Source organism: Aphelocoma coerulescens, chromosome 13 (assembly GCF_041296385.1).
Source record: "Aphelocoma coerulescens isolate FSJ_1873_10779 chromosome 13, UR_Acoe_1.0, whole genome shotgun sequence".
NCBI classification, from domain to species: Eukaryota; Metazoa; Chordata; class Aves; order Passeriformes; family Corvidae; genus Aphelocoma; species Aphelocoma coerulescens.
The window spans coordinates 321,818-603,261 of record NC_091027.1 but is presented as its reverse complement, the minus strand read 5'-3'; the positions used below and the strand labels follow the sequence as shown (position 1 = coordinate 603,261).

The following is a 281,444-nucleotide window of genomic DNA, read 5'->3' as shown; positions in this document are numbered from 1 at the left end:
CTCTGGCCAAAGAACCCGACCTCGCGTGTGAACGAGCCAGAGGAGAGCTACAGGACACCTACAGCTGCTGCTCCAAATGCATTCAAGGGCCCAAGAAATCTTATTCAAACCCCTCTCAATCCAAGCATTCAAAAAGCAACAGAAAGCCATTTTTGAGGGTCTGGGCCTGCAGCAGCAGCCCTGAGCAGGCACAGGGTTCTGCTGCCCAGTGCCCAGCACTCCCCAGGCTGGGTTCTCCCAGCTCCCCACCAGTTCTCCCAGTCTCACAGACTCCTCACTTGCAGAGGACACATCCTGTGTCCATGTCAGACAGTGAGTTTTCAGAGCTGTATTGCTTTCCTGCATACTAAGTCAAGGTTCTTTTTCCAAGTAGATGTCGGGTTAGGGTGGGGTTAACAACCTGATCTGGGGAATGGAAGAATTACAGCAGAAAAGGAAAAAGTAGAATCAGTTCTCAGTATGTGGACAGTATTACTGACCTCAGAGGCAGGACTGAGGGTTCTGGAGGGCACATCAGCCAGATCATCCCAAATGAGAGCACTCAGCTTCCTCAGCCACTACCAAGGGCCACACAAACGCTCCAAGGTTTAGGGGAGCTGCTCAGTCCCCAGCCAGACTTCCCAGACCCCTGCAGGTCACCTCACCTGCAGCACTTCATGCTTCCCATCCTGCCACTGACAGCCAATTTAGGCCAAGGAAGGCTAAGAGGAGCCAATTCCAAGCAGTTACATGCAAGGCAGCACAACCCGTCACTGGACCAGGCAGCAGGGGAAAGGTTGGGACTTCTCTTTAACAGCAGCTTCTCTAATTCTTAAAAAAAGCCATTTGAGGAAATGTGATCCTTTTAAACAAGACAAACCACAGCAAAGCATTAAGGTTTTACAACTTGACTAAGTTACCTCTCTTAAAATTTCAGAAATTACATTCTGGCACATTGCAAGTCTCCAGCAACTAATCCCCAAACGCGAACCTGATGACAGAAGAGAATCAGAAGGAAAGAGTCACAGCAGCATATATTACCATTTTTTAAATAAAAACAAAGAATTGGAAGACTTCTCAGCACAGCAAATGTGCAAGCAGAAATGCTGGCAAATCACAGAGCACTTGGGGGAGGTTTCATTTTTTTTGTAAAGCATAACCCAGTGCTGCTGCCACTGTGCCAGAGGGCTGTAACAGGGCTGCCACAGGCCCTGTGCCTCAGGAGGGCACCTGCACCCAGCACTGCCCTCCAGGCCCCTCACACAGCACAGGGGACAAACACTCCACTGACAGTTACCACGGTGCTCCTGGGCCCCCAAGCGCTGCAGCAGTGCCAGTGCCAGGCTGTGTGGGGACAGGACCCCTCCCACAGCCCGGGTAGGACCCCCAGAGATCCCTTCTCCTGGCAGCACTGGGTGGGCAATGACTGGAGTGAGAGAAGAGCTCAGGGAACCGAGTGACCAGCCCAACATACAGGCTGAGCTTTAGTTTAATCCTGTCCCCACCCCAGCTGCTATTCCCAGGCGAACACACTGTGCACGAGATTTACAGAGCAGTCCTGTCTCATCACACACATTTTTTCTATTGAGTTGGACTCAGTGACAAGGACAAAACTATCTATTAGGAAACAAATTACAGTTATTTAGTACTTCTAAAAAACGGCTGGCTTTTAGAATCACTTTGCCTTTTAATATTTAATGACCCAGATCAAGAACAGAACGCTCCCAGAGGAGCAGCCAGCTGGCAGGCAGCCCAGGGGAAAGACTTCTCTGGGATCATGGAGCACCTTCTCGAACAGCTGCGTTTGGTGGGATCCGGGAAATGAAACTTCATTGGGTTTGGTTTCTGAACTGAAACAAACACATCATGTGGATAACATGAAGTATCTCCATGAGCACAGAGCAGGAGCGTGCTCAGGAAGAGCCGTTTCCTGCACCTGCAGAGAACAGCAGCACTGACGTGCAGCATTCTGCTCTGGGCACCCTCGCTCGCTCACAAACAGCGCAAGTCTGGCATTAAAAACCACCATTAAACCCGAGCTGAAAGCCGGGAGACATCTCTAAATGCATGACAAAGAATTTCGGGGCTAAAACTCTGGGGATTAAAGCACTGAGGACTAAAAATATAAGGTCTGTGTGTTGCTATTTCATCCCAAATGGGTATTTGATTGCAGTTCCCGTAGTAGGAAGAAAGTGGGTTGTTTCCCCCCAAAGTCCTACAGCACGTGGTGCCACAACTGTTAATACATCCTAGGCATTGCATAGGCTGCTGTAGGGCACCATCCTGTGTAAGAAATGCATGCACAAAATAGGGCTTCTGAGGATGAACAGTCTGGTTGGTAGATTACAAAATTCTGGCTAGGAAAGAGGCACAGAAGGCTACAGGGACCTTACTCCCTACTGCAAAAGGCAATTAACATTCACCTGGATAACAAACTCCGTATTGTAAAGCACAAGACAATTTACTGATCTCAAATAATACTAAAACATTACTGTGACTTCCATACTAATACAAGTGCCAGGCTAAAGAAATACTGCCATCAGCCTGGTATGAAAGAAAACATTAAGTTTTAGGATAGGCAGAGAAATTGCATTTTAAGGCTAACACAGTTACACAGTGCAATTATGACGTGCAAATCACAGGTGATCCAAAACTCTGATATAACAAAATCCTGATGTAAAAGGAATCTTGGGTTCTAAGCTAAAAAGGTTGACAACTCCAGAAAAAACTGTTCAGTAACCTAGCTCTACTATTTTTTCTTGCTGCAGACTACAAGTTGATTTAAAAAGCAGAAGGTTTTCAAGGCCTGTTCTACACCAAAATTGGAGGCTTCTCCACTGTGTGCTGCTTTGAAATGGCAGTAGTGACATAATTACATTATCGATGTAACTTGCACTCTCCGAGGCCCAATCATGTGAAACAAAGAACCATTTACATAAATCTTCCACTAAATAGCAGGCTCTATTACCCCAGTATTTAAACAGAAGTAGACTCAATTTCCTACACAGAACTGCGAAAGAAATAACGTTACAAGTCTACAAGCAGATGTGATGTCTCGGAGAGTGTCCAGCCAGGCACGGCCACCCGCAAGGTCCCGTTCCCCGGGGAAGCCAGAGCTTAGAGCAGCAATCCCCTCGGTCCGTGCCGCTCGCACCGGGCGGGCGCGGGGCTGGCCGGGCACGGGCTGCGAGCCGGACAGGCGGCAGCGACCGCGGGCAGCGGGACGGGAGCTCGGGCAGCCTGAGCCTCACAGTCGCCGAGGCAGGGCCGGCCCCGCCCCAGTCCCCGCTGCCCCGGCCCCGCCGGTGCCTGTCCCGGCCTAGCCCAGCCCAGCCCTCCGCTGCCCCGGCCCCGCCGGTGCCTGTCCCGGCCCAGCCCAGCCCAGCCCAGCCCAGCCCAGCCCTCCGCTGCCCCGGCCCCGCCGGTGCCTGTCCCGGCCCAGCCCAGCCCTCCGCTGCCCAGCCCCGCCGGTCCCTGTCCCGGCCCAGCCCAGCCCAGCCCTCCGCTGCCCCAGCCCCGCCGGTCCCTGTCCCGGCCTAGCCCAGCCCAGCCCTCCGCTGCCCAGCCCCGCCGGTCCCTGTCCCGGCCTAGCCCAGCCCAGCCCTCCGCTGCCCAGCCCCGCCGGTGCCTGTCCCGGCCCGGCCCAGCCCAGCCCAGCCCAGCCCTCCGCTGCCCCGGCCCCGCCGGTGCCCCCTCCCCTCGCTCCCCGGCACCGCCCGGGCAGTGGCGCCACCGTGCGGCCGTCCCGCAGCGCCGCGCGGGCGGGCCCGGCCTGTCCTGGCCCAGGGAGCCCGGGAGAGGGACCCCGGGCACAGGGAGCCCGGGCACAGGGAGCCCGGGAGAGGGACCCCGGGAGAGGGACCCCGGGCACAGGGACCCCGGGCACAGGGACCCCGGGCAGGCCCTGCTCCCTCGGCCGCCTCAAATCCCCCGCCCGCCCGCCCCCAGCCGCAGCCCCGGCCCTCAGCGCCGCGCAGCCCCGCACACCATCCCTCAGAATGCCAAAGCCTGGGAACCAGGGACAGGTATCCCAACAGAATGGGCACGCTTCTCCTAAAATCGTTAAGGACCTCCTGTAGTAAGTTTCTTCCCAGAGTGATTTGTTTATTTCAAGGATTTTTCTCCTCCATCACAATGAGCGGACCTAAAGCAAGCACAAAGCTAACTTTGTCTGTAACCTACCCAGAGCTCCGAATTATTTTTCCCACCCCACTGTCAGCCTCGAGTGTTTCCTGAAAGTGTCTGAGCCCGTTTCACAGACGCAGAGCCCCAGCACAGGTCAGTTCAGGAGCACCAGCCCTCCACACCCAGAAACCCTTGGCACCCCAGCACGGGGTCCCGGTGGTTCCAGGGCCATCCCTTGCATTGGCTCCAGTTGGAGCATTCTCCACTTGCAAAAACCCAGCAAATAAAATTACACCAAGAATTTCTGTGCTCTCCCTCATCTTCCAGCAAATGCATCGATCGTTTTCCACGAACAACAGCAAGCAGAATTGATCGCGTTGGTCATTATTCTGAATCCAGGCAATTCAGACCCCGCATACCTTTGCTGGCTGGAATGTGTGCAACCATTCCTAGAAGCAGCAGTTCCCAGCAGTGTTTCTCAGAAGTTGTTGGAGGGGAATCACAAGCCACTCGGGCTGCAGAGTTCTGCAGCGGAGAGACATCACTGCAGCTCACACAGAATGGTTTGCATAAAATCAAATATATCAAAGCAATGAAGGGCTGGGTTTACATGCAAATGGAGCCCACATAAATCAAAACGACAGCCTCAAAGACTTGCAAAAATAATAATGTTTAAATTCATAAATATTCTGATTTTTTCCTTTTTAACTGCAGGGAAATAAGGCAGTGATATTGCAAATTCAGCTAAAGCTTTCCAGATTCCTCCACTTGTTTTCTGCTTTGGAAGGGTGGTAGTTGTGAATAAATGTAAATTAAAAACCCACTGCACAGATTAGTCACTGTGATAAAGATCAATAAATACAAAACCCTTTCACATACAGACATGCGTGTTTCAAATACAGATCAATTCATCACACTTGAACTAAATGTTTTGTTCCCAGGTCATGGACTCACTTTAAAATGACCCCTGGAATCAATTAAAGGCCACCCAAAAAAACCCAAACCCCACAAGGGTACTTTCCACTGTCCAAGGGACCTCCTGTGCTCCATCCTTATGGATCATAAGTTGCAGCTGATACACAAAATGCTGCAGCTGAGGCCGCATGTGGGATTTCTGTGGGTCAGGAGATGTCTTGGCACAAACATGCCCTTGAAGAACCCCAACAGCTTTGGCTCTGGTCTCCTCTGAGAGCTCGTCTGGTCACACCTTCCCACCCTGTTTTGCAGTATAACAACATTCCAAGGTTCCACCTGCAGAGTCACAACAGAGAGAACCAGGGCAGGAGCCCTCCAGTCAGCTTTAAGCAAGGCATTTATTAGTAACTATGGGAATCACCTCTTCAATCCTACTGCATTCTGGGTTAAAGCCAGGCAACACACTTCACCACCACGTACAAATGAGTATTATTTTAATCTTCCAGTTCAGCACTCCTGGCTGTCACTGTCACCCCAACTACCCTTCCCAAACAGAGGCATGCATCACAGGAAACAATTCCATTTGCACTTCTGCTTTGGTTCAAACCCTTCACAACGAAGAGCACTAACTCTGCTTTGTCTTTCACTTTGAACTGCCAAACACCCGAGAAAATCAGCACGAGGTGGCCCTGACTTCTCTTTTCCAACTTTGCTCCAAGTTTCCCCGTGCACGTCTCAGAGCACATCCATCAGTTCACCATGGTGTGGCAGCCAACCACAGTCAGTGAATGAGGCTGCCCGAGCCTGCTAGAAACAGAGCTCTGGAGCTCTGCAGCAGGACAAGAGAAGAAATTGTTGCTTTTTTGCTTTTGGTTTTGTTTTTTCTTTAGAGAAACCCTTAAATGCCTTTTTGCGTGCTCCTCTTCTAAGGCAAAACAAGAACAGCTGTAGAAAGTTAACAAAAACAAGAGAAATAGACTCCAGAGTAAGCATCTTTGCCTGTATTTACTGTTCAAAGTCCAGGCAGTTGTGAGAATATTTGGGGTTTTCCTTTATAAAAGAACATCACATACAGGACAGTTTGGGTTTTGGTACAGGGCACACAACCACTCCAGGGTCTGCTTACATTATTGAGCCATTAAACACCAGAAAAAAACAGGTGATCAATTAAACCAAAACCATGCCATCACATTTTTTAGAGATTCCTGTATTTCATCCATCATTCTCTGATGAGATGGACACTTCAGCTGACCCCACTGAGATCACATGCAGAAGCCTGGTGAGTTCAGCAAGTCCAATGACATCTTTCCGGGCTTTCAGCAAACAGAAAAAGCCTGTTATTTTTTGGCAGAAGTGCAACACATCTTCCACTCCTACCCTGACCCATAAAGTAATCCAGTTTTTAAAGACCTGACAATTTTTGATAAAAGGTTACCCAGCAGAACTTCCTCTCCAGCTCCCGGGATGGCAGCAGCAGGAGCCAGGCTGCAGAGTGCAGGTTGTTGTGGCACTGCCCATCAGTCGGAGTCCTGGGCACTGCCCGGGCTGCCAGCGAGTGCCTCAGCTCTGCCCGCAAGAGCTGGGCCGTGGCCACAGCCAGGTTTGTGCTTCTGAGCTGCTGACAGAACCAGGCTGGAGCAGTGCAGCGCTGGGGCTCAGCTCGTGCCCTCCACCCTGCGCCACCAGCCCAGCGGGGATGGAGGATGCCTCTGAATGCAGCAGAAATAAAACCAGCAACACGTGACAAGTAACCCACTGCCTCGACAGTCAGCTCACCACGATGCTGCAGGAAAGTTCAAACTTTTGCCACGTGGAATAAGAGCGTTTATTGGGTAAATCAAGTCAGCATATTACCAAAAGTAAAAGGAGTACATTGGAAGCTAGGGAAGCAAATCCCCTTTCTCTGCTTGGTCCACAGTCTCCAGGACACTGGAACCTGTGGGGCGAGGACTGAGCAAGGGCAGAGCTCAGCTCCTGGCTGCAGGTATCGCCCCAGTGACATCTCTACATGATGGGAACAGCTGACACAGCCAGGAGGAGTGACAGTGGTTGAGAAACATTATAATTACCAAAGAACAATAAATATTGATTTTATAAGTGCATATTTGCATCCAGTTTTATTGTAAACACTATCAGGCAATTTTGCCTGGTTACTTTTTTCTTATCTTAAGCCAGCAAACTCTCCAACAAGCCCAACAAACTGAGATCAAACAGGTCATATTTGAGGGAAGAGATCTGCCTGACAGCAATTTCTGATTTGGGAAGTCTCACCTGCCCTCAGTGATACCCCAAGGACAACATTTTTCCACATTGCAGATCCTGATATGATGAATGAAACCAATCAAGTATCTCCTGTAGATAGATGCTCTTTTTAAAAAAATAAACCCTCAGTACCCACAGCACAATTTCAGCAGAAGAAATGTGGAAGTGTAGGAGCTAAAACAGCATTATTTTGAATAATTTCAGTACTGTGGAGAAACCTTGTAACCTATCACAGCAAAAGAGAAACTTGGCCATAAATTACCCTGCCTGGGCTTGCAGCCTCCGTGTGAAGCACATGTGAGCAGCCTCTAAGTCATCGGAGTCTCAGAGGTAATATGGGAGTTAAGGCTGCACTGACATTACTCCTGAATATAAAAAGTAATAAGTTAATGTTTTAGAGAGAAAATACCATTTCCCCTGCTTGCCTCAGGCTCTCACAGCCCCTGTGCTCTGCGCACCAGTGGCAGCCTGCAAAGGATCCCCATCATTGCTTCATCTCACTAATTAGAGTTTACCTGCTGCAGATTACAACATGGGATTAGTATTAAGCAAGAGCTGTCCTGCTCACCCTCAGCCTGGTCCTGAGAAGTCCTGAGCAGCATCCAAGGGAGTTTTAGTTCAGCCCTTCCTTGTAGGGAGACTAAAAACTTAATAACTTCTATTTATAATAATAAAATCACATATGTTCTTCATACCTCCAGATTTGGGAAGGGTTTTCAATTTCCTCCATAAATCAGACCCCAAAGGAATCACTGTGTCACTGAAGCAGGTGTAAGATCAGCAAAACCTCAGGAAATGCTTGTGACCCCGCAGGGCACAGAGAGAGAACTGCAAGGGCAGTGCCATTTTCAGTGTTCGGCAAGTCAAATCCCAGAGAGGCACTGCTGGCACAAACGGAGCACAGACCTGGACTGGAACTGACTGGCCCCAGTACCCACTGGGCAGCTGGACTGGTACCAACACCTGACACGGTGCTGACACTGCCCCGACTCCTGCTGACGGAGCACCCAGTGGGTCACACCTGGCTGTGCCGGGCACCAAGCACTCAAGGGAGGGACAGTGCCAGCACAGGGACTGTTTCAGCCAAGTTCCAGGTGCAGAGACATTTACACAGGTGCTTTACCTCCAAATGTTCCCTCTCGGTCAGGGATGCCTCTGCCCTGCACCTGGTGTCAGGGCCACGTTCACCCTGCAGACACTGGGTCAGCCCGGTTCCAAGGCTGGACAGGCGCACAGGGCAGGCTGGAGGAATGGCTGGGAGCAGAGGGGCAGTTTCACATTCACAGTGAGATAGGTAGAGAGTGCCTTTCCCATCTTTTAAAAACTTGTCGTAGTGAGACTTCTGGAAGGTGAAATAATCGCAGGTGTTCCCAAAGCCCGGCGGCGGCGCTGGCAGCCGGCTCAGGCAGCGCAGATGCGGCAGGGCTGCAGCCCGCTCTCGTTGCACGCCGGACACCGCAGGGCCCGGTAGGACTCCCTGAATCTGTTTGCCAGCATTGAGAACTTGCTTCCGTGGCACAGTGAGCAGGGAGCACAGCCTGAGCCTTTGCACTGCGAACAACCGTGTTCAGCATGGCCCTCCTGAAGCAGAGAAAGGAAAAAACCTGTTCGTGGGTGTGAGGTACCAAAGTCAGGAACATTCTTGAAAGAGGGAAATCCTGTCTTCTGCTCTTTGCCATCATGGTTGCTCCTGACACACCACTCTGCCTATGACAATCAGTTCTCCACAGCAAGGACTTTGACAAAAAGGCTCCCACATGCTTGGGGACAATGGGAGGTTAATGTGACTGGGCTTATAACACACTCCAAATTCATCTTTCTGCTCCGCACAGCTCCACCCATCCTCCTGTCATTTCTTATCACACCATTTCCACTCTGTAGCCTCAGGTTTGAGCCATGCTTCATTTCTTCAGGAATTGCTCATCACCCTCTCTCCCCAAATCCCTCATCACCAACATGCACACCTTCTTTCAAGCTGTCCTTTGTGCCTGCCTCTCTCCCAATGTGCCAGGTAGCCTCTTTCAATTCCCACCTTGAAATTCCTGGGAGCAGAAGGACCGCGGTGACCCACACTCAGTACGGGCCAGACGCAGTTCCGTGAAACTGTATCAGCTCCACATGACAACATTAGGTTTTGTGGGATCAAATCATGGTCAGACTAATTGGGATTCTGACCAACAAAGGCTCCCCCGTGAGAAAGCAAATGTAAGGCACAACCTTATTTCAGCTGATACTAAAATTTTAGCCTGAAGCAGTCTCAGCCACAGAGCAGCTGTGTTTAGCCTTGTCAGGCTGGAGAAACTCCGGCCTGCCCTTATCCCACGGGGAGGGGTGACAAGGGCTGGAGCCCAGCCAAGCTACGTAAATACCAGCCATCCCCAGGGATAGAAATCAGTGGGAGACATGAGCATCTGGAACCAGCACCTCTGTCCCCAGAGCACAGTCTCAGCACAGTGTTGGACATTATCTCCTGAGGGAAATGAGGAACAAAGTGGTGCTTTTTATCCAAACTTAGTTAGGAGCCAGATACAGAGATGGATGGGGCTTGGGTGGTTTGACCAGGGCTAAGGGGAAAAAGCACTTTCCATTTTCTCTTACCTGCACATGCTGGATGCAAGTGACCTTATTCTCCACATCTTTTTTATGTCCACCACTAAATCTTTCTTTCCTCTCCCGGTACATGAATGTCCAGTCATTTATTCCCTCAGTCTGGATGATTCTTCTCATGAGCTCTTTCTGGTCCATCGGTGCACGGATGATTTTCAGGTTATTGGTGTAGATGATGATCTTGCCGAAATCTACAACTGGGGAAGTCTGAAGAAGGAACTTACCAGTGTCTCACCAGTATAAACTCACTCTGCAAACACTGATGGTCCCTGGGCTTCCAGAAGAGCATCCCCTTCACCAGGCCAGCTCCCATGACCACCCCCAGAGCATCCAGCAAATTGGTGGAGGTACAGCTCTAATGGGTGAATGTGTATTTTTTTCTAGTCATTTTAAAGCTAAACTTGGCATGGTCAAACATTTCCCTGAGAGCAGCATTTTGCTGATCTGGTCCCTCCTCCCCCCTCTCTGGGTGTCATATGGAGTTACTGGGGCCTATTGTTTTACACAGTCTTCATATTTCACTCTGAGTAAGCGTCTGTGTCAAGAGGCCATGCAAAAGGAGATGGTCTCCTAAAAAATGCCCTGAGTCACACCAGCTGGGATGAGGTGGCTGGTGCTCTCCTGGCAGTGGGGGCACCTGCTTCCCTGTGGGGAGAAACATGAGGGGGAGGCAGGTGAGCACAAGTCCTCCCCACCTGCAGAAGGTGAGAGCCTGGTGCGTGTTACACAGACACGGTGTCTCCAAACACCAAGTGCATGGTGATGCAACATGAGCTGGTACTGGACAATGTGGGTACTAGAGGTATCTGTGGCTGGGGAGACTGGGGAGGGAGAGGAGCGTTACCCAAGAATGCAAAACAAATTAATGGGGTAGATAAGATCACAGAACTGCACTGTCTTTGGGCAGGAGAGATTCATTGTGGTCTGATGTTTTCAGGCAAACTACATGTCCAGTCTATCACCAGGTCAAATATCAGCCATCTGGGTTTCCCACACACAGCTTTGATGAGTGCCAGGAATTAACAGACTTTCAGTGTGTTCAAATCAAGGCCTTAAAAAGTATTTACACATATCATGCATGTACTGCCTCTTTATTAGGACTAAAGAAACACTTCTCTATCAGTGGCACTAATTATATGTTAAGAAAATAGCCAGTGAAACTAAGCTGGGATTGTCAAAGTAGCCAAAGAGGAATTCTGGCTGCCAGAGGATGCAGATATCTGGTACCCTGATGGCAGCACTGGCTTCCTGGCAGCTGAAGTCACACAACTTTAATATTTTAAATACACCTAATTAGCTTAACATTCTCCTTACATTTGACTGATCTAGATGCAGTAGGATTCCTATGCACAGATATCAATATATATGGAAATGTTCTGTTTTACTCTACCCAATGGACAGATGCAGATCAGCACTGGGAGAAGCCAGAGCACGGCTGGAGCACAGCTGGCAGATGCTCTTCCCTCCTGCCTGCAATGCTACAGACCCTGAGGATCCTGCCACCTGTGGCATATTCAGCATACAGAATTCCTGGAATAATGGCTGGAGATTTACAACCACCCTTCTCAAATCCTGGCCTGACAACACAGTTTTATCTGGATGAGGTTGCAGTGTGAGGCTCCTGTCACCATACTGCTCCGAGAATGACTTAGCCTGAGGCTGGTCCCCAGAGAGGGGACAGCCCTGGCAGCACTTACCCTGCAGTGGCTGGCGCCGGGCTGGCAGTCGCTGAGCAGGGGCGAGGTCCCCGCGAGCCCATGTTTCTGATCCTCTCGGAGTATGCTGATCCTCTGGGCCGTCAAGGCCGTGGGCCAGTAGAACCTGTTCTCTGGCACCTCCCCGGCCCCGCAGAAATGGTCCCCTGGCTCGAAGCTCTGGCGCAGGAAGCGCCGCGAGTGCTCTTTGGCTGGGGGTTCAAGCTCCTGCCCATCTTCATAGACTTGTTTTAACACTCGACCACTGTAGGCTGAGGAGATTTTGAACCTCACCTTGCGGGGCCGTCCCTCGTGCCGCTGGCTGAGTTTCTTCTGGGGCTCATCCATCTCGGGGATTTCGAGCTGCTGGTCCTGGAGATCAGCTCCAAGAACTTTAGGTCCAAAAGAAAACACTTGCAGCTTCCCCCCGCCACATGATGTATAATTCAAGGTTTCTAGTAGTTCCTCTCATCTTACAGCAAAACTGACACCACTGTATTAAATATTGATAGAAATTCACAAAGAGAAAATATCACTGGTAGTGAAGCCAAAGGCAGGTTGGTGAGTGGGGGCCACGCCAGACACCACAGGAAGAAAGGAGTTAACCTGGAAGGAGAGGATTAAATAGGAAACTCTACCCATGTTTCCAAAACCATGCAAATGTTTCTGCAACATGATGTGATAAGAACTACCCCAAATACATCATCCCAGTAGCTTTTCATAATTTTCTGACAAGGTAAAAAGTTAAAAAGACAAATTCAGAGAAAAAGCAATCCAACCCCACAAATTGCAAAGGTGAATAGTTCCTCTCCATTCTCACACTGAAACCCTGAGAGCACAAAGCTCAGTTTCCTTTTAATCCAATGTGTTCCTCTACAGGTTGTGAGATCTAATTAAGATATTCTCTTGTTAGTGATAAATCCCTGTTTGTAATTCTTTATGCCTTTTAAGACCTTTTGGACCATTCTGGGTTTGGTTTTCATTTTTAGGAGACAGTCATCACCTCATCCAGTCCCAACCAAGGGACTTCAGCTCCCCAACACTCCCAAACCTCCATTGCCGGGCAGCAATCCGACCCAGGCACCTCCCATGACAGCCTATCCTCAGAGATCCCACCCCCACCCCAAAGCTGGTGCCTCACTGGCCTTGTCTCTGTCTCAGTGGGGTTTGGTTCCTGTGCCCATCCCTGGCTGGGCGTCTCCAGCTCCTCTGTCCTTTCAAGGGGTAAAATAAAGAGTATGTGTGGTACAAAACACATCCACAGGTAACTGCTGTCTGGGCATTAAACATCTCCCAACACCTACTCAAATCAAGTAGGTACCCAACAGGAGTTAAAATCTCCTTTTTTTTTTTTTTAAGTTCCAAGATGTTAGTACATATCCACCATTACTCATCAAGTGAGACTCTGCCTTGGCAGGATGCAGGCAGAGAGCTTCGTTTAACTTCTTTCAGTTCAAACCCAGCACTTTTAAAGCTTAATGCTCTCAGCAGGTTAATTCATTATGTCTTTTAAAAGTTTGTTAATGAAATTCTAGGATGGCAGTTTAGAATGCCGGCTAGTAACTCCACTGCACAGACCTTCCACCAACCAAACAGATGCCACAAGCGGTTTCTGTCACGACAGACACCGCTCCTGAGGGTCCCTTGGGCTGCTGGAAGCCTCATCATAAGGACGTGTGAAAAATGTTTCTTGTACCAAGAGAACAGGCCTGAACACGCCTGGGTAAACACACAGCCCTGGAGCCGCCCTTGGCATCTCCACACCTCCATTGTAGTGCGGATGCCAGGCTCCCATCCTATCGCACACAGGAGAATCTCACTTTATATGAAAACTCTGATTTGCATGAATCACACTCAGCTCTTGCTGCGTTCACTTGGGAGGCCTGATCCACCCCTTCCCCTGTGAACCCTACTGAATCAGGCCTCAGAATTGCTGCTTTTCAAAGGGTCCCCAGCGGCCGTGATCTGACACAAATCACACTGTGTGAGATACCTCAATTGGAGCTCGTTTTCTTTTGATTAGGGGAACAATCAGGCAGGAAAGGAAGTTCAAAGCAGCAATGAGAGAACAGAGCATGAGCGCCACTGCGAGCCAAGCAAAGCAACTTGTGGCTGTACAGTTACTTACAGGTGCTGCCACAGCTCAGACCCACCTGGCCCCGTGGCTGTGCCGCTGGAACAGCCCATCCTCTGCAGGGCTATCAGCCAGGCACCACCAGCCCGTGGGGCTGAGCAGGGCTGCAGCCAGGGGAGCCCAGCCTGTGTCCTGCAGCCACACGCTCCCCGAGTCACCCCAGGGCCAGGACACAGAGGCTGCTGCTTGTTCCTCCCTCCCAGAGCTACACACGCTTCTTTTATATCCATGTACTGATGACTCTTGCAAAGAAAAGATCCCCAAACAGCCATTCTGCATTTCTTAGCTGTTCTGAACAACTCCAGTCAATGTTTCCACATTAAATATCCCAAATGGGGACGTTCCGGGGGGTGTTTGATGAGGCCATCCCTAGCACCACCCGTGACCCCTGGAGCCTGCACGGTGCAGGGTGCTGGGGCAGGCACTTAGCGTGGTGGGGCTGGCACGGGTGGATGTGGGATGGAGGAGCCCCCGCCGCCCACACGGCCCTGCCAGCACAGCAGCAGCCCCGCAGCTCCGGGGGCCAGCGGGGGTTTCTTTCCCACAGCTCACACGAGCCCTACTAAAAATACAACAAAAATAATTTTGCATTCAACAGTGAAATCATTAAGTTTCACGACCTAGATCATCACAGCACTATATTTGACTTTAGACTCTGTTCCACTGCATTTTAATGACATCTGTCTTTCAAGCGTGGGGCTTCTCCTCCCCACAGCAGGCACGGGAAGGATCGGGGAAGCCAGAGGCTCTGCAGAACAAAGAGCCAGCCCTTGCCCTGAGGAGCACAACACGCTGCAGTAGATCTGCTGCAGCAAAACTGGGTCTGTACAAAGCAGGGCCTCAAGAAGAGCCACAGCAAGCTGGACTTTGAAGGCATGTGTCCAGCTGCAGGTTTTGCTGGAAAGTATTTTGTCGTGCTGTGCTTCCTTACAGCAAGCACTGCCATCCTTCTTCCCCTGCACAGGGGGGGGCAGGGAGCAGGATGGGGACGAGCATCGGGCTCTCAGCTGCAGCAGTGCCCTGCTCACATCACCCCGAGCACACAGCATCCTCAAGCAAAGTGCCAGGACACCAAGGATGTTTCCCAACACGCCCTGTGACAGAAAGAGCAAGGCCTGGGAGGGCATGCACAGGCAGCCAGCACAGCCACCTCTCCCTTGGCCTGGCAGCCTGCACCTGGATTTCATCATTCCTTGTGCCAGGAGATACTGGCATCTGCAGCTAGAAGTGAACCTTAAAAATTACAAGAATTCTGCTAACTACTGCTCTGGAGCTTCCTATTCAGCAGCACTGAGACAGTCTCAGCTGAGACTGTTTTACACTAGGGCCTTACAAACCTGTCCACATGAGCCAAGACAGGCAGAGGTCTGCTTCCAGCTGTCTCCAATCTATTTCTGCCAGCAGCTCAGAACACCTGTAACCTTTTATCTGACATTAAACATCACATATTTTAAACTAAGAATTTTAAAAGTCTGAAGAATTTTTTAAATATGAGCTACCCCAGCCAGACCTGACAGGTCACACAGTGCTCAGGCTGGCTATGTCATATTCAGGGTTTGGTTTGGGGTCACCAGAGTGGGAGCAACCCTAACCCAGCCCCCCCCTCAAAGCAGCCTGGTCAGTGTTCCGGTCATCTCTACGGAGATGCACAGCACTGAATTTGTTGAATGTCATTAGCAGAAAACAGGCACAAAAGAGCAACACACACGAACTGCAGTGGGTAGCCCCTGCACAAGCAGCCCTGGCACTCATTGCCCTAACACCACTATTTCCAAATCATGGAAAACATTGCAGGATTGGTGGCTTGTTCCTGCTGTGAAATACAGGGGCTAGCATAGATCCTGTGAAAAATCCAAGGAGCTGAAGCAGGAGTTTTCTTCCCTCCCAGTCAGAGCACATCCCTGGCTCCCACAGCCAAGGGACCTGCATGACTTCTGCAGAGGGTGGGAGGGTTCAGCCCAGCACCCCCAATCTCTGCGCTGGGGGAGCTCAGTGCTGTCCTGCTGCCCCAGATCTGTCCTTTCACTCACTCTGAGCTTATGAATCCACTGGGAATCAGAAACTGATTGTTCACTGTCAGCCTAGGGTCAGCAGCCCCCACCACCGGCGTCCCCAAGCATCCCTCCATATCCAAATTCCTTGTTCCAAAGAGGGCTGAAGCCTGCCATCAGTACACCCTACCCAGGCCAAGGGACTGGGACACAGCAGGAATGAAAACAGTGGTGCTGCGAGAGCACCAGCAGCCTCATGCATACAGCACCTAAAGCCAGCACAACTGGGTATGGATTTAGCTCAGGGTTGGATTCTCTGGTGCAAACATCTTCTCTTTTGGAGCAGACATCTAACATCTCCTCAGGAGTCCTGAGCACCTAATTAGATCTGAAGTAAGGTGTGATGTCATGCTGCATCATCTCCCTTCATGAAGGGGCTGACAGGGCTTCGTTTTGTGCTCAGCCTCCCATTTTCACAAAAAATGCCAAAGTCACAGGGTATTTAAAGTTCTGGATGCTTTAACACTCCACTGAGCTGGATTCACAAGTCATGAGGGTACGCAGACACAGAGCTACATGCACACACCTTCACACACACTGTGAGTCCACAGGACTCCATTTTTCTAGGAATCCAAGCTAAGGTTTCCTTCTGCCAGCACAAGGCAGGGCCCGCCACACATTCCTGGAGGCTGAAGTCAGTGGGAGTGGAGGACGCCCAGCACCTCCGGGAGACCAGGCAGGCTCTGTGATGAAAGCCAGATTACTGCACCAACCTAAGTAAGCACAAAAATCCTGAAGTCACAAAGAAACAAAGGAAAAAAAACAGGAAAAAGGGCTTCAAAGAGGGAAATTCCCAGGGGTTGGGTTCTATCTTTGGAGACAACTCTCCCTGGGCTTCTCCTGAGAGCAGCAGCACAGCCTGGGACCAGAGCCTAGTCATGAGTGCAGTGGGCAAGGAACAGCCCAGGCACTGGCCACAGCACACAGGCAATGCCCACAGGAGCACACGGAGCCAGGGCAGGGAAATGGCCTTTGCTGGATGAACCCACCCGGCGCTGGAGTGAGCACCTGAGGATCACTGCTCTGCCCTCCAGCTCAGGTGCAGCGCCCAGGGCCTGCAGACATGGAAATGGCTCTGCCAGCACTGGGTAACTCCACCACGAGGGCTCAAGCCCCTCTGTGTGTTCCCAGGGGGATCACAAGGAGCCTGGTTCTGCTCCCCAACCTCCTCCCACAGGGAGCACTGCTCTGCAGGCAAGAGCTGTGGGAGAAGCTGACTCAAAATGAGCCCCTGGGTCACAACGTGACCAGAGCAAGCAGCAGCAAAGAGCTGAACCAGCCTGCCCGTCGCTCAGTAAAGCAGCAGCACACCTGCAGTGCTTTGAACAACACTCACCCCTCCATGCTGCCCTTCTTACACTGCACCATCCCCTCCTAGGGCTGGGGGCTTCAGGATTTATATCTGCTCCTGGCTGCAGCACTCACTGGTGGCCAGAAGCACCTGGGAGCACTAAAGGTGATGCAGCCTTGCAAGCAGGGGGTCATTTCCATCTGTGTTTAATTAGGTAACTGTAGCTTGATGTTTTCTGCGGTCAAACCTATATAAGAGACCACCTTCCAAAGGCCTGTGAGGTGGTGGTCGGGTCCATACTAATTGGAAAATTAAAACTGCATCCCTGCAGGTTCAGCGCTTATCGGGCAGATCCCAGAGAAGCAGAATGCTGTGCTTGGTGTTCTGTGGCTCTGCACTGCAGGGAAAAAAGGATGAGGGTACCAGAAAGCCCAGAGCTAGTGGGGGACAGTGGGCACTGTTTGCTGGGGGGCCAGGGGCTCACAGGCAGCTTCAGCTCCCAGCAGAGGAGTAGGGGCTGCCCACTGCCCTCCCCTCCCTGTCAGCAAGCTCCAGCCAGGGGCTGTGCAGCTCAGAAGTATCAGAGCCGGTCTTGTGTCTGCCCCACAGTCTCACAGGCCTGCTCTCAGCTTTAATCACTCCCATTCCATTCCTCCCAGGTGCAGGGACCAGGCCACAGGAGGAGGAAGAGGAGGAGGAGCAGCAGGAGGTGGCCCCGGTGACCTTCCCAGTCACAGGAAGGACACGTCCATCCTCTTTCACTGTTGCTCAGCCTGGTTCCACCGCCAACTACTCTTAATGACACTTCAACAAACACACAACAATCTGTCTTCATGAAAATCAGTGAATACATTTAATTTAAAAATACTTCTCTATTTCTGGACGGGCACCACTCTGCTCCAGCTACTTCAGAATCAGCTGAAGCCTTCACAGTACCCAACAGCCAGACTGCACAAGGCTGTAAAGGCAAAACACAGCATTCAACCCTCTGTGAGCTTAATAAACAGCTCCCCTAATCCCTCCTCTTATGAGGTGTAGATGGGGGTCTCAGTGTTTGGCTTCCATCCTCCAGCTGATGTGTATGTACCTCATGAAGGGGAAAAAAGGAAAAGAAAGGCTGAAACACGTAGCTCTCAGAGGGTCTGTCCCTCTGCATGCCCCTCGGGGGCTGCCCAGAGGGCTTTGGGAGCAGGGAGGTGGTGCCCAGCAGAGGAGACCAGGCATTGGTTTGAGAGGTAGAAAATTTTAGAGAGGCTCTTTCTCCGCTGGCTGCAGGTCCCCACATTCTGCACATCCCTGCCGAGTCACGCTGGCCTAATTATGTCTTCAAGCAAACACAACTTATTTACTAAATGTGCTGGGTTCTGCCATTGGCACCGCCGTGTGCTCAGAGCCCACAGCCGCAGCCGCTCCCCACGGCCGACGGACACTGCCCGCAGGACCAGCGATCCCGTGCCATGGGAGCACTCCCATCCTGGCCCTTGGGGTCTGGAGGCACAGGCAGGTCCTGCCATTCGCCCCTTTCAGCAGCAGCACTGGGCGCCGCGTTTGTGGGTGGGTAGGAGGATGAGCTGCCAGCTCAGATATAATCTGTAGCAGCTTGTAAGAGGCACCCCCTCTTCCTGCCCTCCAGGAGCTAAAAACAGTCTGAAAGGTCCCTCTTCCCCCGGGAAGGAGGCATGTGGCATCCACTTGCATGGTGCAGAGTGGCTGAGGCTTTTTATACCCCCTGGAAGCGCTGCCGTGCTGTGCCCTCTCATGGCACACACAGCCCTGGCTGCTGCAGTGGTCACTGAACCACAGCCCAGTGCCCCTGCAGCTCCTGTGGGATGATGAGGACAAAGCATGTTTGCACTTTGCTTTGGGATCCATTGGAGCTCTTTTCTGAGTCAGTGTTGGAGTTGGGGGAAGCCAAAAGTGGCAACTCCTGGGGGAGACGTGTGCAACCACGTGGTGTGGGAGCAAAGGGGGGCACATTGCTCTCAATTTCCAGCTCCATGTTAAACCTCTTTGAGTAACCCAGTCTTGCAATACATATTTCAGTGGTTCCATCCCCTCAGTACCAGGCATCCATCCCCTGGGAAGCTGCAGAGGGCTCCTGTGGATCAGTGGGGCCATGCCCAGGCAGAGCCCTCTGTGGCGGCACCGCCTGCGGCCCCAGAGCAGCGTCCTCCAGACCAGGCATCCTGCTGCATCCAGCCCTGAGTTAATTACAGCATCGGCACCAGAGACTGCTGAAATGAAAGGGAAGGGTGAGCAGCTTTCCAGCTCTGCCTTTATTTTTTAACCCCAATTACGAGTCATGTTAGAAGAGAGAGGCGGTGACAGATAATAAAGTTCAATGGAATGGTCTGAGTGTGAAGTGGAAAACCAGGAAAGCATCACATCCTGATCCCAAACTGGACATTGATATGCTGTGTGGCCTCATTTCTGGTCTCCTCCATGTAAGCTGGGGAGTGGGGGATGCTTAGTCTGAGGGGCATTCCACAGATGACTTAGCTTTTGGGAAGTGCTTTGAAGATTTAACATGTTATATAAATGCAAGTGTTAGCACAGACAGCTTTTGTATCGCCGCAGAACCAGAGACTGCAGCCCAGATGGGAGCCTCGCTTGGCTGTTCCGGCAGTTCAGAAGCTGCCGGTTGGAAAAGCCCATGTCTCTGCCTGGGCAATCCCTGAGTGGCCAGACTCAGGGGAGCTTGCCCAGAGCATATCCCTGGTGGCATTCCCAGGAGTTGGAAAGCTCAGGGGGCTTCCTGCAACCACCCATGTCACTGAAGACCCTCAGGGAGCCCCAGCCCCCCGATCCCCTGGGCCCCCCGAGTGTGCTCAGCACCGCTGGATTCCCCAGCCTGGCCCTTCCTGAGGTGCCTGCGAGGTGACCAGGCACTCCAGCTGTGGCCAGTGGTTTCCCTTGGGAATTCAGCGGGAACTGTGCATTGCACTGTGCATGTGCGTCCCCCCAGCAGAGCCTTAGTCCCACCCATTGCTCTGAGAGTGCAGCTAATGCAGCCTGGCCCTTAAAGACCAGGAAAACCAAAGGAGCAGTCACCAAACAGATTCAGTTGGAGATGAGCAGAAGTTGACATGCAGAGAACTGTCTGGGCTTCGTTTTCAGCACCCCGCCACTGCAGGGTGCTCCATAATTCTGTTTCCTTTCTAATCTAATCAGATGAAAATACAAACTGAGTGCTAATCACAGAGCACAAATAGGGAAGAATATGTAAAAAAGAAAAACAACCTTCACCACCTTTATTTTCAGTAAAGTTTATGTCATGCATCACGTTTAGAACCACTGGCAGATGAGCTGATGCTGTTTGCAGCATCACTCATTAGCCAGCGTGCGCCCCACCAGCCCAGCACACATCACCATAGGACAGACTACAAAGAAGCACCAAAGAAAAGGAAACTTGAGATGAAGCAGTGAGGTCATTGGTTCCTGGCATTACCCTGAAGATCTTTGTCAACATTTTAATTTAGCCAAATGGCCATTATATTAAAGAAATAAAGAAATATTTTGTTTTAACATAATCATGATCTGGGGGGGAGAACTTTTGAAAAAAAACATTAACCTTTTCCACACTGTACTTCTGAAGAATCCTGAGAGGAGGGCAGGGATGACTACAGCTTGATGGCATTATCTGAGACATCTTCAAATTTACAGTCTTGTCCTCTAATATTTGTAGTACTTGTACGTTGAAAAGACAGGACTGAAACTCAGCAGGGTTTGTAAGGAAAAGATTTTCGGACCTTAACTGCCTCACCTGCTCTCCTTAGGCAATCCATCAGTATGTGCGAGCAGGCAGCCCTGAGATAGGAATTCAGCTGATAAAGGGAATGCAAATTACAGGTACTGTGAGATGGTCCCTGGCCTCCCTTACCAAAACCAGTGCCTCGCTGGGTGGGAAGGGGCCCCTCAGAGCCCTCGTGGCTGTTGCTCGGCTCAGGTCGCACTGCTCTCACTGCAGCACACGGACCCTTCCCGCAGGGAGCAGTGGCAGGTGCTGGCCATGCTCAGCACCCAGTTGTGGCCCCTTGCCCCAGCACCAGCCCATTGCCGACCAGCCTGGAACTGGGAACACTGGGAGCTGCTGGAGCCCAGGTGATGGCACCAGAAGGCATAAAGAGGGTCAGCCCGGCCCTGCTAACGCTGTCCAGGTCCCCGTGTCCCACAGGGCGGGCGCTGTCGAGGTGAGCATCCCTAGGAACGGGAGGCTGGAGCGGTCGCTGCCTGCCCGGAGCACCGGGGGCAGGATCGGGTCTGGCACACGCTGCTCCCCCGGCAGGCCCGTGCCAGCCCCCGCTGCCAGGGCTGCCCTGGGCCCTCGGCGGGCCGGGACATCGCGGCTGTGCCGCGGGGCCACGCGGCCTCTGCAGGCCCGGGCTTGAGCCGCCGTGCGAGCGCCCGGCCTCCGCCAGCGCTCCGGGAGCCGAACAGGTTGGGCGACTCCGGGCTGTGGGAGGAATAATCGTTGGCGTTGATTCAGCGAGCTGAGGCAGCCAAACCGGGCGAGGATGGCACCGCGGAGCCACCCGCGGCCCTGCCAGGTACCCCCGGCGAGTGGTGGCGTTTGAAGGAGTTTTTATAGAAGTGCTGTGGAAGCGGGCAGGGAGCGAGCCAAGCCGGCACTGTCTGCGAGCGGAGGCGGCGTGTGGGTGTGCGAGGGATGTGCGCAGCGAGCGGCAGTGCAGCCCGAGCCCAGCACAAACAGGTCGGGGCTGATGTTTATCAGGGACTCTCATCTCCTGAGCTGGTGAATTTTTCCGTGCCGTGTCAGTTCTGCTGCGCGGAGCAGGAGCGCTCAGCCTTGCCCTGCGCTCCGCGTCCGGGGAGCGCCCGGCCCAGCTCCGGGCCCCTCTGCCCGGCGAGCAGGACCTGGGGCTCCTGTCCCCGGCACCAGCCCGGACCCGTCCCCTCGCACCAACTGAGTCAAAAGTGACTCATTTCCAACGGGGCTGCAAGCGCAGCGGGTGCGTTTGCAGATTGGCTGGCGAGGCACAGCTCTGGATGTAGGTGGCTGCGTTACACACTCCAGCAGCGCAGCTCTGCTCCGTGCTCCCTCCTCCCTCGCCCTCCGTGCAGGATAGCTGTCTGAGCCCAGGATCTGGTTCTCGCAGGCGCAGGGAGGCATCTCAGCCGGCTGCGGTGGATGTGGGGTGTGGATGGCCCCGGCTCCGCTACTGAAGGGGCTCTGCACTGAAGATGGATGACTTGGCTCTCCTTGACCTGTTGGAGTGTCCCGTGTGCTTTGAAAAGCTCGACGCCACAGCAAAGGTGCTGCCGTGCCAGCACACGTTCTGCAAGCCCTGTCTGCAGAGGATCCTGAAATCCCAGAAGGAGCTCCGGTGCCCCGAGTGCAGGACCCTCGTCCTGTGCAGCATTGAGCAGCTGCCCTCCAACCTGCTCCTCATTCGCCTCCTGGATGGAGTCAGGTGTGGACAAAACGTCACCAGGTTTGGCTCGATCCAGAGGTCAGGGGTCCTGTCTTCCCCCGCCTCCATCAGGAGAGTCCCCAGGGGACTACAGCTGCATCAGCACCGGCTGGCAACGAACCCCAGGATCCACATGGAAGGGGTAAGGAGGTTCTTAGTTCTTTCTTCTGCCCATGAGCATAGAAAGGTTCCTGCTGTGTGCCCAGAGCCAGGAACCTTCTCTGTTAGCAGCACTGCAGAGTGTTTGAAGTGAGACTGAGTGTTTTGTTTGCAAATTTGGCTGCTGTTTCGATGTGATACTTGACAATTTCAAGTTCATCACAGCAGAAATTGAATTGACTCCCAGGCTGAGACAAAGCCAGCCTGCTCTTCTCCTTACAAAAACTTCCCAGCAGCTCTTTTCTCCCAGAGTTTTCAGATGCTTCCTGGCTTTTGAGGGTATTTTAGGTGCTTTGACTTTCAGGAAATACACTGCTTTTGACTGATAGCAATTAAGTCAGTAATTGCAGAGCTGTAACTGTTAATGGTGGAGAAGGTATTTCCATAGCTGCACCTCAGTTTCCCTGCACTGGGAAAGAAGGGGGTGCCCAATGATGCTGCTGTTCCTTCCAAAGTTCTTGGAGGTTCACTAGTTAAAAATGTTGAATTTGACTCACTTACCGACTGTACCTAGGGATGATTTACTAGGCTAATTTTAAAATTCTAAGTTCTTTCCATAATTTTCTTTAACAATACAAAAGCTTTTCTTGAATAATGAGGACATGATATTTAGACCTGTTAAAAGAGCTTGGCTCAGATGGAATTTAGGGTAGAGACTTGTGGCTTCACCTTTCCCACATTATATTCCTGTATTTCCATTTCTCTTGCCTGAACTATTCTGTACAATGTCTCTACAAACCTTTTAATAACACCCAAAAGCTTGGCTGGAAGGGCTGTTGAGTCCCAGAGCACTGGCCAGAGCACGGAGCTGTAAAGGTCCGGGCAGGCACGGGACAGGTGTCCTGTGGGTATGAGCTGGCACGTGAACCCCAGGGAATCTCTGTGGTGTTGATGAGGGATCTGGATGGATCACACATCAAAACCAGGCATCCCTCGGGAGCTCCTCTCTCTGGTGTTCTACTGGAGCGTGTGGCAGTGCAGGCCTGAGCCAGCGGCGCCGTGTCCCTTTCCCACAGCACAGCCGGGGACAGGCGGTGGGGGCGGGTGGGTGACACTGCCCAGCCCAGAGCACTGTCCTGGCTGCAGCACCGGGAGCTGCACGGGGGCCAGGGGGAGAGTGGAGCAGGTCCTTGGGCTGCCGATGGCTCCCTCCACAGGGCCCTGCTGTGACGGGGGCTGCCGTGGCAGCGAGAGCCTTGCTGGGAGCCATCAGCTCTCCAGCGGAGCTGCAGGAGCTGCTGGTGCCATTCGTGCAAGGTACAAACCATCCAACAGTGACAGGCTTCGGTCACTGCCATCCTGGGTGGCATTCCAGCTGACAAGGAGAATGTTGTAGTTTTTCCAACTGGACTCCCCTGGCCCTGGATAAAAGAGCACAAATACACTTGTCTGGTTTCCTTGTCTCTCACTCGTTTCACATTTCCTGAACTGGTTCTCAGGACAGATAGGAACTTGCTGCTGGTATATAATGGCAACATCCATCCATCTGTAGCTCCCAAAAGCTTTTAAGACCAATTTTAAGACCAAACTCCTGGGAATCAGCAGAGCCAGTGTGCACTGGGGGAGCAGTGGCTGTGGCTGGCTCCCTGGAACTGGGACAGCCCTCTGAGCTCTTGTGCCTGTCTGGGAAGGGATATAAAATGCATTACACTGAAATACTCTTAGACTTAATTAGTTACTTAATTATAAAACACTTTGGAATCCTCTGCTGCAAGGTGAAGAATGCAACGTATTAGTCACATTTTGGTTTTAGTGGTTTTAAATACCTGCATTCAGGACAGCCGTTACTTTGGGTACGCCAGTGGGATGTTAATGGACTTGGAGCCTCCCCTGAGCTGGCACTTGGTGACAGCAGCACATCACCCAGCACAGCAGGGACACATTTGAAAGTGCCTGTGCAGTGCAAAGATGAGAGTGATGAGGGTGACTTGTCATCACCCTGCCCCATGGATGCTTGCGTTCCAGGGTATTCACCTGAAGGAATCTGGGTAAGCAGATGTCTGCGAACCTCAGAGCAGATTCTTTATGTCAGGAATCACAGTGAGAGCAGCTGCCCTGCAGTGCTGCTCACCCAACCACAGCCCTCCCCTGGGTACTCAGAATTGCAGTGTCCATGTGCTGCTGCAGCAGAAGGTCATGTGCTCCCCGAAAACTGACTGCTCCCATCTGCAAGAGCTGCTAATTACCCCTAGCACCATCCACCACCTTGTGCTACAAAGCAAATACCACTGACGTGCCCCACACAGCTCTGCAGCCAGAGCCACCACTCAATGCAGGATAGGGGCCAACATTTGGTTTTACCAAAGCTGTTCTATAAATAAACTTCCTTTACTCTCTGGAGCTGAGAACATCACAAGTTTGATCAAAGTTTCTCGCTCAGCAGAAATGTATCCTTGCCAGCTCTTTGCTCTTCATGCTCATGAGCATCCATGAAGGCAAAACATAAAATCAGTCCCTCATCACCCAGGAAGCCAAGAGCTCGTCTCATTCTGAGCAGGAAGATCAAGCAGGCCCCCACGGAGCTGCAGGATTAGCACAAATATAGCACTCAGTTTGCAGTCAGGAATTTCCCAGAGCCAGTTGTTAAAAAACAGGGAATTTTCTAATTACAGCCCATCCCAAGCCATTTATTTGCTGGCATTTAAATCCCTTTTGAATCCACTTCCTGTGAGCTAACGTGGTGTGGGCACGTGCTGGCTTTGTGCACGTGGACCTGTCCGTGTGTAACCACAGCCGGGCCTTGGTGGGTCCTGCTCAGCCCCTGGAGCCCCCGGCCCTGAGCCCCTGCACTGCCCCACAGCTGCTCCTGGCACCTCAGGCCAGGCCTTCAGATCTTGAACATCAATGCAGAGAGGACAAGACTTTGGATTTTCAGAATCTCCACATAATAAACTGTCTGGAATTTAAGAATAAAAGGACTTGCTGGGAGGTGTATGCGTAAATAAAGCCACACTGAAGCCTTTGAACTCTTAGGAACCGCCCCTGGCATGTGCCAGGTGTGGTTACAGCTTGTGCTGAAGCTCCTCCTCACCTGGCTGCAGCCCCAGCGTGAGCTGGTGAGCAAGCAGACCATGTGTGCTGAGGTGTGCACGAACCTCCCACACCTCTTCAGGGGGATTGGATGACCCAGCTGCACATGGCAAAACTCCATCCAGGCCACCAAACAGCTGCTGGGGTGCTGAACTTTGTCATGCAACAAACATGGGACAGTGAGCCAGAGGAAAAAGTTCCGAGTATGACAGCTTGCCTTAGGAAAACACAGACCACGCAGATTTAACTGTGACTTGGGCTATTTTCTCTTTGCATGAACTGAGTGCTCAACACCCCCTTCCAGCATTTCATGGGAGATAGACAGATAACACCTCTATTGGGATAAAAATACTCTGCACTCCAACGTCCCACCTTCACACGGACGTCTATAGATAGTGCCTGCGTCTTGGTATTTTCTTCTCCTCCAGAATCATCTCCAACTCCTTTCTGCGTTTGACAGACAGGACTTGGATTGCTGGAGCTTCTTGAAGTCTTGTTCAAAGTGAACTCCATGTTTGAACCTGGCAGAGGCAAGCGAGTTTCCTGGCCCCCCTCACTGGGCCAACCCCCTTCCCCACCCTCCCAAAACCTCCAGCAGTTCCTGTGTATTCCCAGCAATGACCTCAAAATGTGTGTCACATCCCCTTGGGCTGGACAAGCGCTGTGGGGATGTCACACACCTGCAGATGCTGCCCAGGCCTGGGCTCTGCCTGAGGTGGTGGTGCCAGCTCCTTTCCCACCTGAGCATCCTCGCACCCCACAGCTGCTGTTGGTGGGGGTGTGCCACAGAGCCCCTCAGCTGGACACAGAGATGCTTCATTTGGCTGCAGAATTCTGTGTGCTCTTAATGGCCTTTCTGACAAGGATTTGTCCCAAGTCTCCTCCACTGCCGTGTCCCATCAGGGTTTGTTGCATTCTAACAGAACGAGGAGCTGCTCCCACAGTGCTGGCGGCACCTTGTGCTGGACATTGGTGTGCTTTCTCCCTTTGCATGTAGTTTTAATACTTCTATGTACTGCAAAGAGAGTGAGGTCACCTCAACATAGGCTGATGGACAGCACACACCTCAAAAGCTGTGTGAGCAACAGACCGGGCACAAGGCACTCCTGGGTGGTACCTCGGGTGGTGAAAAGCCCGAAGACCTCCACGGCCAACAGCAGGAGCCAGTTTCCCTGGTTTTACAAAATTAGGTACCAAGCTGCAAACACATTAAAGTGTTTTAATTTGTTTCCAAGGCAATGAGTCAGGCTCAGATGGCGAGTCAGGAATAGCACAGCAGGGCTCCTCCGCGAGCTCACCTGCGCAGTGCCGTGGTCAGCCAGGAGCCTCAAAGTCTGAGTCCTCCTCTTCTCACATTTTCCCTGCTGGTTGCTGACCACTGTCCCGGGGTCCATGGAGTTGGTCGCTGGCCTGAGTTTGTGTTTTCCCTCTAGAGGGAAGGGTGGGGAGGAGGCACACTCCTGTGCAGCTCTGCAGTGTGCCAGGGCTGGAGGTAGCGGTCTCCTGAGAGACGTGAGGGCTCTCCCTGCTGCCAGCACCATCTCGGCTTGCAGAGTGCCCAGGCCTGGTGCCCACTGGCAGAGGTGGCCGTGTTGCCCAGGGCTGGCAGCGCTGGCTGAGGAGCCACATCAGCACTCCCTTTCCCAGCACAGGGAGGGCACTGAACCAGCAGGGAGAGGGCTCAGGAGCAGCAGGAGGAGGGAGCAGGATGCAGGTTTCCTCCCCACACAATAAACAGCCTCTTCTGAGAATGGTGGTGCTGAGGCAGAGCATCATGACTGGGCATGCCGAGGGCTGACAGAGTTTGTTTTCTGTGCAGCTTAAACCCATGACACACAACTTAACCACTGCCCGGGACTGCTGACGGCAGCACAGACACATCTGATACAGCAGCAGCGAGCCAAGAGGCATCAAAGGGTTTCATGCAGACACTGCAGCTTGAGCTCACCGGGACCCGGGCCCCAGCATCCCCCTGCCAGCTCCTCTCTTTCCTCTTGCAGGCCTGTCCCTGCTCTCCCTGTGCCTCTGTGGCTCTGCCAGCACCCAGGAGCAAAGCCACACTCAGGCCCAGCTCCAGCCTTGGGCATTCCTCCTGCTCCCCTGAACGTCCCCAGTGTTTCACAGAGGCAAAGTGAAGCCTGATCCAGCTGTGTCCTCCCGGGGAGCCGTGGGGACATCACCAACACATGGCCAGGCATTCCTCTCGGGGTTGGGTGCCAGCAGTGGTGCCTCAGCATCTCTCATCTTCTCCATCAGAGAAGTTGCTCTGTGTTTTCTTTAATCATTTTCCCCATTTTCCATGTCACCTTTGCATTCCAAAGCTAGAACTACAACAGGCCACGTTCAGAAGTGACATGAGCCTTGATGCAGTGGCAGCCCAGGGCTGTGAGTGAGCAGAGGGGGTAAGTGCTCCCAGTCCCTCTGCCATCACCCCAGCAGCTGCAGCCATGCAGATGGAGCAGCACAAAACCAGCTAAATCCATACAATTCACATTTCCAGCATCTCCCCATGATGGCCAATTGGCTCAGGAGCAGGTGGCCACCAGCATTAGCCATGGCCAGTGCTAGCCTCCCATTTGGGCAGGCCCAGGAAGGAATGGGGCAACTCCAGGGCTGACGTGAGCAGGAGGGACTGGCTTTGTTCTCCCTGGTGCACACAGTCTACGTGTGCTTGGAAGACAGGAACAATCCTCCTCAGGGAAGAAATAATGCAGAAACCACCCAACTGTCTGAATCCTCAGAATATAATTATATGAAGAGATTGAAATGACAAGTTCACTTTTGAAGGTTTTGTTCTCTGTGACAAGGCTGAAGTTATCTCCTCTGCCAAAATGCAGAAAAACAGAATTGTAATGGCAATTAATTTACATTCAAATAGCTCTTTTCATCCACCTGCATCCTGCAGAGCCCTGAACTGTGCTAGCTGAGCACACAAGCAGGAGATGGGGCTCATTCATCCCATGGAGAAATGGGCAGTTGTGGCAGGATTTTGGAGGCAGCTCTCAGTAGTCGGAACGGATGCAGATGTTATTGATCATCTCTACAAAAAGCCAGCATGTCCACGTCCTTCAGTGTCAGTGTGTGGATAATACCCAGCTCCACCTGCTCAGTGTAAGTCACAGCTCATCAGGAGCATGGCCTGGGCTGTGCCCTCAGATCTGTCCTGGAGTCACTGGCTGCCTTAGGGTGAGCACTCACGCTGCCCAGTGCTGTCCTGTCTCCTGCACAAGGTCCTTGGGAAGATAAAGGATGGCCTCCCTGTGGGGCCATGAAATCCAGACTGGGATCAGTCCCTTGGGATTTACTGCAGAGACGTTCAGCAGAACAGGGCACAGGGGGAAGCTGCTCCAGGGCATTCCCTGCATGGGGTTAGGAAAATCAAAGCTGGGAAAGCACCAGTCCAAGCCCATCTGAGGCCATTCCTGATCCATGCCAGCAGCATCCCCACCACTGGAGTCAGCAGGACGCCCGCCGAGGTTTGGGGACCAGCTCCAATGCTGCATCAGGCAGTGGCAGTAAATGAGAAGGAAGCAGCCCTGGACATCCAGAGCAAGGAGCTGTCCCAAGGATCCACATGTCGCTCGTCCCACACGTCCACCCACGCTGTCAGCGATGGTGGTGAGGTTAGAGCATCGGGGACACAGAAGGATCCCATCCAGCATCGCCAGCTGTGTCTCACTGAGCCATGCTTGGGAGTGGGTGCAGGAGCCAGTGGATCCCAGCACAGACGCATTCATGGCCTCGGCCTCCTGCTCCCCTGGGTGATCCAGGCTGCAGCTCCGTCTCCTCGAGCAGAGCTGCTGTTGCCAGAGGACCGCACTGCTCCTTGGGGTGGTTTTAAAGGGAGTTGCCTGGGACAAGGTTTAGGGGCATTCCCAGCTTCCATCAGCAGCCTCTCCTCTTCCCTGTGCTCCTGCCTTTGTTCCCAGTGATCGACTCCCCAGCCAGCCTCACACGCTGCTTCTCCTTCTCTTTTTTGTAAGTTCCCATGCTCTGAGTACGGGTCTTACATGAGTCCCCTGCTGCCAATCGTGAGGAGTTATAACCAGCTCATTTCAGATAATTATGGAGTGCGTTTCTCTGCTAGGAAGAGATGCCCCAAATTGCTTCCTCACACACATGTACATATTTTTAATCTTTGTTTTGTGCGGAGGGAGACTCAGAGGCATTGGATGGCTGCCCGGCACAACCGATGCCAAATGCCAAAAATAGTGAAAAAAATAAAATCTTTTCTCCGTTATTTGCCTCAAATCCACTGAGAATGGGGACAAGGAGTTGAAGTGCATCTGCCATGACCATCCCTGCTGGCAGAGCGGCCAAGGAGAGAAAAGCATCTCCCCCAGAGACGGTGCTGATGCAAGGGAGTTCTGCTGCACACCTGGCATTACCCACTGCCTTGTCTCCCTGGGGCACTCCCACACTCTCTGCAGGCAGCCCCATGGCAGGGGGCACCTGGGGCTCGGCCGCTCTGACAGCCTGAAGTAGTTCCTGGGTCTCATTCACATGTGATGGAGGAGAAAACAGAGGGGAAAATCAGAAAAATGAGGCAGCATTGAAAAAAGTTACAGGCACCCAGAAAATGGGTCTCTTCTCTGTAGTTTCTCTCTCTCTGCTACTGGGCAGCAATACTCTACACAAATTTCCAGCAACCTTTAGGTGAGTTTTTCACAAAGCTGCTCCCAGTGTTTTCTCTTTGGGATGTTCAGACAGATGCCCAGCTTGCACTAGGGACTGGCCAGCATGTGCAATACTTGGCTGAACATTTTGCTGCCACTACCACCCTGCAAAAAGGAAATGCTGCTTTGGATTAACTAAAAGCAACTGGACATGCTAACAGGAGAAGACTCCATCAAAACAAAGCAGGTCCTTCCTCCCCCCTGCCAGGACCATGTTCTGGCCCGAGAAAGCCTCTTCCTCTGCCCTCAGCCCGGAGCGAGCCACCTCCAGGCACTCCTTGTCGTTATCGCCAGGCTAATTAGCACCCCAGTTTCTGCCTTTGCAATTAACCTACTTTAAATAAAGCAAAACAGATCCCTTGCAGAGGATCTGGGACACCCAGGAGTGGACAGAAACCAGCCCAAACTGACACAGGGATCAGATCAGGTCAGACCTGCAGCCACAGGAGAGCGATGATGGGCTGTGAGACCGGCCGCCCACAGGGGCTCTGCTGCCCGACCCCAGCTCCAGCACCGTGGCTGCCACAGGGTGGTTCAGTTGTTCTTTCCTACACCCTACAAACACGTTAAAAAGCAGGGACTCTGCATGTCTTTCTGAAATCTTAAGCTTGCAGCTTTATTTTGTGATGGGCCTGTACAGTAAAAACCACATTAGTTGCTCCCTGTGGGTAGGTAAAGGCTTAGTTTATGTCCTAAATAAAACTGGGAAATCGATGGGATATTTTTGGCTCAGTATCTGAGCAGCCAAACAAAATTTTTTTTGAAAAATTTAAAATAGCAAAACCAACAGACTTTGGAAAAAGCTGACTTGGGTTGGGAGATTTGAAAGGGCGGAAAAGTGTGAGGGAAGGGTTAAGGAGGAGGGGAAGAGCTGAAGGTTGTGAGTGTGGTTAGAGGAAGAAAGAGCCCATTCATCCAACCATCCATACATCCAAGTGGGGGGATGTGTTCAGCCAGCCCTAACACCACAAACACACCTGGTTTTCGGGTATTTATCCCAGTCTGCCCTGCTGTCTCATCCCTTTGCCTGCTGAAGAAAGAATATTCCAGACTCTCAGCACCCTGTTGCTTGCTCCCTGTTCCCAGTTAGTACCAGGTATGCATTTAATTTCAGGGTTTCTCTTATTTTCAATATATTTCCATAACTCATTCATGCTGCCTTTAATGTTTTGCTGTATCCTGCTGTTCCCTCACATCCCAGACATTGTTGCTCCTCCTTCCCAAGCCCTGTTCTCGCACTTTGTACGAGTCCTGTTTGTTTTCTGGTTGCTCCTGAGGCAATCCAAGGTCTGTGCTCCTCATCCTTGTGTAACACCAGCAAGTGTGTCCCTGAGTGGTTCTTAAGGAGAGCTACTGTCCATGTTCTCTATCCCCACGGTCTGTCTCTCATGGGAAAGCACAAATATCCAGGTGTGTGTTTGCAGGGAGTCTCCATGGCCCTGGCACGGACATGATCCCTGTTTTTCTGATGGAGAGCAACACTGGCCCAAGCCTTACTTTCCCCATTTCTCTTCTCCCATGTGCTGTCAGTGTCACTGAGCCAAGCACATGTGTTTACTATGAGCACAAATTAAGAGAGAGAATGACTTAATTAGAACTAAACATTAAACTAATTGCTTCCCATTTCAAAGGCTTTGAAGTAAAAGCAGTACATGAAATTTTTTTCTTGGTTCCTTTTCCCTACCAGGCATCAGGGTTTGGGGATGCTGGAAGATGCCGTCTTTCCAAAAACTTAACAATTTCCATTCCAAATTCAATCTTTTCCACACTTCTGGAAACTAACATTGAGTTTCTCACCTCTACCTTCCTGACCTCTCAAAAGTGGCTGAGAGAGAGGGAGCCCTGCAGGAGTCCTTCCTGAGCCCAGGTCACAGACATGGGTGGATTTGGGGAAATGCACAGTAAAAGGCAGGAAAAGCTGGAATGTGTCACTGGTACAGAAGTACTGTCTCCTGTGAGATCAGCGGGAGGGGGTGACTGTGGCTTGGAGAAACTGCAGAGCATGGTCCTCACCAGGCCACAGCACTTAGCAGCCTGCAAAGAGAGGAGAGGGACAACCCAGATGTGCAGAGAGGACCCAGAGACCAGTGAGGAAGCAGCTGAACAGCCTCTTGTCCCTGGGCACTGGTTCTTCTGCTTAAAGCTGATCAGGGCTCTAGAGCTAGGGACAATCTCAGCTTCCCAACTTCCCAGCACAGAGCTCACACAGCTGTGCCACCAAGCTAAGAGGCCAGGAATGGAGCTCAGCATTTGGGTTATCCCCTTAAAATGTAGGGCTGCACTGTGCCTGGGAGCCCTCGCTGCAGGGGGGACAGGAGCTCCATACAGAGCTCTGGTACAGGCAGGGCTCTGCACAGCAGTTGTTTCAGGGGAACTTTGTGATTTCATTTTGGTGAGAGTCAAGATTGTAAAGTCCCTGCATCTCTTCTGGGTGTGGCACGTCCCTTCTATGTCATATTACACTGCAACAATGATAACATTAAGCCACGTCTTCCCATAACCCAGGAAAAGGCCGAAATAAACCCACAGTCACATGTGTTAAAGCAGGGATAGAACCATGGGAGCACAGAACCTGCACTCAGCTTGCTCTGCTGTGTTCTCCTGGCAGGTGACAGCCACCAGGACAGCTGGATGATGGCTGTGACCCCAGTCGTTCTGAAATAGAAATACCTGGGTCATTAAAATAGACATTGTGTTGGAGGAGCCCTTATAGCAGGCAGTAAGATCCCATGGGAAGACTAGTTTAAGGCCTTAACCGTTTCTTAATAATCTTAAACAAGTCCAGCCTGCTTTTCGTCTTGATACAAACTTAGCATAAGTATTTGGGAGCTTGTCTTCATTAGTAAAACCCATCAAGAAAGGATGTGGGTAGTTAATCCTAATAAATGCATGCTTAAGCCTTAGACCTCTGCATTTTTTTCCCCATTAATGCTTTTGGGGAATTCTGTCTGTCAGACAAACCGCAGGGGCTGTTTCTTGTCCCCCCAGGTGCCCCGAGCCAGGGCTCTGTACACCTACCGCGGGCACAGCCCCGGGGAGCTGCGCTTCAACAAGGGGGACACCATCGTGCTGCTGCGGCAGCTGGATGAGAACTGGTACCTGGGCGAGGCCAACGGCACCAGCGGCGTTTTCCCAGCCAGCTCCGTGCAGGTCATCAAGCACCTGCCCCTGCCTCGCCCACTCTACGGCCTCGACCTGCGGAGCCGGGACAAGGCGGAAAACAAGGACAGCCTGACCTTCCACAAGGTACCACCCGCAGCACCGGGACGCGGACGGGCGCGGGGCGCTGCCCTGGACCGCGCGGGGCTCTGCCACTCCCCAGCTCCTCAGCAGCTCCTCTCAGGTGTCAGGAGGGTTCCCAAGCCCCTTCAGACACTGCTGCCAGCAGTTAACCCTCCCCTCCGATTGCCCCGTGGGCACAGAGGGTGACGAAGAGCATCCAGAGAGGGATGCAGGTGGCCCCCAGCCTCGGCCGGCGCCAGCTCAGCACTTTCCAGGCGGCGTTCCCGGGGCTGCGGTTCCAGAGACCTTCCAGCCACCCGCTCCCTGGCAGAATTTTGCCAGCGCTGGTCTAGACATTAATTGTGTTGTGCAGTTTAGCTTGAGATGCAGGGTGTAAATGACACCGGCACCAGTTCCTAGAAATAAAATTAATACTTGTAATGCCCATAATTACAGCAAGCTCTGCTTTGTGGCTGTTTTACAGGAGGACACAAGCAAAACATCTTATTTGAAGCTCTAATATATTTTTTAAATGTCTTTTCATTTAATGAAATCATTTTAGCTTCAGTAATGACTTATTCAAGTCTGGCATTAACAGACACAAGTTAGTTAAGGGACACATAGGGCCACCAAGGAATTAGAAATTAATTCTAGAGAAGGCAAAGGTAGGGCTACTGTGGGAGACACGAGGCTCTCCTGGCTCTGACGTGCAGTTTGTGCCCCATTTTATCGTGTCTCCTGGTATTTAGATAGGCAGAAAAATGTTTCCAGTTTAGGCTAAAGTTTGCTCACATAGAGAAATGACAGGACAGCCATGGCACATGTGTACCTACACACACACTGTGGGCTTTAATCTTGTTTTGGAGAGGGAAAATGAGAAAACCACACCTGTTGTAAAATAACAAAGTCTGGGAGCCACCTGTACCTCTCCTGCCACGGTCTCCCTGTCCATGCCAGGCATCGAGCACATTGCCTCCCACGAGTGGGTGAGAATCTCCAAGTTTTGCAACTCATTAATGTCAGCAGTAAATCATGATTAATTCCTCTGGCACCCATCGTGGTGAAAAACACTGTCACCACATGCCCTTTGCTACTGATCAGCAGTTTCTAAGAAATACTGTGTGAACACTGCCCGTATGCAAACGTGGGGCCTGCCTTTCCCTCATTAACTCCAATCCTTAACAAGCCAGGATTTTTTCAGTGGAAGCAGCATCAAGCCATGAATGTTCAAGCTGACAGGGATGGAACTGGGTGGATCTAATCCTTCTGGGAATGCCACCATCAGTGAGGGCCTCTCTGAGCCCATGCCGTACCGTCAGCTGCAGGGCTTGGATGTCCTGCTGCAAGATGCACCAACATGTGCCAGCACAGACAGGGAAAGGACGATGAGTCTAAACATCCCTTCTAATTCAGAGTTAGAGTTATTAAGTACAGCTCTCCCTGCACCTCTGCCAGCGAAAGCTTTGGACAAGGAACATGAGGAGAGCACTCATCCTCAGTAACCCCTTGTCTTAGCACAGGTTTTTCAAACCAATTTTAATTTTGCTTTCAGCTTTGAATCAGGAATTTTACTCCCAGAATTTGTTACTGACAACAGATGAGAGAAATGACAGAGCCCCAAGATTTTAAAGATAACCTGTAATGACACCTGAACCCTGCCTGCAGTTCTGCTGCCAGATGGGAAAGGGGAAACAGAGCAGTTGGGGGTTGTGCCAGGTGTAACTTCTGAAACCCCATCACGTCTCTCGTTGTCTCTTCCAGCCAAGCGCCCCCACTCAGCAGCTCCTGCAGGCCACCAAAAGCCACTGGTCCCCCCAGTTTAAGGGCGCGTCCCTGCGAACGGCGTCTCCCAAGGCCAAGGCCGCGGATTCGGTGGCTTTCCCCAAGGTGCCTGACTCCAGACGGAAAAGTCTGCGGCAGTTCTCCATCACCACAGCCCTCAACACCCTGAACCGCATGGTCCATGCGCCCGCCGACCGCCCCGTGCTGGAGATCAGCTCCCCTGTGCTCATCAGCTCCAGCAACCCCACCGTGGCCACCCAGAGCAGCGAGAAAGCCGAGTTCCCCTACGGGACCCCTCTCCAGGTAAGGCAGCGGCAGTGCCGGTCTGCAGCCGAAACCTGGGGTGATCCTGAGGCACGCTGAATCTGGGGCTGATAGCAACGTACGCTGACCTTTGGGACGTCATCTGCTCGAGGCAGAAGAGTCTCATTCCTTCTTCCCACACTGACTAAAGATCTGAGTATAGAGCCTTCACAAATAGCTGAAATGGGAGAAAAAGGGTTTTTTTACATTTATGTGACATTTTTCATGTTGAAGGTTGCTCCAACATTTTATAGAACAATCACCCAGCCCCTGGCAGTCCATGCCCAGGCAGGCACTTTGTACTCAGCACCAGGCTGCAGAGAGCTGGGTTGTGATATCCTGGGTTTTGGAAGGGAAATGAAACCCTACAGTAGTTCCATAATTCAACTGAAACTGTATCTTGTCTCACACCCCTGAAGGGACTTTACCCAAAAGTCTCAGTGTGAACTACTGCCAACAGCAGAAACAAGAGAGGGAACATGTTATGGTTTGGCCTTAGGAGGGTTGGAAATTCCTCGCTTTCAAACAGCAGTGTTGCTCCCAGAGGTTTGCAGGGGAATCTGTGCCATTTCTGGGGCTGCAACAGGATGCAGCTTTCCCTTTCCATCTCGGGGTTTGGGCTGCGATGACTGAGCTGCAGAGCCAAGATTCCTTTGCAAGCCCAGGTAGGCACTTCCAGGGTACCTGCGAGGCCAAGGAAGCAGGGGGCTGCACCCCAGGCACAGGCAGCAGCAGCACACTGCTGGACAAGCCAAGCCAGAGGGGCTGTGCCGGGGGTTGTAGGGCTCCCCACAACAGGACCTGCCTGCCTGGCATTCCCGCCACCAGGAAACAGGTCGGACTCATTTCGGGCCATAAAAGGGAATAACCAGCACTGCCCCAGCCCTCCTCCTTCAACTCTTGCTTCCCCTTGGCGGTGCCAAGCCGGGCTCAGGTGGAGCCAGAACCAGTTTGCAGGGCTGTGGTGGCCGTGTCTGTGCATGTGCCTCTTGTGCAAGCAGCTGTGGGGTGAAGGCAGCGGGGCACCCACGCCCTCCCTCTCCGCCACTGGAATCTCTGCCCGGTCACAACTGAGCTGATTCCCTGGGCTGGCGGTCCTTGGGTCAGGGAACATCTGTCCGGGAGCTGCTGCTCTCCCTTGCCGCCGGTGAAGGGAGCTGATAAACCCCACAGCTGCCCCCCAGTACATCTGGCTTTCCTGTGTACTGAATGATTGGAACTCGCAGGGCCCGATGTCCAGGAGCGCTGAGAGCTCCCACCGCCCTTGATGGGATCGGGAAGGCTTCCCTCCCCACAAGGCACCACGTGGACACTCGCAGTAGGGACTTGCCTGTGTCAGCAGTGCTGGGGCTCACACTGGTAACACACGAGAAAGGGAGATGCAGTGAGAGAGGGACTTCAGGACAGGCAGGGAATTAAACCCTTTGTACTTACAAGGACTTGCAAGGTACTCACAGGAGATCAGCAAAAGTGAATGCTGCAATCAGTTATATGTGGCTGGAAAATACTTATTTGAATCTTTTTTTCCTCTCTGCATGTTGCAAATGCAAAGGCAGCTTTAAATGATGGGTGCTCCCAGGCAGAGGGGAACACAGAGATTAAAAACATGGAGCTTTCCACCCAGAAGGGGACATTTCAACACAGTTCCATCAGGAAAACCAGCAAAAGGCTGTCATTTTGCTCCAATGCAGAAAAAAGAAACTCCAAATACCCAAATTTCAAGCATTTTGATTATGGTAATTAATAAAACAGAATTATAATTTCCAGTCAACTTTATGAGCACCTGGTCCGATCCTGCCTGGACTAGAAAACGAGGAATGCAGGAAAGGTTTGAAGCTGACCTGCCACTCCAGGTCCGAGACAGAAGCTGGAATTGCTGGGGTGTTTTAATTAATTTAATTTACTGGAGAGCACCAGAGCGGGTGAGTCACTTTTCTTTTTTCCTAGGTCCTTGCCAAGCCAGTGCTCCAGCACCGCATTACAGACATGACCACTAGAAATTAGATTTGAAATGAACATGAGATTAAAGCCCCAGCTTGCATCATTAAAGATCCTGTGGTCATTGCTGAGGAGCACAGCTGCCAGCCACATCCAAGCGCAGCGACGTTCCACTGCCCTGAGCTTCCCGGGACACTGCTGCCACCGCCCTGCCTCGCTGGGAGCTCTGCTCCCCTCGACAGAGGCCACGCTCCTGCCACCACAGCTCAGCACACAGCATGGCACAGCCAAAGCACCGCCAGGGCTGTCGCCGTCCGGCGTGCAGCGCCGGGTTCCTGGCGGCAATGAGCTCTTGCTGGCAGCTCTTCGCCCCGGGCACGTTCTGTGCTGCAGAAGGGCCAGCTCAGCAGAAGAGCATCCCGAGGATGCTGGACTGCCTGCTGCCATCCTCCCTCCACACCTCCAGCACAGCACTGAGTGCTCCCTCAGGTTATCCTGTTCCATCACTGCTCCCCCAGCTTCCCCACACCCCAATTTTGCTGTCTCAACAAGCTCCGTTCTTAAAGGACAGGGTGAGCACCATCAGTCCAACCAAGCTGTGCCCTGGGACGTGTGGAAGGACCATGAGTCAAGCAGCTGAGAGAGCTGGGGGAAAAGGAGGCTCAGGGGAGACCTTATTGCTCTCTGTAACTCCCTGATAGGAGGGGGAGCCTGGTGGGGGTCGGGCTCTTTTCCCAGGCAAAGGCAGAATAATAAGTGACAGAAGAGGAAACAGCCTTAAGCTGTGCCAGGGGAGGTTCAGGCTGGACATCAGGAATAATTTCCTCATAGAAAGGGTGGTCAGGCATTGGAAGGAGCTGCCTGGGGAGGTGCTGGAGTCCCCATCCCTGGAGGTGTCCAAGGAACAACTGGATGGCACTCAGTGCTCTGGCCTGGGTGACAAGGTGAGGATTGGTCACAGGTCTCGATGATCCTGGAGGTCTTTTCCAACCTAATTGATTCTGTGATTCTGAGTCTTCCTCTTGCTGCCTGGTCTTCTTTTAAGTCAAATGGTCCAGACTCTTCTATTTCCTGAAATGTCTTTGGTGGTTTTCTGAAGGGGGGATGAACCCAGTCAAATATTTTAGCTGCTCCTCCAGTGGCTGAAAGAAGCTGATAACCAGATTAATACCTTGTTTTCTTTGCTTCCTTTCTCCTGTAGGTCAGCACCTCTTACTATCCCACACCAGCACCACTGGGGCCCCCGGCAGCCATCGTCACCCTTCCCCATCTGCAGCACCACGGGCCAGCTTACCTGTACGTAAGGAAACTGAAATACTTTGGGGAGCGGGGTGTGTTTTCCTGTAGCCTCATCATGAGCTTGCTCCTGCCAGCCAGGAGCTGCAGACAGACCAGAGCACAGCTTGGATCCAAATGCAGATCCGTGTAGGAATGATCTGAGCAGGGAGTGGCAGAGACCTGATACCACAGCTGAGTGCATCCTTCTGCCTCACTGCAGTATCTATGGAGAAACAGTTCTGCCTGTTTGTCAACAATACATTTGAATTTTTTTTAAGTGTAAAGCAACTAATTACTCCTTAAGTGCCTCTAGTTATTTATGCTGAAACCTTCATGGCCACTGGTGTTTTGAACAATCCAATTTCTGAAAACTTTCACAGAGTTAAACTTTGCAGATAACACTCTACGATGATTACACCAAGGTAAGATTCACCATCCTGGCACTTTAGTAATGCATCTAAAATAACAACAGCATCCCAACATGCTGTTTACACAGCACTCAGCACCCCTGTGGGAATGCTGGTGTCCAGGAGCAGCACCCACAGCTCGGCACTGTGTTGGGACCCACACACACCATCATCAGTGAGCCAAGACTCCAGCACACACTTAATCCAAAGGACACAAGAACTCCCAAGACCCTAAAATTGCAGAAGAAGGATGGTGCTAGAGCATCCCACCAGCTGCCTGGTTTGCACAGATGCAATGTCAGACCAGCATCTGCACACCCTGCCCTTGAGGTGACTCCTGAACCGCCCTGAGCCCACCTGGGCTGTGCCAGACCCCGAGGGAGCAGCCCCTCACACAGACTGGCCCAGCAGGTCAAACCTTCAGATGCTCATGCTGAACAACAGGGAGAGAGAATCCTTTCTAAGAGAGCTCTGGGGTAGCCCCTGACTATCCAGACACCCAGTCTGTTGTTTCTGTTTTGTAAATAACCCCTGATAATTGTGGTGTTGGGCTGTAACTCATTGATTCTTGGAGCAGATCACATTCTCCTTGAATAAAACAACAGTGCCATTAAATGTGTTACACTGGAGACAAATTCAAGTTCAAACTAGAGAAAAACAGGGGAAAGTTTTGAAAAATATACCATTTTCTTTTGCCGTTGTTTTGCTGTGTGCTCACATGTGGGTCAGTGAGGAGAACAAAGCTTCAGCCCTTGGTCAAGATCCCAGAATCACACAAGAGAGGTCCAGAGTAGATTTCAGACTAATTTCTAGTCTGATTTCCTCACTGCCCTGGAGTGGAGCCACATACCTCCTCCTACCCCTTCATTCTCCATGGCCTCCAGTGGCAGCAACTCTAGTCCTTTTGTTCCAGTCAAGGAGAATGCAGGAGGGAGAGAGGGAGGAAGGAAGGAAGATGGGGCAAGAGTGGTGCTCTTCCCTGGGCCTCCAACACCTGCGGGTGATGCTCCAGGCAAGCAGATCCAAGGCCTCTGGTTTCAAAGCCAGAATGTATTCCTGATGCTATCTTGAATGGGGCACCATACCTGTGTTCTTTCAAGAGCTTTGCCTTAGGACAGGTACTTGTCAGGCCCTGATCGGTGTTTCTCATGGAGCACTCGCTGTGTGAGGTGCAGCAGCTTCCTCCTCCCCAACATATGTCACCCTGGGCTGGCACTTCTGGGACAGACACCATCCTCCTGACCGGCTTTGTTCTCCATTCCTGCTGGCTCTTCTTTTATTCATATCAGCCTGAGGTAACAGGCTGTTCCCTCCCTGCAAGTTCTCTCCACAAATGGCAGCACCAAACACTCGATGTGGCACTGGCCGAAGAGGCTCCGGGCAAGCGGCAGCTGCTCACCCACAGCCAGCAGCACCGTCCCTCAGCACCATTCAACCCCGGAGCTCCAGTATGCTCCAGCCGCCCTGCACGGGGCACTTCTGCCTCCCCTCACACCCTCTCCCCCCAGGTGCGTGGCTCTCCACTCCTATGCGGCTCATGGACCAGACGAGCTGGAGTTGCAGAAGGGAGAAGGGGTCCGTGTCTTCGGGAAGGACCAGGATGGGTGGCTGCGGGGCATGTCCCTCGCCACGGGCAGAGTCGGCCTCTTCCCCAGCAACTACGTCGCTCCTCTCTTCAGGTCTGTAATTCCTTATGTGAAACAAAAACATGTGAAGAGGGAAGGGGGTAACACGTAGAACTTGGGGTCTTCTTGTTTCCACAGAGAAACCATGGCAAGGCATCCCCCCAGTAGTGACAAGGGCCAGGGGTCCCTCGCCAGGTGGGATGGCATCCGGCAGCTCTCACCCTTCTTTTCCAACAGGAAATCTAGTCTCTCTGACTCGAAGATGCCTTCCCTGTACACCTCATGGACACTGTCGACCTCCTCGCTGTCCTCCCAAGGGAGCATGTCCGAAAACGGCCCAAGGCAGAGCAGAGCCCTGAGGCCGGTGCTGCTGCCCGTGCCCATCCCGTCCCCCGGGAGGAGCGCGGCGGGACCGGCCCCGCTGCGGCGCGGCCGCGGCAGCACCAGAAAGAGTGAGTGCTCGGGGGGCTCTGGGAGGGAGACAATGGACACATTCCCCCAAACAGCAACAGCTGCTGCGGCTAATGGTCCCACACCCCTGCTCGGCCCCAGCTCTGGCTGCTTTGGGAATTCCAGGGGGTTTGACTCAGCGTGGAAAAATTCCTTGCAAAGCTTTATGCAGAGCTCCTGGTTATGTTCTTTCCAAGGAGGCTGTAATGTTTATCTTCATCCCATATACACTGTTTTGTAATACACGTCCAAGAGTATTTGTGGAACCACGTGGTGTGTTCCCAGCCCTGGCAGAGGCCACTGTCAGTGGTTTTACACTCGGAATCGGTCCCAGTGCACAGGGGTGGGCACGTGGTGGTCCCTGGGAGCTACAGCCCCACAGCATCCTGTGAGCAGGGCGGTAACCACTGCCCACTCTGCACCACTTTGGATTCTTGACTAAATTCCTTTCCATGGTCCTTGCTCCCCAGATGGATCCCTGCAGAGGCCAGGGCAGGCAGGGACCCCCGTGCAGATCACCGGCTCTCTCAGACGTCCTTCGGCTGCGGGGCGACCTCAGCAATTCCAGCTTTACCCGCACGTCAGCTCCCCACCCCACAGCATCTCTCCCGGGGCTGGCATGGATGAGGCAACGAGGCCAAACTTCTCCCATGAGGCTTCCCCGGTGCTGCTGGTCAGGGGAGGGGAGAGCCGAACCCCCTCCGTGTGCAGCTCGGTGATCCTGGACGTCAAAGACCCCCCGGTGAAGAGCGAGGCAGCTCCAAAGCCGCCTGCGTCAGCCCCGCCGTCCATCCTGGTGAAACCAGAAACCTCCCGCAACAGCGCCGAAAAGGTACAGCCAGCACTGCCCAGCGCCCCAGAGCGTCCCCTCGGAACCAGCAGTGTCAGCCAATACCCCAAAATCCCTCGAGGGCTTTGCACCATCCTCACCAGGTTTTCTTCCAATAGAAATCACTGATTGGCACATGCGTTAAGAAATCGGGGATCTGTGTTGCTGACGCAGCTGTTCAGATTAAGCCCTGAAGAAAGGCAGGACGCTGCCGGGGCTCTGTCCCTGTCACCAAGTTCAGTCACAAGCAGATCTCGAGACTTTTCTGAGGTCATAAATTGGGCAAGAATCTGTGAGTTTGGGAGCAAATGCCAGACTTGGTGTCAGGCAGAGCTTTGCAGAACTCCCCCATCTCCTTCGTGTTGCTTGGGCTGAGCCATTTGGAATGGGAATTTCTTTCCCCTCTGGCAGCCACAGAGAAATTTCATAAAGGTAAAATCATTCTGAAAATTGCTCTAGTGACAGTTTCCCCTTCCCATGGTACCCAAAGACGTGCCTCCACAAGCCCCCAAAGCCCAGCCAACCTCAGAACTCCCAGGCAGCTCAGCGTCAGCTGAGAGAGCCCACGGGCCCTGCGAGGGCAGGACGTGCTGGTGCTGTGCTGCCTCCCACTCCTCCCCTCCACTGCCTGCCCCTAACTCAGTCGATGGCTCTCAGATCAGCCTTCCTTGGTCTCCAGTAGCAGCCAGCATTGCTGTGCTGGTCCCTGGGGCTCTCTTCCACCTGCCATCAGCTGCACATCACCCTGGGCTTCTCTGCAGGCATCCCATACCCCCGGAAGGATCCAGCACTTAGCACATGCTCCCTTAGCACTTCTCCCCAGTTCTGCAGGGGTCAGCGGGGAGGGTGGGCAGGGTCTGCTGTTCCCACCTGACTCTCACCCCCTTCTCGCTGCAGCAAGTGAAGACGGTGAGGTTCCAGAACCACAGCCCGCCGCCGCCCAAGCGGCACAGCCTGCAGCCCTCGCCGAGCCTGCTCCGCAGCAGGACCGAGCCCGGGCCCGAGGGGCTCCTGCCCGAGGCCGGCCTGGGCCCCGAGCTGCTGGTGCTGTACTCGCCCCGACTGGGCTCCAGCCCCCTGCACCCGCGCCGGGCGCTGCACCCCAAGGCGCTGTCGCTGGACCTCTCGGGGCAGCTGACCTTCCCCATCAAGAAGAGCTACAGCAGCATCTCTGCAAACTGACCGGGTACCCCGCGCCTGCCTTCCTCGCCGCACCTGCTCCTCTCCCTGCATCATCCCCCACCGCTCCCAGGGCCCGGTGTTCCGTGCCCCCACGCTGCTGGCACCCTCAGGACCTGCGAGTCTGGGGCTTGCAGAGAACTGTGGAACCTCTGAGGGACCCCCCTGCCCCAGTGCTGCTCAAGCACAGGGAGATGTGTCAGGGGTCTGTGGCCTCCACAGAACTGACATTCCCCGGGGTTGCTGCCCGTAACAGCACCACAGGAGCAGGGGAGGGGAGGAAAGCATGCAGGTATCAGAAAGAGTTACACTTGTTTTGATCTCCTCAGGGCTGCAGGAAAGCCCACAGAGATCAAACACTGTCTCAGTATCTGCCTCTCTCAGGATAAAGAAACCATAAATCAGAATCAGTCAGCTCCTGGCTGATGGTTCACGCTGCCTTTGAGGGGAGGGGGTCACTCAGATTTTTTGTTAGGGTGGTTGCTCACTTGCTTTTCTCATTGGTTTTAGCCCAGGAATTTTAACACAGAAGTCTAAAAGGTGATTTGGGGGGGAAAGAACCAATGCAAAAGGGCTTTGCCATCACTGCAGTCACCCAGGCTCTGCAGTGAGGGCACTGAATCTCCCTTCTCCTCGTGGCTTGTTTTCCTCTGATCACCTGTCAGCTACCTCCTGCCCATGAGCTCCTTCCAGCCCCTTCCCAGCACCCACTCAGATGTGGCTGTTGTAAATATCTTAAGTGGAATTCATGGGTTTCAGCCTACATTCAGATGCATGAAACGTCTACGTAACAGAAAGCAGAATTCAGAGTTCACCATGCCCCAGACCCCTCTCTGCCCTGGCAGCACCAGCTCTGGCTTCCAGCTTACCAATCCAAGCATTCTCCTGTGAATCCTGGGAAAGCCAGCAGAGCCATGCTGGCTCACAGCTGTGCCTGCTCTCCCTCAAACCTCTGCACAAAAGGTTTTGGTTTCCATACTTAGTTTTCATTGCTGGTTTATCCATCAGCAGGTCCCACCCCAGCTGCAGGCACTGGCCCCCCACTCTCCTGACAGTGGGAACTGCGCTCCCTCCAAAACTGCTGTGAAATCCCGTCCGTGGTTACCTGCACACAAACCCAGGGAAGGAACTCCAGTGCCAGTGGAAGCTCTCTGAGGCCCTGGTACAGCCTCAGAGAAAGACATTTTTTCCTGAAACTACACAAAGGGAATGGATTAAACAATTCACTATGCCACAACCCCTGGACCTTCCCTCTTCCAGATTCCCTCTGTTTGTGGAGCAGGAAAGCTGGGTCTGCCTGCGGGGATTTTCAGCAACCTTCAAGGCACAGATCTGTTCTCACTCTGTGCTCTCTGTCAGTATTCCAGCTCCTGCAGAAACACCCTGACAAGCTGAAAACGTGCTGTGTGCCCAGGTATAAAAGGTGGCAGCAGCTGCAAAAACAAGGGTGAGTCCAACTCAGCGATGCCACCTCAGAGACAGCTGAATACCTCGGGGGAGACATGCTGGTCCTTTGCTGAGGACTCCTGTCATCCTTTTAAAGCTGAACCAGAAAGCAGCTGGCTCCATCGCTGAGACACATCCACGTATCCCAGCACTCAGAAGTGGACAGACTTGCACTCAGTGTGTCCAGGACCAGCCCGAGCAGTGCCTCACAGTGCTGGATAGAAGGGGAAGGAGCCTAATGCACCTCATCAGCTCTTCCCTGCACTTTGACACTGGAGCGAGAGGCAGCCACGAGCCCCCGGCCCCAGAGCTCCATGTCCCTGAGAGCGCTGGCCCCAGAGATTTGTCCTCCACCTGCCACAGGAAAGGTGGAATGATGAAGTTCAGTCTCAGGAGGGAATTCTGCAAGGAATTCCGCAGGGCTGTTCCGATGGTGGCTGGCTCCAGCACTGCTGCACACTGTTCTCCTGGGAGCCTGCTCAGTGATCACGAGGATCTAATGGCCCCATGGTCAGAAAAGAGTCAGCATCAGACCTGCTCAGGTGCCACCAGCCCAGGGGATGGCCAAGCTGCACATGGGCAGGGACAGCTCCCCAGAGGACGGGCCGGGGGCACTCAGTGTTCCCCAGAATGACCCTGCTGCGATCTGGTTCCTACTCCTCTTCCAGTTGCTGAGCCTCCGACAGCCATTCCCAAGGGTCTTCCCTACACTCATGTGGGCTTTTGCATGGAAGTCAAGAGGATTTTATTATAATTTTCTTAACGTGCCCACATGATTCCAAGAACATGCAGCTTTAGAAATTGAGTATCCCTATCCTGGTAAGCTGAGAGTGACCCCAGTGTGCAGGATGCCAGGAATTCACTCCTCTCACTCTCCTGACAGTCCTGCTCTGCTCTCAGTAAAGGTCCATTTTCTAAAACAAACATCAGAAATCCCCTGTCAGGGCATGTGACCTCCCACTTTTCACCCACGCTGTGTCTTTAGTCCCAGGTGTTTCAATGAACACTTGTGTCCAACAGTTTTATTTCCTAATTTCCTGTTTAATTTTTCACAAGCCACCAAAGCAGAACAACTCCAAGCCTCTCCTCTAAATTCAGAAACCCCAGGAAATTACGTGGAGAAAAGGGATCTGGAATGAGCAGGCTTTGCTGTCCAGCCCCTGGTTCCTCCAGCTGCAGCCAGCCTGGGATAGTGGGGGGCCCATCAGCCCCTCCCTCCCTCTGGGAACTAGGAATGCAAACTTTGGCTCCAAAACCTTTTAGTTGGAAACACCAGAGCAGCCTGGGAGTGTGTAAAATCACGCATCTACCATTCTTAGGAGGTTTATTCATTGCCCAACAGTCACTGCAGTTCGTTCGTGCAACGGCATGTTTGAAGTGCAATCACAGCTTAAGACTTTTCAGGTTTTTTTGTCATAAACTTTGGTATCTGTCTCATTTAAAAAGTAATATTTCCATATATTCATGAAACCAGTGTTTAGAACCCCAAACTGTCCACGAAGCAATGGGGGCTTACCAGCAATGTCCATGGGAGCTCCTCAGGCTGATCCCTTTGCACATGTTCCCAAGGGGAAGTGGTGATGGATGAGACACTGCCTGGGGACCAGCACACAAGGGACCCCTCAGTGTCAGGGTGAGGAGGACTATAAGGGTAATGAAGGGGGGGGGGGGGAAGATCTATTTACACCAAAGTTACAGCCAAATAGATCTTAAAGGCAGAAGGGGTCAACAAAAGATCCCTGATCCTTTGCATGACAAAGCAGGGAGTTCCAATGAAATGTTACAGCCAGGTCACCATCAGTGAGAAACCATAAATTACTATTTTTACATATATATCTTAGAAACAGTAGGATGTATAACCTTTGCTTAGTTGGTGATGGGTAGGAGGAATAAATCAAGTATGTTTAGTTTATTGTTCAGAGGCACTTGTACAATTCAGGGATGCTGAATATTTTTCCATGAAGTGAAGTTCATTTTTTTAAAAGGTGTTTTCAATTTAAGGTACTATTTGGGAGAAAAGTCAATAAACAAGAAGAGATTAGTTTCCTGTTTTGTATTAATCCTCAAGCTATTTATTTTGTATTTCTGTAAAAAAAAAAAAAAAGGTTTAAAGACATTTTAAGTTTTCAGAAGTTTATTCATCTAAGTTTATAGCACTAATATTTAGATCTGTAGCCTGTAGATAATTAATTAATTGGGCTGAATGATTACAGCCCCTCATGCACTGGAAGCACTGGGAGGGGCGCTGGGGAAAGACAGGGACCAGGAAAGCTTAGCCACCCACTGTGTGAGACACCAGGCCATGGGAGCTGCTGTGGCACCATTAAAACTTTTTGCATGAAAAAGACCAAGAATGTTTCTTTTCACTTTCTTATTTCAGATTTTGCCTGTTGGGAACAGATGGCAAGGGAGGGAGGTTACCTGGGTGAGGGGGCTACCTGATTCCAGGGCTGGGAACACAGACTCTGCTCTTTTGCTCATGGCCAGGTTCCAGCTCAAGCTCCTGGTGCTATTTTTGAGGCTCTTTGCACCCAGCAGGAGCCTACAATCAAACTACAGCAAATAAATCTGCATGAAAATTTCAGCTCACAAGTCCCAGCTGAAGATGGCAATTTAGGGTCACACTCTCAAAGCCACCACTGGGACAGGAAACTGCTGTGATGCAAGATCTGGGCATCATATCCAGGTTTAACTTCTCAAAGAGCCTGAGCAGCAGCAGAGACAGAGACTGCTGTAAAATACTCCTGTACTTTATTTTTAAAAACCAGGAATTTTGGGTGGTGGGTGGTGAAGGAGAAGGATGGGATGGATGAAAGGAACCATGACTCAGGCTCCCTTGCAGGCAGGTTCTTAACAAGACACCCCCAGTGTGGGGCAGCGTTCCTGCAGGCTGGGACAGCCCACGGCTCCTGGGCCACCTGCCCAGCCCCCAGGAGCTCTGTCTGGTGTCACTGAGGGTCCCTGGGCACAGCGAGGAGGGTTCACACACAGCCCACCCAAGGATCAGCTCTGTACATCCCAAACAGAGGGAGCTCCTGGGCCTGACCCAGTGACCCTGTGCTGCAGTAGCTCAGTGCAGCCCCTGCCCCAGCCACCCCCTGCCCAGGACATGGCCCCTATGCTCAGCCATGCAGCACCACAGACCACCCACCATCCCCCCAGCACCCCAGGGCTCAGCCCTGGCAGAACAAAACCCACAGAACTGTTTTCAGAGAGCACCAACACAAATCAGCTGATGATTTTCTCCTCTTCACACATTTTGAAAGACACAAAAGAAACCTGGAGGGAAGTGACACGACCCCTGCCCAAAAATACCATTTTGCTTTACTTTGTACCTGTTCTCTTTCAATGATGCTTGCTCCCACTTCAAAGGTCAGGACAGATTTTTCCAGGGTGGGAGGTTTTGGTTGGGTGCTGGGGGGGATGTCCCTCTCTGGGACAGGATGGGGGGACTGGGGGGGGCACACAGGAACTGGGGAAAGGGGGAGGCTGAGGAGGCCCCCAGCTCAATCACACGAATCAGATGGAGCCAAAGTCCAGCTCTGCCCCTGATAGTGCAGGAGCTGATCTGTACACAGATCCACAACCACAGAAATAGACCCTTCCAAAGCCCCCTCCCCACAGATCTCCCCAGCCCAGCAGCCCCTGCTCATGGTGATGATGCTGCTGCTCCCCCCTGCAGTGGGAAATAATTGCCCCAGGTCACACCCTCCCTCTGACTCAATAAGGTTCTCTGAGGAGGAACTGCTGCTGCTTTAAACAAAACACAGGTTGTGGATGCTCCACTGGTGTCACACAATAATTCTCTCTTCTGCCTGCAAAGGCTAGAGGGATTAATAAACTGCTCTGGACTGAATTCCTCCCCAAGGCTCTTTGCAGAGAGACATTTCACAGGGTGATATGCAACAGCGAGCACTCCTCTCTCCCAGCTGTATGGCTTTTATATAGAACAATTATTTTACCTATCAGATTACTTGCAGTGTCAGCCAAGGATGGGGCTTCTCACTCTGCCCCATACTTGAGGCCAGGAGTGAAAAGAAGTCCCATCTTGAGGCAGTACCCCGGAAAGAATAAACAGTAGAAAGTTTCCAGGGTACCTGTTTCTTTTCAAGAGAAGCCAAAGCATCAGAGGAAAATAATTTTATTAAACCCCTGTTTAAAAGAGCAGGGGCAACTCCCATGAGGTTGGGGTGGCTTTTTTTTTTTAATAGAACAAATTCTCCCCTTTGTTTAATACAGATGCTTCAAAGTCCCTCCATGAACCTTCTCACTGCCAGGTACACACCCGTTCAATGAACCAGGTAAACAATTGTGTCCCCAATGTCCCTTGTCAGGCCATTCTCAGTGACACAGACGTGCCTCTGGGCCAGGTCGATGTGGAAGATGGCTTGCTCCAGGATAGGAGTTTTCCCTGCTTCCTCTTTGCCAAGGACTGGAACACGGCGGGGCCCAAGCACGGGATCATCAAACCTCATCAGCTTCACTTTAGAGAGATCTGCACAGAGACAGCAGCTGGTGAGGCCACAGCAGCTGTACACAGGCCACAGCATCAACAGAGTTAACCACAGCAATGCTGAACCCTTGGAACTGCCACATCTGCTCCAAGGAAACACATTCTCATGGGAGTAACTGTCATGTTAAGGTTTGCACCAATACAACACTGTCCTTCAGTGGTTACACAGTGAGTTACCAACAGAAACGGGGATAAAGCACACAGAAACACCAGCTCCTAATACCACATTCTAAGCACTGAATTTGCTTTATCTGGCTCAGGACAGGTCTGAGTAACTGAACAGTTATTCTTCATTTTCTGAGGAATGAACTGCAGAGACTGGAAGGAAGAGGAAGGCGAGAGTTGATTTCAATACATTCCTTATTAAAAAGCAGACTAGTAAGATTGCTAAGCAGACCAAGGAGCCTGGGACCTTCAGCTACGCCTTCCTGCAAGTACAGCCTTCCAGCCCTGTGCCCAAGAGCACACTGACACCTTCTGGGAAGACAGGGAAGAGTCCCTGTTCCATCTCACTTGTTTTCAGCCATTCCCAAACCTCCACCTCCCAGGAGCTGGCAGTAACTCACATCACTGCATACACAGGGCATGTCCCACGTCCTCTGTCACACCCCTGTGTGCCCCCCTCAGCAGGTGGCACAGCTGGACACTGGACTAGTGGTTACCTTTAATCCCTCTGTCCATCTTCATCAGGCGCCTGATCACAGTCTCCCTGTTGTCCCCTTGCCTGATGTCCATCTTTGTGGAGAAGTGGCCATTGGAGGGCTGAGGGTTGACCAGAAACACGGACACGCCAGGCTGTGAGAAACAATACAGACCTTAAAGGAGAACCTGTGCTTGGCATCCGTCAGGGGAAACAGGAAACTAAATCAAATAAACGTCTGCTGTCAATAAATCTTCTGGAGGGATAAAATCCCATTAGAACCTGCCTGGCCATAATGCTGGATGCCAGCACTGCCCCAAGCCTAAAATGCAGCCCAGAGTGTAACAAGGGTTTAGGACATATTTAGGGAGATCAGTTACATTTTTACTTTTAAAAGAATTAGAAATATTCATACATGATGAACATTCATGTCTGATCAAAGTTTTTAAATTTACTTTTGTCTGGGTTTTTTTTAAAGTTTCAAATTAAGTTTTATGACTTCCAATATCTGAATTTCTGATTTTACCTCAGTTCTGAATATAGAAAATGGTTTTCCAGGACAGCAGTCTTCTTTGATTTTATCTTCTGCTTCAGAAGCAAACTTCACTTCAATGTGATCCAGCTGTCAAAGAGAAAAAATGGGGGAGGAGGGAATAAGCAGGAGTGTAATGGCTTTAGAGGGAACAGCAGAGGTTACAGCCCCATCAAACAGCTGTTCATGTAGGAAAGGGGAAAGCAAACCTGCACTGACATAAGGCAACAAAAGCACACCTGAACCCACAAAATTTTGTTTGGAAGGGACCTCTAAGGGTCATCTATTCCCTGTGTGAAGTGCACAAGACCCCACTAGGCAGCCTCCGAGGACAGGGATCCCCAGAGCCCCCCAGCCTCTCTGGCTGTTCCAAGCAGTGTATCCCTGTTCCAAGGATACACTGGAACGTGTCAATGGGCTTTGAAGATTTACAGACAGTTTAAAATAAAAGCTGCTGCTCACTCTTGGCTTTGCTCTGATATGGGACAAGCCCAATGAAGTCACTCTTGTTTCATACTGTACAGGTTACATCCAGCTCTGCAATATATATAGTTTCTAATTCTTAAAAAACAACTGCTTTTCTTTTTTTGACTTTTGGTGTTGGGGTTTTTTGTTTGTTTTAGATTTTTTAATACCATGTGCCTAAGCTGTCCCCTGATTACCATGCTGCCTATTAAACTAAATTCTGCTCATCATATGAAGCAGCATAACTGCTACCAGACTGGATGCCTTTTACACAGCACAGCATGAAAAGCCCTGCCCAGAGTCTGCTCCTTGCAGAGGGAAGACAGCCTGCTGCAGTCAACACGCCAGTGTAGGTGCCCAGAGACTGACTGTTCTTGCTAGTAATGCCTTGAAGCAGCTCCTTCTCATTTCTTCAGCTGGAAACGTAAGATACAGACCAGTTCAGAGAAAAATGTCTCTTCAGAAGTGTCAGTGGACATCACTGTCACAGATACATCCAGTACTGCAGTGAAAACCAGCCCTGTTTTCTGGGACCATGTTTGTAGTGCATACCCACCCCTGTATCTCATGCCAACACTGAACAGATTTATATGCATCTATTTGACAAATGGAAACAAAGTTGATAAAAAACTGTTACTTGAGCAATGCACACCTAGAAGTTAATGAGCCTTAGGGAAGGCTGCTGCTCCAGCTATCCCAATAAATGCCAAGTAACAGGTGCCAAGTCTGTACCAACCTCCAGGGAATTTGTCAAGTAGACAATGTTCTCCATGAGCACTGCACGCTCATCAAACTCCAGTTCAAGATCAAGAACACGAGAACCACTTTTCTCCAAGTTTTCCTGTGCGGGGGGGGGGGGGGGGGGGGGAGGGGGAGAAAGTATTAAAATCCTCTAAAGGCTGCAAGTAAAATGATGCTTAAAAATGGCAAACTATCCACATTAGTCATGAAAAGAATAGGCTTGTAAATCCGAGAGCTCTCTGCTGGCACAACATTAACATCAGAGCAATAATTTTCTTGTAACAGGGCTTCTTCTACAGGGAGTTGGTGACACTGATGGGAGGAGTAAGAGCAATTAGAACACAGTTTTAATATAGAATAGAAAAGGTGTTTGACATTCACAGTTATTTAAATCCCTACTTAATGTGCAGGTTGAGAATTCACAAAATCAGTCAGCATTTCAGTGGTATTTCACAGCAGGAAACTCAGGCTGATGACCCAGTTTAAAATAAAGGACAAGCCCACAACACCTGGACATGCTCACAGCGAGTTCTCTGCAGGGAAATAACCACTTTGTATGTTAACATAAAAGTAACTTAATTAGTCCAGAAAGCCAGCAGCAACAGTCACAAGAGACAGTATTAAAGGCAGTATAAAAACCACACGATTTTTTTTTTTTTTTTAAACTAAAACAGAATTTCCTCTTTGGAATTTAATCTGTCCCTGCCTGGCTCACACACTGAGCCAGCTGTCTCCTTTGAAGTTCTGCTTTGTCAGCCTCAGCATGGTTGTGGTTTCCTGGTTTCCTCGTCAGTTTAATGTGAAAGATTCCCTTTTAACATGGAACTGCTTCCCTTTGTAAATCACAGAGTTTCTCCTACATTTCAGCCCTCTGATGAGTGGGAAGCACAAGCAGAAATGCTCCTTGTACCCTGGAACTGATGAATAATTGGTTTAAAGAAAGACACTGATCAGGGGAGTCTGAGCTCAGGTGTTTCCATGTCTCTACGGGAAATTGGTTACTGCTCTTTGGAAGCGAAAGGATGGATTTGAGGTGAGCCTCAGCTCCCTCCACACATGCCCCAGGATCACTCACTGCTGCCAGACCAAAGACACCAAAACACAGCAGTGTTTCAGCCCCAACTCTAAGGACTGAGAGCTTGTCTGACCTTTCCCAGCTGGGATCAGTGGATCTAACACATCCCTCCTGTTCTTACAAACTTAGACAGGAAGCTCCAGAACTGCTCTGTGCTCTCTGCTCCTCTGAAGGCTTCCAAGCTTCCATGAAAAGGAACAATCAGAACAACCCCACAGAGACAGCAAAGAGCCCCTCCACTTAGAAAACACGACAAAGCTTACAAATAGAAGACACTAATACATGTATTTCAAAAATCAAGCTAAAGCTTAAGGAGAAAAAGTAATTTTTTTTTACACTCACTAAGATTTTTTCCATTACTAATCCCTCTCAACTTCTACAGATCATGAAAAGTCATCAAAAAGGTTTTAAATTGCACACTGTGACACCTCCACTCCCAAATTAAAAAAGAATGTATTAATTCTTTGCTTCTTAGCTCTCCCTAGTTGCTGTATTGAATTTTCATCTGCAACAGTAAGCACAAAAAAGTTTCTTTAAAGAAATGGAAACCAAGATTTGAATAGGCTTGCACGACTCAGGGAAAACAATGGACTATCAGAATATTCATAAACATAAGAATTACAGACAAAATTTGTAATTCCATTCAAGGCTCAGAACAGTCTGTTTTTTCCTCCCTTAAACATACTGCAATCAATTAACTCTGGCCTTACTTTTAACTTCCAATTTATTGGTCTCCAAAGCAACACTTCACTCATTTCAGCATGAAAAACTGGAGAAGTCAAATAGGATACATTTCAAATATAGAGGAATCCAGGTGTGTTTGAAGTACAGATTATATCACCCACAAAACACAGAAAGCACCAAGCCTCAACCAGATCCAGAACGCAGCTGGGCTAATTCACACAGAGACATTTTTATTATGTATTTCTTCTAGAGATGTTGAAGCTGTTTATAAACAAACCCATAAAGATGCCAAATGAGCAAAGGGCAAGGGGGACACACTGCATTCACAAAAGCCTTTCCTGTACCAGAACTGTCCCTCTGACACCTACCTTAACCATGGCAACAAAAGGCATCACCTTCTTCATATACTTCTTCAGCTCTGGCAAGGTGTTCAGCTCACTGGCAATTACTTTATTATCTGGCAGTTGACCTCCACTGGCCTAAACAGGGATGAACAATCATTAAAGGGAACAGCTATCACGAAAAATCTTGCCTTTCAATATCATATACCTTTCTTGCTTTCCCATAAATACCAGAAAGGTTTGTCAGCATCATTGATTCCACAGACAGTTTTCTCATTCTTTTGAAGCCCAAACAGCATTTAACACTGATACAGAAAAAAGCCTATACAATGCCCAAAGGTGAATACCCCCAAGAACAAATTCCACATGAGGACTATTGGTTTATCTCATTGCCACAAGCTGGAATAGTCAGGACTCCCTGATCTATCAGCTACAGCGCTGGTGTGTTCAAGCTGAGGACGGTTCATCAGGATCCCAAAAGCCACTCTCAGCAGTTCCCCGTGCCAGAAGCACAGATCCTTCTGCTTTCTTAACATATTTCTTCTCATGACTGATTTATTCCATTTCAAGCTATTTCTTGTAACTGAGTGGTATACACTTACTCAAGGACTAGAACAAAGCTTCTCAGCCCACTTGCAGAGTAAGGCAGCAGTACTCTGTCAGTCAACCTTGTTTCCTCAAAAATATACTTGGAAAGAAGAATATTTAAAAGCTAACCACTCACAAATGAAAGAAACAACAGAGCACAGGCATGCTTTTACTCAGATTGTCAAAATCAATGAAATGCAACTGTCAAATCAATGACAGTCCTTGGGACATTTTCATTAGGCATAAAAACTTACTGGATAGTTGTAAAAGCATAAAGAAAATTAATATATTGAAATAATTTGGTAACAAGTTACAGCTTATAAACTTTCTACAGATGGAAAATGAGCCACAAAAAGCAGGCAAGCAGCTGCAGGGCAGAGGAAGGGACGAGCACCTGGAAGTGCTTGCGCAGGATGGACAGGGTGGTGTGCTGCCAGGGTGGGTAGTTCTTCGCCACATAGATGGTACAGTGAGAAGGCTTCTGGGAAGACTCTTTAGCACTTTTCTGAGGAAATAAAAACAATTAGGAAGGAGTCCCTGGGCAATACAGAATTATCACACATGCACACAAACAGACGACCTTCACCTTTCCTTTCACAGGCGCCATGTAGCTCTTGAGGCGGAGCCGGAGGTCATGAGCTGCTTCCATCAGGTACTGGGAGGAGCGAATCAACACCTCATCCATGGGCCCTGCTGCCGGCCACGAGGCCCTCATGATGGAGTCCGGCTTTGGGCAGAGGAAGACACGAATGCACTGAGGTGAACACACATTAGCTGGTGGGTTTTCCAACCCTTATAGCTTGATTGGAAAATGGAGTTCAGCCAGTTTGGACCTCAGTGAGCACGCACCCATAACTAGGGTGTAAAGGAGTGGGCACACAGCCAACAAGCACTTCTTTGCAAGTGTGTTCAGGACTGTACAGTCACAGCTAACATATGGCTATGGAATGCCATCTACAAGCACAGGGCTTAAAAAAATCAAAACTAAGCTTTACACAGAAGGGTAAGACTATTGCATTGTTTCACTTAATTTTAGATCACCTCTTTGCAAGCAGACAACGATAGTGACTGGTAGTAATGTTGCACATATCATCACAGCAACAGGCCAGCTCCCTGCAGTCACTATCCCAGGGACAATGAGCCAGTATGACTCCTTGGATTCTGACACATTTCTTCTACTTGTACATGAATAATATTTGTAAGCCTGACTTGGGTGTTACTGAAATCCATAAAAGCTCAGCTCTGAATCAATGACAGAACTGAAACATCAGTACCTTCCCCAGCAGGGACCAGATGTGCTCACACAGGTGGGGGCAGATGGGTGCCAGCAGCAGAGTCTGCACCTCAATGAACTGGAACACCAGCTCCCTGTGCATGCCCTCGATCGCCAGCTCCCGGTACTTGTCTTTTGCTGCCTGGAACAACAACACAGCCATCAGCACTCAGCTGCCAGGGAGCAACACCCAGAGTCAAACACACACACCTGTGGGCTCTAACACGCCTGCAGAACGTGAGCAGCTTGTAATAATCCATTACTGAGCTCTGAGAACTGCAGTTTCCTGAAGCACCCACATGTGACTCTGCCAGCTGGCCGTTGGATTTTTGCATTTATGTGGTACTTAAAAAAACTGTTTGTTGGCACAAACATAAAACACAAAAACATCCACGGCTGTGTATCAGGTGCTGTCATCCCAAGTAACTTACATACAGATATTAATAAGGACTAAGAAAAAGGCAATGAATATGATCTATCATTACACATAATTCAGCCTATTTAACCCTACTCCTCAGTATCTCAAAGCAGCCACATGAAGAAGCATCTGTAATTCATTAAATAGATCAGCATGGCTCTGCAGACACTCTGGAGACATGGTTTATGGAGGATATCAAAAAGCACTAGGCTTCCAAACAATTTCGTTGATGTATTAGCTTGTTTTCTTATGAAGAGTCCTTTATCACAAAAGATGTAAAGAAAGGCAACGCTCTTTTTAATAGTGTCTTTGTCTTTTTTTAAGCAGCTTCTTGCTCATATTAGATATCAGAACTATTTGCAGAATTTCATTTGTTTTCCTCGGGACCTTTGTAAACTGACACAGACAGACCTCTACAATTCCACATTTATTCCCTTGAAGTACTCTTGTTTCTTGACACAATTCTGATTCCAATTCAGCTGTATAATTAAGGATCAGAGACAGAAAGATCAAAAGAAATCCACAAAGTAACAAATACCAGCTGTCACTTTCTTACAGCTCCTACCTGAAACTCAAAGAAACCAGTTTTCAGAGCTTCCTTAAACATCATCTTCTCATAATTTTGGTCTGTCTTCATTATCCCTGCATTCATCTCACTGGGGAGGGAAGGGAAGTGACAGCATCAATACTGCATAGTGTGCCCCATGTAACGGCAACACTGTGTAAAACTCACCAGTGCAGCCAAACCGCATAACCTATGCTGGAATGTGCACTGTTTTATGGAATTCATTACTTGTAGAAAAAAATAACTACAGGATTCCTTCTTGCAAGGAAAAACATGGCCCAAACCGTATTATTAACCTTTGTACCATACCTGGCAAAGACTCTGTCATTGAAGGTGCTGGCTGGGCCGCTCCTCAGGCTGTCTCTGTTTGCAATCATCTCCTTCACCCACTCCACCCACGTGTAGAGACGAAGAATACCAGCATCTGCCATGGCTTCCACAAAGTTGGCATCTTCAACAGTGTCTCCAGCATCAGCCAAGGCCAAACGCATGCCTGAAGGAAATGGGATCAGCTGCCAAGGCTGGATGCCATGAGCTGGCTGATACCCATAGAGTGCTGTGCCTCCTGCACCCTGACAGCTCACTTCAGTTGGAGTTAGCAAATGCAAAGCCAGGTAACAAACTGCCTGGCCAGCCAGAGATGCCTCAAAGGAAGCACTTCCCCCAGGAGAGGAACACTGCCCTCCTTGGGAAGGGACCAGACAGACAGCAGAACCAGGAGACGAGCACAGTCATTGCCCAAAACACAGGAGCATGGAAGAAGGAGCACGGCATGCATGGATACGCGGGGCACAAACACGTACACACCCCATGCACACCAGCAGCGTGTCCTGTGTTCTGATCTCTTCAGTGAGCACAGAAAAAATCAAACAGGCTCCTGGAGGGCTCAGCCCCAGAAGCAGCTCCTGGCTGAACAAGGTGTGCTAACACACATCCCAATCTTCCAAGCGGAGTTCAGCTTTTCAACAAGAACAGGTGGTAAGTGGCAGATTTATTGCCATTCAATACTCCAATAAACTCCTTTGAGAGCAAAACACTCATTTTAGTCATTTTGGCATAATTGACAATCAGATGCAGGTCAGAACGCACTCACCATCTGCAGAAAACTTGTCAACAGCTTGAGTGAGGGTAAGGAAGTTGCCTGTCGATTTAGACATCTGAAAGAAAGATAAGAGTGTTTGTTTTCTCACACATCCCTTGTGTTGGTGGATAAGCAAGACAGACCCAGCAAGGGTTTGGGCAAACCATTTTCTCATGAATCACAGCAAAAAGCACTTTGGTAAATCTGAATGAGGTCTTACAGCAAAAGCAGACTCAACTCTGCATGCACTCAGCACCAAAATACAAACCCAGAAATTCCCTTAATTAAACTTAAATACTACTTCAAAACTGGCAGTTTCAGCTCACCCCGTATTGATTTTTCAAGAAGAACTCCAGTAGGGTTTGTTTCGGGGTTTTTTTGATTCATATCAGACAGTCTCCAAGGCCTAATTCCTGGGTTCAGGCACTTTTAATTCAATTCAGTGTCAGAACTTGCACATATTAGCAAGTAATTGGCACAAACGTTTTCCTCTCGCTGCATCTACTCCAATGCTCTAAAAAGCTAAACTTTGGTTAAATAAATAAACATTCTATATTACCCTAAAACCTAACAGAAATGCACTGAACTCTTCACTAAATTGGTGAGACCACACAAAAGCTGACTTAACAGAAAGTGCTACACAGAATCACAGGCAAGGCAGGTCTTTATCTCTAACAAATGAAAACTGGAGGGCACTAATGAAGAAATGTCACTATTTCCACTACTTAAATCCCAAGAAGTTTCTAGTCTGGCTAGGAAATGCCTATTTTGACAACACAAAAGCCATGTCACACAAAACCTCACCGTACCTTTTCGGAATTGAGAAGCAGATGTCCATTGGCTCTCACAGCTACTGGCCATTTTTCTCTGTTTGAAGACAAGATACAAAGCTTTTGGCCAAGTAAATACATTTTCTCTTTTTAAAAAAAGGAACAAACACTTTATGTTCCAGTTTGAGATGAACACCTTAAGTGGAATCTTCAAAAAAAATACTTAAAGGTTGTCTTACATATATTAAGGAGTGTCTCTGAAGATGGAAAGAGCTACAGTGTAAAGGCTAAGGATTATCACTGCTGAAATGCAAGGCAGGGAGCAGTGCACCTGCAATTACAGTTCATTTACTTCACCTTCCTCTATTCAGATGTTTTTAATGTAAAGGCCAGTGATTGGCACTGCCCAAGAGCACACAATAATGCTGGGTCCACATCTCTACCCACGAAGGAAGGGGGTATTAAATTGCCCACGATCATCTTTACTATACAGCAGAAACCCACTTTTCCTATATACAGTTTTATACAACCCCTAAACCAAAGTTCAAGGGAATGCAAACTGTATCTTCACCCTAAAAGCATCATGCGATGGGCAAAGAGCCTCAACCAGTCCTGCACAGTCCATAGGAGCATATATGGCTCTTAACCATCCTTGAGAAGGAATTAAGAAGACTCTGTAATAAAGTCACATAAATGCCAGGAATACAACTCAACATTGGGAAATCCATAGGAGGAGATATTGCAGAAAAACCAGGGGAAATAACGGTAAAAACCACTTCCATTTCAATAACTTCTATTATGGACAACTGTATCAAAGCTGCAATATGAAAGAATACATTTTCAACACAACTCTAAATGTGGTACAGTCCAAAGGCCATTAGCAAACGTGACAGAACTGCAAATTCTCCAGCTTTACCTCCTGCACATCTGCATCCCATCCCAACTTACCTTTGTTCTGACCACATGGCCACATGATTGTAGAGGTAGTATGACAGGTGATTTGGAACAAGGTCTTTGCCAGAAACTCTGAGATCCACAGGATACCAAAATTCAAACTCCTCCTTCAGTTTATCCAACTTTTCTTTTGGAATCTCAGTTTTGGGGAATGGAGCTGTCTTGAAGAAGATGTAATCCCAAACCTCTTTGCTCATTTGATATGCCCTGCACAGAATCAGTCCCACATTGCCAAGTCAGTAAAAGCTCCTCACACTCCACAGCATTCTCTACAAGGCAGCTTAAACCTGCTGATCCATTCTTACAGCACAGTCCACGTGATCAGCAAACATGGACAGAGTGCCCAGGGCCTTTGCCTGAGCTCAGATGAGTGAATCCAACATCAGAAACAAATTCAGAACTGCTCAAGCCATGCCCTGCTTAAACTGCCCTTTGAGCTTTCCCAATAAAGCATGAAGACTCCCATAAAGAAAAAGCAATTAATAATTAAAGCGTAATCTTGAATGTCCTGGAAACCCAATCATTTCTTTTCCAAGTGTCACCACCCAACCCTCAGCACCACCTGTGACCTTAAGTGAACGCTGAGAGCCCCTCACTGCTACGTCGCATGGAGCCATTCGTTCTGGGTTCCCAGAAATCAAAGAGCAGGAGGACAGGAGAGAACTGCTGTACAGTCCAAGGTTGCCTTCTACACGGAAAATATTTGTAGTCTTTTCCCACTTCAAATGGAATGAACATTTAAAATTAACATTCACTGCAAGACACATCTTACCAACTACCAGAGGTAGGATCCACAATTTTGAAGGAAAATACTGATGAGATGCAACTGAGACCCACACCTCTGCGGCCACTGGGCTGCATTAACACACATCCTTCTTGTTTCTACAGAGATTTTTACTCCTGGCTCTCAGAACTTCAGCAGACTGCACCGGATACTGCCTGCGTGCACTCCAAATGAAATACTTTCAAGCTAAAGTTTGCTCTGTGTTAGCGCCTGCTAAGGGGCTTCGGCCTGTGCCGTGCAGAGAGGAAAAACATTCTGGACCCCAAGTACTTCCAGTACACATTAGAAAACCACCTCAGATAATGAGGGTCAGGTTTGCTGGTTTGGTTCTGGCAGTTCTTGTTCTATGCTTTAAATTCCTGTGCTGTGACTGAGCTTGTGTTTGGTGCCAAATTCACTGTAACTGAAGGTGACTGACAGGATGGGCCATAAACCCCCTTTTTCTTCACACCACAGAGCAAGTATCAGTAAAAAGCATTTTCCAAGGCTGCCAGATGTTACCTACTCACATAGCACTCTAATTGTACATGCTTAATTACACTGAATCTGTAATTCAGGGCCCAGGATGCTCACTTCAAAGCTTGTTTCCAGACATGACTAGCTCATGTGTAGCTTCTCTGTAATTAGAGAGGTTTGAGCCCAAATGACTGCCTTGCCCAGTCTCTCAGAGCTATTTCTGTCTGTAAGAATCTGAATCTTTACTTTGGAAATGGTTTTCAGATTAGTTAAAAGCATCAGGTAAGAAAAGTTTCCATTACAATATGTGAACTACTCCAGAAATTAGTTCATAAACCACACAGAGCAGATGATTCAAGGCACAATCTGAAGTGTTTTTTCAACTCCAGACTGAGCTGTACTTATCTCTCTGATCCCTATCACCACAGTTCAAAAGCCACTCCAACCCAGAGGTCACATGCCTCCTCCCTCTTGCTCTGAAGACTTCCACAGACAAGTTGCGGGTAAAAGATGGTTCTGAGCTTCCAGGAGAGTGACAGTGACAAAAACCAAGAGCTAAATCCTGTTTCCTCTGTACACTGGAGCCTACATTTCGTTATGGTGCACAGCAGTCTCAGCAAGCAGACACCTCAGCAGCCACTGAAACCAATCACCCAACAACCTTGCCATTTCAAGGCAAGCCAAACAAGTACTGAAAAAGGTGATTTACTCTCCACACAGTTCTTTCAGAAATGCTTTCAGAGGCATTTCTCCACTCTCTCTCTCACTGCCTATCACATTGTTCTCCCTTCCCTTATTTCCCCACTGCAGGCGTGTTCTAACTCAGCTCATGGCAGGTCAAGTTTAATAATAATGCTTTTTACACACAAAAGAAAGACTCAGCCTCCTTGGCAAGTCTTTCTGCAGAGCAATTCAGGAGATAAGCACACCCAATTAATCAAGAGAACTTAATGGCTTACTCTCCTTACCTGATGCCCAGAGGAGATTCTCCTTGGCCCCTCAGGTTCCCTCCCTGCAGCAGGTGAGCCACGGTGTAATAGGCCATGTAGATAGTGGAGTCAGAGAGAGACTCTATCAGCCACTGCTCATCCCAAGGTAAGCGGCTCCCTGGCCAGGGGGAAGGCGGCTGTCAGGTACCATAGCACCACCCCTACCCACACGCACGATTCCCAGGCACACATCAGAAGTTTATGATTTTCAGTGGAGCATATAAACATACATATATACATCAGTAGTCATGCTTAGGCTTTTAAAAATATTTGTTTTAAAAATTAAATTATGCACTTGAAAATTTTACTCAAGCACAAACAGTTGCTGATTTTGAATCCGTATCCTGACACAGCTCAGCTCAAGAACATCTGCTATGGGTTACAGTGCACTTCTAGCAGCTGTCCCATGTCAGGCTACACAAGATGAAGGCTAGTCAGAATTCGAGGAGAAAACCCAAGAAGTGATATTAGTTCCCTCTTCTGAGGTCCCTTCCAAATCAATGGCCCAGGTAAAAAGCTACCGAGATACTGCACAGACTACCCGTAGTAATGCAAGTATTACCAGCCCCATGCATTTCCAACAAAGCACGCCTTCTCTGGGATGGTGGGCCACGATACAAGTTGGACAATGTCATTCCCACACTTCCCTGTACCACTGGGGATGTTACATAGCACTTAAGCCTTCCAAATGAAACAAGGAGTACCATCCTTACAAAGCACCAACTGAGAAAGGAGTGTTTTACCTAAGCCATACGTCCTGGAGCATGCGTGCTCTTGCAGCCAACCTAAGGTAGCTTCAAAATTTCTCCTAGTCTCTTCACAGAACCTATAAGAAAGAAGCTCTTACTGCTTTCAGTCCTCTCAGACCCCACCACCAGCAGCAAAGTTACTCTCCTTTACAGCCACATTCATAACTCACGTCTCCAGATGTTTCAAGCACTCTGACGCCTGTTTCTTCCAGCTCACTTCACCATAATCTAAGTACCTACAGTCAGGAAAGGTTTATTGCAATAAAGCAGTCGAGAAGTAGGGTACAATTGGAGCAACTTTGTAACTACAGTTTTATTTCACTTACCACTGGTCACAAAGGGCCACAACACACTCATCAGCAGATCTCGATATAACTTGTTTCTCAGGCTCCATATAAATCATGGCTTCGCCCTAAGAGTTGAAAGGGCAACGAAAGCTGAGATTTAAGTACTTAGCAAAGTTTAGAAAACCCTGACAACTTACTAAAAAGCATCCCCTCCATTCTAATCTGGTTTACAGCATTTACTGCATGGCTCTCAGCACTGCCCAGGCTCTCTGCCTCAGTATTCCTCCACATAAAATGACATAAGGCTTGACTGTGTGCTTCTCTGAGGTACCAGCTCACAGCACTTTGTACAGAATGCATGAGGAAAAGGAGCACGTAAGCACAAAATATTTCCCACTGGTTATGCCCCACTGATTGAAACAGCTCCAAAACCCTAGGGGACAGAGGGAGGGGGAAAGGCAAAGGAAAATGGGATGTTGAGCTTCAAATCTACTTGCACACACCATGCGTGCTGATGCAGGGTAACGGGTTACATTATGATCTGGACATAACTATGCCACAACAACAAGGGAATAATGACTAAATGCCTGAAGCCTCTCCTACTCCCAATCCTCATTAGGGAGTTTCATCAGAGGGATGCCACAATCACTGTTCATTTACTGCTCTCCCTTCTCTGAAGGATGAGCCCAGCAATGGGGCGTTTGCACATCACACATCCCCTTCACTGGCTTGAAAGAGACTTGACAGTCCAGGTCCTACACTTCCAGTATCCTCCCAGCTACATTAAAGAATAAATTGGCCCACCAGAACATGTCCTAGGGCAGGTGATAGAATAAGGCAGGGAATAAGAGAACTCTAATTAAGCTACTCAGCCCACTCAGCCCAAGAACACCAGGTCCCTCTCTCTGCAGTGTTCTGTGCTCTGCAGCAACCCAAGGCAATCTGAGGGCTGCAGAGCCACACCAGGGGTTTCTCTGGTGACTCAGTCCTGTGAAAAGGACAAAATGGACAATGCAGAAGCAGCGGTGTGCACACTGTCACATACCTTATCCAACATCAGCTTCTGAATACGTTTCTTGACATCTTGAACTTTTTGTCCTTTGAATTCATCCACCAACATCACCTGTAAAAGATGGGTCACAGGAATTTTTTTTTTTCCAAAATTTAGCAAGAAATAGGTGCCATAGGTGTTCAAATCAATATAAGGAAGTAGCAGGTGCTGCCATCTTTGACATGCAAAAAGTAAGAGTACAGGTGTTGGTTTTTTTCATTAATTGTAATAATCTTTACCCAAAAAGAGTTTGTACATATGTCAGCATCCACATAGATGACAGAGTGCAAAGAGTCAGAAATAAAAACTGTCGCTTGCTTACAAAATATCAGCTGAGAAATACACATAGTGAGCTACTGAGGTAAAGACAGGAGAAAAAAACAAAACAATAACAAAAAAACCAACCCACGCACCAAACAAACAAAACAAAACCCAACCCAAAAAAAACAAAACAAAAAAGCCTCCAAACACCACCACCTTGCTCATTTCAAATCAGTTTCCCTATCTATACTTGCAACAAAATGGATCAGCTCCCCAGAAGGTGATCACTTGTTCAGAAATCAGGTTATAATGTTCAGAGAACACAGGAATGTATGAGAGGAAACTTTCTCCAATTCTACGTCATTCCCCCAACTGCAGAAGCTTACTGCAGGAAGAGTCTAAATGAAAAGTGCTTTGGGAAAAAAGGACACTGTCCCTCTTTCTTGAGGTTGGTTTTTTTTTTTTATTCTTCATCTGCCTTTTTTTTCCTCCTAATTAAACTCACCAAGAAACCACTTACCAAAATCTTTTACTACTTACTCCCTCATAGAATCCTTTCAGGTACACTCTCTCCTTGGCCTCTGCAAGCTTCTCTCTGTCATTCTGGCTCTGGATTTTGAGCTCGTCACAGACAAATGGAGCACAAAGGCTGCCATAGCCTGGGATTTCAATGATGGGCACCTGAGAATCAACAAAGGGCTGTCAACCCCCTCCTGCACCGCACTGCTCGCTCTGTACACCCACAGCATCTAGCACAAGTTACACAGGGCTTACAACATATGGGTGCAATTCCACTCATCAGCCAGAAGTTCCCAGCAGTCCCCAGGGTGACTCTGAGCTGCCCAGGTGTATCCCGTGCCATGACACCACACCGAGCTGTCCCAACACGGGAGCTGGCGTGTGGAACCAATGGTACTGCAGGATACTGGGATGGCTTTACCTGTAACCTGCATTTTCTAATGGAAACTGCCTCAGCCACGAGGCTGCGCTAGCAGGGAGGGACTTCAGCTTTTTGCACAGAACAGATACACTCCTAATCTCGCCATTAGGGCACTAAGTTTTAATCAACCAACAGGTTATCAGTATAATGATGCATTCCATTTTCCAAAACAATAATTCCCATAAAAATTGATACTTTCCTTTCTCTCTGAAGTACAGCATAGAATAACAAATCCTGGTTGCAACCATTAACAGACCAAATGTTGTAACTACAGGAAAACGTGAAAATTTTACTCAAGTTTTTCAGCTCTTTCAGCTGAAGAGGACTTTAAATAGAAAGTCTGGAAGAGGTAGGCACAGCTCCTGGTTTGTTTCTCATCAGTGAACACAACATCCTATGTGCTATAGATGGACACATCTGGGTGCACTCACCGGCTCGAATGGCAGGACCATTTCATCTCTGATGCCATACTTCACCCTCAAAGCCTTGAAAGTTGGAAGGAAAAAAAGCAATAGATAGAAATCTCTTAGATTTAAAGGTTCCTGTTCATTCATAGTGTCTTTTTTGTACATAATGTTTTATTATAAATCAGACAAAGCCACTTCCCTGCCTTCTCACCATTTCTGACACCTCAATCCCCATCTCAGTTCCAGATGATTCTTTCCCATAATGGTCTACATTTTTTAAAAGGGGAAAAACTGATATTGCTCTACCCTGAAATGAATGGACAAAAATTCAGTAGCCAGGGACAGCTGTTCAGAAGCTGATGTACTCTTGCAATTAGTAACAACCACCTTCAGTCTCATTTGAAATTTATAGAGAATCTTAATCTCATTTCTGGAAGTCATTTCCACATCAGGAACTCACTTCTGCTTCACTGGTGCTCTTCTCTACCTTAACATGCAGCACAAGTTACATGATTCTCATCTAAAACTCAGACCCGAAGTCTGAAAAAAGCCAAACACCTGTCCTAGCCCAGTTGGTTTAAATTTAATTTATTTTTAACTACTTTGATTTCAAGTTAGAGATGGCAAAACGCCAATTAAAGTGAGTTTCATTTTACCCACTGGATATTTACTTTTGACCATCTTCACTATGGAAAGGAAACAGAAACAATTCAGTTAACAGACTGACCTGCTTCTTTTTCAAGTCTCTCAGGGCTGCAAAGTCATCTGGAGAGTCAGAGGGAACACTTGTCACCACTCCAGTTCCTTGGCAAAGGAAAAGATAGAGATGAAAGGATTAGTCCCCACATACTGAATGCCAGTGCCCATCCAACAGGCTCTGCTGCAGTTACCTTTATCTTCCTTGATGGTGAGCATGGGCAGGGCATATGTGACCTTGTAGGTGGTGAGCGGTGCCGAAAGTGCAGCACCAAGAATCTCCTGAGCAGGACAAAGGAACAGCATTACAGAAAATCAGGGGGGTTCAGCCTAGTAGAGCAAGCTGATACTCTTCAAATTTTCTGTAAATTTTCCTTACACATTATAAACAAATTAAATACATTTTATATACAGATGGACAAGGAGAAAGTACATATGAAACCATGTGGTACTATTTGACACTGTATACAGATTATTGATTGGTAGAGAAGCCAAAAACCAAATTCAAAGAAACTTAAACTAGTAGTATGTAGGATTGGGGAAACATGGGAAGCAGAAGGACAGTTTGCTTTCAAGTATCTGAAGCACAACAGCATTGAGGCAGGAATGACTTAGGAAGCCAGTGTCAAAAGCAACATTAAACAAAGAAAGGAAAGCATATTGTCAAGATATTCGCACACTGACAGGAGGCAGTCTAGATGTGGCAGCTGTCTTCTACCTCACTAATTTGCTTGAATTCACATCGTGTCTACCAACAAAGGAAAAAAACCCTGTATTTTCTACTTCAAAGCAAGATCAAGAAAGATGGTGACAAGTTGTAGTGAATGGAAATCAAGGGATGCAAAGAGCTAAAGATGCCTTGGTATCAGGATGAATAAACACCACTGAGGACACTGGCACAAAGCACACAAGTTAAGGACAGCAAATCCCAAAACCACTAACATTCAACTACTCAGTTAAGACAGCTTAATTCACATTGATGTACTGGAAATGTCAGTACCAACAAAAGCCTGTTCCACATAAAGCTTTCTGGCTATTACTTTTTCTTCTCCCTTTCCATTCACTCTTCCCAGCAAGTTGAAAAGCATTACTTAGCACTATCCCTTCACCAAATCACACTGAGACAATAGGAATGCATCTGTCCCCAGGTAAGTGCACCAGGTTATTCCCCCAGCAGCAGCTGTGTCTTGGCTGCCAAGGAAGCTGCCTGCTGCTCGCGTTTTTAGTCACCAAAATTTTAGTCACTCCAAAATTTCTGTAATAGCTCCTGTATTTTCTTTACAATTTGAATTCCACCATCACCTTTCTAAGCATAAGCTCCAGAGGACCAGCTAAGCCTGACCAGCACACTGCAGGATGCTCACCTCTCCCATCAGCTCCTTGACCACAGGCACAACCCCGTTGTCCTTGGTGAAGCCCTGGTAGGACATGTTTCGGGCAGCACGCTGGGTGCAGATGAAAATGTCCCCATTGCCAGTCTCAAAGCCGATGTACTTCATGTCCGGGCGCAGCCAGCAGTTGGTCTGGCCAAACATGGTCTCTGGCCTGAGTGTGGCAGCCACCAGGAAGATGTTTTTTCCTCTCAAGCCACTGAGGGGGAAAAATACTGGATAAGTTACCAAAATAAAATCATTCCAGATCACACAGATCAGGCTTTTAAACTAACACTGACTTTCAAGTAACGTTTCCTGAGACAAAAATGGGTCATTAATTCTTTCTGGGTTTTCCATTTTCTTTCCATTTTTGGGGGTTTTTTGTTTGTTTGTTTGTTTTAATTCCAACTTGAGTTCCATGCAGACACAGTGAATAGAGCAGCTCAAGATTCTGACCAGGTCTTTGAAGTGATGGAAATAACCAGGTGAAATTAAATTCTGCATCAGGCAAAACAGACTGTTTAATTCAATGGTCGGCCAGGAAACAGAGCCTACCTGCCACTAAAAAGTCAAGACCTACCTCAATTTTGCAGGGTAAGGATCCAACACCTTCATTTTTATCAGTGTGTATTCTTGAGGCCCAACACCCTACAATTCCCACAAACAATGCAACAATCAATAAATGAAATTTACTTGAGCAGGAAAGAAAATAAATCCTATTCTGCAGGAACCTAATCCAAACACTATTTAAGGTAATCATGCTTTCCTCAGAGCAAATCCTATTTCCATTCATATGAAAGGCTGTTCACTGAAATGCAGACTGCAGAGAGGTTATACTGTATTCCTACAGCAAAAAACTTAGTTGTCACAGACACTGTCTCAGCAACATCTAAGTTAACAACAACTTATCTATTTCGTTTCAACAGGTAACAACACAATGGAGTGATGCTGCTGGTACAGACTGCCAAACAATCACAGAAACCAGCTATGATGGAAAATACTATCCATAGTTCCAGACAAATCTGCTCAAGAGAGGAGTTCATTCAATTTTCACATGCACTGACAACTGAGAGCCAGTGACTCTGCACATACAAACTATGTTTTGCTTCAAGATAAATAACTGAATGTAAAGTAAATTGTAAGATCATAAGCAACGCATGAAAGTGTCAAGTAAAAATGTTACCTCTCCTGTTTGCCTGTCATGATCCATGCAAGGCTGTCCATCTTTAGGAGAATAAATTGTGTATCTAGAAAAAGGTGTATTTTCATTTAGCAGTGAATAAAATAATGCATAGAGCAAGAAGAAAAAAAATATAGCTCTCTGGGAAGAAAAGACCCCTTCATGGTATTTTTAAATTTCGTGTGGATCTGTTTCCATCAGTGCCAATGCTCAGAGCTTTCAGAATTGGCCCTTTGTTCCTTTGAGTTGGTACCCATGGAAAAACTAAACCCGGAAGACAAATCTCACACACTTTGTTGGCACAACTACACTTCACTGCGTCAGGCAGAGCGCCAGCAATGAAAGATTCTGGTTTCATCTGAGTTAAAAGCACACTCTAGAGAAGTATCACAGGGCTCTGTCTTTGGTACAGCTGAGCTTACCACACCCCCAAAAACTCAGAGCTGAGTGGCAGCTTACCGTTTGCCAAACTTAATCTTATTTCTTTCCTTTAGTGTAAGGAATTGCCATCGTACAAAGGAATCATAATAGGGATTGACATTTGTTGTAATGAAGGAACGCCTCCAGTCCACCTGAAAATGGGCAAGAGGCCCCAGTAAGTAAGCACAATCAAGAAATTAAAAGAATCTCATAATACCATAATTATTATTTTAAAAATAAGAAGAGCTTTCTCTCCAAAAGGACAATGCAAGTACGTATCCCACAAAGGGTGTAAGCTTAAACACACATCTGTGCCTGCTCTCTCAGAGCAGAGATGTCAAAGACTCGAGTCCCCCCACTGAGTGAGAACTTTAGAGGTTTTGTAGTAGTTTTAACCAACCATTCAAGCCGAATTTCAGCACTGCCTTGTTTCATCATCTTTATCGCTCTTCATTTTCAAAAATCTGTTGTCAGCAGGACAAGTACTTATAGGAAGAATAATGATGCAATGTTAAATAGAACTACTGTCAATACTGACTACAGACAAGTTATCTCACATGGGAAGCATAGGTCATAATGCCTTTATTGGACTCATTTCCAGTTGTGACCACTGCACATATAAGCTCATATAAGAAAGCACTTAATTATCACCCAAGACCATTAAAAGGTTAAATTACTAATTCCACAAATATCAGAAACATTTCTGGAACTATGCGGGTATTACACAGAAAATCTCAAGGAGAAGCAGCACATTCACCAACACAGTAACAATACAGGTATGGCTGCCTGTGGAACTGAGGTTAGAATCTCCCAGAGTCACCTTCAATCCCATGCTCTTCAGATCCTGGACAGCAAGGGGAGGGAAATAATCCAGCCAATGCTCAGCTTCAGAAAAACTGACTACTTCTTCATCAGACAGACCCAAAGACTTCATGATCCCCCACTGGTATTTGGAAGAGCCAGTCTTGGCAGCAGCCTTGCTCTGAAAGAACAATTTGGATTAGGAAGAAGCCCACAGTCTTGTGCTCACAAGAGCATTTGCCTCTGTTAATGTCATGGTTTCTGATTCCGGATACACAAGTTAACACAAATATTCTCACATCCTCTCTCTAACAGTGAGGATAAATGATTCGTTTCCATTCTACCCCTTGTATTCACAGAGTTTCCATTCTACCATACCTTGTATTCACTGTACATTCCCTAACCCTCCTCTTCCCAGCTGTTCCATGCCAATGTCCAACACACCTGCAGAGGCTCTGCCACAACAACCCAGCAAGGAACGGCCTGTTCTCGGGGCCCTGCTCAAACCCACAGGTGTTTGCACCACAGAAAGGTGGATAGGCCTGCACTACACTTGTACCAAAAACCTTTGCACACAGGAAGGCTTGGCTTAAACTTTACCTTTTTGCCTTTTGCTTTGTCTTTGATGATAATTTCTTCCTCTTTTTTACCAGAATTTTCTTCCTCTTCCTCCTCCTCATCAGGAAATTCCGGTGGGCAACCATACAATTCCATTTCTCTTTTCAGCTTATCTGCACAAGCCTGAACAGAGTTATTGGGAGTATGTCAGCCAAGGTACTGGCTGCAATCACAGCCAAGGAGTGGGTTTTACCGGTAACATTTTGCATTCCACGCTTTAAGTGCTTTAAACTTTTTCTGGACCTTGCATTAACATCTAGGAGACCCTGCCACTTCCAGAACACCTTCCAGGGCAGGAAGAGGATTACTGTGAGGATTTTCTTACAAAGGAAAACATACAACACAACAAACAAAGTTTTCCAGCACTTTATCTTCTAGAAAGCAGTGGTATAATTCAAGCACAACATATGTTTATTACAAATTCAGGTTCCAAATCACACTGTCTTGGTGAATTTTTAAATTAACTAAGGTGGAGTTGGGGACAGACAGTAAGCAAGGCTCCAAGCAGCCTTTGGGATAAAAACCCCACCAGAAACAACCCCCAGCAACTGCAAAACTCTCACCTTGATGGGCATCCCCGTGCAGTGCAGCCCAAAGGGAAACAAGCAGCTCCTCCCCTTCAGCCTCTGGTACCCCACTGCGAACTACAGACAGGGAAAATGGAACAGCTGAAACAGGAATGGCACCAGGCTGAGCCAGCAGCTGCTCAAACACTGGTGTGATTCCTTCTCTAACGCGCAGCTACCGACAGACAGGTGAGCACAGGCACACAGCTGGGGAGGAACTCACGGCAGGAAGGTGAAACCAGAGCTGGTTGCCAGGCCTGCCCCTGTGGCTGCACAGGCACGGGCATGCCCAGCTTCCAGGCTGGCTCTGACCAGAGACCAACGGGTGCAAAAAGAGCCAGGCTGTGGAATCCTACCCACTAGTACCCAACACCTGCTCCCACACAGGTCACAAAGCACAGCTAGCACAAACAAAAGGGACTCTTGTGAAGTTTGAGCCATTTAGCAGCATCTCCTAAAAATCTAATTTCAAAGAATGAACATGGGAAACACCTGCAGCCCCATCTCATCAAATTAAAAAAGACATGAATGGCATTTCCCTTCAGCCAGCAATATTCCTATGGGATACGGGAAAATATGGGAAAAAAGAAAAGTTTAATAAGTCATTACTAAAGCTATAAAGGAATTGACATAGCATCCTGTTAGCTCAAAACTGAACTACAAAATCAGCATTTGTTCTAGAGTGTTATTTAAAGATATCAGCAAAGAAGAATTTTTACCTCACATTTAGATAAGGAAAATGTGTGTCCCAGGTGCAGGCGGCCATTCATGTAGGGGTAAGGAAAGGTAACAAAGTACTTTCCTTTGCTGAGAAGAAAGTCAAAGAATTAAAGCACATAATTAGCTTTTTAAGAGACCATCAGACAATACACGAGCAAAGCAGGTAACTGGTATGTTCAGCTATTATCAGCCCACAGTGACATTAAAATATTTTCCTTACCAGTAACGTGAGTCTTTGATTTTAAAGAGCTGATACATTAACAGGCTTTACCATCTTAGAAAAATAAACATGAAAGAAAAAACCCACAGAGGACTGACATCACACAGAAATGTTGAAATAGATATAGCATGTTCCCAAAGGTAACAAATTCTAATCCTGCTTCTGTAATTAATTACAGCATAGGCTTAAAGTCATTTATTTAATCTCCCACTGTGTGAGTTCAGATTTTAAGGGCACACTGCAAGCAACTGCTCCATTCACAGGGATATATTGTTGCAGGGTGTTTCAAAGATGTATTATGTTGTTGGAACCTGAGCTCTCAAAGCAGCTAAGAAAATATTTACATTTAGGACACCGTGAATTTCTACCTCTACCTTTGCACTCTACTTCATGCCTTGTCTCTTCCCTTCACACACTCCCTCAATCCATTAACATGCAGGAATAAAAGCCAAGTCATTTCTTTGCTTGCAAAATCTACAATTTAAGAACCTGCCACCTGCTACACCACTTCAGTTATTATCTTGGTTTAGTCTGACTTTCCCACACACCAGACATTAACCTCATACTGCCGAGGTCACTGCTTTTCCAGTCAGAGACCTTCCCACAGGATTAATGCTGTTCCCTCAGGCAGCCTCTCCACACCTGCAATGAGCATGGATCCCACTGATCCCAAAGGAACTTGCTTCCAAGCATGCTATACATTCCCAGAGGATGAACAAGTTTCTCAGGATTACTCTGGGGCAGAAATAAAACCAAGAGTCATATGGCCTTCCCCAATAGCACAGAGCACCCTGCACCTGTGACAGGCTCTTCTCCCTGCAGCTCTGCTCCCTCCCCTCTCGGGCTGGAGCCAGTGCTGGCCAAGGTGGCTCATCCCCTGCCCCCACAGCCAGAACTCCCTGGGACCTCCCCCAGGAAAGCCCCCCGGGCCAGGGCTGGCAGAGCCCTCAGCCAGGACAGCTGCCCAGCCCTGCAGCAGTGCTCCTGTGTCACCTGGGAGCACAGAGCCCAAAGCCCAGCCACACCTGCCCGCTCCTTTAGAGCCAACTTCAGACAGCTGAGAGCAATCATGCAACCAACCAGACGGGAGGAAATGTAACCCAGGAGATAAACACCTTCTACAACCGACAGATAGCAACTCAGGAACATTGTACCACCAGAGCAGAAAGCCATTATCAAAGCAAAACGTTAACCAAACCCAGCCAGACAGAATGCAGAGTGCTCTAGGAAACACCACAACCAACCAGGTGGTGGGACAAACCTGTGCAATACGGCTCACATGAGAAAAGAAACCACAGCCCCTCATCTGAGGAACAGTAATGGTCACACACACCTGGCCTTCCTCCATTCCTACAAAAGTACAAGAGGCTGGTCTACGGCAGGAGCCGGGATTTTGTGTAACACTGTTTTGCTCTGTGAAGCAGAGCAGGACACGCCCTCCCTCAAAGTAAAATCCCCGGCGTGGTGAGGGCTCAGGCATCACACTGAGGAACTTCCTCCATGTCAAAGAGTACAAGTCACCAAAGAGAGCCTGGTTTTAAAGCCACAGAGAGTACTGACACTGCAAAAGAGTTTAAAATCTTCTCTCCATCCCGCTGGAACTCAGCTACACACGTACTCAGCGGCTTTATGCCATCAGCTACAGAAACGTGAGCAGGTGCCTCCAGCTGAGCCATGAACACTGCTCATTACAAAGGGGCCATTTTTCCCCCCAGCAGATTTTGAATGAAAAGACATTTCAAGCAGTAAAAAAACAAATATAACAATACCTCCTCTGGTCCCTCCTGTCTGCAGCATTGATCTCAAACACTCGATCATGGTCCCACTTCTGCTGGATCTCTCTTTCAATCTTCTTCAAGAAATCCACTTTCGCTGTTCCTTTACGCTCCTGGTCAACAGAGAAAGGAAGAGAAGCCTGGCTGAACAGGTTAAGAAATAACAGAACTGTGACCTATCACAGACCACTCCTGAACTCCTTTGGGTATGAGCAAGCACTGCTGCAGAACACGGCAGCAACACCTCACAGCAGAGCAGCAGTGATGACTGTAAACCTGTATCCTGAGATCCAGCCTTCTGAAACTGGATCTAAGATCTGTAAGGAAAGGGTTAACAACGTTTTCCAAGGCAAAGGACTCTACAGTAGCTAAGACAGACACACACTGACCATCTTGCCAATAAAGAACAAACTCAGAGAGATCTGAATTGGGGAGGTAGAAGAGGATATGAATCATAAGTGAAAACACCCAGAGAATTCTGGTTTAATTCCAGACTCCCCATAAACCCATGCAATGCCTCTTCCTCGTGACACACATAAAGTGGGAACAGCACTCCCTATGCCAGGAAGAGGGTCTGCTAATAACTCTAATTGTAGTTCACGGAGTTCTTCAGGTAAAGCATTCCAAGCGATTTTAATTAAATCGGTGCTCAGTAGCTCTTCCCCTCATTCTTTTATCACATAACATATGGCGAGTATTAAAGGATCTTATTCTTTCACCATATAACACACAAGAATTGCTAAAGGACATGCGCATTACAGATTCTGCACTCATAAAAGTTGAGGATTTAGCTTCTTTCCATCAAAACACTAATTTTCCACTTTTCCATCAAGACACTCCTAAAACGTTTACACCTGGGGCCGCAGCCGCCGGACAGAAACCCCGCGCACGCCCCTATGGTATCCTTTTCCCGAAGGCCGCGGCGCCGAAGAGTGACCCTGAGTAGACGGTGAGGAAGCCCAGGGAACGCCAAGAGCTCCCGACGGACGCTAAAGCCAAAGCTCCCGGCGCTGCTCTCTCACTCACCGCCATATTGCCGCGCCTGCCGGGGTCCGCGCGGGCCGTACCAACAGCGGGAGGGGCCGGGGAGCCGAGGCCGCACCAAGGCGGCGGGCGGGGGGAGACCGGGCCGTTTTTAGCGTGAAGGGAGGGGAGAGAAGGAGGACGAGAGGGAGAGCGAATGGAGAGATCACTGCGACCGCTTGTTCCGGCTGGGGAGGGGGAAATGAGCGCGGGGTGCCTGTCCCAGGTGTGAGCCCGCCGGGCCGCTCTCCCTTTAAGAGCACCCCCCAAGATGTCGCCGCGGGTTCATGTGCTCGCTCTACCGAACCTGCTGGTTCCCCCTGACCCTCGGCTCGGGCTGTGGGCCACTGCCATTGGCTGGCAGCGCGGAGCGGCACTGCCTGATTGGTGCTGGCGGCGGGGCCCCGCCCCGGCGATGCCCAGCAGGCTGCGCTGCGGGCGGTGCCGGGCAGGCCGCGGCGATGGCGGCGGTGTAGCTGTGAGCGGGCGGTGCGGGGCCACCATGATCATCGAGAGCGTAGACGCGCTCAAGTCCTGGCTGGCCAAGCTGCTGGAGCCCATGTGAGTGCGGGCGTGCGGGCTGGGTGGGCCGGGCGGACAGCGCTTCCCGCGGGCCCGGCCGAGGCGTTACGGCCCTGCCCCGCCTGCCCCCGGCCCGGGCCCAGCGCGCCCGGAGTGCGGGACAGCCCGAGCCCAGGGAGGTGCCGGGGGCCTTTTGTACTACAACGTGCAACGGAGCTGGAGAAGGGTTTAGAGTGTAATTCTTATCGGGAGCAGCTGGGGGGGGGGGGGGGTTCAGCCTGGAGAAGAGGAGGCTCAGGGGGGACCTTGTGGCTCTGCACAGCTCCCTGACAGGAGGGGGCAGCCGGGGGGGTCGGGCTCTGCTCCCAGGGAACAGGGACAGGAGGAGAGAAATGGCTTCAAGCTGTGCCAGGGGAGGCTCAAGGTGGACAGCAGCAGGAATTTTCCCATGGAAAGGGTGCTCAGGCCTTGGCAGGGGCTCCCCAGGGAGGTTTGGAGTGCCCATCCCTGGAGGTGGCACTCAGAGCTCTGGGCGGGGGACAAGGTGGGGATGAGGCAGAGCTTGGATTCGATGGTCTGGGAGCTCTTTTCCAATCTCTGTGATTCTATATGCTCCCAACTGCTGCTCCAGCTGTGCTCTCGACTTCAGTCCCAGCTCTGTCATCTCGGAGAAGAGCCAAGGGCTGCTGCAGGTGCTGACAAAACCAGGAATAATGTTAAAACTGTGGAAACTCTGCATTTACATCCTGCTGCTGCCCGCAGTGGGAGTGGGACTGGGATGGAGTCAGCATGGATCCAGGTCATGCCATGCATTTTATGGGTTCCAATAATTTGTCCTGGCTGCAAAGTGGTGCTGGATTTGTGCTCGTCCCAAGCTCTGTGGTGCCTTAACACATCTGGTGCTGGTGGTGCAGGCACAGCAACGGGTCGGTGGGTCTCACCAGGAGAAGCTGCTCATCAGTGCCTGGCCAGGCTTAGGTCTCCCACAAAGTACAGCCGAGGCCTGTGGGAAGTGTTTTAAATAGGCCTTAGGTCTGCTCAGTTGTCTTCATTAAGTATTAGGCTTTTGAAAGTTCTTCACAACTTTCTTTTTCTCTTGTTACAGTAATGGGTTTGTCTGGTTTTTGGTCAAACCCTGCTGAAGGGTCTCTAGACTGGAGCATGACTCCTGCTCTTGCACTTTCCCTGCCAGCTCCCATTGGCATCCATCGTTCCTTGGGCATTTGAGCTGCACTGTGGAATGTGAGGCAGAGAATCAAGGAGTTCTGGGCCCCAACAGTCAGGGACTCTGTAGTGACTAGAGTGACAATACAGACTGGCTTACCTCGACGAGTGCACTCACCTTGTGTGCTCCTGCACTGCATGGTGGGATGGGGTGGGGTGCTTGGGAGGGTCTAACATATGGAGGAAGGAAAGGTAATGGTTGTGAAGTGAGGGATTGTCTCCTCTATTTGAAATTTAAGACTTATAGTCAGTAGGTGAGGGCCCCAGTACATCACACCCAGTGAATGCATCACATACAGGTTATTTCTCTCTGTGTGTAAGAATTGTAAAATCTGTCAATTTGTGGTTTCTTTGTTCTTAATTGCTCCATTTAGCCTGGCTTTCAGTGGAGGTTAGATGTTGCAGGCTATGTGGGAGTAGATTGCTACTTGATTGCTTGATTGCTACTCATTGAGGATTTTTATTTCTGTTACCAGTTGCCCTCTGCTTGGCTTTTTGCCTTTTGCTTGCTTTCTGCATCTTTTTCTTACTTGAGATTATTTTGAGGTATATGTACTTAGTAATTTTTCTTTCTATTTCTAGAGTTACTGTTCTCAGAAAATACACAATCCCATCTCTAAATGTTAATTTAAAAAAAAGCCTTCCAAGTATTTTAGGTTTCTGCCCCCAGCTGATATCTGGCATCTGCACCCTCTGAGACACCAAACCAGGAGCCGTTGCTTAATCACACTGTAGCTCTATTTCATACCTGGAGTGTTTCTAGTAGCTGAATAATGGAATCTAAAGCAATATCCAATTTAAAGATTAGTGATTAAGTATCACTGCACAGAGTTGGTATCTTTGGTCTTTGTGGAGCCAGACAAGGGAAAGGGAGTGTGGAGAGAGAACCTGGGTCAGTAACTGCTCCCCTTTGGGTGTTTTACCAGCGTTAAAAGGTTACTGTAGAATATGGCATGGAAGTATTCTTGATGAGGAAGCCCCAGCACATCAGGACAGTCACTGAAGCTGTGCAGAACGCGTCTGTGTGTGTATTGAAAATGGACCTCTGTGGCATTTTCTGAACTACTTTATAACAAGTTTTAATTTTTAAATGCAGTTTAATCCTTCACAGTCCTTGTGCAGTGCCTTCCCTGGTCCATGCTCTGCTGTGCCTGTAGAGCCATTTGAGGTGTGGTTGCTGGGCTGGGAGGAGGTTCAGCAGTAGTGGTGGCTGCTGAGCTGCCCACGAGTGGGTCTGTCTGGGCAAAAGAAAGGTGGTTTTCCCTCAGCGGAGCTCAGGAAGAGCAGAGAAGTGGCACTTTCGTCAGGTGGGATTGCGGGGATCACAAGGCAACTAAAATACTGGGCTGTGGTTGCAAAATGCCCTTCACTGGCTCCATGGCCTCAGTGCAGCTGTGCTGGTGCTGGGTGTGAGCCCAGCAGCCCAGGGGTGTTGCAGGAGCTCCTGTGGGCTCTGCAGTGACTGCCTCCCGCGGTCGGCATCCTGCAGCAGCCAAGCAACGTTCTCTCTCTCACTAGATGTGACGCAGACCCCTCAGCCTTGGCCAACTATGTTGTGGCGTTAGTGAAGAAAGACAAGCCCGAGAAGGAGCTGAAGGCTTTCTGTGCTGACCAGCTGGATGTGTTTCTGCAGAAAGGTGTGGTGCTCTGCACAGTCACGGCTGTCTGGGGGCTTTGGCTCTTTGTGGGAGGAGGGAGGGTGATGCACCATTACTGCCTTCTAAATGTTTCTTGGTATCCATTAATATTTCCTACAGAGTTTGAAGGAATAAAGATCTTGTGATTAAAAAAATAATAATTGTAAGATGAAGTTGTGTTACTTTTCACAGTGGGTGGGAGGAAATGTTCTTAAATAAAAGCAACTTAATTTGAAGTGTCAGTGGTGTAGCCAGAAGCTTCTCTGACAGGTGTTTGGTAACTTCTGAAAACCTGGTCCATGTTAATCCTTCAGGTTGCTGGGAAGCTTCACACGTGGCAATTTGCTTCATAGTCAAGGATTTAAACATCTGAAAGTCTGACACTCACTGGGATGGTTATTGTGCATTTCTTGTGATATTGAACTGCTGATGGGGGTGTTGAGAATTATTTATGCTCATAAAAATTGCCCTAAAGAGGCTGCTGAGTGTAGCTGATGGAACTTGTGGATAGCTGTGGACTTGGTCACAGGCTCCGGTTATGCTTGCTCCTTAAAACAGAACTCTCTGTTGCTGTCTTTGATATAGCTGAGGAATTTCTTTCTCTAAATGAACAGCCTCAAGTGCCACAAATTCCAGCTCCTTCGGTGGAGCTAATGCTCATTAGTCTGAGTTGCTGCTGCTGCAAGCAGCCCACCTGGCCGACTGTTTTCAGGGTCTTCTTTGGTAAAGGTAACTGTGCATTTAAATGCGTATGTAACAGTATTTTCTTGTGTTCTGTATCCTCAGAAACTTCAGGGTTTGTAGATAAACTTTTTGAAAGTTTGTACACCAAGAGTTACCTTCCTTCCGCTGAGCCCACAAAGGCAGAGGCAAAGGCTGCAGGGCAAGAGAAAGAGGAAGTCAAGGAGGAGGTAATGTTATTTATTCTGCCTGCCTTTTATTTTCAAATTAGCTCTCCTGCATTTATGAAGCAAAATGTGAAAGAAAAATGTATTCTATTGTGATTAATGATCTCCATGATCTCTGTGTGTCCGAAGAACCATGGAAGGTGATGATTCAGACAAGAACATTTTACATCCCTTTTCAGAGTCTACCTTTGATCAAGCACTCAGAAATCCTATTTACAGCTCTGGCAATAGCAGTGGATAATAACTTAGAAGGGTTTGAGAGGGAGAAGCAGCAAAAACATTCCAAAACATTTCCAACTTTGTATATTCTGTGAGGAATGAAAATTCCTTAAAATGTTTTCTGTGATGCTTAAAATCAGTGAAATATGTCGGCCTCTGTATTGGAATAATTACTTTGGAAAGTCAGGTAAAGTTTGTTTGCCAGCAGTTTTCTCTTTTACCTTGATTATAAGTTCTGTTGGCAAAATTAAAAGCAATCAAGTTTTTGAGAGAAGGCGACAAATAATGACAGAAATTGTCAGTCACCCAAACCCAGGTCAACCCAAACAAATGCAGGTCCTTATTTACCAGAATGTGATTTGTCAATTGATTTAAATTAAAGTTGCTTTTTACTTTTTTTCCTCTTTTCTGATGTCCTTTTTTATCTGAGGATGTGACACAGAGTTATGACAGTTTCTGGAAGTAGCTTTGCTTATGGGAGTTCATAATTTGCCACTATGCAAGACTTTCACTGTAAGAGCTTTCCCCTCCATTTTCAAAGTACTGTCATAGTTTATAGAAAGTCCTTTAGAACTACCGTCAGTTGACTTAACCAGTGCTCTAGTGGGGGCAAAGGAGGAGGTTTGGGGGGCTGGAGGGGAGTGGCAATAAGCAAAAGAAGATATCTAGGACAGCTTTATGGGACAACGTTACAGAATCAGGACATTAATTAGTTATTTTGATAAAGCTCAGTGTATGGTGTGATTCCTGCACACGGAGGCCACGAAATAAACCACATGTAGAATCACAGTGAGGTCAGGGCTGGAGGGACCCCAGGTACCATGTGCTACACCTTGTGCTAAGAGCAGGGCTGCAGGTGGAGCTGTCCAGAGCCCTGTCAAGCCAAGTCTTGAGTATTTCTACCAGTTCTCCCCAGATAATGCTGTTACAAGGATGTAGGAAGCCTTGCTTTTTGTTTCAATTGGAAAAAAAAGTCTTTTAAAGATTAGTGCGTGTAAACTTTTTCCACCAAAATTTAACAGTAACTTGTAAGCAGTGTGCAATGGCAGCAGAAGTGCAGAATGGGTCAGTGGTTTGCAGTAGTGGTACAGCTGACAGACTTCTGAACCTGCTGTGGTGGAGGCCAGCAAGAAGTGTGACCAGTTCCACCATGGGAGCAGGTTTTTGCCTTAAAGCAGTTATTTAAAATATCAGCTAGTGACTTCCCTACCGGGAGAGGTGACTCCAGACCTTCTGTTTGAAGGTTCGATAAATACCTCACTTGTAGAATTGCTTGTACTAAACAAGGCAGTAGAGTGGAGAGAAATCTTGTCTTTCATGAATCATGTTTAGAAACAAAACATCGAAGTAGTTTTATTTGGGGGCATCTCTTCTGCAGAATAAAAAAGAAAGTTTGAGACCAAAACCCTTCAACAGACTCTTGTGCTTGATTACTTGTAGTGCTTCAGTACTCTGGGCAAGTAATACTTGAGTATTGTTTTATATGGGGTCCTGTCTGTAACGTGAACTACGTTTTGGTGTCATTTTCTTCATTAAAAAAAAGTGATACTCGTCCTTGTTTGGTAGTTGTGTGTTAAACAGAGTTTTCAAGAGTCTGTTGAAGAAGAGCGGGAGAGCAGGAAGAAGAAGTATTCCAGTCCCCAGAGGAGCCGTGCAGATTCCAGTGAGCAAAGGTTAGCTTTGAGCCACAATATTAAAATATTCTTCTGTGTTTGCTGTCAATCTTTGGCTGTGCTTTTTTACCTTGTAGGTAGTGGTTTTTAATGAAAAATAGGGATTTTCTACTTCCTTTGTCTGTGATACGTTGAGTGTCTGCTGATCATGTGCATGAGAAGTCTCCACAAGAAGTTGATCTCTTACAAAAAAATGATAGTATTCTTCAAATTACAATTCCTAGGAATATCATCCGTTCCACTGTTTCCCTTGTTACATAAATGAAGAACATTGTTGGGGGGCTGGAGGGTCTGGGGGCAGTTGTTCACATCATGTCAGCATCACTTTTAAAGCCTGTTCTGGTTTGAGCATCATAACTGTCTCACCTTGCCAATTCCTTCTCCTGCTTTCTACAGACCAGTGATTCAGCTTTAAGAGTCTGTACTTGTTTATGTAATTTGTGAAATTCTGACTGGAGTGTTTAACTGCCCAAATGGATGGGAAGGATGAACGGTATCTTTCTGTGTTGCAAACTTGTTTTTTAATTCTGTTGCTCTTTTCACTAACATGGTCTACATCTGCCTTTTCTAGAACCAGAGAGAAAAAGCGGGATGATGGGAAATGGAGGGACTATGACAGGTACTATGATAGGAGTGACTTGTACAGGGAGAAGTCTGGCTGGCGCCGGGGCAGGAGTAAAAGCCGGAGCAAAAGCAGAGGGTTAAGTCGGAGTCGCAGCCGGAGCAGGGGCCGGAGCAAAGACCGGGATGGCAGCAGGAGCGGTGAGTACCCAGGGTGCTGATTCAGGAGAACATGCTATTGCAGTGACAGGTGTGACTTCTACATTCTGTATGGTCTAGCAGGCAGGAGATGCCCTTGAGAAGTTGGAGCAAATTTTGATAGCTTTGTGCTCTTGAAATTATTAATTAAGATGCTGTTCTTCAGAGTAGCACAATTAAGGGGTTTGTTTTCTTCTTTTTTTCTCTTAATTTATCCACAGGTGTATATCTGTGGGTATCAGTAGGTTGTATTATTGTACTGTGTATTCTGACAAAGCCGTTGATTTTTTTCTTTTTTCCTCCTAAGGACTGAGCTTTTTGCGAGGCAGTGTTTCCCTCTTTCATTTTGTTACTGTGTATTTTTTAGAGAAGGCTTCTTTGCAGTTGCAGGTGGTTACCATATGATTGTTCTTTTAGGGCTAGTTCAGGTCTGTCGGGAAAGTAAGTGGCACAGATTACAGCATTCCACGCACCTTGAGACCACGTTAGTTAAGGGCAGAGGTAGGTTTGTTGTTTCAGGCTTTTGCCCTTTTCTCCCTTAAAAGAGAGCTGTAAACCAGAATGAAATGAGTAGTAGGGGAATGAATGTGCATTTTGCAAAGAAAACTTTGATATTTCTGAAGTTAAACCCCTGTTTGCATTATGTTTAGTTATTACTCCATTGGTAAGACTGAGCTCCTTCAAGAACAGTTTAATGTGCAGAATGCTGAGTATTTCAGGAAATGCGTTGTTATCTCTTGCTCATGGCTCTGATGTACAGAGCAAAGCATGAAGACTTTACTCAACTTTACTTTTTTTAAACAGAGCACCGAGAGAGAGAGAGATCAAAATACAAGAGTGAAAAAAATGATGTTGAAGGCTCATATAATCCGGTGTCCGCATCTCCCAGTAAATCCTCTGAACAGTATTCCTCTGCACAAGCTATTCCCAATGCTGTAACTGTAGTTGCACCTGCGCACCACCTTGAAAGCACCACAGAGAGCTGGTCAAACTTCTTCAACAATCACAGCAATCCCAGTTCATTTGGCAGAAACCCTCCTCCTAAAAGAAGATGTCAAGATTATGATGGTAACTGTTCCTTAGTTTTCAGTTTTATGCCTTATTTCAATGTTTCTGTGACTTGTTTTTCAGGTATTCACTCAATGTGAGCAGCAAGTCACACTGCAGTGGCATGTGATGTGTCCCTTGTATGTAATAGATGCAGAGATGACCTTTGTTGTACTGAAGAAATAACTAGTCTTACTGAAGCAGTTTGCTTATGCTGTGACAATTGCTGGATAAGAACATAAGGAGTTTTTTCACAGTTCTCTATGTGCGAGACAGATACCTCAACCACTGGCAGTCCTGGTGCAGATTGCAGTGTGTGTGTGTGTGTTTGCATTTAAAATAAACCACAGTGCTTCTGACTATGTTTTCCTCAGCTTTTATGATGAATGCATGCAAGTTTGTATGCTTTTATGAAAGATGGTTCTGATTTGTTTTGTGAAACCTTACCTTAGTGTAATAACATATCAGTGGATTCATGTTTTCTTTAGTAAGAAATTCTATGAAAACCTGAAATATTACAAATCACTGAGAACTCTACTGGGTTTGTTTTCTAACACAACATGAAATGTCGTGTTTTGCAGAGCGAGGCTATTGTGTCCTTGGTGATCTCTGCCAGTTTGATCACGGAAATGATCCTTTAGTAGTAGATGAAGTTTCCTTGCCGAGTATGATCCCGTTCCCGCCGCCGCCGCCGGGGCTGCCGCCGCCGCCGGGGCTGCTGCTGCCGCCGCTGCCGGGGCCCGTGCGCGGCCTGAGGCTGCCGGTGCCGCAGCCGCACCCGCAGCCCCCGCCGCCCGTCGTGCTGCCTGTCCCGCGTGAGTCACAGCACCACGGTGGGGCTGGGTTGCAGTTTCTTTGCTGGCCGTGCCCTATTCAAAATAGTGCCAAAAGAATTCTGAAAATTCAGCTGGTATACTGTGGTGTTCCTAGCACTCCAGACTGAATTGAATGGGGCAGGGGGTGGAGTTGGGGATCTTTCAGCTCATGTCAGTGGTAGTTGGTAGTGATTGGATTGGTTACTGACACTTACTAGCCTTTTTTTTTTTCCCTATAATGCAAAAAATGCTGAGATTCAGTCTCCTAGAGATTCTAATAAAGCTCCAGTGTTGGTGCTACATTATCTGCTACTAGAAAGCAATACATTATTGACACATTTAAGACCTTTTTTAGCTCGGCAGTGATCTGAGATGTTGAGCCTTTTGTGTTATCTTACTGCATCTTATAAACTCTGTGGAATAGCATATTAGGGACATGCTTACTCTGTTTCAGTGCTGTCTATTCCTGGGACAAAATACATGCTGTCATAATTGTGTCCAATATCAGCAATTTTGGCAGGAGGGATAATTTGATGGAGGATTAACCCTAAACTTTGCGTGAGCCCTTCAGCAGGTGGAACTGACTTGCTGTGAGAGAACAGACAGTGCTCAGGATGGGCTGTGTAGTGTCACTCAGGGTCCTTTTTGGTCATACAGTCAGTAGGAATGTCTGTATGGTACATGGGGGAAACCAAAGCACAGCCAACTAGAGAAATTCCTTGTCTGGGAATGCCTCTTTCCCTGCAGTTCGTGTTTCAGAGCTGCAATCTAAATGCTGCTGATATGATCTCTTGCTCTGAGCAAGCCTTGGCTCTCCGTGGCAGAGCTGAGGGAGGAGCTGCTGTAGTTAAGCCATCTCTACCACTAACAAACCTCTGGGGAAGAAAAGACACTCTTTTTTCCTTAAAGCTTTGTTTCTCCTGAGAAAGAGAAAAGGTGTTGGAATCAGAGTAATTTACTTGAATAGGCTTCTCCGTTTACTGTTACTGTCGTGGGATTGAACATATTTACAGCCCTGACCTTGCTGAAAGCAAGGCATAAATGCAGCATTGAATTGTTTGCACGTTTTGCCTTTGAGCTGTCAGTGTGTGATCTGTTCTGTGGTGTTGTTGTAGGACCACCATTAACACAGTCCAGCTTGATAAACAGTCGTGACCAGCCTGGGACAAGCGCAGTGCCCAGTCTTGCACCCATAGGAGCAAGGCTGCCTCCTCCTCTGCCCCAGAACCTGCTCTATACAGTGTCAGAACGTAAGCAAATGCCTTTTGGTTTAAATCTGTTTGATGTAAAAATTTAAAATTTTCTCTGTTGATGTGTGATTAGAAATTATGGTCTGTCTTCCTCCAATATTTACAAATCTAAAAAGAAGTCTGATGGTTCTCCCTGGGTCAGCCCATCATCCATTCTGGTATGGAATGGCAGCAGGGCTCTGTCCTGGTCTGAGGGAGGGCACTGTGGGGAGCTTTGGGTTTCATGTGCTCACAGCAATCAGATTGTTGCATAAGAAATGTTCCTTTCATCTTCAAGCCGTTCACTAGGACATTAGGAGGTGAAAGATGGACCTGCAAACCTATAATTGCTGTTTAGCTTAGGCCATAGTCTGTACAGTCTTCATAGACATCAGTACTTTTTCTGTTCTTTTTCCGGAATCACCCTGGTTCTAGCTGTCTAAAAGTTGATAGCTTTCACTGGACATGTCCCTCTTCCTTAACAGAGCTCAAAATTTTTACATGTTTTTACAAGGGAAAATAGCAAAATACCTGGAAAGTCCTGATTGCTCAATTTAAATACAACAAAGCTTATTTCTGTGATAATTAAAGGATTAATGGCATTTCCATGTTCTATATGACCAAAATAAGATAATTAAATGTCATTGTTTTATAGTATTCTCATCTTTGTTAACAAAAATATTCTGAATTTTATTCAAAAAGGGGGTTTAGTTCAGTTCATGATCCATGCCATTTTATTTGTGACTTCCATGTTTTTCAAAACTTCAGTCACTCAAATTTCTTATTAGATAATCCTTCAGTTATCCCCAAGTCCTGTTGGGTGTTCAGGTGTCACCATCTGATCCTTTCAGCTCCAGAACTTGATGGGTGATTCTGCCTGTCCTAGCTTACAGGGCTTCACAGTAATTCTCCAGAACCTCTGTGGAGATTCTCATGTCCTGTTCTTGGACTGTTGTGGTAACAGCTGCTGGTTGCCCTCTTGCAGTCAATCATGTTCTAAATCAGGGAAGAGGAGCTTGTAGTTCAGCTCCTTCGAGGTTAGAGAATGTTCTTGTTTTACAGTTTCAGGCTCTGCTATCTGATTTTAACTGTAGAGTTGTCCTTGTTGCTGCAGAATAAGGAGCTGGGATTTTAGAGGGGTTCATGTCTTTCAGGTTCCCTTGTAGAGGCATTCGTTGTGTTCCCAGATATACTGTTCCTATGGAGGCTCTTCACAGACTTCATTCATTCTAGTTCTTGTACAGCTTTTCCTTTCTAACGATAAAAAAATGCATTATTCTCAATTTGGACCTTGGGCTGGATGATCAATAGGAGTTAATTCTGTCATCTTGTATTCTTGTGGTAACCCCTTCTAATGAAAATGATCATTAGTACCTTAGCTAAGCTAGGCAGCTGATCTCACTCTTACATAAAGAGAATTCAGTAGGTAAGTATTGGTTCCATTACCTCATTTCTCAACTTTCTTTGATTGAAATCATTTAAGTATGTTCTTCACCTAAACTTCTTTTCCAAAGAGAACAGGACTGTTGGGCAGCAAAGGCTGGAAATCTCTTTGCATCTTAGACTCTACAGTATAAATGTCAAAACCAAATCTTGTGTTGTTGCCCTTAAAGCACTGCTAGATGTTGTGCACACTGTCACACAGACACCTCAGGCCTTTCCAGGCAGTGGATCAGCAATACTCTGTATTGTGACCTGTGTGCTTTGGACAAATAGTAGCAGAATAAAAGCCAAAAGAGAATGTGTCCTGATAGGCTAGGCATGAAGATCAGGTGAGGGTTTGCAATGGCTGCACAGGTTGGCTGTACCACCTCTCTTCTCTTCATCCAAAACAACTTCTGACTCTTGGACATCCATGCATTTCCTTAAAGGAAAATTAACCCCGAGTCTTAAACTCACTTGAAAAATTCTGTCATTTCTCTCCTTTTTTTGTAGATACATATGAGCCAGATGGCTATAACCCTGAAGCTCCTAGTATTACCAGTGCTGGTAGATCTCAGTATCGGCAGTTCTTTACGAGAGCACAAATGCAGCGTCCAAATCTAATTGGCCTAACATCTGGGGAGATGGATACAAACCCTCGAGGTAGGAAGGGTTCTGGTCATTGCTGTTGCTATTTTTGTCCAAGACCGTCAACACTTTTCCCCCTTTTCAGGCTGAAAGCACTAGTTTTTCTCACTGATCTAGTGTTTCAGAGCATTTTTTTGGACATTCTACCTTTTTTAAGTGCTAACATGCCTGTATTAAAGTCAAAGCAGCCTTTTTGATTAAAAATAAGCACTTGCTTGGGAGTGCTACAAGGGGTTGGTTGTTTGGTTGGGGTTTTATTCCTCTTAAGCCTGTGAAGGCACTTTCCAGGTACTGAGAGCTCCTAGAAAGAAAAATGGTACCTAAAGATGGCTTTAGCAGCACAGTCTACAGAATGCTTTTGATTAGCCATGGGCACAGAAATGATGATCCAAGTTCCTTGCCCTGGCTGCTGTCATGGTAATGAAGAAGGGAGCTATCATGGCATGTTTTGGTGCTTGATGTCAGCCAGGTGTTCTCTCTGAAATGAACATCACAGGTATCATTCCGATTTCCCAGCCCATGGGAATCCCAGTCTGCACTTAAATCCTAGCCCCTACCTGAATGGATGTGGGTGCTGTCTCTTAGTGGTGATGTGTACAAAGTATCTTTTAGGGAAGAGAACAAGTCAAGGCTCTTTAAAGAAAGTTTAATTGTAGCAGCAAAACTTTCTTTTTCCCTCATGTTTTTCCTGCCCTGATTCTTAAAACCAAAGATGTTAAATTTTGGGGTTTACTGTTATACTTCAGTGTTTCTTACTCAGTAGATAAGAAAGAGATTTTTTTTTTCTTTTTTTAATTTTCAGTATTTCCTTCCAGTGACTCATCCTGTAAGGAATACGGTTAAATGTTATTGCAGAAATTGCTGTTTGCATCTTAATGACTGTCACAGAGGCAGGGTTGGGGCTTAATTGCTGCCCCACAGGTTCTCTCTGAGAGCCCATCCCAGGGGTAACCAGGGGTGAGTGCTCAGTGGTGGGGCTTCACAGCACTTTTTACTGTCTTTGTCACAGGTGTGAAAGGTTTGCTCTCAGATCATCCTCCAAAGTGGGGATGCCATACCCAGAAATGCCCAGTCTCTGTTCTCACCAGTGTAACCAGCAGAGCCCTGGCTTACATAAAAGCCATAGAAATTGCTGTGTAACTCAGACTTCTTTTTAGGGGTTGAATATTTGGCATTCACAGGAGACTAACACCAAGGGCATTATCTTGAAAAGGTTGCAAATAAATTTCTGGCAAACTGTGTTGGTAGAATTTGCTTCAAACTTTAAATCTAATGTCTTAAAGAGTGTAATAGTTGTGCTTAATTAACAGTTTGTTGCTGAAACCTGGCTGGAGGGCTGGCAGTGGGATAGCAGTGGAAACAACAGGTTCTTGGCTGCTTTTGTCCTGTCAAGGGTTTACGTAGCGAAAGCTGGTTGTTAATTCAGCCCCTGCACATTGCAGAGCTCTAACCTAAAGCCTGGGGACCCACCCGTGGTTCTTTTCCTCCTTTTCTTTTTTGTTGGGATTTTAGTACCTGAAAGATGGAGTTTTAGCTTTGTTTCTTCAAGCTAATTCTAACCTTAAAGGTCAAAACCTATCCCTCCCAGCTGGACCATGTGTGTTTCCCTCAGGATGTTTAGTTAGGCTAGGGAATGATCTGAATGATTTTGTTCAGAAACAAAACTGGCCAATATGGTAAAGTCTTCCTAATGTTTATGTTTTTAACCTCAGTTCTGTTTTGCTGTGTGAAAGCTTTTCCATGTGTGGTGGAATAACACAGGTCTTTTTCCTTCCCTCCAGCTGCCAACATTATCATCCAAACTGAACCTCCCATTCCCATTACAAACAACAGCAGCAATGTCACTAGAGTTGTCCTGGAACCAGATAGCAGGAAAAGATCTCCAAGCAGCATGGAATGTCCACCATTGAAGAAGCCCTGGTTGGGAAAGTAAGAATTAGCTGCAGGTCGTTAATTCAAATGTACTCGATTGCTGTTAGTGCTGTGAACATTGCTATTCACCAGTCTCTGTAATTTGGGATGGTTAAGTCAGAAAATCTGTGTCCACATAATATGGAGACTAAATGTGGGGTTGGGAGGGAGCTCTTTTGTTAGTGTCTAGAGGGTGTACTTTTTAGGGGGAAAATGCCATTTAGATGTGTTAACATTTGCTGCCTTGCTTAGGCACACATGTACTTATCTGAACTCTTCCTGTTCTCCTTTTCTCTAGGCAAGTAAATAACAACCAGAATAAGCCAGGGTTTTTGAAAAAGAATCAGTATACTAATACAAAATTAGAAGTTCGAAAAATCCCACCAGAATTGAACAATATTACAAAGCTCAACGAACACTTCAGCAAATTTGGAACTATTGTAAATATTCAGGTAAAAACCAAAGTCCAGTTTTGTCTGTGTGTGGGTCCTTTATTTTCCCTGAAGCATGCTTGAATACTATATGTTTTCTTCAAGAAATCTTAGTGGAGACAAATTGGGAGAGGAGGTAATCAAGTTCAGAAAAACCTTTTCTTGATCTACTGTGTATTATTATCTTAATTCTGTAAAACCATATTGGCTTCTGCCTTTATGATGCCTAATTATATTTGGAAGGCTTGCAGGTTTAACAGTGTCTGAATCAACTCAGGTTTTTGAGCAACTTGAGTATAACTTTTGAAAGATGATTTGACAATTTGTCTTGTATGATAGTCTTATGGTATTTGATGGTCAGGATTTTGACAAAGGTGCTACAGGAGAGTCTTTATCTGCTTCAGTTTGTTACCACTTGGCATCCTAGAACTGGCTCAAAATCAGTGGTGCCCTTGCCCTGTTAAAAAAACAGGAAAAGCACATTAAAAACATAGTTAAAATAGCATTTAATTTCCATTTATTTTTCTAGATAAAACAGTTGCCTCTCAAATCCTCAGAGGTCTAAATAAAAGACAGATACCTGAGAAGCCTCTGTATTTCGTGATAACTTTGTCTTAGCCCAAAAGATATTGTGGTGCTTTCTCACCTGTCTAATGAATAATGCATTTCACACATGCTATCTCAATCACTACACTAGAAAGTCCAAGATACATTTTTATTGCTGTGATATTAATTTTTAGAGGAAAAAGATGCTTATTCAAGACTTGGAGATGCTGCTGCATTGAGGGTGTGGTGAGGCCTTGCACTGTGCACCCTCAGGCAGCACTTTTCCTTCAGGAGACTGGGATAAAGAGCCTTTGGGGTACCAGAGTGATACCAGACATACCCCAGGGGCACTGCACAGTGCTCTGAATACATGATGTTGTTGGTAGAGGAGTCTTATTTATTTATTTATTTATTTAAATGTATATAGACTTTGCTGCGAGTACATGTAATGTTTGCCAAAAGGTACTTCGCTTTAATTGCATAGAATGTCTTACCAGTGTTTTGAGCTGTTAATACACTGGATACCCAACTCATCACTGCAGATTATTTGTAGATGGGTTTGCTAATGATTGAAATGTTTTCTTCCTTGAGAAATAATGCATTTATGAACTTTTGCTTTAGGTTGCTTTCCAGAACGATCCTGAAGCTGCTCTCATTCAGTACTTGAGTAACGATGAGGCGAGGAAGGCGATTTCCAGCACGGAGGCAGTCCTGAGCAATCGGTTTATCCGGGTGCTGTGGCACAGGGAAAGCGAGCAGCAGCCCTCAGTGCTGCAGCAGCAGCCACCACCCACCCCCCAGGCCTTGCAGCACCTCCAGCAGCAGGCCCTGGCCACACCGCCCGCCGTGACCATGCACAGCAGCCTGTCCAAGGTACGTGCTGTTGGGGAGGTCAGCAGCATTCCCAAGTGACTGCTGCTGCAGAAAAGCAAAGTGTCTAATCTTGGTGTTCTCAAATCTATGGATATGCAGGTGATGAACAAACCCCTGGCATCTGGTGCCTATGTCCTTAACAAAGTCCCAGTGAAAAGGCGCCTTGGAGCAGCGGGTGGGAGCCAGCCTGAGCTGAGCCAGCCCGGGGCTGGGGTGGAGGAGTCTCAGGTATGTTGAGAGTGGACCATGGTTGTGCTCTCAGGTACAGCTTTGGCTTGTCAGCCAGAAAGGAACAAGCAGAGAGAACTTGTGGATTGTTCCCACTTGGTTCTGTTGCTTTTCAGTAATGTTCCATGCAGCCATAGTCAGTCACTACTTCTTCATTTCATCAACTGTTTATATGAAATAGGGACAATGACTTCAGGAACAAAGTATCAGTGTTTTGAATTGCATAAAATACTTTTGGCAGTGCTTGATAGTAAACAAATCTGACAACCGGTATGTGAGACCAGCCTTTTGTTGGCAAATGTAATGGTTTTCCCAGCAATTTTTGAGCTTATGCTGTGCTTTAACAGCAGTGCTAGACACTTATAGAGTATTTGTACCCAGAGTTCAAGCTGAGACTGCTCAATTCACACTGATATCGTAGTGCAGCATGTGTTCTGGGCCATGGGGAAGTCCTTTTAAGAAAGGAAGGATGGAGTGGCTTTTGCTGCCTTACTTGATCAGAAAGTGGGATGTTGGGCTGTGACTGAAGAGCTAGTTTCAGATGCAGATCATCGCCTTCAGCGGTGTCCTAGTGGGAATCGGGATGCAAAGGAGTCTGACATGGAGAAGGAAAGACAGTATCTTTGGCCGAAATCCTTTTCACTGAACTGATGTCTTTATCCGTGTGTTTTAATTGCCTTGGTCTTTCTGCCTCATTGCACAAATCTGTACATTCATGTTGGTGTTTCAGGGATCCTCTGAAGTTCCCTGCTGGTATATCACAGTCAATTTAAACTATACCATATTTCACACATATACTGTGTGTTTTTACTATTTCAGATATTTCCTACTTCTACAAGCCACTCAAAAATGCTTTACAGTTCTCCAAACTTGAAGACAACTCTGAAGTCTGGTGCAGGGTCTAAACCTCACGATGTGCAAGAAGCCCTTAAAAAAAAACAGGTACTTAATGACTGATGGCTGACTGACAGTGTAGCAAGCAAAGTGCTTTAAATGCAAGGTTTGATGAGCACCTGAAACCTCAGCTACTACTGTACAGCTTTATATGTGGGTGTGGAGTTGGTCATTGTTATGGGACGGTCTTGGAAACACACACTGGGGCTAATCATGTGTGCAGTGTCCTTTTGGGGTGTCCTACTCAACACACTTGGCCATGTTGGGTTTTCTGAGTTTAATCTCTGTAGGTCTGAGACATTTGAATAACAGTGCACAGTATGTTTCTTAAGAGGCGTCTGAAGGGGACAAAATGTTAGTAAAGTACCTTACAGCAGGAAATTAGCAGCTTTTTATTGAATCAGCTGCACTTCAGACTTGTGCTTTTTGCAGACAGTACTTTTTGTTGTGGACTTCACTTCCATAGCTTGAAGAGGATAATATGATCTGTATGAGTACATATAATGCTAGACTGCTTTTTACTGATTTGAAAGAATTTTCTCCTCATCTAGGAGGCAATGAAACTCCAGCAAGATATGAGGAAAAAGAAGCAGGAGATGTTAGAAAAACAAATAGAATGCCAGAAGGTAAGTCTGGGATGTGGCTAGTAAATACATTCTGATTTTGTAGATACCTGTCTGTTCAGGGCTTTTTTTCCTGGAATTTTGTTCCTGTTCTTTTATTATTGTATAGATGTTGATATCCAAGCTGGAGAAAAACAAGGCCATGAAACCAGAAGAGAGAGCAGAAATTATGAAGACTTTAAAAGAACTAACAGGAAAAATATCTCAGCTAAAGGATGAATTAAAAACCTCATCTACAACCTCCACACCATCCAAACTGAAGTCCAAGACAGAGGTACTTATTGTGCAACAAACTTGCCTACTTGGTTTTTGCAGCTGTTTTTAATAACGTCTTAAAAATGCAGCAGCATTAGATCAAAACACTCGCGAGCAACATTGTAATGTGAGCGATAACCATGGACAAACAAGCCATGGTTGAAGGAACTCCATGACCTAGTTTTGCTTGTAGCTCATCCATGCTTGTTCCAGTTCTAAAGCAGAGAATTCTGGGCCCTTCAAAAAATGGGGGGACCACACACACAGAGGCAATTAAAACAAACTGAATTTAGAGGAAAGCATGGCTATCATGTCCTGATCTGTCTGTATCATTTACACGAAGGTATTGCTGAAGTGGAATAAAACATTACAAGTAGGTGTTACAGTTCTGCCCTTTCCTTCTGTTTTCTTTTCCCACCTCCTTCTCTCCCAGGCACAGAAGGAACTGTTGGACGCAGAGCTGGACTTCCATAAGAGACTGTCCTCTGGAGAGGACACGACTGAACTGCGGAAAAAGCTCAATCAGTTACAGGTGGAGGTGAGCTGGTCTGCACTGCTGCTGTTAATGAATTTATGAATTCTGGGTGTTTCAGATCCTCTCACTGTGGGGATGGCTGTGTTCTTTCCCCAGGCTGCTCGGTTAGGAATCTTGCCTGTTGGTCGAGGAAAGACAGCGCCAGCCCAAGGAAGAGGCCGGGGCCGGGGCCGTGGGGGCAGAGGACGGGGAATGTTGAACCACATGGTGGTGGATCATCGGCCCAAAGCACTCACTGTGGGAGGCTTCGTTGAAGAGGAAAAAGATGAATTGTTACAGCACTTCTCTGTAAGTGTGACCTGTAAATCACTATACATTTCCTTTCCTCCTGTAAAATCAGGCTTCTCTTAGAATAGCAATAAATCTGAGCTTTTGCCTAAAAATAGAAGTGCTGCAATATTGCTGGCTGATGCAGCTGGGAGTCCTCTGGCTCTCACTTTTCTGTCCAAAAAATCAGATTTCAGTGTCACTTCAGTACACTACAATTGTACCACATGATTATGGAGGTGGAGGAGAACATTACTGCCAGTCCTAATGAACTTTACCCTCACAGAAATTTGGAGATATCGAAGACCTTCAAGAAGAGGATTCCCCATTAAGTGTTGTTGTAACTTTTAAGTCCCGCTCAGAAGCTGAGAATGTAAGTAGAATCGTGGATTTTTTTTTTTTTTCCACAGATCTAAGATAAGAGTTTTTAATTACTTGTGTCTACCTTTGTATTTTAAAATTTCAGAGGCTTTGATCCCCCAGTTTGAGCTTGATAGTGTTTGGTGCTGCTTCAGGGAGTGCCACTGAAGGGGAAGTACCTCCTGGTTATCTGAGTAGTGACACAGGGCTTTCCCTGATAAAGCTGCATGTCCCTGGCAGTTCAGAGCCCTGCTCATCCTCTCACAGTGCCGGGGCAGGAGCAGGATTTGGCAGATTTGGGTGTAGGTGAAGTTGCTTTTGGAGCAGTGAAGTGGGTCATTGTGGTTTATATACTTGAGATCTTCAAACCACAGATTTGAGATCTGTACCACGTGCACTGGGTCTGGCTTGTTGCTGGTGTTAAAAGTTCTGCACTTGATCCTCTCTCTGAAAATCTGTTGGTTTAAACACAACTCAGGCTGCTAACCAGGGGTCCCGGTTCAAGGACCGACGGCTCCAGATCTCGTGGCACAAACCCAAGGTACCTTCTGTGTCCACAGAAGTAGAGGAAGAGGAGTCCAAGGAAGAGGTATGAAATAACCTTATCATTCTTACTGGACTCTAATGGTTGAGAACTCATAGGATACAGTTTCCTGTGTGCTGAAGAAATTTCATAAAATATGTTTTTACAAACCAGGAACTGAACTGGTTTTGAATAGTCAGGTACATTGTAAAACAGAGAAAATGGGAAGAAAAGAAAAAAAAAAAAACCACTTGGGCTGTTAATTTGTCAATGATGTAAACAAGCGTCAGGTTCTGTATGTGCAGGCTGCAAAGCCTTTTACTCCTCACTCTTAGTGCTTTACTGTAGAAGTTATGTGTTCTCCCCTGTAATTCACCTTAACACTTTAAGCTTTTAAAGATTATTTTGTTGTGGCACTTAACAGAAACCTTGTCTGGGAGAGGGTGAGTGGCAGTTTATTCCTGCTTCCTCTGAAGCTTTGCTCTCTTTCTCTTTCCGGATATGAGGCTGCTGTTCTTCCCCTAAAACTGATGGGATGTGATTGTTTGTGTTTCTGGGACACACGGTAGTACCCAAACCTGATACCAGTACAGCTGGTGCTGTGTGCTGTGATGTGTCCCTGGGCATAGCTTGGAACTTGTGTCTAAAAGTTCATTTTTTCTCCCTCCAGGAGACTGAAACCTCAGATTTATTTTTGCACGAAGATGATGATGATGATGATGAAGATGAGGATGAATCCCGTTCTTGGAGAAGATGAAACTTGATGTTCGAAATGTATAATTTTAGGAATATAGTTCAAACTACATCTTTTAAACGTTTATTTAAGGAAGTTGATGAGCCAAAAAAAGCTTTACTTTCTTTTTCAAACCACAAGATTTACCATGAGCAGTTTGGTATGAAAACATTTGGGACACAGAGCTGTGAGACTGAGCTAGCCAAAGGCCCAGGAACTTCTTACAGGATGTATCAAGCTCACCAGGGTGGTGATTTTTTTCTATTTAAGAAGGATAATAAGGGGGGGGGGTAAGAGGGGGAGTTGGAAATCAGTATTTTCTTGTCCTCTTTTTGTGTCACCTGTATTACCTTGTTTTGGGTTTTTTATAATGTGATTGATTTGTTAGTTTATAATTGCAAAGATATTACAGGTTTTATTTAGCAATATTACGGGGTTAGGGGAAAGACAAACTTTCATTAAATATTATGAAAGAAAAACTGGCCTCATTTGCTCGTTGAAAAAAGGTAGCATTTTGTTTCCTGTGGAGTCTCATGTTGTAGGAATTATTTGTGGCTAGATTCTTAAATCATTTACTTCAGTATGTTTGACAGCCACACAGTCTCTATGTTGTGCTGCTTTTTGTGAGAGGAGGTGGAAGAAACAATTTAACAGGGTATTGTTATAACATTATCCAGTTCACTCTGTTTCTCCAAATTCTGCTTCACAGAAAACATCAGCAGGGACACACACACTGGAGTGGATTTGCACTCCTTCTTGATTTCCTTCTGTCATTTCAGTGTAAGGCTCAGTGTAAGTCAGGCTGTTCATTGCATTTCAGTATTTGTGAGCAGGAATGGAAGGAGTTCCAGTCTTCCTTGAAAACAGCTAAGCTGGCCCCTGTCTACCAGCCAGGAGCAACTCTCCTCCTCTCCCTGTTCCCAGCCATATTCCAGGCAGAGCCCTGAGGTGTTCAGAGCAGGGTGGGTTTCAGCCCACAGGACTCTGGGGTGTCCTGCTTAGCCTGGCCCCAAACCAGGGTCCAGTGCCCCAAGGGTGTTGTGAGCTGGGTCTCCAGGGGGTGTCCCTCATGGCCCAGGGCAGTTCTTTCAGACGTGCTGAGCTGAACCCCGTCACGCCCCCATTGCCTCATTGCTGTCCACGCAACCCCGGCAGGGCCGTGTGCTGACGGCACACGGGGAGCCAGCCTGGGTGCCCGAGCCAGCGGCTGGGCCAGCTCTGGGCTCTGTGGCTCTCAGCCAGGGCACCCAGCAGCACCTTCCCTGACTGCCCACTTGCCCTGGGCACTCCTCAGTACATTCCATGTGCATTTCTACACAAAATCAACACCATGTCCATGCACAGCACTCTTCTCTCTCGAATGATTGCCAGAGTAGTCCCCAGTAATTCCTGACCGAAGGACAATATCTACAAAAGCCTTTAACTGCCCGTGGCTCTGAGTGTGGCATGGGGAAGGTGCTGAGCACTCTTTGGGGTCACAGCCCTGCTGCCTCTATCCTTGTGCTGTGGTGGGGTATCCAACTCGTGTAAAGTCCTGTTTCTTGTCAACTGAAGGGAATGCCTCCAGTATTCTGTCTCTTTCCAGACCTCCCCTCTTGCTAGAATTAGGACTGTCCTGCTAATGCTGAGGCTAAATTCCAGGCGTGAAGAAATGGAGGGGAAACCCACCCTACATACTTACAAGAATGTCTTGCTCTTCTCCCATGATCTCTAAGGGTTTTAATGTCTGTGGCACAGTGTGTATCTTGATAAGTCCATTGCAGCAAACATGTCCAAGTCCTGACAACTTAAAAAATGAGAGAGGGATCAAAAGGATTTATATATTTTTTTGTACAGAGGTTTTTCTTAAACTGTATAATTTTGTAAATATTTTGCTTTTTTTGTGTACTAAAATTACCGGCGTATAGATTTCAATAAGAATTGTTGTATTTTTGTATTTGGAAAATGAAAATTACAGTGGATTAATCTGTAAGAAAAATTGCAGTAGCCTTTGACACACACAGAATGGATTCCTTTTCATATGGTTTTAGCTCTAAAGTGACACTGGAGTGGCACCTCTGTCCAGGGGCATGGGCGAGGGAGCAAGGGCCATCTTTGAGAGCTTCCTACAATTACTTTTTGCCCTCACAGTACCCCTGGCAGGTTGGCCTGAGTCCCGGGTGCCATCCCAAGGGTGGCTGCTGCCCAGGGGGCTGGAAGTGCCCCCCAGCCTGGCTGTACCCAGGGGGGCAGAGGGACCACATCTGGTGCTGGGGGCTGGAGGAGGAGGAGGGGAGCTGTGTGAAACTGGTCTGCCTTTTGACAAAGCTTATGACCCCCTTATATTTTAGGGAATGCTGGGTATCTCTTGGAGTGGTTTGGCTTGGATTCTGTGTTTCCATAGTCAGCAGGGCAGTACAGCTGAGTTTATTTCATGGTGCTGCTTTACTGGGAAATTCACCTGTTCCTTGGGCAAAACACAACCCGCAGGGTCCCTGTGTGCCCCAGCCAAGTGTACCAGCTTGAGCTGGGGGACAGACACTGAAAGAGGATGGGATGGGGAAAGGAAGTCACTGTGGAAAGAATTCCCTCCCTTTACTTGCTGAATTAACTTCAGCAAAATAAACAAAACCACTTCAAATCTGAAACCAGGCGCCTGCTTAGGAAAGCACCACTTTTAACAAAATCATGTGAAAAGGAACAAAAGCTCCTCTTGGTGTATAGTAACCTTGTACTATAGTTTTTACAGATTGTGAACTTGTGTAATAGGATAATAGCAGATATTGTTGAATTTCTAATTGTTTATACATTAAAATTCATATATGTAATGTTTGTTTTATTGATTACAAGCCAAATTTCTAAGATGCATGTTGACTTTTTTGCAATAAAGTTCTACTATGGAATGGTTCAAGATTTAGAAAAGACAAAATTCTAACCGAAATAAATTGGAAGGAGAACCATTCAAAAAAATTACAACTCTCAGAAAAAGAGCATTATCACTTCTCTGGGGCGAAGTGGGTGTGTGAAGGGGGATTTATGTGTGTGTAATATGTGTGCAGGTTTGGTTTATGCCAGAGCTGAGAGATAAATCTTTCAAGTGTCTCAGTGCTCTGGAACAGAACGAGTTAAGACAGGTAAATGGATGGGGGAGGAGACAGGGTGGAGGGAGTCCAGTAGAGGCTGTTTGACATTTGTGGGGGGCTCAAAGTTTAACAGAAACTGGAGGAAGTTGTACAGTCTGGGGTGGGTTCCCAATCTCTTACAGGTTTGGACTATTGTGGAGGACACACCTGCCAGTTCTGACTCCTTTGTAGATTGGGGTGAGAACTAATTTATTCTATTATTACCTTTATTCTTGGTCTTTGCCCCCTTCCACAGTTCCTGTTATTCCCTCCTGCAGCCCCTCCCTGTACCTGCTGTGTCCAGGTGCTGGAGGATGGTACAAAACCTGTGTTTCTCTTCTGTGCTGCTGAAGAGCCTCTCCATGACCAGCCTGTGGCTTTGAGACATCTTAGTGCCAGGAGTTAAACTTTGGAATCTTCCCCAGACCCTTTCCCTGTCCACAGCCACCAACCAGCCTCGTTCTGTGGGAAACAGCAATGTCCTTTAGGAGACACAGATCCTGACATGGAGCAGGAAAGGTTCAGTGTCCAAAGCACTTGCTGCTTCCTATACAATTAAAATTCATTTTAATGGAAAAAGGGAATATAAAAAATCAGAAGGGGTGTAGCATTTGTTTATGTGTCGCTTTGGATGTATTTTTTTCCCCCAGCCATTCCAAATACCATCTGAGAGTTCCCTGAGCACAGCAGCAGTGTTCAGCAGGGTGGGACAGCTCTTCCCACAGCCATGGGCTGCAATCCTGCTTGGGAGCCTGTTGGAAGGAAGCAAATGTCTACAGGAACTGTCTGAAGGGAACAGTCACATGAAGGTAAATTGTTGGTGTGATTGTCAGGCCGAGGATCTCTCTGTTGTCTCCAGTCGAGGCTGTATGGAATGCAGCACTGACTTCTGGAGAGGGTTCCCAAAGGTGGCAGTCTAATTTTAACTCATCTCTGGAAACATGGGACCCAATTCTGTCCTGTGGAGCAGGTTGTGTAATGTGTCTGGGCCTTTACTGACGAGATCACTGACACAAAGGGCGTTTAAAAGAGAAAAATAAGTTTGTCTGATGTTTCTCCGCAGATTTTTATGTGCTTCCACCGGTTTATTCCACAATAGACTTACAACTGTGATGATCAAAACCTAAATACATAAACTAGAGCAGTTTCTTTCTCTCTCTCCCCAGGATAATTCCACAGACAATTTCCAATGGCTGCTTGGTAATCTCAGGTAGGCTGATCCATGTGGGATGCTGGGTGCACAGAGCCAGACAGGGAAGCCACAGCAGGGCTGACAGTGGGGCTGGGGTAAGGCCTCATCTGCCACGCTGCCACATGCCTCCTTCACCTGGAGCTTCCCCCCTTTTCCTACAAAAAACCCCAAGTTTTTTCACCACTTTTTCATGGCATTGGGCAAATACATTTTTTGTCAGAAACATCTCTTGAATTTGAAGTTCAAAAATGTGTTCTACCTGGTCATAGACTTCAGCCCAAACACAGCCCCTAACAGGGGCTGTCACCACTCGGTGCCTCCAGCTGGGGTAGGGACGATTGACCAAGGCCAGAGGGGAACCCCCGGCAGGAGCAGGAGCGGTGACCCCTGTCAGTACAGCACGGTCCCCCAGCAGCACCTCAGTGACCCTGTGCCGGCTGTGGGTGGTCGGGGACAAGAGCCTCCATCGGGGTCGCTGCCCCCGCAGAGCCGGGCTCGGCCGGGGCTGTCGCGGCTCTCGCTGCCGGGAGCCCGCAGGGGCTGCGGCAGGGGGAAAACGCCTGTGCTGGACCCCGGGGGAAAGCCCAGGACCGCCGGGGGCGGGGAGGAGCCCAGGGCCGGGGGGGCACCAGCATCGCCCCCAGCTCAGGCTTTGACTGCTCTGGTGTCATTCATCTTGTTTTTAGGAGCCGAATTCCCTTTGTACCTCGTCTTGCTGAGCCTCGATGGTGTCGCGTGGCGCTGCTGGAGCAGCCCTGCGCCCCGTGACGTGCGAGTTAATTATAGCCCGTCCTGCGTCGGCAACCTTAAAGCACTCCTGCCAGTGATTTATTTAAACACTGATAAATTATACATTTCTTTAGTAATTCATGTGAAAATTATTTGGAGTCAACTCAGCATCACATACCTCTGTGTGCTCTCTCGTGGCAAAAGCTCTGTCAGACAACACTTCCATCCACTCTTCCTTTTTGCTGTTTCACGTGATTTGGGGTTACCTGCGGGGCGCAGAGCAGTGAAGGGGACTCCTGGAACAAGCTCGCTCCCAGCTGCTGGCGTCGGTACCCAAAGAGAGTTAACTCTGACTTTAAATACTCTGAGCTCTCACTGGCTTTGGGAGGAGACTGCACCTGCACCTTCCCTCTGTCTGCACTGCCTGGGACATGCCTGGCCAAACCCACCTGTCAGTGTCCCTGGATGTAGGAGCAGGGTGCGAGGATGCAGAGGTGCTGCTCCTGGGCCGTGCAGCACCAGGACTCCTCATGCTCCCACACTTCTGACACCTTTGCTGGGCTGGAGACAAATACCCTTCACTGAGTTAGACAGAGGGTGAGACTTTGGGGACAGTCCAACGTGTCAGTGCTGTTCTTCTGTCCCCTCAAGATTGCCCTGATGAAGATACAGCTGTTTGACTTGTTGATTAGCAAAAAACATTAGGAGACCTACTGTTTCAGGGCATGAATAATTAATGTTTGTTCCTCATTAACTTCTTGTGGCAGAGTCCTGTTAGATGCATTTAGATGTATTTCCAGAATTAGGAGCAAACATAACGAGAGGCCAGGCAGCTGAGTGTTCTGTTCCACCCCTGGAAAGCATTGCCCCATTGCTCCCATCCTCTCCAGCAGGAAGGAGAGCGTTTGTTCTGAGCAAGGACTGATGTGTCCTTTATTACAATTTTAATTGCAGTGAATGATACAAGAAACAAATTCTATAATTCCTGTACATTACAAGTGAGTAAAGGATGCCCCTCCCAAGAGTGAACATGGCCTCCTGTTTTCCTGGGACCTCAAATCAAAACCTTGTTTCCTGAAAAATTCAAAAATAAGTTGATGAGCTTTCCACCTGCTGCTGCTGGACAAGGCTGTTTGTCCTGACCCCGTTACCCAGCACAGCAAAGCTACAGCACAGCTTGGGCACTTCTTGTGTTCTAATGTGGCCACAATGCTCTGCTAATGCCAAAGGCTTTGGGGTTTGGTCTGGGATTAACACCCACAAACACCCGCTCAGTCCCTGGAGCCACGTGTGCCACCGCCTGAGGCCAAGGACATGCCCAAGGCTTTGATCTCTGAGAGCCCCTCTGCAGCAGGCAAAGCTCTGCTTGGATTTTAATTATAGAAGAGGAGAGAAAGCACTTCTAATTTAATCTGAAGCAATGCACAGACCCCAAATGCTTCCCCTTCCCTCCTTGGAAGGAAGTTCAGCAATTGGCCCAATACTCAGTCCCTCTGGAGCTCTCTCTGGTGGGTTTGCATGGGGTGGCTCTCACAGTGTGGACCTGCAAGTGCTCCCTGTCTGCAGAGGAAGCCCATCCTTGCTGAGATGCCACTGGCAGCTGTGCTCTTTGGAACGGTTCCCATCTCACCCCCACCTGTATTAAAAAGTTCCCAGAGCGATGGGGGTCCTGCCCTGGCCCCTCCCTTTAACCCTCCAAGTTCTTCTTCAAAACTCCCTTTCAGGCCCCACTGACCAAGGCACAGTCAGATCTCGAGCTGCTCTCCCCCAGCCCATTGTTTCCACACCTGCAGTGGAACAGGCTCCACAAAAACAAGTGCTCTAGAGGACACTCCGTAGCCTCAAAGACTTCCTCAGTGCCAGACCCCTTCCTTTGGAAGCCCGACACTGCCTCAGCGACAGACAGCTCCTGTAACTTAGCAACTTTCTTTTTGCTCTGTTAAGGTGGGTTCTTCAATCTCCTTAATGAATAAGAGAATCAGGCCAGGTAATTGATGCTTGGCCATTTAGCTGATGAATAATTGACTGTCTGGGTAACTCGAGAAATTTCCTCGATCAGATTGTGCAGTGGAACAACCATATCATCCGGGGTGCAGCATGGCTCACAACTTTGGGGTACTGGAAATGTGCTAATGCAAGCTCAGGGTCTAGAGGAACCTTCCACAGTCAGCTCTCATCCTCTTCCTTCACATGGACCAGGCACATGAGCTCAAGCAGTAGGCCCATGGAACCTCCTGAGGTTCAGCAAAGCCTAGTGATGATCCCTTTGAACCCAAACCATCCCCTGATTCTATGATTTTGATAACTGGCTGCATTTTAGCAACAGAAGTTTTTTATCACATGAATCTTGACTCAGGTCTGGAAACATGATTTCTTTTCCAGATCTGCAGTGAAGACAAACATGAGGGCACAACAGTGAGACCTGGCCAGGCCTCAAGGTGAGCTGGGGAGGGGAGCAAAGCCTCCAAAGCAGGAGCAGAAGGGGGTGGGAGGTGCTGTGTGCCCCAGCAGGGAGGTGTCCCTGTGTGAGCTGTGTGTGCTTAAGTTGCCTCACAGGTAAATACTGCAGGAGCCTCCTCCGGAGGAGCTGGGTGTGCAGGACATTGTGTGGTTATTCTAAACAGCAATTGAAGAACATTTAGAAAGGCAAGTTCTGTCAGCTCTGTGACAGTAACACATAGTGCTGCTCCCCATCCGTGGCAGAGAGGGTATCAGCATGAATTGTGGATTAAATAACTCGTGGTTTTATTTCAAACTTCCCATCAGTCCTGTGTCAGCATGTACTGCATATTTTTTAAACTAAATTGAGCTAATACAATTGGCACCACTCTGTGATGAGCTTTGAATTAAAATCTAAATAAGAACAGAATACTTTGATGTATTGGGAAAATGGATAACAATCCATGAACTGTGAGAAAGGATAAAATAGCACATGCTTTTAATCTGACTTTTGCCTTCAGATTTCCAATGACTCACCAGCAATGTTTCATCAGGGTATGGGTTTGGGTTTTTTCTTCCAGAAATGCCATTAATTATTTACCAGTAGGTGAATGATCTCTGAAATCTATTGCAGTGACACCTTTGAGTCTGCAGACAGTTTCTGATGGCAAACCATCTGGGCTCCTTTAACTTGTTATTGTTTATCCTTTGGACTCCTCTCCCCTGGCTGTAAGGTGTAACGGCAGCAGACAGGGCCAGGAGCATCAATATTTTACAGCATTAATTAAAGGGAGCTCAGCAGCTGTATTGCCCAGCCCGGCTGCCTGTGGGAGGGAAGGACCGTGCTTAAAGCGGGTGGCCAGGAGAGGTGTCCTGGGAGAGGACCCGCTAAGCAGTGCCACCAGTCCCGAGCCCAGCGTTGCGGTCGCACAGGTGGTGCTCGGCTGTGGCAGCGAACGGTCCGTGCAGTGACAACGGGACCGGGAGGAGGCTGCGGGGTCCCCGGCAGCTTCTCCTCACTTGAGAGAGAATGAAGCAACAGCAGAGAGGCGGAAAAAGCTGCCAATCTTGTGCGGACACCCTCGGAGCCGGGGCCAGGGAGTCGGACTCTGACGAGCAGGCGCTAATCGGGCTCTGCATCCACCCTTCGCATCTTCTTGCTTACTGGCGTTAACAGACAACACTAAATAAAGGGAGGGTTAAAATCAAACCAAAACAAAGGCCTGAAATTTATCCCTCTATTAATTACTTCCAGCAAGCAGGGCCGCCTTTAAAGCTGTGCCACTTCAGATAAAACTTTCATGCGGCTATTTAGGGCCTCTGAAATATAAATGATTTCCTTTAAATGTTTTATCATAAATCAGGGCACGCAGCTTCGCCACAACGCGCCGGTTCCCCCCGGTGGGAGGGAGCTGCTAGCCTGGCCCGGCCCGGCCCGGCCCCTCGCCCCCGGCCCGGCGGCGGACCGGACGGGAGCGGGGAGGGATCGGAGCGAGTGGGAACGGGAGCGGAGCGGGGCGGGAGCAGAACGGCCGCACTGCCCCGCCCGGCGAGCCCCGGTGCCGGCGCTGTCCGCGGTGCTGGCCCACGGCCGCCGGCAGCGCCCCTCGCTCCCGTCCCGCCGCAGCCGCGCCCCGCTCGGGCCGGGCCGACCCGCGGTGAGAGTCCCTTGTAACCCAGCCCGGTCCTTGATTCTGTGAGCCTTGCTCGGTGAGTGTTTCCCAAAGGAAGCCGTTTCACAGCGGCGGTGCCGCCTCTTTTCTCTGCCCGAGATCAGTCAGTACGTTTGTCAGAAAGCAGCTCCTTCGGCTTTTGGTCCATGCTTACCGAGGCTTTTAAGTCTTGGAAACTTTAAATCTTGGAGTAGGTTTTATTTTTGCTTAAGAACTTCGAATTTTGCGAAATATTTACATCTCTGGTCCCTCAAAGTCCAGTAATGTCTGAAGATGTGTGAAGATTGGGAGAGCAAAAATGAAAAGGCCGCTCAATAGCAGAACAATGCCAACTTCAGGACCGCTTTCCCGGGGGATGGGTGTGTGGACGCAGGTCCCTCTGCTACAAACGTCAGCCCGCGGGTTTTGCCCACGGGGAAACGCCCGCTCCTCCCCTCTTCCCCCGGGACCTGCGGCCGAAGGAAGAGCGGGATTCGAGCGGGAGCGGCCCGGGGGCTCCGAGTCGCTCCCGGCCGCACGTGGTAGCCGGATACCCGCGACGGCGCGTCCGGCCCCGAGCCCCGAGAGGGGGCTGTGGGCGGCGGGGCCCGGGCCGGGGGGCCGGAGCGTCCCTCCGCCCGTGCCCTGCCCGTCCTGCCCGGGCGCATCACGCGTGCGCGGCCCGTGCGGGCGGACGGCGTGTAAGATGAGTGAGGGAGCGGTGGGGGGGCGGGCGCCGGGGGAGCTCTGCCATCGAACACCGCTCACTCGGGCAGTGCCGAGGGCAGACACAGTCCCGCGCCCATGCCCGGGGCCTCCCGCCCGCGGGCCGCGCGGAGATGATGGCCATGGACGCCAAGCAGCCCTTCGCCGTGCCCGCCGCCCTCCAGGACCCCAAGTTTCCCAGCCTGCACGCCGGCGCCGAGGTGATGCGCAGAGTTTGCCTCCCGGCCCCGCAGGTACGTGGATGCAGCGCAATTACCGCTCTAAGCCACATTTTCTGACAGGCACCGGGTTAATGTTTTTTTCATGTCGGCAGCACCCCCCGTGCCCGCCCTTGATCCGCGCGATGCGGAGCGGGGCTGCTGCCTTCCTATTAATTTTTATGACCTGAGCTCCGGGGAGGACCCGCGGTGCCGGGGCCGGTTTTTCAGGCGGAGATGACAGAATTCCCCATTGACCTCGCCATGCGTGCTCTTGCTCGCAGCTGCAGGGCAATATATTTGGGAGCTTCGATGAGAGCCTGCTGGCCCGCGCCGAGGCGCTGGCGGCCGCGGACATCGCCCCCCACGCCAAGGCCCACCACCTCCACCCCCACTTCAAGCCGGACACCGCCTTCCACGCCATGAGCGGCGTCCCCTGCGCCGCCGCCGCCCTCCCGCACCCCGCCGCCCTCACCGCCCACCCGCACCCGCTCCCGCATCCGGCGCTGGACGGCGGCGACCTGCTGGAGCACCTCTCGCCGTCACTGGCCGTGGCGGGGCTGGCCGAGCCCCCCGCGCTGCCCGCCCCGCTGCCGCCGCCGCCGCTGCCCGGAGCCGCCGCGGGACCCCTGCCCGTGCCCGTGGGTGCTCCGGGGGGTCCCGCGCCCGCCGCGGACCCGCGGGAGCTGGAGGCGTTCGCCGAGCGCTTCAAGCAGCGGCGGGTGCGGCTGGGGGTGACCCAGGCCGACGTGGGGGCGGCGCTGGCGGCGCTGAAGCTGCCGGGCGTGGGCTCGCTCAGCCAGAGCACGATCTGCCGCTTCGAGTCGCTGACGCTGTCGCACAACAACATGACGGCGCTGCGGCCAGTGCTTCAGGCCTGGCTGGAGGGCGCCGAGGCCGCCCGGCGCGCCCGCCCCGCCGGCCCCGACCCGCCGCCCGGCGCCGAGCGCAAGCGCCGGCGGACCTCGATCGCCGCGCCCGAGCGGCGCTCGCTGGAGGCGTACTTCGCGCTGCAGCCTCGGCCCTCGGCCGAGAAGATCGCGGCCATCGCCGAGAAGCTGGACCTCAAGAAGAACGTGGTGCGTGTCTGGTTCTGCAACCAGCGCCAGAAGCAGAAGCGCATGAAGTACTCGGCGGTGCACTGACGGCGCGGCCCCGTGGACCCCGGGACGGAACGGACGGCCCTAAGCGCCCCCTGCCCCGCCGAGCCAGCCCGGACCCGCCGCCCGGCCTGGGACAGAAGCCTGGCGGGGCGCGGAGCCGGGGCGAGCTGGGAAGCGAAGCGGCGCGGCGGGAATTCCGCGGGTCCCCGAGCTCCATTCACGGCGGGCAAGGCCTCCGGGGCGCGCCCCGGGCAGCGCCGCTCCCACCGCGCCCCGCCCTCCCGCCCCGTCCCGCCGCGGCGAGGGAGCCCCGCGCCCCGCGCCTCAATAAAGTTTTATTTTTCAACCCGCCGGGACGTGTCGTTCCTCGCCGCGCCGCAGCGCCGAGGGGAATACCCGAAATAACCTGTGAGAGCAATCGCACTCTCAACAAAAGCCCCTCGGCGGGGCGACGCCCCGGGACACGGGACCGGGCTTCGCCCCGCCGAGCCCCGCGCTGCCACCGGCCCCGGGGAAACGGAAACATTCCCCCACCAAAACCGATGCCGGGTTCGTTTCTGAAGCTGTTCAGGAGGGGGAAAGGGCTCTTATTTGCGATTCCCAGAAGCACCTTAACGATTAAAGATTAATGTTCGAAGCGTGAGCCTCCTCTGAATATTCCACTTTAGGGTTTCAATGAGTGACAAACATCGAACTTGAGAACCGGGTCCCACCCTCCTCCCCCATTAGGAAACGATTTCATTAATCCACCTTTACCTCGCGGGCCCCCGGTAACGCTTCCTCGCACCGCGTTTTTCCAACCATCCTCAATGATTTTTCCCCAATCAAATGTCCTTTAATAATAAATGCCCTTAGGTCATTACATTATATTGTGAGCTTTGAAAATTTAGAGTAAGGGCGATGCAATATTAATCGCCTTCTGCCCTATAAATAAGGCAACTCCGACGGCATCTTCCCCTGCAGCTGCTGTCCGCCGCTCGGCCCCGGAGCCCCCGACCGCGGACTCCGGGCCCGTGTTTTTACAGGTAAGATGTGTTTTTATCTCTTCCCTCGTCCCCGTGTGTGTCTGGGAGCTGCCCCCGCCGCGCCCCCGGGCTGAGGACTGGCCCCGCGGCCGTCGGAGCGCCGGGCGAGCAGGCACGGCCGCGCTGGGCCGGGGGTCGGCGGCGGGAGCGGGCGCGGGGCCGGAAGCATTTCCCGGCACGGGAATAGAGATCCAGCCCAGATCCCAGGCGGTGCCACTGCCGCGGGGCACCGCAGGCTCACGTCTTCTGTGTTCCAGCGTCCAGCAGAAATAACCGCTACCGCTGCTCTCGGGCGGGATTAGTGTCCTCCCCGGTTTGGGTTAAATCCAGTCTGCGCCTCGCCGAGCCCCCGCTCCTACCAGGCGGTGCAGAACACCCTCACAGCTCCATGGCCGCCACATCTGTCCCTGTTCACCTCTAGAAGGAAGATCGGACCGGGCTTGTTCCTGCAATGGCAAAGGAATCACCGCGGTTTTACTTGTGGCTGTTCTGGTGTTCCCTAGCTTTGTGGATTTGTGACGTTTCCGCATCTGTCCCTTTTGCACAGCTACGGAGAGTGCCTTAAAGATGTAAAACAATTCCTAAACGAAGTTTCCCAAACCCGCAGCTACTGTCCCAGAAAGTAGCTCCTGTGAGTTCCTCCTCACCTCCAACACGTTCACCAGGGAAATCTGAAGCCCCTTGACCTTTTAGCTCACCCTCCCGGCTCCTTTTCTCCCGGCAGTGCTCTGGAGAGGGGGCTCTGCCCAGACTTCAGTCTGCAAATCCAGGATCTATTTTCACTCTGAGTGTGCAGGTTCACACCTTGCTGTGCCCAGACATCTCCTACAGGCAGGATCGCTTCATTTGAGATTTACTTTGGAGGTCAGGTACGTGTCAGTTGGTCATCACTGGTGCCTTAGTCTGTCCCTGCGTTTGGCTCCTAAAGCTCTGGTGCTCTGGGGTAAAACCACTGTGATGCAGGGAACTCATCTAGTCTTCCTGGAACTGGGGATGAACTTCTTTCGGCCTCAGTGGGAATAGTTCAGAACAGGTATTTAACGCTGAAGAGGCACAAAGAAGCTGCCCACGTTTTCCCCCTAGAATGGCGAGCAGTGCCCCGGAGCCAGTAAGCATCGTCAACGGGTGATGGGAGGCAGGAGGGAGCCAGTGCTTGGAATTCCGGGTTTGTGAGAAGCTGACACCACATCGCAGCCCACCCCCCTCCTGCCTCATCGGTCTCTCCAGGTGCCTGGGGATCAGAACTCCCAATTTTCTTGGAGGGTTGGGCCTCCTTGTCCTGGGCGGTAGGACTGTGTCCCACCCTGGGACACTTGATTCTTCAAAACGCACCCCATGGACAAACCCATCTCCCACAGGTAAAATGAAAAATATAGGTGAAATTTGCTGAGAAAGGGAATTCCCTTTTAGTGACAGCCCAGATAAAGGGGAAAGGGAAACCTGCTGAAATAGGAAATGCCCAGTACGTGTGTGAGAGGCTCAACAGGCAAACCCCCGTCTATGGTTTCTGAACCAATAACAATTGATTTTTTTTTTCCCATTCTATGCTTGTTCCTTAATATCCTGCTCTCTGTCTCCCGGGTCCTGCGCGCAGGAGATGAAAGCACAGAAAACCAAACAAGCCATTGGCACTGCTCACTCAATTGATTTTTACACAAAATTTGCCTTCATGCACAAAGGATGGGAAAATGATCCCATTAATAATGAAAAACAAAAACAAATGCACGGAGGAGATCAATAGCAGCACATCTGATAACACAAGGGGGGCTGGAGGGAGCTCCTAGATGTACAAAAGCATGTGTGAGGAGGAGGGGAGAGAGAGGAGAGAGGGCTCAGGGGCTTGGGGGGTTCGTGAGCAAGGCAGCAGGTGCTGTGGTGCAGGTGGGAATGGCTGATGGCCTGGCAGGCACGTGTGTGTCCGTGCATGTCCCATCAGGGCAGGGTCCAGCCACCCGTGTCCTGTGGGAGTGGTAGGACCTGCTGAGGGTCCCGGCTTGATGTAGAGCCAAGCCCATGTTCATGATGGCACCAGAAGGTCCAAGAAGTAGCCACTGGCAAGGAGAGCATGAGCTGGAACTGGAGGCATGCTGCTTTCCCAGAGAAAACTGGTTTTCAGCTGCAAAATTCCAAATTTCCAGATCCTTTTGCCTCCATGCCATCTGCCCTCAGTGTTTCCCTTCTCCTGAGTTTTCAAAGGCATTTGTCCTCCAAAGGAGACACATTCAGTTTGGGATGAAAAATGTTCCTTAGGACAGTGGTTTCTGCTGCTGCCCAGGCTTTGCTCCAGGCCCTGGGCTGCCAGCAGTCCCCAGGGCTGGAGCGAGGACTGGTGTCCACACTGGGGAGAGCTGGGCCTCTGGGATGAGAGACCGCCAGGGTGCTGGGGCCAGAGGACTGGGAGTCCCAGCACCCAACACCCAGCCCAGATCAACGCAGCCCAGCTCTGTGAGGAGCAGAGGCCAGAGCCAGTCCAGGGGAACCCTGAGAAGGGATCCCAAGGAGCCCAGTACTTGGCCCAGCACAGAGGCTGGGCTGTACCCTCCATCACCCATCAGCTCACCAGGAGCAGCCTGAAGGTGCCAAAAGCACATGGCCATGGGCTTCAAGTGGGCATCCACAGCCAAATGCTCTGTGGAGACCCATCGAGACAGGGGAAGTCCCGCCTTGCGCTGGTACAAAACAGAAGGAACTCGCTCCAGCTGTACAGCTTCAAGTTATTTTCAGAACAGTGTTTTAAAGCAATTAAGCAAATTTTGTCTTTAGTGATACTCATGCTTTGCAGTTTGCCTGGAAATGTTGGGTACAAACTTATTTCATCATCAATATGCTTTAGACTTTTTTTCTTTAAGCGAATTTAGAACAGTGTATGGAAAAATATGTCACTGCATTTGCAGTGGAGTTTTATATGGAGGAGAAAAACAGTGCACAGAGGAAAATGAAATGCTCTGTCTGTTTTTAAATCCAAAGCGAATTAAGAATGCACACAATAATCATCCTCAAAATCTAGATCAAATCCTCAAATCTAGATCAGCTGCTGTCAAATAGTACTGACACATGGTAAACATCTTCAACCTGCTGGGTGGAAACGATGGTCCCAAATGCTGAGTACAAAGCAGACATGGTGCCAGAACTACTGGAACCCCACAGCCCCCCATGGACAGCCCAGTCTGTGGGTGCTCAGGGTCGTTTCAGTGCCTGACCATGGTTTTCACTGTCCATGGATCAGGAAGAGCAATGCTGGAGTCACCCTTGGAGGTGGGGCAGTCCAGGGGTGAGGGGGGCAACCCATGGCAGAGGCAGGGGAAGCTCTGCCAGCTGGGCAGCATCCAGCACTGTGCTGGTCCCAGGACCAGCCCACTGGTACCACCTGTTCCCAGCAGCATTGCCCGACCCCAGTAAGTGTTGGAGAAGTGCGATCTCTGTCCACTTACTCACTGTCAACAGACAAGCTGGGAGAGGAACCAAGGCATCGTCTTCCATCAGAGCTCAGCATTCAGAGCTCAGTGAGGGAAGCGAATAACTCAGTCCCTGTTTAGAGCAGAGAGGTTTTTGCTTTCAGTGGAATCATCTTGGTGCAATTCCCCATATCGTTGTGCTTGGAGTAGATGCTCCCACCAGGCAGGTGAGCTGAACTTCTCATTCCAGGGAAAAAAGGAGGAGGGAGCAGGCGGGGAGGTGAATCACACCACCAGCATTTACTTGCTTTTAAACTTGCATGAGTGTGGAGCTAAAGTGGAGAGAGATGGAGGGCAGGGGGACAGGCAGGGAAACTTTGGTTTTCCTCCTCTGGAGGCTGGTGTATCTAACGCACATATGTTGGCTTACCAGGGCCCTTGGTCATCCCAGGAAAGCCTGCCACTGGATCCCGAGGCCCTGGGGATGTCACTAGGGGCAGGGACACTGCATGGGGGACAAATCCTTCCCCAGGTGCCCACCTGGCAGGGCAAAGGGCTGCTGCAGAGGGAGGGATGCACCCTGCAGGCTCCACCAAGAGCCACAGCTCTGCACGGAGCACACCCAAATACTGCAATCCACACCACAAAAGCACATACAGGGGTTCAGAGGATAAACCCCCCAAGATCAGGACATTATCTGGGGAGAGGGATTACGTTTTCAAGAATTCTGTGTGATGCAGAGCTAAGGAAGGTTCAGCTGGGCATCCTGTGCTCACCCCTCATTTGCCAGAGCCTCGAGTATTGTGTGCAGCATCTCCACAGCTCCTCACAGCCCCCCACAACCCCCTCAGCTTCCTGCAGACCCCCATGACCCCGCACCTGACAGTCTCTGCCAGCAGGAACACAACACACCAAGGATCTGGAGACATGGTTAAAGTTTGATACCTCGGTTGCCTCAGAATACATCTGTTTTTCCCCAAATGCCAAAAGAGGTTAGTCTGCAGCTGCCATCACATCACGGCCTGAGTGAGGATCTCTGCGAGGAAAACCAGCACAGGTCAAGGATCCTCCTTCAGGTTCCACAGTGAGAACACGTAACAGCCTCTGGAAAACATCTGAACCCTTGTTCATTCCTTGGTTGGTTTTACACCCTGTGATTCCCTGGCTGATACCCGGCGGCTCTGGGCACTCACAGGAGGACGGGACATGCAGGCACCTTCTGGTGGAGCAGAGGAGTGAGCTGTGGGTCTCCTCGGATAGGACAGGGCAGGAGGTTTAGGGATGGGGATTCTGAGCTGGCAACAAGGGTGGATCTCTTGGCTGGAAAAGGATTGTTATTTTGAAGCAGTTGCAGATGGGATGGAGCTTGAGAGGGAGCTGGGGCTGGCTCCAAGGGAGCACCAGCAGGATGGTTTGGCCAAGTTCTGATGCTGCCAACAGGTTGAAATTCCTCAAAACCCAAAATAACTCTCATCTAGAGACATAAGGAAATGTTGAGGAAAAGCTTTAATGATCCTTTCAATGCTGGACTTTTCAAAGAGAGATTTTGTGCTTTTTCTTGGTAGCTTCTTTAGCAGGGGTCGGGGGAGGAGCAGTGAAGGAACCTGAAATATTTTGGATAGAGCAAATGTTTTCCTTGTCAGAGACACTGGGGTGGGAAAAGTTGTTTGCTTCCTTCTTTAATGAGGAAACCTGAAATATTGTAAATTTGGGGTCAGCCCAGGCAAAAGCCGCTGGAGGAGTGGAGCGGCAGCAACGCATGCAGCCCTGTCCCCTGCCAACGGGGCATGTGAGCCAGTCATGTAGTATTAGTGGCTCCATGTTGCAGTCAGGTTGGACGCCACGTGCAGGCACATTAACATGGAAAACACATTAGCCCCCGCCAAGGAAACCTGAGCAAATTGGCCATGAGATGAGGCGTCCTGGGATTTCACACTGATGACATTCCTGAGACAGGACAGCACAGCAGAGCTGAGGCCTGAGGAGTGGGTTGGCTCCAGTTCACCACAGTCCCAGGCAGCCAAAGGAGCGCCGGATTGGGGCAGCCCTCTGGAATCGCACGGATCCGTCGCCTGCCATAGCCCCCTCCCCCGTGCCAGGGCCCCTGGGCCGCTGCGACCCTCCCGAACTGCTGCGGAAACGGGAGAGCACGTCTGCTCCGTGCCTCAGAGCCAGCTTCTGTCCTAAAACCTCATGAAATATTAACCCCAGAGCCGGAGCATTCCTGGTCTCCCAGGGAAAGAGGCACATTTGCAATGCTCCGAGGATGATCTCCCTTCCCTGACGCCCTGTCACGCGCACTTGCACAAGGCCAGCACGCAGCCCCCAGCCGCGTCCCCCGCGGGGAAGGGACACGGAGCCTGGCGGGCTGTCCCCTCAGCTGACCCTGCCGCGATGCCCGACGGCCGCCCCGACCCTGCTCCTGGGGCAACGCCGGTGTGGGGCTCCATGAGGCGCCTCTGGGGGCCCGGTCAGCCTCCTGTGCCAGACCTTGTGCGCTCTGAGGAAGAGAGCTGAGGCAGCCCGGAGGAGAAGCCCGCGGCAGTGCGGGCTGGAGGAGGGACTCGGGGATACAGAAGTCGTGGTCAGGAGCAGGAGAAGAGCCTTGCATGAGAAGAGAAATGAGCACGGCATCTCCAAGCCCGTGGGAAGCCCCCGCCTGCTCCGGCCAGGAGCCCCAGTCTGCGCCCCAACCGCGAGACCCGGCTCTGAGCCCCGGATGGCAGCCCGTCCCCGGGCACCCCTTCACGGCAGCCCGTCCCCGGGCATCCCCTCATGGCAGCCCGTCCCCGGGCACCCCTTCACGGCAGCCCGTCCCTGGGCACCCCTTCATGGCAGCCCGTCCCCGGGCACCCCCTCACGGCAGCCCGTCCCCGGGCACCCCCTCATGGCAGCCCGTCCCCGGGCACCCCCTCATGGCAGCCCGTCCCCGGGCACCCCTTCACGGCAGCCCGTCCCCGGGCACCGCCGCTCATGGCAGCCCGTCCCTGGGCACCCCTTCATGGCAGCCCGTCCCCGGGCACCCCTTCATGGCAGCCCGTCCCCGGGCACCCCTTCACGGCAGCCCGTCCCTGGGCACCCCTTCATGGCAGCCCGTCCCCGGGCACCCCTTCACGGCAGCCCGTCCCCGGGCACCCCTTCATGGCAGCCCGTCCCCGGGCACCCCTTCATGGCAGCCCGTCCCCGGGCACCCCTTCATGGCAGCCCGTCCCCGGGCCGGCGCGGCCGCGGCAGCGGCGCGGAGAAAACGGGAGAGCGGCAGCACCTAGGCACATCAATAATTCATAAAATGCCAGCAGCAACAGAGGGAGAGAGGGACCGGGAGCAGAACAGAATATCACACAGCTTTTTAGTGGTCTTTTTCTATTAGTGTCAGCTCTGTGGCTGGTTTCAGACAGGAGAACTTTCCCTGGATGCTCCCAGAATTTCAGGGTGGGGCCGAGCACCCTCCTGGGCAGGGCCTGCTCTTAGCTCTGCGGTGGCTGATGCAGTCACAGGACTCTGATGGTTTCAGAAGGACTCGCTGGGCCAGTGGCACTGTCCCTCTTGAACAAGGAGCTGCAAGAGGTAACATGCTGCAGGCATCCAGGCTGGGCTCGACTCTGCTGGGCTCTTTCCAGCCATCACCTCTGAGCTCGTCTGGGCAAACCCCTGCTATGGCTGACTCAGGGCACCTTCCAGACCTCCCACCCATCTTCTGCTCTTACCCTGGCTGAGCCTGCACCCCCTTTCCCCGTGTAGGAGGGAATCTGCAGGCTCCATATGTACAGAAAAAATGAGATGTTTTCATGTAAATACAGGGAAAGCCTTGGACCAGACTGGGGAGCTCTGTGCCTGGAGCCTGCGTGCACCACACCATGCCGTGCTGTGCCGTGCTGACAGACAGGGAGGTGCCCTGTTAAATTTCAGTAATGCCCAGACCCACTTGCTCCCCAAAACTCCCAGATGAATCCTCACGTGGCCTCAGAATGGGCCAGCCCAGCTCCAAGGCCAAGCAGGGGCACAGCACCCATGGTCCCCAAAGCCCCCATGGCTGGAGGGGATGGGGGATGAGCCCCATGGCTTCACCCCCAAGTTCAGCAGTGAACTGTGAGGCCGAGGGGGGCTGGGAAGGAGGAGGCACCTCAGTGGCAGCAGGAGCCTCCCCCCGCTGCCGCCCTCCAGCACGGGATCTGGGGGTCTCGCCGGCAGATGCTGGCACCGCAACAGCCCAGAGGCCCTGCAGACAGCCCAGGGCAAAATTTTTAATTTGTCATCACACTTCAACATGACATCTGAAAAAAATTTTAAAAGAATGGCAAGATGTCGGCGTCTCTAAGATGGCACAACCCCACAGCTGCTGCAGCTCCATGGCAGAGGCCAATCCCAGCAGCGGGAGCCCACAGCAGCTCAAAGGCTGCCACACTACACCAGAGGGAACCTTCATACTGAAACCAGCTCATGGCACAGAGCTGCAACGAGGATGAAGAAGGCCAGTCACCTTGGACCAAGAAAATGCAAGAACATGGGCAGATTTGAGAGGGAGCATCCACACCGTGGGGTTTCAGGACTCCTTCCCATATGCCTGGCAGAGAAGTCAGATCATGTCACAAACAGCCTTTTAAAAACTACAGAAATCCAAATATTTGAAAAGGTTCACCAGTTTAAAAGGTCCCTGGGAATGCTTTCTGGAGCAACAGCAGCAGCAGTGGCAGCAGCGCAGCAGCTCTGTGCTGGTATCTGGCACAGCATAGCCAGCGGCTTTCCAGCCAGGGAACGATGGGTCTAGGGAGGATTGGCAGGAGAGACAGGGGAACCAGGGCTGCAGTGGGGGTCCCAGCTGCAACTTCTCTGGAAAACTGCCTGGATACCCAGTGTACCCACAGCCATTCCATTTGCAGAACTCCATCAGCAGATCCAGTAGCTCTGCAGTAGGTGGGGGTTTGGGATTCCCCCAGAGAGATTTTCCCTGGCACCAGTGCTTGCCACAGCCCCGTTCCCCAAGGAGCATGGCCAGTGATAACCTCCCAGCTCTGGGAGCAGTGCCAAAGCTTCCTGAGGGGGTGAACGAGCCTGCCAGTTGGCCCCCTCGTACCTACACCCCCGGAGCCCACTGGTAGTTAGGGAGGGTGTCCAGGCAAACAGTGAATTGAGCCATTGGAATTCCGGGTTTTAATGAAATCCAGGGAAGTGCATATCAATCACAGTAAATTGTACTGTTGCCAAGAGCCACGTCCTGCAGCAGAGGGAGCTGCCAGCAGATTCGTCAAAATGATTCGTGTTTTGCAGCTCACCATTAACTGCTCCTGGAGGAGCTGCAGTCTGAGAATTCCTGACTGGAATATTTTGAGAAAACAAAGGTGAGCGGGGCTGGGGTACAGCAGCCGCACCAGTCCCCCCGAACTTGGGAGAGGGCCCTGCAGCTGCTCCCGCCTGCTAGCTTGACATCAATAAAACATGGAGACAACCCTGGAACAGGGAGATAAAAAGAGGATGAAAGAGGCATGGAAGACAGGCAGCCCCACTGTGTATGGAAGATTTGAGACATCGTGGGCAAAACCTGTTTTCATCTCTGCCATCAGGAGTGTTGATGGGAGGATGCGGTCGGGACACGGCGGGAGAGACACCCGACTCCATCTCCTCTCCCGTGGCAGAGCGGAGCAGGCACTGTGCCCCTCACCCCGCGGGCAGAGCCAGGCAGAGATCCCCCTCCCCCGGACCACGGAGGGCCCCGACTCCCTGAGCTGCTGTCACCCTGGACATGGAGCAGGACACGCTGGGATGGAGCAGGACACGCAGGCTGCCGGGGAGCCCCAGCACCCGCTGACCTGTCCCAAATCCTCACAGTGGCAGCAACTTCAAGCAAAACAAATGAATAAAGACCGCCAAGCAGCGAACTCAAAGTGTGTAAGAGTCTTTGTGGCTCAGCACTGCCCAAAGGTCCCCTAGCAATTCCTTACTTTCATTATTTAAGAAAGACACATCTTTTTATTGAGAGAAGGAGAGGAATGGGAAACGTGGGATCACAAAACCAGTTAAGAGATGGAAAGGCCCGACGGTTCAGCAAGGCTCTGGCGTCCTCCTGCCACAGGACTGTGTCCCGGAAACACGTCCCGGGGGAGGGACCTGCTCTCTGCCACTCGGATGTTCCTTCGCAACGAGTGTTGGATGTCCCATCCCATTCCAAACGCAACGCCGTCCCCAGAGCTGAGCTCGCGGTCTTGGCATTGGGTCACCGCAGGGTTCATCCGTAAATCCGGAGGTTTCCCAGTGCCAGTGCCGAGCCGGGGCTCCGCGGCCCCCGGAGGAGGAACGGCTCCCCCGCGCCCGGGGCGGCTCCCCCGCTGTCCCCCGGAGGAGGAGCGGCTCCCCCGCTGTCCCCGGAGGAGGGGCGGCTCCGCGGCTCCCCCGCTGTCCCCGGAGGAGGAGCGGCTCCCCCGCTGTCCCCCGGAGGAGGGGCGGCTCCGCGGCTCCCCCGCTGTCCCCGGAGGAGGAGCGGCTCCCCCGCTGTCCCCGGAGGAGGAGCGGCTCCCCCGCTGTTCCCCGGAGGAGGGGCGGCTCCGCGGCTCCCCCGCTGTCCCCGGAGGAGGAGCGGCTCCCCCGCTGTCCCCCGGAGGAGGGGCGGCTCCGCGGCTCCCCCGCTGTCCCCCGGAGGAGGGGCGGCTCCCCCGCTGTTCCCCGGAGGAGGGGCGGCTCCGCGGCTCCCCCGCTGTCCCCGGAGGAGGAGCGGCTCCCCGGCGCCCGGAGCGGCTCCCTCGCACCCCGCGGCGCCCCCCAGTGCCCGCCCGGCTCCCCACTCCGGAATCGTTCATTGGCTCCGTGCTCCCGTGACGTCACGGGGCGCGACATTCCCTATGTGGTTTCGGGGGGGCGCGCCCCACCGGCTGCAGGCGGTGATTGGCGCACGTGATTCCGACCGCTGATTGGATGCTGCTCCTCCTCTTCCCTCTACGGCGTGAAGTCACTTCCAGTTCTCTCTCCGGGTCGCGCCTCACGTGACCCCAGGCGCGAGCGGCGCGGGCCGCCCGCGCGCAGCCAATCGCGGCGCGCCCGGCTCCCCCCATTCAAAGCCGGCGGGAGCGGCAGCCAATGGCGGGGCGGGCTCGGCTCTGCTCGCGCTGATGGGCGTGCGCGGCGGCCAATGGGGCGCGGCGGGGCCCGCGCGGGGCGGGGCGGGTGCGCGCGGCGGTGGCGGCCATGGCGGAGCGGGGCGGCGGCGGCGGCGACGGGGAGGCGGCGGCGGGAGAGCGCTTCGGCACCGACCTCCGGTACGGCGGGCCGGAGCTGAGCTGGAGCTGCTCTGCCGAGCCAGCTGGGGCGGGGGCGGGTGGGGCCGGGGCGGGTGGGCCGGCGGGAGCTCTCCCGCCTCCATTTCCCGGCCCCTCGTGCGGTGGGATGGGCCCTGTTCCCGCTCACCGGGCCGGGGCCGCTCCCGGGCGTGGGACCGGGTGGCGTCCCCTCGGAGTCCGGATAGACCGTATCTGTTGCCGCTCACCGTCTCATAACCTTCGATTTTTTCGAGTCTGAGTCCTCATGCGACCACTGTGTTGCACTGCACTCAGCGGTGGGTAAAACTGTTCCCCCAGAGCCGCAGAGGAGCTTTTGCTGGTCCCGAAGGAGAAGTTTTCTTCTGTCTCCCCGTTCCCGACATCCCCGTGCGGAAGGCCGGGTGGCTCGGCGCGGGGATAGCGGTGGTCGGGGCCAGGCCCTGGTCCCACCTGCGAGGAACGCAGGAGCTCCTGGCAGTCTCTGGTGCTGCCGAACCGACACCACCGAACCGCGCATGAGCGGCTGGAGAGGCTCTGGACGGACCTGCAGGCAGGAGTCAGGGCACCAGGTCACGTTCAGGGAGCTTTAGCGGATAAGGAAGGATGCATTTCCCAATGTCTGCGTACCCCATCCCAGCTCTGGTTATCCATTTTCATGAGTACAAATTCGCAGCTGAGAACTAACAACCTTGAACTGTGAAATACAACAACCTCTTGAAGCAGTTGCACACTTGAGTTTACCCACTCAAACGTGACATGTTTTGTACACCCTGTCGGTGTTTATTGGGTTTTTCCCTGTTCCTTGTAACAACTGATTTTCCTACATCACAGCAGCACATGACAGTGACCCGTGTTCCCGGTGTCCCTCTGTCTCCCCAGGATGGCTCAGCAGCAGGCGCTGCGGTTCCGCGGCCCCGCGCCCCCCCCCAGCGCGGTGCTGCGGGGCCCCCCGCCCCTCCTGCGGCCGCCCCCGCCCTTCGGGATGATGCGGGGCCCTCCTCCGCCCCCCCGGCCCCCCTTCGGCCGACCCCCCTTTGACCCCAGCATGCCCCCGATGCCGCCGCCGGGGGGGATCCCCCCGCCCATGGGGCCTCCACACCTACAGGTAAGGAACGGGGGAATTCTCCTGGGTTAAGTGGGATTTAGGGATTTTTCGTTTGCTTTCACACGTGGAAGTGACCAGTTCTGGGCCCCTCAATTCAGGAAGGACATGGAGGTGCTGGAGCATGTCCAGAGAAGGGCAGTAAAGCTGCTGAAGAGTTTGGAGCACAAGTCTGATGAGAGCAGCTGAGGGATCTAGGGGGGCTCAGCCTCGTCAAAAGGAGGCTTAGGGTGGTGCTGGAGTCCCCATCGCTGGAGGCATCCAGGGAACGACTGGACGTGGCACTCAGTGCTCTGTGCTGGGTGACAAGGTGGGGATTTGGCACAGGTTGGACTTGATGGTCTGGGAGGTCTCTTCCAATGTAATTGATTCTGTGAAGATAGTATGAGAATGGACATTGAAATGGGTGAAGGAAACAGCAGGGCAAGATGAGAACACAGGGCTCAGGTGTGGTGTTGTATACCACTGCATAGCTGTGGTATGCAAATACAGCTTCTGCTCAGCTCCTCGAGGCACTGCTAAATTGATGGATGGTTTAAGGTCTTTTCTCTGCTTTTCAGAGGCCTGAACAGTTTGCAAGGGACAACACCTTTGTGAATGAGAAATGGATTGTTTTAACTGCCTTGTGCTGTTATTTAATTGCTTTGTAGGATGTATTCTCATCAGGGCAGTGTAAGTGCAGTGTGGGCTGTGGGCAGGCTGAGGAGCTGAATGGTACCACGTGCTGTAAATAATGGATTAAATCCACTGTTGTAATTATAGTTTGAAGAACCAACCTTTACTTTGGATCCCAGGCCTGGCTGTGGGCGTCTCCCTGATTTCTGTGTTTGATTTACATCCAGAGCGTGCTGCTGCTCCCAGCTGTCACACAGGGCTGGTTTGTTGTGCCAGGCCGTGAGCTCTGCAGCTCTTCACCAGCACCAGCCATGGCTGGGTGTCTCAGGCCGTGCTGGCACTGTGCTCTGCTCCACACTGAGGGCTGGGCTTCACTCCTTGCCGTGTGCCCAGTGCAAGGGCAGATGTGATGGTGAAGGGCCTGTGGTCAGAATGGGGGAAGCTGTGTTCAGAGCGGGGCTCAGGATGTGCTAGGACCCTGACTGCACACCTGGCACTCACTGCCCACGTGATTTTACTCCTGGATTGGGGAAAGCAGATGTAGCAGGTGGAAAGTGAGCTTCTTCTCACTGGTTTCTTCCTACAAGTTGTAAGAGCAAGAAAGAGGAAGCTCATGGTGTGGCAGGTGCAAGAGCTGTTGGGGAGGAGCAAGGGAGGGAAAGCAGGCTACAGCTGAGTTGAGGGCTTTTTTTGTTTGTATAGAATGCTGTTCATGCACTCTTGGCTTCCTTTTTTAATAGTACTTAATGCAAATAATTGTTACTAGTTTGGTACATGGATTTAAAGAGCAGTTTAAAATACCACTCTTAGAGAAGAAAGTTGGATCTCGGGGAAGCTCCTGCCAGAAGCCAAGGACGTGGCAGCACCGGCGGCTGCCGGGGGTACAGCTGCAGTGGCGGGTGCAGGGGTGCAGCTCAGGGCCCATGTGTGCAGCTTGTCCCCGAGCCACCCCCTCCCTGTGGCGTGGGTGTCCTGCGCTGTCCCAGCCCGGTCTCGCCACAGGCTCAGGGTGAGCGCGGCACTCGAGGCTGTCGCTCAATTAGAGCTGGAGAGATGGGGATAATTAGGGCAGTTGTAGATGTTTGCAGAGTAAGCTAAAGAACTTTGTGAGTTTTGTCAACTGCTTTTATAGGGAGTGTACTTGTACTGTACTTGTTGCGCATAGGGAATTTCAGACAGTCCAAGTAAACAAGAAAAATGAAAGAATTAAATGTACTTTGAGTTAGAAACAGGTGTTCAGGCTTTCAAGTAACTGTGTGTGCAGGACAGGTCAGGATTTCTTATCATGCGATAATGAACATGCAATTTCAATTTCATCTTATTTTTATTTTAATTGGCACTAATTAGAATTTTAGTTAGTGGGAAATTTAGGAGTGTGTAATGGATTTTAATAAAACCCACTGCTCAGCTGTGCTGACAAATTGGATGCTTACTTGTAATGTAATTTTTTTTTAACATTTCTTTCCTGGGAGGATCATTGGGTTTCTGGGGTATTTGGTTCACAGGTGGGGATGTCTGAGCAGCAGCTGTTCAGGAACAGCTCTTCCATTCTTTCTCTTCCTTGCATTGAGGTATTTTCTCCTTTTCAGGGGAGGACTTTTCTTTGACCACATTTCTGTTCATGCCACCATTTTCAGGTGCCTTGATGTTTGTATCTCAGAAGTGAAGTGATGGCTTCAGCTGTTCTGCCATAGGTGGGGGGTTGGCAGGAAGCACATTCCCTGAGCTGGGAGCATTGGATTGTTAGAGAAGCTTCCAAGCCCAGCACAGCTTGTCCTTACTGCTGGTGTACTGTCTGTTGGTTCTCTAAGAAAGGAAAACTGTTTGAAATTATATTGTTGTTATCATTATCATCATTATTGTTATTATTATATGCCTTTAGAGACCACCATTTATGCCTCCTCCCATGGGTAGCATGCCACCACCTCCTGGTATGATGTTCCCTCCAGGAATGCCGCCGGTCTCTGCGCCGGGAACACCAGCAATGCCCCCAGCTGAGGAGATCTGGGTAGAGAACAAAACTCCAGACGGGAAGGTGAGATGGGTGCCGGGAACAGCGGAGCCATGGGTGGTCCTGCGTGAGCCCTGGTCACATAGTCAGTCACTGGGTTGGAATTCCGCTGGAGGAACTGGGCCGCTCCTCCTACGGTGAGCTGTGGTGTGACGGGGCCACTCTCCTGCCGCAGGTCTATTTCTACAACGCACGGACACGGGAGTCAGCGTGGACGAAGCCAGACGGGGTCAAGGTCATCCAGCAGTCGGAGCTGACACCGATGCTGGCAGCCCAGGCCCAGGCTGTGGGGGCCTCCACCCCCACCACCAGCAGCCCTGCATCTGCAGCATCTCCATCCACCTCCTCTAGCACGCAGTCCTCCACCACCTCCACCACCACCACGGCCACCTCAGTGTCCCAGACCAACTCCAGTGAGTACCTGGGGGTGTCTTAGGCCTCGCGGTGTTGGGAGCAGGTGGTGGGGATACTGCATGGGGAATTGCTGCAGCAAAGCCTTGGTATCCAGGAGGAAGTTGTTTCAGCATGAGGTGGAGTGTGAATTTAAAGTCCAGTGTTTAGTCCAGAAGAACCTTGCATGCAAACTTTTTTCCCCACCAATCTCAAAGAATTCTTCAGGTCTTTGTATATTTTTCTTCTGCTGTTATCACATCATCTCAGAGCTATTACACATCTATTTCCTTTTGACTACAGAAAGAGCTAAATTGTTTTTAAAAGCGTTTCACAAGAAACGTTGATGTGAGGTAGGAGTTTAGTTGTAGCAATTTCCTCATTTTCTCCGTGGCATGTTTCTGTAGAAGGTCGGCTCTCAGAGCTGCTGGTCTGTGAGCATTGGTTGATTACAGAATGAGCTGCTTTGTTGTATTACTTTTATTAGCATTATTCTTCTGCCTAAGCCTTCTCAGTCCCTATTTTCTGGAGTTCCACAAAGAGGAAAAGGAAAGTCCTAGGAGCCATTTTTGTTCATTTATGACCTTTGAATGATAGTCTGGAGATTACTGCTGCTTCCATGGACTGAGCCTTTGCTTGTAGGGGTTTTCCAACTGAGGAAAGGGGACTGAATTTATGCAGCATGCACATAAATGCATGGCTGTGCACATGGCAGCGTGGTTTGCACTGCACTTTGGCACGTGTGTGCTGGCCCAGGTGCCTCAGGTGCATCTTGATAGAGATGTGTGTTAGGTGCTGTGGGTCTCTTTGCACATGAGTGTGGCAGCAGCAAACAGTGAGTGAGGTCACTCCCCGTGCCCAAAGCCGGGTGTGCAGGGGAAGGAGCAGCTCAGAGAGCGTCCTGTCTTGTGTGCAGGGCCACAGACTGACAACACAGCATTGGTGCTGAGCAGGAATCCAGCACTGGGGCATTGGGCATTGTAGCTGCACTGGCTCAGACATGTGCACTGAGCCAGGCCAGAGAGTGTGCAGGAGGTGAACTCTTCCAACTCCCGCTGTGGGGTAGGAGTTGCATCCTTTGGAATTAATCTTTTTCCTGTAACAGGTGAGACAAGTCAAGCTTAACTCACCATTTAACCCAAACTTCAGAATCTGTGTGTTAAAGAGAGTCAAATTTATGTAACACTCCAATTCTGCTTTCATTAAGACTGGAGGGAGGACACATCATTAGAGCAGCAAAGAACTTGTATTGCTCAAAGCATTTTAGGGCTTTTGTTTAATTTGAAAGGTAACTCGGTATGATGTTAATTAGCTGTGTTGAACTGTGGTCTGCTCTAACTGTTGTGCCGAGTAACAAGTCAGTTGGGAGGTAAATGTTAGCTCTTGACCCAATGTCAGGCTTGGGAGAGCTAGTCATGCTTTGGGAGCAGCACTTTATGCACCTTCTCTGAAGTTAAATTTCCTAATATTGAATGCTGACAATCTGTTCCACTTCTACCTGTTCTATCTGCTGAACTTTGTCTTTGCTTTCAAGAACTGTTACTGTTGGTGTCTGTGCCTAGGTGATGAAATTTTATAATTTAAAATAATTTTATAACTCTTAGACTTGGCCTGTAAAAAAACCCTGTGACTTCTGGCTGAGCTTCATTCTTGCCTTGTACTGATTTTACTTAGGTCTTACAAATCACATACTGACTGTCTGCTCTGTTTCCCTAAATGTTAGGCACTGCTAAGAACTTTTACCCTTTCTGAAACGCTTAACAAAAGATCAAAAATCTTTGTTTAAATATGCTAATACTGGTATGTTGTGTGGAATGTTTCTGGTAGTAATAGAAAATGCACGGTGTGTGCATTGGAATATGGCTGTAAGTTGGTGTGATTTCTTTATTTTTTTTTCTTTTCCCCTTCTTCTCCTCCTCTGCACCAAATCTTACAGAGTGAGCTTACAAGTTTAAGCAGACTTGTCTCTAGTTCCTGTTGGCCTGTGCTGTGAGACTGTTTGCTCCCAATTAAAACAATTTGAAATTGAAACCAGTCATGCTGCAAGGATTATAGAACTGAGTGCCAGTTGTGTGTTTTCCTGCTGGGAGGCACTGAAAACCAAGAAAGTTCTTGCAGCTCTTGAAGAAAAGTAATTTCCTTGCTTATTTACGCATTTTTATTGACATTTCCTGTTCTGAGGGCACAGCCCAGCATAGTTTAAGGCAGACTGCTGTCATGCACGTGCTGCTGCAGTTGCTGTTAAAAGCAGAATCTGTGTTCATGTAACACAAGGACAGCCTGTTGCCATTGGAAACTTGCTGTAATGTTCCATTTCTGTTTCTCTGAACAGAATAGAACCTCGTTTCAGGCTGTGGTTGTCCTTTGATACACCCCTGCTACTGCTGTAGAGACATGTTAGGTGTAAAGAATGGGACAAATTGAAATTGGAAATTGACTTCCTTTGTGAATATTTAATGTTCCAGAGAAGGCAAAGTATTTTTTGTCCAGGAGTGTCCTCCTGCTGGTTATATCCGAGCGTACCTGCTTATGTACCGGGAAACAGAGCGCCAGTATGTTTGCAGCAGTATATTGCAGTGTCTAAGATACAAGGTGTTCTTTGTGTTTTTTTATCAGCACCTACCACACAAGACCAGACCCCGAGTTCGGGTGTTTCAGTTGCCACACCATCAGTCAGTGTTTCAACCTCTGCTCCTTCTGCTACACCTGTGCAGACTGTACCCCAGCCAGTCCCACAGACATTGCCTCCTGCAGTTCCTCATGCAGTACCTCAACCAACTGCAGCAATTCCTGCTTTTCCACCAGTAATGGTACCTCCATTTCGTGTCCCCCTTCCTGGCATGCCTATTCCACTTCCAGGTAAATTGGCAAACTGTAATTGTCTTGTCTGCTACATGTCCATGTTGTCAGTTGTTTGCACTCATGTGTCCACTGTGTACAGAACTTTCCTGGATCCTCTCCTCAGAATATATCTGAAAGAATTCAGGGTTAGCAGACAGACTTTTTAATATTAACAAAGAACATATGTTTTTTTGGTTTCTAGTTCTTTGCTATACTTGGCAGAAAACAGCTGCATTTAAACATGTAATGTTTAAACGAGAATATTGAGCACTATATTTTACTAATTGCAATATTGCTTTAATTTTTTTCTACTTACTTGATTTAGACCTTAAGTCTTGTGCATAAATACTCACTAGGACATGGATGAGCAGGAAGAATTACCATGGAAATCATGACCCCAGTGATGTCAGGTGTTCCCAGTTCTCTTAGGCTGCAGCCACTGGGCAGGATGCTGAGTGATGAGGTGTGACCTGAGGACCATAATGAGGCATTTAGGGTGCCAGGGTGTTGTTATTCACAGGCTTTAGGTTTAAAGAACATAGAGAAGGAATCTTAGATGGCAGCACACTGCTTCTGGATATATCACAGTTTCGTAAATGTTTATGAAATACTTAAATACCTAAGGAAGTAATTTTAGGCTGGCAAAATGTTGGACTCACTTGCTGTCTGTTGCAGAGGGCCTTCCAGGAGATCACTAATGACACTTAGCACTTATACACCACATTTCATTTGCATGGATGCTGTTGAGTTCCTGTTCTGGTACAAAATTGATGTGTTTCAGTGTGCAGTGGCCCTAAACATGCACCAAGAACTGTTGATTTTGTGTTGCAGAGGGAGGTTGGAGACTGCAGTTGCATTGGATCCAAGTTAGTTTTAGATTTAAAAAGACTAAGAAGCAGCTCTGAGCAGCATCCTCATGTTTCTGACTCTTTGTACAAGCTGAGTGGGATGACTTACCTGCTGTCCTCCTAATGCAGCCACCCAGGGGATGTGGAGGGAGGCCTTTACCTTGCATTGAATTGGATGGATGAAAAGTAACCCTTCAGAACAGTCATTTGATAAGAAAAAAAAGCCTGAAAGCAGTTAAAGTGCTGACTAGAAGAGAGAACCAGCTTTTAGCTGCCTCTGCTTTTAGAATAGTATTTTAAAATAACTGGGCAAAGCTACTTTAATCTGTATTGGACAGAAAAGGAAATCGCAGTGTCATACCCGTTGTTTTAAACCAAGAAACAAATACTATTCTGAACGTGATATTCCAGGCTGAACAACAAATGAATAAAGGGTAGGAGAAAGAAGTCTGTTTATTGGTGAGGTTTGGAAGAATAATAAAAACGGTTAAGCCTTAAAGGTGATTGGCTGAGTGCTCTCAGCTGCCATTTCTAACCTTGCCAGCAAGGGATCAGTGTGGAATGAAGGGTCATTACACACTGTGAGGGATATAATCTGCCCAAGTGTGACCTGTTGGGTAAAATAGGGATGGTCAGAACAGTGAAGAAGAGTGCCAGTGGAAATGGAGATTCTGGGTGTATGCCCAGGTTGGGCTTTATTGTGAGCTCTCAATCAAAAAGTTTTGGGAGTAGTACAGTACAGGAGCAAAGACAGAGTGGGAACATCAATCTCCTGAAACTCATTTTTGAAAATGATTTTTTTCAGAATTTCCCTGGTAAGAAGTGTTGGCTCTGACCAGTTCTCCCTGTGAGCTGGGCTGCAGGTGGAGCCCATAGTGTGTAGGAAGGACACCTGGCAGCAAAGTGCTGCTTCCACTAGTGGATCTCATTTGTCAGTTTGCTTAGTTACAGAATGAAATCTGTCAGCTTCTTTCAGCTAATTCTGAGTTGGTTGTGATGGTTTCTAAACACTGTAAAAGAAAAGGAAAACTGTAAAATATTTTACAGTAACAAGAAACAGAAGAGAAGTCAAATTACTTCCAAGACAGTATCAAGTGAAGTCAGAAGGTCTCACAAAGGTTAGACTGTAGATGTTTGGGGCTTTCAGCACCAGGTACAATATCAGCCAGAGGATTTGAAGTTACAGGGACAGAGCTGAACAATACCACTATCAAGTGATTTCAAAGTTAATCTTTCTGTTAAACTGTAGTAAGATGGAGCAATGGAAGAGTTCGTTAGTGATATCTCGTAATCTCAGATCTTAAAAAGTAAGTCTGCTTTCTCTCAATTCCTATGTTTTAAGTCAGTTTTACGTTTGGGAATGACCTTGGCAGCGGAAACAGCTTGGGTATTTGCTCAGTCTAATCTGCGCTGCAGCATCCCTGACTCCAGCGATCCCACAGATAGTGTTATTTATGCCGACTCGTGCTGGAGACATGCTGTAACTTCCTTAACAAAACGAATTTTCAGGTCTGTTGTCAAGTACATAACATGACCACCCTTCTAGTTTAGACAAACACTTCAATCAATGCTGTTTGAATCAATGTTTTTATGTCTCAATTCAATACTTTTAAAAATAAAACTAGTTGCAATTCTCTCATTGAAATTATTTTTAGAAAACATTACAATTTTGTCTTCCCACAAATTTATTTTCAAATAAATTGGCAGTATTTATGTTTGCTTTCCATACTAGATCTCTAATGACCAAACCCAGAAACTACTTTGGTTTTAAACAGGGGTTTAATTTCACTTTCCACTGGAGCATTTCCCACCTCACATGATGAATTTGAACTTTTGAAGGGAAGTGTTTCAGTTTCTGAGCACCCAGACTGGACGAGCCAGAGAGCACTTCTACAGTTGCCTTCCACACCCAAAATGGAGGTTTTGGAAATGCACTCCCCTCAGCCTTGTCTGATGTCCCACTGATTTTGATCTGTCAAAGAGGATGAGCTGCTTGCCTTTTTGTGCCTTTTTGTATTATTTCTTACTGAGCTGGAGAGCAGACCAGTGCATGCTGCCACCTTTTTGAGGGCGAGTTTTGGCTTTTAAAGCATTTTCAGCTCATGCCATTCTCGATAATGAAAAATAAAGAAAATGCCCCTGACCTAGTGCAGCTTTGTGTACCTCTGTCTGCAGCTTCATTGCTTTGATTTCTTTTACCCCCTTTCTTTCACCTCCAGCCTTTCTGTAATGACCCTCATACCCTCAGCTTTCCCTCTGAGTTGCATTTGGCTGTCCAGCCTGCCTTGCTTTGTTGTTCTGACTAGTTCAGACCTGTCCTTCCACCCTTACTCTGCTCTTTAACTGCAGCAGCAGACTGAGAACCGCAAAGCCAATGAGTTTCATTGTGCTGCTGCTCCCCATGGGTCTTTCCCAGCAGAGGCTGCCTGTGGAAGCAGCCCCAGTAGTGGGATATTTTCCTGTGGTGCTGCCCTACAAGGGGAGCTGCATTCCCCCTTGGATGAACTTAAACCCCTGAGTCTTCACTGAAATATGTTTTTTCTTTTTAATGACATCCCAGTAACTTGCTAAACAGCTGGTTTAACATAGTTAGAGACTGTTGCTGCAGCTTAAAATTAGTTTTATATTTGATCTGGCATAAAATGTTGGAGCAAAAGTAATTCATATTTTCTTGCTGGGAGACTTCTTCTCTGCCAGCTGCAAATGGCATTCCAAATTGTGGCAGGAAGTCCATAGCACCCCGTGGTAGCTGACATCCCATGGCAGCTTTCCAACATGCTTCCTATCCGTTTTGCAGGTGTAGCAATGATGCAAATAGTCAGCTGCCCGTATGTAAAGACAGTCGCTACCACCAAGACCGGTAATTTCCAAACCCATCCTAGTTCGTTTTGTCTGTAAGTTGGCATGGTAGTGAATGTGGTTGTTTCTTTTATTTCTTTATTTGCTTCCCCACTTGAATGATTACATATACTTTATTTTCAAAACCAGTATAAATGCAAATACCATATTTGGTCAGGAGATAACTTTCCCAAATAACTGTTAGTGTCAGCTTATTCTGTACCCAAACTCTCGTACAGTTTTCTGTAACCATTGAGTTCTGTAATAACTGTGACTCTCATGCCCATACTTAGTTCCTAGTTTCTTGTGTGGATTTTTGTTTTCCTGCTCCACATGTGCAGTGGCTGGCTGTGCTCGCATGTTGTGTGCGTGTCTGTGCGTCTGAGTGTGAACTTTCATATTTCAGTTGTGGATTTAAGAACAGTCACTTGCTGAGAACACGTTATGGCAATGTGTAATGTGTGATTTCCATTATTTAAAATGAGACTTTTTCAATATTAAAGGCTCAAATTTATGATATTGTAGTTCCAATTCTATCCAATTGGTTGTTCTAGAACTTGTCATTCCAGATCTGTTCATTATACTCAGTTTGTTGGGATGAGTGGAGAGATAGTAGGATACTGCAGCATTCTGGCTTTCTTATCTTTGGATATTTATTGCCATTTTGTTTTAGGATTTCAACAAAATGGTTTTTTTTCAATCAGTTTGCAGTACAAACAAACCCAAAAATCTGAAACTGTTTCATTCTCATCAGGTTTTGTCCAAGGCTCTGAATTAATGCCAGTATTTAAGATTTATCAGAGTTCTGTTCTACATTCTACGGCTCAGATTCAATCCACTCTTGCCTTTTTTAAGAGCAATAGGAATATCTTGTACAATGACAGCATAATTAAGCAGTGCAGTAGACTTAAAAAAACCCAATTATTTGCTACAGACACCTGATAAAGACTTTTTTAATAAATAGAGAACCTAATTTTAAAATAGTGGAGTGTCTAAAAGCTAACAAGCTTTGTGCTTTGCAGAATTACACATTAATTAAAATTAAATTAATTAAAATCCAGTTTGCCTGGGAATGGGCATTACTGATTGCAGAACACAGGAAGGAAATTTGGTAACAATACCTTGCTTTCCAATTTAACTTTGAAAACAATCCTTCTTTTATTTCTATGGGTTGAATATTTTTAAGTTAAGTCAGTAACGTGCTAGGTGTTGGTCCTTAGGGCACTGCATTGTCACTTACTGTTTTCTTCCCTTTTTCCTTTCTTTCCCTTTGCCCAGGAGTCCTGCCGGGCATGGCCCCCCCCATCGTGCCCATGATCCACCCACAGGTGGCCATCGCCGCCTCCCCTGCCTCGCTGGCCGGAGCCGCCGCGGTCTCCGAGTGGACAGAGTACAAAACAGCAGATGGAAAGACTTACTACTACAACAACAGGACTCTTGAGTCCACATGGGAAAAACCCCAAGAACTGAAGGAAAAAGGTACTTGGGTTTTTTTTTTTACTACAGCTCTATACTGGGGACATGGCTCAGAACCATCATCAGTGGTCGTGTTTGAAAATGCGAGTGAGAGTGTTTCTAGTCCCTGATCTCCCTGAAGAATATTTTGAAGCTCTGATTATAAGGAAACACATGAGTTGATGTTCAGTCTGAAAGTTGCAGCTTGTTTCCCACTGTACTGTAAGAGTGTTTGGTCCTAGAGTTGCTTCCAAATCCTGTACCTAGGGTAAATGCATGTTCCTGTGCCAGTAGAAAGTGAGTACCTCACCTGCACATGTGCTGGAGAAAGTTCCAGTTGCAGACAGAAAGTGAGGGGAATTCAGGGGAAAAGTCAGTCATTCTAAGGCCTGTAGACCAGGAAAAAATGAAGATCATTGTGCTGAATTTCAGATCCTGAAAAACTAAATGTATAAAGAGATTTGGAGTATGAAGTAAAATAATGTCACCTCCCTCTGTCCACGTCCCTACGTTGTGTTTGGGTCGTATTCTGTGACTCGTGTTCATGTAAATGCACATTAGATCCATGGGTGGTGTTATGTGAGAGGGAAATTGCTCTTGTGTCATAAATAAGGAGGAAGGGGCAGAAGTCCTGTGGCTCTTACTCAGTTTATAAAGCCTTGTGAGAAAACAAATCCAAGCAGTTGTGCCTTTTATTGTCTCCTGAATTTTTAGTTACAAGAAGTCTTTGTTTAGATATATGCAGGACACTTACGCTGTTGGTTCAATTAATGCCCATCTTCCTAATAATTCAGGTTAGATAATAGGTCTTTTTACTGAGATGAAAGTATCTAAGACAGCAAATACCAATTTTGCTGAGAGAAGATTATGTGTTTTATACTTTTTGTAAATGAGTGCAGAGAAATCCGCAGGTAATTCTGCATTGTCTCAGATTTTTTTTTTCCCCCCCAGCATTTAAAATGTGAAAGTGGTCTTCAGTGTTGCACTTTGTTGATAATTATTATTGGTTTAGCATTTCTGTTGGTACCCTTTAGTCAGGGTGTATATATACCTTTTAGTATATATATATATATACCTTTTAGTATAATAGCTGCCTCACAATATTTCATTTTCCAGTACCAAGTAGATCTTGGCACAGGCGATAACTACGACTTTATAAGCAGACACTGCCCAAGAGGGACAGAAAGTGGTGAGAATATATTGAAAAGAAGGTTTGGGTTGGTGTTGTATTTAGAAAATTATACTGATAAAAAGAAATTTGTTGTGGTTCTATCGTGGTTTCTTAATAATACTCAAGAAGACTCTTCTTTATTTAGAAAAAATGGAAGAGAAGGTCAAAGAACCTATTAAAGAGCCCTCAGAGGAGCCTTTACCAATGGAGACAGAAGAAGAAGAGGCAAAAGAAGAACCTATGAAAGAACTGATAAAGGAGGTAAAAGACCTTGAACCCAAAAGCCAGTCTGAAGTCTCACATCCCACAGCTGTGGCTGCATCTTAGCTCAGGCAGGTTGGCAGGAGCCATGGTTAGTAATTCCAGTTCTTAAATTCCTGAGGGGATTTGAAAGCCTCCCTTTTTGGACTCAGATCTTTCTTTCTTTTGTTGATTTTTTTACATAAGAAAAAAAGAACATTCAAAATAAACATACAGAATATGTCATTTAAGAAGTTAGTAAGAACATGGGACAGAAGTTAGCTCATTACATGGGTGAGAACACGGGACAGAAGTTAGCTCATTACACAGATGTGGTGTTCTCTCACTGATTTTAAGGTTCTCAGAAAATGCAGCTTCTCCTGAATGTTTGAAATATTTAATAGTTTTTTCTCTATTTCATTGCTTCATTGTTTTGAACAGTTGGGCACAAAGCTCACACGTTCCCCCTGTGCTGTAGCTGCTGAGCTGAGGCTGTCAGGAACACATGTACTAGAAAGGGCTCTAGTGTTCTCAGTAAACAAAAGTAACTTTTCCTTTTGGAGACATTTTGCTGTGCTGAACAGCATAGTTTCTGAGGATGCTAAGGGGTGTTTCAATAAAAATTAAAGCTTTTATCCTGATTTCTGGGAACTTCAATGTAGTTTATAGGCAAAACTACAAAATTCAGCGGCTGGGTTGTGCTGCCGTTCCACTCTGTTTACTTCTGAGGTAGTTTCCAGTTTGCTGATTTCTGCTACAGAGGTTATTTCAGGTTTTCACTGTTTCATACTGTGTCTCATTATCAAATAAGAATAAATGAAAATTTCTTTGTCAGAAAATACACCCTTGCACCTGTATCCGGGCCTTCCTGGATTTCCAGGATTCATGCAGATCTAGGAAGGTATTTAAGTAAGGTTTTGCTGAAGTCAAAAGTTAATGCCTAGAGGTTTTGGAATTGAGATTTTGGAGTAGCAGCTGCTGTTGCAATTCCAGTGCTTCTGTTCTAGGCATGGATGAGGTGTTTTTGTGAGTCGCTTGTCAGCATGGTTTCAGTAAAACAAGTTGGTTACTGTGTAATAAATAATTAGCCAGCTGTCATTGCCTGATCCTCAAACTTGTTTTTTCCTTGAGGAGCCAAAAGAGGAAGAAATGACAGAGGAAGAGAAGGCAGCTCAGAAGGCCAAGCCAGTTGCCACCACCCCTATTCCCGGCACCCCGTGGTAGGTAACTGCTCCTGTGGGACTGACACGGCTGTTGCTGGAACCACCAGGGGAGTTAGAACAAGGGATGGTGTGTGAAGAGTGTGCTCTTTGTGTGCTGCTGTCCCCAGCAGTGCCAGGTTCCTCTGGCCAGCGCTGCTCACTCAGTGCCTGTTCTCCTGGCGCTCTGTGGGGTGCATTGGCTGTTCTGCCACCCGTGCCTGCAGTCCTGGGGGTCCCTTACCAGGACTTCATATCCCAGCCTCTGCCACCAGTTCCACCTGATCTGGAATGAAATACTGGCAAAAAAAAAATCTTGCCCTGGGCCTTGGGGAACAAATAGCTGCAGCTGCTGGCCAAAACAAGGTTTTTGGGTGTTTGTAACTTGGCCCAGAAACTGCTTGGGTGCCCATAGGATGTCATGAGGAAGGTGACTCTTGGTGTAATATATGTAAATCATCTCTGTGTGTTTGCATGACAAAGGTAAAAGTCCTGATGGGAAAGGGATATTGTTTTCATTTTAGCAGTTTAGCTATCATTGGTTTTTATTAATGTTTGATGCTTAAAACTGTCTGCCTCTAAATTGTCTCTGTGGTTCTTTTATCCCATTGCATAAAAAAATCTGGCAAGATTGTTAGGTTGCTTTTTCTTGTATTTTTTGTGGCATTGAAGAGATGAGGCATGTTTTATCCAAAAATCTAATTCCACTGTCTAAAGTGTTTTTTTTCAGAAAAGAACTGAGCATCCTCCGGCTCCTGAGAAAAAAAGCATTTTTAAAATTTCATTTTCAATTTCAAATTTCAATTACTGTATTTTCAAATCTGGCAGCAGAGAAAAGCAGCAATTCAGGGTCGCAGTTGGGCAGTGGGAATGTCTGGCAGCTGTGCAGTCAGTGTAACCTGGGTCTGCCTGTGGCCTTCATGCTTCAGTCTTTGAACACAGTAATGAGCCCACAGGGAGTGAAGGTAATCCAAGCCTTCCTGTCACATCTCCAGGTGTGTGGTGTGGACTGGTGACGAGCGTGTGTTCTTCTACAACCCCACCACCCGACTGTCCATGTGGGACCGACCCGATGACCTCATTGGAAGAGCTGATGTGGACAAAATTATTCAAGAACCTCCTCACAAAAAAGGAATGGAAGAAGGAAAAAAACTTAGTAAGAGCAATCTTACTGCCTTCATAGGAAGCCTAAATATAACTTACCACTTTGCTTTCCAAAGCTTGTAACATTTAAATAAGTGACAGGAATATAAGGACATACTGAAAAGGTGTAGAAATGTGGAATGCAGATTGCAGAGTCCTTTGGGGAAAAGATAGCCCATTGAAGAAAGTAGATACTAACAAGGTTAATTGTTTTGCTAAATGCCAACAGGCTGAAAAACCCCACAGTTTTTACTGACTAAAAAAAAGGGATCGTGTTTGCTTTGTAAGAAAGAGACCAGAAAAGATTAATCATAATGTACAAATGGCTCTCACAGAAGAGTTAACTTTGAGATCATCAGTTGGAATAGAGTTTGGAAATAGCTGTCAAGAGCAGAGAATGTTCAAAAGGCTGCTGAGATGAAATGAGATTTCTGTCTGGCCTGAGTTACAGGAAATGGGTCAGGGATGACATGTGGGCTTTGTAGTTGGAGGAGGGCAAAGTGCAGGCAATCAGGTAGATCCAAATGTGCTTCATTAGACTATTTAGCTGGAGTTGTTTTCCCCTAAAAATAAGAGCTCAGTGTTTGTCATTTTAAATTTCAAGTTGGCTGAAGTCTACCAGTCCTGTCCCCAAATTCCCGTAGTGGTACTCTGAAAATGACTGAGAACTGCATGTCAGATCACAGCTGCTGCCCTTGTTGTCCTTGGTTTGTGCATTAGGTTTCACTCATAAGTTTAAAAATTTTAATCAATATAAAATCTAAAGTCTTATTGAAATCTGTTACAGTTAGAGAAGAGCATGAAGCTGCAGAGGAAGCAAATGAAGATGAGCCTATTAAAATAAAAAAGCGCAAGTAAGTTTTTGCTTTTTCAATACCAAGTGATCTGTGTAGGTAAAATAACTGAAGTTTGTTACTTGAGCATATATGTTGTGTCCAGCAGAGTAAAATGGGAACTGAGAGGGTTGGTGAAAAGAGTTACCAGCTTTCTGCTGCTCCGCAGCTCAGGTATTTGATATTTTCCTGAGATACCTGAGACTCATGCAGAGAGGAAATAGCATATGTTTTGGAAATAATTTGAAATGGAAATAAATGGTGTAAATTGGTGAATCCGAAGAATATTTTGAGTGTAGTATGTCTTAAATAGCTTGCTTCTCTTGTTCATTAATTTCTGGGCCCAAGACTTTGTTGTCAAAATATCCAGCCACCTAGATTTTCATGGTGGTTCCTCTATTTTCACTCTGTTACAAAGGTTTACAAGTTTGGCTTACGTCTTTTGGTCTGGTTTGCCTTTTGGAAGTGGTATATGGGATATACAAGGTGTTTTAAAAGTGGTTTCACCATGTTATTTGTGGTTGTGTCCTCTGAGGGAGGATCGTGGGGCTGTTAGCAGTAAGGGCTGGGGGTTTGTTTTGGATGAAGTGCATTTGCTCTTAGTAAACCTAAATCAGCCCACTTCTCCAGAAGCTCTTTGATGGGTGAGGTCTCACCTGTGTCTCAGCGTTTTTGGTGTAGTGATTGTGAGGTGTTCCCAACTGAGCAAACTCCCTTAGTGCCTCACGGCCCACAACAGAAGATGAGAAAATTAGTGCTGTTGATGTAAAATCTACTGCATGTCTGGTAAGACCTTTGAATACAACCAGAGTGTGCCGATTGCTTTGAAGTCATCTGTTGGCACTGAAGTTACTTGGAATACCTCGGCTCCTGAGCTCTGGGTGTGAAAGCATTCACGCGCACTTCTGAGAATGGCTTTCATGGATTGTAAGCCTGTTCTTCTGGTATGATCAGTGATATCTACCTTGTCCTGGTATGGTTCAGGTTCTGACCTCCAGGGCTGGCATTTTACTTCTCAACTTACACTTTATGTTTGTTTTTTTTTCAGGAAAGATGATATCAAAGACATTGATTCCGAGAAGGAGGCTGCTATGGAGGCTGAGATTAAAGCCGCTCGAGAGAGAGCCATCGTCCCGCTGGAGGCTCGGATGAAGCAATTCAAGGACATGCTGCTGGAAAGAGGGGTCAGGAACCTGTGTGTGTGAGAGGAGAGAGAGAGGGAGGTTCAGATTACAAATGTGTGTGTGTGTGAGAAGGGAGAGAGGGAGGTTCATGCAGAGGTCTCAGTTCTTGGTGAATTCCAAGCCTGCAGCACTTTGTGCATGGAAACACTCATCCTTCCTCTGATCAATGAATGGTCTTGGTACAAGACTCCAGATCTCAAAGAAACTTACAGCAAAGCTTTGATTTCTGTGTAACTGAAATGACAGGGTCAAGACAGATTTCTTTCCCCCCCCCCTCAATTTTTCCCAAAATTAAGTAATTACCTAAGTGGAAACTGCAGTTGGAGATGAATAGGACCCACAAACTGGACACATCCTTAATGTCTTTGGAAATGTTCCTACTGAGAAAAGCAGCAACTTCCACTCTAGTCTGTACAGTCTTATCCTTAAGTGGGAGACTTTTTGCTTTTAGTTAACTAAATCTGAAATCTACTCGATGCCAATAAATTTTGATAAATTAGACTAGTTGAATATAAATTTGGATAGTAACTAAAAAATTAAAGTGGTTCCAGCTGCCTATGGAATACAGCTTCTCAGGGCTTTCTTTCAATGAATGTTTTATTTTTAACATCACACAGCAGTAGTAAATAAGTGTATGTTATCCTTAAGTTTTCAGAGTAAATTGATGTTGAAACTTTCTATGACAGCCTCTGTCATCCATTAGTGATGAAAACTCCAGGATGAGTTTGGTTCCCTCTTTTCATCACATCTTAGTGTTTTCAAGGAAAACTGCACAACTCCTGTATAATTTGTATATTCGTCTTTGTTTAATTAAAGGTCTCTGCCTTTTCAACGTGGGAGAAAGAGCTGCACAAGATTGTGTTTGATCCTCGTTACTTACTGCTCAACCCAAAAGAAAGGAAACAGGTAAAAAAAGTCAAATTCACTTCCCATCTAGGCACAACTACTACAGGTTTATCTGAATCCTCAGTCTTTGTTTCTGGGAACCATTCAGACTAATCAGTGCTGCAAGGGATTTTTGTCATGATTAGGGTTTGCCTGGAAATGGAAGAAACCCACAAGGGAAAGTGTTGATAGTTGCTTTATTTCCTGTTGTTGGAAGGTCGTGTATTTTAACACAGTGGAAGTTGTATGTCTACAGAGCACTGCTGAAACCTGAATGGAATAGCGAGAGTCATCAGTATCGTGTCAAAGTACTGGCATAATAAGTAATCTAGCTATTTTCTTTTAAAAAGTGTTTGGTGGGAAACTAAAGTGCATTTTTATTGCTAAGCAAGTTCTCGCTTCAGCAGCTTTTCTTCAAGTGAATGTAGGGAAATGGAAAGCTTTGAGAACACGGGAAGTGTCTGAAACATGGGACCCAGGAAAATGTTAACTGGAGTGTGTAAGGAACTTCTTCCCAGGTCTCAGATGATGTGTTAGGTACAGCACCCTGCATGTGCAGCAGCTTGGATTATTTCCATATTGAAATACAAAGTGTCTCTAAGATTTCTGCCTCCTCTGTGTTGATTCTGTGGTGAGAGGAAAGGAAACAGGAGAGAAGGAAAGAAGTGGGATTTTTCCTCCCTCATCCCAAGAGCTTCTGTGTGTCAGCTGTGTGTTTGCTGTGGGTGACTGGTGTTTCTGTAGGTGTTTGATCAGTATGTGAAAACCCGAGCAGAGGAAGAACGCAAGGAGAAGAAAAATAAAATAATGCAGGCCAAGGAGGATTTCAAGAAAATGATGGAAGAAGCAAAGATTAATCCAAGGTAGGAGCTTCTTTGTGGTTCATGTGCATAAGCTCTAGTAGGACGCAGGGTGTTGGGTGGTATTGGGTTGATTAACCTTGTTCAAAAGGAGCAAAGAGGAGAAAAAACGTGAGATAATGTTGAAATCTTCCTTTGTGTGCTTGTATTCACCTAATCCATGAAATAATACAACTTGTGATTTATAATGATTTACACATTTATAGTGATTTACATATTTCAAGTTTAAGAAATCCCCAGCATGCTGCCTGGATTGTGAGAAAGGCCTTGGATCCACCACAAGTTTCTTTAATAACCCTGATTCTTCTTAATAAGTCTCTGAGAAGTACTAGGGAGGTTTCTTGGGTTTGGAGGGGGCTGAAGGGATGGTTTTCTTGTCACAAACTATGTTGATGATATGATAAAATGTTCTGGTTGCTTTAATACAGCAATGATTACGCCCCCCTCACATTCAGACCCCTGGCAGCAGTAAGAGCGAGGGCATAACAGTGAATGTATGTTCAAGATTTCATTGCTGGCGTTATTTGTTTCACAGCTTCCGCATGTAGAGGTCATGAGATACATGCTTATGTCACCAGATAAACTCCAGAGCATCCTCTTTCAGCATCTCTTGGCTCATCTGGCATGAATTCTTTTCCAGTGAAATAACAGCTCATTTGTTTCACTTCAGCTCAGTTTTTTCCAGTGACTCGTTTTGGAAATTTGGTGACAGTGTTATGGTAACTTTTAAATTGCTTCAGAGCTGACTAATAACTCAGTAGTAGACTGGAAGACTGGAGGCATGGAAATGCCTTAAGAAACAGTTACGTTAGCTTTAGTACCCTCAGCCTTCAGCATATCTCCAGTGTGTCATGTTGGGACTGATTCTTTACCTGATTATGGGCAGGGGTGGGAAAGAGACTTACAGCTGAAATACTGTCTTGTTTAATCTTATCCTTTGTCTTCTGGTTTCAGTGTTTGTCTAAAGATATGGCTGTACTTCTGTGAGTGCCAGACTGGTTTTTTATCATCTATCTCAATCCAACATGCTCAAGAGTTTGTGTTCCACTTCACTTGAGCAGCTCTTGTTCTTCAATCTAGCTGTACATTCACTTTCTAATCCTTTTGAATAAGCTACCAAATTCTCTTCTTGTTTCAATTTACCCTACAGCAACAGTAGGCTGGATTTTCCAAGTCTAATTATTTCCATGCTGTGATGAAAACATTCGTATGATTATAAGTGTCTCACGTATTCTTGGGGCCAGATTTGCATCAGAGCTTGGAAAAAGCACAGTAGTGATTTTTTTCCGAGGTAAGTGGCAGTAATGTACCTACTGCACAGGTTGGAATCTGGCCCTGGAGGTGAGAGAATGGTCAGGGAAACGCTGTGGGATGATGGGTTGAAAGCCCAGTGTTGCTGCCTCTGCCCATAGTGTTCCAAGGGGTTTCAGCTCTGCGTGGTTTAGACTCAGGCTCTGCAATGTGCACTGTAGGGGGAAGAGTTGGTACAGCCAGTGTTCTGTGGGGACTCCTACCAAAGGCCGGTTTTCTTGGTAAACTCTTAGCATGGTTTGGCTGCAAGTGAATGCACCTGAGAATTTTGGTTTCACAGTGAAATACCTGGACAGACTGGTGGCTGAACTGCTAACCCACAGAAAAGAAGAGTTTTGTAGACAACTGAGTTTTTTTTCATTTCTTCTCCTTGGTTGCACTGTAATCTCTCTCTACACCTGCCCCTTCTGCAGGTGGCTGTATCTGAACAAACCAACCCACCCTTGTAAGTCTCTGACAAACACCTCTTGTGTGAGTGCTGACTCCTTTTATAGAGTTCATTGGTCGAGCAACTCTGTAGTGAGACCATAGGATTTGCCTTTTGGGTTTTTGTAAGTTGTGCTCTGGCATGTACTGCAGCAGAGGAAATACTTCCCTGCTGAACCTGCCTCCCAGCCCAGACAGCTCTGCCAAATGAGTTCACTTGCCATTTTGTTGCAGAACTACTTTTAGTGAATTTGCAGCCAAGCATGCTAAAGACTCGAGGTTCAAGGCAATTGAAAAGATGAAAGATCGAGAGGCCTTGTTTAATGAGTTTATCACAGCGGCAAGAAAGAAGGAGAAGGAAGACTCGAAGACCAGGGGAGAGAAGGTAAGGGGACTCTTGAGTTCCAGCAGTGTGAGTGGTGTGAGTGAGATGGGACAGAGCCAGTGCTTGGTTTCCCTGAGCCTTCCCCAAGACACGGGCCTGCACTTTCCTAGAAGTGTTACAGGCAAACACTTCAGGGGTGTCCCCCTGGCCTTTCTGAACAATTTCAAGTTTGCAGTTTTACTGACTTTTAGAATATCTAGAACTGAATTTTGTTTACCTGTTAAGCTGAGTTTGCTTAAACAATGACACTGGTTTTTTCATTTACCCAAGCAGTAACATTATCTTCTTGACTGAAGTAATGCTTGATTTTTATTTTTTTTTTATTAAGTTCCTTTATCCTGACACATGAAAAGGGAAAGGAGTCTTAACCTGTTTGGCTGGAACCCCAGAGCTGGTTGTTACCTCTCTGTTCCCTCAGTGGGGGCAGGCAGGACTTGCGATTTCCTGAGGATAGTCTCTTTACGTTTCAAACGGTTCCTTTTGAGTACCATCTCAAAGCAGGCACTTAGGGAGGGACTTTTTAATCTTTGAATAAGTAGATCTTATGTATAAACTGCTGCTTATTAGATATAAAGGTCAGCTATGACAGATTAATGAACTCCCAGTGTCACATGCTTGCACTGCTGGTGGTGGGGAGCAGCTCTCCCCCCTGGAGATGGGACATCAAATGGGGTCACCAAAACCTGGGGCCACTTACTGCCACGTCCCTGTGTGTGTGTGAGTGGAGAAGGTCACCTCTGAAGGCCAATCATTTTGGACATGTGGAAGTTTGCAATTTTTATTATGTAGTATGAAGTTATTGCAGACTTCCCTACCTGGAATGCTTGCAGGAGAGAGAAGTGCTGGGGGACAGGTCAGATTTGGGGACAGTTTCATTCTTCAGGAAGCTTTGTGTATTTTTAAAATCTGGGTGCTCTGATATAATTTGATTCTGTATTTGATTTTCACAAACGTTGCCTTATCACTGCTGTATTCCATAAATGATTGTGCTTTCAGAGGGGAACTGATATTGTTCAAGACTAGATTTTGCATACTGCAGTTTGATTGTGAATATGGAATTCTAAAGCATTTTTGCAGCTTAATAGTGCAGTTGAAGACTTTAAAGAATAAATACTAGTTTTGTTGTTGCATGATTGTTATAAAGTTGAAAAGTTAACAGAAGAGATTGTATTTGTTTGCTTTGAATAATGTTTTTTTTTTCTCCAAAAGCCTTTTGTAACCATTTTATGTATTCTGTTTTATAACAAGTGGATAGACTTTACAGTTATGTGCTGTGCGGCCTGTCAATCAGTTCAGTCTGACAGCTGTCAATCACTGACACGCAAATATTATGGGATTCCCTAGTGAGGAAAGCATTGGTATCTCTGTGTGGTGACTTTAGCCTCCCGCAGTTCCGGTACTTTACATTTTTTTAGTTTTTTTCCTTGTGAAGTGATGAGAGTTGTACCTGCAATGTGTTAACTGCCAAAAAAAAAAAAAAAAGACTTCTAAATACACCTGAAATGTTTTCAGCCTTATTTTCCTTTGATTTTGAAAGTGCTTAAAACATAAAAGAAAATTTAAGGCGTTTAACCTGAAGCTTTCTCAGTCTGTCCAAAATCATTACTTAGGGAGAATCAACTTTACAGAAATCTTTAAGGTAAGGGTTTTAAATTGTATATATAATGTTTGATTTTGCCTCATGGAGTTACGGCTTATGGGATGGGGATGGAGCAGCCAGCTGTTCCAGTCGCTGGTTTTATTCCTGTGCCTGATTTCAGTGAGTAAATCCCGTGCCAATGCTTCTCAGATGGCAGAGAGGAGTAGCGGGGGTTAAGGATATCAGGGAAGGCACTGTGGGCAGGTAACAGTGACCAAACAGCTCCTGTGCTGGCCAGGACACAGCCTTTTGCCACGTCCCTGGGATGAGCTGTGCCAGCAGAGAGCCTGACGTCCCACTTCACACAGACTGGCCGGAATGTTGGGCTGCACACTCCCTGCGCCTCGTGCTGGTGGCTGTGACCCCACATTGGAGTTCTGGGGGATACTTGACTGTCGAGCGAGTCCCTGTGTGCAGGCACACAGAACTCACAATCCACAGCTGGGATCTGAAAATGTTACTCCTTGGTGAGATGCTTTAGACTCAATTATTTAAGACATTTTCATCTTTTTAAAATTTAAAGTGAGCTGGCAACACCTGTGCTGTGTACAGGGCACCCGAGTGAAGTGAAAGCTGTGCTTTAGAGCACCAAGGCCTGAAGTGCCATTGGTTCCTGGGGAGGGAATTGGCTGTGCCCTCCTGTCTCCTGCCCAGTTGGGAGCTGGCAAGGCTGCAGCTGGTCCCACTGGCAGCTGCACAGGTGGGCAGGAGCTCCAGAGGGAATCAGGGAATGAGGGGTGCCACTGGCAGCTCCTGCAGGAGCATCTTCCTGCAGCCCATGGTGGTGGCCTCAGGTGAAGCTTTGTGTGGCAGTGGTGCCACGGTGCTCCTGGCAGTGTGGCACCTCATCCTGTGGAGTACATCCATGCACAGGTGATTTGTGCAAGAGCTTGGGCATACCCTTACCTTAGAGACTTCTGTAGTAACAGCTGGAAACTGTTTGGTTTCTAACAAATATTTCAAATGCCATGGCTTAGAAAGCTTCATATTTCAAAACTGCATGCATGTTTTATGATGTTTTGAAACAATATTCTTAATTTTAAAATGAATAAACAGTTTGCTTAGCATTTTGTTGAGCTCCTTTAAGATAAAGCAGTAGTCCTGTAGCTGTAGAACAACATCCCACTGGCACTAAGGGGCTGGTCTCTGATGTCTGCTTTACTGTTTTAGTCTCATTTGGTATAGTAAAGAAAGCCTATAGAGCCTTTTATGTTTCTATGTTAATATTTTGAAGAACTAAAAGTGTTGGTGGGCAAGGCTGCAGAATGTTGGTGCTGATCTTCATTCTGTTCCTGCGTTCTGTAACTAAACATGTTTTAGAGGATGAGGATGTGCCAGGTCTCTGGCAAGCTGGAGCCTGCTCTGTCCATCTGCTCCCTTCCCTGAGGAACCTCAGTGTTCTGCAGCTAAACTGCTTCTCCTGGTTTCCCTTTTTTAAGGGACGGGAAGGGGAGATGAGTAGCAAGTAACAGCTGGTTCTCCTCCTGGATTTTGGGTTTTTAATTTGTGTGCCATAAAGCCATGTTGAGTGGCCCAGCAGGGTGTGGGGTGCTGTGGAGACAGAACCCTTTGCCCTGCCCGCAGAGCCCTCGAGTATCCCCTGGCCCCAGCGAGCGAGGCAACCCAGCCCCTTGCCTCTGCTTTGGGGCGGGGGAGGCTGAAATGCCAAAGCAGCCTGCCAGGAATGCATGGTGACCTAAGAGCTAAAGTGCAGCAGGGACAGGGAGATCATCTTCCCCAGAAATCAAGCTATCTAATAAAGGCACAGTAGTTGCCCTTACAGCTGATGGTTCTGGGACTTTGGATGAAAACATGTTGCTAGTTGTGTTGAAATAAAACCTGCTATGATTGATCCTCTGCCAGCCCTTGCAATGGCTGTTGCTAGGACAGGAACATAACATGCCATTTCCAACTGACAAAGTAGACTAAAACATTTTTTTTCAAACTTTTATATAAATGTGCATGTCCATCCTAAATATAATTTACTTAATTACCATATGCAGATAATTCTTTATTGATTAGATCCATCTTAAGACATTGCTCTTTGTTGGCAGATCCAAGCATTTACCTCTGTTAATTGTACACCTGGAGGATGAATCCATAAACACCTGATTTCTCTAGAACCCTGTTTCAAGCTGCATGGCCTCTGGAGTACTGATATGCAAAATGCTATCATGCAGCATCAGTAACTTGTTGATTTGACTTATATAAAAGCTCAAAACCAAGCTTAAATTGGAGTAAAGTAATAAAGTGGTCTTGGTGGATGATTCTTTATAGAGTTCATCTTCAATGTAGCAGATCACCTAAATGTATCTGCTTTGGCAAAATTGTCTCAAGGAACAGTGAATTTGAGCTGCAGTTGTGACTAAATTCAGGGTTTTAGTGATTGCTCTAAATTGCAATGGTATGTAATGTTAATGTGATCCCTCTGATGAAGGTAAGTCGACTCCTTTTTTTTATAAGAGCAAACTGTGGGATATTAAAGTGTCTTTCTCAAGTGTTGCTTTTCTGTTTCTGTCTGTATAACAGATCAAAATGGACTTCTTTGAGCTGCTGGCAAATCACCACCTGGACAGTCAGTCTCGCTGGAGCAAAGTGAAGGACAAAGTGGAGACTGACCCACGGTACAAGGCGGTGGACAGCTCCTCACAGAGGGAGGACCTGTTCAAGCAGTACATCGAGAAAATAGCCAAGGTCGGCGGGGAGCGCTGGGAGTGCGGGTGTGCTGTGGGCAGACTGATCTGTGCTGAAGAGAATTCCATACCGGGGCTACTGTAGCAGTGCCCCAGAATGGCAGCTTGGAACTTAGAAGTTCTGTCCCTGATGGGATGTTTTGTGGGACCTGTGTGCACACACACACACACGGTATCTGGGAGAAGTTACACCTCAAAGATTTCTGTGAAATCACTGGTGCTAAAAATGGCCGTAAAACTGCAGAAGCTACAGACACCACATCGATTACTTCCTCCTAGGATGGGCTGCAGTTCCTTTGCTGTGATTTTCCCTGTCAACTGAGCTGCCTTCAGGGATATGTGTTCATACTCAATTCCTTCACTGCTGCTTCTGTCTTAATCCAATATTCCTACCTTTCTCTTCCAGGCAATTAATGGTTGAGAATGTAAAACTGAGCCAACAAACAGTGAGCCCCTTGGCCTCCCTTATTCAGAGTGTGTCACTGGACACAGCTCCTGGGAATAGTTGTTCTGTGACCAGACTTTTCTCTCCCCCATGTAAACCCTGTAATGCATCAGCATGGTTCTTGAAGCAAAATTTTGTAATCCATAGATCCCAAACCCCTTTAAGGTGTTTTGTTCTGAGCTGCCTTTAGTTTGATAGCCCTTCAATTCATTTCTAGTGAAAAGTGTTGTTTTTATTGAGAAAAGTTTGTTCTTGAATTTCAGAATTTAGATTCTGAGAAAGAAAAGGAGCTGGAGCGACAGGCGCGCATCGAGGCAAGTCTGCGGGAGCGCGAGCGGGAGGTGCAGAAAGCTCGCTCGGAGCAAACCAAGGAGATCGATCGGGAGCGGGAGCAGCACAAGCGGGAAGAGGCCATACAGAACTTCAAAGCACTGCTGTCAGACATGGTGAGGCACAGACAGGCACCTCGGCTCGTCAGGGCAGGCTTTAGCTGATTGATGCTCCCTGGAAAAGCCTTTTGGCATTTGGAGTTCCAGCTCCAAACAGGTGGAATCCCACTATGGGTTTTGCCTTGGTTGGAAGAGAAGGCTGTGAATTTAGGGCTCTCATCCAGAGGGTGCTCTCTGGGCTGCAAGCAGGGCACTGCAGAGCTCCTGGTGTCTCTGGAAATAGTAATCTCAGAGGCTGCCTTTCCAAGCACTCCGGTGAACACAGGGTGTTGTGCACAGAGGAGGAAGGAAAGGAGGGTGCTTGGATTTTCTGGTTTTGAGAATGCTCAGCCAGGTCAGCGGGACCTCTCTGTCTGCTCCGAACCAATGCAGAGGGATTCCTTCTGCCGCTGCCTGTTCAGTGTTTATGGGGAACCTGCTACAGTCTCTTCTCAAAAGCTGAGGGTTTATCTTTTATTTTAACCTTAACTTCAAACAAGATTAAAAAAATAAGCATATACCAGGGTAATGATAATATATTAATTTCTACAGTGAACTGTAGAAAAACTGGTTTAAAAACGAATCATCTTTGGCTCAGGTGCGTTCTTCAGATGTGTCCTGGTCTGACACCAGGAGGACTCTGCGCAAAGATCACCGCTGGGAGTCAGGGTCCCTGCTCGAGAGAGAGGAGAAAGAGAAGCTCTTTAATGAACACATTGAGGCACTTACCAAAAAGAAGAGGGAACATTTCAGGCAACTTCTGGATGAAACTTCAGCGGTGAGAGCTGTTGATGTTCAAATTGACAGTCTTTGCAGTCCACTGGGTTTTCTGTTTTTCTGTCCCACAGTCTGATTGGTTTGGCTTTATTTCCAGGGCCTTTTTGCTTCTTCACTCTCTTTTCTCCTTCGTAACAAAATTTGTGCATTATGTTTCCTTACCTGCTTATCTGGAGTGTTACTTTGATTGAACATACAGTTAATTAGCATACAAACTTCTAATCAGTGATCTTTTCATCTTCTTTTTATTTCTTCAGTACTGAGTTACTTGATACTCTTCCCTGTCTGGCTCTTTCAGATACTCAGGGTTTTTGTCTTAATGGCCATCAGTATGGTCCTACCCAGTTCATCTGTTCTGATGTTCTCCTGCTGAACCTGAACTTTTACTCTGCTCATGCTGTGGAATGCATCCCTGATTCTGTGCATTGGGGGTTTAGTGAGGTTTCCTCATTTTTAGTTCTGTGCCAACTTCAGGCAGCTTTAATTTAAACTGGAGGTTTTTACCTGATTTTTAATGCATTAGTTACTTTAGTTTAGAGGCAAGTTTTCTGCAGGTAATTTTTAACGCAATATATATAACTGTACTAGAAAAAGACTTTGGAAAGTAAATTATATTTGGAGGACCTTGATCTGAAAATACCATCTCAAAATACGAAAGAAGAATCACTATGTAAAATCAACTCATTTGAAAAATACAAATGTAATGGTTTAAGTAATCAGAACCCAACACTTAGCAGCAACTTCATCAGTGGACTTGGGATATATTTAAAGGCTTCAGAGGTTAGTGGTGTTTGCATTCCATATTCTTAGAATTTAATTTATTTTTAATTTAACTATTTTTGCTTCTTTTGAAAGATAACTTTAACATCAACATGGAAGGAAGTGAAAAAAATCATTAAAGAAGATCCAAGGTGCATTAAATTCTCTTCGAGTGACAGGGTAAGTGGTTTACATCGCTTTTGCCAACTTCCAGTCTGGTGCAGAGTACAGAGAAGTGAGTCGGTGGCTGCTGCAGTGGGTTCAGCTCTGTGTGGACACAGGCGCTAGTAGTTAAATATAATTTTAAAAAACCTAAAAATATATAAGGCAAGGAAAAGTAAAATTAACATGTAATTATTGCTGGTGTTGACTGTGTTCAGTTGCGGGAAGTACTGGAGCTGCATTCAGTGGTTTATGTTTATCTTTCACCTTTCAGAAAAAGCAAAGAGAGTTTGAGGAATACATCCGAGACAAATACATCACTGCCAAAGCCGACTTCCGGACGCTGCTCAAAGAGACCAAATTCATCACTTACAGGTGGGGAGTGTGATGCTAGTGCAGGACTTGGCTTTTATTGTGCTTTGCCATTCAAACAGCAGCAAACTGATGTCTGTTTTTTCCTAGCACAAGTTGATGTCTAAGTTACTCAAGTCTTTCGTGGTGCTTAATTTACACAGCCAAGTGTAGGCAAGGAGCCTGTGTTTTCTGTGCCCAGAGCACTGTTACATGCCCAGTCCCAAACTAACATGACATCTTTCTAGCTCAGAAGATGCCAAGTCCCTGCACCCTTCTCTGTCCCTTGGCTCCTTGTGCTTCCTTACGGTGGGCCAGCGTGCCCGAGGCCCAGGGGGTTCCGGGGCTCCCCGCCTCCACCCCGCTCCAGTGGTTATTCTCACGCTTGCTTTCAGATCCAAAAAGCTGATCCAGGAGTCCGATCAGCACCTGAAGGATGTAGAGAAGATCCTGCAGAACGACAAGCGGTACCTGGTGCTGGACTGTGTGCCCGAGGAGCGGCGCAAGCTCATCGTGTCCTACGTGGATGACCTGGACCGGCGCGGGCCTCCCCCGCCCCCCACCGCCTCTGAGCCCACGCGGAGAACAACGAAATAGTTACGGAATGCTCCTAATCCAAGGGTGTCTGTTAAATCCAAACGCTTGCATGAGCCATCTGTCAGGTTACACACATCCATTGCCGTGAATATATTCAAACATCTGAGGAGCAGAGGCAGAAGCAGCATTAGTGAACATAAAATGATCTCTGGGGGGAAAACCACCACCAACAAAAACCCACATTAAACATATTTATGAGTTAATTGGAGCATGACTGACAAAATCCCAGGGTGTGAGCTGTTTGGTGACTGTGGGTCTCGGGGCAGTGTGTGTGAGGTGTGGGTGTCTGGTGCCTGGGGCTTTCCTCTCAGCAGTGTCCTACATGTGAGTCCCCAGGGTGCTCATGGGGTTTGTGTCCTACATGTGTGCCACCAGCTGCCTTCTGGTTCCCACAGTCCGTGGCTGAGGAGGTGACACGCCTCTGGTAGCTTAAATCTCTGATCACTGACAGCCTGCTCTGGAAACACCAGTCCCAGTTCTCTGCTTCCACCCTTGGGAATGGAACTAAATCTGTTAGAGCTGAGTGGAGAACAGGGACTTGGAGACCAAACCAGGTTTATTCACAGGCTGCTCTGTTCCTCCACAGCCATCAATTTGCAGCAGTCAGGTTGCTCTGCCCAAGTGAAGTTCTGTCTAATAGTTTTGCTCGAAGCTGGAAATCCCAGAGGTGACCGAGCAGGCCAGGACGGTTGTATAAACACATTTTTATTTACGATAAAGTGATCTTTACATACTTCTGGGTTAGACTGTGCATACCCCCTCTGGGCAATTCTTGTAAACTATACTCCTGTTTTGAATGTTAAACTTGTGTTTCTAAAGTTTAATTTTGAAATGTTGGGATTGTTCAGTTTATGTATTTGAACTACAATAAACCAACCCTTTTTATATATGGATTGTACAGGCCTAATCCCAATTTCTGTTGGATTTTGTTGGACTTGTGAATTTATGAGTAAAGCAAACGACTGAAGTGATACTGCCTACCTTCTTGGCTGTGTTTGGCAGAACAGGGCCTGTGGCTCTGAGCAGTGGGGGGTCAGCATGTGGGCAAGGGGGGCGAGCAGAATGATTTTCCAGTTTAGTTCTTTTGTCTGTTGCTTAAACATGAGCTGGTGGGGTTTTCAGAGCCAGCTGCTTTCTGCTGCTTGTGGTTCCATGTATCTCTTGCTCTGAGAGGAGGAACGGACTCCTTCCCCACCCTGACAAGTGATTTCTTGTCAGCAGTTGGTGTTGGTGGCCAGGGCCAGGACTTGCAGGCTGAGCATCAAGAGAGAGGGGTTGTTTGACAAAAAATGAGACAGCCCGGGGGGAGCTTGTGCTGCTGACAGTGGAATGTGGTGCTCTGTGGTGCTCCTAGTGACAATGTACACCCTAAAGTCAGGGCAAGTGTTCCTCCCCTCTTGGGCAGCTGCTAATTAAAGGCTGCTGTTTAAATTCATTATCAGAAGCAGCCCAGGATGAGGGCAGTGACTGGGCAGGGGCCGGCAGCTCCTTCTAGGGCTGTATCAAGTACCGAGGTTCGTCCTGTGCAGTGGGAGACCTGCAAGTGCTCCCACTCCCACATTACACAGCGTCCCATTGTTCCTGTTCCGGGCCCTCAGAGGGACCCAGAATCCCTGGGGTCTTGGGGATCCCCTGGTCGCCCCTCATCAGCACAGCCCTGGCAGCCACCCTCAGCCCAGGAGCCTTTAGACACTGCAGAGGCACCGTCCCCTGCTCGCGAGAGGCACAACAGGCACGGACTCCACACACACACGTTTGGGACAACTTTACTTCTGACACCGCAGCCCAGGCTTTCCTTACAGAACCAAAAAAGAGCATTTTCTTATAAAATGGTTCATTTACTCTTGCTATTTTATTTCACCATTTCATTTAAAAAAAAAGTTACTCCTGAAAGCCATCCCTTGGAATAAATCCATAAGCCAGTGCACTTTGTTCTTCCTTTGGGATGGCTCCTCCGAAAGTGGCGCGGGGGGCCCCTGCCTCCAACCAGCTCCTGGTTTTCCGCGCAGTCCGTGAGCTCTGTGGGTGTGTAGCAGTTCCTATCCCGGGTTGGGACATGCCGTGATCCTCATGGTGCCCGCAGAGAGGCTGTCCCTGGGGACACTTGGCCCTCGGTGACTCGTGTCTCTGAAGGCCTTGGGTGCTGAGGGTGCCGGCTGCCCCCACGGGAGGCATGGCAACAGGGTCACCCTTGTGGAGCCACTGCCAAAGTGACGGTGTTTAATTTTGTAATTGACTTCATTTGCTTCTTGCTGCAGGAGCTGTTTTCAGATTTACAGAAAATCCAGTCAATCTTTTTTTTATTGAACAGTTGCTCAAGTAAAGAGGGACCTGACCAATCTGTACAGTAGAAAGAGGCAGCCTCGCCATGCAAAGAGTTACTGGTTTTATTATGATTATCATTGTTATTATAATGTAGGACTGCAGACAGCCTCTCTCTGACGCTGTCAGGGGCTAACAGCAATATACAGTTGGATTCTTTTTTAGGTCATAAATTAGCAACTTTTACTTTATCTTTAAAAAAATTGAATAAATAAATAAATTAATTAAAAAAGAGAGAGAGAAAGAGAGAGAGAGAGAGTCAGTCACGACATGCAAGAGCTCACAACAGAACGAGGAAAATGACCAAAGCAAAGCCCAGAACTGCAGCAGAGCCCAGGGTTGGTTTGGTTTGCGATCAATGCAGGTCGGAAGCATCGTTTATAAAGGTATTTCATATACCAAAGAAGGCACCACAGTATCTACAAAGCCAAATCCTCAGGAGGGTTCTGGGGGTTGAGGGGGCAACCTGGCTGGAGCAGACATGTCTGGGGGTGCAGCACATCCCATCCCCCCCCCCCTTAAGCTTGTCCATTGCAAAACTGAAGTTTTCCGTTTTATGTTTGGTTTTGCTGTCTCTGTTGGTGAAACACAAAATAATTGTAATAAAAATACAAATGTGGAAAATGGCAAAGGGAGGCAACATTCCAATCTTCAACAGAACAGGTGGAATATTTCTGGGATCAGGTTTAAAGCAACTGGAGTGGGACCACTGCCACCAGAGCTGGCCAGAGGCCATGGTGTGTTACCCTGTCAATCCCTTCCCCAGCCAACAGCCCCCTCCCCATCAACCCCTCAGCCATCGGCAGAGGGTCACTGCCTGGGGACATGGGACAGCCAGGCCTGACATCCTCACACTGCCCTGTGAGAAGTCTCAGCTCTCCCCATGTAAATCTGGTGTCTGGGGGGTGCCCCCAGTGCTCCTCTGCACAACCGCAATCTGCAGAGCAGGAACTGAACAAAGAACAGGAGGGAAAGGAAAACAAAGAAAGAAAGAAAGAAAGAAAGAAAAGGAACAGTTGAAACTGTGTGTTTACTGGTATCAGTATATGAGACTCCTAAAGAACACCTGGTCCTCCTAGTTAACCTTGTCCTGGAATATGTACAGGTTGTTCGTGGCTGCCACAGCGATGATGTTCTCAGAGGGGTGCCAAGCTGTGTGCAGGATCTTTTTGCTAAAGTCCAGACTGTCCACGCTGATCTCGTCTTTCCTGCGCTTTCCACCCACGCAGACCTTGCGAGGTTTGAGGATGGCACGGGGTTTGCTGTTCTCCCGCGATGCCTCCAGCGTCACATCGCGCTTGGTGTTGCGGTCGAACATGCGGAAGAAGTTGTTGTAGGAGCCGGTCATGATGACACTGCAACAGGGAAGGGCAGATGATTTTCACACCTTTTCAGAGGCAAACTGCTGGTGACCAGAGGCAGACTGAACATGCAGAGGCATAATGAGATTTGGGTAAGCGTTGGAATTTGTCTTGTGCCTAGTTGTGCCTTGTCAGCTCACTCTGACAGCTCAGACAAAAAGCCAGGACAGCCCTGCCAGGGGCTTACACACTTCCTGCCTCCCAGCTTGGTGCGAGTCACACCTTGGATACTCATTATCCCCAGATTTTGGCAATCTGGAGCTAAACCCATTACCACCTTCCTCCAGCTGTGGGTGACAGAGAGGCGGAACTGATTCTGTCCAGGAGAGAGCAGGACCCTCAGACGTCCCCACCTGTGTAGATGCTGCAGGTGTGGATGGTCCCTGCTGCACCTCTCCAGACCCCACACCCAGCCAAAGGCCAGGGAATGGGCTGCCAAGGGGCCCTGGGACCCCTTGGGCCAAATCAAAGCGAGCATCCTTGGGCCGAACACAGCCACGCCGCCACATGCTCACCTGTCAGACCCGTTCCAGACGCACTCGAACTTGTCAAAGATGCAGTCATTCTCGTAGAGCGAGCAGAGCTTGCTCCGCAGGTAGTCGTGGACCTGCCAGTGGGAGGGACAGGATGAGGCCCCCACACTGACCAGCACAACCCTGGGACCTGCAGACTCAATCTGGTTCACTGGGGGCTGGCAGACCCAGCCCAGCCCCACACTTGCCACAGCCAAGCTGGCAGCCCTGGGCACTGCCTGGCATCCTGTGCCCACAGCCGCCATTCTTCTCCAAGCACCTCCAGACGCACTCTGCACATGGTTTGGGCAGCACAGGCAGTGCCACGGGACATTCCCTGGCAAAGGGTGACAGTGACAGGGCTACTGCTCTGCACAAGGCCTCCCCCCTGGCTCTCCCAGCTGCCAGCACCTGAGCTTCCTCTCCTCACCCACCCCCAGCCTGGGGCCATGGTGACAACTCACCAGGCCACTCAAGCCCACATCTAACAACTGTTTGCTTTCCACCATCTACCGGCATAAAGCTCTCACACATCAGGTGTGTACCCACCGCTCCTGCCACTGGCCCAGTGTGGCTCAAGAAGGAACTCAATGGGTGCCCCACTGCTGCATACACCTGGCTGTGGCACACTCACCTGGTAGGTCTCAATGGGCCGGTTCTCCATGTTCAAGTCCCACACCTTGACAGTGAGGTAGTCCCGGGTCATGATGTACCTTCCACTGTGGCTGAATTTGACATCAGAGATTGAGGAGATGATCTCAGAAAAAAATGACCGGTTACTTGGGTCTTCAGGCTCTTCAAAAACTGTGCAGGAGTAAACAACAAGCCCCAGTATTAGCTGAGGCAGCAGCTCCCTGATCTCAGCCAGGCACCTGCCACCCTGTGCTGGCACCACAGGAAGCTTCTGGGAGGGAGCACTCACACAGTGCCATACCCAGCACCCACCTGTGCTTAGGTTTATCAACCCCTCACCAAGCCCTGGGGCTCCAGTATAGTGGGAAAAATGTCTGAAGTGCCCATATAAATTATCTCTACAATGCAGAAAAGGCACTGCCCACAGAAGGACCCAGAGCTGCAGCCTTTCATCACTGGCAAGAAACCTGGAGGCTTTTTCAACAGAAAAAGTGATAGCAACAAAAAAATAAAGACCTCAGGCAGCCAGAAAGCAGCTGAACCGAGGATGTGTCTCTGTTGCTCTTAACAGGTCAGTCATGAGGCACTGGTCTCCTTGTGAGGGCTTCATCACTGGGTGCCTCTGGGAATGGGCAGCAAGGCCATGGCCACCTGCTCCACTGTGGGATGTGTGGACCCTTCTGGGTCCTTGCACTGGCAGCAGCAGGGGCTCTGCTAGCACTGGGGTCCCAGCACACAGGCAGTGCCATGAGCAGGGTCCCAGCACACACACAGACACAGAGGAGATGCCGGGGGGGGGGGTCACAGCCCACAGCTGGTGCTGCCCAGTCCCTGAGCGCATCTGTGAACCAAAGCCAGTGGCCGGGCAGGGGCTTGGGGCAACTATTTTTGCTTTGGGCCGAAGGCTTTTGTGTGGCTTTGCTCCTGCTGCAGAAGCAGATCTGGGCTGCTGAGCTCATGGAAAGGATTTCTGAGCACTAATTCTCTCTTACACAACAAACCTACTTTCTCTGGCACTGAGCGGGTGCTGCCTTGCCCGTACCAGCTGCCTCTGCCAGCTCCTTCCTTCCTTCCTTCCTTCCTTCCTTCCTTCCTTCCTTCCTTCCTTCCTTCCTTCCTTCCTTCCTTCCTTCCTTCCTTCCTTCCTTCCTTCCTTCCTTCCTTCCTTCCTTCCTTCCCTTCCTTCCTTCCCTTCCTTCCTTCCTTCCTCTCCAAGGGGAGCAGACTGAACTCTGAGATGGCCTGAAAGGCTGCACTGTCTGTGGGATGATCCTGCTGCTCAGGGGCTGCTGGCTTTTCTGCCTCGTGCCCGTGGATCAGCAGCGTGGCTGGGGTTCATCCAAAGGCAGCACTGTCAGACATGTACGGGGAGGACGGATTGTTGTAGGGACACTCCTGCAGTGTCAGAGGGTGAAGCTGCAGCTCTCCGTTACCTGACCACAGCAGCTTCTTATTTCTACCCAAAGCTGAAGATGCTTTCAGCAAAGAACAACCGTCCAGCAGCACTGCAGCACCACAGACAGCAGGGCAAGGAGGAAGAGGAGCAGGTCCTGGGGGAAGTGGGCTGTGCCTTGAGCCTGCAGTTCGGGAGCTTGGCAGGTACAATCACAAGTGGCTCTTCAAAAAAACAAGTGGAAAGCCCAAAGCCTTTTGCTATGAGGAAATAACTGCAGAACCCCAACAGGGCTTTTCCTCACTTCTCCATATCCTTTCCAAACAGGATTGCTTTTGCTAGCATTATCAGCTGCTTCTGCAATCCCACATCATTGCCTCTGAGCCTGTCTCCAGCACTGACAGCTCAGCAGTGGCTGCACATTGACATCCCCGCGACCCCTTGGACCCAAAACACCACTGTGGTGGTTTTAACCTGCTCCCCCAAAGGTGTGGGGCCAAGACTCAGGGGAAGGTGCTCCTCTCGGGGACAGGCAGAGGTGTGTGAGGGTGAGTGGCCATGGGGACCACAGCCTGGCACACCAGGGGGAGAAGGGGACAAGGTGCTAGGGCAGACCCAAGCCCAGGCAGGTCTCCACACTCCCTCTTTTGTTCGTTTTTAACCCAGGGGGCCCATGGCAGCCACACTCACACTTGGCGTGGCGGTCGCAGAGGGCAGCGGTGCGCATGTCGCACAGGCGGATGGTGCCCTTGCTGCTGCTGTACACGAAGGTGTTGCAGTGGTGCGGGTGGAACTCAGCGGCCGTGATCACCTCTGTCAGCTCCTCCATGTTGGCTGGCTTAATGTCCACGATGTCTGGCAGGGCTGGTCAAGGAGCCCATGCAGCCCAGCCCAGACCCTGCGCCCCTCCTGCTGATGTCTCTGGGCACCGGGGCTTCCCCTCACGCCCTGCAAACCGCGTGTTCTGGGCAGGCACCACCACCGCGCGCACAACCGCAGCATGGAGTGGGACCAGCGCACCGCGGCGCGGGGGAAAGCCAACATTCGGCATTCTTCTGCTAAGCTGGAAGACCCTCTGTGGGGCATGAGACCTGATCTGCCCACCCACCCCAGGCCTCAGTAAATGTCTTTTAGTGCAACATTGTGGCATGGTGAGTAACCACACTGAAAACAGCAACGGCAGCAAAGCCCAGGGCACAACAACCAACAGAAAACTCCCAAGTCCCTCGAGCCATGTGAATTCCCGGCAGTTTGACACAGATTTAGTGCTCCTCACCCTCATCCTTGAAAATAAGCAGGCACCACAGCCCTACTCTCCTGCAGCTACTCAGAGCTCCCACAGCCACATGCCTGTGACTGCCAAAATCCTCTCCATCTGCCTAAACAATGCCCCAGGGATTTCTCAGCAGGAAACACCATATAAATATCACCAATGATTTGTGCCCTGTGTTATTATTTCCGATGTGGCTGTTACAAGAGTGACTGTCACAACCTCATTTGTAGAGTGGTGACTGGCAGCCTGTCACCCGCTGCAGGGTGTAACGGGGCCGCACCATTAGTGCTTCCATCTCCCCCAAGGCATCTGTCTTGTCCATCACCTGCACATCCCCCTCCCTCTTCCTGCCCCACCAGATCCTGCAGGCAAATTCAGAAATGTGTCAGCCACACATCGGGTGACAGCAGCAGTGGTGGTAATGCCAGCTGAGCCCTGTGCCGTGGAGGGAGTGGCTCCATGTGACTGCTGGATGCATCTCTGGACACAGCCTGGCATCCCACTAGCATCACAGGCAGAGATGAGAGGGCAGTGCCTTGATAATGACCCGTGGGACTGGGGACCTCCAGCACTCTGCAGTCAGGTGCCCAGCAGACAGCACTATTTCGTACTCCTGAACCCCTGCCAGCCTTGCCAGAGGGGGAAGCTCCTGTACCGAGGCACCACAACCAGGTGGGGGGGGCTAAGCCAGCTGCTGCACTGCCCGCTCTGTCCCCATCCCCATGGGCATGGACATGGCCCTGCCACTTCCCTTGGGAAGCGCCTCACTGGGACCCACGGCCGTTCCCAGAGCCACACACACCAAAGGATACTAAAACTTTGATTTGTGATTTCGAAATTCCACAGGTTTATCCTCAGGTCATCCGCTGACATGTAGGTCTCATAGTCGCTGTTGACAGAGATGGAGTTGATGTGGTAGGTGTGTGCGTTGGCGAACACCCTCCGGGGAGTGGCCTCCACCATCAGGTCCATGGGCCGAAGCACGGGCACCTGTGGGATGAGGAGCAGAGCGTCGGCACCGAGGGACGGGATCCAGCACCTGGCATGGGGGGATGCCCTAACAGGGTCTCACAGAGCTCTGGCTGCCGGTGCTTGTACCCACCCACTCCTAACAGGCTCTCTCCATGGAAACCTAATGCCTTCCCAAGTGTATGACAGGAGGACAAGCAGACCCAAAAGCCATCTAATTTTGAGAGAGGCTCCAGGATGGTTAGAGCACACTGAAGCAGTAAGAGCCCAGTAGACCAGGTTCTGATCTTGCTGCAGCAACTGTTCCTACCTTGAAACAAAAAAATAACCAAAAAACCTCTTCTGCCTCATTTTGTCACTGTTAGCCAGGATCTGAAATTCCTGGAGCATTTCTGACATTAATAGATTTCTTGAGAGAGCCAGGTCAGCACATTTTTTCTTTACACTTTTTTGCATTTGTCTCATAGCAAAGTGATGGAGGTAAGAGATGAGAAGGGACAGAGCGAGGAACACACAGGCAGGGACAGAAGGAAGGACCAGGAACAGAGCTGTGGGTGTTTGCCTTTAGATAAATCAGCATAACCCATCAAGGGATGGGGAGATGCAGTGGGGACCACATGTGTGAGGAGTGGGGTCAGTAACAACTTTGGACACAGCGCTCTGAAGGCAACTTAATACACCAGGAATGTGTCAGTCCATGCTCCTGCTTGCCAGTGAGCTGTTCCCTCCAGCTACTTCATTACTTGTACTATCTGTGTGCTGCCTGAAGAGATTTCCCACAGTTGCAGAGGTGGGGATGGGAGTGACAGCCAGCTCGAGTGACACCGAGAGCACTGGTGCTGCCAGCTCAGAGCCTGAGCCTAATGTGACGAGCCTGCCCGCTAATTCCACCTGACACAGCCAATGATGCATCGTTTGCGCTGACAGGTTCTGCTCAGCCAGCTGGGGACTGGGGACAGCAGCTCACGCCTCGCTCGGGGACCACAGGGACTGGCTGTCAGTCCAACCGTCGGAACACGATGGCTGTGCAAAGAGAAAGGGTTCAGTGACTACGCTGGGCCTGGCTGGGCACGGAAACAAGCACAGCAAGGGCTGGGGCAGGGGATTCTGCTCAGCAAGATGACTCTGCCCAGCATAGCTCGCGGTCAGACCCTGGGCTAGTTCCTGTCCCCAGTCTGGGCAATCCGGGCTGACAGCAGCACTGTGGAGCTTGCAGCTCCCAGTGCCCCAGCACGATTCCCTACTCACTCCTACAAGGCAGTCACTCACAACCACTGATCTATGACAAACTCTTAAACCGAGAACATTCTCCACACATTACTTCAGAGCCAAGTCCCGGGGAGACTTTTTTATGTCTGGGACCTGGCCCATCACCAGGTAAAACCCCACAAGAGGGACAAACCTGGTTATCCATGAATGGGTTTATAAAGCAGGGATTTTTATCTGCTACAGTGGCAAGAATCTGCACTGAAATATGGAAACCAGCCTGCCCACATGCTGCAAGCTTCTGCTTAAGGGTATCAGCAATGAGGATTTAACCCTGAAAACACTGAAACTTTGAGGCAGGAGCAGTCAGGAATTTTCTGGGAGCAGATGGTGAACTTGTTCCCCAATAGCAGCACAGGGATTCTGCAGCACAGGGGACCCTGGCTCGGGACAGCCAAGGGAAGCAGCTGCCCAGCCAGGCCTCAGCCATAGTGGAGACACCAACAAATGGGGCAATGTGATAGCAGCTGGAACTGGGTCCTGTGTTTTTTTGAAGCAGGCACAGGCCAAGTCAGCGTCTGCCCAACCCACCCAGCTCAACCAGCAGTGCCACAGCAATCCTGAACAGCAGAGACCTCCTTGTGCAACCCTGCTCCAGAGCCCACCTCAGGGGAAGGCTCTGGTGTCACACACACCCATTATTAAATGATAACTCAGTGTAACAAAGCGCATCAAGTACACAAAAAGACTGTCAAAGAAAATGAAACATCAATAAATTCAATTACTTTCTGTTTTCAGGAAGGGGGGCAATGCCAGTCGCTTTTCATTTAAAACAAAGTAAGGCTTAATTTTGATTCCTGCTTTTAGCAGGTACCCCCGGCAGAAGACGTCCCACTCACTCCGAGCACACATGACACTTGATTCCTCTCCCTGTGTCTGGTGAAGGCTCCCCCTATCCTGAATTAATGAGACACTAACCCTTTCTTGAGCTGTAAAACTCATTTTCTCAATGGCTGGGGTGGAGAGAGATGGCATGTCCCAGCCCCTTCCCACCACTGCCACTGCGTGTCCTCCTGCCACCTCCAGTCCTGAGTGAAGGTCCACAGCACAGGGGACATGGTGTCAGTAAGTGCCCCCATCCCCATCAGGCTTCCCCTCATTGTCTGTCAAGTTGGCTGTCACCAACTGCTCCCTGCAGAAAAGCTCTACATGGCCAAGCTATCCATGTCATTCACAGTGATGGATGTGGCCTGTGGAATCACAGAGATTCAGTGTTTCTCAGGAATGCCTCATCTTCTGCCCAGAAGTGCCACATGGCAGCAGCATCAACAAAACACAGGTCAATACACGGGGGAAAAGACCAAGGAATCAGCTCCTGGGATGGCACAGCCACAAACCTCCCAAAGCCCACGGCCCACACATGCCAGGTTTGAGCTGCCCCTTACTGGAGGTCAGGTGGGGACATGGAACTCCCATACAGCCCTACAGCAGGATGGGACCCAACCACAGGCACGCAAGGTGAAAGCAATGATGGGGAATCCTCACAGGACACACCAGAGGCCAGAAAGTCCCAAAGGGTGTGAATGTGACAGGGCTGACAGCACTGGGACCACTCACACATTTCTGTGCAGTGGAGAGGAAGATTTTACTGCCAGTTACCTCCATGGAAACCCTCTGGGCACGATGGACTGCACTGGACTTACGCTGAAATCCCAACCTGAGCCAGAGCAGTGGCCATAAGAAATCCCAATAAATAATCCATTAGGTGTCTACCAATCCCCACCTTGCCAGGGTGACCAGCTGCAGCCACAGCTCTGTGGTTACCTGACAGGTGTGGCAGAACCGGCTGCAGGCAGCTTACCCTGCGACCTGCTCGTGGGTACCACTGTGCTCACCTTGACCAGCCAGGCTCTGAATTGGCACATGGGGAGAGCTTTCCTTGCTCCTGCATCCACAGCAGGACACGCATCCCCCTCTGGTGACAGCTGAACAGCGGCAGTGCCGGGCCAGCACAGCAGCAGCACCGGGCCAGCGCAGTGGGCGACCACGCAGCCCCGCTCCCCCAGCCCAGTCCCCTGCTTCCCACCAGCATGGCCAGTGCTCAGCGTGCTCTGCAGCCTCGCACAGGATTTGGCCAAGTGGGATTAGTCAAGATGAAGCTCGGATTGACCCCAGCCCTGTGTCTCCAAGAAAGAAACTGTAATCCGGTCCCTGGCAAATCAGGGAGCAGAGCAAGCACTCAGGGATAAATCCAGTGAGTTTTCCACCTGCCCCAGCAGCTGAGCTCCTCCAGCAGCTGAGCTCCTCCAGGCACACACCCCAGCATTCGTTTCCTACCAACATAAGGTACATTCTATGACTGCCCAATGCCACCTCAAGATTAGTATTTTGCAGAGGAAATGAGCGTCAAGCACGATTTTCATGACAGACTGACAACTTCACACTGCTCATATTTTGTCACATTCGACTTCCTGCAAGAGGACAAAGCCGCTGCCTCACTGCTTGTCCATGCAGCTGATGGAGCTGCTGCTTCCATCTCTTGTCCCTGCCTTGTCACTGAAATGCTCTGCAGTACATATACAAGGAAAAGAGGCAAATCTCTTTGCTGAGGCAGAAAGGCAGCAGCAGCACAGCAGACCTCCTCCGAGGTATCTCCCATCACAGCCACTCTGGGGCTGCTGTCACGGGAATCAGATGCAATGGGGCACAGCACAGCCTTCCTGGGAAACTGCACAGGGACCAAGAAATCGGAGTGCTTCAGCAAAATGGGAGATACAAACCAGGATTTATGATGGAATCTGCTGTAATTGAGACAGTGAAGTGGCAGCTCTTAAGAGAGGGCTCTGTGACAGCTACAAACACGAAGAAGCATGCACACAACGGCCCTGCCCACTGCACCCACCCACAGCACCCGGTGCCCGCTGGCTCCGTGGCAGGGCACGCTTGGGGTGTCACTCCAGACTGACTCGTGCTGTGAGGGACCAAAGCAAACATATCCTCTCTCTGAAAAGGCTTAAGCCCTGGATATTACTCGTGTTAATTATCTCCTACATACGTCCCATGGCACAGGTACAGCGAGTGGTACTCGGGAGCATGCCGAGGCTGTTACACAAGGTCACAGGGCTGCAGCTATTAGACTGGGGGCAATTCAAATCAGCAGAGCTCTTCTAACGATAGTAAACACCTTGCTACGCAGCCTGAGCAGAGTAAAATATTCCTTTTGCACTATGTGGGTTAGAAATTCCTCAGAGGATGATGCTCATCAAGTGCATTTAAACCATTAAGCCAAATGGGTGAGAAATTATGGCAGCAAGGTGCATCTAAAACCCTTTTCCACTTATCTGTGGTTGAAAATTAAACCATGGATGGATGTGGCTTTAATTTAAAGCACAACCATCACAGGACAATTACACATCAGATTTACACCAAGCTGCAGCAAAATGGTTACAGCTATGTAAATATCTGTCTAAGTAAAATCATCAAAACATTCGATCAAATGGGGCTGGTGGAAGACTCCTCAATCTTCTGTCCTCAGGGACCACAGGCACTGCACAGCAGATATCAATAAGCATAACACTGAGCACTTAGAGCATGTTTAACCTCCCAGTGCCCTGCACCTCTGCTGGGCTGCTCGCCAGGAGCAGGAATGGCAGCACCTGATCCCAGTGCAGTGGCAGACACCAAACAGCAGCTGACTCCTCCAGCCACACAGCACTGAGCTGCTACCAGGAGTGGATGGGCTGAGAGTAAAACAAAGGCTGAAACTTTCCAGGCAGTGAGTGGACTCCAACTGTGTCCAGTCCTCTGATTTTTTAGTACGAATTTCTACAGGGGGGAAAGAAATCCCAGGGCTTTCCTGGTGTGTTTGACTAGAGAAGGAAGCACTACCTGGGATAACACCCCTCACACTGCTGCATTTCCAAATCCTCCCTCCCAGCCTGCTGAGGGCTGACAGCCCCAGCTCCGACAGCCAGATGCCAAGCAAACCGCTCCAACGGGCTGTCAGGTAACAGCATGTTAGGCTGGATATGCTGCCTGAAACGTTAACAGCAGATACATATCTACATGAAATAAATGGTCTCCTGCTCTGTAAAGAAAAATGCTGCCAGTCACCAGGAGCAACCCTGTACAGAAACAAGAATTAACCTCCTGCCCAGGGTTCTCAACGGCTTCATGCACAATGGAACTGGGACCCACCAAGTGAGGCAAGGACAATCATAGTAACAATTTCATATGTATAAATATAAAATGCACAAGTACTCAAAATGCAAATTCTGACAGGGTGTTAATAAATTACAAGCTGGTCTGGTCTGATTAGTGTCATGACCAAGAGGAAAACTCATTTGGAGGAAGTACTTCTGCTCCTACAGCAGCAGCTGCATGTGGGAATGCTCCAAGCAGGGAGAGCTTCTGCCCTGCCTCCTCATTGGGATGGGCACAGCCCGTGGGGCACCACAGCACACTGTGGCACTGGGGTACCAGACACGAGACGCAGTGCGGCGCTGGCAGCATGTCTGCCCAGCATCAGCCCAGCCCGGGCATCCACGGCAGCTCCCCAATCCTCTCCCATGCCCATGCACCAGTCATAGCACCGGCCTCTGCCACAAGGATGCCCTCCAACACCAACTGACCACGGCAGGATGGCATTTCAGGTCCCATGGCACACAGGTGACACCAGAGGTAATGTTCATCCAAGTCCCTGCAGGGAACGGCTCCTCAGCCGCCATGGTCCCCCCACACTCACCCGCAGCATGGTGATCATGGAGGGGTCTCGGAGACGGCCATCCTCATCCTTGAGGTTGTATCCCTCCGGTCTCTTGTCCCGCTCGCTGACCTTCCATAGCTTCACAGTCTTATCTGAGCAAGGAGAGAGGAGAGCATCATAGTGGCTGCTCCCTGAGCCACCCGTTGATGGACACGCCAAGGCCACACAGGCTGGAAAAATCTCCTGTTTCCCCCAATGCCATGTGCTGGAAGTGGTGATAGATGTACCTGTCCCCACAGCAAGCTGCTGCTGCACAGCCCTGCAGAGGAGCAAAGATGTGCAGGGCACACTGGCCCTGGACATGCCCCAAAAGACATGACAGGATGTCTGTAGCTCACCCAGAGTCATGCTGACATTCCCCTTCCAGAACTGTGCAGAGCCCAGCACTCACCAGGACTGAAGGCAGCTCCCACCCCCTGCAGCTCCCTGTCTCCTCCCAGCATCCCACCCCCACCCCCCTGTGCCACAGAGCCCCCGGAGAAAGAACACCAGGAACACATGGGGTTATTCTGAATAATGGTGTTTTCTTCGCTCCCTCCTGGCAGGGACTCCATCCATAGTTTATCATCACTTCCACCAGGTTTCATACAAAACCCCATCATCCATCTTCATTTTTTCTCTTACACAGCAACTCCAAAGCAGTGCCAATTAATTTTGTTTTTATTAACATGCTCTATTGAGGAGGGTTCAATACGAAATGTTAGTGCAACAGTAAGAACAAAAAGAAACAGCATAACCCGGGAGTATTTCCAAACTAATTGTTTTGATAACCTGCCTGCATATGGAGCACCCCCCAAATGGAAGGGTAATATCCCTGTTAATCAAAAAACTATTTAAAAACTCAATTAACAGAACATTATGCTGTATAATTAATCTTCATTGCATTTCAATGATTCTCCCCCAAATGAGTTTAATAAGTCTTTGAATTTTATTACAATGATCAATAGAGTCAATTCTATAACACAAAGTAAGTTGGTTATGGAAGATAATTAGACCCCTCCTTTTCCCCTGAAGTAATTAAGTCACATCCATCTTAAGGTCCCATTCATCCCAAGTAATATTCCTAGATCCTCATGATATTTATCAGAACATAACGTGGAACTGCTGAGCTGAACACAACTGCAAATTGAAACAAAACACCTGCAGTTTATATTAAAAAAAAAAAAAAAAAAACCAACAAAAAACTACCAGGATCCTGAGAATAAAAAATTTAAGTTGTTGGTAGGGAAGAAGCCTCCCTCTCTCCCTTGAAGGGAAGGGCTGCCATGAAATACACCTGGTGCACAGGGATTGAGCTCTGCCAGACCAATTCCCCCAAGACACCTGTGTTAGCCTGCAGGGAGGGTTTTTAACAAATATTTCCCCAAAGAAACACCACAGAGCAGACTATGCCTGGTGGTGGGAGCCCAGGGGCTGAAGCAGTGGGGCGACATTGCCACATACCATTGGTGGAGAGCAGGAAATACGCCGCGTTCTGCTGCGGCAGCCACCGTATCTTATTGATCTTCTCCTCAATCTCCAGGCTCTTCAGGTAATCAAACTCTGGCTCGTGGCTCTGGAAGGTGCTGTAGACATTGTACTCTCCCCTGCGGTGGGGCTGGTTCTTGCTCTGCGGAGGGACAGGGAGGAGCTGAAGGTGTTGGCACCTGGCTCAGGGCCCTCTGGGGTTTGTGATGGTGAGTGCAGGGCTGAATGCCCGGGCACAGCCTCTTCTGACAATACTCCTGGTGTGCTCGGTGGGAATGGAGTAGGAATGGAGACGAAATGGAGAGGGAATGGAGTGGAAACAGAATGGGAATGAGAGGGAATGAAGCAGAAACAGTGAGAATGGAAAGGGAACGGAACAGGAACACAGTGGGAATGGAGAAGAAATGGAGAGGGAATGGAATAGAAACAGAGAGGGAATGGAGAGGGAATGTAGCAGGAAAGGATCCCACCCCACCGTCTGTCCCTGGTGAACGGCTGGGGCCAAGTGCCAGCTCCTGCCAGGTGCTGAACTCAGCCACAGAAGAGCTGCTGGCAGCAGCTACAGGTACAGGATGGGCAGCTTTGGTTTGCTCCTCCCTTGAGCAGGAGCTACATAGATACGTTCGGAGCGATGCTGGAGGCTTAAAGTTCAAGAAAAGCAGTAGAATAACGAAATGAGAGGAAAAGGAGAAATGAAATAGCTCTGGAAAGGCTGATGAAGTGTATATACATGTGATGGTTAACCACTGAGTTCTCTTCAGCATATGTAGAAGTATTTTTAAAGCTTTAACCATCATCGAACTGTGACACATCTCATGCCCAGGTCTGATGCATCCCTTCCAGTGCAGCTGAGGGCAGGTCCACAGTCCCGCTGACTGAGGCCAGGCCATAGCAGCTAACTGGGACAGCTTCAGAAATGGTGGGGACAGTCCCAGGTGGCAAGAGCTGGTACAGCTCCCCCAGCCAGGCTGGCTGGCTGCCCACCAGCACAGGGCCATGCCGAGGGCTGAGGGCCGAACACACGCTTCTCTGGCAGGCACAACTTTCAGCTTCCAGCAAAGCATTTGCTAGCATTTCCTGGGCAAAGTTTTGGAAGGGAAACATAATTGTTGTATCCACCTACACTTTCCAGAATTTTGGTGGTATGAGGGGTTCTTGGGGTGGTGTCATCTCCGAGACGGGCACTTGCCACACACTCAGATGTGCTGCCTGATCCCTGTTACACTTGGAGCAGAAGAATGCAGAAAATGCGATGCTTGGAAGGTGATTGGCAGGAGAAAATCTGGCCCTACTGATGTTAATAGTTGCTTTTCAGCTTGTAGTGTGCCAGGAGAGCCCTGAGCTTAAGAGTGATGCAGGCGGATTAGGGAACAGCAGGACACTTCACTTAAAAGGATAAAATGGGCATTTTGCATTCACTGGCACTTACCTCCTGCTCACGCTGAAATATTACGACACGGCCCCCCTTGTCCCCTGTTGCCAGTAACTCTCCAGTGTGGTTGAACTCAACTGTGGAGATGATGTCAGCTGGTAAAAAGAAGACAAAGACAATTTAAGTAACTGCAGCCTGACTTCCACAGGCATCCAGAAAGCACCATTCCCCATACAGCTATGTGCCTCGTCGGTGCTCTGTACCCTGTGGCATCTCCATAAATCCCTGGTTTTCTATTGTCTCTAACACTAAACAGGCCTGGCATTTCAGAACTACGTGGCCATGAGCCCAGACCCACCTGGTGTTCCTGCCCCCCTGCCCTGGCCTGTGCCCCAACGCTGGTCCCAGTGGGATTTCCAGGCACTGTGCCTGTGCTAAATGCAGCCTGAGGACCACTGTCAGCAGCAGGGGCACAGGGCTGGGCAGTACAGTATGGCATGGCACAGCATGGCACGGCATGCTCCCCTCGTGCCTTGGGGAGCTGCCTGCACCACTTGGGGTGACACGATCAATTCCTGGGACCTGGGGATGGCTTGGTGCCAATGGTGCCCCCAGCACCTCATCTCAGCACCTGGCTGATGGGCAGATCTTGCTCCCACCCAGCCCTTGTGTCACCTCCTGCCTGAGGTGGTGGTTTGCCTTCACCCTCAGAGGAGAGGGCACAGACAAATTAAGACCACTTCGTCCTCTCTCCCTGAGCTCCCCAGGCAGAACAGCTCAGGTGACCACATCTACATTTTTGCTTTCCTCTGCCCATTGCTGAATCTCCCATCGCCTGCCAAGGTAAATTAAAATGATGCCTTTCAGCTCTCCATCAGCTGAAAAGCCACTGCACTCGCACCACTCCCCTTCCCCACAAACCAGGGTGCCATCTCCAGGGTTCTCAGTGGCAGAAGCCAGGGGATACACAGGGACCCGTAACTGCAAACGCTTTAATCTGCAGTGTTTACCCTTGAGGCAACGCAGGCAGGAGCTGCTAATGATTGGATTTATTTGGCCTATTTTTAGAAGAATGTCAGAGGTTAATTCCACGGCAATTACTGCCCAACTGGTGCTCACCCAGTGCCTGGGGAGCCACACTCCACCAGCACAAAGCTGGGGAACTGGAAGAATGACTGCAGCCTTGGAGCCTCAGCACTGGGAGCCGGATGGATTCTGTGATGAACAGCACTTGGCCGTAGCAGCTGCCGGCTCACTCCTGCCATTTGCATTCCCTGCCCTTCTCACTCCTGCAGCACCAGAACTGATAGGGTTGCGGCCCAGGGCTGCAGCCTCAGCAGCTCCGGGAAGGAGCAGACCCCGGCGCTGGCCGCGGCTGCAAACGCTGGCTGCGCACGCAGGCCACGGCACTGCCCGGGCTGCGGGCACCTCGGAGCCCTCCGAGCACTGCTGCGCTTCTTCCTGGGTCGTAGCTCTGGTGTGTGCCAGCAGAGAAAGCCTCGGAAACACATAACTTGAGTTGCCCCTCTTCTTCCCCATGAGTTTTATCCCTCAGATACAGACTAGAAAGTTACCTCAGCAAATGAGAAAAGACAAAATGCAGCGACTGGCCCAGGCTCCTGGTGCAGCTCAGAACACCACTGAGGGTCTGTCTTCCAGGACGCCAGCCTAGACAGCACGCACCAAACGCACACCCCGTGCTGTGGCATCTCCCAGACAAGGCACCTCAGAGCCCCCTCACACAGCCACGGGCTCCCCCAAAACAACACCTCTGTGCCCAGGACCGCATCTCAGCCGAGCAAGAGACTCCAGGCGGATTTAAGAGTCAGAACAGACAACCCATCCTGGCAGTTGTGCGGCACTCACCAAAACACACACCACTGCTCACCACACACACCAGTGCTCTCAGGCATACATGGCTAGACTGGCTGGCACTGAGCTGGAGAGCTCCAAGGCAAAACACTTCATTCCTTCACATGGAACCTGTATGCCTTGTGGACATCATGGCTGGTACACAGTGCCAGGAAGGGCTTAACCATCTGCTGCCAACATTCAGGAAGGCTGAGGAGTGCTGCAGAGGGGCTGAGCCCCACTCTGGCTCACACCAGTGGGGCAGTCTGCAGCCGGGCGTGGGCAGCACCCAGCAGAGATGTCAGTCTTTTGGAGCTAAAGTTATGGAATGGATTCTGAACTTCTTCAGATCACCTACTCTTCTCTCTTGTTTGGGTCTGAACAGTTGCATAAGTATCATTCCCATTTAGCAAGGTTCCATAACCACCACATCCAGAAAATTCCTCCCAAGGGGCAGGACAGGCATTTTTAACACCTGTTAGAAGCTGGGGAGGGACACTGGGACAGAGCAAATTCCATCCATGCTGCTGGAACCTGTCCAACTCACTACAGCCTGTGACAGTCCTGCAGAAGCAGAACGCAAGCTGCAATTTCATGGAATGGCCGTTGGGTGTGACACACACGAGAACAAACACATCCCTGGGAAGCTAAACCAAAGCAGCCTCCCGTTCCCACAGGGAACTGCAACCACAGCTGCTGACAGGAGCCAGAGCAAAGTCAGACACCTTCAAGCACTGAAATTCTATGTTTGGCACCAGCTCTGGCTCAGCAGCTCCAGCTCAACCCTGGCTCACACAGAGGTTTTCATTCCTGCAGCAGGCGCCCCCCACCCTGGAGAGCATCGCTGCGGTGTCATGGGCCGAGCGCGGTGTCACCGAGGTGTCATGGGGATAACGCACGGGGAACAGGCTTGGAACAGCTGCTCCAGCAGCAGCCGAGGGACTCAGTGGCTATGGCCAGGCAGTGCTAACGTGCACCTCATAATGAGACATGCTGCTTCCTTCTAAAATTACTCAGTTGAAAATGTACCTGTTTTGCTCTATTTAATCCTCTCCATCACCAGGTGCCAGTTTTAGGTCATTCCCTTTTCAATGAATTAAAAATAACTTTGTGTGCTGCAGTGAGCCATTTCTCAGACATGATCTAATGCATCGGTCTGTGAGCAGGGCTGTGGTCTGAGACACCAGAGCCAGGCACCACAGAGACCCTTATGCCACCCCATTTACACTGCACCCAGAGAGAAGGGGGTTTCAGGTCCACAGATCCTCCCAGACCTTCTGTTTACTCATGCCCATCATCAGGACTTCAGACAAGGATAACAATAGAGCCTGGCTAACACCACCTTTCATATGTTAAAAAATATGCCCTAAATATTAAAAAAACCTCTTCTGAGCAGAAGTATGCAACCCAAGCCCAAATCCACTGCAGCTGACAAGAAGCGTCATTCCCCCAGCACCCATGGTCTGGGCACTGGCTCTTTTCTCTGGTGTCTCCGGGCAGTAACAGCAGCCTAGCACAGAAGAATATCCAGAGGGGAAATGGGGGAGTCCCATGGAGGTAACAGTTCAGGAGAACAGAGTGGCACCAGCTCCTTTCCAAAGGTGTCTCTGAACAAACCAGAGGTCAGTCATGGCTGCTGCACACCCCACCTGCTGCCCTCGAGAGACACGACAGGGTGGTTATTAATGGAAATGCACATGTATTTGTGCTGAGATGATCAATAATTTACGCCCATTTCTTCTAAGGTTCCTTCAGCAAGGAACCTTGTGACAACAGAAAGGAAAAAACCTTCCCTATTTTTTGTTTTTTCATTTCCTTCATCACCTCCTACATGCTCAGTGCCTCAATGCGGGAATTTAAAGCAAACAGTTTCCATGGAGACTCAGCCCGCCATCCTCCCTCCCCTCCCATCTTCCCTTCCCTCAGCATCTCTGTGCCTTCACGCTCTCGTGCTAAAAATATCGAAGATGGGATTTGATTTCCGCCGTAGCGATACAGTTTTATCAGAAAAATGGGAAATTTACAACACACCCTCCTCCCCCTCTCCCAGCGTGGAGGAAGGCATGCTCTCTGCCGGGAACAGGGAATGAATCTGTTATTAAAAGAAAGAAGATAAACTAGGGAAGCTGCAGTCAGTGCTGAGACCTGGATCCCTGGAGCAGCCTGATGTGCAGCAGGGAGCTGCCCATGCAGCCACCCCTCTCCTTCTGCTCACCAGGGCAGGGGCCTGGGTGTCGCATCCCTGCCCCTGGAGCCTCCCAGGCACATCATCCCTGTTCCCAGAGCATCCCAGGCATTTTGTCCTTGCTCCCAGAGCATCCCAGGCACCTCATCCCTACTCCTGGCACATCCCATCTGCTCCAGCTTCAGCAGCATCTCCATGCAAAAGGGCCCTGGTACTGCCCGTCCTGGTGGGGAAGCCACAGGACACCACACGTGTCCCAACACCTGTGCCAGGAGCATGTGGCCCTGATGCACACAGGATGACACCCCTGGTCCAGCCCGTGAGGCCCAGGCCACAGCAGTACAGCCACTCCATGGTGGCAGAGACATCCCTGGACTCAAACCCACTGGGCAGAGGGGTGCCCCCCAGCCCTCCCAGGGGCTCTGCCTCCTGCCTGCTTTCACAGTGGAACATGCCTCCTTTGGGGTAAGAAGTGAGAGGAAGGTCTGTGACCACACAGAATCATGGAATCATTTATGTTGGAAAAACCCTCTAAAACTGAGTCCAACCATTCCCCCAGCACTGTCAAGGTCACCACTAACCCATGTCCCCAAGTGCCACATCTATACATCTGTTACATCCCTGCAGGGATGGTGACTCCTTCACTGCAGCCTGTGCCAGGGCTGGTCAGCCCTTTCAGGGAAGGAATTTTTCCTAATATCCAACCTAAACTTCCCCTGGTGCAACCTGAAGCCGTTTCCTCTTGTCCTGCCCCTTGCTCCCTGGGAGCAGAGCCCAAACCCCACCTGGCTGCCCCCTCCTGTCAGGAAGCTGTGGAGAGCCAGAAGATCCCCCCTGAGCCTCCTTTTCTCCAGGCTGAGACCTTTCCCCAGCTCCCTCAGCTGCTCCTCATCATACCTGTGCTCCAGACCCTCCCACAGCTCTGTTGCTCGCTCTCCCACACCCACACCCAGGCCCAGGAGCTGTCCTGATGACACCATCGAGACGATTCCTTCCCCAGGTAGAACTCTGCCCTACTTGGGCAGCCCCTGACCTCCTGCCCTTGACTCGCTGCTGTGCCCCTGCCCACTCAGCTCTGCCCACCGGGGCTGGTGCCAGGGGACAGGAGGGTTGTGAGGGGTCTCGGGACCACGGCTCTGGACGCCCTGCTCTCTTTATCATGTGTATAAATCACTCAGTGGACAGCACCACACACAAAGCCTCCAACTGCAGATGATAATAAATTGGGAAGCACCATAAATAACAGCAAACCAGGCTGCCAAAGAAAGGATTTAGATCATTCAAATCCCAGGCTATGAGTTGCCAAATCAACTTTAATACTGATAAGTGTGGGATAATAACTCACCACAACCATGTCCCTCCTCTCCCCACCAGAGCCCTGAAGAGAGTGATGGCTGCAGGGGTTTGCCAAGGAGACGGAGATGTGGCCCCCGACTGGGAGCACAACCAAGCCACAGCACAATGCCCACTCCCTGACTGCTGCTTGGCCACAAGGGAGAAAACAAGTGGGACACCAACGGGTCTTGTTAATTGAGAAAAAACCTACATCTGAAACCACTCCGGTGGACAAAGAAAGCACAAAGAGGTAATGAAAAATTAAGAGGCTTATGAAGGGAATGTCTGGTAATGTGAGAGCCAGAGCACAAACCCACCCATAGATCCCCTGTGGAAGTCTCAGTGCACCCCACAATCTCTGCCTCCTACCACACCATGGCAGGAGATGGACCCCCGAGCTCAGAAAGGGGTTTTGAGAAGGACACAAACTTAAGAATAACAACTGAATAACGCAGCACAACCTTCAACCTCTCAAGGAGGATTCCCAGGTCTGACCCTCAGTGACAGGCTGTGGGTCTTGCTTTGCTCAGGAAATGGTGAGACTCTACATTTCACTGTTTAAAAGAGAGCCCTTTGGTCACCCTTTCTGTCTGCCTCTCTTAAAACAAACAAAAAAAGAGACAGCAAAGTGTTTACTCTGAAAGGCACACACTGTCAGCGATGAGGAATTCATGTCCATGGCAGGGCTTTACACGCAGTTTTATGGGAGCTGCGGACTTACCAATGCTCAGGCCTGGACACTGCAAGGCACCCTGAAGGAACCAGGACCTTCTCTCTGCTCTGTCAGGTCAGATTTAACCCAGCACAGCCAGCAGCTGCAGCAGAGCCGGACCCCCAGCCCCCACCCCAACAGGGAGAGCAAGAGGCTCATTCAAAGACTCGAATGCAACTTTCTTCCCTCCCATGAAAAAGTGTCAGTGAGGAACTAAATCGGGGGGGACTCCAGGGCCCCTCAGGTACAAAAAGGGCAGGCTAAAGAGGAAGAAAGCCTGCGCAAGGCCATGGAGCTGAAGGGGACAAGGAAACGGCACCAAAGTCCCACCAGAACAGGGCAAGGTACAATGGGCAGGCTAGTGTGGGGAGCCTGCGCTATCAATCCTGCCCCAAACTGTGTGGTCCACGGCATGGGGATATAAGGTGGGAGGGCAGAGGACAGCAGAGGTTAAACTGCAATCTAATAGTATGCAAAATCACATGTGATTGATCAGCATTGATTATTCCCTGCTGAGGTGAATGATAGCCTGGGAAACAAATCAATTCCACTGCATTAAGCCCAGTAAGGATCTGGAGCATCAGCAAAATGCCCTGAAACACCATTGCTTGCTGACACCACCAAGTGAAGCACGGCACAGCACAGCACGGCACGGCACACCAAGGCACTGCACAGCACGGCACAGCACAGCATGGCACAACACGGCACAGCGTAGCACGGCACGGCACAGCATGGCACAACACAGCAGAGCACGGCATGGCACAGCATGGCACAGCACAGCATGGCACGGCACGGCATGGTATGGCACGGCATGGTATGGCATGGCACCTGCCCAACCCCTTCATCCCAGGCAGGCCAGGGCTGTGGTGAAGGAGGGAGGACAGGCTTTGTAGAAAAGCGCCGTGCCCGAACAGCTCCAAGTGTGGGGGGAAGCCCATCCCTCTGCCCATCATGAGCCTTGCTTCCTGCAGGGATCGGGCTGGAGTCACGGCTCAGATGGGACCTCCCAGCAGCTTCCGGCAGGGCTGGACACACTGCTGAGCTCTGTTGTCTGGGTACAGTTCCTCATCACGATGACATGATGCTGCAGAGCTAGCAGCAGCTGCTCCTCTTCCCCAAAATGGAATAACTCTCCTAAATTTAACAGCTAAAAATACTGGCACATTCCAAATTTCTCTGCCCTTGTTACAGCAAAGAGTAATTTCGTGCTACCCAACCTAGACAAAAACTCCCATCTGGCAATAACCCCCATGCCACTGCAGCATCCCCCACCAACGCACCCATTTCAGAATGCAAGCGTGCAAGACGTGAATTCACATCACTCCACCATCCTGGCCAGGTGTAACTACTGGAACTGCTGGAAAGGAGAGTTCAGGAGGAAATAACATAATGGAAGGGTTCGGCACAGACACTCATGGGGAGCAGAGGCTCTCACGGCCCCAGGTGCCCAGGGCAAGGACATGAGAAGAGTGGGACAAGTGCTCCTCCAGAGCCCAATGCACCAGCAGAGACCATGCAGCCTTGGGATGTGATACGTGGGGTCATCAACAGGAGCAGAGTAATAAAACAGAAAAGAAAGTGAAGGGCAGCTTTCAGGCAGAACCATAACTTAGCCCATCTGAGGAGGTGAACAGAGCGAAGCAGAGCAGTAGAGCTGCCTTTGGCCTGGCTGACCTGGCCCCTGGCCTGACCCAGCACCCTGCCTGCCCACCAGCCCTGGCTGCTCCTGGATATGCATGCAACACAAAACTCTTCTGTCTGCATCAAGATGCACAACACATTAGCTTTTGGATTAATGGCAATTTTTAATTGGTCAGGCTATGAACACCTTATTGACTGTTACACTTCACACCTGTGGTAGCAGAACAGCACATAAATCAAGACAATTAGCCTGGGACCCAAGAATCTCTACCAGTGCAAATAACCCTCACTTCGTGAGGAAAACCAACAGCTGAGCTCTAGGGTGCCCCAGAACACCCTGCTGCCAGGAGATGCAGGGCAGCCCCACCAGTCAGAGGGAGGTGGGAGAGCTCGAGGAAAGGAAACACAACCCCAACCCTGGGCAGGGTGGGAGAGGTTCACAAGTGCTACCTCAGTTAACAGTCCAGGCTGTGGCAGGGCAGACCCTCTGCACGTACACCTGAGATAAGCACAAACCATGCTCTTCAGAGTGCAACAACTTCTTTTAAGAAATCACAGAATATTCTGAGTTGGAAGGGACCTGCAAGGATCATTGAGTCCATCACTTAAGTGACTGTCCCATGTGGGGATTGAACCCATAACCTTGGCATTATTTGCACCATGGTCTAACCAGCAGAGCTAACCTTAGGGGCTTAAAGGCAAACTCATTGAGAATTGGGCAGTTACTGAATCCACAGTTTCCTGAATGATTTTTTTCTCTATTTACTATTCTTTTCTACATTACTCAGCTTGCATACGCACACACGAACATCAGGGCAGCCCTCCATGACTCACCAGTGTTCCCACTGCTGGCGGCTCAGAGGACAACGCTGGGGCAGTGACTCAGGCTGGCAGCAGCCTGCCCTCTGCAGCCACTGCCAATGCCCACAGCCCGTGCCTCCCCCAGCCCTGCGCTCTGCCTGGTTACCGCTCTCACTGCATGTGCTGTGCTGCGGAGCTGGCTCACAATGCCAGAGCATTCCAGGCAACTCATCTGACTGCTCTGTGCCTTGGCTCACTGCAGGATTTACGCTGCGATCCCTTTGCCAAGAGGCTTAGCAGCACAGCAGACAGAACCTCCTCAATATGGCTGATTTGGGCTTAGGAACCGTGATGGAAAATTCAAGTCCATCTGCAAAATACACCCTTAAAATAAATGAGACTTTGTAAAAAGCAGCTGAGCATTGATCAAGTCCTCCACCCTTTCCACACTAAAGCCTTTAAAAACTCCAATGATTTCTGCCACAGAATTGTCTGGGCACTTCTCATGCATGGGCATAAAGGCATAAGCAACTCAAAAAGCAGCCTGGTTCCTAAATACCTTCCAAAAACCTGTGATTTCCAGGGACATCACTGGTTGCTGAAAACCTGAACATCTGACACAGGAAGCAGGAACTCCCAGATGTTAACAGTACCTAGCTCTTTGTATTTACAAGATCTTTATCTCCAGCAGGAACACAAAAGCTGCTTTTCTCAAAAGGTAACACTGTGGTGAACACTGCAGCACCAGGTCTTGACCCTCAGCACGTACATGTGTCCTGGGGATGTTGCCTTGCAAACCCAGAAAACTCTCAGATGTGCACCCCAGCATCAGACTGTTCTTACAGACGAAGGGTCAGTGTGCAGACACCAGGATGGAGGCTTTCCAACACCCTTCATGTGCCATGCAGTCTGTCTTTCTGGTCATCTTGCTGCAGCCATCTGTTAGCTGATCAGCAAAAACCACTGACTGTTAAAAAATTTTAATTAGAAGTACCCAAATGTCAGCTAAGTGAGTAGAATTCAGAAGCAGCAAGCTTTGCTCTCATGTAGAGCAGCTATTTTCAGCTTACAACAGAATTTTGTTACCATCTTGCTCTGATGTCATTCTCTGTCACATTATTCCAGTTTGGTGCCCCTGGAACAAGCCCCTCGGCTGAACATGGGCGGCACAACATGCCCCTACTGTGACAAGAGCTTCTCACAGAAACCTGGCACTGAGTGCTCCACAATGGGAGCAGTAAGTGAGGAACAGCAGCGGGTCAGCGGTAAGACACGATGGGCCCGGCACATGATGGGGAATGGGAGGAGGCAAATGGGGAATGCGGCTGAGAGAATATAAACACCTTCTGCATGGGGAAACTGACCCTTCTCTGCCATAGTCTACCTCTCTGCATCGAGCACCCATAGAAGCTGTGCCCATCAGAGTGGTGGCATTTGAAAGAATGTTCTTAACTCTCCAATTCAAATTCTAAGGGAAAGCAAACACACTAACACTGTGCAGACAGTCCCTGGCATTTGTTGCATAGATTTGAATTTAATCAGATAAAGATGGCTTAATCCAACATCTGGGGCTGTACTGAGTAAAATGGCAGCACAATGGGACTGGGGCAGGCAGTGCCACCCAGAGCACTGGGCTGTGCCACCCCCACTCAGTACTAATGTCTGGGCAGACAGGGTATTTCAAACTGACATCAGCCACCACAGCGCTCTGCCAGCAGCATCTCCCCAGCCTCTGTCCCAGTCAAGTCCCACTGCCCACAGACCCCCTCTCTGGGAGGCAGCATGGCCTGTCAGCACACACCATTGCCCTCCTGGTGCCTTCAGGAACTGGTGCCACTCAGGGTCCTCCCTTCAGGATGTGCCCCATTCCCAGAGTGCCAAAGGCGCAGTGATACCTGTGGCAGGCGGCCACTGTCAGGTTCTGCCTCCACATGGGGCTCAGCGCCACTGCTTGCCGCGGCCCCACCACTCCTTGCTGGGGCACAAACCCCTCACACGGCTATGCAAGAGTTCATGGTAACCCAGAGCCCCTGCATGGGGCCAGACCACAACACGTACTTTATCTGCTTCCTCTAAAACTCATCAAAAACTATATTTTCTGCCCACTTTAACATTTCTTCCCATGGGAGATGGATGTCTGTGCCATCATTTTCAATCTGCTCCTGGAAGAGCTTGTCTCAAGACATTTTCCTTGCAGTATTTTAATTAAACTTTCTTTCTTTCAATTTAGTGTTGGGTTCATTAAGTGACATCCTGAGCCACTGAAATGAATTGCTTAAAAGTGATTTGTGCAGCAGCTTGAAGGAGCAGATTGCAGCTATAAATGAGCCTATCTTTGAACTTTACAAGTTTTGCCGCTTGGGGTGTGGAAAGCACCCAAATGCCACAAGTCCCTGGGGAAGGCCCAAGGTTAGTGTGGGCAAGGCAGCATTCCTGCCTCCTGCTGGTATGTAACACAGAGTGAAAACCACTTGTTTATAAACTGCAAGTGCGACAAATATTTCTACTTGAAAAATCAGAAATTTCATATATACATCTATCTTTAGTGGAAGCAAAAACCTTGTTTGTTACAGGGTAATAAACTCCGTGATGTTAGAGGCTTCCAAATGGAAGCATGGACATTCAGTAGACCCAGTCAAAACCCTCTTCCAGTCAGATGGGATTTAATTACGTTGACTCTGACAGGGAATTAAAAGTCTTTGCTGGGAGCTCTTTTTCTGGTATCAAGGCTGTATCATTGAAACTAAACATGGTGCTTCCCCAGCCAGGATCAGTGCAAAATATTTTTGACAAAACTGTTGGGCTGACATAATCTTGACATTGTTCATCCACCACAGTGCAGGGACCAGAGTCGGAGCTGAACCTGGTTGTTCCCAGCGAGGTCTTATCATCAACACAGCAACACGCCAAAATCAAGTAGAGTGCATGGAAAGTGATTAGTCCGTTCTAAACTAGTGGCAAATGTGGAGACAAGTACAGAAAATGCTCCTGCACACAAGAGGCCAGGCAGGGGCAGGAAGTCGTTGTTTGCCCAGACATGGCAGCAGTTCTGCCAGCAGCTCCACAAGCAACACAACAGCCACAGTGACACGCTCTATAAAACACCCGGTTCCCAGGTCACCAAGGTTCTAATTGAGTGGTTTGTGGTTCTGTTACAAATCTATGATTCTGGTGTCACAGGCTATGAGTGATTGATTCTATATCAACTGATTGCCTGCCCAGCCTTACCACCCAGGTCCATGGGGAATGGGGACTCTCAGCTTTTGGCTGCAGCATCAGGCAGAGGACACAGCCAGCACAGGACAGCCCTTTGAACAAAGCTCTGCTTAGTGGTGAAGATTGTGACTCCACTTTAATCACAGGTGAATGGTGTGACACCAAGGCATAACAATCCTGAATACAAGGCCATTACTGACATGAGAGGAGTGGGGAGAGTGTGAAAATTGCTTGGATGCAGCAGGAGAAGGGTTAGTGAGTGTGTCTGCAGCCACACGGTCAACACCCAATAGACATAACTATACAACATCCAACAACTTCCATTGGAAAGCTGCAGTGATAAACAGAATGTTGTCTTACAGACCTCACCTTCTAAAAATGAGGTGAGTGCTGGGTACTTCCTCTCTGTTACTCCTCATGCTGTCAATGAGAAAGCAGGTTACTGGATGTTACCTGACATTAGGCAACACTGCTTCTATACGCCATCCGTGGTCTGCCCGATATTTATCCAAAGACAAGGCACTGGGCTTCCCTCTCTCACGCTCCTGCCTGCTGAGGTTCACCAAGGAATGAATCACATTGTTTGAGTAAGGCCGTAGAGCAGATCTCAGCTGCCTCAGTCACACACAGCTTTAGCTCAGAGCTCCCCACCCAAACGCAGCATCACCGACCTCCGGTGACTCCGAGTGTCACTGCCAGCCCAGTCAAGCCTTTGCAAGTCTGGTGGTGTCCCAGAACGCTGAAAGATTTGGGACAACCTCTGCTACAAAGAGGGGTCAGTACCATGAACACTCGCTCACACCCACCTCGGGCGGCATGAAGCAGCATCCAAACACTGCATTTGACACCAGCTCATGGCAGGCAGAGGGAGCAGCAGTTCCACTGACAAGTGACATGCTATCCACGTAACATCCTCCTAACACAGATACAGCCAGCACCAGCCATGGTCGTGTGGCAGGGAAGGGAGAGATGCAGAATCAACCAATGGTATCATATTCCAGAGAAACGCTTGGGGCAGAGCAGTCAGCTGCCACTGCTGCTGCACATGACGAGACAGTGCTCCATCCCAGGGATGGGGGACACTGTCCGGGGGGGACAAGGAGCAGCATCACTTCCCCAAAACAGCCATCGCAGCAAGAGCAACTGCGGGACACTCAACAGGGATGCAGCCCCTGCCCATATGCCCAGGTGTATGCTGGGGGTAAGGGTCTGGATTTTAACAGGGCTGCTGGGAAGCTGCTTCCCACTCTGATGGAAATCTAGGTATTACTTAATTCAAAACAGAAAACAAACTGCACTGTGGGCTGTGAGCATGTTTGGGCTTCATTCAGGAGGGGAAAAAGTGAAAATACTAATTAACCCCAGTTGTTGGAAGAACGCCCTGCAGAAACATGATTCAGAATGGGTCACAAATCATAAAATAATAATAATAAAAAAAGCCACAATGCTCTGGGGACATTAAGCGATTACAGAGAGTTGTTATTTGGCTGATTTTCACACTTCATTAGCATGTGCATAATTTAACAAGTGAACATGCTGAGGGCTGGCAACACATAAGAGCCACTTTCTTGAAACACAAACTGTAAACTGGGACACCACAGTTAGGGAGCTTGTTTTAAATCATGATGGAAAAGCAACAGACATCAATTCTAGGCCTTCAGCAGAAGAAATGGATGTTCATGGACCACAGACAAAGCAGAGAGGTGCCATGGGAAGGTAGCAACCTGTCTGGATGTGGCACAGAGAGCCCAGCTTCACATGGCTGGGAGCCACCCCAAAGCCATTTAACACAGAATTAGGTAAATCTGGATAAAAACAACACAGTGAATCTGTGACTTTCTACTGCTCCCACTTGTCTGGCACTCACCACAGAGCAGTGGGGACGGCACTGAAGCAGAGGGCAGACAGACTTTGGGAGTTACCATCAGAGCAGGCGACCTTCCAGCACACTCATTCCCCTTCCAGCAGGGAGAAACGAGGGCAGGAAACAAAGGCGATTTATCAGTACCAAGATGGCCACATCACATGGAAGGGGCAATGCCAGGACGAACCAGACTGCCCGGGGCCCCAGGCTGCTGCCAGTCTTCATTTGCGCCACAGTGGCTGGCGGCCCACAGGCATCCCACTCCAGTGGCTGTGACACTGGGGGACTGAAGGTTCTGCCATCAGCCATGGACAGGGAAACCCTGGACCACCAGCCCAGGACACATGTTGTTCATCACAGGGCTCCCACAGCACCCAACAAGGTTGGGCAGACACGGCAAGCACAAGTGTCCAGCACAAGGAGACCTGTGAGCTGAAGGCAAAGGGATGGTTCAGATGGGGGAGAGACAAGACCTTTGCAAGAAAAAAGATATCTTGCTCCTTTTGTCCCACAGTATGTGGCAGCCACATCTCTACCCACTGTTCCAGACTGTGACTTCCCCGTATTCTAAAAGAGATTCTGTTTATGAAACTTCAAGAGGATTTAGTACTTATGAATAATGCCATGAGGTCTGGGAGATGTTTCTTTATATGATTAACTGACCACAGGCCATTTGTTTTCAACAAAGAGGCTCAATGATCCATGCACACTGATTTATTCAGCCCCCATCTAATGCAGTGCCTGACATCCTCCTGGTACCCATATCTGCACAATGATGGGAGGAATGCAGACCCCTGAGAGCCTGTGCCCAGTGCTCTACATGACAGTCCATCAGTTGGGGCAGAACTGATGGGCAGGAACCCAAGATCATGGTGGGGGAACCCAACTGGGACACCAGGTTACACAGTGAAGCAGGCCAGGGTTCTGCTTTTGGGTTCTCCCGAGCACTTGGCTCCCTGGGGCATTGCTGCACATTTCACCCACATTTCTGATCTCAGATACAATATTTGCTGCAAAGATAATGGGTATTACAAAATAAACTGGGGGTATCAGTAACAGCCCTGTCATACTGGACACCCTTGACACTGTTCGCTGATGAAATACTGCTGCACTGAAACTGTGTGTGAGAACTGGCAAATGGATTTCACTCTGAATAGAAGTGGAACTGGCAAATGTACTGTAATTGTCCAAGTTAAACAGCTGATGGCCAGTACCTGGCATCCTCCAGGTACCACATAATTTCTCTCCATAAGCACTTGATTTTGATCAGTCTGTGTTCCAGGAAAGGATGCTGGAAAGGTTATTTTCCTTCTGAATTTGGCTCTTAATAATTGAACAAGAAATTATCTGGCTACAGAAGAAGTTTGAGTTTCTCCATCCAATGAAATACAGCAACACCTGGATGGCACTTAATGTTGTTTTGTTTTGCTGTACATAAATAATTAGGAGTGAGGATGTAGTACTTTGAAGTTGAACTTAGGCGTATGAGCAAAGCTACAGTGAGAGTAATAAATTATGCAAAACTATTTGTGCTTGGAATGTTAATGTTCCAAGATGATGCAAACAGGCACTTTTTGAACCTCTTCTAAAAACCCAAGGAAGCCTTGGGACCAAACCACATGGTTTAAGTCAGTGGCCCATAGCAAGCTTAATGCTTCTGCCAGCCAGCAAGGATTTGGGCAATTAATTTATTAATGTGTTTATGTAAACAAAGAGAAAAAAAGTTGGGGAAAGTCTCATCCATTTCTCTCTGCCAAACTTACTGAGCATCATCAGACAGAGAATGCAAATCTAAAACCTTTAAAACCCAACAAAGCCCCAGCCAGCCCCAGCACCCTGACAAGCAGAACTGGTGATCCCATCAGACATACAGGACTGAGCAGAGTCGTGTCTTACCAGAGTCATGAGGAACGGGCAAAACGGTCCCTTCCAACCTCAAAAATCTATGGAACCTCAAGCAGAAAGCTACCATATCACTTATAGTTTATTATTATAGATCCCTGACTCAGGACAAGGAATATCTAATTATCCTAATTGCTTCTGCTTTGGGAATGGGCCCTTTACACTTGGATAAAGGTGCCTATAAACAACAGCATTTCTGCCTGCTCAGGCTGCGGGTCAGGTTTTATATGCTCTGAGAAGATTAACTTTATTCTTAGTGAAGAATTTAATTACAGGAAGCAATTAGCCAAGTGCTCCCAGTCAATACTGATGCGGTATGAGCTGTGTGGGAGTGGGCACCTTTGCTCCTGCACAGAAAGTCCAGGAACAGTGACATTATTGCAAAGCCATTTGGGTTTTAAGTGACACCAGCCAGACCTGGATTTCCACAGGCCAATTACAGCATGCTGACTTAAGCAACATTCAGCAGGGCTGGGAAGGGGGAACCCAATAAAAAGACAGCAGGAGACTGAAACTCCATTTTAAAACGCACGAATACATCAGTTTATGGGCTTGTTTTCTAATTGCAACACTGCAAAAATCGATGGCTTTTGAAAAGTAAAAGAAATGCACACAGTAAACTGCTTTCGAACTCTGCTAGTCAGAAAACAGTGCTTGCTGATAAATGTATTGTTTTCCCTGTCTTTTGGAGGACAGGACAAAAGAATGCCTTGAATACTTCCCATCCCCTGTAACCCTTTCCACTACATGTTAGTAACTGCAGCTACTCACTAAGCAAGAAAAAACTGTAATTAAATATACCTAAAATAGCTTTCCAGCCTCCAAATAGCACTGCCGAGGACTAACAAAGGCTAAATCTGACAACGCAGCCAAGCTGCCTGTTAGCACGCTCACATGGGAGGCAGCCAGGAAACACACTGCTGTGTACACTGAGCACCCAATGGGGCAGAACTTGCACAGGTGATATCATGGTGTATTTTTCTACTGCTGACTACCACTCACACCTCTTCCCAGGCCTGCATGTATACTGAGAAGGTACTGCTGGACCCACTAGTCATAAGACCACCAGCCCAGCAGCTGCTGCCCTGAGCCTGACACACAGGTTTTCTGAGGGGCTGGTTTCATTTGAAGGCCTGAGACTGCACGTGCAGAGGAAAAAAAGCCTTTTTCTGGCAAACCCTAGTCCTCTGATTTCATCACCTCATCAATAACTTTGCACATTGTCAGAAACAGATGGCATGGAAAGAAAGAGGTTTGGTGAGGCAGCAGCTCTCAGGAGATCAAGAACAAAGTGCCTCCCAAGTCTGGAATTCAGCTGTATAGCGGTACCTCAAACCAGGGCATGGCTCCTCCCTCGAGCCAGGAAAATCATTCCCAGCCAAGGGAGTGAAAACCACGTATTCCTCAGTCTGGCTGCACCATCACTGTGGGACAACGCGCTGCAAAGTAGAGCTGGTGCTGCAGTGCCCCTGTCTGGAGAGGGGTGCTGGCACTGGCCATGCTCACTGCTGTGGTCACTCCCCAAGGCCAAGCCACAGTCTATAAACACACTGAGGAAGTCGGACAAGATGCTTTGCCCATCCCCAGCAAATGCTGAGACAGGGCAAGACACCTGGCCTGATGCGGACAGACGCTTCCTGCAGATGGGAACATGAGCATCCCTGCAGAGATGCATCCCTCCAGAAAGAGCAAGGAGCAGTAAAATGAATCTAAAAACAGCCTCACAGGTTCCTTTCTCAAGAGAAAGCAGAGCTTTCTTAGTTAAAGAAACAAAGCCTTTAAGAATAAGACTCCAAAGCCCCTCTGTTTCCCTGGGCTGCGTGGGTCCCTGGCAAGGGGAAACACACCAGACATGAGCACAATTTGGAGCAATTTCTGGTAGTTCTGTGCAGAATCTTTCCTTCTGCCTCTGAAAGAGGGCTCTGGCTCACCCTGCACCACTCTCCTGCTGCTCCCACATCAGCAGGCCCATGGCCGGACCCACCCACTTGCCCCATAAGAAGCTGGGAGCTGGGAAGGGGCAGGGGTGAGTGAAGGAAAAGGGCAAGAGTCATGAGTCCTAGCCCAGCAAGAAGGTTCGCTACAAGCAGTGACAAGTGTGTGTGTGTGTGTGTGTGTGTGTGCAGCCAAGCACATGGATATGCACAGTAGCAAGTGGAGACACAACTAACTGCGCACAGCCATATGGGCTTTTCGATTCACAACTGCTCATCCCTTGGGAAAAGGGGTCCCCAAAATGCTTGTGAACATTCCTCTGCCCTTCTGCCTCCTTTCATGGGTAGAACACCCCATCAAAAAGGTGGAGATGGCTCCCGCCTGCCTGATAGAGAACCCTGGTCCAAAGAGGGCACCTTGCACTGTGGCTGGTTTTGGCTGTTCAAGGAGATGGTAGGATAGGTGGTAAGTCAAAGGCCTCAAAAGACAACATCCTTCTGCAACACAGACGTGTAGAACCACAGTCCTCCCATCCCAGTCCTGTAAACCACAAGGGACATAGGGACCACACAGCCAGAGATGTCAGGGATGGGATCTCACACCTGTATTTAACAGACAAAGCACCATGGCTGTGTCCATAAGCTGGGGCAAGGGAACATGCAGGTTGGGATCTACAGGCCAGGACACTCCCAGGCAACATTCACACGGAAACCGACAGCAGCATTTGGCCCCGAGAGCCAACTTAGAGCAAGGCTAATTGTATTAAGGACCACACAGCGTATTGCTTTATTTGTAACGAGTTTTAGGCTTCAGAAGCTGAGAATCCCATCTGTAAGAACAGACTGTTGCAGGATTCATCTATTAATAGCCACTGGTACACACTTCCAGCTGAGGGACACAAGGAGGGAGGAGACAACCAGATGGAGATAATGCATTAGGGTGACACGAAGCCAAAAAAAGGATGATCCACTTCCCCACATCCTCACACACATCTCAGGCTTGCAGCAGGGAGCAAATGAAATGTCACATGTGATTAACTCATAAACATCCTAATTAGAAAGTTCTTACATTAGATCAAATGTCCAAATATGACAAGACTTCAGTGTCCTCCCTAGAGCCCCATGCAGATGAGGTAACATTGTAGACTTCAGCTCCAGCTTCAAAGCAAGATTCATGCCCAGCCTGGCACTCCACTAATGGGCAAGAATCAACAAATACATCTGTAAGATCCTGTTTATGAAGTGCTTTGAGACCTGCTAGTGAGTGTGCTGGATGAGAACCAAGAGCTATTATTCTCCCTTCAATGCTACACCCAGATCGAATTCTCAAGCATCTGACTCAGGCTGACCTCCAAACCAGCCTGTCAGCAGAAACTGTTGCCACTGATGGGCATTGCAATGGTGGGAAACTTTGACCATCTCAAGATCCACGGGAGACATGAATCTGGCTCCGCTGTCACCAGAAACAGCCCCAGCTACAAGATAATCTCCGCACAGCATCATCTTCACAATCTTGGGTGAACTCAACCACTTAGTGCCACAGGTACTGACTTCTGGCTTTGTTTTTATGCCCAATGTTTTTCTGCCTGATGACTTCCATTGCTGGAAAAAGCTGAATGCCCTGTCATAGCTGGAGATGCTCTGTCAGTAACACTCACTGCTGCACTTTGCAGGAGTCCTAACAAAAAATGTCACATCAAGTTGCCAAATGACAGTATGAAACAGGATCCTCAACCAAAGTGCTCTGCTGCAGGAGAGCTTGGACTGAGCTCTACAGGGGCAGAGGGGCTTCCATCAGATACCTCCAGGGTGCCAGCAGCATGACAGCCCATCAGCACTGGGTTTTCTCCATCGCCACAACACACTTGCTAGCAATAGTTTGGAGGCTCCCCACAGCGACTGTGCCTCCAGCCCCTCTGCCCATCCCCCTGGGCTGCTTTCCACTCAACACAAAGAGCACAGCAGAAGCACAGCTCACAGCTCAAGAGTACTGCTGAGCAAAGCCAGCAAAGCTCCTGGGACTCACAGGCATCACCAGGGGCAGGCAGGGCCCCATTGCTGCAGGACTCCAGCCATGACCTACAGATGGAAATCAGGCTGGGTCTGGTGGCTGCATGAACCCCCAGACCAGAGCCCTCACCTAAGGCCAGGGTGGAGAAATGCCATCGCCAAAACTCAACAGTTTGTCACTGCTGAGAGAGGTGTGGGTCCGTGTTTGCTCTGATGCGTGCAAACAGAGCAACTCTGTGGAAGGAAACCGCTGCAGAGACGCTTGCGAAGATTGTGATGGGACTCCAGCTTCTGCCAAGAAATCAGGCAAACAACCAGAGTACCCCTGGATCCCTGCATGACTCGTATCCTCCAGCTGAGAGTGTTACCCGAACAGATCTTCCCAAGCAGAGGCAATCACAAGCAGACATCTGGCACACCGCTCCTGCTAGCCAGAAATTTTCAATGGGGAACCAGTTACAAAGCAACACTGCTCACGCTGTTATTATAATTAAGAATCTGTCAGCCTGCTGAAACGAAGGCCAAGTTTATTTAGGGATTGTGAGGGAGGGCTCTCCAAAACAGCCTCTCTAATTCTCTCTCTTCCATTCCCCAGATCCAACAGAGATGCATGTTTCCATGGCCAACTTGCCAGCTGAGGTTGGAGCAACCTCCACCTCTGCTGACATCTAACCTCCAGCAGCAGACTCCATCTCCTGCTCTGAAACAGCAAGTGCAAGGGTCCCCCTAACCAATATAGAGGTTTCTAGTGGAACTAGGAACAGCAGGCATGTGTCCCATCTGCAGGCTGGTATAGGTGGGTGAGCTGTCATTGGTGCTCCTCCTGCCTCAAGAGGCAGTGCCATGCACTCCACCTTTAGGACAGTACCTCAGGGATCTACAGAGCAGGACCCCATGGAAGCAAAGCTTGTTTTCTTGCAGGTAATTTCATGCTGGCTGAACAGCCTCACACTTGCACATCTGGACACTGCAGGTGTCCAGGCACCTTTCATAGGGCTCCAGTGCCCCTGTAAAGCCATGTATGAGATGGGCACTCTTCCCAGTGGTAGGTTTGTGCAGGAGCTGCACCACAAACACACAAGAACAAACACTTGGTGTTGTGCACTGTGTGCCTGTGCGAGTTTGATGGGTAGGAGCCAGGTGTTAAACAAGCTACAGCCCCCCCCAACACTGGTCAGTATCTGGCACCACCAGTCTGAGCTCTGTGGTGAGACAGACTAAAGGGCTGGTGCCCCTGTGCTGCCTGACCTCATCCCCTTCTCGCTCGGTAAAATTGACTCAGCCTGCAAGGGGAGTGATCTGTCACCCCTGCTCACCAGCTGCAGCTGCTGCGAGGCTGGTGCTGCAATGAACAGTCAGGCACTGGCATGTGGTGTTTGGTCAATGCCTGCACTCCTCAAAGAAGCTGCTGTTCATCAGGGTTCAACCGCCTTGCCATTACTCACAGAGCGAACAAAGGGAATGCAAGGAAATGCCAGGTAACTCAGCACTGAGGCTGCACTGTTCATTTCAGGGCTGCCTGGTGACACAGCAGCACACAGGCAGGGGCCCAAGCACTGCTCCCAGCTTTGCCAAGGCAGCCAGGGGCAGCACCACCACTGTAACACAGCTGCAGCCAACCAGGGGACAACCAGAACACCCAGCACTGGGCACAGAACGGCAGTCTGGAGCTGGCTGGCCATCACTGTGCGCTGTTGTGGCACAGCGTTGCTCCATCCCTGACAGCAGTCAGGGTGTCAGGGCAGGGTGAGGGCAGGGCAGGACCCCAAGGGCACTGACTGTGGAGCCACACCAGCTCAGGTCACACATCAAATCACAACCGAGACATGTCTCTCTTGCCATCAGCTTGATATTAGCTGATGAGGACTCAGATATCAAGAATGAAAACACCAAGATGAAACTTTAAAAACCCACTAGTCTTCCAAAGTCTACGAAACCTTGAAAGTGAGCACATTTAGGGAGCCCTGCTTGTGTGGCTGAGTTGGGCTGGGTTCACTAGAAGCCACAGCTGAACCAGAAGCCATTTTGGGGTCTGGGGCTTCTCCCACTGTTGTACGCTCATTATCAGCATTTGGAGAGGTTCGACTTTGATACCCCTTGCACTAAAATGAGTTGCAGATCAAACCAGGCAGTTAACAGAATTTTTAAATTAAACTACAAAATTATTTAAAATCCCCTTTGAGGACGTTATCACAGGGTTAACACCCACTCTTGGCTTCAGATAATACAGCAGCAATAAATGGTAATGTGCTCTATGAAACATGATTTATTTTTGCTGAGCAGGCTTGGCATTATAAATCTCAGCACTCTTAACATTTAAAGTTGTTATTCCAGTGACAAAATAGACATGAGGGAGATAACAGTCTTTATCTCCATTAATGTTTTATTGTTGTTCAGAGAATATGGATATGGACTGATCCAAGCATAGGAAAATCACAGCAATTTGTTTGCATATTGGGGAAGCTGAGATAATGGTTGTGTTTTATGACCGCACCAGGGAATCAGCTGAAATGCAGGACAGAGCAGATCAAAATGAGGGATTAATCAGCTACTTTGGTTTCTGGTTTCTATTTTGGTTACTGTTCCATTCCCAGGACCTGCCCTAGCATAACATTAGAAGAGATGGTCCCTGCGCGTGGCCGAACAGCTGAGTCGTGGCACCCGAGGAAGTGAGGAAACAAAAAGGCTGCACAACAGTTCTGTGTCATGCAGACAAGCAGCGCTGCCACAGAGGCAGGATCCTTCTGGATATTCAGCTGCCTGGAAGCGACTCTCTGCTCTCCCCGAGCCCCACTGCCCGGGCCCCTGCAGCTTCCTGTCAACACAGAGCTCCTGACCTGTCTGGCATTTTAACTCCTTCCCAAGGTACACATCGCACCTCAGAGTACCACAACACCCTCTCTAAGCTGAACCTGAAACAGTGAGCTGGAGCTGCAGTGAGGGCTTTGCTGCTGGCGGCTTAAGCAGATAAAGGCTGAAAACCGAAACCCCACACAAACCACACAGCCACCTGCCCCGTCCCGGGACCCCCTGCGCCAGGGAGAGTAACCCTTTCCCCTCAAGAAATCAGGCTCATAATGCATCAGGGAAAAACAAAAACTAGTGCTGGAATTGCCCTCAATGAAGACATTGACTCCAACAGCTCAATCACACTTTTACTGGAAGGACAGCAGGGAGGTGAGCTGGGAAGAGCATTCCTGACAGCATACAAACAACACACCAATGTCCACACATCTGGCTTCCAGTGCCCAAATGCTGGGGCAGATGGCCACGGTGGCATCTGACCCTCTCCCAGAGCGCTAGGGTCAGGCCCAGGCCAGTTCCGAGTTCACTGTGCCTCAACTGCCCCTCTCCAGGGCAGAGCAATCGCAAGCTGCCCAACTCATGGGGATTTTGGGAGGGCTGCGAAGAGCTCAGGCGCCACTGCCCAGGGCTGCCAGGTGCCCAGGAGTCACAGCAGCTCTACACAGGGATGCTGAGATGAGAAGTCTGAGGGTCTTTTGGTGTTTATCCACCAGCTCCAGGCAGACCGGCCACGCAGCAGCTCCACCGACACTGGCTGCCAGACCCCTGGTAGGTGCGTGCACGTCAGTGCCTGGGCACTCCCCACAGCGCCCAGACCCCCGGGGGTGCTCACACGGCACTGCCCGGATGCTCCCTGCGGTGCCCAAGCCCCGTGCCAACCCTGTGTGCAGCTGGGGCTTTGTGCCTGCTCAGCACATCGGAGTGAGCGCTGCCAGCTCCCGGCCGCAGCCGCACAGTCGAGATGGGGAGGAGTGAGGAGGAAGCAGGCCGCTATTTTTAAGCTGCCTGATCAGCACATCATGCCAGGTCAACACGCCTCGGCTCCACTACGTGTGCCGGCTCAGCGGGCCTCACCTCTGCACCAGCTGACACACATCTCACAGCGGTTACGGCAGGCACCAACTCACACCAGCAGCATTTCCAGTGCCCCAGCAGGTGGGACTTACATTCTCAAAGGATTTTTTCCACAAGCATTTATTCCCCCAGCCAATCACTAACAAGCAAGTCTGGACTCAGTGATCTTGGGGGTCTTTTTCAACCTTAATGATTGTATGATTCTGTGATTCTAAGCCTGCAGGCAGGGGTACACCTCTGCTCCAGCTTGCAGAGCTAGGGAATGCTGATGATTACCTAGTCTGCCATGGCATTAGCCCTTCCACCTACTTCCAGGCACCAGATCTCAGCAGCTCTTTTGGGACGAGGCATGAGGGGTTTGGCAGAGCCCTGCCGACTCCTGTTCCCACAAGCAGCCACAGGGACAATCTGCTGGGTCACATAAGGAGCACATCCAGCCCAGTGTCCTGTCTCCAACAGACAACAGGTGATACACAAACAGGACAACCATGCAACGCTTCCACTAATATTCTCCTACCCTCTGCAATGTCCAGCTCAGGGGGCTCCTGAACCAGAGGTGGTCTCTCTGCATTCAGCAAATCTTGACCCCTTCACCAAATCCCTCAATTCCATTTTGAAACCTGAGTATGGGGCTGTGCTGGCTGGCACCCCAAGGATCACCCTGCAAGCACCACAGCATACCCCAGGATCCTGGGCTTGAGGGAAAGACCAGTGCTGGGTTCTGACCTGCTGCAGCTGGTCCTCAGAACACAGGGACCCCACAGCAACAGGGACTGGGGTAACTCTGGGTCGTAAGGCCAAACTCCTCCACACTGCTGTTGGTGCCTGCTGGGAGTGACCCAGCTTTCCCCAGCACTGGAGAGAGAGCAGCTTGGTTCTTGCACAGAGCTGAGGAGACAGAGACAGATGCAAGCCATCACCAGTGACGAGGCACCCTCCTTGTAGTCCATCTGCAGTGGGTCAGTCACATCATTACCTGCTCCCAGTCCTCTCAGTAATCTCTAGATTACAGAGTCCCTAGGCACATCTATTCTCTCATTAATCCATAGATTAAAGTACCCCCAAATCGGCTTTGACGTAGAGCACTGCAAACAGCTGAGTTACGCTGTGCTTCTGCAGCGATCCCATATTAGGCAGGAGACATGCCTGTGGGTCCTTCCCACCTGGGGGGAGCACAGGCTCAGGAAGAGGAAGGGACGTCTAAACACAGTACATGGGTATAAATAAAAAGCAGAAAGGATGGGATTGTGTTTTGTAACCAAAGTACTTATGTGATAAAACAACTTCACGGAGGTTCCCAGATTAATTAAATCTCAATCCAGATGATCTCCAAACAGCAACTTGCATCATTTGCGACAACAGAAATTCCCAACAGCTCTTGCTCTAACCTAGCAGTGGGAAATGCTTCACTTGGTGCTTTCCTGGATACTACATGCAGATTTTTTAAAAAGCAACCACCGTACCACAGAGAGCTCGAGGCAAACTTCGCAGGCATCAGGGCAGAGAGGCACTGGCATCAGGGCCCCTTCCTGCAGCACAACAGCAGGGCAGGGGATACAGGCAGGATGGGAATGACAGAGAGGCTGACAGAGGGTTACAGAGGGAGTAACAAGATTAAAGCAGGAAAAGGAAATAAAGGCTTAGTGATAGATTTCTCAGCAGCAAAACCTATTCAGTTTGGGAAACACTCCCCCAGGAGATTAAAGACTTGCAGAGGCATTAGCCAGAGCCGGAGAAAGGGTGCAGGGAGCAGCCATGCAGTGGCCCAGGAGTGGCTGCAAGGTGTCATGACTGTCCTGCCCAGCAGGAGGGCACGGCACATCCCCAAGGCCATGCAGCCCCAGCTGGGTCAGCCCCGTGCCCGCAGGGGAGAAGGTCCCTTGGCAGAGCCATTGGGAAACAGGGATGTCCCTCAGGGGGTGCCAGGATGGCCCCCCATAGTGGTCTCACACCATGGCCATGGGGCATGAGTTCTCCCAAGGGTTCTTCTCCAACAGCACAACCACCTGGCCACGGCCACCTCCCCATGAAGCCCAGGCAAGACCACTACTCCTCCTCCCAGTGCCATGTTGGAAATCATGGGTGCCAGGGCTGGACCATGCCCGTGCTGCCCACAGCATTGCTGGGCCTGGGACATTTGCACTGTGTTAATGGCCAAAGCACGCACCCCAAAATGCACACCCCACTCAAGAGATTCCTGACAGTGCCTCCCCAGAACAGGTCCCTGGGGCTGCAGGGCACCCATCACGCCCTGGAAGAGTTCCTGTCTGCTGCATCACACCGGCAGGAAGGGCTGTGTCTCAGTGCCTCCACGTTTTCATGTGAAAGGGTGACTCCGCCATGGCTGTTGTGGCGCCAAGGCCTGTGGGCTCTCCACACCAAGCCCAGGACATCTGGCAACATCAGGAGGGAGCAGGGACAGAGCTGGAGAGGTGAATTCCATCCCAACAGCCAGGTGCTTGCAAGATGGGCTGTGCTCCTGGCTGAGCTCACAGATGGGGGACAGGACAGGCAGTGCCAGCCTGGCCCTGGCCCACCCAGCCCTGCCACCAGAACCCCCTGCCCCAAGAGGGACCCGTGGCCCCCAGGCCAGCCTGGTGCTCAGCATCCCTCCTTCATCAGAGAATACCTGCAACAGGGCAGGTGTGCACAGACATGGAAGACCAATATGAGGCACTGTCCCACGGGGGGGAACCATGACTGAGCTCCTGTCCCACCTGAACCTGCTGAGCACACAGGCTGGGTAGGGCTCAGGGCAGGGCTCATGGAAAGGGTCATTCATGTTTGGAAGTGTTTACCTAACTGTCAGCTGCTGCAAGTACTCAGAGACATGCCAGGTGAACAGCACCGCTGCACAAAACAGGTGACACCCACAGCCTGAAGCCTAAAGGAGATGGGCATTTTGGGTCCAGCTGCTGAAATGGGCCAGCTTGGGGCAGGGGGCATGACGGACCCTTGAGGCCACTTCTCCAGCAAGCACATCTAGAATTGGAAGCTGCTCCAATGGTTGTTTGTATTCAAATGTCTCAATTTGTCCTACTTTTGGCTGGGCACTCAGCAGAATTGCCAATGAAGATAGATTTATGCAAAACAAGAATAAACCAAGGATATTTTCTGGACATTTTCATGTGAGATCTGCCGTTCTGCAGCAGTGCTCTGCGATCTGAGCTGGCACTGCCCTGGAACCTGCTCACCCTGTGCCTGGCAAACCTTATGACACGGCTGGGGATGTGGGCTGCACCTCAGCACCTCCCTGGCAACCCGAGTCGAATTAGCACAAGGGCCCCATTTCTTCTCAGCAATACTCTGATCTGCACAAGAACAAGGCATTCAAATGTGCACTTGTGAAACACCATCCTCACCCCACATTTGCATGAAAATACCAGACCTATTTAAGTGACAACAGCACTTCACTAAAGCAAATTACATAACCCGACTATTTCCCTCAGCTGACACACCAGAGACACCTTCATTTTCAAAGCAAGTCTGCACTTTCTGCACAGCATTTGGATTTTCTTTTTTAACCAGATACCACGGCGTTTTAGGCATATGCTGCTTTCACATGTACAAAAAATAAAACTGAATTATCTAAATTTTTTATCTTAGCAGAATCTACCATTTCAAAGTGCACTCAGCCTCCCTCTAGCAGAACCACTGCATAGAGAGTCAGGATTCCTATACAGCACGAAGTGAAGAAAAACTCCCAGCTGATACACAGCCACTAAATCCCCTCTGGTACCTCCCCCTGCCCTGACATTGCAGCAGGGATCTCACCGGCTGATTCGGTCATCTACTGCACAAATGCCTCTGACTGTTTCATTTCTATGGAGAGGATTGCTATGGTTCACTAGTACGACACACAAGGTTCTTCTGAAAATGCCAGCATACAGCCACAGATTACAGACAGACTGGATCTTATCACTGAAAATCCCCAGCCTTCCCAGTGTCATGGGCAGAAATCACTGCGGGCTCATCTCAACCCTCCACCCTTCCCAGCCAGGAAACCTGAGTTCTTAGCAGGTCACAACAAGGTAGCTATAGCCCCATTTTTAATTTGCTGGCTGTTGCAGCTGCCTTTTAGGATGCAGCAACAGCAAATTCATCCTTCAGAGAGCACAGCACATGGTGATGCGAGCCAGACAACTGGGAAGTATGGGAGCTCAGCCCCATCCTGGCCACAGCACCCTTGAAGCACTGGCTCGCACCACACCTCTCAGCAGAAATGTCCTGTCAGTGTGGTGTGGCCTCCACAGGTCCATCACTCAGCCCCACGGCAGGTCTGCCCACTCCCCAGCCCCGCAGTGCACCCATCACCTGGCCCCACAGCAAGTCCTCCTGGACCCCGGGCCCACAGTGTGAAACATGCAAGGAGAGCAGCAGAGCCAGGGATGCCCCAGGACAACACCTCCCCAGCATCTGGGGGCTGTCACACTGAGCATTTGCACACCAGCTACACACAAGCAACATGAACAACCATTTTCTGTGGCTCACCAGGTATCCAAAGCTTTCTATTACTATATCAAGCCCAAGATTTCCCAGTAGATAAACCCTCCTTCAGCCATGTGACAAAATTCCCGAAGCCTGGCTTCCTTTAAGTCTCATGAGGATGACACAGTAAGAGAAAGCCTCTTTGGCTAAAGCTATGAATAAGCCTGCTCAGACTCTGGTATGAAGTCTGGTTTTTGAAGCCTCATTGAAGGTGTCAGTGCTACCAGAAGGGGTGTGGGGGTTTGGTTTTGCTTTACATCAGCTGCAGTTTCCTCCTGAAGCAAAAGACCAAAGGGAGGTTGTGACAGAGCTGATGCGAAGTTGACAGCTGCTCAGCTACCAGGGAGGACAGCAGAGGCAACAGCAGCTCCATCCCCATCCCTCCTTCAACCCTCGCTGGTGGAGCTGTCTTTGTGGTGGCTGCAGCATCGTGTGCAGGCTGAGCTCATGTTCTAACGCCTGAACCGAACATGGCCACACCATCTTCTCCGCTCTTGAGCCGTTACGGGAAACCACTTTCAAATGCACCATGAGCCTCACCAGGGCTGTGACATTATCCATGTCCAACAGCCTCGGTATCTCCTTCCATCTGCAACACACCAGTCAGGATTCATACACCTTCCTGAAGTGCTCTGTAGTGAAAATAGCCCTGAAACAACTGTTCCATTGACGAGACCTGCACCAGCGTTTGCCGTATTCCCGCACCTCACAGCGCGGCTTCGGCCACCTGCAGCACCGCGAACGCCCTCATGGGCTGAGGAAGCCGATCGCGAACCGCGGCCGCCGCCCGCATCCCTGTGGCTCCGGCGAGCTCCGCATCCCTCCGGCCGCGCGGGCTCCGCTCCAGTGGGGAAGGGCTTGCGGAGGGGTCGGGACTCCCCTTTCTCCCGGAACCGGAGGAGCGAAGGCGCAGGGGCTCCCGGAGGGGCCCGGTGGGGCGGGGGGCTCCGCAACAGGGCGGGAACGCGAGGCTCCGGCCGCCCCGGGGCGGGAGATGGGGGCGGCTGCGTCCCGAGCGCTGCTGCGGGCGGCTCCCGGTGCCCCGACTTAGCCGCCCCCACTCCGCCGAGGGACCAGCCCGGCCCGGGGGAACCCACCCAGCGACACCCGGCGCTGCTGAGTCACCGGAGCGGCTTCGCCGCGCCCGCACCGACCCCCCGGGGCCGCCGCCGTGGGGCTGACTAGCCCGGCCAGGGACAGCGGTGCCGGTGCCGGGACAGCCGCGGCCCCGGGGCGCGGAGAGCCGCGGGGGAGGGCGCGGAGCGATGCGCGGCGATGCGGGCGAGGGCCGGGGCCGCTGCTGGGCGGCCTCACCTGCTGCGGGCGGGCCGGGGGCTGCGGGCCGGGCTCACCTTCCGTGGCATAGCTGTGGTCTCGCAGGAAACTGCTGCTGATCTTACGGGTCTCAGCGTCCTCCTCCATTGACGGCGGGCAGGCGGGCGCGGGGCGTCAGCAGCCGCAGCCGCGGATCCATCATCCCCCCCCGCGCCCTGCTCCGCGGCGGCGGCCGCCAAATGCGGCGGGGGGGGCGCAGGGGCGGCGGTGCCCGGTGGCTCCTCCCATACGGCACCGACCCGCACCGCGCGGGCGGGCGGAGCGCGGCGCAGCCCCAGCCCCAGCCCTAGCCCTGAAGACGCTCCTGCTCAGAGACGCACCTGCTCCAGGGACACTCCTGCCCGGGGACGCTCCCTCCTACCCCGGGACGCTCCTGCCCGGGCATGCTGTTTTACCTGGTGACGCACCTGCCCCGGGGATTGCTCCTTCCTGCCCGGGGCGCCACTGCCCTTGGTGGATGCCCCTGTCCCTGGGGAAGCTCCTATAGCCTTCAGGCAGACGGACTGCTGCTCCCTGACCTGCCTGCCCCAAAGACAAGATCCCAGCCGAGGGCTGACATCAGACCCTTTTTTGGCAGAGCCACAATATATGAACGCTGGGTGTCCCGGGACAGGGGATGCAGTAAGGGCCATGGAGGTGACCATGCCAGCAGTGCTACGGAGGTGTGTGCCCACGGGCCCAGGCTCACCCTGTCTTGACTTTGGAAGGGGGTAGGAATGCTCAGTGACTTATGACCATAAAGGTCGATGTGGATGGGGGATTGGTGGCATCCAGAGAAGAGAATGAACACAAGGGCTATGGGGGAAGGGAGGGCTTTCCTGTTCAGGGCACATCTCTGATAGGACAGGCTGTATTCTGGACTCATCATCTGGTGCACACCAAAGGGAAGCAATTGCCCACTGGAAGGGTTTTGTGTCTTGGTAGAGTCCAGGAAGAAGCCTTGGCACTGGCTGAGCCACTGGCAGACATAGGGAGGAAACTCACATGGGGCAAGTTCCCTCAACTCCAGCACCTGAAGTTGGAAGTAAAACCCAACCGCAGTGTCAGGGCACATGACAACCCCAGCCAGGCAGCAATGTGCACACTGGGCAGCAGTGAGAGGACAGGCACTACTCCCCACTCTCACTCCTGACCTGCAGTGTCCCCTCTGACTCCCGCTCTCCACTACTCAGACAGCTGCTGAAGGGAAACAGGTGCATGGACACAGGCTGGGGTTTGACCTGGGCCTGCACCCCACAGCACCCCACTGCTCCATATTGCTGTCAAGACCCATCTTAGCACTGCCTTGGTTCACTCTGGACAAGAGTATCATCGGTGCTGGGCACTGGCTGGGGTCAGGTGGGGAACTGGCACACGCGGGCACAGGCCCCGCAGCACCTTTATGCTGTGTGCCCACCCACCCAGCACTCCGAGAGACCCCCACACCATGGGACTGGGGTCAGCTGGAGGAACTTCAGAGCTCGGCCATGGCACAGGAGTTGCTTGACAGTCCAGGGCCACATCAGCAGGGAGTGTAATTGTTACTGGAACAGGAGGATGCAAAGGGAATGGACAAAGATGGTGGATAACATTGTAAATACAGTGGTGCGCTGCAGCTTGATTTCCTCTCCCAGCTGTAGTGTCATAATTAAAATCTCATTAGGAATGTGCAAGATCTTACAGCCTGAATAATAATAATAATAATAATAATAATAATAATAATAATAATTATTATTATTATTATTATTATTATTATTATTATTATTATCTGCTGAGATTCACTGTCTGCTTGGGGGCTGCTTATTCTAGGGGAAGCATGGGAGAGAGCACCTCTAAGCAAGAAGGCTCAAGGACTCCAGTACGTCCAGTATGTGCATCTTTTGGACAGCATGTTCCACACCTCTGCTGCACAACCACACCAGCACACCCACCACACCACCACACGCCTTTTGGAGGAGTGTGCGGATACTCTCAGATGAGGGGCAAGAGAGAGGGAAAGCTTGTTCTACCCATTGTGACCTTACGAGGAAAGGTGAATTCCCAGGCCCCCAGCTTCCTGCCTCCCCAGGATGTTTTCTGACATGCTGTCACATAGAGGCTGATAAAAGACATTGTAAAACTGCACCTTGGAGAACTCCAGCGCTTACTCCTATGCATATATAACTTCAGGATTTGTCAATCAACCACATCACATCACAGGCCACTCATTAATACAGGGATTACTGATATGACAAGCCAGAAGCATTCATCAGACAGGCATAAGCCGGTAGTCTCCATGCCCAAGCCTTCACTGAATTATCCTGGAATGTGAGTTACATGCTATATTCCCCAGGCACATATTTAATTCAAGAAAACACACTGTATTTGAGGCTGAGGTTGCTCTTAGCTGCAGTGGGTGAGAGTCGCAGGTTAGTCTGAATTCACTCCCTGTGAAAAGGCACAGGACCTGGCCCTGGCTTAGTGGCACAGTGCAGAGATATGCTGACCAAAGCTCTCTTGCATGCCAAAGAGAGCCACAGCACTAACATCATGCTTTAGAAATAATTTTTGTGTTGCTGGCAGGTCCTCATGCATGCAACAGCACAGGAGAGCAGACCCCAACACACCACAGGACTTGGAACTGCTGCTGGCTCTGGGCAACTCAGCTGACACCTCTGTCTGTGGTCTCCTGTCTCCTGAGGGAAGGATGTGGACCTCCCACAGGAAAAGAGAGATGGAAAAGAAAGATTAAAACCGCACCACAACACTATCCACAGGAATTGGGTTCCCTCTGTCTACAAGCTACATTCACCTGCAGGTGTCCTGTAAGAGGCAAGAGCAGCTTCAGACAAGAAAAATAAAGACATATTTTGAATAAGCAGTTGTTACCATATTGCCTCCTCCCATCAGGCCCTAGATGCCAAACCCCAGGCCAAAGGCAATGCCCAGCTGAGTAATGAGCCCCTGCAATGCCCATGAATATCATGAACACAAACAGTGACTTCCTTCCCTTCCTTTTCAGTATACACCGTCATCAGTGTATTTTCATTTTAACAAGTGCCAAGTCCCTTCTCCTTTTTTAAGTAGCAAAAATTATTCCCCCATTGTGCATGAACTATACTTACACATTCGTAAGTCCTGCAAAGTTTTTCAACACACTGTATCATTTAAACACATCCAGAAGCCACCTGTTTGTTATGCAACATGCATAGGAGCTACATCATGAAATCCATTTATTCTCAGCTTTTTAAAATCCAGGAGCAAGCCTTTACAATAACTAAAAGCATTAGCTGTCCTAAGCAGGAATCCATTTGCAGATTAAATTTGCCAAAGGTCAGCTTGTAGCTGTCACTGTTTCCCAAACCCCCAGGTGTCTGCCATGATCTGTACTTTGACATCTCCTGAAGAGCCAGGACACTTTCCACTCCAATGATTTTTGCTTCAATTAGAGAGGCTGAAGAGTTCCATGCTCAGGTTTCTGTGGGATCTAAACAGTGTGTGAAGAATAATTGAATCAAACTTCCAATTTTATGCTCAATACAGAACTTCCTTCACAGCACTTCCTTTAGCTTCCCATCCATGAGCAGTAAATCTATTTTCCTAATTACTGTTTTGGGTTAGAACAATACCCTAATCTTTTAACCATTAAGCACAGATAACAAAATTTCTTTTAAATTTGTAAGAATTATTTCTGTTGGTTGACTGATCGTTAGCTCAGTGCCCTCAGTGGGCACCAGCTCGCTGGACGGTGCCGGAGGTCAACTTGTGTGCAGAAGCACTGGTGACAGCACATGCCCATGGCGCAGGGGACAGGACTGGCAGTGAAAGCCCCAGGGTCCTGTGTTCTGCCTGCCACAGGTCTGTGAGCAGCACAACGACCTGCAGCTGCGGGCAGACACTGCTGCCCCGCTCTTTGTCCCTTCCTGTGGGTGGAACATCCCCCTGTTCCAGGGTGGGACAGGGAACTGCTCCCTGGAAGCAGGACATACTCTCACTCTGCAGCATCTCAGCTTTGTAGACTTATCAAACTATGGACCAACACAGGTGGTGGCCACCTCCACCTGCCCTAACCAAGTCTGAGATGCTTTACCTGAAAGCCCATCTCTGCTAAGGAAGGGAAACCAGGGCTTTCATGACACCCCTCAACATCTCATGTCAGAGCCAGCACCTGGTCTTTGATCTGGATGAAGGTCATGGCACACAATTAGTACTCTGAGAAGGAGAGCACTTAAAGCCCTTGTACAATTTCTCCAATCATGTCCAGTTCCCAATGTGCTCCAAATCCTTCAGCTCACGGATTCCAATAGAGACAGCACTTTAGCTTCACAAATCTGAAGAGCTAATTATGCAGCAAAAATGGGGTAATTATACTCCTATTCTCAACATACAATTGGTGACAGCCACCTGGGCTGGTGGCTGGCTGGCCCATATTTAAGGGACAACCCCAAAGGGAAAAAGCTGTCTCAGGGCAGAGGCACCCATGCTGTACACCCTGCAGGAACCCAGAGCTTCTCACCATCCCTAGTGCTGAACACATCCACTGCCATAGGCACGGGTTCCCTGGGATGGCCAGAGACAGAGACACCAGGTCAGGGATCCAGTTCTCCAGAGGACCACAGACAAATGAGTCCTCCACAGCCAGTTCATAAATATTGTGCCAGCAGTAGAGCTGAGCACCCAGAGAGACTGATGCTCATCTCTTCCAGCCTAGGAAGCCTGGGCAAGGCTCAGGAAGGGCACCAGCTTGCACCAGCCAACAAAGACCATTCCCATACAGCCATGAAGGGACATGCAGAGAGGATGAACCCTCTCTGGATGAACACCCTCATGGTCAATGCCTCGTGCAGGACCATCCCCTGTACCTGCAGACAGTGTGCTGGGCTGCTGTGTGGTCCCCAGGGAATGTCTACACCCCCCACCACATGTTAATATCCTCACTGTGATTTCACTGCACTAAGTCAATTTGGTTTTCATGTTTTCTCCTGTAAGTCATGTAAGCAAGCTGGGGAAGCCACAACCCATACCCGTGATGAAGTCCCAGTCATATGAACATTAAATAGCATGATTTGAAGAAGGCCAATAATTTACCAGATTAACCAAGATCAAGAAAATTGGGAATCCAGGTTGAATGCAGAGGACAAGCTGCAGCCCTCTTCTTCCCAAATGATGGAGAACAAGAGTCAGGACCTCAGGGCAGAAAAGGGAAGAATCAGTTCATTGAATGCAAAGTAGGTGAAGACTTCTGCCTCCCAAAGGTCAAATGATAAATTGATCTACTCGGCCTTGACCCCTGCCGCGCTGTTACAGGTGCTGGTACAAGCTGTACATGATTAACAACACGCCAGTAATGAGTACTGCCACACACCCAGCCTGGCTCAGGGAACAGTTGCTCCCCAAGGGCTTTCTCTCCTGCCTTCCATTAGACCAACCAGCTTCTGCTGCATTTTAGCAGCCCTTTCTTCAGATGCAGTCTTTCCCTACTAAGCATTTTATGCCAGGCTTTAGAAAAGCCCAGGCATCTTCCTGTTCATCAGGTCTCTCCTATAATGCAACAACGACATAGCAACAATATAATGCAACTGCGCAGCAGCAACACAAACATGGTGCTTCCTGGAAAAACTTGCTATGAGTTATTTCTTATTCTACTCTACAGACCATCCTGGCATAGTATACTTATTTCCTCTATATTATTAGTAAATTATACTATTGCTAAATACACTGCAGAACACATACAATACCCCAAGAATGGAATGAGGCACAGAATATTTCAGGAGGGTCTGAGACATCAATGTCTTTTAAAGGATACAGTGTGAACAGTTTGTCACATGTTCCTCACATCAGAGATATAATTAGCTTAAATACTTACACAGTAAATAGGATTTGCCACTTCTGAAGATTAAGGCCACATGCTACAGCATTGGAGCATCTGAACCAGTGTAGCACAGCCTATGCTAAGGAATAAGTTTTCACTTGAAAACAGCTACTCTGAGCCATGCTGCAGGTGAGGCCTGTCTATGTTGGTGTTTTGTCTGCTCCTCTGGGTTTGGGTTTTACCTGGAGTAACAAACTCTACTACAGGTGACAGTGGAAAGCCAAAACTGACAGGCATTGACTGGGTATCTGGGAGTGAAACACATTGCAGGGCACGAGTGCAGGTGTCCTGGGGAGCACTGGACACAGAACACACAGCCCAGGTACAGGTGCCATGTCACACACACAGGCTCGTTGACCTAAAGGGCTCACAGGCTGCAGCAGCATAATGTGATGGGGGTTAAAGAGGATACAAGAGGACACTGGAACATTGTTCATGAGAGAACCATGAGAGCAAGTCTCAGGCTGAATTACTAAATCTAGTAAGCACAGAATGCAAAAATAAGGACAGTATTTTGTTTCTTAGATTTTCCTATTGATTTATTTTTGGTTGGGGAAGAAATTTGACTATTTCGTATGAAAATACAGCTCTCAAAATGTTTTTAATTAGGTTAGGTCACCCTATGGGAGGGAACATGTGAACTCACACGTGCATTTGAGTGGAACAGATACAACTGCTTTCCATCAGCTGGCTGCACACCTCAGCCCCTGCTCACAACCCGCAGCCTGCACAGGCCAGGCCCTCCACACGGGTGTCAGGGCTGGGCAGGGGTGAGCGGGACCTGCCTTCTCCACGCTGTGGCCCCTTTGTCGCTCTGCTGCTTTAAAAATGTCAGTCACCATGACAAAGGCAAAAACCAATTCCACAGAGCAAAGCTGGCAATCACACACCACAGTAATAATAATAAAAAAAACAAACAAAAAAACCCTGTAACCTTTAAAACTATTAAACAATCAACAATTTGCAGACTGTTAACCCATCAGATCATGATGGTCAGAAGAACCAACAAAAGAGAAACAGGGATCAGTCTGAGTCCTGAAAAAGTGAACTTTGTCATGTATTTACACTGGACACTCAGATGCTTCCCCACATATCCTGGGATATTGTGTGCGAGAATGACAATTTAGCTTTTATTCTGTTAAATTAGCAATTAATATGCAAAATTTCATATGGCCTCAAAGGTGGATTTTATTTGAAAGAATGTTCGCCAATGAAACACCAACACATCCAGGTCACTGTGAATTGTATTTCCTAAACGGCAATTACTTCACAGCCTTCAATTAATTGAATGTCCCACATCAAAAAGTAATGAAATCATGGTATAAATTAAGATAGGGCTGCCCATGTCTTGCAACACAAACATAGTAAGTTTCAGAGCACTGGGAACCTGAGGCTGGGATTACTACCTTATAAAAATCATTCTGCTTGTCCTCAGATGTCACCCAGCAGCAGCAGAGTGAAGCACACACAGATGTAGCCTGGTCAGCCTTGCAGAATGGGAAACACAAAGGCTAATCAGTCAGAGTTAACTCCCCAAAGAAAAGGAAACTATGTGTCCGGCAGAGCAGCACTCCTAACCTGCGCACGGATTAGCTGAAGTTCCGCAAGTGTCAGAAGGACAGATGGTGACCCAAAATCACCCTGGTGGGAAGTGCAAAATGGGGTACAGAAAAATACAGCTGCTGCTGCAATACTAAGAGGTAGGGAACCAAGAGAGCCTGTCAGGACCGATCAACTCGCCAACTGTTTCCACATTAACAGGAATTTGTCAGTTTTTAGTGGTACTTCACAAAGCAACAGCCAACATGAGTGAAGGGCCTGCCCCAATAACCAAGCCTCCCCCGTGGTGCCCTGGCAGATGGCAACGCTCCGTAACAAACCATGTCTGGAACCCAGCAAAGCACTGGAGAGCCAGCCTGGCTCATGCATGCTTTGGTTAACTCAGAACATATTCTAAGCATGAAACTATTCTGGTATTTTCCAGGGAAAATAACAAGCATGCTCTGATTCAGTCTGGTATCTATGAGCACAGGTGCCACGAGGATGGCAGCACCGCCACGAGCGACCGCAGCCGCGGCCCTGAGGGTGCCCTGGAGCCTCCCGCCAGGCCTGGCCAGGCCTGGGAGCACTGGCGGGCTGCAGCGCGGGCTGGAGGCTGGCGGGGTGAGGCTGCACTGCTCTCCACTCACGCCCACACTTGCCATTATGATATGATACATTATACCAGATCGTCCCACAAAACAAAGCCCCCAAGAAGGGAACGTTTCAGCTTGAGTTTGTGTTTGAAGCTCATAAGCATTGACAGAGGGTCAGGGAGTGTTACACTGATCCTGTTCAACCTTTCTTATGTGCACATGGCCCTAAATCCACTCAGTTACACTACTCCTCCGTGACTCAGAGCCACAAACAGGGAACGGCCAACGACAGCAACTGGAGCAGCTCCAGCCCTGCGGCTCCGGATCTGCCCTGCCCTGCCCTGCCCTGCCCTGCCCTGCCCTGCCCTCCACCTCACCCCAGGTCAGTCATTCGTTCTCTGTGAACACCTGAAATTCAGCATTCCAGTGTGACCCATCACTCCCGGGGCTGTGCCTCCTCCCCCGTGGGTCCTCCGGCTGCCTCCAGCAAAAAACTGCAGCTTGGGAAAGGTGGCACTGGGGCTGGCCAGTGTCCCCAACCCTGGGAGGGCCCTGGGACCTGCTGGCCCCCTCCCAGGTAGCAAAGGGGCTGCTTCATCACAAAACAAAACTATACCTCCTTTTGGAAGTCCCAGTGAGAGAGATGAGTGCGGCTTTGGGGAGCCCTGCCTGGCACTGCCAGCTTCCCACCGCTTCCCAGGAGAACTGACCTCCTTTCTCCAGGATCCTCTTCAGCCACGGAACTGGGAGAGTTCCCAGGAACAGCTGTGGTCACAGTGAGAGAAGATTTCTCTTCTGTGTAGTGTGCAGTCTTCATACTCGTTTACAGTGATTCCCACTTCTGGAGATCTCCAGCAGGAAGGATGGGATGATAGTATCATACAAGGATAGAAATGGGCTGGAAGAATGCTGCACTGGCAGGATAAATATAGAGGATGGCCTAGGACATTGGCCAGATCTGGTCTTTGCTTACACTAAAGGGAGACCTACCTTTAACAAAGCATAAACCCAGCTGTGCTACCAAAGAATCTTCAGAAGTACAGCTGAGGGGAGGGGAAAAAGGAAAACAAGAGACACCATGGGGAGCCTTAAAAGTTTGCCTGACTTCTCAGAATGCCAATGCTGTAAAACTAATATTTGTATGTCACTAATATTTACATATAATCTCCCTCATGTCATTTGGAAAAATAAACCTGGAAAACTGTTAATTAATAAAAGATATCACGTCTTATTAATGTTCATATAGTAATTATGAAAATCACATATCCATCTGTTAAGCAGTCAGCAAACAAGACAAACAACTGTGTTATGTTAAACAGATTATAAAATGCCTAGGGGAAGGAAATCTAATAGCCCCAACCCAGCCGTGAATCAAGCAGCAGCACATGGGCTCCAGCACACACAAACACACACACATGCCTTTCCCAAGGCCTTTTTCTGAATTACATATGATAACATCAGCAATGAGGTCAGTATGACACTAGGCATAGAAGTCTACATTGAAATGTGATGATGTGATCATTAAGATTTTATTGTCCTTTAAGAAAAATTACTTCCTAAAACAGACAACTACTCCCCTGAAGATGAGAGCAGAACAATATACAAAGTAACATTAAATCAAATTGCCCCCGTAAACATGGGAATACAGCTACTTTAATCCAATTGAATAAAAAAACCTGATTTAATTCCTGTTATGTTTGTGAGTGATTTCTGAACAAGGGAGAAACATCTGCGCAGGGAGAGTAATTAATTCATTAGCATGAACACTGTCAATCCATCCGTGTGTTCTCTGGACACTCAGCTCAGTCCACGGAATGCTGCACACCCGTCCTTCACACCGTATATATGCAACTACTGGGTGCCAGCTTGTAGCAGTCTTACCATGACTGCTCACATAGAACAAGTACTTGTGCTCATTAAAAAGAGGCATTTGAACAGTGTATTTCGCATGAGGTCACACATATTAGCAACTCCCTCCGCCACTCAGCAGCAACGCACATGGTACTGCCACAAAAGGATATCCTGGACAGAAGACTGAGAACCCTGCTCCCCCACACGAACCGCAGGCATTCGTTCTCGCAGCTCTTGTTCCCCAGCTTGTCCCGAGCACTTCCCACACTTAGCTCAATCAGCCCTTCCACTCCAGTCTGCCATAACCTACGAGAAAGAGTCAGTTTTCATCCTGCTGACTGCAGAGTCTATTTTAGACCTATCCACCACCATCATACAAATCTTTTGCCAATGTGCTATGACAAAGAGGTTCCACTGCTTCATTTTCCTGAGGCCCAAATTTATGGGAAAAGAGTGTCAAAGGTGTAACAGCAAGGTTCCCCTCACTCCTGCCCTCCAAAAATGGGTGTCAGAAAAATATGGGGCTGACAGTCCATCAAAAACATTCTCCATGGCCTTCGCAGACTCACATGTGAAAATTCATCAGTGTGAATTTTATGGCTTTTCAGTTTCGACAACACGGAGAGTGACGTCAAGCACAGCAAACCTGCAATATCTTTCCTCTCAAGGACAACTATCCTTGAGAAATTACAAAGCTGGCACAAAAAAGAGAAGAAGATTATTTCAGGGCAGCCCAAGCAGCAGTGGACTGTAATTCTGCAGGCAATGCCTTTGCTGTCCAGCTGTGCATGCGCTCACAGTCAGGACACAGAACCCTCAGAAGAAGATGGAGAAGGCACAGGACACCCCTGGGGACACACAACAGCCCTGGGCAGCACCTGCTCACCCCACACAGGGCCAAGCCCTGCTTCTTGCTCTGCACCAGACATCCTTGGGCCTGAACCCGCTCATGCACCAGGAATTCTCACTGCCATCCTTCATCTCCTGAAAATGAGCACCTCTCAGCAGCTCTTGACTTTCTCCTCCCACAAGCTGCAGGGCTCCAGATCTTCAGGATGGGAGCCCTCCTGGAGTCCCCACAGGGCCCCATCCTGGGGACACAGGCTCCCCACCATGGGGAGCAGTGGCCCATGGCAGTGCTCATGCCTGTGGGGCCACCACAGACAAGAACCATAGGAGAAGCACAACTGCCTCTTTTTTCCCAAGCACTTTTGCCCCTTGCTCTTAGGCTGCTCCTGATCTTAATCAGTCGTATTATTTATTTTCTTCTTCCTTAGTCTGTCATTTAAGATTTCAGATTAACAGTGGGGATGGAGAGAAGCCTAAGCCAGTATTAGCTGAAACAAGCAAGTCAATTAGCCTCCTTCAATGGAACAACATCTGACTATATGACAGGGGGTCAAAAAATGCCCCTTCATGGTTTTTCTTCATGGGTTAGTGTGGTGGGTTTGTTGCCATCTGCTTGTGAGTTGATTACTCTTTCATTTCAGCTGAGGAACATCAAATTTAAAGACAGAATCAAGGCAAAGATAAAAGGGAAGCCTTCTCATCAGCTCCTGCTTTTGAACACTTTGGTTTTGTTGTGAAATTTCCACTTCAGGAGGGTTACTGAGAAACCAAATTAAAGAGAAGTAACACCTGCACGCAGGCTTGTATTGGCAGGGTGTGGACACATGTATCTGCCTTTTTGTATGGATGCATGTGTGAAAATCCTCTGCGTGACTCAACCATGGTTTTTCTTAATGTTATATTTTATAAGCTTGAACAAGTTCCTTGACCTTTCAGACCTAGAGACTTTATGCTTAGAACACAAGTGAGCAGCAACAGCGCTCAGGCCGTGGCTGTGCTGCGCTGCCAGGATGGCCAAGTGCCCCTGTGCTTATCACGCTGCACAAGTGACAGGGCCCATGCTTTCACAGCACCATGTAAGCACCCTGTGCTACTTTAAATTACTTCATGAATGTCACAGGAAGGGAAGACAAAGCATTCTACAAAAAATGTTCATTCAACAGAATCGAGCACTACACCCCTCCACTTGCTCAGGCTCAGTGACCTGATCACACCTCGTTCCAGCAGATGTGGTGCCGGTGCCGATAGCAGTGATCTCTCCCTGGGTAGGAAGACAAAACACGGCCAGGAGCCACACAGGTGGATGCTCACCCCCAGGCTCTTCCTCCTGAGAGGCACCTCCTTCAGGGGAAACAAAAGGAATAAAAAGGCCACCAGAGCAGCTCAGGATTGAAGTACAAAGTGTATCTACACCAGAGGAACCCAATCCTGAACACGGCCCCCTTTGCTGTTCCTTTTCTGTTCTCTCCTTGAGTTTCTGACATAATGCACAGCTCCCTCACAGAAGTGTTGTGTGGATTCTTTAGTTAATGTGTAAAAGGCCTTTTTGAAGCTATTTAGTGATAAGTGCTGTCATTATACAGGTGGGCAGAGCATTTGGAATTGGCACAAGGGAAAGATCTGTGCTGGAGATCAGACACAGTGCAGTAAGAGAAGCAGGCAGGGATAGGCTGACCTCCCACATGCAGCAATGATCCCGAAGGGATACACAGGTACAGACCGGAGTCCTGCAAGGGAGAGGAGCTGAGCACTCTCTGCAAACTGCACAGCAGAAAGGTCACAGCGCTCACCACGGTTAACCGTGGCTGTCAGTACTCACATGGACCAGAGCAGCCCACAGCAGAAGTTACCTGTGGGTGTCAGTGGCTACTTGTACTGGAAGAAGGCTGGGCCAGGAGGAGACCCAAGAGTCACATGTCTGTGCCCAGCAGTGCACCCCTAGCCAGGTGCTGAGCACACCTGCCTGCATGCAGACCCTGCTCGTCAGCACCAGGGACCTGGTGCCCAGCATCAGGCATCTGACGCTGGCTCTGGACACAGAGCCCCCGCCCTTGGGATGACACCGCCCCGCTCCCCCCCAAAGGGCACAAGGAGGATGTCCCTGTCCCTGTTCCCACAGAGCTGGTGCCTCTGAGATCCCCAAGCCCAGAGATGGAGCTGGCCAAGCAAGTGCCTGAAGCAGTGGAGGAGAGCAGGTCTGATGGCTACTCAGACACACACTCCATGCAGCGTCTTATAGCCCTATTTCCAGAAGAAACCAAGCCAAAAGTTGCACTGTTGTGCAACACTGCACAGAAAGGAAAATAGCAGCCAGCAGCACTGGAAACGTGCAGGGACAAAAACTGCTGATGAAGTCCACAGGAGCTGGTAAGAGCTCACTAATGTAAGTGCTTAATTATACTGCTGAATGTGCATTGCCGAGACAAGAGGTGGCCTAGGCTGAGGCCAGCTGACTGCTCCCAGATCACACGCTGGAAGAGGAAACAGAGAAAACAGAGTGCTGAGTTGTATACTGGAAAATGTATTATTAAATGACATGAACTTGCATTTGAAAGGAACTGCTGATTGTGAATAAATTCACCATATGGCTTCACAAAGCTGCGAGTGTGTTTATTTCCCAAATATAGCCAGATCAGTCTCTGACAGCCGGGTTTTCTTTTATAATCCATGTCAGAAAATTATTTAGAGTGTAGTATCAAACAGGGTTTGTTGGGTGACTGGTGTAACACAAGGAGCTCACAGTAAGAGCAGCGTCTCATGTACAGCAATTACACCTGCACAGCTCCACCACAACATCAACATATGTAAGGGATTTTTGGTGACCTTGTTCTGTAAAGCTGCCTGCAGAGAAAACAGGGTTAAATCTCAAACTACTGGCTTTTTTAATGTTTTCATTGAGTTCCATGTGTGGCCCTGTGAGCCTTCATGTGGTGACCTGTGACATTCCTGAATGGGCTTGGTAGAGATGGCACTCAAAACCCAAGGGGCTGCACGCTGTCACTGGGTATTTCCCATCTCGTCTACCGAGCCAGTACAGCAGCTGAACACATCTCTGAGTCTGATCAGAGACACTGAACTGTGCCTGTGGGTGTGTCAAAGGCAGCTCATGATGGTGGGGAAAATGGGCACCCCTGCCCCTGGCCTGGGCAGAACGGTTTCAGCAATTCCACTGATACACAAAGCTGCCCGTCGCAGGGACAACAAATAGAGACAATTTCCCTGGTTTTTCTTATTGGTAGGTCATCCTGACCACACCACATTCACCATCCTGCCCTCCCCAAAAGCGCTTAAAATAACTCCATTTAAAGGCAGCCGCAGCCCGCGATCTGCTCTGAAGCTCAGCCCCCGCCAGCTGCTCTTCCTTCTCGCTCTGAAGCATTTCCCTGCAACCTCCATCAGGTCCCTTCCGAGTGGGAGGGATGACAGAAGGCACCTTTGTGCTGATTTAAGCACTAACTAAATATAGACAGTAGGGGAACGCTGGGAAGCTACAGCTGAACCCATCTGTAGTGAGGAAAATACAGTCACAGAATGGAAATATCTCCAGAGATATCTTGGAAATGTGCTTATAATTCGGCTTATGCTTTTGTTGGAGCCGTTCGACAAGGAAAATTGCTGGAAGTCTGAGGTCCAGGTAGCCTGTAGAGGCCGATGGTCACACAGGAATGGGATCAGCGCGGGACAGGTGTGGGGAGCAGCATCCCGGCACAAACTGGGGGAGAAGAAAAATAATTTTCAAAATCCTCCAACGCCAGGACGGAACATTCACAACTAAAAGTATTTTTGATTAAAAAATCTCTCAGCGACATTTTCTGTCATTAAAGACGAGCGCTCGTCCCGCGGGTCCGCGCCGGTCGCGGCGGGCCGCGGCGGGGCCACTCCGAGCATCCCCCGGAGAGATGTCAGATCCGGAGGGAGTCCGAGCCCCGCGGGGAGAGGCGAAAGGACAAAGCCGGCATCCGGCGTGCGCCGGGACGCGCCGCGGCCGCCTCCGGCGCTGGGGGACCCTGCCCGTGGGACCCCGCAGGCCCGGGGCGCCCGCCGGCACCGGGACCCGCAGCGGCACCGACACCGCCCCCGCCCGGCAGCCGGCGGGAGCGCACCCGCGGGGCGCGGCCAGGGGCGCGGCCAGAAGCAGGTTGTTCCAGGGGTATCTGAGCAGAACTTTGGGTTCCTGCCCTGTCCAGCAGTGACATCTCCCCGCAGGTGGAGTTCGCCTCCTCTCGTTTGTTTTTTTAAGATCAAATCTGCAGCTTCGAAGCCTGGAGACAAAGCTTCAGCATAGACCACACACAATGCCCTCAAGGAGTTATTTAAGCAAACCACAAGCATCTCTCATGACCCACTCCTGGCAGAGCTAATCGAGATCCACCATTTCAACTGCATTTAATCAAAACTTTCGAGGCTCCAAACTCATCAGAATCACCTCCTGCTCTATATTCAGCTCTACTCTCTATAATGAACTCTGTGGTCAGGAATTTTCCCTTTCTTGGCCAACCAGCATGAAGAGTATTGCTCAAGAGCAAAACCTAAAAGGACAGACTGGTTCCAGCTTACCGCACCCATAATGTATGGTCCCATGAACCAGCCCGCAGAGCACTCTGATTCCAGCTGATCAGCCCCGAAGTCTGATCAAAACCAGCCCCATGTTCTCCACACAAGTCCTGTGGCCTTGCCCACTGCCCACCCTGAGGGAACACCCCAACAATGCCCTCGGCAATGCTTACTCTCTCACTCAGAAGGGTCACACGGGAACATGACATTAATTTGTTTAAAACAGCAGCTCAGTGTCATGCCCATGACTCAAACCAAATTCAACCCCACTCTCTACCCAACAGCTTTGAGAGAACACAAATGAGGTCCTGAGCCTGGGAAATAGGTGCAAAAAGCACAGACTTTTGACATAATTAAAGCTGATCTCCATGTCAGGCCGTATCTGAGCCTAGGAGCTACCAGGATTTTTACTTTTTCCTCCTTTAAAAAACACCTATTTCAGCAGAGTTCTATCACTTCTGGCTGTAAACTTTCAACAGTGTAAGATCATGTGAGGGATCATGGCCTCAGTATAAAACTTTTTATACTATCAGAGCTCACCTACAGACACAAAGCACTTTTATGTGGCATTAAGAGGTTTAGAAATGCCACTCATAAGAATTTAAAAATTCCACCCTGAACTGATGTGAGCACAGTGTGAGCCTAGACCTCTGTTCCTGCTTATCTGGCTTTTGCACATGAGCTCCCAGCTCGTAGCCCAGTGTTCACATGGGGATGGGGCCTGCTCGGGCAAGGAGCAGCAGCAGACACAAAAATGTTATTTTTTGTAAAAGGCCTTGATATGGGCAGAGTAAGAAAAAGTGCAAGGGAAATGCAATCAGTGCAGCCTTTAATGAAAGGTATTTCCAGCTCCTGAGTCACCACAACAAAAATACAGGTGCACTGATCATCCCCAATGGAGAAAACTGACCCACCTGCACTGCTGCCGAGCCTGAACACCAGTACCAGAGCTTGAGGCTGTGGGATGGGCATCCCACCATGATCTGAGCAGCACCCCTGACATGGGAGCTCCCCACCATGTCCTGCCAGGACACGGTTCATCATGTCTCAAATTAAAGCAGCCCAACAATTCACCTGCATCTCTCCTGTCCGCTGCTGCAGCGCATCACCTGCCTCACACCAGGCACTGCTACAGGAACAGGGCCGTGCTCTGGGATTCCACTCCCTCAGGCAAAGAGGAATAAAAGAGAAGAAATGGTTATCACAGAAACAAGGACTTAAGCTCACTGGGAGAAGAAATAATTTCCACACTGCTTCAGTTTGACTCTACGCCTTGTATTTTGGATAGGGAATTAGCCCTTTTCCCCCTAGCCACAATCCAGTTCTTTGTAGCCACACAGAATTAACCTCATTTACTATTAGGAAATGAACCGACCAGGCAGCTGGACTCTTGCACACGGTTCATGTCCTGATAAGACCTGAAATTAGAGCCAGTCTGATGTTCTTCACTCAAAAGCAAGGATTGATGTGGCATTCAGAATGAGAAACTGCAAAACAGCTAAATCAGGAGATGCAGTTATTGTAGAAAGCTCAATCTGAACTCAGTGTTCTCCTCCATCAGCCTTACACTAATGGCCTCTATTCATGTAATTATAGACTATTAATTACACCAAACCATATTTGCATACTTTTGCAATCGTACTGTACCTCAAATTCACACACCATCCTGTAAAATTAGGACTGCTGTAAACTTAATTTCTGTGGGTTTCCCTCCAGAGTCATAAGGACTTCCATGAAGCTCCCAGCTGCTGGTGCCTGATTAACTCCGGTCAGAACCATTAGAATGACTCACCAGGAAAATAAACCCACTTGTGGTCAACGCAGCAGGAAAAAAACTTACAAGCTGGTGGTAAGTGTAATAGTCACCATAAAAACAAAGGTAAAGTCTCCAAACCAGAAAATTGACTAATTTAGGTTCACTCCAGGTGAACGATTTTGTGTTAGAGCTCTCCTGCATGTGGACTGAGGTGTGCTCTGTGACATGACTGAGCGCAGCAGAGGAGCCTGTCAGCCACCAGCCAGCTGGTCCCTTCACCACCCCATCCCACTTGCAAGCTGGCATCAGGGACCAGGAGCTTTGAGGCACATTTTAAACAGTTCCCAAGCAGACCTTCCTTCATGTTGTTAATTTGCCTCTTCTACTGATCCCACTGAAACCTAACCACACTTTCTGTGGCTACCAATGGAGGAATCTGCTGTCTGGAGCATATGAGGAAATAATTATTACTTTTTACATGCATCACTCCAAAGTATTTCAAAGGCCAAAAGCTTAGCTTAGAGGTGCCCCTAGGTAAAGAGCTTAGTTTTAAGGTGCCTCTGGCTGAGCTTTCATCTTAAAGGCCCCTACAAAGCTAACCCTCGAGTTTAAGGGCATCTTTGAGCTAAGCTTTAGTATCAGCTCTAACATCTAAAATGCTGGTTCAGAGCCTGGACACAAACTGAGAGATGTGGAAAACCAGGAAATTGTAAAAGGCTTCAGAGAAAACAAACAGAGAGATACCAATGGGCTACTGAAACACAGGCATTTCTCCACTCTTTGGAGCATTTGTGAGCCAGGGTACTATTATACAAATATTCTGGAAATTATCATAACTTCCAAACAGGAAAACACACAGAGCTACTCAAAGGATGACGGAGGAGTTGCTGTGACTTACCAAGCAGCAGGGATCAGAATTCATCTGTGCCACTCTCTTGTCATTCAGTGTGTAATTTGGAAGCTCATGTAATTTCTGAAGATGAAATATAAATTCTCTTTCTGTTTCAACTGCTGCAGGACAGACCTGCACTGCTGGCGGGAGGAGAGCTCCCCACGGCCAGCCAAGCTCCCTCTGCCAGGCGAGCTCGCCACGGGCTCACGACTGGGCGGCAGCAGTGGGCACTACGCCGGCACCAAGCCGACAGCCACCACTCGTCCTAGGCTCCTCGGGATAACTCCGGAAGCTGTGCCCTGTCTCGGGAGATGCTGGAGGTCGAGGACAAGGACTTTGTGTCCCCAGCGGCAGGGCGGAGCGAGGCTGCACCACGGGCCAGTGCTCACCCTCGCTGCGTACAGTCCCTGCCCTGTGTCTCCGCAGCTGCAGCCCAGGCAGAGCCTCGGCGCGATGCCAGCCGTTCTTCAGAGGCCTTGAAAGAAACATTCTTTGCCAAATACATAATACTTACCCCACTGGGTTTTTAAAGCTATTTATTAAACTGCTTTTTCAGGCAGGAGGCAGCTCTTACCTTCTCTTCTTAGTTTTGCTAATGAGTTAGGGTGGAACAGGGTCTTTTAAACTCTTCAGACCTCAGTTTTACCCCAAGCTTATTATATGCATCTCATCATGGGTCTAAGAAAGGGTGCTGTTCAACTTTCATTTTTTCCATATTGTTTGCTATGAAGAAGAATGCATAGCACACCCGTGTGACATTTTTTCTTTAACTCTTTTTTTTTTTTTTTCACCTCATTCCTGTCATATGACCTCCCTTAAAACAGCACAGAGGTGTGCTTCTCCACTGAGTTACTTGTTCCCATACAATAATCCAGAAGTGACTTGTTCAGGATATCTTAAGGGACTGTGCCTTTGGACAAAGTCAACATGAAAACAAGAGAAATCTTCAGAAAAATTCTCAAAGAAAGAACTTCAGAGTCAGTTATCTAATTGGATAATTTTATCTGCTTAGAACTTCAGAGAAACTTTAAAACAAAAAAGTCCATACTGTCGGCTTGGATTGAACTACAGCAGCCTGAGTAGCTGTAGTAACGTAGCCTAGAGTGTCATCACCTGCTGCCAAGTGCTCCTTGCTTGCCCCTTCCACTCCACATACTCAGCAACCAAACATCCCTCCAGCATTTGCCTGGATTTTCCTCTTGGATCAGGTTGGTAATTCAGTCATATACACAGACTGATGGGTCTGTAGAAAACTGGGTGACAGGGTGGTGGTTTTCCTCATTAACTGATTTTGTTTAGAGCAAATGAGAAAAACCGCTGTAGTTCCACACGCGGAGCAGCAGTACTGGGAATGTAAATCCCACGGAGCTGTTTGGTGCCTGCGGATGACCCGTAGACCTGTCCGACATCTCCCACACCGCGTCACACGGGGATGAATCCGCAAGAATGGGCTCTCCGCTGCGAGAGTCCCACGGAAGTCTCGGCAAACATAGTCCTACCGCTTTGCATTCCTACCCTGGAAATTTGAAGTTGAAACACTGCTGAGAACACTTCCTTTTCCCCAAATTGCTGCAGAGCTGTTTCGCCAAACGTGCTCTGCTGACGGCAGGAGAGAGGTCGGGTGACCGGAGGCGGGCAGAGCATGGCAGGATTATTCCATTTCCTCGGGAATATCCGGATGCATTTAAGGCCACATCTACAAACTACACACATCTGGAGCTGTGCAGCACTATCACCGCAGCTCCCGCGCCGGCCCCGCCAGTGCAAGGGAGGCACCGGCCGTGTCCGCCGGTGCCCCGCCCGCGGCCCCGCGCCCCCCGCGTCCCGCGTACCTTCCGCGTGGCAGCTGGCGGAGCGGAGTGCGCCGTGCGGCCGGAAGAGGTACGGGAGGTACCGCGAGAAGCATTTCATCTTCCGCGCCGGACCGAGCTAAGACACCGACCGATACCGGGGGGACAGCGGCACCCCCGGCCCGCGCGGAGCGGCGGGGAGGGCCGGTCCCCGCGCTGCCGGCGGAGCGGAGCGGAGCGCCCCGGCTCGCCCGGCCCGGCCCCGCCGCCGCCGCATCGGTTGCGGCGCGGCCGGGAGCGCTGACTAAGCCCGTCCCGCCCGCGAACACACCCCCGGCGCCCCGCGCCCGGCCCCGCAGGGAGCCGCAGAGCCCGGGGCCCGGGCCGCCCCAGCCCGCCCCGCTCCGCCGCAGTCTCCCCCGGCCGCCGGGAGCCGCCGTCGGGGCCGCGCAGGGCGCATCGCACCGGGAGCGCGTCCCAGGTCCAGCAGGGCCGGAGAGGCGGACGCGTGTCCCGAAACTGCCGCACGCCTAGAGCCGAGCGAGCCAGCCCCGCACCGCACCAGCCTCGAGGAGATTTCACCTCTTACGTTCGCGCTAATCAGTTTTCTACAGTAGATTGCTAATAATCAATGTATCAGAATAAGGCAAGATCTCTAAAACTTGTTTCCTTTTGGCAGTACTGAAATGTAGTTCAAAGCACTGTGATATGACAATGGCACTCAGCAACATCATGTACTTCACATTTAACACTGAAATCAGTGTTTGAGCAGCTGAAAGATATCCCAGGCCTGCCATCTATGCACAAGGGAGCTCATTCATCCACACAGTTGCTTTAGTTAAAGGATCCATTACACCCCTGGTTTTATCGGGACAAGTACCACGGACTGTGACACCATTCTCCAAGTTAAATGAAGCAATAAACAAGGTTTATGTAGGTTTATGTAGGTCTGTTTGTGTGGCTTGTGTGTGGATAAGAGCACACAATTATCACAAAATTAATGTAGAATTGTTGTTGGCAACATTTGAAATATCATTTGAAAGCCAGAATGATAGTCCATTCTGCTGAAGGAGGTAGGCTCTACCACATTCAAAGATGCAGAGCATTGTAATAACAGTAACATCTCTTTTTACCTGACCATAGATGACTGCATGCTTCCTAATCACTAAAGAAACCACATTGTGCAAGTTCAGGATGCCTGGATGTTACCAAAAGTTTTGAAGGTCAAAAATGTGTCATAAAGACTAGCATAATAGTAACAAGTTGTGGATAAACTTCTGATGAAGGCAAGGCATCTGTAATATTCCGTTTATGACTTAATTCATGTGTATGTACATGAATTAGTACCTCTGCACAAGAACCAAAGCCCATCCCACATGTAACACTCTGAGCTTCCTCCTCAGTCATGGTCACGCTGTTTGTGACTGTTCAGATTGAATGCACCAATGGTATCACCTTTTCATTACTAGTTTTACTGAATACAGCTTTTAAGTATTATCCATCAGTCTTTACTGTTTTGTGAGCCCAGATTACCCCAAGAAAAAATCACAGGAGTCCTTTCCTACCATCATGCCTCTGGATTCATCCACTAACTCTCTCCAATGGTTAAAAACAAAACAAAACAAAACAAAAACCCCTTATAGGCCTCAGCTGATAAATGGTTACATTAAGAAAAGGAGAGAGCAAGAGAGGCAACCTAACATTTCATTAATTCTAAAGTAGCAAACAAGTACTCCTGACCAGTTACAATGATCTGCATATTCTACAGTAAAAGCTCAAAACACTGGTAAATAATTTGGAAAAACAAAAACCAACAAAAAAACTCAGTAAAAAAATATTTTGGCTTTAATTACTGTGGTGGTGTTTTCCTCTAGAGATTTAATAAATTGTTAGATATGCTTCTGAGTGTTGTGCCCCACTGTAGTCTCTAGAGATTACAGACTGAAAACTTCTTCTGCAAAAGCAGCATAACAAAACTGCCGCTGAAGCAGGACAGGTGACAGTGCTCCAGGCATTCCCAGAGCTGCATTCCCACCAGGAGAAGTCAGAGCTCTGCTGTCAGAGGCCTGGGCTGACTCAGTCCTCTTAGTCTCATAAGACTGTGCTTTTAAAGAAGTCATCACACTTTGTGGATCACAACAAAATAGAAGAAATATGTCTAATAGTCCATCTAAGTTCCAGAATTGCTTCCAGTAAGGATTATAGTTGGAGAAGCTGTCTCATAATTCCCTGAAAAACTCTGTAAATAACAGCTGAAAACCAGAAGAAAATCTATTTCAAAGGCTATTAATATGATTAAGCTATAATGCCTTCAAATGAATTCTTGCATCAGTAGCTAATTTAAGAGGCCCATCTTTTTCAGATGCACAAGTACGTAACAAGGGCAGAAACCAAGGAGCATAGCTTAGCTCTGTACCAGCAGCTCCCAACAGCACGCAAATGACCTTCCTGCACACCAGCTAGGCAAGATGTATGTGAGAAGTTATTTTTGGTCACAGCAACAAAAGGAAAAATAAACTTACCTTCTGTCACCCCAGTATCTATAGTTCCTTTTACTTGACTGAAGCACCACAGCACATCCTGCATGAGGCTTCCAAATCCTGCCAGGAAAACACATTCAGAAAGAAGATACAATCACATTGGTACATAGCTTGTCCTTTTTTAAATGACCATACATGTACACACATGCACATGCAATGTGAAATCTCTGCATGAAGATAAATATCTGCTCACCTGGTGTCATACTTCCATGCAAAGTGCAAAGCTAACACTGCAAAGCTGAGAGCATCGTGCCTGTGCTATGAATCACCCGTCTGTTCTCTGTGTGCCATGGCAGGGCTGTTGGGAAGTGGAGCCGTCGGAGTCAGTCCCCTCCACATCACTGGCAGCAGCGCAGCAGTCAGGAGGCCCTATAGTCATGGTCTTTGTCACAGCCTCTCTCCATCAGAATACTAATGCTCCCAGTCATTTCCAGCACTTTTAGAGAGGGAGTGAAACAGGAAAAAAGATCTACTGCCACAAGAAATTTTTTTCCCATTTGTGGTCAGTGTAGTTGTGAACTGCTTGGCAATGAACCCAAGCAGCATGGAGCTGCTTTACAATACATTATAACACTTTCATCAAAATCTGCCTGCAATCACAAGTGCCTTATAGCTGCTTTAAAAGATTACTACAGACATTTCTATTGCAAGGGATATTATTAAGCTGTAGTATTTTCAACTGTGTTTGCTGCTGCAGCAATACTCTGTGTTAAGACTCTCTGAGAGAAATTAGGATTTCATCTACCACTGCTCCTTGTTTTCTTGACAGGTCAGCAAAATTTCCCTTTCTGTAACACAGTTTTCACTGTTCCACAAAAAATCCACTGCCTCAAAGGACAACTTGCTTCCTTTCATCCTAGCACATGTTTTATCTCAAAGCCTTTCCATGAATGAAGAAAGCAGGAAAATGCAGCCATGAGGAACAGTAAATGTCTTCTCACCTGTTTTACGCACAGGTGAAATGGGTAACAGAAAATGTGGGTATTTCAAAGTCGACAGGTGTGATATTGAGGTCAGTCTGGCATCATGCCATGGAGACTCAGACTTGTTACTTCTCTACAAAAGAAAAGGAAAACATGGTATTGGGAGATAACGTCCAGTAAGGGATATGACCAAGCTATATGGACTATGCTGTAGCCTAACTGAATGTGAGATTTCTGTCAGATTTTATGTTTTTGTACATTAATACAGGTATAGATTAAAAGTAATGTAATCATCTGGAATACATAATAGGTACAAAGTCAAGAGTGATTTTTATTTTATTGGATTATTCAAGCCAAATACAAGGGGAAGATGGAGCTTTAAGGATACGAAAGGGGGAGGGTGAGGATTAAATGCTGCATCCAGCCAATGGGGAGATGGCCATTTTCCAGAGGCTCTGTGGTGCTTCTTGCTGCTTTGGCAGAAACTTTGATAAGAGTGACAGTAAGTCTAACATCTGGGCAGTTTGCAGGGTTCTGTCTCAGATCTTCACTGTCATAAACATTGCTGTTCAATATATTTTTTGCCCAACAGTCTCTGACAGGATTTGTTCCTATCCTCACCACTGTGGTTCTCACACTGACACCAGGGGTGGTTTATTCCTGATTTGCACTGGAATTGCTGACAGTAGCAGACAGGGTTTCTTAGCCCTTGGTACCCCCAGACTGTTACAGACACCACGCTGGGAAAAAGCCTGTAGTAACCGAGCCCCCCTTTCATATGTTGGAGATAGGTGATTTAAAGAAAGTTGTGGTTTTTAAGGTTTATTGCTAACTTAATTTCTGAAATTTCTCTCTGGACTGTGTAGACCTCACCTGTAATTTTTGGAGTTCTTTCTCTTAGCACACCAGTTCTTGTTTTTAAGATGGAAGTTCACTAATGAAGTGCATGTCTTATGATATTGATGTATAGGAAAATCTTGCCTGCAAGCTTGGTCTCTCTTGCCAGCACACAAATTAAAAGCCTTTTCAGTCTAAGAATTTGAAGAACTCTTTTAAAAATCAAATATGCCTGGGGAAAGGCTGCACATGGATATTGATTAGTTTTATCTGTACTGCATCCAGCCCTGGGACTGAACAAGTCCAAATGCTGTGGGAGAGCATCTGTTTGAGGTGCACACAACAGGCCTGGAAGGCTGATGGAAGTGGATTATGTACACAGGGGTCCTGTCCCAGTGGGAGAGATTATGGTACATACTAGTGAAAAGGAGTGGGAGGAATACTTTTACATCCCAGCCACCTATTGACACCTTGTTTGACCACAAACCAGTGTTAACTAATGAGCTCCACTTCACTGCAATGAAAACAGACACACAGATAAGCTGTTAGTCACTGTTAACAACCCAGCTTGCTGGAGGAGAGCTGTCACACACTCACTGTTGATTTCTGTGCACAAAGCTACGCATAAAGCATTTGTTTCAGTAGAAACTTACTTAAAACTTTACTTAACTTCATTTCCATATTATGATTTTCCCCCTAGTTGTTTTTTGCAATGTAAATATTATGGAAAGGGTTTTAAAAAATCAAAACAATTACTGTTAGGTGGTTTTCATTGTGCCAAAAGAAGGAAAACACGTAAGTGAAGTGAGGTGGATTTTCTTTTATCTATCCATGTCGGAAAAGAGACTCTCCTTATTCCAGGTGTAAGTAGAGCTGGAGGAAGGGAATGTGTGAAGCATAATTCAGTGTGAAAGGAAGGCTGCAGTGAAGGGAAACCCCTTGGTATAGGAGGGAATGTGGAGAGCCTCCTCTGACCGTATGTGACAGAGACTGGGACAAGGACTCTGCATTGCCAGTGGATTCACTTACCAGGAGCAGTACTGGAGAAGGAATATGAAGCTGCAGTTAATGCCACCATTAATATATAAAAGCTTTTATCCAGTAGTCTCTCAGTAGAGAATGTCTTCCCTCTGGAAGCACTTTAGAGTCCAAAGTCCTGTTCTGCCTTAAATTCTAGTGACCCCTAGCTGAGGAATCCAAGTGCTTCATATCCTGCAGCCAGGAAGTCATTCCTCAGTGTGTTCTCTGAACTGGAGCTCAGACTCTACAGAAATCTTGCTGGGATTGGTGCGTTTAAAAATGCAGGCTCCGGGACACTGTGGTTTGCATTATGAAAAGGATGCCCAAGGTATTTTCAGAAGCAGACACCTCACAGCATATATCAGAGTGAGTGCAGGTGCCATTGTCTTTGCTGCATCAAGGGCTGGGGAAACTGTGAACAGGATAAGGCACCAGGGACAGATTTGCCCATCCAGAAAAAACTTGTTCCCTGACCATGGGAGAGCCCGTGCTACAGGAGGGGAGCCCTGGGTGGTCCACACCTCTGCACAGGCTGCGGTGAGTTTTAACCTCGATTAAATATGTATATCAATACCTACACTTTGGGACTGGCAGCCACCTGCAAAGCATACAAGACCATTCTAATCCACAGTAGGAGCTGTGGGCAGTGTGTGAAGGTGAGCCCACTTTAATCACAGGAGATGCCAGCAATGGGTATTGAAATCTAACACATTGCAAGCATACCATAATGTTAACGGTTCACTAGAAGATTACAGCTGAGTTAGGGCTGCTCAGTATAATTTCACTTCTTTTAAGACTTAAGGTTCCAGAAAATACATAGAATAAGTATAGCAAAACTTCTCTGTTTTTGTAAGCCATTGACAAAAATTAGCTTGATACTTGAACCAAAAGTATAGTTAGCTGAATAGTTAAAATTGTAAAAGTGAATAAAACTTTTAAAAATTATTTTTTAATTCAGTGGCAGCCATTAGGGTCTTTACCCCCTCTGACCTTTGCACACCCCAGGGGTTTGCCTGGCGTGCCCAGGTTGGGGGAGAGGTGGGGTTCATGTGCTGGCAGAGTGTGTGGGTTGGTGGCAGGAGCCTCTTGGAAGAGAGGGATCAGCCGTGCCTCCTCTCCATTAGAAGGCACCAGAGATCCACCATGGCTCTCCCATTTCTCGAGCCAGGAAAGCTGGAGGTGGCTGTTGTGCATGACGGGTGACTTAGACAGCCCACTTCAGTTCCCTGAGTCACTTTTTCTAGTACGAGTGAAAAAATTCCCCTACTTGGGACATGCCTCCTGTTTCTGAGCTGACACTCGCAAGTACAGTTTTCTTGAGAAAACTGGGGGAAATGTTCTACTGATTTTTTTTTCTAAGTGTGCCCTCTTTCTATTGCAGACCAAAGCCCCAGCTCTAGGACACGAGGGTCTCTGTTTCCCATGGAAAATTAATCCCTCTGCTGCACCAAGCAGAACAATGTTCTCCCATTGCCCAGTGGGGAACAGAGTTGGCTGTTTCACAGGAGCTGTTGCAGAAGAGCCTTCTGTCCTCTCATTTGCTGTTTCTTTGGCTTACTCAGCAATTAGGCTTTAATATTTTATTTCTGCCAACATACAGAGATCCTGAAACTCTCCAGATGACCCAGAGACCAACTCTGGACTACTACTTTTGTAACATTTCCACTACTGAGTCCACTAGTTTTACTGGATTTGTCCTGGATTCTAGCTTCTGTTGGAAATAAAATCTGAAGAATAATGTTTAGAAAAGAATTCTAATTACTTAAGGTAACAAGTTTCAAACTTCATTTAAATCACTGATGTGAAAGGTCAAATAGAAAGGATTCTCAATCCAGCAAATTTTAGTCTATTCAGGAAAAGCTGCTTTGGACATGCAGAAGACCACAGGTGGGTCCTCTGAAAGGTAAAGTTTGACCTTGGGCTGGGAAGGAAGTCCTGGGCATCCCCTGATGCTGGAGCTGTAGATAAATCACTAACCATTCCCTGCAGCATGAACACCTTATCCTACCCACCACAGATGGTTTAGTTTAAACCACTTTGTTACTTGACTTCTGCGTGGTAACTGCTGGATCCCCATCCTTGCTGTAGGGCTGTGCAGGTCATCTCCCAGGACAGGAGCTGGTGTCCTGACATAGAGCTCACCTGGCCCGGGAGCCCTTGTACGTGTCCTTACCTCAGAGCTGGGTGTTGAGGACAGCTGTTCCCTGGTCCAGGTCAGCTCTGCAGGAATCTAGCTTCTTTCTCCCTCTGCAGCCCACGGGTTTGTATTTCAGACAATGTGAATTGGTTTAGATAGTTTTAGGGGAGCCCCAGCTGTGTTTCAGCTTATCGGTTCTTCTCCAAGTAATACATGAATACGGCTAAAATTGGGTAATTGCTCTAAATTCTGTCCTCCCTGGGGCAAAGATTGCTCTCCCTTAGAGCCCTGGGAGTCTGAGCCTGCTCCTAGCACTCAGGAATGAGAGTGGAAAAGCCAGTGTCTGAAGAGTATGGACAATGGGGTGGGCAGTGAGGTGTCTCTCCTCCTATGGGATCCTTACAGTGGGAATGCGAACAGGAAGGGGAGGCAGCGTGACCCCGGCACTCGGCCTTACCAAGATCAGAGTGACCGAGGCTAGGCTCCGACAGGATCCCCTTATGTGACCTGTCCCCCGAGGCGGGGGTGTATGCACCCGGGCACGGAAAGCAGAGCCTGTATCACCCTTCCAAAAAAACAGAAGTCACGGCACGAGGCTTGTAGAAGAGAAAGGATAACCCCGCAGCGAGGGGCGGCAGAGGGGTTCGGGCGGTGGGGTCATCAGAGGGACTGCCGTTCCTCGCCGCAGGGCGGGGACAGGGACACCTTCCTGACGGCGCGGCGGCCCCGGGGGGGCGGCGGCGTGTCCGTGGCGCGGCCCCACGCGAGTGTCGCTCGCGGTGCCGCAGGCTCCTCCCGCCGCCAACGGGGGCCCGGCCGGGACCCCGCGGGAGGGGCTGCTCCGGTTCCTCGGCTCCTCTCCTCCCGCAGGCTGGTGCCGCCCGCGCCGGCGGCTGCTCGGTCCCGCCGCGGCCCCTGCGCTGCGCTCCCCCCAGGTAGGCACCTCCCCGGACCGGGGTCTGATCCGCTGTCCCCGTGGCAAGGCTGGGCGGGGGGGCGAGGTCGCTCACTGCTGGCGGCGGCTCGGGACGTGCGGGGTTCGCCGGCAGCAGCGCCGCCGCTGCCCGCAGCGCATTTGGGCTGGGGGCCGCGCTGCCGGGGGCCTGGCTGCGGCGAGGAGAACCGCAGAAGACACCGATAGCTCCGTAGGAGACGCCCAGTGCACTGATGGTGAAATTCAGGGCACCTGCTCTCGTCCTTCCCGAACGCTGTTGTGGCTGCGGGGGAGTTCAGTCATCGTTAGTTCCTCTGGGACCAAAGCTCAGCGTTATGTCCCTCCGGGCTGTGTCAACGCCCAGTCCCGGCTCCTTGGCGGAGCTACAGCTTCCCTCCGAGCAGTGTTTGGGTAGTGCAGAGGTGGTGAGAGAAATGGTCTGTGAACCCCTGGAGGTAGCCGTCCCCGTCCAGGGTTTCGGCAGTCCCCATCAGGGATGACTCCAATGGTGCGGCTGCTGCCCATCCTTCGGGTGGACCTCCAGCCCCTCCCTCAGTCGCCCTGCGCTCCCGTCCCCCTCAGAGCACATCCTGCTCGCGCTACGAGTGCAAACCACGCAGGTGGCTGAATTCCTGTGTTTTGCTTTGGGTTTACATTCATCTGTTGGGACTAAGGCGTGCTCAGCCATGTGTAGGTGCGCTGCGGGCTCCGGGGCTGGGAGCCGGAGGCTGCCTTCACGCCTGTAAAATTCCCTTTGTGACTGATGAGGAGCACTGCGGAGTGGAGCTGCTGCCACGCTGCTGATGGAACCAGGGTCCGACTGAGCATGATGTTAGCGTGGAAGCATTAGTAGGCTTGGCCCGAGGAAAAGTAATGATTTTAATAATTTTGTGACTTCGCAGCGGGAAACAGTGAAAGATTTATCATTACCATACCCCAGCTACACTTTGTAAAGGTACAAATCCTTGTAATTATTACTCAGGCTAGCTTAACTTCAAGGAATATCTGCACTCATTCCTCAGAGCTTGCATGTACTGACGTATTTTCAAAAATGAATTCGGCTCCAAACTGCTGTGCAAGAAAGTTTCCTTGGGAACCTGTGATATGAATACCTGATTTATGGCTGTTGTGTCTGAAAGTCTATTTTTCCTCTGAAGAGTAAGTTTTGGAGCTCAAAAAGAGGTACTGCTGTGGCTTTGAGACTAAAGGCTCGATCTGTTCTCTTCAGAAGCACTGATGGGAATCATAAACATTTGCTGCTTCATTTGTTTTATTGCTGGATCTTGTTTCAGTTCTGAGGTGGGAAATTCAGATTTTATTTTGGTTGGCTGGAGAGAAGGAGCTGGGTATGCTGGTGGGGTAACTTACAGTATCCCATGGTAGACCCAGTTCCCAGTAATTTTCTTTTTTCCAGCATTTTTCTTATGATTCCTCCCTTTTCTGCTTCAGTAACATAATTTAGTTAATTTAAAGTGAAGTTAATTAGTAGGCGTTTCCAGAGTGTAGATCTGAGAAAATGTTCAGTGACCATACGGATGCCCCGGAGAATGCTCTGGGCTAGACCCAGTCCAGATCTTGCTGCACTGTTGCTCCCTCATTTTGTTCTTTTAGGGCTTTGTACCTCCAACAAGGAATAAACTTGTATGTAACAGGGATGTCAGTATCAAAAACAAGCACATAAAGGTGCATTGCATGTGAATGCTTTAAAAACATAGCGGCTGCTGTATCCTACAGAGAGTGTTCAGGCTCTCTCAAGTGTCACTAAATTCTACAGAGTTCTACGCTTCAGCATTCCTGTATATGTCAGGGGAGATTGGAAAATTCCTGTCCCTTTGCAGTGGGACAGGAGAGCCAGTTACTGCAGCCAGCACCAAGCCAGAAATCAGGTTTTCTGTTTTGTTCATAGTTCATATAAAAAAAAAATTCTGAAGAACCTGAGTGGAAACTATACCTTGTTTTTTACATGGAATCTTTTCATTAAAAATACCAGAATGGTATGATTTTGTCCCAAATGAAAAACTTGTGTAACTGCTTAAATCAAAAGTTTTACACTGTGAATTTCTTCTTCCATAGCTTTTACCCTTCCACATGACCTCGGTAGTCAAAAGTGCCTTTTGTTTTTATCTAGCCAAGTCAGTATGTTCATTTTTTGGATATTGACCTCACTACAATTAGACACCCCTGAAGCTACAAAATAGGTGCTGGATGAAACAGCAAACATGATCCAGATCCTTGGATCTTTGGGTCTGCTGGTCTATTTTTACCCTTCCTGTAGTAGGCAGCAGTCCTGATCTGAGTTACAAGGTTATGGTGTTACTGGTTTCTCTAGTAAGCTCCATTACAATGTGCTTTTCCCTGACAGTCAGTCTTGTCCTCAGAGCAATGAATCTCCAGTGAGACATTCACAAGCTGTAAATGTTTCATCATCCTGACTGATGATGAACTTTTGCTTCCTGCCTTCTCCAGGATGCATCAGCAGGACGTTGCCAAGGTCTGACAGGACTGACCCACATCAGCACTGTACCAGAGCCTTCGAGTGTGGGAGCAGAACCCAGAGGAGTGGAAAGTGCTGAGCCTGGTCTGAACACATCATGGGGGCAACCACCTCCAGCAAGTCACCACCCTTTGATGGGAATGAGGATGGTAAGAGTTTCTCCTGGTTGTTGGCTGGGACTGCAGAGTTCTCCAGTGCAGACTGACTGTGAGGGTCACAGCAAGCACCTGTCCTGAGGCTGCAAATGCCTGGGCGTCCCAGGTCAGCAGAGGTGCGTGGAGGTCAGCAGTAGCAGCAGTAGTGTGCTCGTAGTCCCTACAGAGCTGCGGTCTGATGCTGGGGTCCTTTTGCTTCCCTCCCAGCAGCTGGCTCTGAAAGCAAGATCGTCAGCAGGGGTTTGGTGATGAGGTGTCCCTGGGACACTGCCAGGCACCTCGAAGGCAGGGACAAAATGCTGCTGCTCTGGAGGCTGGAGAGGTTCGTTCTGGAGGTTTCAGTGTAGGGAGGACTGATAGGAAGTATGGTGGGAAGGTGGCTGGAGTGATGCATGTTCCTGTGGGTGTTCCTGGTGGCTGCCCAGCTGGGCAAGGCTGCCTGCAGGCACTGGGAGGCCAAGCCTGCAGGCTCGGTTGTCTGGAAAAGGAGAATTGGAAAAGTACTGCTGGGAGCAGTATTGGAGGCCAGGGTCCCCGTGCTGCCAAGATTAGAGAGACAGTCAGTGAAAGATTGCTCCATAAATGTATTTGCCATTGCATGAGTCAGCTTGCTGACTGCCATATGGGCTTCTACCTAGGTACAACAATATGCATATGTAGATAAATACAAATACATAGTAATAAACATAAAATATATGAGGAGCTGGATACCCCACCAACCAGTGTCCCAATGTGCCATGAGGTGCCACTGCCAGTCTGCAGCTGCTCAGCTAAACCAGCTTCAGTTTCCAAATTATTAATGCAACTGCTTGCACTTTTTCTTTGTTTTTCATATTTTTTCCCAGTTTCTATAGTGCAAAATAAATCCTTGCTGTGAGGTTTTCCTGGAGATTTTATTTGTGGTGCATTTAAATGCTCAGTATTGGCATTTCTCATAAGCAACCACTTATGCTTGCTCGGGATAATGAGCAGCTCTGTTCCTGACCACCTTCCCCAGGGTGATGTGCCCTGGCTGTGGGATTTTCCTGGGAGTGGCTGGTCTCTGCTGGGTCTCTCTCTGGGTTCAGTGTTCATACAGCATCAGCTTCTGTGACTGAGAAACACAATGCCAGGAGAGGTCCTGTCCCGACCATGTCAGGTGGTTCACTGTCAGTTTGTTAGGTTTCAGTGGGCTCAGGGCCACCCTTGCATGCTGACACAGCATGCAGACTAGTGTAGTTCTGTTTCCATGGCCCTGCACAAATTTAAAAAGTGGTAGCATATTTTTTCTCTAATTAGTCATGTTTTACTATACTGAGGGGAGAGAAACCCAGCTGGAACAGAGATGTCCCCTAGGGAATTTTCCATTATCTTGCAAATCGGTGACCAGAGGCTATGTCACGTTAGATGTCACAATCTTGTGCTCATTCTAATTTCAATTAAAATTGTAATTAATTAAGAGCTTCTGGGTACAGTAGGAAACAACACACTGCTCCCTGGCATGGGCAGGACCCTCCCCCAGGCTGCAGGTGGTGGGAACCAGTCCCATCTCTGCAGCTGTGCCACAGGGAGACTTTCTCTTTGGGACCTGTGACAGTCGGTGGAATAGCACGAGTGGTGTAGGTGCTCCATTTCCAGTCCTAACAATTCTTGCATATTTTCCAAATTGCTGTTGCTATAATTTCACTATTTTCTGTGGCACCATGATTTCTGTTTGAACTTCTTGAAGGGTTCTGTTTACCTTCAGCTGAAGTGGGGTGACAGGATTATTTTTCTCTCAGCATTTCCTCTGAGCAGACAGTTGTGGATAATGAGCAAGTGAAATGAAAAGAAAATGTAATAACCAGACAGAAGGTTCAAGGCTACAAGGTGATCTGATTCCTGGTGTAGTCAAGATGAGACCATACGAGAAGCCAGATTTTGTTTGTGCTGCTCCTGGGCAGAAGGGTGTGGGAAGTGTCCTGGGGGGATGGCAGCCAGATGTTTCCCCCCGCCGGGGGGAAGGTTTTATGCAAGATAAAGCAGAAATAGCAGGCAAGGACAGTGGCAGGTTGAGAAGGACGCACATCATTCTGTGGGCCTTTGGTGCTGTCCTGCTCAGCCCACCGGCAGCTGTTCTGGATTTAAATCTCCCTTGGACCAAGCAGAGCATCAGCTGTGTCATTGTTCCTCTGCCTGGGTCTGTGTCACATCCTGCTCCTCGATATGGAGGGATTGGCATGGTTGTTCCCAGTTGTGTGGCAGTACTTGTTTTCCTGAGGCTGCAGAGCAGAGGAGAGAGGCAGGGAGAGAATACAATGAAAATTGGGGAAATAGTGAAAAAAGGAAGATGAGTTGTAACAGACCATGTGGTGCTGTGCTGGCTGTGCTGGGGTGGGCAACAGGGATGGGGGAACCTGAGCCCTGAAATTGGCTTGACAGATGAGCCTGGGGACTTCGGCGACACTGACTGGTCTTTGCTAAGGATGTTTTTTGCGGCTGGTTAGGGACTGTATCTTTTTACCTAAATATTGTTCCTTAAACCTTGGTTTAGAAATATGACCCCTTGCTTACAAAACAGTGTTTCATGATTATACACCAGTTGTTTCTTTATGGCAATTGTATTATCTTTCTTTGCATCTCTTAAACACAGTTTATCTGAGGTGGCAGAGTATGTGAATTTAGTCCCTGAAGGGCAAAAGCTTCGGCTTTTTCTTTATATGCTATCAGGCAGGGAAATGAGATTTATCTGTAGATGTGGATTCAGAATGAACAGTACATGTTTGGTTCCTGATTCAGACACCACAAATTTAAGTGTTCTTTGGGAGCAAGACTCTGGATTAGTTCCCTGTGAAAGCTGGGGCTAGTAGGAAAGCTAAACCAGAGAGAAGTGCAAATGTGCTTGTACCCAGTTTGAGAGTCTTTAATAAAGTATGCAACTTAGCTTTCTTACACCCAGCTCAGTCTTAAACAACAGGAAGGCAGAGGGTATGAACATGCTCATGAAAGCATTCCTGTAAAGGACAATAGGGATGAAGGGTGTGACCATACAAAATGTGGCTGCTATCTTAACTCCTCTGGATTTGCGGCTGTTCCAGATGTTATTGCCCAGCTGTTAATGCTGTGGTCTGCCCTGCTCTGCAGAGCTCCATGCGGGGTCCCAGTGCCAGGGACCAGAGATGTCCCTCTCCCCACAGCTGTGGCTGTGCGTCATGGCACGGGGCTACTGCAGCTGACCTCTCCCCGAAGGGGGCACCACTCTCCTCTTTCCTTGCAGGTGATAAGCATCTTCACTCTCCCTTTTTATTCTGCAGGTATCCACCACCCTTCTCCCAGATGGTCTGACTGGTAAACATCCATTTCTCAATCATCATCAGTTTCTATTTACTTTGATATTTACAGCTGTTCCAGCTTTGAGAAAGGGCATCTGTGCCTAAAAGCTTGCATTCCTTCTGAGTGGTAGCTGGTCACTGCAAACTTTGAATGGTTAGACTGTGCCATCATACATGGAAAGGTAATGGCAGTATCTTTATGTGATACAAGGGTTTTATGGACTCAGCTTTGAATTTGTTCTCAGCAGGAGCAAGGTGAGGCTAATATCTCTAACAGTGCAGGAGGGCAGGGTGAGAACATTCACTTGGTGGTTTCCTGCCTGATCTGCCTGACAGAGGCTGACCTAAGGAACTTGCCTTCATGGCTGAACTGTAGAGAAAAAAAACCCCTGTTAAACGCCAAGTTTAAAGAGCACCCAGATCTTCAAAAGGAACAGAACATTTCCAGGGCATCCCTCATTTTTCTCAACTCATACGGAGAAAAAGTATAAATAACATAATATTATCAAATGTCTGCTCAGCCACTTAATATTGAAATGTTTGCTCTTTCTTGCAGTTACCTTCGACCATTTTGAGATTTTGCGAGCTATTGGGAAGGGCAGCTTTGGAAAAGTGAGTGTTTTGGGAACTAATCACCGTGTGGACAGCTGGAGATGTAACTGAGTGGAAATGGATGAGTTGAAGGCTCACATGAGAGTACAGAACCAAAGCCCATGCACTATCAGTGAGCCTTGACCTGAGCTTCAATTCCTGGTCATCAGGAGGAAATGAGAGCCCAATTCCTTATCCATTCTGTGGCCACAAATCATATTACATGAGATTAAAGTGAGAAACTGATCAATCAAATGATCTGAATTTCATTAGATTTCTGAATAAGCATTTTCTATTATTTCTCAACAAATCAGCACTGAACATCATGATGCATTTTTGATAAAGAACTACAATCAACATGAAATCCTGGCAAGTTTTTTTAACACATTATTTAATGTGTTAAATGTTTCTCTGTGAGACACAGTGTTTGTTATTAGGCATCAGGTTCATCCCAAACTCCTGAACTATTGTGTAAACAAAGCCTGTTTTGTGCTGTGCTCTCACAGGTTCTGAGGCCTTCCTTGAAGTCATGTTTCTTTCTAGATTTGGTGATATATAAGAAAGGTTAAAATTCAAAGCCCAGGACCCCTTAAACAAAGCCCAAGATTAACTGTGAACTGAGTGACACTTCTCAGGAAAGTGAGGATCAGGTGCTGGTCCCAGTGTTTGACCTGTAGTTCTGTGGTGGAGGGGGCTCTTCCCAACAGTAACTAGTGTGGGAGGGATGGACATGATGGTTAGTGAGTGGCATTAAATAAAATGTTGACTTCTCTGTGGTTCCCTGTCTCCCATGTTGTCATGATAAATTCTTTCCTCTCATCTTCCCCCAAAAATTTCTCTTTGGGTGAAATACCCAATAGATTCCCAGGCAGTGTCCAGTGTTGCAGCATCGGTGAGTGGAGTTGTGCCTTGGCAGTGTGGGCACTGCCAAAGCTGCTGGAAAGCACTCGTGTCACTGGGTTTTACCTGCCCAAATTTGCTGACAAATCATCTCTGATTTGTCCCGATTTGCTCTCTTAGGTCTGTGTGGTGCAAAAGACTGACACCAAGAAGATGTACGCCATGAAATATATGAACAAACAGAAGTGTGTGGAGCGTAATGAAGTGAGAAATGTTTTCAAGGAGCTGCAAATTATGCAGGGCCTGGAACACCCTTTCTTGGTTAACTTATGGTAAGAGATGGCTCCTTAGCTCACTGGTTGAGTCAGTGCAGTCAATTACAGACACCTTTGAGACCAGACCTTCTTCATACGCTTCAAGCCTGTCTTGAAAGCAGCTGGTGTGTTCCACTGACTGGGGCTCTTGTTTCAGGGGAATTCTGTTTAGTTAAACAAGCAGTTATCTCCCTTGTCCCCCGCAGACAGCACAAGATAATTTGTTCATGTGTTCCTTTGCTGTGTCCCTGCAGGCAGGTATTGGCTATCACCATAACTGCACCTGCATTTAAAAGTCTGGCTTGTGGTGCTGCTCATCACATCGAGCAATCAGGATGTTGATAAAGAAAAATCCATGAGGAAAGCTGGTTGTCAGGCCCTTTCAGAGAGACACAGTCCATCAAATGAGGTCATGTACAGAGGACCAGCAGAGACCAGCTGCCCCCCTGTTGTATTGAGCACATGGGTTCATGGACAGACTGCTGCTGTGCGAGCCAGTGCCTGACAGAGAGACCTCCAGTGCTGGGGGTCTGGGCAGGGCTGTGCTGGTCCTGGGCTCCTCTGCATTGCTCCTGTGGTCAATTCCCATTGGTGCTTGGAGAAGGCAGAATGCCCATCTTGAGTTGTTTATGCAATCTGTTCTGACTCTCTTATGGGTCTGAGACTAAATTATTGTCATCATAAGTGTGACAATAGTGGGAAATGGAGCATGGAAAGGTCATGAAATTGTAATTTCCCAAGTGAAAAATTCCAAGAAATGATAAGTATTCCCAGAGGTACCACATGTTCCTTTATTACCTGTCATTTTTCAGTGCTGCTGTCCTTGAACCATGTGTATGCTGTTTTAGGTACTCATTTCAGGATGAAGAGGATATGTTCATGGTGGTCGACCTGCTGCTTGGAGGGGACCTGCGCTACCATCTCCAACAAAATGTGCGGTTCCAAGAGGGAACTGTGAAACTCTTCATCTGTGAGCTGGTGCTGGCCCTTGACTACCTGCAGAGCAGGCACATCATCCACAGGTCAGCCAGGCCACAAGCCTGTGGGCAGGCTTGTTCCTCTTTGATGTGAAATGACAAATAGAAGCTTAAGTGATAAACAACATATTCTCCCACATACTTGCTTTTATGTGAAACATAAGGCTTCCCCAAGAAAAGTATTTAATATACAGCAGAGAGCATCTGATTTCTCCCTCTGGGGTAGCTGGGAAATAGCAAATTTGATTGTCCGCTGATCCTGAAAATAATTGTCTCTGATAGGTTTTAATTAGCTGTAGCTCATTAATATCCATCCTGGTCCAGGGAGGGTAGGTGTCAGCAGTCAGAACTCCCGTGTTCATGCTTGAAGATGTCTCGCTTTGCCCCCCCTCTCTGTATTGCACCAAAATAAGAGGACTGGTCCAAAACACAGCTTTTTTGTGTAGGAGGTAAATCCCTTTCTAGAAGTGCTGAGAGCTTCTTTTTGGCTACCACAATTTCTCATGGCCAGTGAAAAAATGCATGAGGTTTTCCCATACCTTTGAAAACTTGCAAAATAGCAGAGGAGGCAGAGGTTTCCCCTGGCTGGGAAGCAGGATTTGCCTCTGGATGGATGGACACACAGCTCTTCTGCTGGTGTCATGGACAGCGCAAACCTTGGGGGCCCAAGAGTTTAGCCAAGTTAGCTGCTGTCAGGGAGGATGAACAGGGAGGGACTATAGTGTCAGTAATTGCAGGGAGAAGGTCACTTCATTTAGAAATACCACTCCACATGAGCATTCTTGTGCAGTATAGGAATTAAGCATGGAAAGTGTAAAATTAAAATGGTCCTGGTTGTTAGTGGGGAAGGCACACACTGGTGAGGAGCTGGTGAGGATGAATGCCTGTTGCTGTCCACAGTGTCCAGCTGCCATGTCCGGGGTGTGAGGGCAGAATGACCCCTTGCCTGTCCCTGCAGCCACAAGAGCCTAGAGCAGTTCTGCTCTGCTGCCGTCAGGGCTGGGCGCTGGGGTCAGCTCCCACATTCTCAGGAGTCTCCTCTTTCATGCTGCTTGTTTTGTGCTGTACATGCATGGATCTTTTCCCCAGTGTGAATAGGAGTGGGAGAAACTGCAGGTGAGATTGCACTGTGCTTTTCACACAGCTGCATGTGTTAAAGGTAAATCAAGTGCAACAAAACACGTATGGCAGGCTGTAAAAATTGCAATTTATTTAATTAACACTGTAATGCAAGTTGTTTAATTAAAACTGTAACCCCGTGGGATAGTATTTGATTGATAAAGTGATTCAGCTGAGTCAATTACACTGAAACAACTGTAATTGAGAACATCAGGAGACAGGGAAGCAATGGCTTCGTTTGGCTGAACAAAGCTGTTCAGAGACAGCAAACTCAGGCTGGAATTATTTCCCACCTAGATGTAAAAGAAGGGGAAATATTAATATCTTTTAGGTTAGGAAATGATAGAACCAGTTTATAAAAAAGAAGTATACAAAAGAACAATAACCAGAATTACTCTGGTCATTGTTTGCATCCTGAGAATGATCTTACTGTGCTGGTGTAATTTCAGAGGCTGCATGCCAGACTGAGGGCGATCAGAAACAGCCACAGTAGAAATTAAAAAATAAAAAAAAAATTGAAACCATTTCTCTGTGCTTAGGGGGAAAATCAGCCACTTACCTGACACTGTCTTGTGCTCTGCTAACAATGTCTGTCCCCATATTCACCTGTATGATGGGATGGCACCAGGAAGGTAACAAGTGTTTATAACCCACTGGAAGTAGTTTGGGTGACAAGATGCCAGAGACCTGTAAGCTATTAGATGACAAGTAGATATATTGTGGGGTTTTGATTCCAGGTGGCTTGGAGAACTCAAATGTGTCTTAAGGATTGAATTTTTAAAGATAAAATCCTAAATGTGCTCATTTCTTCACTTGGAACTCCTGGGCCTGGTGGGGAGCACCAGCTGGCACAGGATCACTGCACCTGTTGCCTGCCTCTCGGCTGGGACCTTCTCCCTGGGGTATCAGCTGGCCAGGTGCTCAGTGGGGACTGGTGTAATGAGCTCATTAAAGCCAGGTAATGGTTTGTAAAGTCACTCAGGTGAACACAGCTGTATCAGAGTATCAGGTGTACATTTTCTCCCTTCAGTGAAAGTGTTTCCCTACAGCATTGCTATAGGTAATATTTTGTGGGGTTGTTAGTGGGGAAGGCTGTTGTTGTGGGATTCTTTTACTCAGGAATAAAACCTGTGGGTAACCCATTTGTATCTAGAACAGAGATGTTACAATAATTTAATTTGTACTGAGTGAATGGAGAACCCTTCTCAATACAGTATCGAAACAGATTGAAAAGTAACAGGAGGAAAACAATTAAAAGAAACTCTAACTTAACTGTGGGTGGACTTACCTGAGTGCTGCTCACCCCAACCCCTGCAGCCTTCACAGGGTACCCACTGCTGCTGATGCCGTTTGATTAGTCATTCTCTTACACTTAAATCAAACAGGAACATCAGAGCTGAGAAGCCCCGAGGCTCTGAGGGCACAGTGTCTCTGCCAGGGTCCCAGAGCCTGGGCTTTCCTGAGGTGTCTGCAGCCGTGTTTCCTCTCACTTCTCTAGGCTAATGGCTGTCTTTCCCCTGCTTTTCTTCTCAGAGATATCAAGCCCGACAACATTTTGCTGGATGAGCACGGTAAGTGCCAGGTGCTTTGTGGTCATGCATAAGTATAAAAGCAGTCAGAGAGAGGAGACCCAAGCTGCAGTCTCCGTGCTTGCTGGTGCCATCATTTGGTGTTGCTCTCTCTCCCTCAGCCTAACAGGGAGCAGCACCATCCCATCCTTTTGTGCTCCACTTGCTGTCTCTTGCTTTTTGAGCAGCAGTGTCTTGTACCTTCAGGGCACTGGGCAACCTGTGATGCTTTGGGGTTGCCTTGGTGTTTTAACCAACACCTCTTTTGGCTGACTGATTTGATGGTGTCCCCACAAGGCACTGGCAGGGACCACATGTTTGGCGCTGCGTGGGGTCTGTAGCCCTGCACACCTGATTTAAACATTTTTCTTGGGTCTTGTTTAAAACTTACTCAAAATGCCTCATTTGAAGGGCAATGCTTGTGTCACTGCAGGGTTTGTGCAGTGTGTGCTCACAAAGAGAATTAATTATGGTGCAATAGATAATCCTCATTCATGTATTTTCTTTTTCCTTGAGCATTTGGCATGGGGAGGGAGCTCTGAAGAGGATTTTGGGGCTGGGTATGTTATAAATGCTGCTATCAGTTTTTCTGTAATTTTTCTTAGGCAAAACTCTTGACTGTATCCTTGCATGGCTCTTCAGTTACATTTTTTTCCTGGCAAAGATCTTGCAGTGAAGAGTTGTCTGGTATTTATTGGTTTGTAACTCATTAGAGAAACATTTTGTTAGCTCATATTTTTAAAAAAATCCAAGTAACTGGCTTATTGTGAGAAATTTTCATTAGCAGCTATAGCAAGGTGCTTGAAGAGAAAAAGTCAGTGCAGGGAAGAGGCATACCTGAATTTGTTATCACTTCAGAGGCTGTAGCAGAGATGCTGCAGCTCCCAAGGGAGGCATTGCCTGGCTCTGTGACCGGGTGTGTGTGATCCGGGTTGCCTGGCAGCATCGAGCCCAGGCTCTATCTGTTTGCATATGACCTCTGATTTCAGAGCACTGGTTGATTATTTATTTAGGAGCTGGCAGCAAAGTGGCTTTGCCTCCAGGTGCTGGAGCCCCTGTCCTGCCTCGCTCAGTCCTTCTCTGGCTGTTGCCCCATACACAGACTGTGGAGAGTTCTGTCCTCCCTGATGTGTTGGGGACCTGCTCCTCCAGCCGGACTCCTGGCACTGCCGGGGCTTCAGGCTGCCTGTCTTGTGTGGGACTGCCTTTGGTCAGTTGGATGCTTTGGTGACCCATCACCATTCTCCCAGAACCTCTGTGCCCCTCAGACTGGGATGACACAGCTTCCTGAGGGATCACCATGGCTGTGGGAATGTAGGTCAGCATTCCCTGAAGAGGGAAAAAAAAAGAGGAAAAGGCTCTGTACATGTCTGCAGCTGCATTCAGCCCAAAAAGACACAACCTACTAATTTCTTTAATGACACTACAATTCAGGATAAGTTTTGAGTCTGTTCTCTGTTCATTGTGATTTTTAACTCCCTATTGCAGAGGTTTCAGAGTGTTTTTTCTGGGGGCATACCCTTGACTCCAATATCCTTTTGTCTGTGACTTGTAGTATTCCTTTTCTTCATCCATGGCCGCAAAGGTTTGTCTTCCGAGGCATACAGAAAGCTTTGGACACACACAGAGTTCGTTTTTTTCTGGTCCCCAAAGCAGCTGCTATTGTAGCTGCAAGTTTATCTATATTTAGCCTAATAGATGATGGTTGTTTTTCAGTATCTCTTTCCCTGTGGCACAGAGCTGCAGCTCCCGATTCTCTCTTCTCTCTTCTCTTCCAACACCAGGCTTTCACACCTGGGATCACAAAACAGATGCAATTTACTAACATTAATTTTTTTATAATGTTCTTCATTGGGACCAGTCCCCTGAGACTATGAAGGACCTGAAGACCTTCAGCAGTCAGACTTCAGTCCTTAATATTTTTATACTCCTCTTGTCCCTTAACCCTGCCCTTTGGCCCATCTACTTTTCCAGCTGTGAAGCTCGTTTCCAGCTGTGACTCCTTCAGATTTAAGTTTGGAAAGGCCCTCAGCTTTTTTGCAGATGCCAGCACCCTTTTTGTGAGTGTTAATAGCCAAGGGAGTTACAAGAGCCCTTGTGTACATCACTTAATCTTTGTGCAGGAGGCTGGCTCCAGTTTTTAATGCCTCTCATGATGCCACATATTGGTTGAAATGTGTTATCCTGACACTGACTGTCATGGATTTGACACGCATCTCACACTTTTGCTTCCATCACCCTGGTTGGTGACATTCTGTGCTACCATATCAATTTCAGCCAAGGAATTAACATGAGCCATAAATAAAGTGGAATATCAGGCAAATACCTCTCTGTGCAAGGAAAGAGCCATTGTTCAACATCACAGATTGAGATTAGGTCCCCCAAGGAAAAAGCTCTCAGCAGATGACACATCCAGCAGCCATTCCAAGCACAAAGTGATTTCCTCCTTTAAAGACATGTTTATCAATTTGATTCAGTGACAGCATAGCTCACCTGGGGATGAACAAATATAACAGATGGCAGTTTCCAGGAGTTGTGACTAATTAATCAATCAGGAGATTTTGGCCAGGTCATTTGTCTAATAAACTTGAAGAAAGGCTGTTTTATCTCTAGTGAAACAGATTTTTTGCAAGAGCCCTGTAATGGCTTTGCTCAGTATTCTTGCTTGTACTACTGCCGGAAGGAACTCAAGGGCAGTGTTGTAATGGGTGAGTTATGCCAATGCAGGCATGGCACACATGGCCCATTTGCTCTCTCATCTCAGGTGAAAAAAACCCCTTCCAGTAGCCTCCATGCTCCATAACTCCTGGGGTTTCTAGTTTCATATTCTTTAAAATGTTTTCTTGGATGAATCTGCAGAAGCATTTTTTTTTTTTGCACTAAAGATGTTCTAGAAAGATGAAGGAATTATGAAGTAACAAAGGTGTAAAATACAATAAGAAAATTGTTTGCCTTAAGGCAAACCCAGTGATTGATCTTGCAATGCCAGTTTCAGGCAGGCTGGGCTTGGAGAAGCCTCACGTGGTGCCTGAGTACAGCTCTGGCCATGCTGGTTCAGAACTGGCTGCAATTAGAGATGCTGAGCAACCAGGAAGACACAAGCCTTAAGGTTTGACCCAGCAGCAACCCCCAGTACATCCATTGTGGGCACCAGTAGCTCCCACCCCGTAGCTCTCTGTCACTGTTCAGCCTCGTTGTACTGCCCCAACCCCCTTCCTCAGCCTCACTGGCTTGATTTGGTCATTTCTCAAGTGGGCTAGTTTATAAAACTTGTCATTTATTTGAAGTGAATAATTTAAAAGATGAATCCAGAGAAAGTCACATTTGTGTTTGGAATATCAAATTCTTACTGAGCCTTTATGATTTGTATTTCTGAAAACAGCTTCTCACAAGGTGGAATGAAAGCTAGCGTTGAAAGGGAAAACGGTGCAAGAACTCAGAGGACGTAGCCAGATAGGGCAGCTGGATATCATTCTTCCTCCCTAGTGCTCCCCAGCAATGTGATGCCACTCTTTAGTGGGCAGACTGGGGGAGTGAGTGCCCAGTGGATGGTGTAAGTAGTGGGGAGGGCTCCATAGGTCTGTCAGGGACTCTGTGCAAGGTGGGTGCCGATGCCTGGCTCATGCTCTCCCAGCAGTGCCATGGCTCAACAGAGCAGACATGGACATGATACAGAGGTTTTAGGTGAAATCACAAGTTCTACTTTTACTCCCCAAGTTTTCTCAGCTACATCAGGTATTTGCAGCAGGCAACTTGTATTGCTGCTCTCACAGAATAGATCTATAGGCACAGTCATAAATACTTACTGAAATGCTCATAGCATCCAGAGAAGACAGCAGAAGTTTATTGCCAGAGCATCAGCTTTTAGACCTGTGAAGGTGATCTTACTCTGCTTTGACTCATGAACTAGTGCAGCAGTGAATTTCTAGCTGTTGAAGCTAATGACTGAGGAAGGTGGTGTCACAGACTCTGTGTCAGTAAAAGTCGCTTTGCTTTGACCTCTGTGGTTAGTGGAAACAGCAGCAATCCAGCTCCCTTCTGTTACTGCCAAGGGCGCGATGCTGCAAAACACTACAAACAGAACAGCTGATGTGTTGACAGTGAACCCACCTTTGTCAGGGGTGAGAGGGCTCAGTGCTTGAGGAGATGCAGGAGGTGGGGAAATGGAGCCTGCCTGCTTTTGATCAGGAAAATTCGCCTGAACCAAACCACAAGTTTCAGAGAGACTTGTTTCTGTGCAGCCAGCTGTGTCTGATCACCTGCATCGCCTTGTGGGACTGCTCCGTTCATTGACAGTGGTTCAGTTAATGGGGAATAATAAATTAAATGCCTTAGGAAAAAAATCAAGTAAAAGCACAGGCAGGAGCTAAGTGGGAGCGTTGTCTTTCTCATCATTGCAGACACATCTACCTTTTTTATTTCCTTTTTTGGTTCACAGACAGCAGCTGTGCATATTATAGGCATGGCAGCAGAGCCTGTTCCTCCCCCAAGGGAGTTTCATGATGTTTGAATTTCTGTGCAAGACTCTTGCTGCCTGCTAAAGGTGTTTGGTTCCATTCTGGAGGAATCCTCTAAAGAGGAAAATGGAGGGAGCGCTTAGTACCTGGAACACCAGGTAAAAAAAAAAAAACTAGGGAGCTGAACTTCAAGATTTTGGGTTTTTTTTAAACATAGTGGATTTTTTTTTTCTGTGAGAAAAGTGCAGTTTTCCTAAAATACAGGAAGACTTACAACAATCATCACTAAATTACTTCTTGGAGAACTCTTATATTTTCTGGTTCCCCAGAGGGAAAATAAGGGAATATTTGAAAAAACAAGAGACATCTGCAAGCAGCCTGCAAGCTGAAGTATTTTCTATCAGTTCTCCCACCAGAATTTTTTTTCCTGGAAATTCCTTTCCATGGAGTATTTTCTGATTCAGAGCTATTTCTTGTGTGAAATTAAAACCAACCATCTTACATGTTAGCCTCTGTCTTTCAGGACATGTGCACATCACCGATTTCAATATTGCCACAACGCTGACGAAGGAGAGCCATGTCACCACCATTGCTGGCACAAAGCCCTACATGGGTGAGAACCAATGGCAGTTACATGTTCTTGAATCACCATTCTATGGGCTTGGGTGGACTGCTATGGTGGTACACAGTGAAGACATTTTTGATTAGAGTTTGGACTCTTTTCTTCCTGATCCACATCAAAACATACACAGTTTGAAGTGAGGGAAACCCTGGAGAGGAGACGCAGGGTGGGGACAGAAATGCCTCAGTGCAGCTGGGGAATGTGTGTGTCCGTCTACTGATGCAAGCACACCATGAATACAGATTTTAGCGCCATAATGCCACACTGTACAGCATGGATTTGATTATTAACTAAGATAGTTGCACTCCTGAGATCCCCAAGCACTTCACAAGCAGCAGTCACACTGTGTAGCAATGATGAAATACTCCTGCTACCCTTGAGAAGGGAAATTATGCACATAGGTTTGTATTTGGTCCCTCAGTACATCAGCACGAAAGTCTTATGCTGCTGTACCACTAGCAATAATTTGAATTTTTATATGAAATGGCTGCTTTAAAAATTAACATTACTCTGTGTTTAGGCCAAGTGAGTGGTTGTAAGAAAACATTGCTCCTTATTTTGTTTGGTTTAGAGCAATTCTTGACTCCCAGGTTGTGCAAAAACCCTGAAGTACTTTTTCCCTTTAATGAAAAGTCTAATGGCTAAGAAAAAACATTTCAGTTGGTCCCTCACCCTGCTTCCCATTAAAAGCTGTGGTTCTCAGGCTTCGTTCAGTTAAAATTTGGTTTTCCATGCCAAGGATGCAGTTGGCACCGTGTCTGCATTTGTGCTGCATATTAATGTTCCCAAAGAGCTGCTTTCATTGATGGCTGAGACTGGATTTGGGCTCTGCCAGACTGAAGTGCTTGAACAAAGAGATGAGTGGGATGGGAGCAGCTTCCCAAGATGCAGATCTGCTGAGTTCTGACAGGGGCAGAGACACTTCACCAGGGAGGTGAAGAGATACTCAGGCCACCTTATGTCTAGATTGAGTGAATGTGCTTATTCTGGAGGACATTTACTGTGAATTCTGGGAACTCCTGTGTCAGTAAAAGGAATTTGTTCTTTTGGGGCTTTGGGGGCAGAGAAGCACAGAGAGTTTCACGTGGAGAGGACTCTGGGGCTACTGGGTGGCCCTGGTGCAGGAGCATGGCAGCGCGGGTAGGGCATGGGTCAGGTGTTCTGTGTTCCTCGTTCCCACTTGGGATTGCAGCTAGGCAACTTTTTCTCCCCTGTATTTTACAGCACCTGAAATGTTTAACTCCACAAAACCCACCAGCTACTCCTTCGCCGTGGACTGGTGGTCACTGGGAGTCACTGCCTATGAGCTGCTCAGGACTCGGGTATGTGTGTGGCTCATGGCCTGGCCTTGTCTGTCCTTGGACATGCTGTTGGGAAGGTTAATGCTTTATAACAGAGATGAGACAGCCAAGCTGAATTCAAGGCTTTAGGGGTTATTACAGCAGAGGAAGCAGAGACCACATCTTCACCAGGGTTCTTGTGATCATGGCTAAGAGCTCAGAGAAGCTGCTGCAATACAGAACAGCATGTTGTGGCAGTTCCCCACTGTGGCTGAGGGCCTCAGGGTTGGTATAAGTGGGACAAGGCAAACAAGCAATAGCTCTTGAAGTTTGGGCTGCAGTGTCCTTTACTTGGAGCTTCTATCCTGCAAGGAAAAAAGAAAACTTGAAAAAAAAATCTTGTTGCTGTTGTAACAAGACTGAGCAGTTGGAGCAAATGATGGGAAAAGCCCAATCCCTGCCTGTGCCATCAGGGCTCTGCTTGCTGACTTGGGCAACGTTGGGAGCCTAGTAGATAGACAAATACATCAGTGTGTTGGAAGTGTTGTGTAAAAAAGTGGGACAAAATTTTAAAAATTACATTCTTCTAAACAAAAGAATGTAATTTAAAGAGGAATGTTTAAAATCTTGTGAGGCTCAGAAGCTTCTTTTCAGTATGAGTATGCAAAACATGTTTTTTAAAACTCTATCATCAGTCTTTGCAGAATTCCTGAAAAACATTTTGAGGAACAGATTTTTTCAGTTGAATTTGTGTGTTTCACTTGTGAGAGATCAGTTTAGCAGACATTGAGGAGATGTGGCTGTCTGACTTGTTGGGTAACTGAAGCAATGCACCCTCATTACATCTTAATGTAATATTTGAGTTTTCCATCTATAATGCTAAATGAATGGCAGGACTGCATCACGTTGATGGCACTGCTTCTAAAGGCAGGAGCAGAAATGCTGTTTTGTGCTCATACTTGATGGCACAGCCATGTTGAGATGGTGGCACCTGCGTGGCTGCCACGTGGGGGAAGTGAAAGGAGACCTTGAGGTCCATCTAGCGTTGGCACATGTCAAGCACACCGCACCTGATCTGATCTCACTATTTATAGCTACTATTCTTTAAACGTACTTTTAATACCCTCCTGCCTTCTTCCCCCCAAAATAAGGTAAAAATCTGTGAATCAAACTTTCAAGATGGAAACACTCTGCCATTTTAAGTTCTCTCTCCAGGTAAGGCAGCAGAATTTTTGTAGATGGAAAATAAACAGGGAGGTGACTTTACCTGAGCAGTGTCACTGGCTGTACACTGCATGTTGATGCAGGAGGAGTCCCTGGTGTTCCACTGCACCATGTGCTCCTCTGCAATGGCTCACCTATCCCAGTGACATGACACTGGCCATGGGGCAGAAGGGACTGTCACCCTGCGTCCTGATGCCCACCTGAGGCTGGTGACCCTTCCTGGGACATCCTTTTCCGAGCTGATTTTATTGTTGGGACACATTTGTCTCCTGTTCACTGGCATTGTCCCCAGCACAAGTGAAGTATCAGGAGTGCACTAACCACAGCACTATGTGTCATAGCCTTGTAAGATAAAAACACTGAAAAGACCAAGCAAATTCCCACTGATAACTCTGACTTCTGGGGTTTGTTCCTGCCTTTCCTGCTGTTAAATGCCTAGTTATTAGCTTAGTTCTTGCTGACATTTCGTTTTTTTCAACTGAGCCATGGTCACACAAGGAGAGATGTCCCACAGGAGGCTGCGGACTGGACAGTGAGATTGTGTGAAGCTTCTGGGCTCTAACCAGATTTCCCAGGGAGTCTGAAAAAGCAGATAAATTCAAGTGCTTTTCTTGTGGCGTTTCCCACAGAGGCCATATCACATTCGGTCCAACACTTCTGCAAATGACATCGCTCATGTGTTCAAGACAGCTACAGTGATGTACCCCGCGGCGTGGTCCCCGGACATGGTGTCACTGATCAAGAAGGTGAGGGCGGCTGCAGGGCGGGCGAGGGGCTGGGAAGTGTCCAGTGCTCTTGCCACTTGCAGCCTCTGCACTACACGGTGCGAAGCCCTTGCAAATGGTGACATGGGCAACCTTGGCTTACAGAGTTTCCTCTATAACTTTGCTCTTGGGAATTAACTGACTTAGAAGCAGATATTGATATATGTGTCAATAAATTTAGCCCCAAAATTGAATTTTTTTAATTCTCAAAAATTTTTTCACAATAATGGAAATATTTTCAAGAAGTGCTGAGACTGTTGAAATCCTTTGATGGCATGTGGTTTATGCACCACTGCAATTTTTTTTTTCAATAAAGCAGTTATCAAAATTGCTTTAAAATCATTACTGGAAGCATTTTGAAGCTGAAATCCCATTTGAAATGAAGCCATAGCTTCAATAAACAAGACTATGGCTTAACAGTGGTAGCATAACTGAGCACTTAACCCCTGCATACCATCACTGGCAGCAAATTTTAGGGAAGTTTAAATAGTTTTTTAATTTCAAATCAGTGTGGGCAATAAAGTAGTACTTAATGTAGCTTTCATCTATTTCTTGTTCCAAATAATTTGTATATGTATTCTATAATTTCTAATGAAATAGATGATCAAACATTTTAATGAAAAGAGGCTGTCAATTCTTTGCTGAGACAGAATCATGGTGTATTTTCCAGGAAGAAAATTGAAGAGTATCTCCATTTGCTGAAAATTCAATGAAGCCAGTATTTCATTAAGCCTAACAGTAATACAGGGATATTTACTGCAGATGTCCTATGTGTTGCTATGCTGGAAGTTTTTCCCTGGACCACAGCAGGCTGCAAACCATGGAGGCTCCCTTGTGAATAAATAATACAATGTCACAATTATTTAAATTTCGCAGTGCTCCTTTGCATCTGGTTTAACAGCCATATGTATTATATATGAAGTCGACTGTGGCTCCTTTCTGGCTCAACATCCCCTGTGGATTTCTGTATTTATTAACGTCCCAGGCAGATGCTTATCATCACAGAGCCGCAGCGCTAGTGTTAGGCTGGAGTCCAGAGCTCTGCAGAGGGATCTAGGCAGTGGGACCATTGCTGTGTAACTGGCTGCATGCCAGCATGAGGAGGGCTGTGCGAGTCACTTTGCCTATACCCTCCCCAAAGGGTTTGGATCATCTGGTTTTCCTGCTCTGTTTTAGGAGTGCATGGTGTCAGGAGTTTATGCAATGTATAATCCTTGAATAGAGTCAACCTCAACTCTTACCTTCCACACAAGTAATCCCTACGGCAATGTTAAAAAATGATGAAAATAAGCAGTGTGAAAGCATGCTTTCACACTGGAATAAGAATATTACTTTGGTAGAGTGAGAAAAGAGGATGTTTTACTGATCCAGTATTAAAAGCAGAACACAAAGGCCTGAGTGGAACTCCCCATTCCAAATAGATGCTTATTTTTAACATTGGACAAATTGTTTAATGCCACTGTACTGCCTCATTGCCTGCTCCTGCAATGGGGACAAAAGTAATTTGTAAAAATGGGAATAAACAGAGTTAGAGGTTGTGAGCCTGTCACGTACCCTGGTGAAGGGACTCTGAGCCAGAGCAGGAGAGGCACTGGTCCAAGTACCAGCACTGATGCGGTGTCTCTGGCGCCATGTGTCCTTAGCCCTGCTCCACAGAATGTGTGTGCTGTGGGGATGGTCTCATCTCTTCCTTTTAACTCTTGCTGCAGTTGCTCGAGCTGAACCCCGAGAAACGTTTTTCTCAGCTGAAGGACATCCAGTCCTTCCCGTATCTGTCTGATGTGAACTGGGATGCTGTTCTCCAGAAAAGAATAATGCCAGAATTCATTCCCATGGTAAGGCCATCTGAGTGTAAAGGTTCCTCACACCCAGCACTGGGACATGGGATATTCTGACAAATTTCCACTGAAGCATGAGGTGTCACAAGGGAAAAAGAGTGACCAGGGCAGAACTGTCTCTTCCCTGAGTGTGTAGCAAAGAGTGATGGAGGGAGATTGTAGTGTGAGTGCCCCAAAACTGATATGCCCTGTTTGTAATATTCCCAGAATTTCTGGGTGCAGAACCCACTGGGTTGTGCATCTGTGTGGGATAGACAGTGCCTATGAGCCCTCTCATGCTGAGCTGCTCCCCACACCCAGTGCACCAGGATGGGCTCAGCAGAAACCTGGGGATCACCCACCATCTTACAGGAATTGTTTTCTCCTGTAATGCCTCCCCTAACAACCTCATTGTTAACAGTAAATAGCATATACACTAGATTAGTGTTTCTGGGCCCTTTTAAATTGAATTAAAACAGCACACAAGTAACAGAACCCTTACAGAGAATAGTCCAACTGCTCCAACTGGTTTTCAGCAGAAGTTGGGCTAAAGTATGAATATCTGTTAATTGTATATCCACCCTTTTTTCTGGGTTTCTCTGTGGTGGGTACGATTCTGTATTGCTTGAAGACCAGTTCCGCTGGCTGTTGTGCTACTCTCAAAGAGGCACAACCCAGCCAGGACATTGTCCTCCTCCTCATTGCCACTCCAAAGCATCCAAAGGGCAGAGTAGAAGCAGGACCACAAAAGGAGCCACTGTCACACCTTGAATATGGCCCCTAGCTGAAGGGACTGATAAAGTATATCAGGAGTATGGCCAGTGCTCTTGGCTGCATGTGAAATTATGAGTCCATCTTTTTTACAAAATTCCGCTCCCAGATGCAGTCCAGTTTATAAGAGACTCCTTAAGACAGGCTCTGATCATTTAAGGCCACCTCTCTCTCTCCTCCAGAAAGGCAGACTGAACTGTGACCCAGCCTTTGAACTGGAAGAAATGATCCTGGAATCCAAACCTCTCCACAAAAAAAAAAAGCGCTTGGCTAAGAAGGAGAAAGACACAAGCAAAAGCAATTCATCCCAGGTGAGAGCAAGCGGGTACAAGCATGTGGTCAAGGAGGTCTTTCATTTTTCAATGACTGCCATCTAGCAAGACCACAGCAAACTGAACAGAATAATTTTTTTCCCCTTGTGACCAAGTTTATTCCTAAAACTCTCCCCCATCTTCCCTGTGGCAAAAGGCAGAATGTGTATGCACAGGTTTACTGCAAGAGGAGAGCCTTAATGCCATTCTCCCCACTGCAGGGCTAAAGATGCTCTGTTCCTAAACATATCGCCATGTCTCATTGAAACTTTCCTTACAATGTTTTTCTGTGTCAACTGTGAATTTATTCCTGATCTAGTTTATTTTTCCATTCTGATGTGAAAGGCCAGCCACCTCCAGAAGCACCTGGAAATGCTCCAGAGGGACTTCATTGTTTTCAACAGAGAAAAGTAAGTTTTGATCCTGAGGCAGCAGAAGAGGCACTGGCCCTTGCCAAAGCCTTTGACAGTTTTGGGGTGCCCAGGGCTGAGGGAGCTTGGGGAGGGAGGCTGTGGGGGTCCTGTGTTGAAGGAGCTTGGGGGGCTCAGGGCTGGAGGAACTGTGGAGTGAGTGGCAGCTCATTCCAGGGAGTGGGGTGCTTCAAGGTGGCTGTGCCACTGTGGGGTCTTGGCACTGTCTGGGCTTTCCCTCACAACTCAATCATCCTTTTCTATCCCCAAGGGTGAGACCTCACCATGACAGCATCCAAGAGACCATGACAAAAAGTGGAGGTATGCACAGGGAGGACAACCAGAACAACCACCTCTGAGAACAGCACAGCCTGTGCAGGGGACCTCCTCGCGGGGCTAGGGCTCACCAACCCATGCACCTTCACAGTGTTGGGCCATGGACTTGTCCTCTGCTGCTGGGACCCTGCCAACAACCCAGGGCACAGAGGAGAGCTGGGCCACAGTTGATTAGACTCAGATCCTGTTATGTTGCCTTTCTTGGTGGCAGGAATGGGACCATAAGGCAATGGATAAGACAGTATCCACTGTTTTGGCTTGGCTGGCAGTTGCCACAGCTCTTGGTGTCACCATGCAGGCAACTGCCACAGTGTGACCAAGAAGCTGAGCTGTGTTGTGCTTAGAGGTGCCCACCACCACGTCAGTCGCGGTACTGGGGCCACAGCTGTGCCGTGCCTGAGGGCTCTGCAGAGGCTGGGATTTCTGCATGGATGGGCTCATGGCTGGCTGCCTGAGGTGGAAGAGGTGGCTCTCAGATGCAGGGTCTTCACCAATGCATTGTGACAAAAGTGGCCTTTGCTTACAGGCAGCTCCTGCAAACATCTATGAGGATGGGCACAGGAGGCTGAAGATAAGCTCCTTCCTTAGTTGGGAGGAGGCAGCAAAGGTTTCCTGCCCATTTAGCCCTCTCTCCATGTACCCAGCAGGGCTGGCATGGTGCGTGGTCAGTGTGCCGACAGATGTGGACACCAAGAGGTAACAAGCAGGCACTGGTGAATCCCAATGCTTTACCAGTCTAGCCTGAAAAATCCATTCACTATCATGTTAAACTGCTGCAGTTCACTGAATCTGATGGGGTTTGGCTTCCAAAACCAGAGGGAAATGTGAATGTGTATTTTGAATCTCTCTACCACTGAAACAACACTCGATTTAAGCAGGGACTGCTTACAGGAAAAACTGCAGTGCTGGTGTGGTCTTGCCAAGACTGAGATTGGCCAAAGCATTGCTACTGCGGTAATGGCGGGAATGATGCTATTATTTAAATGCTTTGACAGGCCTGTGGTTTCACCTCCTTATTTGACATTTTTCCCATTCTCAGCAATATAGTGAATGCATGATGAAATCTTTGCCTCCCATTAACCCAAAGGTCAACATCCTGTCTGCCCCATCTGTCCCTGCAGTGGAATGCAGCGGGTGTCCCAGCATCAAGCAGCGCAGTTTGTGCCTAAAAACAAGCTTTAGTTTGGTGTCTTACATGTTCTCACCCCTCCTGCAGGGGTGGGGGCGGGTGTCCCACAGACGGCTGCTCCCCAGCTGGCTGCCATCACCTCAGGGTGCTGGGGTGAGGGGAAGCTGCTGCGACCTTGGCTGCAGTGCTCGCCATGCCAGTGCCCCGCGTTCCTCTGCGCCGCCCGCAATGCTCCACTGTGGCCTCACCACCTCCCTCCAGACGCTGCGCCTGGGCAGCAGCATCGCCATGACTGTGGAAATAACCACAGGGAAAGGCCACCCTGTTCCGCCCAGGGAGCCGAAAAGCTGGAGTGGAGTTAGTTCATCAGTAAGTGGGTATCAGAGTCCTCAATGAGTATCATTGTCATGGGAAAGTCACCTTTTCCTGCTTAGTCACAACACACCTTTCCCTGTTCCATCAGAAGACACCCCAATTAATGTCACAGTGTGCTTGCTCTCCCCTTCCCCAGCCATGCTGGCTTTCAAGCAGTAGGACTTCAGAGGGAGGTGGGGACTCCATGTCTCTCGCCCTTTGACTCATCATTCCCAGGAAGGCTTTCCAAAGCACCTCCAACGTTTCCCATTGATCCTCTGCTCTCCACCCAGTCCTACACTGGGTCTGGGGCCAGGCACCGAGTCTGGCACCAGGCACTGTCAGGCGGACTGTGCTGACCACTGTCCCTGTCTCCTGCACAGCACATCGTTATCATTGCCCTGCTCTGGTACAGGTAGAGGTTCAAATACTGTAAATGTATGTATGTGGAATCCTAGCTCTGCTCCTCCCTAGGGAAAAATCTACTGCTGCAGAAATACCTCTCTACTGGCTGGTCAGAGAAGCCCCAAAACAACTGAAGTACTTAAATGGTAAGAACATTGCATATTTAAAAATTCCTCAAGGATTTCTTCATCTCTCTATTGCCCTCTTCCTCTGTACACAGAGGCAGTTTCAGCTTAATCTCTACCAGGCAACAGGAAAAAGCCTTAATTATTTGATGGAAGAACATCACAAAGCTTGTAAGCACAGCCTTCCCCACCCCAGCACAACTATTCTGGCCTGGCGCCTTAAGGAGTGCTGCAGGAACAGCTTGTCCTGGCTGAGTTGCAGACATGTAAAAATAAGTATTTCAAGGTCAAGTACTGAAGAAGGGGAAGAAAGTGTATTTGTTTACCACAGCTGAAAACTGACCCTTAATTTTTAATCTTTAGAAAACAATCACTTTTTTTTTTTGCATGCTTTGCAAGCTTTGGAGGACAGTGCCTCTTGGTTTAACAGACAATGCCTGATGGAAGGTGGGCATTTCACTGACAGGAGTCCACAGAAAACAGCCTCCAAGGCTGTCCAGACAGGATGACCCCAAAGCTGTGCCCAGGCAGTGCCATGTAGAGCTGGTCCCTGTCAACACACAGAAGACAAGCACAGCTCTTGCCAGGCAGTCACAGCCCATGGTGGCCAGGCTCAGCCAGAGACTGCATGGACAAATGCAACAGGCTTTTACAAATACTTGCAATGTGCTGTTTTGCCAGTACCTTTACCGTTGCCTGAGAAGCTACACCAACGCCCTGACACCTGTACCAGTGACTACTGCATGGTGTTGCCCTGATGGCCTGTTGCTATAGCCCTCTCCAGCCCCAACACCACCCAAACCCCTCTGTCATCTCAGCCCAGTTCCCTGTGGGTGCAGCTGTGTACTACCCCTGCCAAGCAGCAGCAGTCTGAGGAAGAGAAGAGCCAGCCAACAACATGAGTTTTTTGAAGGAACAACTTTTTTTTTAATAAAGTGTACAAAGTAGTAAAACTCCTTATACAAGGTGCCGTGACAGCCATTACAGAGATGATTCGAGCTCCCCCATAGGCCTCACGATGAAATGCCAGAGCATTCAGTGGAGATGAATGTGACAGACCCACCTGTGCACCTGCCCTCCCCATCCAGCATCCTGCCTCCAGCCAGACCCTGCCCCCTCATCTGCCTGGCCGGATCGCCCTGAGGGCTATTCCCACTGTCCCACACCACGGCAATCCCACACACATTCAACACCAATAACACTGAACCGAGCAACCTGTCCGAGCGGCATGCATACAGAGAGGAAGAGCAAAACACAACCCAACCAAACCCACAACAGTAACAACAACAGAACTTTAAGGCTATGCAAAAACAAAATGAAGCAACATCTTTAAAGCTAGGTAGCAAGTAGCATTTGTGAAACATAAGGCTTGAGGCTTATTGATTCTTCAGAACAGGTTTATCTCTTTTCATTCTTAAACACCAATGTATCATTTTCTTCCTTTGCTTGAACAGGGATTTTGTTTCCTCCTCAGCCAGGACATTTAGCTCAGGGAGGTGATGTTGGAGCGACCTCCTGGGGGTGCGACAATGCGCTTGCTTGCTGAGCGCATGCCTTCATCAACCTGGGTACCTGGGATAGGACAAGAAAGTATGATGAGAATGGAGAAAGCAAAGTTAAGAGCATCTTCTTCACAGGACTGAGCAGTCAGGCAGCCTGGAGCCTTGCCAAGGCCCTCCAGAAACTATCTACTGCAACCTGCTCCCTCTCCAACTCCAGTAGCAACCCCAAGAGCAGCAGTGGCTTGAACATCTCTGCAGATGCATTGTGAACAGACCCATGCAGCAAGAACAGCATCAGATGCTGTGCTGGCCTCCACAGTCTGCCTTGCTTTTACTGCAAGGTGCAGCTCCAGCCATGTTCCTTAAGGGACACACAGGATCTTGCCCTGCCATGATCCACTCTTGTGCTTACCTTACCCCAGGACACCTCCAACTGCCCCCTGCCCCAGGCCAGGGACAGGGATGCACAGCCAGTGACTCTGTCCCCTCCCAGTCCAGCCACATGTGTTCACCTGACAGGCTGAATCCAGACTGATGGAGATTCCTGACAGGTGGTGTCTGACGCGTGGGGGACTCCCTGGTTGACCCCGCAGGGGTGCCCCCCTTGGGGGTGGTGGTCAGGTCAAACACAGGTCCGTCATACAAGCCCCGGGGCACAGCATGCATCTCTGCCATCTGTCACCAGAGAGAAGAGGACAGTGACACTTCTCTGAGCCCAGGGAGCATCATGCTCCAGCCATCCCCCGGCTCCTCAGTCCCCCTGCAGAAGGAACTCACACTGCAATGCACCCTAAGTCCTGCAGCACTGAGGCCTGGCACAGCCCCACTGCCCATCCTTCATCCCTGCCCTGGAAGGGGTTGCGGTGCCAGTGCAACAGGCTATCACCCAGATGGGGTTTTTGCTGCACAAATGGGGGAGGAGAAGGCAATTTTGGCCAACCTTTTAATTTTTAACTCAGCATTTCCCTCCAGACTCCTGCTGCAGCAGGAAAGGATGAGGAGAGACATTACCACTGCTAACCTTGAGGAGCATCTGCCTCCAACATGGCCCACCACTAACAAGAAGGGCTCCCTATCCAAGCCTCAGCTATTTTGTACATTCAAAAACATCATCAGTTTGCAGCACTGCTTACAGGGTCCACCAAGAACAGCAAAGGAAAACCAACCAGTTATCAAGGGCAATTTGGGCTAACAGTATGCAAACTCTGTCTCCTGGCATCCCCGTCTCCTCACCTTTCTCCTGGCTTTGATGCGCTTGTAGACATAGTCAGGGAAAGGGCTGCTGGGCAGGAATCGTCCAGTCCCCTGGGTCACATGCAGGTTGCCATCCTCCAGCATGATCTTCCCCTGGCATATGACAACCAGCGGGGCCCCACGGAGCTCCATCCCCTCAAAGATGTTGTATTCAGCCACCTGCAGCAACCCCAGGATGATGGTCAGGAGGGACAGGAGCACTGCCTGCCCATTCAGGGTGGGTCAGTCCCCACACCTCGCTGCTGGAATCACCAATGCAGGCAGAAGACACCTCTAACAGCCTTGCCTGTTCAGAGGCCTCCTGTAGCTCACTAGCCCATCACAGTAAAAACCCACCAGAGCTCCCAACATGAACCAGGACCTGCTGGTTTGAAGCTCAGTGTGAGGAAGTACTCCAAGAACAGACGAAGGCAGGACCTAGGCTTGAGGTAAGGCATGAACAAAGCACTGTGGCAAGGCCAGGAAAAATATTTGTGCCTGGAAGAGGAACCAAGGTAAGGAGAAATGTGTGTCTTTACACCTGCACAGGGTCAGGACAAGAACACCCAAGCAGGGTGAAAAAAGCCCCATGTCCTGAGCCTAGGGCTCACAGACATTCTACCCACAGTCACAATTGGCACCACCTGGAGCCTGGGCTCAGTCAGTCCTCCTCAGAGTCAAGCAGGACAGTACCAAGCTCCCAGTAGCCAGGCCACCTTTCTACAAAGCTACTTGCACGCCACCCTTCAGCATTGACACAGATGAGTAGAGGACTTACAGACTGATGGGTTTTTGCTGTGATGATCTTTACTGCATCAGGATCCCATATAACCAGATCGCTGTCCGAGCCCACTGCTATTCTCCCTTTTCGTGGATACAGGTTGAAGATTTTGGCAGCATTAGTGCTCGTCACAGCCACAAACTGGTTTTCATCCATCTTTCCTGTGGCCTGCTCACACACAAAGAGAACTAAGTCCTTCTATGGGAAAAGGGTGAGTAAGAGCCCTGGGAAGTACCATCCTCACTCCCACACAAGGTGCTGGCTGGCTGGGCCCAAGCTTCTGAGGCTGATCTTACTAACTGGTGCCAGACAGACCAAGAACTGGGGGCACAGTTACAGCTTCTGGATGTTCATCCCAAGCCTGCAACAGCCACCCCTCCTGCTCCAGCTTGATTTGATTCTCAAAGCCAGAGAGGGAACAAGCTGGGTGCCCAGCTCTGTGGGACAGTAGCACGGGTGTGTGAGATGACAACCACCTCTGCTCACTCTGCCCCTTCCCTGGTGGGGCTCTCACCACTGCCTTGTCCCAGATGACAGACATTCGTTCCTCGATGCCGTTGGTTCCTTCTGGGATCGCTGTGAAGTTGTCTTTTCCAATGGCTTTCTGCGCGGTGCTGAAGGTACAGTGAGCACTTCCCGACACCTGCAGATCACCACTGAAGAGTGGTGGAACAAACCCATTGTCAGTCATTTTGCAGACAGTAACAGAGACATGAGGGATATGGATTTCCTCTGGCTACGGGAAGCCCCCGGCTCAGTGTTTTTTACTCTGCACCCTCATTTCCACAGCCCCTCAGCCTGAAGACTTCCACCTGACCCAGCCCCTGGGGCAGCTGTACATGGGGGCAAGAGACCTCTGCCCCACTGTGCTACCTGCCTGAGCATGGACAGCATCCTGTACAAAAGAGAAGTCAACAGCTCAGCTCCTAGGGAACAGGGTGGTCTTTGTGTCAATCCAGAAGATGTCCTTTCATACCAGACTCCATCATTTGCACAAGTATGAAGAAAAAAACATGCCAGTGCAAGTCACAAAACCCATTTCTGGCAGTTTGTCAGGTCTGCTTGAGAGAGCCCTTCTGCCACACACGAAGGAAGAGGCATCTCTGCTCCAGGACTATTCCCCAATCCCACAGGCCGGCCCTTGTGTTGTGCACTGCCAACTCCTGCATGCTGAGGGCTAGCACAGTCCTCCCCTGCCCCATGAAAGCCTGCTGCAGTGGGATGGAGGGAGTTGGGACTGCCTAGAAGCAGCTCTCTGCAGGAAGCCCAGAAATGCTTCACTGAGGCCTCTTCACCCTCTGCCCGAAGGGGGTACCGGGACAGATGAGATGCCCTGACCCATTCCGCTCCTAGGAAAGAGGAAAAGCCAGCGAGCTGCCCACAGACAAGGCAGGGAGAGGAGCTGTCCATGGCTCCCTGGAAGTCACACAGGTGCTGCTGGGTCCTCAGGGAACATTGGACAGGCAGCAGCTGGAATGTCCTTGCTGCCAGGCAAAAGGAAGAAGACCAAAGCAAGCCAGCTCCCAGCACTGCCTGCATGAGGCAAGGGGCCTCAAGCACCTGGGCAGTGCAGACACAGTGACTCTCCTCAAGGCTGCAAATCTGCCCTAATCCACTGATCATCTCCACCTTCTTCTGATAACTTCTGCCATATGTCTGACGGACTGTACAGACAGAAGTCCAGAATGATCACACAACATGCTTTCTGCTGGAGAAAAGCCATCCAGCCCAGCTGGAACCTCATAGTGTCCCTCCCGCTGCAGCCTCACAGAAAACAGTATGGCAAAGGAGTCAAGACAGTCACCTATGAGCTGCAGGGACCAAGAATTGCTTGTGTCTTCTTTGAGGTCTGGCATAAACTGGAAGGTAAGGATTAGAAAACCAGTTCAGAAGCTGGGCTCACTTTTCCTTGCTAGTTGTTAAGACCTGCATCTCTATCATACATCCAGTACGAGCTGAGGTATCTCTTTGTTCATTGACCACAGCAAAATGCAGGGTGAGCTGCATATTCAGACCCTCAAATGCACTGGCACCTCTCTTACACCCAGACACAGCATCTCCACTCTGGCACAACCTGAGTTTATCCAAAGGTGCCCCGCCGAAGAGACACCTCTTAGTGACTGCTCATCCCTTGCTCATCTTGGCAGAGATGTTTCCAGCATTACCTCAAAGGACATTTCCATTTACAACCTCCTCAGTGTCAGCCATCTGCTGGCTAACAGACCAGACAGTGTGCACACAATCGGATGTACAAACACAGGCTGAGTGGTGTGCGATGCACACACAGCACAAAGACAGGGCCAGGAACGCGCAGTATCTTCAGCTGCTGTGCTGGCTTTGCCAGTGAGAGGATGGAGTGTAACTGTGAAAGGTCATGGCAAACTGCTGAAGTGCTTTTCTTGTTTGTCTTTGTTTTCAACAAATCCCTTCTCTACCCCCTTGCCTTCAGGATGAAAAACCAACCTGCCATCCCAGCCAGATTTGCAGGAGCTGCTCCTAAAGGTCTCTTGCACTCTGCAGGCTCTGCTATTGCTCACCTCTATAGGTGTGTGAATATATCTGCTTTGTATTTGAGTGGGGTCCCCACCAGTCTGTGAAACATGTAATGCCCTCCGCATTGGTGCAGCATCCTGCATCATCTTGCAGCATCCCAACCCAGGCAGCCATTCCCCATTTCTCCAGCTCAGTGAATGGTTCAGTTGACAAGTCTGTTTTAGCTTGTCCTCATTTCTTTGCCTTCTTCAGGGCATTTAAAATGGTTCGTGACTACTGGTATTTTTCTCATTAGTGATGTTAAGCTTACGGTGTCCTCCCTCAGCTCTCGAGGATAAACCAACACGGCTTGGAGTCAGAGTCATTTCACTGGTCAGTTCATTACATCCCTACAGTGAAGTGGTTCAGGACTAACCTCCTTCTTCCCTAGCCAGAGTCCACTTTACCCTAGCAGTATTCCCAGCAGAGCTGTCACTCACCTGGCCAGGAGGGAGTTGATGTAGTCAGGAGTGGTTGGGTCTGGGCTCAGTGGCGGAGAGACCACAAATGCCGCAGCCTTGGCCCAGTTCTTGCTCCAGTAGTGTGTTCCATCAGTCCCCAGACTAGCTGTGATGGGCTCACCAAACACCACAATGCCTGGAGAAGGGCACAGAAAGAATAGTGTTTCGGTGGAGCCCAGTGGCATTCTCTGCTCCACAGCACTACCAACAGCCTGCCGTGTCCCGAGAATACCCAGACCCATGCCATCACCACAGGGTCCTCCTGCTCAAGGGCACAGATCTTAGTGCACCAGAATCCCCCTTCACACCTCCTGAGGCAGGGGCAGAGAGCCCACTGAACAGAGCTGTGGACATGCCCACACTTGTGGGGCAGCCCTGTGCTCCACCACCACTGACAAATGGAGCTCCCAGCCACCTGAAAAGGCACCCAGGCACCTCCAAGGAGCCAGCACTTCAAAGGAAGGCCAGAGCTATACGCAGCAGCTCAACCCATTACCATGTGCACTGAACAAAGCGTCCTCATCGAGCCCTTCACAGCTGCAGACAAACTGTAGTGTTTAAAGCATTGCTCCTACCTGTGCCCCACATATTGATGTTACCTCACTGACAACAGGAGGTGATTCCATGTGGCCTGCTGCAGTGTCACCCTGCCCTTCACAAGTCAGGCAAACTCCTAAGCTAACTACTCCCCAGCAGAAGGGGAAGCAATACACAGCACTCAAAGCACAGTGCTGATCTTGGCAAAACAACCACGAGGACACAGGGACCACATAATCCAGGATCCTGGTGGGAGCAGCAGGGCTGAGTGCAGCACCAGCTGCCACTCACCTTTTTTTCTGGCTTGTGAGATGAGGTCAGCAGCACTTTTGCTCATCACTTTAGTCACGTAGAGAGGACAGTTGGTCTGGCTGGCAATAGTGATGGCCCGGAAGACAGCTTCTGCTTCCAGCTGGAAGAGAGGATGGCACAAAGCTGCAGAAGAGCACTAGCTGGGCAGGGAGGAGCCCCTGTTACTCTCAGTACACCACGGATTACCTCGGACACCCTGTGCCCTCACTTTTACCCTTGACTCCCCCAGGGCAGTTTAACCAGGGAGACCTGAGGGGGAGGAGCTTCCATCTCCCCAGAGCCTGGCCCAAATGGCAGGCTACAGTAACACAATGCCTGGCACAGGAGCACTGCCTGAACCCTGCTCCATGCCCAGCACAGGAGCACTGCCTGAACCCTGCTCAGGGACAAGCAGAGCAGCATCTGCTATTTTTTCCACTGCCTGGTTCCAGCTCTCCCGACAGCCCAAGGAGCCCAGCCTGAGAGCACAGCTTACAGGCTGATGCCAGGCAGCAGGAGGGTCCACCCTTTAGTAGCACTCCCTGCTCCACGCTGTCCCATGGCTGCAGCAGGGTTAGCCAGATGTCCCCTACCACCCCCATGGCAGGGTGCAGAGGGCTGAACACTGGCAGGCTGCTTGTCATTGAGGCCTGGCTGTCCTGCAGTACAGCTGCTGCTTGTCCCAGCCTGCCCCAGCTCACTGTCCTGCTGTTAGTGGAGGGTAGATTTCCACCAGGAGGGATATCTTTGGACTATTACATCAGCCTGTGCTCCACCCAAGCTCAACCCCAGAGATCTCCAAGTGTTTGCTCTACAATTTGGTTTCAAGTGCTGGCTTGAGGAAGTTCAAAACAGAAGCCTTAAAAAGACACAATGATCCTGCCCCCAGGGCAATGCCTGGACCATGCCAGTCGAAATGTCCCAGGGCAGAGAAGCAGAGCACTGCATCCAGACACACATGCACTCCTACGCCTCTCATACTTCTGCAGATCTATTTGCTGCACAGTGAAAAGAGGTTTTTCTCTTCTTAAAGACTCTTTAAATAGAAATTTAAATGAGAAGCCATTTTTTATCACCACACTTATGGGCTGTAGTAGTTGATGGGGTTTAACATGTGGACGGGAGCAAACAGCCATCACTGAATACCCCTCACAGCAGGTTACAATCTGGAGCAGCATCATCCTGCCCTACCAAGTCACCATCATCACCGGAGAGAAGAACATGTCTTTAACCTCCACTGAGGTCCCTCCAGGACAGAGAAGACCCACAGAGCCACAGACCACTCTCCTAATGCTTTGCCATCTGCCTGCAGGCTTTATAGGGTAGCTGGGTCATTTGTGGTAGAGTATGTTCTGGAAGAAGGACACTGTTTATTTTCAAAGGCAATGAGACCTGGATTTGGCTGAACAGATAATACCCAGAGCCTTGCACTGTTCTCAGTTGCCTTATACTTTAATGGCATTTCAAGATCAAACACTGAACAATGTTTACTGGCTCTGGATGAGACGCGCACTGCTTATGGTAACAGGACAGTTCTCAAATCTGGGCTCAACCACAGCATCCTGTAATTGCACCTTAGCTTGCAAACTAGTGGCAACAGGTTAGAGTCATAAAAGTAAATGGCAGCTTACACACAGAGGGACTCTGAGCCACTGTATTTGACACTGAGACTCTTCCCTGTATAGGAAAATGCTTTACACTCTTGTATTTCAGAGAGAGTAAGTACTGTTATTACACTAGGCCATATATGTTGTTACTAGCCCTAATACAGCCAACTTCTTACACTTTTAATTTAAGCCAACTGATTTTATTTCAGCAGGCCCTGAAGTACAAATCTGTCCCTGTGCTCCTCTGCTCAGGGGAAAGCTTTGCTATTGTACCAAATTCCTATTGTGTTCTTCTTTCACATGCTGTGGGAAGTCAAAGCACCTCTCAGCAGGGAGTTACATGAAGGAAACCTATCTAAAATTAGATTCAACTCATATTAATGGACCAAACAGAAAAATCCCTGCAAGCTAAAATTAGAAGTAATCTCATTAGGGTTCTGACAATGACTTGTAACCAGGGAATTCCCCCTCTCTTTCCCTCCCACTCCTTCTACCAATGGCTTTGTCCATCTGACTCTGAAACACTTTAGAGACTAAGCAGATATAAAGCAGGAAGAGGTTGGAATCTGTCAGCACTTAAATGCGAACAGTGAATTCTCAGAGAAACTAAAACTTGTCATTAGATTCTTCTTAGGCTTCTCACACCTGTGGAGTCACCTACACAAGACAAATGCCCCCAATCCAGACACAAAGGCTGCTAGAGCCATACAGACACTTTGGTTGATTGATTCCTCTCTGTAAGACTCAGAACAAGGGCTTCTATCTCTGCTGGGCAACTCAAGCAAGACTGAGAAATGTTGTCACAAACGTGCACCTTGCTCTTTCCTGGGCTGATGATGAAAAAGACAGCAGTGCCAGTATAAATGGATACCCCTGGATGTACACACATTCTCCTGTGCCCTGATGCTTGCCTGCCCCCACTAAACACACTGAGCCCTACTGTGACTGGAAAACGCTTCAGTGAAGCAAGGCTGAACTGTCCTCTGCATCTTACCTCCTCAGGTCTGCTCAGCACATGGCCTTCGGGGCCTGTTATTCCCATCTCCAACATCCTGGCTTGTTCCTAGGACATCAAAAGAACAGAGGGACATTACAGGACTGAAGCTATCAACCAAAAAAGCAGATTCCTTCTGTGTCAAGCTCTTCCCTCAGGACCATCACCACCCTATGTCCTCTGGGACCATCAGGCACAGTGAGAGGCTGCTGTACGCTCAAGGGGTTTGAAAGAGGGAACATGGGGAAATGGGAGGGCAGGCACTGACTTAAACCTCTTCAATAAAACAAGCACAATGTGCAGACAAAAAAGGGCTACAAAACTCCTCATCCTCTCCAATTCCCAGGACTGTGAAGTGCTATCAAATAGTAATTTTGGGGCATTTTATGATAAGGCAGGTACTAAAATAGAGATAAGCTCTGGCCAATACAATTCCTCTGACCACTCTCAGTTTTCATGTGAAGGAGCCATCCAACTGTGCACTGCAGCTCTAAAAAGTCCAAACAAAACTGATTCTTGCAGTCTGAAAAGATGCTCAAAGAATGACCTCTGGGTTCATGCTCCTTCAACTCCCAAGAACAAGAGAAATAGTTGCAGAGCTTAACTGAGCAGTGTCTTCTGTGCCTTAAAGAAAATCAAAACATTTGGACTTTCTGTCATCCAGCACCAATTACAACACACTACTCACTTGATCACTAAACCACATCCCTCAGAACACCTTCCTTGCAAATCCAGTTTCATTAGCCACCTGTTTGCTTACAGGGAGAAAATCTCTCTTGTCAAGGCAGTTCTCAATGAACTTTACCTCTCCTGGCTTGTTATGTGCAAGGCAAAGGTCTCTGCCTCTCCACACTGAAGACAGCTGCAGTTGGAGCAAACATACCATACTTGATGGATACTCACCTCCATTTAGGTAATTGCTAATTCACTATTGCAGATTCGCTTATGCACAACATATTCACAACAAAAAATCTTGCTAAATTAGATATTGCTGCTGAACAGCGAAGGTATCACCTGGCACAAGATGTCCAACTTTAGAGTCATTTTGCTAATGCCCCACACCAAATCTGCCTGAGAAAGATTTTCAGTTCTTGCCTGCCAGAAGTAGTTAGTTACCTGTGCAATTATATCCCCATTTTCTGCATGAACTTGAGCTATGGCACCCAGCTCTGCCAGGCAGCTGAATATCTCGTACAGCTAAAAGAGAGACAAGAAGAAATGATTACTGAGCAGGCTGCCCATGGCCCTGACACCGCTCATGGCAGTTCCACCCATGCCCCTGGTAGCAGCAGGACCCAGTGTAGCCATGCCAGGCAGAGCTCTGGCTGTGCTGGGACCAGCTCTCTGAAGGATGCAGTCACCAGCAGATGCTCCTGGTGATCTCCACACTAGACCTGTGCCTCTGCCTGCAATGCAGGAGCCCAGCCAGCCCACAGCACAGCCTGGGGCAGCCCTGCACAAGCAGCCAGGGTGGAGGAGAGGAGCAGCAAGGCCTGGCCAGGGACAGTAGCCACCAGCCTTATGAGCTGCCCCATGCCCACCATGGCTGTCACCCCCCACTGCTCCTTGAATCAACACAACCATGGCAGTGTAGGGGGTCTCACCTCGGTGTTGGACATCTGGTACAAATCCTTGTAGGCCATGTACACCATGAAGGAGTTAACGCCTGGGGCAGGGCAGAGAGGAGACAGAGGTGAGCTTTGTACATTAGGCTGCCTGCTCTGGCCACCCTCCCCACCAGATGCCCTGCAGGGCACAGCTCCTGCTGGCAGCTGTGCAAGACCCCACGGGAACCCAACAGCGCAGCCACCTCATGCCTTCCCTGGCCAGGGGACAGGGCTGGCCAAGGCCAGGCAGGGAGCAGCAGGCAACAAACCTTTCTCCTGGACCATGGTGTGCAGCTCCTGCCTGACGTGGTCGCTCCAGCGTGGGATGTCCACATGCAATGCATAGTCACAGCAGGCCTTGCCATCAGCCCACTCCCGCCACCGCTCCAGCGCCTCGGCCAGGCTGGACTCCGGCTCTGGCACCACGTGATCCACTGCAGGGCCACAGCAGAGGAAGGGCTGAGCAAGGGCTCCCCAACCGGGCCATTCCACTGTGGCCTGGCAGCTCCACCACCCCAGGCTGGTCTCCTCAACAGCTTCAGGGCAGCTCCCAAGAGAATCCTGTCCCCTTCACAGCATGCCTTGGCTCCTCAAGTGCATTTATTGGCAGGGAAGTACATAGAGCCTTTGCTTAATGGCCTCTGGCACGGGACCAGAGGTTTTTACACGCTTCTGCTGAGAAACTGGCTGGAAGCTGAAGAGCCTTGTCTTTCCCCATCCCCACTCCCACCCCATTAGCACACAGCCTCCTCCTACACTGCAACACTAATGCACCTTTTATTGCCCACCATGGAATCTCCACACCTTACCACAGACCATTTCACAAAACACATATTTTTGGCACAGAGGAAGGAAAAACAGTGGGGGGAGGACAAGGAACCCAGCCCTTTACTGGAAGGATCAACACTTGCTCCTGCATCCCGAGAAACCCTGCAGTGCACCCAGCTGTAACCACTGCACAGGACAACACCTGGACCTCAAACCAGTGCACAGCCATAGCATTCTCCAGGGAAGGACCTCAGAATTCCCTTTCCTTTTTCGTCAGCACTGTTTATTTTCAAGCAGTGTGGGATGCCAGCACACTGCTCTGTTCCTCTGCTCAGAGCCATCTGAGCAACATGCTGTCCTACTTTTATTTAAAAGAGAAGTTATGCCATTTTTCCTTTTTGAGGGTCCCAGGGGCAACAGTGGCTGCAGACAAGCACTGCAGAACACAGGATCTGCAAGGGCACATATCCTGTCCTATCACATCATCATTACTAAGGATACAAAGTTCATCCCAATCCTTACTCGCTAGACTGCATTGACAGAGATCACAGAAAATATGAACACACTGTCATGGACTTTGAAGACAAAGAAGATTGAGAAAAGCACAGAAAAAAGAAAGAACTGGGTGATCTTGCAGGAGTGCTGGGTGGTGTCATGCACAGGCCATGCCTGCTGCACTTACTGATCATGGTGGTTCCACCAGCCAGAGCTGCTTTTGTTCCTTGGAAGAAATCATCCACAGCAGTCATTCCCCTGTATGGCATCTGCAGGCGAGTGTGGACATCAATTCCTCCAGGGATCACCATCTTCCCATTGGCTTCTATGGTTTTGACCCCTCCAGGAACAATCAGGTTGTCTCCGATCTGCCTGATGAGATCACACCAAGATACTCACACAAAGGAAAACCAGCCACAACATAACCTCTGAATAGCTCAGCCAGGGATTGCCAGGGCAGCTCCCTGCCAGCAGGAACACCCTACTCTGTCTTGCTCCCAGACCCAGGCTTGCCGGAGCCAGCAGAGCAAAACCACTCCACTCTGCAGCAATGTGCAGGATTGTCTGGCTTGCTTACACCTATGCTGTGCTTAGTCCAGGCGTGGCTGCCATCTGTCCAGTTGTCTCTGCAGTGCATGGTGAGAACCTGCCTAGGACAGTTCATACCCTACAGGCTCACAAAACAGGCTCCAGCATGCATTTCCAGCGTAGCAGTCCTAACTACTCACCCAGGATGCATGCTCACAAAACCTGACACCAGCCCTGCTTCCAAGCGAGCTACACCCCTAATCTCTCCTGTCCCTCTGCCCACCTTAAGTAAGGCTCAAGTTTGAGCTTACTTACAGAGAAAGATGATTTCCACTGTAATGTCACAGCTGGTAGGCCAGCTCAGGGCTCATCAGGGACTTGCAATGCTGCTCACAGCACAAAGTCCCAAGAGTGAAGGGACTCCTAGGAGCTGGGAAATAGCTCAGCAAGTGCCCAGCCTGACTGGCTGCAGCCTGCTGGGCTCATGGCACAGCCTGCAAGCTCTGGGCTCACTGTCTTCCCAAGAAGTCCACAGTTCTCCCCTCTCACCTTGTCTCTTCTGTGGCCCTGAAGGACAGCTTTGCTATCAGCAGGGCCACACTGTAATGAAGGCAGCTAAAAATCAAATACTTAAAAGTGTCCTCTGAAAACAGGAAACCTAGAGAGTTCCAGTATAAATCCACCAGTAACCTAATACACAACTATAGTGCTCTGGAGCCTGTCCTGTTCGAGCACAATTTGATGCACCCAGCCCTCCTGCAGGCCAAGTCACCTGAACCTCAGCATTCCCTTTCTAAGCCCCTGTCCCCTCAACCCTTTATGTGTCCATATGTACAACTCAGCCTTCAAATCTCTTATTTCAGAAATCCTACTTTCATCAAGCCTTTCTCAGTTTTCCTTGATAAATTAATATTAAAGATAAGTTGGTTTTAGTGGAAAACTTCTGATTTCCTTGTCACACTGGGGAGGTAAAAATGAGAAGCAAATTCAGTTTTTGCATTTCATTCAAGCTGAGTCACTTTGCAGGTTTTTTTTTCCCTAGTATAATAAAAATTCTGTGGACAGAACTGCTCACTTTACTGTCCTCACAGCAATAAACCAGCAGCTCTTCCCACTGCTTTTATGGAGATGAATCCATCACTACAGGTTTTTAATTACTCATTGTATTCTTACCAGAATTCACTTGTAAAAGCATTTAGCTCCCAAGGCAGTGAAATTCTGTGGCCTCCAGGCTGTAGATGAGGCTCAGTCATTTGCCCAAGCATACTCACAAAGCCTGTGCCATAGCAACACCTGAAGCTGGCTCTGATCCCTGCCTGTGTACAAGTCCTTGTCAATCACAAATGGTCTTGTCCACCAGATAAAAATACAGTCACACTTCTTGAAGTATTTATCTGCAGCTGGATTTTTAACATATACCACCCTGGGAAGGCTGGATATTTAACTCTTACCATAGAGCAAGCAATGCCTTTTCAAGTCTCTCTGCTATGAACTATCATGGTTCTTTCACTTCACCCAGTGTGGCGCAGGCCCCAGCACAACACCTTTGCCAAATTTGAATGGCAGCCTTTAAACAATGGAGCTATTCCTGCAGCTCTGAGACATACACGAGGAAGCTGGGGAAACCCAGAGGTTTTCCTGCAATTCCTGGAAATCTCAAGGATGCAGATGACTTGCAGCACAGCACTGTCCTTGTTAGTACTAACAAACAGGATCTTGTCTGGGGTCATTCATGCTAATACAGTTAACACAGGAAAAAACAGAAGTCAAAGATAAACCTGCTCTTGGTGTAATTAGACACAACTTTGCTTTACAATGGACAGAGTACCACAATCCCCCAAGCTGACAGCAATTCAGTCACTGGAGTTCCTCTGAAAACACATCAGCCAATCACGTCTGTGCTCACACACACTGCAGAAAGCTGAGCCTCTGATTAGAGAGGGTTTATCAAGCTTTACTGTCTGGCAAGTTGGGTACAAACCATATCCACAAAAAGCCGATAACCACCTAACCTGAAGCTGGTTTAAGGGGAGATGGAGAAAACAGAAATCCCATACTTACTTTATGAGGCCATCCTCCATGTAAATGTCAGCATAGAATGACTGGTCATCATTGACTATTCGCCCTCCTTTAATAAGGAGACGATCACTCTGAAAAGGGAAGAGCGCAGCAGTTGTCAGTAGCAGGTAACACACGTGCTTCATTCACTTCTGACTGTGAGGGTGGTTAGACACTGGAACAGGTTGCCCAGGGAGGATATGGCAGTATTCAAAGCCAGGTTGGTTAAGTCCTTGAGCAACCTGGTATAGTGGGAGGTGTCCCACTAGAGGGGGTTGAGACTACATGATCTTTAACATCCATTTCAACCCCTAACATATTACAATTTTATGATTCTCAGCACTCTGTACAGGCGCTCTCCCACTGCTCACCTCAACCACCAGTGCTGCAGAAAGGTCACTGGACCTGTACTAACACTCCAAACAACAGTACAAGATCAAGGATTGAAAATGTCATATTACAAAAGCTGTTTCCAAATGGGAGAGGGGGCCAGAAACACCACCGAGGCAGACTGAGCACAAGGGAGAGTCACTGGGAACACAGCAAATATGCTTCCATAAAATATAGAGAGAAGTCAAAAGCTTCCTATGCCAGGACATTATGCACAAAACTCTGCAGGCAGCATGAGCCACACATCAGTATTTAGAGCAAGTTCGTACTAAGGGCATGTCCTTAAACCTTATCTAGATACCATGTAAAGTAAGTTGCATTAAAGAAGACAAGTTACTCTCTCCTCTGTTACCACCTAGCAAAGACCACCAACAGGACAGGCAACCGGCTGGTAATCTGTCCCTCTCCTGCTGTGCTTGGGGTAATGTTTCTGAAGCCTTTTACAGGTCTGTACAAAACCCAGGAGGCACTGGACTGCACTCCAGTCTCATGATTTACCACCTCCTCTGTTCTTCTTTCCACTGACTGAAGTGGCCAGCAGCCCTCTCTGAAGGAGCACAGCCAGACAGCAGAGGAACACCCCAACCAGGACTGTGCTTATGCTCTTCCTGCATTCACACTTTTGGACCATGCAACTCAGCATACACAGATGGGAGAGGATGGACACTGTCCTGTGGGGAACAGACCCTATCCAGAGGAGCTGCGATGGCTCAGCTCCTGCTCTTCTACCTACCTCCACCTGCACAAGTCCGAACAAGCAGCTGCAGGCAATACGGGGGAAAACCACCTGATCTCACATATGCCTGCCACAGATTCAGGTGACACAGGCTGACTGCTGTGTCAGAGAACATGTTGTCTACCTGACTGCTTAAAACACATCCAGTAATTCTTCAGCTCTTGATCACGCCATACATTCCTCTCTTTTACCCCTGGTGCCCACAGCCCAAGTTTTGGCACGTAAATACACTCCCCTTCCACAGCCTGAGCCTGACCGACCAGAGCCTTCAGCAGGGCTCACATGCCAGCCTCATCCTGTGACGCTCTTGCATGGTTAATTGCTCTGCAGGGAAACGGGTTTGCTCTCCATCTGCCGCCCTTGGGGCAATTTCTGAAGTATTGCCACCGTGGCAGTTTCTGAAGTATTGCCACCATGGTGGGAACTTGTAGCTTCCCTTCTGTCAACAGAAGGATGCAAAGAATACTTCTGCGTCCCGGCAGCAGCCAAAGCCCAGGGCCCCGCGTGCATTTTTACAGCAATCTCATCCACACGCAGCAGAGACAAAGGAACTGGGTGGGGAAAGGAAGGGAATGCCGGCGCGCTCAGCCCTGCTGCAGCTCAGCGCGTCGCGGGGGCACAGCCATCGGCTCCCGACACTGCCCAGGCAAGGGCCACCCCACGGCTCTACAGATGGCCGGCAACCCCAGCCCTGGCAAGGGGGATTTACCTTCCCCGCCCAGCACAGCCCATAAGGAGCCTCGCCTTCCACCAAGAAAAGAGCTCAGCTGAGTTGTTCCCGGTTCTCCTGCCACTCACCATCCTCTCCAACAAGCAGACCCGGGGTCAGCCCCCCTTCTTCCCTGACCCAAGGTAACACATCGGGCAGAGGTCTGCCCAAACTGTGCTGTCTAAGGGGGCTCTGGAAGCAAGGGCATGTTGCTAGTCACAGCCCCCCATGCACAGCTCCTTCAAACATCCTGCTCTGATGCACCTCCATGAGCACACAGAGATACTGGTCTTAACCAGCGACCTGGGGGACCACAGCCACCTCTCATGAGCAGCCAAGGCACAAGGACAGCTGGTGTGCGCTAGCCTGGCAGTCCCAGGTTCTTGGGCCAGAGCACAGCAGTGCTACACCTCTCCCCATGAGGCACATGCTGGGCAATACTCAGCTTTCGGGCTGAGGACCCTGAGCACAAACAAGGTAAGAAAAAAGTCTCCATGCCCAGATCCACTAACAGCCCTCCATTTCAATTTTGTCTTGCCCTCCCGAATTCCTGGAGCTGGTTCTCACTAGAGTGTGGGAGCACCAGCAAATACTGATTCTGGCCTGCCCTTCCCTGTGCATGAGACAAGAGGAAGCCAAGGGAGTCAGGCACAGGCAGCACAGGGGCAGGAGACAGTCGCATTGACAATTACTGAATAAACTGTTAATATGAGCTCAGGAAATATGCCTGCTCCACACTCACAAGTGGTCATTCTGTGGCAGATGTGAAGGGCTGCTCAGTGCTAACTCTCTTAGTACACAAAATTGAGAGATCCACAGCGGCTGAAGCACAAACAAGGCATCCGCTCAGGAGATCAGGCACTGCTAGAACCCATCATGCCTACTCCACAGTGAAGGAACTGCACCAGCCCCCACCCACTGACTGCAAGGAAAAAATGCAACAGAGTTGATAAGGAAAATCCAAGTGACACGCCTACAGGCTCTGGCATCCTTCCGGAGTGCACCCAGGTGTCAAGAGGCAGGGGAAGAAGAAAGGAAGAGAATGAAACAGTTATGAGGAAACAAGTCTGATTTAATAGCCAGGCTTCTGCAACGCATGCTACCAGAGCAGCCCCAGACCACAATAAATGCACTGTTCCCCTATCAGGGCTCACTGTGCCTCTGCACGCCCACCACGGCTCCTGCCAGACAGGGTCAGGCTGTTTCATCAGCCACTGTCAGCAGCGGGAAAAGCCCTCCTGCATCAGGAGCCACGAGGGCATGGCCAGGGAGGGAGCAGCCAGTGCCTGAGCCCTGGCCACTGCCCAGCACAGCCTCTGGGCAAAGGGCACCGAAGTGAGTGTGAGATGCTGTGCAGACCGTGGCTGCATGCGGCTCTGCCTGACCGCTGGTGCTGACCTGTCATTGGCCTGACCTCCACTGCTGACAGTGCCTCCAAAGTACTCAGGCAGCCAGTGACAGCTCATCTGTCACCGGTGTGGTGCTTTCTGTGAGGATCAATTTCTGCAGGCACAAGGGATGCCTATGAGGACAAGACAGGAACTTCCATCCAGCTCAGCTCTGCCAAAACCTTCTGGATTCACCACCAGCCCTCAACACCTCTCCATGCTGGTAAGCCTTTATGCAGAACTCTCCCTGTCCCTCTGCCTGTTTGCATTTGGGATCAAGCCTTCAAACCCACTACCCATTCCCTCATGCCCACACTCTGCTCCTGATGCCCTTAAGCATTATCTGGTCATTTTGAGACCCCAAACTATGAGGTGGTCTCTTATCATTTTTCAGAGTGATGCTGCAGAAAGAAAGGCAGGCAGCACTTCCAGAAGGCTGCTGAACCCAGCCAAGAACAGTGTTCACCTCGTTAACAAAGCACAAGGGCATAATTAGGGAAGCACAGAAGCAGGTGTATGGTTTTACTGCTTTTTCCCTTGTAAAAGAAGAGACACTAATTGCAGTGGTGTTTTATCAGAAGCTCATGTTTCCTCCTTACTAACGTACCACACAACAGCATGGAAGAGCCCCTGGCTAGAGTCACAGGGAGAGATAGTTAGCTGCCAGCTACATTCCCCACGGTCTGTGGCTAAGAACTGACATACCGATAGCTACCAGTTTACCAAAATCTGTCTAGTCAGCAACTGAGGCTTTCCTCCCCACTTGTACCTGATATAACATACTGGCCATCCCAATACAGATCTCCTTGTTTTTAGAGGGGGCAGAGACACCACAGAGATGGTGTATGTGGGCTCCTGCAGGGGGATTGGGGAGGGCATGGCTCACAACAAGAAAAAAATATGGGATCTCCGGTCTACCTGGCCTAGGAAAGGATTTTATGACAAAAGGACAAAGACTGAGTAATTTTGACTCAGCCAACAGTTCTGTTAACAGGTATTTTGTGAAATCAGGACAAGATTTTAGTCTTCCACCTCTCTTTCTGCAGAAAAACATACTGTGGACAGCAGGAGAGGAAATACTTTGATTACTTTTCCAAACAGCTAAAAAAAAGGAACCAATAAAAAGTCTCTCAACAGACACACAAGATCTGAAATTACTATTCCCCTGAGCTGGACACCCCAGCATCAGCACACATGTGGAAAGTAATACCACATTTAGTGGTCTCTGATGCATGGTGCACAACATGAGGCAGTGAAGAGCAACACATCCATACCAAGCTGATGGAGCCATCACTGAGAAAGCCAAAGCCTTGGCTAACCTCCCCTCCCAGTGTTTTCTCCTCTGCGCAACTGACAGACATGCCTGTACTTCCCAGTCTTCCATCAATGACTACAGTCATGCTGTCACACACAGCTTTTGACCAGGCTTTTTACAACTCATGCTGGGAATAATTTGCACAGAAATTTATCTCACACTAACATATGCACCAGTCACTCGTGATGCTGGCCTCTCCACTAAAATGGCTGTCCTAGAAAACATAAGAAACTGCTGCAAACAGACACAATAGGCAAGCTGTGGTTTTTCAGATGTTACTGGCAGAAACCAACTACAAATACTGACTGCAGCATTGCTGAGTACAAGAGGAACCAGGAGGGAGTGTTTCTGCATCTCCAGAAACACATTAGGCAGTTGAAACAATAGCTGTTGGAAGTACAGATACCCAGTTTTCTAATCTATCCTTCATGGAAGCCCAACCTGCCCATTGCTGGAATGACAGAAGCAAGGAAGGCACTGCTCCTCTTGTTTGTGAGCTCTGTCCCTGCTTCAGTGCTATCAGCCCTGAGATCTAAAGGTGAGTTACCTGCCTGGGGAAGCGGCTTCTATTATTGTCTGTATGCTCTCATGCTCCAGTACTCCCCCACCTCAAATACAATGCTTTAGATGCTTTAAAGGTAATGGGAGAACACACTCTCAGACCTCTCTCTACTAACAAACATAGCTTAGGTGACAATCTACCATCCCCATCAGCTGCTACCTGTACTGACATGCAAGAAGATTCTGGGGCAGAAATCTAGAAAGGAGGAATAAACAATGTCAACAGTGTCCAGGGAGGGGGCACAATCGGTGAAAAAGGAGACACTGGAGCTGAGCTTTTATTTCTGCCACTCCATACTAAAACAGAGGAGGCCACCCACCACCTGACTTCACTTCATTGCCGCCTCTGAGTCCCCTGATCATTTGACCAGAATTCCACGGCCATGTCTTCCAGTCCAGCCAGAATATGATAATGCTGCAGAATAGGGCCAGTGAGTTATGGAGGGTCATCCTCAAGCTGTAGAAGTCAGAGGAGAGAGCTACCTGTAACATCAGTGACACAGACACCATATGCCTGCAGCATTTTCAGCTTCAGCAGAAAAGGAAAAGATTTAATAGGGATAAATCAAGCAGCTTGGGAGATTTTGTTACCACTGAGGTGAGAGAGCTCCCATTGGATACCAGAGGAGCAGGCACAAGCCCTGCATATTGATAAAGCATATAGTAAAGAAAAAGCCCCAGAGAATGGGAGAAATCCCACCTACAGCAGCAGCTGGGGTGTCTTCATAGCAGTCTAAGGATACACGAAAGGCAAAATGTGTAAAGCTATATTACTGCTTGTGAAAGCAACTGAATCTAGGCTCACAAAGGAATTTCTCTTTACAGTGGTCGAGATCTTACTGCTTCTTTGGGAGCATTTGTTCACATTTGTACATGCAAAAGAATAATGGAAGTCAAGTGCTTTGCTTTTCCTTTTTCTTCAGAGGACCAGAGCTGTCCTCAATAGAAAAATCAGGAGCTACATGAAGCCAGTGGAAAACCAACAAGATGAAAGACCAGATTGCCTTCCCAGGAGCAAGCCTTCTGCGGCCTCCGCAGGGCGAGCCCTGGAGCAGAGAGCTGCCACAGCAGAGATCAGAGCAGGAAAGCCTCAGAGGGAGCGGCACGGCAGGATACCGGTGGGACCGGGGCTCCTGCAGCTTCAGGGCCAACCCCCTAGCCGCCCCCTCTCCCGGGCGGGCCGGGGAAGACGGGTCCCTGAGCGCTGCAGCGGCACCGCCGCACCTGATACGGCGAGACCGAGGAGCTGCTCGGCGGGGACACCGAGAGGGGGGAACGCCCTGCGGGAAGCCGGGGCAGCCGCCCGCCCCCTCCGGCCCCGCCCGGGGGGAACTCCCCACCGGCATCGGGTACCGCCGGGCACCGGCCGCCGTTGACGCTCCAGCCCGGGCTACGCCCGCGGGGCCGCGGGCTCTGCCCAGCTCAGCTCACCGGCGGAGCCGGGGCACCTGCGCAGGCGGCGGCTCTTTGTCTGCGCGCCGCCGCCGCCCCGCTCCGACCCGCAACGCCGGACGCCGGCACCGAGCTTCCCCCCCGCCCCACGGGGCGCCCTGTCCCGGCCGCCCGCCGCACCCACCGTGATGCGCGGGATGTTCTTCTTGCCCTGGTACGACATGACGCCGCCCGGTTCGGCCCGACCCGCCGCCGCCCGTTCTGCCTCCGCGCCGCTCCTCACAAAGGCGAGACGGAGCCCGCGCCCGCCGCACCGGGACGGCCGCCTGCCCGCCCCGCCCACCGCGCCGCCCGCCGCCGCCAGGGAGCGCCCCGGCCCCGAGCAGGGCGCGCCCCGCCCCGCCCCGCCCCGCCCCGCCCGGCAGGTGCCGGCACCGACCCCGGGCACCGACGCTGCCCAGTCTGCGTCTGCATCCAGCCTGCAGGGACAGCCCACGGGAGCAGCCACAACCAGGGCTCTGTGCTGGCCAAGACTTTCCATGTAACACTGGCAAGTACAATGAACGAGGTCTGTAACAGACCAGGCTGTCTCGGGCTGCTGGCACGCACCTGTATCACCTCAAACTTTCTTTCACATGCACAGGAATTGGAAACATTAAAAAATAATAAAATACACCACACAACTGGCTTCGGGAATCCTACATGCCATGCAAACACTATGAGTGCTGGCAAGGACTTCTTCCCTTTCCTCTCCTGTGACTTTGGTAGGAAGGTTTAAATGGTGGAATTGTTTACAAGTACCCAGTGTGTGCTGAAACAGATTATGCTGAGCCTGGCCCACAGCTGGCCAGGACCACACCAGCAAGAGCTGTACCACAATGGGATGAACTCGTCTACCCATTCCTGCTTGCCACAATCCATTGTGCTTCCAGCAGGTCCTAAGAAACATGGCCAGCCTGAACCCTGCTTTCTCTTCCAGGCCAGCTGTGACTCCACTCACGTGCAGAGCTTTGAACACCATCAGCAAGATGTTCCTACAGATCCTGCTGCCAGGCAGCTCCACTAGGAAAATCTTCCAGCCACACTTGGCACAGACAGTGCTGTAAATCCAATTTCTACTTCCTGTCAGAAAAACAAGACATCTGACCTGGGTGACCAACACCCAAACCCTCTCTCCAGTTTGCTTTCTCAACTAGAACCTAACAATAGCATCAGGGGCCTGACAAGCACCCTGCTCACCAGTGCATGCACACGCAGAGCCATCTCACAGCACAACCCCTGACACTACAGCCAACTGTGACTGCTACAAAGCCCTGGGAGAAGTGGGTGACAGCAGTGTGGACTGTCAGTACCACGTGCTCTGCAGGAACCCAACCTAAAGCTTTTATTACCCACTGAGTCTCTTATTCTGTGTGCTTCTGCTGAAGTTCTTGGATAGTTTTACTGGATTCTAAACCCAAAAACCTTTCACCAGTTTGAAGTCAAAGTCAGCAGATGCTCAACAACTTACTTACTACTACCAGGACTGTGAGAATATTGACTAATTGCAAGGGCTGCTTGGCCTTTCTGTTTGCCTGTCCCAGCTCCTATGCCACTGCTGGTGAGCTGCTGTACCCCTGCAGTCAGCAAGAGACGGTTGGAAACTTCCCCTCCATGGCAGATCCATGGGCAGGGGATGTCTGCAAGCACCAGGCAGGGAATGGGGGAGCAGTGCTGTGCCAGAGCCTCTGCAACTAAGAAGCCTGTGAGGAGAAGATCAGGTACCAGATCGCACTGCTCTTGTCACGTGACTGCAATGCTTCAAGAACAGGTCCCGGTCTCTACTGAAATTACACTGGCAGGGGCTGGGAGGTGAGAAAGAGCCTCAACTTCTATCACCTAACCTCTCAAAACTTCACTCACGCATTTTCTGGAAAGTTTATGAGTATCCCCATGCCTGGTGGTGCCACATTAACTTTGTCTAGATTCAGTAACGGAAAGAGCAGCAGTTAATTAGTTATTAATAGATAAATGACTATGCAGATGCTGCTGACTTCAACACTTGGACAGTTTCAAGAGTCAAGCTTGCATCAGCCCCCTGGATGCTGGCCAGCCACAGTGACTTCAGACCCCTCATTTGAAGAGATGTGCTTTCCTCACGGTTGCTATGTGACACTCGTGCAAATACAATCAAACACCCTGCCCTGGGCCCAAACATTCAAAACAGAAAAAAACTTTTTCCATAGGATCTCTTCCAGGTGCAGTGTGTGAGGCCCTACTCATATGCTTCAAAATATCCCCTATGAGAAACATGGTCAATTTGAAAGTTACTTAAAATGGCAATCCTCAGAGCTCAAAACCTCCTCATGGCAGCAGATGTTTGTGGACAGCCACAAGTGACAGGAGCAGGGTGAGGAGCACCAGTGGTGTGAACACAGAATAGAAGGCCCATGCTGCTGCAAGGACTTTGGCACCAAAACAGACCCATCTCTGACTGTGGCCCACCAGCACACAGCGGCCTGGTTCAAACCCCCTCTGTGGCGACCAGGAGGCTCCTGGACCCAGCTCTAATGCAAAGGACAAAAGCAGATCCCACCAGCCCTATGTGTCTGTAACCAGTGGGTCTTACACAGGCACAACCAATGTTCAGTGAATATCACCAGTCATGAAACAATCTGGGCTCAAATATCATAATGTTCAGCAGATTTGCCAGGCCAACCTGTCCCCATGCATACAATCTCCTCCTCCCCATATATACTCTTTGCATGGAACCATCCCTTCTGCTCTCCTAGCAGATGAGTTTTCAGGGGTTGAGTTACCTCAGAGGCAGTGAATCCAAGGGACAGAAACACCATCCCTGCACCAAAGTGGGAAGTCCCATGCACCCAGAACAGTTCCTGCATCCCACAGGCATGAAGAGAAGGTGTCCTGGCAAGGGAGAGGTTGTTTCTTCTCTTTGCCAGAAATAAATGATGTTGAAACCAAACATGTCAAATGGAACACACTAATATGTGTACACAAGTGACTGCTGCATCAAGGCCAATAAATTCAATTTTAGCCTGATCCTGCAGAGCAATGAAGTGCCCTTGAGCTGGGAGGCTCAACAAGTGTTTTTCCTCTCCTGGGGCTCAGTTGGCTCAGTGACCATTACAAGGCCAGGACTGGGAGGGAGCTGCAAGCTGTGGGGGCTGGCCCAGCACACTATGGGACTGGTCACTGCTGGGGCCCCTGTCCCTCTGTTCAGCACTGCTGCCAGCAGCAGCAGTGACCAGCTGACAGGTTTCACCCCTGACAGCTCTGCTGGAGAAATCACCTCTTTCCAGTTCCTCCCTCAAAAGGCACAATGGAAATGTTCATGCTGCAGGCCATGGCATCCCTCCCTCTTCCTGCTGCACCTGGGCTGGAAGAGCCTGCTCACCCAGAAGGCCATCCCTGGCAATATGCCAATGCCAAGTCTGCAGGGACATGGCTCCCACTTCACTCTTGGCTCCTTTTGTGGCATGAGCTTTGGCTGCACAAGAGCTTCTGTATTTCTACTGGAACAACTCAGTTCCATCCCAGCACAGATGGGTCAGCCTGAGTCCCTAAAACACAGGCATCCATCTAGTTCCCTTTAACATGCAGAGCAAGAACTAGAAAGGTCTGAACCCTCTGCTTAGTATGACTCCCCCCCCGCCCCGAGCTGTACAGAAACATCTGATACTGGATTCAAATCTATGTGCTGTAAAATGGAGCTCAGCTGTTCCCAGGAGGGCAATGGAAAAGATGCTGCTGGATCGAACCCACAGCCGAGAGCCAGCCCAGCTGAACAAGCCAAAGTCCAGCTGTAATTTCCAGCTTCTCAGCCCTGTCTCCAGGAAGTCTGCTGACATGTTTGGGTTTTGTTTCTTTCTCCCATTTACTCCAGCCACCTGCAACAACTGCTCCCCGGCAGAAAAATCAACCTTCTCTGCTTTCCACCTCTTAGCAGAGGTGACGATGTCCATGTAGGGAAATCTTTTGCCTGAAATAAAGCAACAGAGCACATGTAGCTCCGGATGGTCTCCGCCATGGTTTTCCTCATGATTAGGGCTGTCAGTGACCAGCTTTGTTCTCACCTGGACCATCTCTGAAGAGCAGACCACACATAGGAAATTACTTTTCTGGGTCTCATCACAACACCTCCCTGTTTTTGTTGCCATTTGCAATGGCACCAACACTTTACAGTCTTTCCCTAGGTCTGTTTGCTTGTACTTTTGAGCTGAATCTCTTTTTGTCCCTCCTGGCTCATGTCTCTGAGCCTTCCACACCACATCAGGATGGTCCCTTCCCAACTGATATTCACAACATCACAGCACACATGCTGTACCTCTTCTTTCAGGTCACTAAAGATACGGGAGAAGAGTCACTTCCAGCACAGATGCAGACAGCTCCCCGCTAAACAAGTCATGCACCCTCCCTTTAAGCCCCACGCAATTTTCCTGTGGAACCATATCTGCCAAACCAATTCCAAGCTCCCACTCCGGTGCAGGCATCCCAGCTAACAGGGTGCACACAGGGCCAAGATCATTTCAGGGTCCCCTCCCTTCAAACACAAGTGCTCCGCTTCTTCTGGCTGCCTCAACCTATGTGTCTGGTGCGGAGGGTGCCACCAGTTGGCCACTGCCCAGCCACTGTGGGACTTCAGCTGCTTGGACAGGATGGCAAGAAAAACCTTCCTGCAAAAGGAAAGCAGCATGAGCACCACAAAGCACCCCCTGCCCTCCCTGAGCAGGGCAGCACAACTCTGAGTGACCACCTCAGGACTGCACTGAATCCTCCTGAAAGAGCCATGTCTCAGCATCTGGCAAGGCACCACCCATTGGGAAACAAAAGCCCCCAAAAGCTGGTCCACCTTGTGGCTGCACATATTGGAGACAAACACTTCTCCAGTCTGGGCAGGCAGAGTCACGCAGTTCTGGCCTGCTGGAGGTACTAACATCTTAGATAAAAAGAAAAGGAAAAGATTATTTTGGACAGAACCAACTATTTTGCTGCAGCCAAACCACAATGCTTAATTTCAATTTAAACCTACTGAAGTTTGCATTTGACACTTTAAACTATGTTAATAAAAATATTAACTATGTTAATAAAAAATGTTTAGAGGAGTTTCCAACAACAAAGCCTCTTCCAAATGAGAAAGCAGTGAGCCTTGTCTTGCAAATTTCAAATGTCACACAAATTTGTGAGAACAAGAACCACGTCCACATGGCTCATGCAGTTAGTTTGGCTCCCGAAATATGTTTGTGGATTGACTACTGCCTGCCAAGAAGTGACACCTCTCCAACACCCATGTCAGGACCACAGATGCCACTTCATCCCTCTGCCTCATCCTACTGTGGTGTGACAGGGACAGAGGCCCCTCGTACCCTGCTGGGCCTCACCAGCCATGTCAGAACAGAGATGCTGCTGCATCACTGATGCCATGTCCTGCTGCAGGTGTTTTCCTTGTGGCACTCCTCACCAGAGCACTGAGTGAGCCCACAGCTGGCCTGCGGACCACAGGAGAAGCTAATCGCAGCAACGCTGGAAGCTGCTCCTGGAAACAGCTCTTTCCTGATGAAAAACCAGGTGAGGCCTTTCTGTGTTTTCTGACAACCTCAGAAAACATATACAGTATAAAAAAAAGCATCACCTCTCCTACCTGCTACAATGGGCTATCACCAGAGAATCTTGCATGTGGTACTTCATGGCATGCTTGGTTAGGCCCACTGCTCCCCTAAAATGTACCATGGCCACTTTCTACTATTAATTGTTCAATGTGGAGAAAAAATATCACTGGGTTTTCATTTTAAACAAGTCTCCTGGGGTATTATTTTACAAAGGTAAAGAGCATTATAAACCCTATCATGGATGTAGAAAAGAACTCCTTGCCCTGCTTATGAGCCCCTTTTAAACCACCAGACCAGAATCCCTCTCAACATCGGGGTCATGGCACTAAAGAAAGATACCAACAGAAACCCTCCTCTGGCAGGTCATGCCAGCAATCTGCCCTGAGCCCCTGCCATGTTCCTGGGGATATCTGCTTCAAGCCGGCTGAGAACAGGCTGCGTCAATGCGGGGCTGGCTCTCTCTTTTACACCTGGCTGCAAAACCCAGTTTCTTTCCTGCTTAATAATTCCATAAAGACCAACATGTCCTGGGAAGAGCATAAGGTTTTCAAGATCATATCAGCCCAAAATAACACTCATAGCACCATAGCAAAGCTCTGGCACTGCAGGATTGGCCTCCCACCTCAGTGCCCCAGATGAAGTGGCCAGGTACCCCAGAGGCCACTCCTGCCAGCCAGCTCCCTGCTCCCCCTGGACTGCCCACACACTGGGGCCAGCCATTTCCAAAGCCTTGACCATGTTGAGCTGAGAACGAGGACAGAAGGAAACCAATGACTACTGCCACAAGACAGTGTGAAAAATCAAACTACTTCCATGCTAGGGTAAGTTTTGTGATAAAACACAAGCACTTTGCAGCAAGCAGGAACTCTTCAACTGAATCCCTAATTTCTCTGGAAATCTAGGCCTACTGCATAATTCCCATGAAATCCAATATCTGTCTTCTTACACAGGGGGGTGGGATAACAAACTCAGCAGTTTTGTGTAAGTGCTGGCAATAACCTCTGTCCTAGCATGAGCAGCCAAAGAACTGACTCTTATTGCTGTGCTTCAGGCATCAGATTTCTTAAAAAACACAAACACATACCTGTGGGAGTTTTTTCAATAAAGACCTGAATATTTAGCATTCAACTCCATGAACTGTAACACAAGTTTACCTGTTGTATTTGTTTTGTGAGAGCTAGTTCAGTGGTTGGGTTTGTTCCTATTGTTTGTAAAAGTAACAGAAATAATGTAACTCAAAATTATTCTTTCATAAAAAGAACAAGTAAAACCAAAACACAGATGCTCAATGGGGTGATACTGAGGTGATGAATTAATGCTATCAAAGTGCTTTAGGATCCCATCCTCAAATTCAGGATTTTTAAACTGTGCTAAAGGCAGTGCACAACTGCAACTTCAGATTGCGCCAAGTTGCCTTGTGAGGCACAGACTGCCGTTGGCTTGGTGTTCCTGCTATAAATTACTGGCATTGGAAACCAAAAAGCTGAATGCTGAAGTCAGAGCATATTTTACAGGTGTCAGGAAAACGAAGAGAGAATCAAGTTAGTCCAGGCTTTGTTCTCCATTTGAGGCAGCCCTGCCTGTATTTCCAGGGTGTATGACAAGTTGATATCTATATTGATTGGTATCACACAATCAGACGTGTGACAGTGGCTGACTGCAGGAAAAAGCCAAGGACTGGCTCCTGCTGGTCTTCTGGAGGGGGCAAACTCTTCACCTGCTTTCACTGCCTGCTAGTTTCCCTTACGTTCCTTTTCCCATTCCTCCCCAGTCAACAGAGCTGCCCTAGCCTGCAGTAAAGCCACAATCCCATGTTTGTTTCCAAGCCAGTTGCCTTGGAAATGACAACCTAGCTGCAGAACCACGCAGAAGGACGGACCGACAAAACATCTGGGGGTTAGCACCATGTGCTCCTGCCTGTATGACTGGACAGGAAGATGAAAATGCAGGGTCTCTGCACGGCTGAGCAGTGAGGAGGGACGTGGACGAGGCCTCTACAGGCTTCTGGTTGACCTTCCCAGGCACCAGGCACAAAGTGTAAGGCTCCTTCTCTGCTTCTCAAAGCCCTGTTGCCTCTGCAGATGCCCAGTACTGCAGCTCTCCAGTACCTGTTCACACATCACCAGCCCTCCGTGAACAACCTGGCCACAGGATGTCTGTGGGGTGGAGGGTGTCTGTGATCTCCAGAGAAACTCTCTTTTTACTTCATGATAGTAAAGTGAACATAGTAATCCACTCTGGCTAAACAAATAGCATGACAACTCTCAAAAGAAAACTGCAGGACACTTCACAAGGGCAGAGTCCACATTGGCTATTACTGATAAAACCTGCACTGAGTTAAATCACTCTTGTTAAAAATGGTCTCTACAAATAGGCCAGATCAGCACTGAATCTGGCCCTCCAGTGTTGTTCCTCCAAATCTTAAGTGTTGTGCAACAACAACTCTTGCTGCAGCAGAACTTAGTAGCAGGGAAAGGGACCTCCTGCTTTGAGCAAAGAGCACCTGAAAGGCACATCTCTTGTTCCCCAGGCAGCCCACCAGCCCACAGAAGGCAGCCCCCCATAGCCGCAGCCTCCACAGTAGTCCCCCTGGCCCCTACCCTAACGACTGTCACTCTCTGTCCCTAAATCCACCGCAAAGCTCAAAGCTCCACTGACAGAGCAAAGGCACAGCTCCCAACTGCTCTGAGCTATATCCCCACTATGACTTCAATGCACCTCAATGTACAGCCCAGTTTTGTCCTTCCAATAGACTCTGTGATAAAACAAAGTGAGGTTGGACCATGTGCCTGGGTCTGTATTATGCTGTCCAGCTGCATGACACCACGTGTTATCACCACGCATTTATTCACTGCAGTTGTCTCCCTGTAGAAATGTTGGTGCTTTAATTGTAATTAACGTCATTATAGGAAAAAAAACAAACAAAAAACTCCACAAAACAACAACAACAAAAAAACCCCACAAACAAACAAGGTGTATTGGTCTGTTGTACTTCCAAGAAACTGTTCACTGCAAAAATTAGAAGATAGATCTCTGTCTGTTGCCCTGGGCACAGGCAAGTCTCATGCTTTCAGCTTCTCTAATAAACAAGTTGCTTGGGCAAGAGTAGATGACTCGAACTCTCTCTGTGTTTCTTAATCTGTGAAATTATTCAAAGTTCAATTTGCCTTGACAAAAGTGCCTTTGTGTGTCCCAAGTCTGCAGAGTCCAACACAGGCAAATTCCCCATACCTTTGCAGTCAGTGGGGCTCAGTGTGCACAATTCATTTCCCATTGGACTGTCCTATTTTGGGACACCCCAAAGCTTGAAAGTCACAATACCAAGTCATACAATTCCTTCTAGCCATGCACACACAAAAACACATGTATGAAGTTGCCCACCCTCTTAGGCAAGATGTGCAGATAAAAGGGATTTGGTTCCTGATGCTTATCAGCTGAAGGCCTTGGAGGAAGAAATCTAGAGGCAGAAATCATCAGGGAGAGAGGAGCAGCTGAAGGAAATCCTCAGCTACAAAACACTAAAGATAAGGGTCTACACAAGACCTTAAAAGGGAAAAAGACTTTTTTGAATTTTTGGCACAGCTAATAAAGAAAAGCCCACAGCAAAGCGTGCAGACAGGCTGTCAGGAGCTTCAGCTTCTTTTCCAACAAGCAGCAGCATTAAATTGTTAACATAGTGGTCAGTTCTGCAGCTGCTACTTAAACCATGTGGACAAGGTTGGTACTGACAGGAATACTGTTAATTTTGTTCCGGACTCTGCAAAACTGCTGTAAAGGAGCAAAGCTCAAGAACAGGAACCAAGAAGCATGCCAGTAAGAAACCAAAAAGCAGAGGCTGAAGAAATTAAAGTGCAATGAAGACAGCTCAAAATAAGCATTGCCTAGCTAGACATTCCTACAGAAGACACTTAGGACAGCCTGATGCTTTTCCCCGAAACCAAGACAGGCCAAGTCATCACAGTTCACTGCTGTGCTTCCACTAGGTTCAAGCTGGTGAGGTTAGGCCTCCAGATCACATGTCTGCTGTTTATCAGGGTTTGCACTCCAGGCCCAAGTGGAAGTTTCTGCAGAACCCCAAGACAACCACTCCATCTCTTTGTGCCGACATGCAGGTGATTTTTCATTCCATGTTCAAAAGGGGGGGGGGGGGGGAAGGACGGCGGGGGGGTGTTGCCCCTGTTCACGGTTGAAAAAGAGTGACCTTAAGACAGCTGTTAAAAAGTTCAGCCCCTAACAAACTCATTGACCAACAGCAGCAAATGGCCTTACTTGCCTGATACAAAAATGAACCACGGGACCACTGAAATCCCAACCATGACATTCACCCAACACTATTAACTTAATCATCTTCTTGCCCAACTGCTAGTGCAAATAGGACCAGAACCAGCACAGCAAGCCATCTCACCCTCCAGCAGAAGGACTACGCTGTGGAGCTCGATGGATTAGTTTATCACTTTCACTTTGGTGTAAGTTGAGAAACTTTGTGCCTGGTGATACCTTCAACACTGCCACTTCCAGTGCCGTCCCCCCACTGCTGGTGCGGTATTTCTGGTTTGTATCCGTGAGAGATAAGGATCTGCCTGGTTTGGAGCAACAGCTCCAAAACCCCCAGGTTTTTTTGGTTTTTTTTCCATGTTGGGTGGCGCGGGAGCAGGTATTCTTTCATACAAGTACAAAAGAGCCACTGCAGCAAACCAAGCCAGCGGCTCTGACTCTCCCGGTGCCGCGGTCAGACCGCCGACATCCCGCTCGGCGGACGGAGCTCCGCGCACTGGGAACGACCGCGACGCTGCCTTGCCGCGGGGGCGGCGGGGGACGCTGCGGGAAGCCGGGGCGGAGAAGCCACCGCGGCACCACCAGCGGCTCCTCCAGGGCCAGCCCCAGGGGCGAGCAGCGGCGGGACCCACCCGCGGCCCCGCACCGCTCCCCGAGACCCCGCCCTGGGGCCCGCGCCCGCTGCCCCGGTCCCGGCCCAGCCCCGCCGCGCCGCTGGCCCCTACCCCGTCGTCCGCGGGGGCTGGGTCCTGGAGCCGCTCTTCGCCGGAGGCAGCGCGGAGGTCGCCAGCGGTCGGGCCGGAGCCGGGGGCCGCGCCGGGCGGAGGGTCGGGGTCGGGGCCAGGGCGGGTGGGCGGCGGGGCGCGGCGCTGCCCAACGCGCAGTGCCCCAAAGTCGAGGGTCTTGCTTTCAAAGGCGCCCTCGACGCTGCAGAAGAGCCCTCCGCGCTTCTGACGAGGCACCGCCGCCGAGCCGGGCCGCGCCAGGTAAACCGGCAGCTCCTCATCGTCGCGCCGCCCGTCCGCCGCCATCCCCGCTGCGCCGCCAGGACGGGACGGACGGGGCGGGACGGGGCGGGACTGGGCCGCGGGCTCGGGGCGGGGCGGACCCGACGTGAGGCTGAGGGGCGGTGGGGCAAGAGTGGATGCCGGTCGGCCGGACGCGGGGTCGCCTTCTCCGGCGTTCTCCGGTTGTCCGGCTCGCTGCGGGGAGCTGCCACCGGCCGCGTTCGCGGCACGCTCCAGCCGTGAGGACGGAGCGGACACACGGGAGTGCCTCGCTGCTGACCATCTCGGGCGCTCGGTAGATGGGCTGTGCCCGGACGCATCGGCAGCAGCCCCGACAGCAGCCGCAATAGCCGCGTGTCAGTTTTCCCCCACCGGTGCGTGGGCGCTGCCCACAAACCAGCGTTTGCTCACAAGCCCTGGGCCGTACCTCATTCTGCTTGGGCCGTGGTCCCTGCAGAGGCACTGCGGTTAGGTGGACGGTAGAGCCAGACACAAGCGATATCCACTGCACAAAGTCTTCACTGCTTCCAAACGCGAGCACGGGTGTTCCTGTCACAAAAAACACCAGACCGGCCGCACAAACAAGCTTCGTGTGTTGGCTGGTCTAAGCTGTTGCTTTGAGAACTCTGTTGCAACTTCATTTCAAAAGTACTGGAGGCCCAAAGGACAAAGGGACAGCCAAGACTGGGTCTTACAAATGCTAATGGCTGTTTAACAGTACTAGCCTGTGAAATATATCAATATATCGTGAGCACCAAAACTGGAGCTTTGACTAAAATTGTTTTGCCAAGTGCTCATTTCTTTATCTAGAACAAGTGTACATGGTACCTGTGTTCAACATCCTGTCATTTCTCAAACTACATTTTTATGTTACGAGATGTTGTCAGTCATGCTTTTTCCAACCTTTTCTGTAAAAACAAAGCAGTGCCATTATCTCTCCAAGAACTGGTGGTTCTTAAGGAAAACCCGCATGAGCCTGACCGATCATGGAGAAAAATGACCCTGTGATTAAGCCTGGAGAGGCAGTCTCGGGGCATTGGCTGACTAAGGCTTGAGGCTGTGTGGGAGGAAATGGTTTGGGACCATTTCCCTCCTTTTGCACGCTGGGAAACAGTCTGCTTTTGTAACAGAACTTGTACCAGTGTCATTAACTGGGTCCGTTTTCTCTCCATCTAAGTGAAATAATCTACAGTAACTTGAATTTTTGACTAATTATTCAGGTCTAAAGAGTTGGGAGAAGAGAGGATGCACTAAACATGTTGACTGTGTCTGCAAACTTGGAAGAGTTACTTTAAAAGCTTTGTGTTACACAGCACAGTGAAATACTCATCAGTGTCTGCCCTTTCTTTCTCTAAAGCAGCACCAGAGAGGGTTGCATTTGGTTGTTCTTGGGTT

General features: G+C 49.2%; 9 protein-coding genes and 3 long non-coding RNA genes across 38 annotated transcripts in view; 5 read left to right on the top strand and 7 right to left on the bottom strand.

The window, feature by feature from the left end:
- The window catches only part of LOC138118216 (uncharacterized), a 12,218-nt gene extending 9,093 nt beyond the window's left edge, over positions 1 to 3,125 (bottom strand). Inside the window, exon 1 of the long non-coding RNA XR_011155040.1 lies at positions 3,011 to 3,125. This is a non-coding gene — a long non-coding RNA (uncharacterized lncRNA). The remainder of the gene's footprint in view (positions 1 to 3,010) is intronic.
- Positions 3,126 to 5,805: 2,680 nt separating this feature from the next.
- GRXCR2 (glutaredoxin and cysteine rich domain containing 2) lies at positions 5,806 to 17,172 on the bottom strand. 4 transcript variants are annotated; one of them, XM_069029177.1, is made up of 5 exons: positions 17,104 to 17,127; positions 16,294 to 16,499; positions 11,586 to 12,188; positions 9,880 to 10,095; positions 5,806 to 8,862 (listed from the first exon to the last, which is right to left on the bottom strand). In XM_069029177.1, exons 3-5 carry the CDS (start codon positions 11,928 to 11,930, stop codon positions 8,683 to 8,685), a joined length of 741 nt encoding a protein of 246 aa, XP_068885278.1. In that variant the 5' UTR covers positions 11,931 to 12,188; positions 16,294 to 16,499; positions 17,104 to 17,127; the 3' UTR covers positions 5,806 to 8,682. The 4 variants fall into 4 exon arrangements, with proteins under 4 accessions (XP_068885278.1, XP_068885280.1, XP_068885281.1 ...); XM_069029179.1 differs by having other exon boundaries at positions 16,294 to 16,480; XM_069029180.1 differs by lacking the exon at positions 17,104 to 17,127 and adding an exon at positions 16,757 to 16,817 and having other exon boundaries at positions 16,294 to 16,480.
- Positions 17,173 to 22,260: 5,088 nt separating this feature from the next.
- SH3RF2 (SH3 domain containing ring finger 2) lies at positions 22,261 to 43,371 on the top strand. The gene is made up of 8 exons (XM_069029161.1): positions 22,261 to 22,632; positions 33,344 to 33,601; positions 35,339 to 35,662; positions 38,802 to 38,896; positions 40,794 to 40,964; positions 41,148 to 41,362; positions 41,831 to 42,192; positions 43,087 to 43,371. The coding sequence occupies exons 1-8, from the start codon at positions 22,261 to 22,263 to the stop codon at positions 43,369 to 43,371; spliced, it is 2,082 nt and encodes a 693-aa protein (XP_068885262.1).
- Positions 43,372 to 48,940: 5,569 nt separating this feature from the next.
- Positions 48,941 to 75,021, bottom strand: LARS1 (leucyl-tRNA synthetase 1). 6 transcript variants are annotated; one of them, XM_069028981.1, is made up of 32 exons: positions 74,774 to 75,021; positions 73,742 to 73,860; positions 71,752 to 71,839; positions 71,030 to 71,110; positions 70,449 to 70,589; positions 69,868 to 70,029; positions 69,087 to 69,199; positions 68,631 to 68,694; positions 68,028 to 68,095; positions 67,439 to 67,664; positions 66,269 to 66,356; positions 66,106 to 66,182; positions 65,403 to 65,456; positions 64,572 to 64,712; positions 63,765 to 63,842; positions 62,759 to 62,844; positions 62,603 to 62,668; positions 62,427 to 62,509; positions 61,663 to 61,801; positions 59,449 to 59,661; positions 58,540 to 58,597; positions 57,743 to 57,806; positions 56,959 to 57,142; positions 56,650 to 56,740; positions 55,668 to 55,808; positions 54,980 to 55,120; positions 54,788 to 54,898; positions 53,833 to 53,943; positions 51,701 to 51,805; positions 50,494 to 50,589; positions 49,990 to 50,122; positions 48,941 to 49,309 (listed from the first exon to the last, which is right to left on the bottom strand). In XM_069028981.1, the coding sequence occupies exons 1-32, from the start codon at positions 74,777 to 74,779 to the stop codon at positions 49,104 to 49,106; spliced, it is 3,534 nt and encodes a 1,177-aa protein (XP_068885082.1). In that variant the 5' UTR covers positions 74,780 to 75,021; the 3' UTR covers positions 48,941 to 49,103. The 6 variants fall into 6 exon arrangements, with proteins under 6 accessions (XP_068885082.1, XP_068885084.1, XP_068885085.1 ...); XM_069028983.1 differs by lacking the exons at positions 73,742 to 73,860; positions 74,774 to 75,021 and adding exons at positions 71,973 to 72,026; positions 72,770 to 72,833; XM_069028984.1 differs by lacking the exons at positions 73,742 to 73,860; positions 74,774 to 75,021 and adding exons at positions 71,973 to 72,026; positions 72,615 to 72,758.
- Positions 75,022 to 75,183: 162 nt separating this feature from the next.
- RBM27 (RNA binding motif protein 27) lies at positions 75,184 to 95,531 on the top strand. 3 transcript variants are annotated; one of them, XM_069028987.1, is made up of 22 exons: positions 75,184 to 75,331; positions 78,035 to 78,153; positions 78,940 to 79,064; positions 80,847 to 80,953; positions 81,525 to 81,715; positions 82,130 to 82,213; positions 82,517 to 82,780; positions 83,341 to 83,574; positions 84,690 to 84,824; positions 86,739 to 86,888; positions 88,655 to 88,802; positions 89,083 to 89,236; positions 90,383 to 90,634; positions 90,734 to 90,862; positions 91,682 to 91,804; positions 92,308 to 92,382; positions 92,489 to 92,653; positions 93,068 to 93,172; positions 93,266 to 93,457; positions 93,723 to 93,809; positions 94,275 to 94,385; positions 94,990 to 95,531. In XM_069028987.1, the coding sequence occupies exons 1-22, from the start codon at positions 75,186 to 75,188 to the stop codon at positions 95,074 to 95,076; spliced, it is 3,183 nt and encodes a 1,060-aa protein (XP_068885088.1). In that variant the 5' UTR covers positions 75,184 to 75,185; the 3' UTR covers positions 95,077 to 95,531. The 3 variants fall into 3 exon arrangements, with proteins under 3 accessions (XP_068885088.1, XP_068885089.1, XP_068885090.1); XM_069028988.1 differs by lacking the exon at positions 82,130 to 82,213 and having other exon boundaries at positions 75,185 to 75,331; XM_069028989.1 differs by lacking the exon at positions 86,739 to 86,888 and having other exon boundaries at positions 75,185 to 75,331.
- A 9,473-nt stretch (positions 95,532 to 105,004) lies between these two features.
- POU4F3 (POU class 4 homeobox 3) lies at positions 105,005 to 106,295 on the top strand. Its single transcript, XM_069028999.1, has 2 exons — positions 105,005 to 105,124; positions 105,373 to 106,295. The coding sequence occupies exons 1-2, from the start codon at positions 105,005 to 105,007 to the stop codon at positions 106,231 to 106,233; spliced, it is 981 nt and encodes a 326-aa protein (XP_068885100.1). The 3' UTR covers positions 106,234 to 106,295.
- Positions 106,296 to 117,769: 11,474 nt separating this feature from the next.
- On the top strand, positions 117,770 to 148,417 carry TCERG1 (transcription elongation regulator 1). Of its 4 annotated transcripts, none has more exons than XM_069029385.1 (21): positions 117,770 to 117,858; positions 118,738 to 118,963; positions 121,458 to 121,610; positions 121,762 to 121,999; positions 124,593 to 124,835; positions 128,463 to 128,525; positions 129,782 to 129,982; positions 131,275 to 131,390; positions 132,504 to 132,589; positions 133,564 to 133,724; positions 134,499 to 134,565; positions 135,593 to 135,728; positions 136,545 to 136,634; positions 137,358 to 137,476; positions 139,445 to 139,595; positions 143,764 to 143,928; positions 144,636 to 144,818; positions 145,399 to 145,578; positions 146,433 to 146,516; positions 146,773 to 146,873; positions 147,245 to 148,417. In XM_069029385.1, exons 1-21 carry the CDS (start codon positions 117,788 to 117,790, stop codon positions 147,444 to 147,446), a joined length of 3,036 nt encoding a protein of 1,011 aa, XP_068885486.1. In that variant the 5' UTR covers positions 117,770 to 117,787; the 3' UTR covers positions 147,447 to 148,417. The 4 variants fall into 4 exon arrangements, with proteins under 4 accessions (XP_068885486.1, XP_068885485.1, XP_068885487.1 ...); XM_069029384.1 differs by having other exon boundaries at positions 132,501 to 132,589; XM_069029386.1 differs by lacking the exon at positions 128,463 to 128,525 and having other exon boundaries at positions 132,501 to 132,589.
- A 792-nt stretch (positions 148,418 to 149,209) lies between these two features.
- On the bottom strand, positions 149,210 to 217,088 carry PPP2R2B (protein phosphatase 2 regulatory subunit Bbeta). 4 transcript variants are annotated; one of them, XM_069029004.1, is made up of 11 exons: positions 217,011 to 217,088; positions 216,263 to 216,505; positions 216,052 to 216,129; positions 164,777 to 164,874; positions 163,324 to 163,489; positions 161,860 to 161,972; positions 155,753 to 155,930; positions 154,358 to 154,522; positions 152,276 to 152,445; positions 151,645 to 151,736; positions 149,210 to 151,123 (listed from the first exon to the last, which is right to left on the bottom strand). In XM_069029004.1, the coding sequence occupies exons 2-11, from the start codon at positions 216,270 to 216,272 to the stop codon at positions 150,844 to 150,846; spliced, it is 1,350 nt and encodes a 449-aa protein (XP_068885105.1). In that variant the 5' UTR covers positions 216,273 to 216,505; positions 217,011 to 217,088; the 3' UTR covers positions 149,210 to 150,843. The 4 variants fall into 4 exon arrangements, with proteins under 4 accessions (XP_068885105.1, XP_068885106.1, XP_068885107.1 ...); XM_069029005.1 differs by having other exon boundaries at positions 216,263 to 216,367; positions 217,011 to 217,075; XM_069029006.1 differs by lacking the exons at positions 216,052 to 216,129; positions 216,263 to 216,505; positions 217,011 to 217,088 and adding an exon at positions 213,572 to 213,834.
- Positions 206,705 to 213,560, bottom strand: LOC138118166 (uncharacterized). The gene is made up of 3 exons (XR_011155018.1): positions 211,746 to 213,560; positions 210,166 to 210,256; positions 206,705 to 208,249 (listed from the first exon to the last, which is right to left on the bottom strand). It is a non-coding gene; the product is annotated as an uncharacterized lncRNA (long non-coding RNA).
- Positions 217,089 to 221,756: 4,668 nt separating the features above from the next.
- On the top strand, positions 221,757 to 246,330 carry STK32A (serine/threonine kinase 32A). Of its 10 annotated transcripts, none has more exons than XM_069028758.1 (15): positions 222,241 to 222,875; positions 224,387 to 224,563; positions 228,416 to 228,471; positions 229,471 to 229,622; positions 230,453 to 230,626; positions 233,199 to 233,271; positions 233,874 to 233,955; positions 238,249 to 238,338; positions 239,572 to 239,669; positions 241,481 to 241,597; positions 243,325 to 243,450; positions 244,386 to 244,514; positions 244,860 to 244,924; positions 245,196 to 245,245; positions 245,787 to 246,330. In XM_069028758.1, the coding sequence occupies exons 2-15, from the start codon at positions 224,512 to 224,514 to the stop codon at positions 245,807 to 245,809; spliced, it is 1,287 nt and encodes a 428-aa protein (XP_068884859.1). In that variant the 5' UTR covers positions 222,241 to 222,875; positions 224,387 to 224,511; the 3' UTR covers positions 245,810 to 246,330. The 10 variants fall into 10 exon arrangements, with proteins under 10 accessions (XP_068884858.1, XP_068884859.1, XP_068884860.1 ...); XM_069028759.1 differs by adding an exon at positions 227,930 to 228,041 and having other exon boundaries at positions 245,196 to 246,330; XM_069028757.1 differs by lacking the exon at positions 222,241 to 222,875 and adding an exon at positions 221,757 to 221,921 and having other exon boundaries at positions 245,196 to 246,330.
- Positions 231,832 to 233,086, bottom strand: LOC138118304 (uncharacterized). The gene is made up of 3 exons (XR_011155087.1): positions 232,989 to 233,086; positions 232,260 to 232,394; positions 231,832 to 231,993 (listed from the first exon to the last, which is right to left on the bottom strand). It is a non-coding gene; the product is annotated as an uncharacterized lncRNA (long non-coding RNA).
- A 2,326-nt stretch (positions 246,331 to 248,656) lies between the features above and the next one.
- Positions 248,657 to 280,108, bottom strand: DPYSL3 (dihydropyrimidinase like 3). Of its 2 annotated transcripts, none has more exons than XM_069028894.1 (14): positions 279,768 to 280,108; positions 262,671 to 262,759; positions 260,269 to 260,453; positions 259,088 to 259,252; positions 258,816 to 258,877; positions 258,328 to 258,408; positions 257,212 to 257,280; positions 254,611 to 254,731; positions 253,762 to 253,918; positions 251,304 to 251,445; positions 250,787 to 250,957; positions 250,009 to 250,188; positions 249,288 to 249,450; positions 248,657 to 248,845 (listed from the first exon to the last, which is right to left on the bottom strand). In XM_069028894.1, exons 1-14 carry the CDS (start codon positions 280,071 to 280,073, stop codon positions 248,757 to 248,759), a joined length of 1,980 nt encoding a protein of 659 aa, XP_068884995.1. In that variant the 5' UTR covers positions 280,074 to 280,108; the 3' UTR covers positions 248,657 to 248,756. The 2 variants fall into 2 exon arrangements, with proteins under 2 accessions (XP_068884995.1, XP_068884996.1); XM_069028895.1 differs by lacking the exon at positions 279,768 to 280,108 and adding an exon at positions 269,343 to 269,459.
- Between the last annotated feature and the right edge of the window lie 1,336 nt (positions 280,109 to 281,444).

Bases quoted from the DNA above. Each gene is read 5' to 3' on its own strand.
- TCERG1 (XM_069029384.1), top strand. From the start codon at position 117,788: ATGGCGGAGCGGGGCGGCGGCGGCGGCGACGGGGAGGCGGCGGCGGGA. The intron at 133,725-134,498 runs GTAAGAGCAATC...AATCTGTTACAG, and splicing joins GGAAGAAGGAAAAAAACTTA to TTAGAGAAGAGCATGAAGCT. The intron at 139,596-143,763 runs GTAAGGGGACTC...TCTGTATAACAG, and splicing joins CGAAGACCAGGGGAGAGAAG to ATCAAAATGGACTTCTTTGA.
- SH3RF2 (XM_069029161.1), top strand. From the start codon at position 22,261: ATGGATGACTTGGCTCTCCTTGACCTGTTGGAGTGTCCCGTGTGCTTT. The intron at 35,663-38,801 runs GTAAGGCAGCGG...TTTCTCCTGTAG, and splicing joins CCTACGGGACCCCTCTCCAG to GTCAGCACCTCTTACTATCC. The intron at 42,193-43,086 runs GTACAGCCAGCA...TTCTCGCTGCAG, and splicing joins CCCGCAACAGCGCCGAAAAG to CAAGTGAAGACGGTGAGGTT.
- POU4F3 (XM_069028999.1), top strand. From the start codon at position 105,005: ATGATGGCCATGGACGCCAAGCAGCCCTTCGCCGTGCCCGCCGCCCTC. The intron at 105,125-105,372 runs GTACGTGGATGC...TCTTGCTCGCAG, and splicing joins TTTGCCTCCCGGCCCCGCAG to CTGCAGGGCAATATATTTGG.
- PPP2R2B (XM_069029004.1), bottom strand. The intron at 155,931-161,859 runs GTGAGTGTGGGG...CTCATCCCACAG, and splicing joins CCATGATCACCATGCTGCGG to GTGCCCGTGCTTCGGCCCAT. The intron at 154,523-155,752 runs GTATCCTTTGGT...CAGCCCTGCCAG, and splicing joins AATCACAAATCAAAGTTTTA to ACATCGTGGACATTAAGCCA.
- DPYSL3 (XM_069028894.1), bottom strand. From the start codon at position 280,073: ATGGCGGCGGACGGGCGGCGCGACGATGAGGAGCTGCCGGTTTACCTG. The intron at 260,454-262,670 runs GTAAGTATGGGA...TGATCTCATCAG, and splicing joins ATGGAGGATGGCCTCATAAA to GCAGATCGGAGACAACCTGA. The intron at 254,732-257,211 runs GTAAGATGCAGA...CCTCTCTTCCAG, and splicing joins TGCTGAGCAGACCTGAGGAG to CTGGAAGCAGAAGCTGTCTT.
- LARS1 (XM_069028981.1), bottom strand. The intron at 64,713-65,402 runs GTGAGTGCACCC...GTTGATTCTCAG, and splicing joins TGGTCCTGCCATTCGAGCCG to GTGCCCATCATTGAAATCCC. The intron at 53,944-54,787 runs GTGCTCGTCCCT...ATCCCTGTTTAG, and splicing joins TCCTGCGCAAGCACTTCCAG to GCCAGTGGAGGTCAACTGCC.
- STK32A (XM_069028757.1), top strand. From the start codon at position 224,512: ATGGGGGCAACCACCTCCAGCAAGTCACCACCCTTTGATGGGAATGAG. The intron at 241,598-243,324 runs GTGAGGGCGGCT...CTCTTGCTGCAG, and splicing joins TGGTGTCACTGATCAAGAAG to TTGCTCGAGCTGAACCCCGA. The intron at 244,515-244,859 runs GTGAGAGCAAGC...CTGATGTGAAAG, and splicing joins GCAAAAGCAATTCATCCCAG to GCCAGCCACCTCCAGAAGCA.
- GRXCR2 (XM_069029176.1), bottom strand. From the start codon at position 11,930: ATGGATGAGCCCCAGAAGAAACTCAGCCAGCGGCACGAGGGACGGCCC. The intron at 10,096-11,585 runs GTAAGTGCTGCC...TTCCTTCTTCAG, and splicing joins CCGGCGCCAGCCACTGCAGG to ACTTCCCCAGTTGTAGATTT. The intron at 8,863-9,879 runs GTAAGAGAAAAT...TCTCTGCTTCAG, and splicing joins CTTGCATCCAGCATGTGCAG to GAGGGCCATGCTGAACACGG.
- RBM27 (XM_069028987.1), top strand. From the start codon at position 75,186: ATGCCCAGCAGGCTGCGCTGCGGGCGGTGCCGGGCAGGCCGCGGCGAT. The intron at 78,154-78,939 runs GTGTGGTGCTCT...CTGTATCCTCAG, and splicing joins GGATGTGTTTCTGCAGAAAG to AAACTTCAGGGTTTGTAGAT. The intron at 90,635-90,733 runs GTACGTGCTGTT...ATGGATATGCAG, and splicing joins TGCACAGCAGCCTGTCCAAG to GTGATGAACAAACCCCTGGC.